General features: G+C 47.2%; 2 protein-coding genes and 3 pseudogenes across 3 annotated transcripts; 2 read left to right on the top strand and 3 right to left on the bottom strand.

Moving 5' to 3' along the window:
• Nucleotides 1-24089: 24089 nt before the first annotated feature.
• Nucleotides 24090-29817, bottom strand: LOC144122240 (uncharacterized; annotated as a pseudogene).
• A 3812-nt stretch (nt 29818-33629) lies between these two features.
• Nucleotides 33630-36542, top strand: LOC144122224 (uncharacterized; annotated as a pseudogene).
• Nucleotides 36543-37842: 1300 nt separating this feature from the next.
• LOC144122211 (uncharacterized) lies at nt 37843-38548 on the bottom strand (annotated as a pseudogene).
• Nucleotides 38549-64022: 25474 nt separating this feature from the next.
• Nucleotides 64023-141302, bottom strand: LOC144115674 (AP-3 complex subunit mu-2-like). 2 transcript variants are annotated; one of them, XM_077650134.1, is made up of 13 exons: nt 140931-141302; nt 134573-134757; nt 129956-130068; nt 117598-117719; nt 112440-112599; nt 108450-108563; nt 95069-95142; nt 93707-93751; nt 92379-92484; nt 86134-86292; nt 84522-84572; nt 77969-78037; nt 64023-69091 (listed from the first exon to the last, which is right to left on the bottom strand). In XM_077650134.1, the coding sequence occupies exons 1-13, from the start codon at nt 140963-140965 to the stop codon at nt 69026-69028; spliced, it is 1299 nt and encodes a 432-aa protein (XP_077506260.1). In that variant the 5' UTR covers nt 140966-141302; the 3' UTR covers nt 64023-69025. The 2 variants fall into 2 exon arrangements, with proteins under 2 accessions (XP_077506260.1, XP_077506261.1); XM_077650135.1 differs by lacking the exon at nt 93707-93751.
• Nucleotides 141303-214509: 73207 nt separating this feature from the next.
• LOC144122197 (uncharacterized) lies at nt 214510-216471 on the top strand. The gene is made up of 3 exons (XM_077655783.1): nt 214510-214706; nt 214808-215050; nt 216296-216471. Exons 1-3 carry the CDS (start codon nt 214547-214549, stop codon nt 216469-216471), a joined length of 579 nt encoding a protein of 192 aa, XP_077511909.1. The 5' UTR covers nt 214510-214546.
• Nucleotides 216472-262382: the final 45911 nt, after the last annotated feature.

The following is a 262382-nucleotide window of genomic DNA, read 5'->3' as shown; positions in this document are numbered from 1 at the left end:
TGGCTATGGAACTGATGCGCACTGCTAAAAGTCGATATTCTCAGTGCGAAATGGCCTGAGGCGTTCACTTGAGGTTCGTTAAATACCCGCTCATGATTAAACTCTGCTACAGAATGGGGACAGAGACAAGAAACACGTGCACACACAGAGCTCTCTCTGTGTGCACGTGTTTCTTGTTGCTGTCCCCGTTCTTTGGCCCACTTTAATCATGAACGAGAAGCACCAACTAGCCGGCAGAGAACCCTTCTTGGTTAAATACCGTCGAAGAGAAAGTTTGCTTTTTAAACACGAAATATAAAGTGTATCGTCTTATATGAGAGCTTGAAATTGGAGTTCATAATTCCTTTTATATATTCATTATTCGTTATAATTTTTATCCTTCTATAAGGTTTGACTGTAGACTTTTTTTCCTCTGCGGAATGGGGCAGGCGGACAGGACGACTAGTTGAGAGCGGGGAAACTTGGCTAAAAAACTAACCGCTCCTCAAGGACTCAACAACAACCATGCTGATCTAGCAAACAGTGCTAACCGTCACACCAAACAGTTAGAAATTGAACCAGCACCCGTTTCAGCTACACGCAGTTTGCTACTGGTGCTACTTAATCAAGCCTTTATGGCAGCTTTAGGAAAGAATACTTTTGGGATGAGCCCAAGTGGATTCGGTTTTGTGATCACACTACATGATTGACTCGGGTATATTTGCTGGTGGTAGCACTCGAGTCAACACATTACCGTAATATTTCAGTTCCTGACGTCGTAAAGGAATATACGACTGGCGGAAAAGAATGGGCGCTGCCGGGTGTTTGAAAACGCTCGGCCTGAAAGAGGAGCGGGTGGGGTGGACGCGCTTTATGACGAATTTAAGATCGGCGACGTCGACAGCAGTGACTTGCAAAGGAGGGAATAAAGAAAAGCAAAATCCGATTTTTGTTAGCTAGGCTGAACATCGAAGTGTGACCAAGCGGTTTGTGTAAACGAACCACTGCCTCGCTACATTGCCGTTACTTCTCCCTTCCTCCTGAAGTACTTCGCTTCCTTCGAGGTGACCGGTTCACCAACGCACCCGAGCGGATGAAGCCCTTCATTTCCCGGGGCCCGAGTACTGGCCTCAATGCACATTTTCACATCCTTCTCCAGCGGTTGTCATGCTGCTTTCGCAGGAAAAAGCAAGCTCAAAAAGTTTGACACTCTCTGTCGCTTGAGGTTTAACTTAAAAAGCTCTGCCATTTTCACTTTTCTCGGCCCATGAATTCTATTGTACTCGTGCGATTTTATGAGAACCGATTTCGAGTTGTGTGGTGAGGTGGAAAGGGAAAAGAACGTCGTCTTCTTTTCCGCTCACTGTTTTCTCAGAGTAATCCCAACTTGTTCACTCAGTTGGTTCGTGAACGACGGAAAGCAGGCTTTCCGCCCGATTCTATTCGGTTGATAGCATCCATTTGCTTGACATGTGACTCATCCCGGTGGCTGCGAGGGCGTGGGGCAGTGACGAAGGGTGAAAAGAGTCGAAATAAAATGGAATTCAAACGAAATCGTTATATCATCCACGCCATGCATAAGAATACTCCACATCAGCTAGCACCAGCCTCTGTCGTAATAAGGGTGGTCGTCACTGAGGTAGCGCGGCAGAAATCTATTGGCGCTTTGAATATGCCCTTTGATCAGCTGTCTAGTGTCCCACAGGAATTCGCTTAAGGCTCTGTGGTATTTTTAATAATTCCTAATTGCCTGACTTTGGGTCTTTATCCATTCACTTATTTGCCAATAAGTGTGAATTATTCCAAGAAATTAAAAGGGTTACTGGCTACTACCCCCTTCAGTGAGGCATAGAATTTATAACTCTTTTGTCAACTCTCTAAGGAGATTGCATGTGCAGAAAAGGGAAGGGATAGAGGGGCTCGTTAATGACATATATGAAGACAGCCAACAGTTCGCGAAACCAAGGAGCATGAGTGGTTTCTTTTGTCCCTCATTTGAGGTCCTGATCAATTGGAATTTAATATCCTATTTATTTTATGGCTTGAAGCTAACTCAGTAGAAAGCAGAAAGAAAAAACACACACCGCCAGTGGGATCCGAACTTACGGCCTCCGAATTTTGCGTCCGGTGCTGTAACAACTGAGCTGTCGCCGCCGCCGTAGCTGGGTTGGTTAGACGCGAAAGCACCGGACGCGAAATTCGGAGGCCGTGGGCTTGGATTCCACCGGCGGCATGTTGTTCTTTCTTCTGCTTTCTAAAAATTATCTTTAAATGATAAAATAATTAGGCTATTAATCTACTACAGATCAGTACAACAAATTAAAGAAAAAAATCCTTTATGCTCCTTGTTTTCGGTGACTGTTGGCTCTCTCCATGTAATGGGACTGGGTGCAGCTAATTGTAAATTAGTGCAAGTAAGCCGCACTTCTAAAGCCGTTGCTGTTTACTACCTTAATAGATCACAAGTGGATACAGTAACATCCTGAAGTTATTTGCATGCCCACATAACAAATAATTTGAAACGAAAACGACACACTAATCACGTTATTAATAGCACTAATTGTTTTGCATTATTTATAAGAAGAAACATTGCACTCATGTTTAAATTTCATTTTGCAAAAAAAAAACATTAATAGGGTTGAAATTTAAGTACGCATCTTGGATTTGGGACCCCAATCACATAAGTTTAATTCACAGACCACAATAGATAAAAATGTAGTGCGCGTTTCATTCTCTTCAACTACAACCGCACTACAAGCAGAAATTTGACCAAACAGGATCTAAATGTACGTTACCTACCGGCTCACAGAAGAATCTTCAGCCTGTATTCTTTTTCATGAAATTTTTCATCTTCCTAGACAAGCGCAACACTTTATCTCGTCGCCACATTATATATCGTGTCGTCGCGGCTAGCTTCACGAAGTAGCTGTCCCGGCATGCCACACGGACCTATTTTTAATGCGGTCTGTTCCCAAGACATCACATGACGGGAACAACCTTTCTGCATCGACAGTACGCACGAAACTGCGCTAGCTAGAATAAAATTAGTTTTTTTGATCACGTGTTACATTGCTATTTTCTTGAATTAGCACACTCCCCTATCGAAAAATATCATTTGGATGCATATGTGTCTAATATGAATTTATGTGTCCCGTATATGGTGATACGAGATTATATGTGTCCAATATGTGTCTCTTCTAAGGCAATGTGTCTCTTATGGGCTGATATGTGTCTCTCATATCCCTCGTATGGGCTGAGCTGTGTCCTCATATCCCTCGTGTGCGCTGATATGTGTCCTTCGTATCCCACAAATGGGCAATATGTGTCCCTCGTATCCCTCATATGGGCTGATACGAGTCTATCGTATGAGTTGTTTGAGCCGAAAAATTGCTCTCATATCACTCGAATGGGCCGATATGTGTCTTTTGTATCACTTCTTTGAGCCAATATGCAGCTCTCGTATCACTCATATCGGTGAACTGCGTCTCTCAGTCAGCTCATATGTGTGCCTTTTATATAGCTCATAAGAAATTAAATGGATTACATTTAATCTTGTCTTTCACGCGATGCAATTGAGCTCATAATTAAAGAACACAGGGATCAAAATAGGTCCCTCTAACGTAGTGGGATGTTAAATTCCAAGTATAGTACCATTCCACGTTGTATCAGCTTAGCACAACATGTATGAACAAGCATATGGCATTCCAATACTGTGCGGTTTCAAAGCTACATCTCAGCTGAAGCACACACATTCGAAAAAAAGGTTTAGAAAATCATCAGAAAATGAAGTATAATTAAGCCAAGGACACCATCTAAAACATAATAGATAATGAGGCCACAAAACATTGGTCCATGGGACAAATGGCTCAAGTAACCTCGAATAATAAGGAAGTGACCATACAGATGCAAAAATTTCCTGTACATATATGCTAAGCTATATCCAACGAGTCGAAAATAACTAACGTCTGCTGCAGTGCCGCTTCATCGCCGAGCACCAGTTTCGGATTGAGTCTGGGATGCTGCGCCCGCATATCGATAGGTGCGACGAGTTGTGTAAAAGCCCGTGTACTGGGGCATGTAAGCCGGCGTTAAAGAATCCCTTGCAGTTGAAATTAATCCATAGCCCTCCCTGACAACGTATTTCTCAGCCAAGGCGCAGCTTTTGGACTTCATGCACGAGGAAAAGTAGCCGCGATAGTTGTAACTAGTATTTAAAGAAGGCAGCCTTAGTTACTAGAAAAGTCGCCTTGGTTTGGTTCGTTGCCGTTCACCATGGCCTCCAATAGTGCAATAGGTGGCAGGGACAGCACTGCCTCGCTGACATGGGCCCCGTCGCTTTCAAATGGATTTGGCAGTCTGTCGCCATATGGTCCGCGACTGCACCAACCAGTTCTGTTGCCGGACTCATTGGCCGGCATTCAAGAGTACCACCACCTGCACCAAAATTCTTAATTGTGCTCCTCCTACAGCTCCATTTATGCAGTGAAAGACACTGAGGTGAAGTGTATTCTGTGCGAGGCACGCAATGCTTGAAAAGAAAAAGAAACAAAATCGCTAACCAGTACAGCACTTAGCAGTAATGTTTTGCTCAAAAGTAGTACGGTGATTTTGCACAATAAGAAAAAAATAGATGATTGCACTTACGTCTGTTTAAGGACGGAATTGCGAAAGCCTTCCTCTTTTTTCTCTTGTTCCCATCGTTCATTTTTATATTTTTTGTTATTTGAAAGATTGTTTTTATTTCATTTATTTTTTTGTTATTGTATGTTTTTAATTTTTAAAATATCAGTTTTTATGCTAAGTAAGCCTTCTCGTGCATTTACATCGTTTCTAGTCGAATCAGTAACACAAAACTTGCTTCAAACACAGAATTTTTTTATTTCATCCTTTCCATTTAATTAACTAACTACAATTCATCAACCAACATTTTCCAATTTCAAGATCTGCTCGCGCACTGCCTAACTCAAACCTTTGATATTTGCCTCCACAGAACAACATAATCGTGCGGACAGAATTTGTGGACGCGATTTTCTGACTCGATGTAACCATTTATTTTTTTCGCATTAATAAGAAATATTGCAAAATAGGATTAAAATGATGTCAGATGATGAAACATGCGAACATGCAGGAAAATGTATCGGACAGTTTTTGAATGTAAAACTGTTTCGCTCACCTGTCCGAAAGATTTCTCTCGTTTCTTCAGCCTTTTTTTCCACCGGGACTTCATATTGTCTCACGGTGTTCTTAACTGGGCTACATACACAGTGCGTGTGCCGGCCAAGATATTCTAGTCTTCGCAAAGCTGAGACCAGGCTTCGGCCTTTGCCTTTTTTGAGGTATTGTCTGTTCGTTTTTTATCTATCATGTCACGATACTTCACCATAATGTTTCTAAACACGTGACGTTCATCTTCGGTAAAGATGAACGGCGGACATGCGAATCTTTTCTTAGCGCGCTGGGAAGCGCCCGAAGCGGAATCCGGTGGGGTCGTGCTGAAGTCCGAAATGTCGTCGAGATCGGACATTGCTCAACGAAAAAGAAAAAGAAGGGCAGACACAAAAACACGTACACACACCCACACGAACAGTCGTACACACGCGCAAGCACAGACACAGCAACAAAGCTGCACGAAGCGAGTCAGGAGCACAGCAAACGGACGAGAAACACGCGGCGAGCAAGCGGAAAGAGGAAAGAGGTACTGTAACAAAAATGCCGCGCCGGCCAGCTGCGACGGCTGCGGTTGCCAGACTGGTAAAGAAAACTGGTTATTTCTTCTAAAAATACATTTTTTTTAGAGAAAGCCAAAAATCTGCATTTTATTTGTTTTTACCTTGCAGTTTACCGCTCAAATAGACAAATGACTTCTATATTATCAAATGGTGGTGTTTTATTTGCATGAATTTACAATACTCTCGTCACCAGCAGTTTCTTTCTCGTCCTCGAAAGCACTGGAGTGGAGGAGGGCTGCTCGGCCAGCTCCTCGATGGAGGAATTTCCGAGGAGTGTGCAAGGAGCGCGACTGCTCCTCGGGCTGAGGATGAGCGCTCTCTTCCACTCCCAGGAGTGGAGGCGCAGCGTCGAGTGGAGGGTTGTCTGTGATTACGGCGGTGAACGTATGTACAGGCCGAAGGAACGGTTTCCTCCTCGGTCGGCGGCGGCCACCGGTGCAAAACCGGAAGCTGTGTCGCCGCGAGCACTCTCGAAGGCGGGACGTGAAAGCAGCCGCCGTCACTTAGGGAGGGATTACATCGCCCGTGTGAATACCACTCAATAGACTTCAGAATGAATGCGAAGGCCGTTCCCTGCTGCTTCTGTCTCGCATTTCAGTCACCGTTCAGGGGACCGAGTTGGTCTCGACATGTTCGGCTGAAAATATATTATCAGTTGTGTCAATATTTTCCAATTTTTGTTTCCTTTCAAAATTCTACTACGACTGTACAACCACTGCACAAAATCTCTGCTCAAGACATGCTCCGATCCGGCGATGCATCCTTCGAGAGAACTTCACCGAAGATGTACAACTAAAAAATTTTATGCAACGTCCTCCGGTGCGCAATGACCCATCGGTTTGCTGTCATTAAAAATAAGAATAGAGAAAGGAGAAAAAGTAAAGCCGACACAAGAGCCCATCAAAGCTGTATCCCATCTAAAGCGAAATACCTCACCCGGGGAAGAATTTAGTTAATGATATGTAACGTCCAGCGGTGAGCAATGACATATCGGTTGCGGCCAATAAACAAAATCATTTGCAAAGTCAGCGATAGAATATAAGGATGAAAAATTATCCCATACAGAATGTTTCGCCTGATTTACTGCAATTTTTTAAAATAGGCTTTTCGAGTTAGAAGAACGTTTTTTTTCGGTATAGCATTGCCAGTGGCGTAATGCATTATATTAAAGTTAAAACTAGTTAATTGGCAGGCTGCTTAACTAATATTCAGTAAAGTTTTCAACTATAACCGTTAAGCTTCGTAATTACTGAGGGGCGTGTAGCCCACCGTAAGTAATCTTCATATCAGATTTTGAATTTCGAAAACGCGGTTACCCTGGACGCTCTGGCTAAACAAATTCCGGCTACATCGCGCATAAATACGTGCGCTTTCGAGAACTTCTCAAGCCAAAATAGCAAAACACAGTCAAAAGTTGTTGGGCTACAGCACCGATGGTGAGCACGTTTTCGGAACTATAAAAAACTGATTTGGATATTATTTACGGTCAGTTAGCGCCTCTTAAAGATCCTAACAGTAATAGGGAAAAAGTTAATTATGCTATATTTGTTAACTAACCTGCTAGTTAGCACATCCTATCTTTGTTCGGATGTGCTACATCAGTGACAATGTTTTGCCGGAAAAAGCACTCTTGGGGCTCAAGAAGCCTATTTTAGAAATGGCTGAAAGTGCTACATGAGCTCACAAAGGCGTTTATTCTGCAGATTGCGGGTCGCGAGTTACCTGTACGTGCGAAGCAACAATAAATGTACTCACCTAACATCTAGGTGGCCCCAAATAGTTAGCGATACCTATGATTAAATATCAACTGCTGAAGAGAGGAACCACGTCCGAAGGGCTGCGTGCTCCTTGAGTCAAAGTTGAGGTTGCAGTGGAGGCATGGCCAGCAGTGAGAAACAGGCAGAGGGTGGACACAGCACGGAATCCTCAAAAATCTCGCAAGGTCAAGAGAATTTCGTTCGTGGTGACGATGGGGGAAAGGGGGGATGCAGCGCGTGCATTAACCTATCCTTGACAAGGCACCGCGTCTGGGGATGGGGAGGAAGATTGAAAGGATAGTCCTTTATAGGACTTTATCATCAGATTGTGACTGGGCTCTAACATCATAATGGCGAGCATACTAAGCGACGAGACGATGAAGTTAGTTCGGGGAGTCACCAGTTGAGTTTCGGAGGACGCTCCTTTCGAGTCAACACTTACGTAGCGACACCTGAAGATTGCATGCGTGCCGTGATCCACGGGATAGACGCCGGGACCACGGAAGAATAATTGATGGAAAACCTGACACTGCGCACCCAGGGTGTAACTATAATGGGGGCCAGATTGCTGGGGAAGTCGAAGACAGCCCCCATTTTCTTCGACGGAACCTTCATTCCCAAGGTGGTAAACTAGTGGGGAGGAGAACACAAATGCCACCCATACCGACCGACGAGGCAACTTTGCTACAACTTCGGGCAGCAAGGCCACAGATCCGACGTATGTCCGACGCCAAATGCCAGGGCCTGTAGGCAGTGCGGAGCACAGAACCCGCCGGAAGAACATCAATGTCAGCCAAAGTGCCTGGTATGCAGAGGGGACTATGCCGCCGGATCCAGGGACTGCAAGGAGCGCACGAAGCAGTTCAAGGAGCTTCGCGGGCCGGCCTATAGCGGGCGGCAAACCCACCAGAAGGGCCGGGGCGGGCAGGAGCAGCAGCAGCAGCGGAAGAGATGACTCAGCTCAGAGGGCGAGCAGAGCCAATCTCGGAAACAGAGCCGGGAGCAAAGGGGGAGTTCGCGGACCCGGTCACAGACCAACGATTCCCAGTCGTCCTAAGGCACTAAGGGAGGCAAAAAACAGCCGCAGCAGGAGCAGGAGCAACCGAAGAAGCAGAAGCCCAACAATAACAATAACAACGGCAAGGTGAGTTGGGATTCAGGTCTTCGCAAATCGCTTGTTCCGCACTCGGGTAACAATCGTCGAAATAACATCAGTACACGGAGACTCACTTGAAAAAAGAAAATAAGGCCCTCAGATAGAAGGTAGAGGAGCAGAATAAAAAGATTACAGATCTAGTGAGAGCAGTTAGGGACCTACAATCGGGAGCTCCTTACAGGCTATCGCAGTCACAAGACCAGGCATCAGAAACACCCGAATACTTTGTCAAGTTTATGGCAGAGATGAGACAGAAATTCAACATAGTAGAGTTACGAATAGAGATGCAAAGCACGGAATAACACAACATGCGTAAACTAGAAAGAACACAAGGGGTCAAAGACAGATTTGACCAGCGACGTCCAACATTAGGAACGCATTCAGAGAACTAATCATGGCCAGTCCCAATAAAGGAAGAGGCAAAAACGAAAAGCTTGAAATCTGGCAGTGGAATTGCAGAGGGTATCGAAGAAAATAGGGACAATTACAACAGTGCATCAACAAGCAGCTAATTCCGCCCGACGCCATTGCTCTGCAAGAGGCCTGGTGCTTCACGACAAAATTATAGGGGTATACATGCCAAGAAAACGAGGAGAATGGTCGGACAGCCATTCTAATCAGCAAAACCCTTGCCACCAATAGCACACGACAAGATTTCTGACACATACATAGGTCATGGGGTTACCAAACTTATACCTAAAAGGAAGATGAACGGGGGAAGTACTTTTATTGTAAACGTATACAGTCCTCCAAAGTCGAAGAAGGCCAAATCGCTGAACTCTTTCAAGGTGTGAGCAGATTGGCTAAAACAACGCGCTCGTAATCGTGGGAGATTTTAATGCCAAGGATCCTAGCTGGGTTACAAGGCCACGGAAAAAAGGGTACGAGAGTCAAGGAGACGGCGGACAACATAGACTGCCAACTCCTAACAGACCCTGAGTTCCCCATGAGGGTGGGGAGCAGCGTACAGGAGGACACCAGCCCCGACTCACCTTTGTAAGAAGAGCGATACAGGCGGTCTAGGAAAATATGCTGGAATGCCTGGGTAGTGATCATTACATCATCAAGACGCAAATCGGAATAGATCACATAAAGCGTCAGATAGGTACAGCAAAAATAACAGATTGGGATGCCTTTAGAGAAGCATGCGATGGACATCCGTTGGGCGGGATGCTGTCAATCGAGGATGGTGGAACATGCTGAAGGAAAGGCAAAGCAAGTACACCAAGGAGGTTGACCGCACAAAGCAAACACTCGGGGTAGACTCAAGACTGCTTAGAGTATGGAAGGAAAGACAAAGCCTGACCGAACGGTGGAGGAGACAGGAGTTTAATAAGAAGCTAAAGGTGAAGACTGCGGAAATTACGCAAAAGACAGAAGAGTATGCGGAACAATTGGCGAGAGCAAATTGGCATCAGTTTAGTAATTTCTTGAGCGGAACCCTGAGCACTGCCCGAACGTGGAGCATACTCAAGGCACTCCTGGACCCGACTAAAACCAAGTCGGAGAACAACAAGTCTATACAGAGGCTGGTTCACCAGTTTTCGGGCCCCGAGTATGAGCTCATAGAAAACGTAATGCCCAAGTGCTTCGCGGAGGTTCGATTCAGCAGCCTACAACGGAGTGCTACAAGGGGCAAAGAAAATTCTGATCTGGACAGGCCTATAACCAAAGAGCAAATCTACGCAGCCAATAAGAAATACCATTAGGATACGGCTGCAGGCGCAGACAAGAATAAGAACGTGCTGATTCGCAACCTCAGTGATGAGCTGGTAGTCGAACTTACTGAGTATCTGAACAAGCACTGGGCGGCGGAGACAGTACCAAAGAAGTGGAAGCATTCGGAGGTAGTGATGATTTCAAAACCGGGCAAAAAAACTGCAAGTAGAAAACCTTAGACCAAACACTCTCACGTCATGCTTAGGCGAGCTATACGAGCGGGTGGTTACTATGAGGCTGCAAAATCATATGGAGGACAAACGAGCTACCCACACAGCATGTTTGGATGCCGCGCTAAATTATCGACGCAAGACGTGCTCCCCCAGCTCAAGAAGGAGATGCTCAGCAACATTCCGCGGAACGGCGAACTCGTCATCATTGCACTGGACATCAAAGGAGCGTACGACTATGTCAGCCACGAAGCCATCCTCACAGCAATAGATAGCCTGAACTGTGGGAGGAGGATTCATGGTTACGTCAAGGCCTTCCTCTCTAACCGGACAGCAACTATCGGCCTGGGAAAAGTCAGATCAGAAAAGTTCTGCACCTTAAAAAAAGGGAACTCCTGAAGGGTTGGTCACCTCCCCCATCCTCTTCAACATCGCAATGATCGGGCTAGCAAGACAACTCGAACAAATTGAAGGCACATGGCACACCTTGTACGCTGACCACATTACGGTATGGGTGAACCGGGGGTCGCTAAGCGAAACAGATGAATGCCTGCAAAAAGTGGCCACCTGCGTAGAAACTTACGTTAGGGCTAGGGACCTCGCCTGCTCGACGGAGAAGTCCGAGCTCCTAAGGGTGTGGGGAAGCAAACAAAATCGAACGGTCCCTACAAGCGATGAGCTCAGACACAACGTATACCTCGAGGGGCAACCCATTCTAGAGAAGACCACCATTCGGTCCTGTGGATATGGCTTTAGTCCACTCAGCGGTGAAATCATACTCTGACACTGCTGAAGACCGCCACCATGCAGGTGACCCGTATGATCAGCAGAGTATCCAATCCAGCAAGAGACACGGTATGAAGGAGAGCGACACACTCAAGCTAGTCAGGAGCCTCGTGGTTAGCAGAGTGGTGTATAGTCTTCCCTACCACAATTGCATCAAGCAAGAAGAACAAGCGGACGTCATACTGCGAAAGGCATACAAAACTGCGCTTCAGCTGCCGCAGAGCACATCGACAGAGAAACTTCTAGCCCTGGGACTGCACAATACCTTCATTGAACTGAGAGAAGCACAACTATGCTCTCAGGCACGTAGGTTGATGCAGACCCCCATGTGAAGGGTGCTGCTGCGAAGATACGGCGGCGGCAAACATGATCCAAGAGATCGAAAGTCCGAAGACATTCCGGACAAGTATCGGAGTACACTGCGAGTCGCACCGATACCCAAGAATATGGACCCGAACCTGCACAAGGCGCGTAAAGAAGCAAGAGCGGAGTACGTGCGGAGAACTCTGGCAAACAAGGACAACACAAGGTATATGAACGCGGCAACGTTTGTCAAAGTCGGAAGACTAAGCAGCAGGTGGTGGTGGTGAAAAGCCTTTATTGAAAGAAAGAGGTGAGGCTCTCTAAAGAGCCCCGCAATAGGTGGAGTCCTTATTTCGGAACCCATTGGTCGAAACCGCCAGCTTAGCCCTCTTGACCTAAGCCTTTTTGGCCTGAAGGTCCGAACAGCCAAGCAGGGCTGCCTCCCATTCCTCTCTGGTAGGGTTGAGGGGAGGGGAGATAGCTAGCAGTGGCGTCGGTGGTTAATTGGGACCTCAAGGAGATCTCCAGCGCATCATTACAGGACCGCACGGTAGTCGAGGCCGAAGAGGCAGCTGTAGCTCTGGCAGCACTGGAGGGCAATCGATCTGGCAGGTCCCTAACAATAATAGCAGACTCTCAAGCAGTATGCCCTAATTATACAAACGGCAGAATTGGGCGCAGAGCACGCCACATACTCTGCTCATGCGACCCCGGGAAACAAAGTTCAGCATACCATAATCTGGGTACCAGGGCACACAGGCATAACAGGAAACCAAAAAGCGGATAGGATAGCTCGAGTGCATACCAACCGGGCGTCCGACGCATCCAGCCTTGAGGAACCCGACCCAGTACCCATGGGGTGCTCAGATATCCAAAATTATTATAAAGGGGTCAGACTGAAGTATCCACCCCCACACCATGAGCATCTCAGCAGAGAGGATGCTGTTGCATGCCGACAGCTGCAGACGGGTACTTTCCCGAATCTAAACCTTCTTAGTAAAATGTTCCCTACGCAGTATGAGGCTAGGTGCCCATGGTGCGGACAGAAACCAGATTTACACCACATATCATAGGCGTGTCAAAAGACTGAGCCTCCAACTATCTATAGAATGAAAAATTCGAGTGCGGAGCAGTGGGAGAGTATGCTTTCCAGCGTAAGCTTGAAAGGTCAAAGGTGCCTAGTAGAGCGAGCTCACGAGATTGCCATACTCAGTGGAGCCTTGGGCTAGGGCACCAACCCTGTGAATGAAGACGGAGGACGTCATCGGAAGATGGAAGACGCCGTCTGAAGCCTCGAAGATCTCTTTTCTAGAGCACAATAAATGTTTTTCCGATCCGATCTGATATTATAGTAATGCGAAGGTCACTTCGTGAGCCAGGAAGGAGGGAAAAAGGGCAAGAATTAAAGACGCGTGCGTTTCCTCGTGGGGTGCCGGGGAAAGCAGGTTGCGAAGCAAGCTGCGGAGGTCGTGGAAAAAAACGGGCTGCACGCTGCGGCAGCCACGGAGAACTCATTGAAAGTTCTTCCTCCTTTTAGTCCCCTAATCCCTCTTCCCCAGTGCAGGGTAGCCAACTGGAACCCCTTTCTGGTTAACATTCCTGCCTTTCCCTCCTCCTCTTTATCTGTTTTATCTATCGGAAAAACACGTGTGAGCGGCACTCCCGGGAATGAATCCGCTGTAAGCGCTGTGCACTGGAGCGCGCAGCTCTGCCATGGGGGCTATAAAGTAACTTAATTCTGTAAGATATTTCTCTAATTTAAAACTTCACATGCACATGAAAAGAGGTTTTGATACCTGTAAACGCTGCCGGCTACTTTTCGCAGCGGGAGCAGCGACAAGCTATTAATACACAACACAGATCAAATGGACTGGCGAGAAATGCATAGAGACAATCAATAAGAATTTCTTGAAATGAGTGAAGATAATAACATTCAAGATTAAATAAACAATAAAGACAATGTATAAATGACCAATAAGCAAGAATATATTTGCAGTAATATATGCATAATAACCACAGCCATATGCGGAAAATTGAACACAATTGAAAGGACATAACATTAAGGTGATCATCACAGATCCGGAGGTAAAGCGAAAGATTGATTGAGACAGTTAGGAAAAAGAAATGGAGCTGAGTGCTTGGAGACTTGACAGAGACAGCGGGCCAAACATGAATTGTTTGTTTTGTTTTGTTTTGTTTTAAATAACTACAGCAGAAATTTCAGTGCGGCAGCAGCTCAGAAGTATTTAGGGTAGGTTTCGCTGCAGAGACGCAGATACGTACTGAGGCTGAAATTCTTTCAAAACATGTACCAGTCTAATATAGGTATTCACCGTGACCATTATTTATTTCCTTGAGGCTATTTATTGCATGAAGGGACTACAATTTCAAAGTAAAAGAAATGAAATGCCAAAGTGATTGACTTAAAACTGAGTTTTTTCCCAAAAACAATAAATGAATAGAATAAGTTGCGCCAAGAAATCGTTTCAACGAAATCTAATGAATCGTTTGCCGCGTTGCTGTGATTTTATGGTTGCGTTTGTTTGTATAAAATTATGCTGCATTCAATTTTCTGTGACAATTTTACTTTTCCTGCGATTATGTGTATGACTAGCTTGAAACTCTCTCCCCGCCCACTGTAATGCCATTCAAGGGCTTTGGGTAATAAGATAAATAAATAAATACAACAAAAATTACAATAAAAGTAAAATAACTAATACTAAATGTAGATAAAAAAGCAAAAGAAGCCAAAGAGGGCGCAAAAACTCTCGCCTACCCATTTTATAGCACCAGAGTCCCCTTAAATTTTTGTGCAAGGTCGTTGTTTAATTGCATGAGAAGACTCGTGCGGAAGCAAGTCATATCGAAAGGAATCTTGGATAGAGCGGTTTAACAATGCAACAAAGAAACCCAGCATGACGGATTGAACGAGGCAGATCAAACGCCTGCGCTCTTCGCACACGAGCTGTGGTGAAAATCACCACATTCTACAAACTCAGCCGCATGACATTACCACCACCCCAGAGTACCTTTTCGCCCTTATCTAGCGCCACATGGCGACAATTACAGGCAGGCTGCTTTATTTCACCCTACCGCCTCTCATGCTTTCACGCCACCTTTCCTCCTCATTGTAACACCTGTGGCGTTCCAGATCCACACTTTTCTACTACCTTTGGGAATGTCCTTCTACACAGATAGTAACCCCCATCCCCAATCCCACTCATTCTTTCGGGGAGGCTGCTTTACGAACCGCTTAGCCCGCCGGCCAAAAATGGCTGGTGGATCGGGCTTTATGTGAACCACAAGACCGTGAACTCCTGCTCCAGTAGGGGACTACCCTGGAATATTTTTTTTCGTTTAATAAAAGTTGTTTCTCAACCGCAGCGGTAACCAAGTGGTTGAGCATCCGCCTCGCATGCAGGAGGTGGGGTTTTAATCCCCAGTGCCGCCGGGCACCCGCCGGTGACACAATGAATACAGGGTTTCCCTTGACAGCCCGCAAAAAATGGCATCTTTTTTTCACTCGGATCTGCTCGGCGTTTCTTTTTCTGGTAAAAAAATAAAGTTCATTGAGACAGAGCACGCCATAACACCGCTGCTAATTCCTGCTTATTTCCGGTCTGCAGGCCTCGAGCTGTCCTTGTGAACACACTTTCATAGCCTGGCTATGATGCGAAAGTTATCCCTGATTTCATCTCTCTGTTCGTGTGTAACAAATAAAAAATTGCAGGTGGCATCAAGTTCTTGAAGCTGCATATATGTTTCGATTGATCACCTTAATTTTGCATTTCGCGAGTAAGAAGAAACAATGATTGTGGATTAGCTCAGCTAATCCATGATATACAAATCGAAAGCTGTAGGCGTTCATTGTTTTCATGGGCGCTGGCGTTGGCAATATTCTGAACGCCTATGATTTTGAGTAAAGGAAAGGCGCATAACTCGCTTCCTGGGTCAGTGGACGCCTGAATTGCGCTTTGAAGTACATGGCGTTGGTGAGAGAGAGGTGTGGGCTGCCTGCATTAGCGCTGAAAACGTTGGGCAGTTATCGGTCCCCAGCTGGTCGAAATTATTTCGGAGCCCTCCACTACGGCACCTCTTCCTTCCTTTCTTCTTTCACTCTCTCCTTTATCCCTTCCCTTACGGCGCGGTTCAGGAGTTGGTTGATATGTGAGACAGGCCATTTCTATTTCCTAGTAACCAATTTTGCTGACACGCGGCATAGCAGAAAAAGGCCGCGGCGTTCATTGGGTGACCGACCTCTCGTGATCATCCTTCTTTTTTCTATTCCGCGCCTTCCTTCGCCTTTCACCTTATGCCTGATTGCACATTTTTCGAAAACAAACCCTCAACTGCCACCTGCCAGGGTGGCAGGGTTGGCGCGCTGCCTATCCAGTGAGGGGAACGCAATCAAAGCAGGTTTTCATGGTGGAATCTGTCATGCTATAACGTCATCAATGGCGTGATTGCTATAACCCATATACTTTCAGTAATTACTAAGTAATGAAAGATTAGTAATTAGGCATTACTTAGTAATTAGGTATTTATTTGTAATTAGTAAAGAAGAGCAAATAAAAACTGAAAAGTAAAATAAAAATTAAAATGAAAAATGAAAAAGAAGACAAAAGTAAATGAAAAGTTAAAGTAAAAGTAAAATGAAAATGAACGAGGAACAAAAATAAGAATAAAAAGCTAGAAAGAATAAAAAGCGAAACAAAGTATGAAGAAAATGAACATAATTTAAATGTAAGAAAAATAAAAATAGAAAGACAGAACTAATAAAATAGAAACAAAAGGATAAAACCAAGAAATCAAACATTATACAAATAAAATTGCCTACGCGCTCCGTGGAAAATAACTTTTAGAAAGTTCTATGTTTTCGCATTCTTGCCGGTAAGCCGTCTTAAATGCCCTCAGAATTGTTTCCAGTAGGACACCAAGGCCAACCCGCCGAGGTGGCTTAGTGGTTAGCGCGCTCGGCTACTGATCCTGTGCATCCGGGATCAAACCCGACCGCAGCGGCAGCGTTTCGATGGAGGCGAAACACAAACGCGCCCGTGTGCTGTGCGATATCAGCGCACGGTAAAGATCCCCAGGTGGCCGAAATTATGGCGGAAACATCCACTACGGCACCTCTTTCTTCCTTTTCCTCTCGGACCCTCCTTGATCTATTCCATTTCGGCCCGGTTCAGGTGCCCGCCGAGATGCGAGACCGATACTGCACCATTTCCTTTCCCCAAAAGCCAATTTTAAATGTTCTACACCAACGCCACTACAATGAAAGCGAGATTGAGGTGTCCACTGACACAGGGAGCGAGTTGTTCGCATTCCCTTTCGTGACAATTAATGGCTGGCCTAATAATAATATTAATAATTGGTTTTGGGGGGAAAGGAAATGGCGCAGTATCTGTCTCATATATCGTTGGACACCTGAACCGCGCCGTAAGGGAAGGGTAAGGGAGGGAGTGAAAGAAGAAAGGAAGAAGAGGTGCCGTAGTGGAGGGCTCCGGAATAATTTCGACCACCTGGGGATCTTTAACGTGCACTGACATCGCACAGCACACGGGCGCCTTAGCGTTTTTCCTCCTTAAAAACGCAGCCGCCGCGGTCGAGTTCGAACCCGGGAACTCCGGATCAGTAGTCGAGCGCCCTAACCACTGAGCCACCGCGGCGGGTGGGCTGGCCTCTACAGTGGCTCACTTGTTTTGTTTGGTTCTCAGGGAAAAAATGGCGCAGTAACTGTCACATATTTCGTGGGCACCCGAAGCGCCCCGTAAGTGAAGGGACAAAGAGGGAGGGAAAGAAGACATGAAGGAAGAGGAAATTGAAAAGTAGGTTTTCAGGAAAGGCGCGTCGCAGCGGCGGAACACCTGAGGCTCACTGAAACTAGTGGCGCATGCGCAGCAGTGACTAGAGCCTCTTACTCGAAATGCGCCGCTGACTAGCCGAGTGTAGCTTTCGCTACGAAAGAAACATGCAGAGGTTTGCAGTAGCGAGGGGGGGGGGGGGGGGAGAAAGACGTAGTAACTGACACTTGCGGTGGACACCCAAATTGCGCCTTGAAGGAATGGCTCAAGAGGGGAGTGGAGGATGGCAGTGGCAAAAAAAAAATCTCTCGTTGGTGATCCTCTGTGCATTCCTCGAACAGAAGGGCTTGAACTCCCGTATGTTCTCCGTCAGGCAGTTACACGCAGTGACGAAACGCTCCGCGAGTGCTACCGTGGACGATTAACAACTGGAAGCCCCACTCCAGTTGTAGTCAAGATAGTGCTGTGCGCGTATGTTTTCATTGCTCCATCATGAACTAATCACGCGCGCAACCTGTACACATTTCTTATTTTGTACATGGATTGTGTATATTACCTCTCCCCCTATCCTGTCTTCCTGTCCCCTCACCTCTTTCATTTCAATTCTCCATTCTGCCTGCAGTCCATTATTTCCGCTGCCCCAGCTCTTCAATATTGATGGCAGATGTCGCGGCTAGAAAAATCTTTTCCTTCCGTTTTACTATTATTTTAATAAAACCATTTCCTGGACGTTTAGCTTTGCTGAGCCAGAATATTGAGTAATAATAATATTAATTGGTTTTTGGGGAAAGGAAATGGTGCAGTATCTGTCTCATATATCGTTGGACACCTGAACCGCGCCGTAAGGGAAGGGATAAAGGAGGGAGTCAAAGAAGAAAGGAAGAAGAGGTGCCGTAGTGGAGGGCTCCGGAATAATTTCGACCACCTTCAAACACAGGCGGCCAGACACTACATTGGCCAAACTCCGTAAGGTGGGGGACCAGGTGGACCGCATGGTCCGCCGGGTTTCCAACAAACGCGGAGGGTTACGAAGTAAGGATGCCTTGCGGCTGGCAAACGCCTTCGTAACTAGTCGAATTCTCTATTCGACTCCTTATCTCCACCTACGGAAACAAGAGGAGGACGCCCTTGAGGTCATCCTTCGCAAAATTGTTAAACGTGCCCTTGACCTCCCCATCACTACTTCAAACAGCCGGCTTATGGCCCTTGGGGTGGTGAATACTTTCCGGGAGCTGCGGGAGGCGCACCTTACAAACCAGTACACGCGCTCGTCGCTAACGGAGTCGGGTCGCCGCCTTCTTGCTCGACTCCATATCCAACACACCCCTCCAATGGAAGACAGGTTTCACATCCCGGATCTGTGGAGACGTGCCCTCCACGTGCGGCCTCTTCCAGCAAACATGTCACATGAAGACCATAATGGTCGGCGCCTGGCACGAGCGGAAGCGCTAGCCCGATATTATGGCAACAAAACAGGTGTATACTACCTGGACGCCTCCGGCCCTCACCACGGGGGATGGTACACGGCCGCGGTAGTTCACAACAGCAACACAGTTAACGGCCTCACTTTCAGAGCCCGCAGTGCAACACAAGCAGAGGAGGTCGCGATTGCTCTCGCGGCCTCACATTCCAATTCAAAATACATAATCACCGACTCGCGAGGGGCCTGTCGGAACGTCGAACAAGGCTGCACTCCCTTCCTAGCCTATCGAATATACCAAAATTGCATACGTGATACGGACCCCGCACACCGTCACCTCATATGGGCCCCTGCTCATCAGGGATTGGCAGGAAACGAGGCAGCAGACGCAGCCGCCCGCGCGCTCTCTCACCGGGCTGTTTTCTCCTCCCCACCTGATCAGGAACCCGATGTTAATCCGGTCTATACGTTCAAAAATATCGCAACCTACTATCAAGATAGCCACCGCCTTTACCCTAGCCCCTGTAAAGGCCTCAAGAAGGCGGATGAGCGAGTCCTTCTCCGCCTCTTCACCAATACATTGCTGTGCCCGGCAGCCCTAAAACATTTCGACCCCTCCTTTAGCGGCAACTGCCCGCACTGTAGCGCGGTGTCTTCGGACACCTATCACATGGTGTGGGCCTGCCCCTCCAACCCGGCCATTCCCCCCATCCCCAACCCAACCCGGGAGGACTGGGAGGCGACCCTGCTCGGCTGCCACGACTTACAGGCCCAACAAGCCTTAGTCGGGCGCGCCCGGGCGGCGGCTACCGCCACTGGGGTCCCAAACTAGGGACCTCCACCTAGTGTTTGTAAAGATCGGTCCCTTACGGGCTGATCCAAACACCTCCTGTCCGTTCTGAATAAATGTTTTCACCACCACCTTAGAGTTTTTCCTCCATAAAAACGCAGCCGCCGCGGTAGGGTTCGAACCCGGGAACTCCGGATCAGTAGTCGATCGCCCTAACCACTGAGCCACCGCGGCGGGTAATATTGAGCGAAAGCACGGCTTTTGAACATTGACACCACCGCCATGTACCTCAAGTCGCAATTCAGGCGACTGAGCCAGTTTTGCACCTTTGCTTTCCTCAAAATTACCGTAGTCTACATCGTTGTCGACCTAATGAATGACGGTGGCCTATTGCTTCAGGGCCATGTTCCACACCCCAATCCCACTCATTTTTCCTGGGAGGCTGCTTTACGAACCGCTCAGCCCGCCGGCCAGAAATGGCTGGTGGATCGGGCCTTATGTGAGTGACAAGCCATTGGCCTCCTGGAGTAGTGGGAGATTTTGTTTCCTTTTTCTTTCTTATCTTCTAAAAAAAGTTGTTTCCACCCATCCATCGATCCTCCTTTTCCCCTCCTCACCGTTCCCTGACCAAAACTGAGCAGGTGGTATGACACGGATTACAAACCGCCACCATGTCATTGCCTTTCCTACTCTCTCTCATACCAAGAGAGGAGAAATCTCCAACCTGTCACTTATGCCCAAGAACCAGAGCGAATTTTAAACACACATACCAAATTTGCCTAACGGTAGATGGGAGCCACTCCTGTTCCACACCAAGGTAGATGGGAACCGCCCCTGCTCTTGGACGATTCACATGGGCAGCAGGGAGCCGTCGAGACGACCAGCGAAGCGTTGTGTTGCGCTGTGTTGGGTTTTATGGCACATAGGCCATCATGGTCCAGGCTCAAGGTATAGAATAATTTTCATGCAGAATGTTTACAAATGGGAAATATTGTCGACGGTGTAGATGGCCTAAAATATTGTACTGTCTATTAATACCATAGGGGAAGAAATTTGGAAAAGGCTAACTGTAAAAACCTTAAATAAGGTTAGGTAGCCCCAGCGGCTATCCTTGACTGGGCAAGGAGCCTGAGGCTTGCAACCAATCAAAGAAAGACCTGAGCCTTCTTCTCGAGAATGAGAAACGGGCTGAAGGTGCATATGCAATAAAGCGAGGCAGTGGTTCAAAATTTACAGTTTTTCAAGCACGGCTGCTTCTTTTATAAAATTCTGTAAAACTACTGTATGTTTCTTGAAGGGCACGGTATTCTTGTATTACATATTGCTGTGGAGGTTGTATTTTACGGAAATGTGTAAGAGTGAGGTCACAGATTGCCGTAATATTGTACCATGGAGGCAGTGGACCTCGTCTTCGAGCAATGCCAGCTAATGCATTCATTACGCCGATGTTTTCGCACATATCTTCAAAACGCAGGAGAAGTGGCCTTATAGGTAATGGTTTCTTGTTTAGATGGGCACTTTGTGACTATTTGGTGACAGATAGGTTTAGGTAGTGAACGGAGTTTTAAAACGTACTAGCATGTGAGCATGGTTCTTGTGTCTGTAAGTGATGGTTCGTTAGTTTCCAGATAAAGACTGTTTATGGGTGACGTCCTGTATGCACCGGTGGAAAGACGCAAACCTAAATTATGTTCTGAATCCAGCCGTTCAAGATACGATTGCCTTACTGACCCGTAAACTATGCATCCACAATTTAATGTAGAGCGTACTAGAAACCGATGAATCTGTAAAATACAAATCCTATCGGAACCCTAGTGTTTTCTTGAAAGTACATTTAGCATATTCAGAGATTTAGAAGCTTTCTTTTTGTGGGTGTTCATGTGAGGTAGGAATGTGAGCTTTTGTCATAAGTTATTCCTAAATATTTGTGCTCATCTTTAATTTGTAGTGCTGCTTCATTTAGATAGAGGGAGGGATCGGTGTGCTGTCCTCTTCTAAGCGAGAACAGAACAGCTACTGACTTTTGCGTAAAAAACTTGAAACCATTTTTGTGTGCCCATGTTTTTAGTTTATTTACTGTCGGCTGTATTTGTCTCTCACACAATGTAACGCTAGAGGATGTGCAAACAATCTGTAGATTGTATACATAGACTGAATACACGATAGACTTTGGAATTATTTTTGCTAGGGTACTCATTTTTACTATAAAAGGTGTGGTGCTTAAAATGTACCCTTGAGCAGAGTGGCTATTCGGGCTAGTTGGTTTGCCATGACGGAACATATAGCGCTAAGAAACCAGGACGAACAAAGAAAGAGACAACAAGAGCGCTAACTTTCAACTGCCATCCAGTTTTCAAAGAATGCCAGAACATCAGTAAAAATAAACAGCAACATACACGTGAGAATATAGAAGCCAGACAGATACGAAAACTGAAAGATAAATGTGTTAGGGCAGCATCTATCTCGCTCTCAAAGAAAAAAATTGAATTCCTTGACGATGTAAATAAAACGTAAGTGCGTATTATGTGGTGACTCACGACATGATAGCCTGGTAGTATTTCTGCGATATTCAGCCTGTATAAGAACTTCACATGCAATGAATAAACTTCGGTTGAAAGTTAGCGCTCGTGTTGTATCTTTGTACGTTCTGGTGTATTAGCGCTACATGTTTTGTCATGGCACCCCTGAGGCACGCCGTTCTCTTGCATGAAATTCTTAGAAAGAGTGGCACCAAGGCGTACTTGAAATTAACGGTTGGTCAAAAAGTCACACCAGCATTTCAAAATGCATTATACCGCGGATGCCGAGGTCTCCAAGGTCGCGCAGTATGCCAAATCTCTGTATGGTGTCATAGGCTTTCTCCAAATCGAAAAAGACCGGAAGGCAGTGTTGCTTGCGCATAAATACTTCTCAGACTGTGTTCTGTAGGTGGACTAGATGGTTGGTTCTTGAGCACGTCTTCTTAAACCCACACTGATGGAGTCAAGGAGATCACGGGATTGTGATAGAAACATTAATCTAATGCTGAGGACGCTTTCAAAGGATTTGGCAGGTACGCTTGTTAAGGCTATTGGCCTGTAATTGCCAGGTGAGGTAGGTACCGTTCCCGGCTTCAACAATGGTACAATAATGGCTTTTTTCCAAGCATCCGGTATATCTCCTGATAATCATAGCTTGTTAAAAAATTTCACAAGCAAGTCTAAAGCGGGCTCGGACAGGTGGGCGAGCATTTTAAAATGGACTTCATCTGGTCCTGGTGCACTCTGTTTACCGGAAGAAAGTACGCTGGTAATTTCTTGTAGTGTAAATGGCCTATTATATGCTTCGTGAGCACTGCCCTTCATCGGCAGTCTTTCTTTTTCGGCGGTGTTTTTATATTTAAAAAATAATTCTGTATTGTGAGAGGAACTAGATACAGTGGAAAAATGTTCATCTAATATATCAGCTTGTTCTTTGATATTTATCTGTACATTAGGGGCTGCCAGAAGAGAAACTGTGAACGGAGAGTAGCGACCATCCAGTTCGTGTACTGCCTCCAAAGTCTTTTCGATGGGACTTGGCTATTTATCGAGAAAATGCAATGCTCCCAAGATGAATTTTTTGGCATTTCGACGTATGTACCGCGCATTTGCTCTTGCTTTTATAAAGTTTATAAAGTTCTGTGTGGGGTATCGGCGAAATATACCCCAAGTTTCGTTTTGTTTTCTTTCTTTGCAATCTCGCGTTCACCACACTCTATGGTTGTGTTGTACTATTCCTGAAGATTTGGGGATAGCCAAGTGTGTGGCAGCAAGAATAAACTTTGTGAACTTTTAATTTATTTCATTTACATTAAGATTTTCTAACGCAATATTTTCTAACGTAGCTCTGTTCTAGAAAGCTGCCAGTCTGCTAAATTGACCTTCCAACGCCGTGGTTTTGTCGGCGTGAATGATGGTGGGGATGACAAGCAGATTTCACCAGGAAGATGATCGTTTCCACAAGAGTAGACTCAAACATCCCATTTAAAATCACTTAAAAATGATGGAAAGCTAAAAGACAAATCTAAAACACTCATTTTTATTGAGCTGGCAGAGCAATAAGTAGGTTTATTGATGTTGAATAAACAGATATCGTTGGATAGTATAAAATCTTCAATAACCTGAGCTCTGCTAACGGTTTTATCACTGCCCCAGAATCAAGAGTGTGCATTAAAATCGCCGACTATCAAGTATGTATCCGGTAACTGTTCTAAATGTTTCTCTAATTCATGTTGTGTTACTTCGAGATATGGTTGCAGATATATGCTACAAAGTGTAGTGGTTTTGTTACCAACCACAGTGGCTGCTACGGCTTCGAATCTGGTTTTCAGTTTGATCTCGCCAGCTGCTACTCCAGGTTGCGCAATGATGCCTACGCATCCCGAGAGTCTGCTCGTCCCCTCTCGGTCACGGCGGAAGACAGTATACTACTTCAGCAGCTTTGCGTGCTGAGGGCCTATATTGGTATCCTGCTCACATAAAGCAATAGGGGAAATTGTGTTTAAAATGTCTTTTATGTAGTTGTAGTTATTTAAAAGACCTCTGAAGTTCCCGTGTATTATGAAAGAAATCGTAATGTTGTCTGCTTGTGTGCAGATAAAAATAGATTAACTTTTATTGGGCCCCGTGACTCGGAGCCTCACATTTTTTGATCGATCCAAGGACCTCTGCCGTCCGTCCAACGTGGACGGTACGGGGCTGACCTGGGTCGTGTCCATCGCCTCTGCAGAAGCGCTGGACGGCCAAGCAGGACGTAAGCTGACTTTTGAGTTAGACCTCGACCTGAGGGAAGAGTTCTTGAGGCCCATTGACCCGGGGGTCTGCGCAGCCTGCTTTGGGGTTGGTGGAGTAGTGTCAGCTACTCCACCAGGAGGCGCGGATGGCCCTGCCATAGGCCCACTACGCGCGGCCTGGACAGGTGCCGAAGACTGGTGTGATGCGCCGCGCCCACGCACCAAATCGGCGCAGTTTGGTTTCGTAGTGAAGGAGAATCTGTTTGTTTCGGCGTATCGCCTTCTTGCTTCCTCGAAGGAAATGTTTTCAGCGGTTTTCAGAGTAATTATTTCTTTTTCTTTCTTCCAGGACGGAAAAGCCCTGGAGTATGCAGCATTGTCTCCTTCAGAATTTGTGCACCGAAGGGTAGCAACACATTCATCTCACTGGTGGTCCTTCGAAGAGCATTTCGCGCAAGTTTTTCTGCCGCGACAACTCTGTGAGCCGTGGCCGAACCTCTGTATATTGAAACATCTGCCTAGGTTGGGTATATATGGCCTTACATTTATTTTGAGGTACCGGACTTCAATGCTTTCAGGTTGTGTGTTGGTGTTCAAAGTGAGGATCGAGCGTTTCGTACCAATTTCTTTGTTATCCTTCCGGATCTTTGTCTGCTGAACATTTAAGACTTCTTGTTCGGCAAGGACTTGAAGCGTTTTTTTTTCAGAGAGGTGAACAAAATCAATTTCTGATATGACGCCTCGGACTGTGTTCAAAGATCGGTGCGACATGATGAAGACAGGAATCTTCCCTATCGATACAATGTTCGCAAGTTTCGCGGGCTGGACGGTGTCACGTATTTCGAGCTGCGAGTCGCCACCTGCCATTTTTTATACCTTTTACCCAAAGCCCAAGCTATGTGTCAGGCACTTTGCTACCAGGAACGGGGAAATCAGTCTTGCTTGTTTTTCTGAAGCTTTGCTATAATTGATATGAAATTTTGGGAATGACACTTCTTTTTTTTAAATAATCCACAACGTTCCGACCTCTTGTTAGTGAGCGATCAGGTTTGGAATGGAGGGGAGCAATAAGAAATTTAGCTTTTCAGTCACGATGCCAGCCACCCAGCACGGAGCCCAACAAGCGGACGGGACAGGAAGTTGCACGCAAGTCCTGCCCACGCCAGCTGTACACGTTAACTATAACCAAATATAACGCAACTCAGGGTAGTTGGCCACACAAGGTTAACTCTAGCCGCCCATGAAGAAAGGAAAAAACCGGGAAACGAGGCGTAGACAGGAGAGTTGCCAGAAAGAAGATAGGAAAGTAACAATTGGAGAGGAGCACAGGAAAAGGCGACTGCCGATTTCCCCCGGTCGGGTCAGGTCGGAGGTGCTGTCTACAGGAAGCTGGGGCCAAAGTGGTGTGTTGCCTCCGCCGTGGGGCCTTTAAGGTCGAAACGCTCGGCATCGGCTCAACCGCCAGGATCCTCTTTTCCCCAGACACGGCGATGCCACTCACGGCTAGGCGCGTGTGCTCTGGTCTGTGGTGATGCACTGTTCACCATCATGCCCCTGCGGGGATGTCCCTGCGGATGCTCGGGAACCCGTGGTGTCGCCACTCACCAACACCTGCAAGCTGCAGACTCCCCCCTGCAGGGGAGGGGGGGGGGGGAGGGGACCAGAGAAGGGGCCGAGCTTTTAAGGCAGAGGGGAAGGGTCGAAAAGGAAGGAAGGGGCCCAAACAATACCCCCTTGAAGGGTTGTGGCGAAAAAGAAAAACGAGGGGGGAAACTGAACAGATGCGCGAAAGGAGGGGAGATAAGATAAAAAAGAAACCCGAGGGGGAACAACCAAAAAAGAAATATGGCAGCGGGCTGCACCCCACGCCTGCCACCGAAGGCCGCATCTCCTGGGGAGACAGGGACTGAACCATGACTGAACATATATACAGGCCGAACGAACGGTTTCCTCCTCGGTCGGCGGAGGTCACCGGTGCAAAACCGGGAGCTGCGTTGCCGCGAGCACTCGAAAGCAGCCGCCGTCACTTACGAAGGGATTACAGCGCCCGTGTGAAAATCACTCAGTAGACTTCAGGATGAAAGCGAAGGCCGTTCCCTGCTGCTACTGACTCGCATTTCAGTCACCCTTCAAGGGACCGAGTTGGACTCGAAATGTTCGGCTGAAAATAAATTATTGGTTGTGTCAATATTTTCGAACTTTTGTTTCCTTTCAAAAATTTACTGCGACTGTACGACCATAGCACAAAAGCTCTGCTCAAGACACGCTCCAAAATGGCGATTCCACTTTGAGAGAACTTCGCCGAAGACGTACAACTCAAAAAATTTATGCAACGTCCTGCGGTGCGAAATGCGCAATGCGATGCGCAATGGTTTGCTGCCATTAAAAATATGAATAGGAAATGGGGCAAAAGTGAAGCGGACACAAGAGTCCATGAAAGCTGTAGCCCATCTAATGCGAAATACCTCACCCGAGGCCGAATTTCTTGAATGATATGTAACGTCTACCAGTGCGCAATGACCCATCGGTTGTTGCCATTAAAATAAATCATATGCAAAGTCAGCGATATATTATAGGGATGAAAATTTAACCTATACATGTTGTTTCACCTGACTTTCTGCCATTTTTTAAACTAGCTTTTTGAGTTAGAAGAGCGCTTTTTTTCGGCATAACATTGAGAGTGGTCTAATGCAATACACTACAGTTAAAGAGAGTTAATTCCCACGCTGCTTAACTAATTTTGAATAAATTTTTCAACTATTACTGTTAAGCTTCGTAATTACTGAGAGGCGTGTAGCCCACCGTAAATAATCTTCATATCAGATTTTGAATTTCGAAAACGCGGTTACCCTGGGCGCTCTGGGCAAATTCCATTCTACATCATGCCAAAATACGTGTGCTTTCGAGAACTTCTAAAACCAAACTACCAAAAAACATTTAAAAGTTGTTTGGCCACAGCACCGATGGTAACCGCGTTTTCGAATGTATAAAAAACTGATTTGTGTATTATTTACAGTAAGTTAGCGTCTCTCAATAATTAAGGATCCTAAGAGTAATGGGAAAAGGTTAAATACGCTATATTCGTTACCCAACCTGCTAGTTAGCACATCCTAGCTGAGTTCTGATGTGCTACATCACTGACAATGCTTTTTCAGAAAAAGCACTCTTGGGGCTCAAGAAGCCTATTTTAAATATTGCTGAAGGTGCTACGTGAGCTCACAAAGGCGTGTATTCTGCAGATTTCGGGTCGCGAGTTATCTGTACGTGCGAAGCAACAATAAATGTACTCACCTATTAACTTTGTGGCCGCAAATGGTTGACGATACCTAAGAATAAATGTCAACTGCAGAATGGAGGAACCACGTCCGAATACTGCAATGTGAAGAGCGACCATGTCATGGCCCCTTTAATACATAACACAGATCAAATGGACACGGTAGAAATGCTTACAGACAGTTGATGAATAAGAATACCTTGGAATGGGTGAAGATAATAACGTTGAAGATTAAATAAGCAATTAAGACAATATATAAATGAGCAATAAAGCAAGGCTATATTTGCCGTAGTATATGCATAATAGCCACAACCATATGCGCAAGACTGAATACAATTTAAAGGACACAACATTAAGGAGTATGGTAGGGTGCAGGAGCCCTCTTGGTTATAGCTTTATATCTCAACAACTATTCTATATATTAGCGTGAAATTCTGCGCGCTCAATAGGTACAGCGTTGGCCTTAATTCATGTAAATTTTTCACTGCTGCCCTTTATATTTTTTTGCAGTTGATAACCAAATTTTAATCTATGATGGAAAATAAAATGTACATTTTCTCGGAAACAAACAACAGCGTGGCCGTGAAATTTTGCACAATAATTCCGTATCTTAGTGGGTTTAACTGGAACCTTTAAAAAAATGCTTTCCCGCATTCACGTAAAATGAAAAAAAAAATATTGCCATCACATGTCTCGTACCATAGAGGGTCTTAACTAATAATCTTTTTTTTAAATAAACCTTAGTGACTTTTTTCAGAAATTTAGATTCAGATTACATGCAAAGGACGTTAGTATAATCTGGGAAAATTTCAGCCTGATCGGCTCTATAGTCTTCCAGAAAAGGTACATCAGGTTCCGAAAAATTTGAAAAAAGTGATTTCGAGAAAAACTAATTTTTATGTTTGCACCTGCACTACAACAGTTCAAAGTGCTCCAGCCAGGAGTGTACACACACTTTCTAGCTTTTTTGGCGTCTTCCCCAAAGCGTTTCTTTCTGCGATGCTCCTTGCTTTCCCATGAGCTTCGGAACTCAGCTTTTTCAACACGCTCCTTGCCAAGCCGGTTCAGACCGACTGTACAGAACACACTTGGCGTGATGCCAAGTGTTTTCAAAACAACGATTCGTGCTTGATTGCCGTCATTGTAGTACGCCACAGCATCGCAAGTGGCAAGTTTCAGTGTGTCAGTGCCAACAAATGTTGTTTTCGAACAGCGGCACCAAATCAGCTGATTCATTGACTCTTTGGTGTTTTGTGTCCTGCCGTGGAGACAGTTGCTCAGAAGGCATGGTGATGATAAAGACTGGAACCCTGGCTTGACTGCTTATAGAACAGCAGTTGGCAGGCTGCTTTTATGGCAATATGTCTCAGTATTACCTTCACTGAGGGCATGGTTGTACCGACACCATGATGACGCTCCTTTGGAGCACAGTCCATGGTTGGGCTCTTCGTAAGTGAATAACTTTTAAATATAGATTTCCCGCACGGCCTTTCGCATGCTTTCTAAGCTATCAGTGTTCTCAGGAATGGCCTTGTGGCAGTAAAATTGTAGGGAGTCAATATCCTTCTCTGTGAGACGGCCTCTCCCAGATAGTAGAAGTCCATCAGACAGCTTCTTAACTTTCAAACTAGTCTTCAGGTTTCTAAGCCTGGTTCCCATGCGCGTTTGCACATGGCCAACACACTCGTGCTTTTCAATGTCTTTTGCTATATGGTTTTGCTTCTTTCACAGCGAAGTATGCCTTGCTGTCCCCGTTACCAATATATTTGGTGTACATCACTCCTTGTTTTTCAACAGACCACGCGAAAATCTTCACAGCACCCGCAGCTTTCATACCTCCAGACGGTCCAATGTGTGTTGCTTTGCGCTCGCCTTGGCTGCTGTCAGTGTGGAGATTTCGCGAATACAGATAGCAGAACTTTGTCTCCACTTCGAAGTCTAGCACCTTGCCTGTCACGGTCAGCTGAAGTGAGTGTGACGACACCGAGTAGGGATGAATACCCTCTCTTTATCCAGGTTCCATCGACATTAGCAGCGATTTCTTGTGGTTGGGAATTGCCATGCATGTCAGTCTTCACCTCGTCAACGGTCCGGGTGATGCTTCGTGAAGAAACTGTCGCTGTGGCATGAAGTATGCGCGCAGTGTACGACGCAAATTTCGTAGGCGGCGGAGGCATGTTCATAACAGCGCATATCACACGGCCAGCCAGCAGTCCCTTTGCACATGTCCGTAGCGCAAAAACAAACCGTTCATTTACCTCAAACAAGCCTCTTTGTGATCGTTTAGATGTCTTGAATGAGTTCATCGCACCGCTTTCATCGCAACACACATTCATGGTGCACGCCATTCCACGCCTCTCACCAATTTGTTCATTTAGCTGAAGATCACCTTTAACGCATTTCTTGCATAATGCCGACCCCCGTAGGAAGCCTCGAAGGATCTCAATGTCAACGAAAAGAAATCCTGAAGCGGTAGCCTCTTCCACGCTGAATGTGTCACAGGGCGCACTCACCCCTATTTTTTTTAATTGGTTTTTTGGGGAAAGGAAATGGCGCAGTATCTGTCTCATATATCGTTGGACACCTGAACCGCGCCGTAAGGGAAGAGATAAGAGAGGGCGCGAAAGAAGAAAGGAAGAAGTAGGGGCCGTAGTGGAGGGCTCCGGAATAATTTCGACCACCTGGGGATCTTTAACGTACACCGACATCGCACAGCACACGAACGCTAATGCGCCCGTGTGCTGTGCGATGTCAGTGCACGTTAAAGATCCTGAAAAAACTAGCACTTCGAGGCGCCGGCTCCTCGTTCGTTTCTTTCCTTGTAGATTGTTTGCCACGAAACTTCTTCTTCGTCCACTTCCCAGCCGTTCTTATCTTAATGGGGCAATATTCCCGGCAATACAACGTCAAATAACGCGCGCGGAAGGTACCCACAACAAAAAACAATCATTAGGCTTTGATTCGCTATAAAAGCATCCCTGGTGGACAAATTCGCAATCGCAACTTATAAAATAGATAAGAAGTCAATATACTTAACGCATATAACGATATTTGTTATAAAAATTATGTAAACACTGAAAAAATGACGGAAAACAACATGTAAACAAATCCTCGCATCTGTCATTTTTAAATACCAGAAGGCGCGGTTTTTGGCGCCATTTTAAATGGCTTAGAGAGCTCCTACGCGTTCGCCGCTGCACTGTTTTGCTCCCCATAGTGTGTATTATTTTTTATTGATGAAATCAAAAAATCAGTTTTTTGGTCGATTTACTCTATTATACCCCCTTAAGGTGATGATTCCAGATCCGCAGGTAAAGCGAAAGATTGATTGAGACAGTGAAGGAAAAAGAAATGGAGCTGAGCTGAGTACTTGAAGACTGGACAGAGACAGTGAGCCGAACATGAATTGTACAGTTCGGACAGAAGAGTATGGACCACGCTTCAGCAGCCAAACTAATATGACGCGTTTGGAAGTGAAAATTACCGGATTTTTACATTTATGTAAGCAAATGCGGTTCCTGCGCTTGTGCCTGAATAAAGGCAGCAGCCTTTTTATTTCTGTTTCGATAAGCCAGGTAAGAGTTAATTAGAAGCTGCGGCCTGTAATCAAGATATTAATAAAGGAGCGCCCTAGTACATTGTGTAACCGAATAGTTTGATGCTGCTATAAGCGGTGCGGCCTAGTCTGCAGCTTTTTTAAATCCTAAAAATGTGTATAGTTTTTAAGGTAATTGGGCAATGCTTCATATATTGGCCTAGGGAAAATCGCGTGATAGCAGTAGCTAGCTCAAGACGCATAATTTCTAAATGGTGTGATAAATGGCGCATGACAATCTCCGGAAAAGTGTCGATATGTGTTTTACTACGAAAAGGTCACTTGTAATTTTCTTTATTGCATTAACTCAGAGAATTTGTTATCCGTCATCGAATAGTACATATATCTCGGTGTGTAGTTAACTAGTGATCTGTGTTGGCATAGGCACATTAATTACGCAACTGCCAGAACAGGTCGAATTTTGAGTTTCTTACACACAAATGCCAAGCGTTTTCCTCTACAAACTAGAAAACTGCCATACACAATGATAGAAAGGCCTATAGTGTCCTTCCGCACAGGCAGTACCCCCCTCACCAATCCCACTCATTCTTCCGGGGAGGCTGCTTTGCGGACCGCTCAGCCCCCCGGCCAAAAATGGCAGGTGGATCTGGCTTTATGTGATGCACAAGCCTGTGCACTCCTGGACCAGTAGGGAACCACCCTAAAAGATTTTTTTTCGTCATATAAAGGTTGTTTCTCAACCGCAATGGTGGCCAAGTGGTTGAGCATCCGCCTCGCATGCGGGAGGTGCGGGGTCCGATCCCCCAGTGCCGCCGGGCACCCACCGGTGATAAAATAGGTACAAGATTTACCCTGTCCTGGTGTTCGGCTTATTTAGGGTGAAATGCTTGGGAAATGGGTCTTAGACCCCGCCTTGAGATGTCGAAAACTCCTTATGTCATGGCGCTCATTGGGCATAGATGTCTTTGCGCCATAAAAGTCCATCATGATCAAATGTTGTTTCCATCCACCGAAGACAGCCCGTAACAAAAAGCAGTCTTTTTTCCCTCATCTGGTCGGCGTTTGTTTTTCTTGTAATGAAATCAAGTTCATTGAGACAGAGCACGCATAACACCGCTGCTAATTTCTGCCCATTTCCGGGCTTGAGACCGCAGCAAATTCCTGCTCATTTCCGCCCTCCAGGCCTCAAGCTGTCCTTTTGAACAAGCTTTTAAAGCCGGGTTATGATGAAAAAGTTCTCCCTGAATTCATATCTCGGTTCCTGTGTAATGAATACAAAATTGCAGGTGGCTTGTAGTTGATTAAGCTGCGTATATCTTTTAATATATCGGCTTAATTTTTGTATTTCGCGAATAAGAAGAAAAAATGAATGTGGATTAGCTCAGATAATCTAGGATATAAAAAGCGAAAGAAATGGCGTTCATTTTGTTCATTGGCGCTGGCGTTGACAACGTTCTGAACGCCGCTCATTTTCAGGAAAGGAAGAGCGTATAACTGGTTCCCTGGGGCTGTGGACGCCTGAATCGCGCTTTGAGGCACATGGCCGTGTAGAGAGAGAGAGGTGTCAGTTGCCTGCACTTGCGCTGACAAAGTTGGGCAGTTAAAGATCCCCAGGTGGTCGAAATTATTCCGAAGGCTTCCATTACGGCACCTCTTCCTTCCTTTCTTGTTTCACTCCCTCCTTTATTCCTTCCCTTACGGCGCTGTTCAGAAGTGTGCCGATATATGAGACAGATACTGCGCCATTTCCTTTCCCTAAAAACCAATTTTGCAGACACGCGGCACAACAGCACCTCTCGCGATCATCCTAATAATAGTAACTGGTTTTCGGGTAAACCCGGGTTCGAACCCGACCGCGGCGGCTGCGTTTTTATGGAGGAAAAACGCTAAGGCGCCCGTGTGCTGTGCGATGTCAGTGCACGTTAAAGATCCGCAGGTGGTCGAAATTATACCTTTAGCCCTCCACTACGGCACCTCTTCTTCCTTTCATCTTTCACTCCCTCCTTTATCCCTTCCCTTAAGGCGCGGTTCAGGTGTCCAACGATATAAGAAACAGATACTGCGCCATTTCCTTCCCCCCCCCCAAAAGAAACAATTATTATTATTATTATTTGGGTAAAGGAAATGGCGCAGTATCTGTCTCATATATCGGCGGACACCTGAACGGCGCCGTAATAGAAGGGATAAAAGAGGGAGTGAAAGAAAAAAATGAAGAAAGAGGTGCCGTAGTGGAGAGCTCCGGAATAATTGACCATTTTCGGAAAAGCGAGTGCCCCCTGTCGTGCAAACGGGGAAGCTCCACCGGCACGTTTGGTTGGAAAGGGGTTCTTTGAGCGAGCATGTGAGAGGCAGCGTTTGGCAGTTGGCGTGCACTTGTTTTGCTGTTTTAGTGCCGTTTATTTTCCGGAAACGTGCGTTTGCCAGCCAAAGACGATGATAGAGGAGGAAAACATCCCATTTCCGTTTCAAGAAACGGGTGGAGCGAAGATTTTTCGCGGTGTAGCATGAGAAACGAGCACGTGTGGCAGTAGGTGCGCTCTGCTACCTCAACTGTTCGCCAGGCTCATCGCGGCTGGTCCTTCAAGGAGGAAGGTTACGTAAAAAACTTGAAGGTGAACCTTGAAACAGCTGACGATGAACTAGGTCTGATGAGAGCGGCGTGCGCACCGTGTATGAAGACCGGTGTTTACGTGACAACGGCATGGTTCGTCGTTGGTACGGGCCACATCGTTGTAGCGCTCTGCGGTTGTGTTGCTGTGTGAGATATTTTGTTTATAAACCTGTGTCTCTCTAGTGCGGACCGCCGAATGACTAAATGAAAATGTGCATGAATGTGCGCCTATGCGTGAGCGAGTTTAACAGTATAATGGGGTGCAGTTCTAACGCGCACAGATGTTTATGTTCACGCTTTCTGTATAAGGCAGGAGTTTTTGCTAACTTAGTACAGCACCTTTTGCCGCTGGGCACACTTTACAGATTAGTAAACGACCCGTTGTACTATCTCATATACTGCTCGTGCTGATACTGCCCGTTGCGCGCTAACGGCCCGCAGGAGAGAATGCGCGGATATACGCGAGGTTGCGCCGTTGCGCTCTCCCGTGCTCCCGCTGTTCAGATAGCAGAGCTTGACATTGTAGCATCTATGGTCAGTGTTTATACTAGTACATATCATGCGGTGTTTACCCAATACGCGCGTGCGTTGATGGCAAAACTCTTCTGGAACGACCGCGCTGTGTGCACTTGGCAGCAAGCACGTAATATAGCAGGAGCACCAGTTTCGAAGCGTGCTGGATGCGCGCATTACTGGCCTCATCAACGGCTTCGTCTTTTGCTCCTTGTATCTTGTCGCGGCCTTTATTACGTGCAAGTCTCGCTGTTGCAAAACGCGTGCTTAGTTTAGATAGAAACGCGTTGCAGTTATATGGCTAGCCTGATATTTTGTGCGCAACAGTGAATATTGCGTTTATTTGCTCTTGTAGACTCAGCGAAATCTGCCAACAGGTGGCAGGGCTGCTGTTCAGTGCTGCTGCGAGGGCAGAAGATGCACCGTCTTGCACGGATGTACTTTGCAAGTGGACAGTCCCTGCTGAGGGTATAGCACCCATTCCACTTACTCTCTTCTCCAATAATGCTACGTTGCCGTTCTTGCTGTACACTAAGAGCCTTGTGTTTCAACTAGGTTCGTAGCTATAAAATTCTTAGTGCATGCATATTATGATCACGATAAATATCAATCGCACAAGAGAAACTTGGCTAAGCTGTGCACATAAACAGGTTAACTCAATGTGGGGTCAAAGATCAGTTTTAGATGCATTTCACCTCGGAGAAACTGAGCACCAGAAAAGGGGGGGGGGGTAACTCGGTATCATTCATGCACGAATGGCAACACCGGAGATTGAACCCCAAGGTGTTCCGTATATAAGGTGGATACTGAAACCAATAGACCACTGCTACAAAGCACATTGTTTCATGAGTTCACATGTCATTGTTTCCTTCACAAAATGTACAACTGCACAGTTGCATGATTATTTATACAGTCATGGCAATTTATTCAACAGTGTTACATTGTTTACACAAAAAAAACATAGCGGACGCAATAAACTCAAGTTTCTCATATATTGAACAGCCATGTTTATAATTAATTTGGTTGCACATCTGAAGCAGCCTATTTTTCCTTCACTTGCAGCAAAAAAGGCAGCTCCAAGGAAGCCTTTGGTCGAAATTAAATTCCAAAAGTACTGTGTCAACAAGCCTCCACGTGGGAAGCAGAAGCGCGATTATGACCCCTGCCCATTACACCACTCCCTACTCCCCACGACATTGCGTCACTCAGAAAAAAACCAGCATCCGCCTGTCCAGACCTGCAGGCACTCCGGTACTTGTGTACCACCGACAAAGCCAAGACAAGGCCACCATGCAACAAAAAGGCTATGAAGACAGCGATGACCTCTGGAGCGAGCCTTCAGCGATTGAGGTGCAGTCATATATGCAGACACTCAAGCCACTAAGCCGAGAAGAGAGGCATGATATATGCGAAGAAACGGTCGGTCAAGCCGCCAACAAGAAGTGGCATGCAGCTCGGGTTGGCCGGCCAACAGCATCACTCTTTAAAAGGATCTGCCGTTGTACCAAGCCAGATGGTTTACTAAAGGGACTACTGTACCCTTGTAATAGAGCCACGTCTGAAGCGATTGCATATGGCAGAGAGCACGAGGCAGATGCTGTAGAGGCCTATGTAAAGCTGCAGCACGCTAAAGATTTGAGTGTAGCAGTGCAGGAAACTGGTCTTCATATCCATAACCAGGACCCCTTCATAGCTGCCTCACCAGGCAGGATTGTTGTTTTAGATGGAGAAGAAGCCTACTTGAGGTTAAATGCCCCTTGTCCATAAAAAGTATGGCATGCGAAGAAGCCTGCGTAGACAAAAACTACTGCTGCAGGCTAACTGAAGACGGTGTGGAGCTGAAGCGGGACCATGCCTATTTTTACCAAATTGAAGGCCAGATGGCAGTTACGGGCCATAACTGGTGCGACTTTGTCATCTGGACCGAGGGAGACACGCCAGAAGACCCACCATACCTCTATGTAGAGAGAATAAAGTTCAATGAAGAATTCTGGAATCGGAAGCTACTGCCAGGAGTCCTGCACTTCAACAAGCATGCACTGATACCAGAGATTCTGACAAGGAGAGTCAAAAGGCTTGGACGGCTGTACACGTCCGGCACGTATGTGTTGCACAGCACATTCAGACAGGGGTATTACGTGTGCATACCTCGTGGAGGTCTGCGTACAAAAATAAAAAAATTAAAGTGGCACACCAGACTACCTATCATCATTCTCATCTAGGGCACAAGAATTTCATCTTGTGTTTTTTATTTTTCAGTCTCAAGAGATGCAATACAGAACTGTTAAAATGTCTCCTCACAATCGTGGCACAAGCATATGTCCAAGCATACTTTTTGAACTCGAGCCTTCACTCCGGCCTTCATTTTCAACTGTTCTGACCTTTTACGTTTTCTGCTAACCTGTAAACTTCTAGCTGTAAAATACTGGGTAGTTCGCATTATTTCAATGTTTGTGACGCATCTAATTATTCTGAACTTCCTACTGTACTGACTCCCCACATGTTTTGGTCTAAGTGGAGACCAGCAGTTTTGTAAATAAATAACAAAACTTAATGTTTTCAGCACTTTATATGCGTGTTTTGATGAAAGAAGCTGGCAGGTTAATGCGGCAGTGTTAAGGAGCTCGTGTCGCAGAACAGCTGGTGTCAGCTTTGCAACACGATAACTTCGAAATAAAAAAAGAAATTGTGGAGATACGAGGAATCGAATTTAGGTCTTTCAGATTGTGAGGCGAGCACGCACAGAACACTACGCAGGCTCATTGGTTCGAACTGAATAAAAGGGGACGTAGTGAATGCGTTGTGGTCTGTGACTTCGTGAAAAGTCTTTGTGTACTGCGGCATACATAAGTAATTCCCTGGCAGCGCTGCAACATGCAGCCGCATTCCACAACTAAAGCCTAACCTTAGGCGTCCTGAAATTTTTTTGTTCCCAAATATAGTCGGGAACCGTGTAGCAAATGTAGACTGCTTGTTACATTACATTTTAGGACTGAAGATATGGTATGTGGGGTTTGAAGTGGCGTATAGCTGCGAGATGTATTGAAAAGCTTGAGATTAATTTCAACAGCATAGGGGTTCTCGAACATAACGTCATGCAGCACAACGGTGATTATAGTATGCGCATAAATGCAAGGTAGATAAAAAAAAAATTTAACCGTAACGGTTTCCTCGGTTATATCAATTTCAGCCAAATTGGCAGAAAGCAAGCTGCATTCCAACAACATACAAATTTCTATTGTTGCATCACCTGCAGCTACCAAAGCATTGATCCCTAACTTTGTCAGATCAGTGGTAGAGAGAGGGCAGGCAGAAAGCTTCTCGACACTCGCAAAGTCAACAACCGAGGGGAAACTTCAGGGTGCTTGCCAACGTTTCGGCAAGAGGAGACAAGTCGTCATGTCGAAACTTTGGCAAGCAGCCAAAGCTTCGACCTCCCTTGTTCCTTTGTCAGCTCTAGCCGATTATATCCTTCATATTTCAAAATGCCCTCCTTAAGCAAACAGACAACTCGTGCCCATATCAATCTGTCTCTCTTATCAATGGTAGCCTGAAATTGCTTAAGAGACAGCAAACTTAAAAAACCTGCTCAGCGATATCAATCATTGAGATTGGAAAGGGCCTGTCTAATATATGAAATTCTTTGACTCTTGAAATGGCTCTTTTAACGTGCACTCTTGCAGAAGCAATGCGCCTAGTTTCATCTACTGCCTTTGCAGGCATCTGTTTTTGGTGCGACTCGCGAAATGGAGGCCGATAAACTTTTATACCTGGTGGCAAGTATGGGAACGTGAAGCCTTTGTCCATCATTATAGCGTCGCCTGCATCCAGCTTGTCAAGAAGGCCACTGGCTTCCAGAATAGCTTTATCGGAGCTAGAACCCCCCCCCCCCCCCTCCCCATAGACGCGACACATGTGAGATGCACCCATCTGGTGTACAGCCAATAAGCACCTGATAGGTGTTGTAGTGTTTGTAGGGAGAGAAAGTTTGGCGTTGTGCATACATTGCTGAGGGCCGCTGTATTCTCAACTCCGTGGCATCAAGGACAAGACGGGTGTCGGGAAAATCGTGGAAGGAGTTAGGTAGGTGGGGTCCTATATCTTCTCGAGTTGGGAAGGTTGTCAGGTGCCTAAGTTTTCGTTGCAAAAAGTTTATCCACGTGGAGAAAGTGCGGTTAACTTGATTTTAACATATCAGGAAATTCCGAGCCAGTTCTTGGCCTTGCATACCTGTCCTGAGCCGTACTAACACCATCAAAACCTCATTGCCCAGATAACTTTGTTTTCGATTGCCCCGGGGGTCATCCTTCTACTTCTTATCAGAGCCCCAGTACATCATTTCCCTAGCACGCGGTGCAATGTATTCTAGTAAAGTGTGAAAAACTTCGACATTTGGCAGCCCAGTATAATTCATGCACTTCTTCGGAGTGTCAAGCATACTCAAGGAGAGAAAACTTGACATGGCTGCATCCAGCCGCATCTCGAGCTTCGCATTTTCATTCTGCAATCGGAGAATCAGCTTCTGTGACTCTCCCATTGTCTGCTCCAAGTCTTTCACCCTGTTAAGTGCTCAGACTTGACAACAGCAATCTGGCCAGTGTGCACCTTGATACCCGCAAGCAGCACAGAAAAAAAAGCGCACGTAAAGCACTTTAGAGCTTCCTCTGCAAGCGTACTAGAACACATACTCTCTAACAAAAGAGCTCTATAATTAATCTCTAGTTGATGAGTATCTCGCGGCAGAAGCAGGCCATCTGCAACAAGCAGCCGCAGCGTTCGCATCATGGTGTGAGCAAAAGCTCAGAAAAGCATTTCATTGTGCAAAGCGCGTGCAAACTCACAATTTTCAGCCTGCTGCAACTCTGCTGTGTCCTCCTGAGCCGTTGCGACGTCCCGAGGAGAACTTGTGGCCACGTCAGCATTTTCTGCGAGCAAGACAATGGCTAGCACTCAGAACCTGGAAAAACCTGGGAGGCTTCTCGGTCCAGCACAGACCCACAAGAACAGCAACGGCTGATCAAACATGTGCAAACTCACAATTTGCAGGCAACTGTAGCGCCACTGAGTCCTCATCTGCTCTGTTATCCTGTGCCGCATTTGTGTCCATGTCAAGATTCCCTGCAAGCAACAACAGCTGGCACTCAGAAGCTGGAGAAACCCTTCGTGCATAACATTGACTGGGCTATGTGAGTATACTGCGGCACAATATGGGCAAAAGCATTATAGTCTGCAAAGCAATGCAAGCTCACCATTAGCAGGCTGCTGAAACTCTGCCATATCATCAGGAGCAGCTATACGTCTTTTTGCTGCACGCGCTGGCGTTTCAAGTTCCCCTACAACCATTAAACAGCGGTTATGCAGTAAACATACTGCTCAATACAAGCAATGAGGGTGAGACATTCACAGCAGCCACATATTGTAGGTCAGAGAAATACAGTGAAATTATTTTCAATGAAGGCATTGCAGTGGCGTTCACAATTCTGAAAATGTACAACTTTGTAATCTAAAAGCACTTCATAAACACGGGTATCATTGGCAATATTTATCGACTAGGTAATAAATCTACACGCGGTATTTGCGCGGCTTTCGCCGTGCGGGTTCTCTAAACCACGCAACAGGTGACGGCCGCACTACGCTAGCCACTGCATATCACAACGACAAGCGGTTACAGCCTCATCCCACTGACGATTAAAGTGGCCACAAAATAAGAGACGGCAACAATGCATTACATGAGCTCCCCAGTTCTGCGTTGGTACTTCTAGACCCCGCGAGAAATCAACAGAAAAAGTAGCGCATACCTTTATGTCGTGTCAGCCATCGGCTATGACGAAGCACAGAAGCATCACCGGGACTCCTAACGTAGTTGAACACACTTAGAACGAAGTCAGGATTGTTCTCGAATTTTGACGGCCGTCCTGCATTGAACGTTGTTTCTAATCGTACAAACCTATGGATAAGCGTTTAAAAGTGCCGTACCTGTTATAAAATGCGAGCTGCAGATCCAAGAATGTTCGTTCGGCTCCCATGGCGCGCCATCTGCATTCTTTCTTCTCACAGCCGTTATCCACGCCGCTCTCTTTTCGGCGCGTAGTCTCGCGGACGGGAACGTGTAGAACTTCGTGCTTCCTTTCTCAATGAAGTAATTCGTGCAACCGTAGGCAACGCAGTGAGATGGCATTTTAATACACGCGGCAAAAGCGAGGCAAGGAGCTCACATCAGTCGCCGCACTAATGCGTAGGACTGCCCGGCCGGCTCGTGTTGTCAAACCAAAATTAAATCGCCTATAGAGGGCTCTGGCTGCGCCGTCGCCGCGCATGCGCAGAAACTTTTCCGAAAATGGTCCATTCGACCACCTGGGGATCTTTAACGTGCACAGACATCACACAGCACACGGGCGCCTAAGCGTTTTGCCTCGCGATCATCATTCTTTTAACTTTCTGTCCTCCGCATTCCTTCCCCTTTCAGCTTATGACTGACGGCACATTTCTAAAAAAAAAAAACAACCTTAACTCCCACCTGCCAGGATGGCAAGGTTGGCGCGCTGCCTATTCAGTGAGGGGAACGCAATCATAGCAGCTTTTCAAGGCGGAACCTGTCACGCTAAGACGTCATCAATGGCGTAATTGCTATAACCAATATACTTTCAGCAAATACTGAGTAATGGGTGGTTAGTAATTAGGGATTACAAATAATTAGGTATTAATTTTAATCATACAAAAACAACAATAGGAATGAAAAATTTAAAATCCGAATAAAAATTAAAAATAAGAATAAAAACTAAATGAAAAGTTAAAATAAAAAAAGAAACAGGAACAAAACTAACAATAAAAAGCCAGAAAGAATAAAAATGCTACACAAAGTAAGAAAATCCAATTTATTTAAAGCAAAAAAAAATCGAAACTCAGAATAAAACAAAAAAGAAACAAGAAGATAAATAAACAAAACCAACAAATTATAACAAAAGCAATGCGCTCCGTGGAAAATAACCCGTGTTCTAGAAAGTTCCACGCTTTCGCATTCCTGCAGGTAAGCAGACTTAAGTGCTCTCAGAATTTTTTCTGCAGGACACCAACGCCAACCCGCCCAGGTGGCTCAGTGGTTAGAGCGGTCGCCTACTGATCCGGTGCATCCGGGATCGAACCCGACCGCAGCGGCAGCGTTTTGATGGAGGCGAAACAAAAACGCTCCCGTGTGTTGTGCGATATCAGCACACGTTAAACATCCCCAGGTGGCTGAAATTATTCCGGAGACCTCCACTACAGCACCTCTTTCTTCCTTTTTCTTCTCAGTCCCTCCTTTATCCCTTCTCTTTCGGCCCAGTTTATTTGTTATTTATTTAGAGTACACCCTGGAGCGCCGAAGCAATTTAGCAGGGGAGTGGATACAGCATAAAGTGACGAGTACATGAATAGAATAACCCCAAAAAGGAGGGATGACAAAGGAGCAATGCATCAAGATCAGTAGAACAGAAGAAAAAAAACATGCATGCAAGCGCTTTAGTACAAAGCGTACAGTCAATGGCTTAGAAGTACAGTGAAATTACAAATCACTGATTAGACTTAAAAACACATGTCGGGGAGCACGCACGATGTCAACCGGCAACTTATTCCATTCAGAAATACTACAGGGAAAAAAGGAATACTTCATGTAGTTTGTTTTGCAAGTAATTTCGCGTATTTTGAAACTGTGGTCTCTTCTGTTTGAAACATAATGGGGTGGTTTGAGGTATTTAAGCTTGTCATTGCCGGTCAAGTAAGTGTATATTGCATGTAGTAGTTTCAGGCGGTGCTCTTGGCGTCTTATGCGCAGCGGTTATAGTCCGACTTGTTTCTTCATTTCTGTAACGCTTAAGTGTCCGGAGTACTGCCTTGATATGAATCTGACAGCGCGGTTTTGTATGGCTTCTATTTTATCAATCAGGTACCGCTAATGGGAATCCCATAATGCGGACGCATATTCTAATTGCGGCCTTACCAGCGACTTATATGCTGTAATTTTTAGAATCTGAGAGGCAGTCCTAACGGTTCGTGTAAGTAGGCTAAGCATTTTTCAGGCTGTTTGGACAGTCGTGGTAATATGACTAGAAAAGGACAGATCTGCCTTCAAAAGAACACCTAAATACTTAACTTCATGCACCTTTCTTAGCATCGAATCACCCAGTTTGTAGGTGGGTTCACTAGTGATTTTAGATTTAGTAAATGTTACCTGGTAACATTTGTCTGTATTCAGGCTAAGTTCCCAGTTTTGACACCAGGAGGCTACACTGTTTAGGTCATGCTGGAGTGCATCTATATCAGGTTGATTGCAAATGGCTCTGTACACAACGCAGACGTCTGTAAATAGTCTCATTTGTGAGGAAATGTTTGAAGCGATATCATTGATGTAAATTAAAAAGAGTAGCGGTCCTAGCACAGAGCCGTGCGGCACTCCCGAGGACATTTGATAATAATAATAATAATTGGTTTTTTGGGGAAAGGAAATGGCGCAGTATCTGTCGCATATATCAAAACTGTAATTCTTGACACCAATAACTACGCTTTGCGTTCTGTCGTTCAGGTAGTCTTCAATAACCTTGATGACTTTTGTACCTATGTTAAGAGTTCTCAATTTGTGCATTAACAGATCATGTGATACGGAATCAAATAATTTGCGACAATCAAGAAAGACTGCATCGGTACGCATTCTTTTTGCGGCAGTATCCGCAAGCTCATGAAATAGTTCAATTAACTGAGTGGTGCAGCTCACTCCTTTGAGGAAACCATTCTGATTTGGAAAGAAAAAATTGCTTCCTTCTAAGTGCCTAATTATATTGCTATAAAGAATGTGCTCAAAAACTTTACAACATATGGAACAAAGTGAAATTAGCCTATAGTTAGTTACGGTGGATTTAGAACCGCTTTTAAACACTGGTACTACATAGGCTTTTTTCCAATCTTTAGAGAGTATGCCACTTTCGAGGGTTTTGCAGAATATGATTTGTAAGTATTGAGATATAATGAAAGAACAGGTTCTGAATATCTTCGGAGAGATTCCGTCTGGACCAGGGGCTTTGGCTTCATTCATAGAATTGAGACACTTCCTTACACCTTCCAGTCTAGTCGTAATTGGAGACATTATGTTTGGCACAGTGGAAGTAGTACTTGGAAAAGTATTCCTTTTTTCTTTTTTAGAAATACTGATTGGAAGTAATTGTTAAAACAGTCCGCTTTGGCGCTGCTTTCGGATATCTGGATTCCATTGTGAAGGATACTCGGAATACCCGTCCTTTACTTGCGCGTCTTTCTTAGATAGCTCCAAGAAGCTTTTGTTTTTGTCTTAATAGATTCAGCTAGTCCGGAAAAGTAGATATGTTTTGATTTACTGATAGCTTCGATATATCCTGTATGTAGCTCTTGAAAACGGCTCTTAAGTTTGTTTGAAGAATTCTTTTTATATTTTTGGTAAGCACGAGTCCTTTGTTTTATCATCCTTTAAACCTCATAAGTCATCCATGGTTTGTCTACTTTTGCTTTATCTAAGATGTATTTGAAAGGTACATGTTTTTCAATCAGTGTTGACAGCTCGTTTTAAAAAAAAATTCACAGAAAGTCTGCACTCTCAGACAAATGTTGCAAAAAAGCCTGGAACTTCGCTTCCATGCCTAAGGTGATTTCGTTAAAATTTGCTCTGGGGTAGTCATACACTTTGCGAGTTTCATGGCTAGCAGGAATTATTTGTGGCAGAGTAAGCATTGCAGTTACAATCTTATGATCACTAATAATAGGTTACACACAAACATCATGAACAACACTCGGGTCATTGCAAAATAACAGGTCGAGGATGTTATTTCCGCGTGTGCCTTGCACAACGTATTGATGAAACCCGTATTTGCAAACCATGTCAAAAAATGCTGAACAGGTTCTGTCTGAGCGCATGCTCTCATCCCAGTTTAAGTTTGGAAAGTTAGTCACCTGCTAACACAATACGATTATCAGGAAGTGAAGACAGTGTGTCATCTAGTGATGGATAACTTGTGTTCGCGCGCTGTGTGGACGGTAAACTACACCCAACGCTATCGTTCATTTATCAGAAGTGAGAATCCTGCACCAAACTGATTTGTGATCGCTGTTTTCAACATCAATTGCAGTACACTGCAAGATTTACTTAAATAAGATAAATTCTCCGCCGCCTCTAGAGTTCCTGTCTTTTCTAAAGATCTGATAACTCGAAGGAGACATTTCACTGTCTCTTACTGAGTCGTTCCGGTGTCCGCAGAGATGCGCGACAGATACCGCACCGTTTGCTTTACCCAAAGGCAAATTTTCAGTGTTTTACACCAACGCCACGTACATGAAAGCGAAATTGAGGTGTCCACAGACCCAGGGAGCCAGTTGTACACTTTTCCTTTCGTGACAATGAATGGCCTCTACAGTGTTGTCAACGCCGGTGGCTCACTTAATAATAATAATAATAATTGGTTTTGAGGGAAAGGAAATGGCGCAGCAGATATCGCATATATCGTTCGACACCTGAACCGCGCCGTAAGGGAAGGGATAATGGACGGAGTGAAAGAAGAAAGGAAGAAAGAGGGGCCGTATTGGAGGACTCCGGAATAATTTCGACCACCTGGGGACCTTTAACGTGCACTGACATCGCACTCCACATGACGCCTTATGGCGTCTTCGGCTGGTCGCTTTGAGGCTCCAAATCAGAGCAACCGAGGAGCAAACCAATCTGCGGGCGGGTCGTGATCCGAGCCGGAGGCACGGCGCCCCAGCCGAACACAAGGGTGCATTTCGGAGCGGCCGGAAGCGCTCGACAGCAGCGCCAACATTTCGCGGTTTCGCCGCTCAGCAACAAACAACATGGCGTCCGTTTACGGTGGCGGGGATTCGAGTCCGTCTACGGCAGAACAGCTATTGTACGCAATGCTGGACGTTAAGTTTACAGCGACTGCAATGCATTCATTTTAAACTCAGCATCAGTTGCATTGATGTTAACGTGCAAACACGAGTGCTGGCACCAAATTTCTTATGTGTAGCAACAACTCGCTGTGGCGTTGGCGCCTAAATGGTGGGCTCTTTTCAAGAAAGAAGATGTTCTGCGCAAGCGACATACGGAAGGTTAATTTGCATCTAAACCCCAGTCGCATATGTTTGCGTTTGGATGAATCATTTTCGCTCTCTTCCTACTTTGCCGCTGTTCGCCTGCGCTTCCACTGGCGTGCTCCGCAGCACGTTATATGCAGGCGCGTTTCGTCAAGCTCTCTGCTTTTCATTTTTTGTTGATGCTCCTCAATGACGTGGCAAATTAGGGCCTTCACAACAAACTTATAGGTGATAAATACAGTTGTCAGCGTTAAACATAAATTACGAAATAATACTTATCTAGCGGTTACAGTGACAAGAGCGCTGCGTGGGAAAGCTAATGACCCCGCTTGTATTTCCTCGCCAGCATCTAATTTTCGTTTGTTTTCACTTTATTTTTCCTTAACTGCTCACCCAGTTTCTTACGCGCATGAAAATATATTTGCAAATAAAAAAATAGTGCTATTGCCTTAAAAAGTGGCCACTTTGAGTCGTTCACATCTCTGAAAAAATGAATCAGATTTGTTTTCTTCAGCTGTAATGATATCAACTTATAGGCATATTTATAGGTCGGGACCAATTAATGCTGCTCTTCCTCACACACTGATGTTGGTAAAGATAGAACACGGTGTGGGTGAGGGTCGCATTGACCGCTCTCCACATGACGCCTTAGTGTTTTGCCTCCATGAAAACGCAGCCGCCGCGGTCGGGTTCGAACCCACGAACTCCGGATCAGTGGCCGAGCGCGCTAACCACTGAGCCACCGTGGCGGGTAGGCTCACTTGTTTTGTTTGGTTTTTGAGGTAAAGAAATGGCGCAGCAACTGTCTCATATATCTCGGTGGGCACCAGAACCACCCTGTAAGTAAAGGGATAAAAGAGGGAGGGAAAGAAGACATGAAGGAAGAGGAAATTGAAAAGTAGATTTCCAGGAAAGACGCGGCGCAGCGGCGGAACACCTGTAACTCGGTGCAAATAGTGGCGCATGCGCAGGAGTGACTAGAGACGCTTACCCGAAATGCGCCGCTGACAAGCCCAGTGTAGCTTTCGCTGCGAAAGAAACATACAGCGGCGTGCAGTCAAATAGCGTTTCATTTTGCGGGTGAATGGTAGGATAAAAAAGAAAATTAATAGCGAGGGGGGGGGGGGGGGGGAAGAAAGGCGTAGTAACTGACACTCTCGGTGGACACCCAAATTGTGCCTTGAAGGAATGACTCAAGAGGGGAGTGAAGGTTGGTAGTGGCGAAAAAATAAATGTCTGGTTGGTGAGCCTCTGTGCATTCCCCGAACAGAGGGGCTTGACGTACCCTCTGTTCTCGCCAGGTAGTTAGTTACAAGCAGTGACCGAACTCTCCGCGAGTTCCACGTTGAACTTTTAACAACTGGACGCCCCACTGCAATTGTAGTCGAGATAGTGATGTGCGCGTATGTTTTCATTGCTCCATCATGAACTAATCATGCAGGCAACCTGTACACATTTCTTATTGTGTACATATTTTGTGTATATTACATCTCCCCTATCCTGTCTTCCTGTCCCCTCACCTCTTTCATTTCAATTCTCCATTCTGTCGGCTATCCTTTATTTCCGCTTCCCAGCTCAGGTGCTTCAATATCGATGGCAGATGTCGTGGGTAGCAAAAATCTTTTACTTCTGTTTTATTATTATTTTAATAAAACCACCTCCTGAAGGTTTAGCTTTGCTAAGCCAGAATATTGAGTAAAAAGCACGGTTTTTAAACATTAACACCACCGCCACGTACCTCAATGCGCAATTCAGGCGACTGAGCCAGTTTTGCACCTTTGCTTTCCTCAAAATTACCGGAGACTACTAAGTCTTCGGCCAAATGAATGCCGGCGGCCGATTGCTCCAGGGCCGTGTTCCCCACCCCCAATCCCACTCATTCTTCCTGGGAGGCTGCTTTACAGACCGCTCTGCCCGCCGGCCATAAATGGCTGGTGGATCAGGACTTATGTGAGGCAAAAGCCCGTGGACTGCTGGAGTAGTGCTAGACCACCCTGGAAGATTTTTCCCGTTTTCTTTTTTTTCGATAGCGTAGTTTATTGCCTCAAGGCATAAGGGGAGTTAGGAAGAAAAGAGAAATGAAAGAAATGATAAGAGTGGGTGGGTGTTAAATAAAGCAGGAAAGATGTGCCGATCTAATGAATGCGAGGAGAGAACGGTGATGTGGCCCCTGCGTCCAATCAATATATGAGGACGGGTTGTCTGGGTGGAGACCCGCTCCTGCCAGGTAGCGAATTCTAGTTGGCTTCAGTGCTGGGCAATCACACAAGTGGTGAATGTGAGCCTCAGTGTCTGTTGAATTGCAAACTGGACATCCTAGGCGGGCATATAAGTGGCGAAATTGAGGCCACGTTCGAGTTACGGCAGGAGTGAGGGCAACTCCGACCCGGATCCTCCGGAGCACAACCTACTCTGCACAGGTAAGACTGCGGGGGAGGGTTATCCCACACGGAGCGACGAGAGCACGTGTGCGGCGCCGGAGGTTTTTCATTCTTGTGAGAAGGAGGGTAGCATCATCCATACTGAGGAGTTGAGGCATTGACGTGGGTGGAGTTGGCAAGCGGGTTGCAGAATCTGCAGCTTTGTGAATTGAGTAGGTCACGTGGGACCCACTCAATTCGAATGGCTTGCGGGATGCGAGCCGCCAGGCGATATATATTCTGGCACATTTCTGGGCTGCGGCTGACGCGTCGGAGTAGACCAGTTGTGTGAAGGGCGTCAGTACGGATGATAATGTGGGCTGTAGGGAGCAACGTAACTGCTACTACAGAGCGAAGGGCATCTTGTATAGCAAGCAGCTCAGCACAGAAGGAAGTAGGGGGTTCCGCGAATCGAAACCTGGCCGTCAAGTTAAGTGCAGGCTGGCAGGGACAGTAAAGCTCAGACGTCGTTACACAGCCCTGGATACTGGCATCAACATATATAATTGAGCCGCGGGGTACGTGACTATCTTGTTCCACGATTCGCTCGCGAAGAGAGGATGCTGCATAAGGTGAGGTTGGGCGACGTAGATCTGTAGGTTTGTTGTCGCTCAGCTGCACAAAGTCTCATGGAGGAAGAACTGACGGTGGCAGCGACAGTATATTATGTGAGGAAGCAAAGGACCGGTATGCTCGCGGTGAATGCAAAAGGGTGGCCTTAAGGCTACGAGCATCACGGCGCTGCTGCAAAAGCTCGTCAAGGGTATTTAAGTGAGCATTTTCTTGAAGTGCCACGATCGGCGTGATGCGTGGAAGGCAAGTGATAGCTCTCATTGCCTCTCGATTGACGGCTTCCAGACGATCCCACTGACCTCTGGTTAAGTATTGGAACTCTGCTTGGTAAATGAGGCGCGGTTGCGAAACCGCTTTCACCAGATGTCGTGCGACAGGTGAGTGAGCGCCGCAGGTTTTGGGAGCAATACGCCTGATTAGGCCCAAATGCTGCAATGCCTGTTTTTTTTTTGCCTGAGAAAGCCAGGCAGTTTCCGTTCTGGACTGATGTATTGACGAACCCAGAATTTTTATTGTCGAAGATTCTTGAACTGGGGTTCCAGATAGATGGAGACGGATTGGCGTGGTAGCGAGTTTACGGCGTCCTCAGCGGTCCGCCATTGTCATGAACGTAGTTTTGCTCACTAAAAGCTGTAGGCCGACAGACATAGCGTAATTGGCGGTAATATCTAAGGCTGACTGCAGGGCCGCCGCTTGAGTTAGCAAGTCATGGTGAGTGCTCTATACCGTGATATTATCAGCGTACAGTAAGAACCTAACGTCAGGGACATCATGTAAGCGCCATGCAAGAGGAATGAAGGCAATATTGAACAGTTTTGGTGAGAGCACCGAGCCTTGGCGTACACCGCGAACAGATTCAAATGATCCTATGGAGTCACCACTGAGGCGTATGGCAAATCTTCTGCCTTCAAGGAAGGACGTTATAAAATTGAATACTCGAACAGGGAAATGCAGCATTTCAATAGAATGCAAAATGGCAACATGACTTATATTACCGTAAGCCTTTTCGATATCCATGGCGAGGACGGTACGTGCACTGTGGCTGCGAGTTGATGACCAAACTTGCGACGCCAAGACAGCCAAACTATCTTCAGTGCCGATGAATGGACGGAAGCCAATTTGGGCGGGGTGGTAGAGACCGTGGTGCTCCAGCCACCAGGACATTCGTGTGGCTATCATTTTCTCTGTCAGCTTGCAGAGTGTTGATGTTAGAGAAAAAGGCCTGAAGTTGCCAAGAACCGTCGTTGGCTTCCCTGCTTTTGGAATTGGGATCACAGTGGCCAATTTCCAGGTCTCAGACACCGAGTCGTTTAGCCATACTGTGTTAATGGTGTCGAGAAGTTGAGGGAGGACAGCATAACTCATGCTCTTGTACACCGTAAATCTTTGCCACATAAGACCCCCCTCCACCAATATCTACTCACCCGCCCCTCTCTGCCTCATTTTCTCCTTCTCCAGGAGACCCGGACGGCCCGCAATGTCCCAGGCTACCGCGCCTACCATGCCACTACGGCCACACCCCTTGCGTCTATTTATGTACGCAGTGACGTGCTCGTAGAGCAAATTGACATCCCCTCCACCCTCCTTAAATATTTAGTTTGTGTGGTTTATTACCACCCTTCTTCCCGCACCTCACTCGTCCTTTTGTCTTTTTACAGCCCCCCTGTCACTTCCTCTTTATTCTCTGCTCTGGGCAAATTCCTTCACCCTCTTCCTTCTACCTCCCATCTCCTCTTTGGTGGTGACTTTAATGCCCCTCACACACTCTGGGGCTACCCACAAACCCTCAAACCCGGCCGCCTCCTGCATTGTCAGGCCCAGGAACGCCATCTCACCCTTCTTAATACTCCTGGCTCTCCTACTCGAGCGGGCATTGCCTCACAACGCCCCACGACACCCGACCTCACTTTCTCTCGGGGTTCACTTTCCTTTCACTGGCAGGCGACAGCCGAAACTCTTCTAAGTGACCACTTTCTCATCCATATCACCACCTCTCTTTCCCACGTCCCTCGCTGTCATCCGATTATTCACACTGACTGGCATGCTTTTCGCACTAATCTCGCCTCCGACTCCTTTCAATCCTACGACGACTGGACGTCGCGCATCTCTGCAGCGCTCACGTCCAGTAGCCGTCGCGTTCGCTCTCGTTACCCAATCCAAGACCCAGATCCTCACCTTATCCGTTTATGGCGTCGCCGTAAACGTCTTCAACGCTCCTTTCGCTCCCAACCACACAATGCCCAACTTTCCTCCCGGATCACTGCTCTGCGGGCTGAGATCGTCGCCCACTGCGCCTCCCTCGAGCACTCTCGTTGGAGTGCTCATTGTGATGGCCTTGATTCTGCATTGCACTCGCGATCCGCATGGTCTCTCTTTAAATCCCTCCTTGGCACTAAGCCTGCCCTTGCTCCCACTCTAGCTAAAGCCCTCACTCAGGGGACTCCCTCCGAAGTTTTTGATCAACTCGCCTCTCTCTACCTCCCGCCCCCTCTGGCACCCTCCTACCCGGTGTACTCAGGTGGACCTAACCCCGATCTGGACCAATGCTTCACTCTCCGGGAGCTCGAATCAGCTCTGGCTGCTTATGCTACACGCTCAGCTCCCGGTGAGGATGCCATTACATACACCACACTTCGTAACCTTCCTGACTGCGCCAAAGAATTCCTCCTTCAAACCTACAATGAGGCCTGGAAGAGCGGCTGCTTGCCGAGCTCCTGGACATCCTCCCTTATTTCTATGACTCCAAAGCCGGGCAAACCTCCCTCTCTCTCTAACCTCCGCCCAATCTCCCTGACGTCGTGCGTTGGTAAGACCCTTGAGCGAATGGCTCTGACTCGCCTCTCTGATTTTCTTGAGGCACGGGAGTTCTTCCCCCATTCTCTCATTGGCTACCGACGCCGCGTCTGTGCACAGGACATGTTTCTGATTCTCCAGCAAACGTTCCAGTCCCCTACACCCACTCAAATTTACGCACTTGTGACTGTCGATGTTCGCAAGGCCTTTGACGGTGTTTGCCACGATCACATCCTTTCTCAACTCGCCTCTTTGTATTGTGGCTCCCGCATGTACTCCTATATCCGCTCATTCCTCTCTAAACGTGTGGCTCGCTTTCGAGTAGATACCCACTTGTCTAACCCACACCACCTCACCCGTGGCACTCCTCAAGGTGCTGTTCTCTCTCCTACCCTTTTCAATCTCGCTATGGCCCCTCTCGCCTCTCAGCTAGCTGAAATTCCCGACCTGCATCATATATTTTACGACAATGACATCACTCTCTGGTGTTCATCTGGCTCTCCCGGTCACGTACAGGACACCCTGCAACGTGGCCTAGATCTCATCGACTCCTTTCTCACCACCGCTGGCCTCTCTCCTGCTCCTGAGAAATCCGAGCTTCTCCTTCTCAACCATTCCTCCTACCAGCGCTCACACAACCACTTCGTCTCTCTCCACCTTTCTGGCTCTCCCATTCCTGTCGTCACACAGTGCAAAGTTCTTGGCTTCCCTTTGCATGCGGCTAAGAATGTGCAAGCCCTCCACCGCGCTGTCACCACCTGCCACTCTGTAACTCACCTCCTGCGGCGCGTGGTCACTCGACGCTCAGGTCTCCACGAGGCTCACGCGTGCCGCGTTGCCCACGCGCTGGCCCTCAACAAGGTCTTGTACTTTGCACCCTACGCTTCCTTCACTCAGACTCAACTTAACGCTCTCGAGACTGCCCTTGTGGGCCTCTACAAGGCAGCTCTCAACCTCCCTATCACTACCTCTACCACTAAGCTCTTTGCCACAGGCCTCTTCCATCCTCTTCGTTCTCTTCTCAGTCTCCATCGTGACTCGCAGCTTGCCCGGCTTTCCCTTACCCGTCAGGGTCAGTGGTTATTGACTCAAGCGGGTATCTCGCCCATTCCAATCTCCCCGTTTACCTCTCCTATTCCCACCCCGCTCCCAATCTTCGTATCCTTCCCCTCCCGACCAACATGTCCCCCGTCCTGCACGCCGGACGTCGTCATGCGGCCGCACAGCACCATTCCCCTCTCTTTGATACCCAGGGTGTAGCTTACACGGATGCCTCCTTCGTGGCTCCTCGAGGTTCCTGCGGCTACGCCCTGTACCATCCACACCTCCCTGCTCCTGAAACCCACACCAGCGGGCAGTATCTACACCCTCCAGACGCATTGTCCCTCGAGGTCCTCGCCATTGCGCATGCCCTCCAGTCATTTGCCCTCCTTCTCTCTCTCCAAGAGTACACAGTCTATTCCGACTCACAAGCCGCTATACACCACATACAGAAACGCACCCTGACCTCTTCTCTCCAACAGGAGGTCGAACGAGCGGTCTCCGCACTGCAGCCTTCCATCGTTTTCCTCCGCTGGGTCCCTGGGCATTCAGGAATTGACCGCAATGAGCTGGCCCATCAGCTCGCCCGCGACACACTTTTCCGGGCACCGTTGATCCCCTGGCCCAAGCCCTCGGAGGACGGTGGGAGACTCACCCTTCGCCGCACTATAAAAGAGGTCTACCTTGAGCTCCGCCTCGACGAACGCCTTTACCCTCCCCCTCATCCATCACTCACGGTGCCGGAGTCTCGCCTTCTTCGGCACATTCAGATGAATGCAGTTATCACCCCGTCCCTCCTCTTCCTCTATCGCTATCGATCGGACCCTTCCTGTCCCAACTGCCCCTGTATCTATGCGGACCTGGCCCATTGCCTCTTCTATTGCCCGGCTGCTCAGCAGTCGGGTTCCTTCCCCCCACCCTTTCTATCCATCATCACCTGGCTCGACTGGCTTGGCGCTGAAGGGGAAGAACAGCGGCTTCTGGTCGCCCAGGCGGTCGACATGCTCGGCCTATAAATTATGGTCGAATAAAAGTCTTACTACTACCACTACTACAATCTCAACTGACTCCCAGGAAGCGTGCAGACGCTACATGGCAGGAAGAATCAATAAGAAAGCACTAAAGATACTCTTGAAAACGAAGCGAACCAATGAAAATATCCAACATAGGATCTACTGGGTACCAGGACACGCCGGAATCAAAGGCAATCTGAAGGCAGACAAGCTAATTCGCGAGCTCTCTACCCGAGCTGGTGCGTCAAATGCCTCGGACGGCCAAGGGATGACGGTGGAGCTCACGTACGCAGCTATCCTCAACCTCATTAAAGGCAGAAGGCGCAAATACCCCCAGCCACACCCTCAGCTAACACAATACGAGGCGACATGCTGGAGAAGACTCCAAACAGGGACCTTCTACAACCTTCATGTCCTACATAAGATGTATCCAGAGCAGTATAAGGATACATGTCCGTGGTGCGGGGCAACCCCGACATTATATCATATCACATGGGCATGTAACACAATGTAGCGTTCCGAAATAATAAAGACCCAAATGCGGAGCAGTGGGAGGACCGGCTAACCAGCAGCCAGCTTAAGGTCCAAAGGGACCTAGTGAGCCACGCATGCCGGATGGCCAGGGACAGTGGTGCCTTGGACTAGGGGCGCCAACCACGCTCAGCCTGGAAGACATCGGCAGTTTCCGGGCACGCAACCAAACCTCTCAATTGGAACTCTCTCTCTCGGTGAACCCTGCAGCGAGGCCTAGCGTGTTTTGGTGGCTGCCGTTGATTCTCACAGAGCGTGAATTGTCTTAAGGCACTGCTACAAAAGATCGAAAATGAGGGAACATGGCTATGGGGCTGGAGGTCCTGGTCCATAAGGTGACGATCTAGGGCCGCGATCCTTCGATCGCCTCGTTGTACGTCGTGCTGCAAATGAAAAAGAGTGGCGAAAAAGTTTCGTTATAAGCGCCGAAATATGATGAACGTGCAATGCACGACAAAACTCGCGACGGTGAGCAGTTCGGTCTCCTCGGCGTCGCTGTCAGACGGCGGTTCAACATTTAAGGGCCACGACACTATCCAAGCATAGCCTCCTCTATTTAGAAGAGGCTATGATCCAGGTACTCACGCAGCAGCAGAATAATGAGGTCCTGGAATGCACAAGGCAAGTAGGTGAGCGGTACAACACTTCATGAAGAGAAATTTGAGACCATTATGCGTACATTTATGCTGCTGGCAATTTCTCGCGGGTCAGCACCTCTGTTGAGGTCGTTGCCACGTGGAAGCGGCCCGCGACAAGCGCTACAGCTTGACTGGCAGACGGCGGTCGCAATAAACGCCCGCGCCGAGCCCCACGAACCGAGTGCTTGGTGGCTTGGTTGGTTGGAGGATTGGGGTTACGGGTGCGGTATTTGGCTACCCTCTAGGGGAACACGGCACAGCACCGCGGAGGAGGGATTGGGAGGGTAGGGAGGAAAGGAAGGAGAGGGGTCCGAGAAGGGCAACACGGCACGCACGATGCGGGCGCACCCAGGCACTCAGTGGGCAGGACTTGAGTGTGGCAGGGACTGGAGGTGGTGATGTTAAAAGGAACTTAGCGCGACGTTACAACAACACCGCACCTTAGGGATATTGGTCTGCTGAGGAGGGACATAAATGGCAGGTCTGCCACACAGGGACTGTCATGATGCTGCGAAGCGGCTGAGGGCATGAAATGTTCAAAAAGAGACCGATAGTCGGCTCTAGGCGAGAAGGGGGGGGGGGGAGCGAAAACGCCCGACGGCGAAGAGAGCGGGAGGGCAAGGGAAACGAGGGGCCGATGGGGTGAAGCGGTAGCGGCAGAAGCGGACGAGTCTGGGGGAATACTATATCCGGGGCGTCCACCCAATGAACACGACTACGCAGACTACCGCCCATAGATAGCGCAGTGCGTGCTCGAACACCCTGTGTAGGCCGACGACTGTGGCCAACCCCTAGGAGCACGCGCCACCACAAGAGCCACCCACAATATCGGCCGACAGGCCCGTCGCTCGAAGGAAGAATGCCGTTAAGGGCGGGAGTGAAATTAAAAGGTAATGCGGCAAAAGGCGCAAAAGAATAATAGCGGGCACCAGGTGCACGCGAAAAGAAGGGAGGAACGAGTTTAGCGGCCCGTAGTGGCGCTCCATATAGGGCGCGGTGAAAACATCCGCAAGAGATAGATGCCTTGAAGGCAGGAAAATTGAGAATTACGGCATGGGCGTTTGGCGGGCAACAGCGCGCGAGCGGCAGCGCAGCGCAGCGCGGCGCGAGGACCGGAAGGGCAAGTGCAGCGAGGCGCAAGTTGAGTTAGAACGAATTGCCCAAGGGCTTGCTTCACGTTTTCAGGAGCACCGTAGAGTCCCCCTGTTCGCCCCCTACCCCTGCTCAGAATACGTTTCCGTTGATAAATCAGAATTATTAACTGCAGTTTCTTTAATGCAATCCTCAGCTCCGGGTTGTGATGGTGTTACAGTCGGTATGGTGAAGATACTAGCGCAAGACTTCACCCTGCACCTCCTAGACCTGATTAATACATCATTAGAAACTGCATGGCTGCCGCACTCCTGGAAGGTGGCGAAAATTATATCGCTTTTAAAAGATCCAAAGAAAGGCTTCCATATTGATAACATTCGGCCGATAGGTATAACATCCAATTTGGTGGAGCTCATAGAAAGAATTGTGCACAGCCGCCTATCCGCTCATATCTCAGTAATGAATGCATTGAGCTCTGCCCGGATTGGCTTTCGCCGGGGATGCTCCATTTGGTCTGCTCATGTAGATTTGGAGAGCAGAATCCGCCTTGCTATGCACAAGAAGCAAGTCTCAACATTAGTGACGCTTGACATTGCTAAAGCATACAACAGTGTTGAATATTCGATCCTTCTTTCTAAATTGGCATTATTACGCACACTGTACTACATTTTTGCATGGATCCGCGAATTTTTAACAGGACGGCAGTTCTTTTGCTCCGACGGTTCCTTCACTTCAGACACCTATGCTCAAACCAGAGGCGTGCCACAAGGGTCAGTACTTCCGCCGCTTCTATTTAATTTGTTGATGTGCGACATTCCTGTTCACCCTGAAGTTACAGTATATGTTTATGCAGATGACGTAGCCTTCTTTGCTTCTGCAGCAGACATTCATGCCCTGTATCGCTCTCTCCAGGATTACCTCAATGCGCTTGAGGTTTGGCTTGATACATTAAATTTAGTATTAAATGTGCACAAAAGCAGCGTACTAGTTTTTAAAACCAACATACCTCTGTATATATCATTACGCTATCGCTCGGACATTATACCTCAGGTAGACTCGTTGAGGTATCTAGGCGTGATTTATGATGCCCTCTGGATTGGCGGCCCCACATCAAAAATAACGTGGAGAGGAGAGCGTGCACTAGGTAGGCTACTACGGATAAGCAATAGGAAATTTGGTATGCGCCGGGATACGCTTGTACTTCTCTACAAAGCCTATGTCAGACCCATTTTGGAATTTGGCTGCATACTTTTTTCTGGCTCCCCTAAATATAAATTTCATCCATTGCTGCTGCTAGAAAGGCGCGCACTGCGCCTCTGCCTAGGTATCCCTCAATCAGTTTCTACCGCAGTTCTGCACCTGGAGGCTCGTATTCCCGACCTTACCTCCCGGTTTCATCTCAGTCCTGACAGTTGTCAGGACTTTTTTGCGAGCATTTGAGTCTCCTCCTGGTGTGACTACTCCTATTTTCGTCTCTCACCCTGCCCTTTTTCTCACTCCTCATTGCCCAAGGTTCCGCCTACCTCAGGTTGTATTTACCCAGAATCTGCTATCCAATATTGGTGTGGATCTCAGGTTTGTATGTAGAGTTGGTTGGGCAGCGTCTCCTGTGGATATTGCTTTTGATTTCATTTTCCCACCTAATGCGAAGCATCTGCCTGCTAGGATATTAACTGCAATTCTCTTGGATCACCTTGCCCAGTACCCGAATCATATTGTAATTGCTACAGATGCGTCTGGGATTGAAAGGAAGGCAGGGGTTGGTATTTTCTCAGAGTCTCTATCGTGGAGCTTTTCGGTCAGAGTCCCGGATTACACAACCATATTTCTAGTAGAGTTCATGGCTCTGGGGCTGGCCGCTTTGGCGATTACCACAACTGTTTCTCAGATAATATTCCTCTCAGATTGCCTCTCTGTTCTGCTGGCCCTGGAGTCCACACGAGACGTTTTTTTGAGACGCTCACTACTTTTTTCTTCCTGGATGGGTGAAAGAGGTGCGCTTCGTTTGCATACCAGGCCACAGCGGTATTTTACAAAATGAAGCAGCAGACTTCTTGGCAAAAGCAGCTCTAAATGCACCAGTTGTCAGTAGCGTCCCTAATCTTGTTCTCCTTGCAATGACTCGAATTTCAGCGTTTTCAGTTTATATCCACTGCATGCAACGATCCCTTACTCTTTACTGTCGACTACCAACATCTCATGTACCCATTGAAGACTCGTGCATGTAAAACCCGACAGCGTGAGGTAACGATGACACTCATGCGGTGCAGGATTCCCAGTTTAAATCTGTATTTATGTAGATGCGGGCTCAGTCCGACAAACCTCTGTGCGGCTTGTGGCGAAGTAGAGACATTGGAGCATTTCTTACTCTCTTGCCGGAGGTTTGCACATCAGAGGAAAACGCATCTAGGAATTCCGATTACAAAATTGGGTCTCACCTTGTCGGTTCCTCTCCTCCTCTCTTTCGGCGCGAGCGCCAGGGGTTTTGCGTTGCATCAAGTTTATGAATACCTCCACAATTATATTCCCTTGCTAAATGTTTCCAAAACATTTCCGCATTCAAAAAAGCTTTTGGGTATTTTCATATCTTACATTTTTCATTCTCCAATATTCTCTCCCGATATTTTGTTCCTTCTTTTCTTTTAAAATAATCTGAAATTTCACCCAAGGTTCATTAAGTAGCTTGAGGCCAGCTTTTCCTATTTATGGGGTATCCCCACCGAACCCTGGCCAATCCACCGTCGTGGGTATGTGCCATGCGACCAAGGCAATAACAAGAAGTGCAGCGAGACGCCCAATGGGGCGAAGCGGTGGCGGCAGAAGCGGACGAGTCCGGAGGTAAATGGGGACAGTTCATGAGCGCGACATCGCAGACTACCGCCCTTAGATAGCGAAACACGCGTCCACGTACTCCGTGTGCGCCAACGACTCACAATAGCTGCAGGGCGGGAAATACGCCGGCCTTGCTGCGCGGCGGTGGTGGTGGTTGTTGCTATGAAGTGGGTGGAGGGGGATACTGGTATGTTGGCCCTAAGGGCATCACTCTTGGGGACCGGGGGGGGGGGGGGGGCGCCGCAGTTTCCGTCGCCTTGCGATTCCCTAGGTGCTCTAGGGACATGTCCAGAGAGGGCGCGGTGACGCCACGTCCGGTGTTGAGAACGAGGACGAAGCAAAAAACGTCACGGAGAAGAGCATCCTATCGACCAATCGGCGTTTCCTCCTACATACTCCCAAACGCTTCGGCACAGGCGCCTCCCGCTCGTCTCGTTCGGGCGCAGTGGGGCCGGGCAGGCACGCAGGAATCACGCGGTGAGCGGCGAACAACGCAGCGCACATCCAAAGCGCGTTCACCGCGAAGCTTGCGGCTTGCTGCCCGTTCGTTCGGCGCGGAAGCTATGCTGACGTTCGTGGCATCGGGCTTGCCGACGAACTGCGACTGCAACTTCAGTCCCGCGCGTTTCGGCAAGGCGCCTGGCAGCGCTTCTACGTGGTTTGCCGCTCCGCGCGTCCGTTTCACCGCACGTAGCAGAGCGATTCGTCTAACGGGCAAGGCGTCGCGCCGAACGGGCGATGGCGTTCCGTGGACTCCCTGGCAGTGCTGCAACACGCTTTCGCGTTCCACTCTTAAAGGCGAAGCTTAAGCGTCCTCCATTTTTTTTAACGCTGCCTTTTCCTCACAGGACCACCTAATTCGATGAAAGTGTTCACCTTACGTTAGTGAAAACACTGCGTCGACGAATTTAAAGTGCGATTTAAGCCGATTATCTCCTTTAAAGGGCTCTCACGTCCAGATACATGGCAGTCCACGGTGCACTAAGCTCCTGCTATTAACATTCCTTGGGTACATGGGAGTGATATGCTTGGTTATCGGGACCGAGGTCTTCACCGCATGACGATGAACTCTGCAGACGACGGAGGGTTGGTAAACTTGAAGATTTATTTACATATTTACAACAGAAGCAGGGAGACCAAAAGTCAGAGATGAAGTGCCGTGAAACCAGCCAAATTGCGGCTTAAATACAGTGGATATTCCCTAGGCACCTAGCTAGGGAAACCGGTGGCTGATCAAGCGTCCAATGGGCAGACACACTCTTAGTCTCCGCCCTAACTCCGTGACCGCTCCGCCCTCACAAACACGTGCACAGGCGATAAGGAATCCTGGCGCCTTGAGGTCCTGGAATGCTGTTTCCGACGGGTTGACCAGGTGCATAAGGTCGTTGGCTTTGCAGGCGGTGATCCCCTCCGTGGGAAAGATGCGTCCTGACGGCCCCGTGAATTCCAGAGGGTAAGATGAATCAGCCGTGTCCGCCCCCGCTTTGTCTGGCCGCGCAGGTGCAAGCGAGCGGGGAGGTTCCGGCGCCTTTGTTCGGGTCTTTCTGCCGGTCCACGTGAGGGCGCAGTTCGGGAGAAACGCCGCATTCCATACTCGGACGAAGGGATTAGAGGCCTTTCGTCACAGCTCGCCGTCGTCAGGAGCCGTTCCTAATCCTCTTCTCAGGACGACAGCACCTTTGGTCAAACATAGTTCGATGGCGCCTGCCGGGCTCGTCTGTTCCCGCTGTCGGGGCCTCCGATCACAACAGGAGACACTCAATCTCAAGGCCGAAAGCATCTTGCACTCTGCAGGTTGCGCCATGTATGTACATGAAATGTACAATTGAAGCAATTTCAAGCCCAGGTGTGACTGATTTGAAGCCTTATATTCTTTATCGAGACTACTACGGTTTCAATTCATTGTATTGAATCGGTGTGATAATAATAATTGGTTTTTGGGGAAAGGAAATGGCGCAGTATCTGTCTCATATATCGTTGGACACCTGAACCGCGCCGTAAGGGAAGGGATAAAGGAGGGAGTGAAAGAAAGGAATAGGTACCGTAGTGGAGGGCTCCGGAATAATTTCGACCACCTGGGGATCTTTAACGTGCACTGACATCGCACAGCACACGGGCGCCTTAGCGCTTTTCCTCCATAAAAACGCAGCCGCCGCGGTCGGGTTCGAACCCGGGAACTCCGGATCAGTAGTCGAGCGCCCTAACCACTGAGCCACCGCGGCGGGGTGAATCGGTGTAATAAAATTGCTTTTTGGGGAAAGGACCGCGCCGTGAGGGGAGACAGGATGGAATGAGAGAGAATCATCACCAAAAACTTTATTAACGAACTGAGGAGTCTGTAGCACGTTGGCTCCCGGGCCGCCGCACGCCCCTGAGCGGGAACGGGGGTGGCTGCCTGGCCTTACGGGGCTGGGATCCAGGGGCTCTCACACTTGTGACGAGGACTCCTTGTCACTGGGGGTATCTATTGCTAAACCGTCGTCACCGCCTGAAATGACGTGGTTGTTTCGACGCGCGTCCTTTCAGTATTTCCTCTCACATTTCTTAACACTCCTACTGTCTGCAAGGGGCAGCGATTGTGACTCGGAGCCAGTGGGCAGGCTCGTGCACTTCCCTTCATTCTTCCTGCAGTCGCAACAATTGCAACGACACACACAGCCCCACTTCATTCTAGCGTTTATGTTCCTGCGGTCAACAACGCTGGCAGCCCTGTCGGTAGCAAGGCTCTGCACGACAGGGTACTCGGAGCGCAGCAGGGTCTCCCAGTCCACCCAGGTCATGAGGTGCTCTAGGCCCCGCATGGGAGGATACGCCGGGAAATGTGAAAGCAAATGGAGAGTAGAATTAAGCGACATGTTCAGGACCAGAGAGTTCTTGGACTGAGGAGCCCTCCCGGGAATGTTATAAATTTTATATTAAATACTCTCTTCCAACACGATTTTGGTTCACCCTAAAAAATGATTGGTTATCAGGAAATGAAAGGCGCGGTTAATGTCTCACTTCTCGGTGGACACCTCACCCGCGTCGTGAGGGAGAGGAAGTGAAAGAAGAGAGAAGTGTGGTAGTGGAGGGCTCCGGAATAATTTCGACCACCTGGGGATCTTTAACGTGCACTGACATCGCACAGCACACGGGCGCCTTTGCGTTTCGCCTCTATCGAAACGCTAAGGTGCCGGTGTGCTGTGCGATGTCAGTGCATGTTAAAGATCTCCAGGTGGTGGAAATTATTCCGGAGCCCTACACTACGGCACCTCTTTCTTCTTAGTCCCTCCTTTATCCCTTCCCTTACGGTGCTTTTCGGGTGTCGCCGATATGCGAGACAGATACTGCGGCATTTCCTTCCCCCCAAAACCAATTTTCATAAAGACAGTGCAAGAGCATATCACTACCTGTATTTAGGGCACACTCGACAGCGGCGGCCGCATCTCGATGCAGGCAGAGCGCAAAAGAAAAAAAAAACGTGGCTGGGCTGAAGGTCGTTCAAGGTCATTCTCCGGCCTACGCGACGACAGCTTTACCTAGCGTAGTGAAGCTTTTCACTTCAAAAGTTGTTTTGTGAGGAAAGGAAATGGCATAGTAACTGTCTGACATCTCGGTGGTCACCTCAAGCGCGCCGCCGCAAGGGAAGGGATAAAGAAGTGAAAGAAGGGAGAAAGATGTGCTGTAGTGGAGGGCTCCGGATTGGTTTCGACCATCTGGAGCCCTTTAACGTGCAATGACATACCGCACAGCACACTGACGTTTTTTGCGTTTCGCCCCCGCCAAAAGGCAGCCGCCTGTGAAAATCAAATTTGGTTGCGAGGAAAGGCAAAGCACAGTTCACCCTCGGTTGTCCCCTCAACCACTCCCCGAGAGAAGGGATTAAGGAGGGAAGACGAAAGGGCGCCGTAGTAGACGGCTCTGGATCGATTTCTGCCAACAGTTTCTTTAACGGGATCTGACATCCCACAGCTCGCCGGCATCTTGTTTCGACTCCATCGAAACGCGGCCTTCAAGGGCAGGATTTTTGATCCACCCCGCGTGCACTGCGATGTCGGCGCGCGATAACAGTCCATCGAAAGTTACAGTCACGGTGACTTTCGTTTCTCATAACCACTCTGCTGCGGAAAAGACTGCCTGCGCCTCGATTTCGGGAAACTGGGCATGAGGAGTCGTTAAAATTAGGACGCGAAAAACAACGCGGGGGATATGCAAACAAATTGTGAACAGCTCAACGAGTTTGAACACTTCTAGCCAGTCGTTACCCACCATTATGCAGATTGGAACTGTGCGTTAAAAAAGCTCGCAAGACCGCTTTATCGCTTTGTTTGCGATGCAAGACGCGATCAGATTTATATCGATTGATCGCATCAGGCAGAGCTGATTCTACGTTGTTTTAGAATGTTCTAGTAACTCTGAACGCTTTATCTAGAAAGTTCGCTATCAACTTTAAATTGAGCACGGCCGACAGCGGCGGATATTGTGTTCGACGACCGCCGAGCACGCTTGTTGCTACGCCGCCGCCAAGTGATTCAGTCCATTGTGGGCGCTAGTCAGCCCAAATAGAGTTTTGTTTAGACGCCATTTTCGCTGTCGTTCTGCTCCCCGGATTGCGGTCACCACTTCGTGACAATATGCACCTTCCCATCACTTGCAATGTTCGACAGGTGTTCCTGAAAATGAGACGGCAGTGTGCCTGCATGCCATTATGCGAGGTATCTCCTCATGCATTCCTCCAAGCCATGTATGGCCAACTTTCAGCTTGAGCTTCAACCAACTTTTTTATAGCAGCAATTAATACATAATTTTCGTTTATCAGGAATTGACAGCCTGTGTTTCTGGCCGCCATAGTACAAAAGAGACTGTAATAAGCTGTTGGGCTTAAAGTCACGAAGCGACACATAGGTTATGAACGATGCCGCAGTGGAGGGCTCCGGATTAACTTAGATCACCTGAGGTTCCTGGGGTTCATGGGTGCTTTGGAATGTCACCTCAATCTCTCGATCGGGATTCGATCCTGCGACCTTGGGATCAGCAGCCAAATGCCACAGCCACTGAGCCACCACGGCTCAGCTCATAGCACAGATAAGGCTTCAACATGCCTTCAGCAGTGGCAGTTCCCCAGATCAGCAAACATGCAGCGGTGCTGTTCGCATTCTGTTGCTTTCCATCGCGTGGCATGGAAGCCTACTGTAAAAGAAAAACCCTATGCTAAAGCTGATGCAGGTATGACAAAGCCACTATATAATATACTGCACTGTCCACTTCCCACCCAAGCTGCAACTGTCGAGATGGTTTCATTCTTGCTACTCTACATGACTTCCACTGACATCACTGCACCGCTTGAAACTACATGTAAATTTCTTCGTGACCTGTGTTTCACAGCATGTAGCAGAGTTGAGAATGGCAACTGAAGCGTGCAGAATGGCAAACAAGTAATCAGGCCTTTCCTTCTCTACATCAGGTAACTCAAGGCCCTGAACAAAGATATCTTTAAAATTGTGCTGTTCTTGATTTCTGTGCAGCCATTAAGCTGGCATTCCCCTAGCACTTTCCAGCATCTGTGTTTAATATTGGTCGCTCCAGGTAGTAGGGGTATTATGTTACGATTATGTTTGTAATGCAGAAAAGTAAAGCCAACTGCAGCTGATTCTCAGTAATTTAAAGTTGAAACAGACCAAAAATTTGTTCGATTTGCACAATTTTAATTAACGGGAGCCTTTTTATTACACTTGATGTCAACAGGACCAAAACATCAGTTTTAACAAACTGAAAGTTTCAACTTCAATTGAGTTCAAAACAGAGATTACACTGTGCAAGCAGACTCCAAACGAATGGGACACAAGATGATGCCAAATGCAATCAATACAAAGCTCAAGGACAAAACCCTGAAATAACAGGCATCCCTTCATTGCCACACAAGTATGGTCTGAAAAATTAGCAACCACAGAACACCTACTTGGAATAGGAGTCACAGAACAGTCAAAGTTCCCACTTTTCTGCTTACAGTCAGTCCTCCTGTTTGGAAAGACACCATTGCTCCCAAGATACTTCCTTCGTATTACATTAGCATCAATTAAAGTGTTGAGTCAGTGGCACCATGAACGCATGAGCAATAAGTGGCTGTCATTGCTCTACACATCACAGAACCCCATCCAAGCACTGCACATAAGTCACTGACAAAAGCAAAACTTCTCAAATGGGTGCAAATGAATCGCCATAAACTAAGCTTGAACATACAAAACCTTCACAATTCGATGCAATTGATTCACCTGCATAAAATCATGCAAATGAAGAAAAACATGAAGCATTACTACGTTGTGCTTCAAGAAAGAAGAATAACTACAATGCTTCATTACACAGTAATCACTCGTTATAACGAAGTCAGCGGGATGGCGAAAAAATTCGTTATAAGCAATAATTCGATATAAGCGACCACTCGAGAAAATCTAAAGCAGTCGAGCTTTAATTGCGCTGCAACTGCGTAGAAGTCAAAATACAGTGTATTCAGTGAAGCAAAACTTTATTCAGGCGCAAAAAAGGCACTGAGCTTTGGCTGTTTCAAGTTTTTACCGGGTGCGTGCAACCCCTGCCCTAATCTGAGCAAGCATTGCACGAGGCCGCGGTCGCCGCCCATATGCATTCAACCTTCGGGGTATTTCGAATTGCGTAGGCAGTGGCCGCTTTTATGGGGGGTGACGGAAGGCTACAAGAGTATCGCACTGGAAAGCGCCGCATGTAAATGCCGTGGCTCGAGTCTGAGGTTGTGTTTGTTGTGCTCAAAAAACGATTAGCCGCTCATTGTTGGTATGCAGTGCGATCATGAAAACTGAACGGTTTTGCAGTAGGGGCTTGCATGATTATTGGGTAATTTTTTCCCGAGGTGTGCAGCTGTCATGTTTGCAAAACGAGAGCTTTTCATCGCACAGTTGTCGACGACATATGTGCTAATTCTATGGTTCGAGTGTCTGTGTTCGCACAGCGTCGCGTACGCGCCATTGACAAATGCCTAGGAACAAAATTCATTGACCCTAGCACGCATTTAGACCGTTTGTCTAGTTGGATGGCGCGAATCGAGCATGACTAGCTCGAGAATATTGGCAGGGAAACACCATGAAACATTAGACAGCAGTGCAAAAGAAAGGCACAGAAACCAGCAGAAACATATAAACACTGACGGGCACTGTCCACGCCCCTCCTGTGTTTCTATGTTTCAGCTGTTTTCTGTGCCGTTCCTTTGCGCTGCTCTCTAATGTTTCAAGAATGAACCAACTAGCCCAAACTCAAATTTTAGTAGAAAACACCATTGTTACGTTAACCCGACATGTAGACAGCCTGACTCGCTGCTGGCGAGACTCGGATCTTTCGTGTTTTCGGCAAGTTATCGGTCAATTTGCACCGTCAAAAGTGCCACGAATCTAGGGGCAATGTTTTATTGCGATGCAGGCCAATTATGGCGAGCGGCGAGCAAATTTATAGACCATCTTCCCCAAAGTAGTCTTCCTGATCTGTTAACGTAGCTCCTCGTGTTGAACATGGCAAAGGGCATGCGGCCAGCAGTCGCTTGTGTCAAGGCAGCAGCTCGACAACACCGCTGTTCGCACTTGCAAGCCCGACCTGCGGGTCGCCTTCTCGTTTGAAGCGAAGACTCTCGGGAATGACGTTGTTAGCGCGCTTTCGAGAATTTCGCCTGCTTTGGCTGATGTGAAACAATTAGGCTTAGCAACGACTACGGCAGCCAGGGAGCAGCTCAGTTCGTTGCCCAGCTCATTCGCGGTCGGCGTCGTTGCCGAAAGCTTGGCTCACTCGAGACTCTCAAGTGTGAATGGGCTCATAATTGGAGGGACACTTCTTTTGTGCTTTTGTAGCAAAAGCTACACTGGCCACGATCTTGCGATTTCTCTGTGACGGTGCTCCGAGGAGGCACAGGGACAAACCTTGAGCTGTTGCCTAGCAATCGCCGCAGCTGGGCGGACGCCGCACGCTCGTCGCGCCATCTGGCATGATGTCACGCCGCACGCCTCACCGCGGAGCTGCCCTTACGCGCTTAACCGCTAACCAAAGTATTCAATAGTGGTGGCATCTTTGGGAGCCACAGAAACCCCTGCACGCTCACTGAATAAAAAAAATTGGCTGTGGTTTATCTATGATTAACCCTAGTTGAATAGCGAAAGCTTCGTTTCCTCGGCACGTCGTCTACGCAGCGTCTCATTCCGACGCTCTCGAGAACTTAAACCGGTCTCTTCCGCAGTTGAAGGTCACTCCGGGATGTGGCACGACTTCTTTTAGCTGCATCTTTGTAACCACGCTTCTCGAGTTGTGCCGCGCGTTCTTCTGGCGTCTCTTTCGCGCTCTCCATAATGACTAAAATACACTGAGTTCTTGCAAAGTGCATATATATATATATATATATATATATATATATTCTCCCTCACCACATCTTCATTACAAGGCTTCTCGAGTCGTGCCGCGCGTTCTTCTGTCGGCTCTTGAGTGCATTGCATCTTCCTCTCTTCGTTCTGTCGTTGTTGCGTCTCTTTTGCGCTCTCCATAACGACTACAATACACTGAGTTCTCGCAAAGTGCATATATATATATATATATATATATATATATATACACCCCCTGGGAAGCGACACCTCTCCCTCACCGCATCTTCATTACAAGGCTTCTCGAGTCGTGCCGCGCGTTCTTCCGGCATCTCTTGAGCGCGTTGTCTTCGTTTCATTCTGTCGCTGTTGCGTCTCTTTCGCGCTTTCCATAACGACTACAATACACTGAGGCGAAGCGCATATATATATATCTCCCGCGAAGCGACACTTCCTCTCCCTCTACCCCAGCAGAGCACATCTGGTGGAGCGAGTGGCGACGGCAGCGGGGTCGATGGCGGCGCCATCTGTTGGAGCGCAACTGCGGCGTTGCTAGGCAACAGCGGCTCAAGGTCGTTCGTCGGCCACGGCATATGGCTGAAGTGCGCAACGAGCCAAAATGGCTCGCTAGCTGGCATAGTAAAGCATTCGCTTTAAAAAAAAAAAACTTGTTTCGAGGCAGGGAATCGAACTAGGCCCTTTGGCGCTTGAGGTGGAGACGCTACCACTCAGCCACGACGGCTCAAGGTTTGATCATGAATGAAGGTGCATCTAGTGAATGCACGGGTTTCATATATTAACTCTTCCGATGCAGAAGTCGCCACGCTTTTGCTACGTAGATCCTGGCTTAACAGAGCTAAACCATCAGCAATTTTTTGGCATGTATCAGTGCCAGAAGTGGTTTTTAGAGCAGTAAAATTTTGCTCATCAAGCACACCCCATGGAATGCTACGGCACAAGTCTGCCCGCGGTCTTTTGGCCACTTTTCGGCATCCAAGAGACCGCGGTTTTCTGCCATAGCAAAGCATCAGGAAAACTTTATTTCGTGTGGATTCTATCATGGGGGACACCAGCGATGCGATTGAGCCCGATTCGGGTGTGCTGCACGACAGAATTTTTCACCTTCCGTTTGCTCTGTCGTAAACAGCTGGGGGCACTCGGCACTCGCTTGGTACTTGTTACTAGGCAGGTCATCTGTCGTAGATTTAGTACTTTTGTGGCCTGTTCTGTGCCTGCACGAGACTGACTCGTTGGCAGTATTATTTGACACTGCATGTGCAAAGGGTCGCCCGCTCAGCGGCGGCGCCTCCGCTCGCCACTTCACTCTAAGCGGTTCAAACCCTTCGTGCACTTCGAGTAATGCGGCTTAAAATGCATGTGTTTGGGCCGGGACCGGAAGAAATTTCGAATAAAGCGATATTTTGAGTAAAGTGATTTCGTTATAACGAGGGATTACTAAAAGACGCTTCTTACATGTATGCAACAACAGCCTGTATCACCTGAAAGCATTTTTGTTATTTTATTTCTTTTTAAAGAAATGTTATCAGGCACAGGCATGACTAAAAATGCAGATCTCGCTTCAAGTTTCTTCCCATGGACAGACCATCATGGCAAAGCCGAGCATTGTTTATGTCAATGTTTTCAATGCTGGAACATGTTGCGGCAAGCTTAAAAAAAGAAGGTTGCACTTGCACTCATGCCATATTTTCTGTTCCCAAATGCTGAATGCACATTTTCAACTCATGGGCTGACCCAATCAAATATGACTACGGGCCTCCGGAACACCTTCAAGTCAGCAATAGGACTTTGCTCTACCCCCTCAATATGCAGCCTTTGCCCAATACACTTCTTGTTACTTCTAGAATACTGCAAAGTCACTCAAGACTGCATTTTGAAATGTACATCTTGAACAACGATTTGCACACACTGTCCTGGTAAAACCTCACCTAGTTTCTGCAAGTCCAGCCAGCTTAATGAAGCAAACCAGGTGGTCTTGGCTCTTAACAGCATATGAATAGGCTGTACCACCGAAAATGTTTTAGTAAAGCAACCAACTTTTCCACCTGTCTGCCATGGTGTCCTCACTCCATAGCTGGCTGAAGGAAAAGCATAGAAGAGCAGACTGTTTATCACCACTGACATAACACCGTCTTGGCTCTTGAAGCTGACCTTGATCTGTACAGCGCACACAAGTAAGAAAGTTTCAAGCTGATCTCGGCACTTGGAGACATGCGGCGCTTGGACAGTCCCGCTGAATGTAGAAAGTGCCCCCGCCTTGGAAGAACACGCTTTCACTCCACATTTACCACAGACCACAGCTGGATGCAGAAGGCCCCTTATGTCCTGACTTGAAACCTGCCAGCCTTGGTGACATACTTGACGCCCTTGAAAGGCTTGTACTTCTGCAGAAAGTGACACGGAAAAAATTTTGTAGCCCTGTTAATAGCGATTACTGTTCTCAATACGTATCTCAATTTCAGTTTTGACATTTCCATGTTAGATAGCTTATGTAGCTCATCTGGTAACAGATGAGCTACATAAGCTTTATTAGAAGTATTAATACAGTAAAAGCCTTTCAATTCCTAAGTGAAACACTACAAAACTTCATATGCTCTCTTCTGTTACATTGCTCATTGTCCCTCTGCTTGCTACGTTCACTTTGATAGGGTTCTGCAGCATGCTTTACATGTAAAAGAAAGTGAATATTGGCTCTCTGCTGAAACCTTATGACAAAATGTTATGCTTTACAATTATTTACTTTGCCACAAAGAACAAAACCGAATGGTTATCTGTTTAACAGCTGCTCAAGCTACAGCAGTCCTCAGCAATGTGCAGAGAATCTTTGTCACTTCAGAACCTTCTTCACAATCACGCACATTCCTCCACTAGCCAAGTCCTCCCATGGCTAGGCTGCAATTGTTAAGAAGCAGTGTAATCCTGGCAATGCAGTTGCTGAAATGGAAATTGTTTTTTTTGGGGGGGAAGGAAATGGCGCAGTATTTATCTCACAAGGGATAAAGGAGGGACTAAGAGAAAAAAGGAAGAAAGAGGTGCCATAGTGGAGGGCTCTGAAATAATTTCGACCACCTGGGGATCTTTAATGTGCACTGACACTGTACAGCACTCTGCACTGCACATTTCTAAGCACATCGAATGTGCTCTGAAATGGTGCTTATCTCGCAATTCCGTGTTATTGGCATTTCATACAACTTGACTTTGCAGGTGCAAGTGACCAAAATCTGTCAGAAAATTGTGTCTAATCCTCTGATTTTAGTTCAAACAGTGATGACAGTTATGCCCAATCATCAACAGGTGCCAGACGATGAATTTTGTTTTCACTGCTGCCAAAGAGATTCACGATTTTCCGAGCCTTTCTGAATGTACTGGACATGTTCTGAATGATTCATTGACACAAGCAGCAAAGTGGATCGAGTTTTCTCCAAAGCGGCAACCCGGGGTCGACCTTGGCATCGCACTGTGGAGTAGCAGAAAGCAATTTGAGCCAGCAATTGACATTTTTTTTTACTGATTGAAATGTTTAGCATAAACAGTAGGCCTGCGCAAATATTCGATCACTTCGAATTATGATTGAATAGTCTAAAATATCGAAAGTGATCGAGAGTATTCAATATTACGATTCAAACCGAATGTTTGGCATTCGCAATCTTGAAGTATCCATCCCAAGCGAACAATGTTTCTGGAACTCTTACTTCGTACTCCGGGATTGCAACGCGGCAAGCACACAACCAAACCCCCACTCTGCGTCGCGTGCTTGCACTCCCATGCATATGCCAGTGCCCAGATCTGTCCCTGCCAGGTCTCTGCGGCTAAGCTCCCCATGGTGTGCACGCACCATAGCCAGCCCGGCGGCTAGAGAGATTTAGCATAGCATGATCAGTTTCCACGCGCCGTTAGTGCACTGACTGGTCCCAACAGGGCAAGCATGCAAATAGATGGCTGGCGCCTGGGGCCTTGTGGCGTCCTCGGGGAGATCTGCACATGCACAGTGGGCAGTGGCTCCCCGCAGAAGCGGATCACCATGGCGGCCGCGGACTGCGCTATGCTAAACTTCTCCAATCGGAGGACAAGAGGTTCTTTTGATTTCCGCGGAATCAGTTTAGCTGACTGCAGGTGCCGCAGCTACTCTTCTTCGCGTGAAATTCGCGAATCAAGCACGACGGCACGAGAGTAAGCTAGCACAAAGCACATTGTGATGGGTGCCTTCTTTCCGACCCCTTTCGCGCGGTGGCGCTGGGCGCATAATGCATATGCCCAGCAGGTGTTCATAAAGTCATCGCCTAAAAGCACTAGCTGTGCAGCGATGCAACTGCAATTAAGACCAGCATTTGGGAGTCTCATAGATAGGTCTCACACCACGAAAATGCATCGCCTTCGTATGTAGGCCAACTCCCCAAGTTCCAATGGCCACTTTTACAGGACGTCGACACAATTTCAGTGAGTGCCTCAGTGCAGTATTTCTTTTTTCATGTAATGGCCTTATGTGTTCGAAAAATACATGATTTTGAAAATGCATATTATGCCATTCGATCTTTGTTGTTTCCTAGAAGTATTCGAAATATTTGCTTCGAAATTATTCCAAGAAAATGACTATTCCGATAACTATTTCTGTATGTTTGAATGATTATTTCTCACACAGTAACACATAAAATGTATATTCTACAATTTTTAATATCCTATTTTTTGATTGAATACATTTAACTTATTCAAAAAATTTTGTCTGAGCCACTGCAATTTTGGCACTCAAAAATTTTTTTTCCTGCATACACAATTTGCATTCAGCTGTTTCCATATTCCATTAAAAAGAGGGCCCTATTAGCCACACTCTGATGTGCTGCAATAAAGCAAAATGTTTAAATTTATTGTTGAATACATTTTTTACGCACATCACCCTGAAATTACCAGTTTTCTCATAATAAGGAAAGAGTTAAAAGTGTATTTTCACTAAGAAGCAAGCTAGGGTGAAAAAAGGACAGTAGAACTGCAATTATATATAATTTTTGGAAGACCATGTGAAACTGCTGTATAATCTGAAAAATAATATTGTTTGGTACAGCATGAGATTAAGATCCCAAATCTGCTATAGTGCAAGGCTCCAGATTAACTTTGACCACATGCACTGACACTGTACAGCACACAGATGTTTCCGCAACACGCTTCCATCGAAATGTGGTCATCGTGGCCGGCATTCAATCCTGCGACCTTGGCCTTAACAGCAAACCACCATAGCCACTAAGGCACCGTGACATGTAATACTGTCGAACCCGGATATATCGAACTCAAAGGGGACTGCGAAATACTAATTCTATTTAGGGTCGTTTCGCGCGAAACATCCCATCCCCAAAGCGACCACAGTTGATTCTTTAGAAAAAAACTGGGCTTGTTGGCGATTGTGCAAATAGAGTTTCATCAAAGTATTTTTCTAAAAAAAAAAAAAAATCTCACTGAAGTGTTTTTTGAAGTTTTTGCAAAGAAGCAAAAGCTAGTTGGAGGTAAAAAATTTTAAATTAAGCATGAAACAGGATACAATGTGAGATAATGTTTTTGAATATTTCACTTGTGTTGCTCTTTAATTTGACTTTATTAATAAAACCCAGTAAGAACTTTCTGCATTTTCTTGGTTCATTACAAAAGCACAAAAAAATAAATAGGCAGCAGCATATTCCATAGCGAAGGCACAGTGCAGCAGTGCCTGCCGGTGAGGCTGGTTCTGAACTTCAAAAAATTTCTTGCCTCAAACATAATTTATTCTAATTAAAATTTCTAGATTACAAGCTAAGAAGTTTGTGTATATAATGATTCTCCTTATGCATTTTTATCTGGAAAGCCTTGACACGTAATTTATGCCTGAAGCTCAGGAAACGTCCCTTTTTGGGAATTCTGGAAGTAAATTTCTCAATAAGTGCCATCTTTACACACTTAATTTGTGAACTCCTATTACCTGGGTTTATATAACAAAAACTTTTACTCGCATGTTCTCCCTGCGGTGCCAGACCACCACCATTGCACACGTGCATGCACGTAAGACAGGCTTGGGAAGATCGGCCCGGCCACATCGCCGTGTGCGGCTGCGAAGGGCGCGAGTGGTGAGGAGACGAACTGCAGGCCGTTTACCAGGCTCACTCGTGCTGGAAGTCGCTTTCCCATACGAACAGTTGTGCGCGAACCGTTGCTGTTCAGTTTACTGCTAGTTTACTGCTAGCCGGGCCGCATGCAAGAGCCCCGTTCTATCACCTGTTATCTCCATTTGCCTCTGACTGCTGGGTTCGAGATTGTATTGTTCTGCATTTATTGCTTTTAGCTGCAAGCGCTGTCATGCCATGCCGCAGGGAACTACATAGCGAGGGATTCGAGTTGGGGGGGGTCGACGTATAGGTGGCAATATACAGTATATATTGCGCATTATGACCTTTCTAGACTTTTCTAGAGCGTGTTAACAAAATTTTCGCGTAATTTGCGCACCCCATTTAAGAAGCCTGAAATGAAAGAAAAAGGTGTGCAAATTACGGCAGTAAAAATGTGACTCTCTTTAACAATTAAAAATATTTAAAAAATCAATTACAACAGGCGAAAGCAGGAAAAAGTTATTGCAGCTTGAACGTTAACGAAGTTTACATAAAAAATTCCTTAGAACTCACTTTTTTTGCTGAACCAAGATAATGCAAAAAATACTTGCATGGTTTCATTAATCGAGTCAAATAAAAGAACAATGCAAGTGAAATATTCAAATATAATATCAGTCATCATATCGTTTCATGCATAATTTTGAAAATTTTTGCCTCCAACCAACTTATGTTTCTTAGCGGAAACATTTAAGAGCACTTACGTGAGGAAAAATTTTTTTCAGAAAACATACCGATGAAACTCTATATTCACAATTACCAACTAGCCCAATTTTTTTCAAAACACTCAGCAGTGGTCGCTTTTGGGTGTGGGACCTTTTGCATGGATGGACCCTATATTGATAATTCCACAGATAAAAAAATGACGATATATAAGCTAATCTGTAAACTAGAAGCAAGGATACTACAATGCACCAACGCCAGTGATGCACTTCTAGCAGCAACGTGCAGCCTGCCAGCGTGCTGGCAGTGCATCGCTCGTGAGGAGCTACTAGGCCTGCATCAAAGCCACAGCGGATGGTGCTCTGGAACAAGCTGCTGCATATCATAAGAAATACAGTCGAACCGCGATATATCGAACAGCGCGGTGATCGCAAAATAGTTCGATATAGCCAGAATTCGATATATAAAATCATGTAGAAAACGCATCAAAAACTAGCAGAAATCAATCAATGAACGAATCGTGGCACAATAGACACTCACTTGAAGCTTCAAACAAAGTATTTATTTCGCGGGCTGAAAGTACTGTAGCAGTGTAGCCTGCTTCATATTGGCAACTGCGTGCTTGACCACGGTGTCCTCAACATAGTCCAAACGGTCCACAAGAGATAGTCCCGTGCCTTCTGTTGCGCCGCAGTAGCGGCGTACAAGGGCCAAGGTAGCTACAGCCTCAGTTGCAGTTGGGAGCGGGGCAACATCAGCGTTTGCGGGATCAAGCTCGGCAGCTTCATCGTTTGGCCGCTCAGCAGTAACTTCTGCTGCGATCTCCACATCTGTTAACTCCGCCACTGTTCCGGTGCTGTCGTCACCACCAACGAATTCGTCAATGCATATGCTGTGCGGCTCAGCACCGACAAAGCGCTCCAACTGGCTCCAGGTTTCTTCGAGCTGGCATTCTTCCTCTGTGCCGTCCAACGCCAAATCTTCGGTTGCTTCCTCGGAAGCTTCTTCAATGCGGCTCACGAAACCCGCATGCTGAAAGCAGTGAACTATTGTCGACTGCTTGACGCTGTCCCACGAGGCTTTCAGCATTTGAATGGCACTCAAAAGGTCAATCTTTAGCTCTTGGCCCATCCGCAGCTTTATCAGCAAAATGTCGATGAGCCGACACTTATAAATGGACTTGAAAGCACGAATAATGCCCTGGTCTAATGGCTGCAGCTTCGACGTCGTGTTCGGCGGCAAAAAAATGAATTTCAATATTGCTCAGCTGGACATCGGTGTGGTGTGCTGTGCAATTGTCAACGATGAGGCAAACTGTCCGGCCTTGACGCGCCAGCTCAGAGTCCCATCCCATGCCTTCAACCATTTTTGGAATATATCCTGAGTCATCCACGATTTCTTGTTCCAGGCATATGTAACCGGAACGCTGGGGCAGTTGCGCATGCACATCGGGGTTTGGAACTTGCCTATGACAAGTGGCCGCAGCTTCGTGCTTCCGTCCGTATTGGAAGCCAACAGAACTGTGATACGAGCCTTGCCTTGCTTGCTGCCGTGGCACTTGTCTCCGCGGGTGTCGAGCGTTTGTCGTGGAAGCATTTGCCAGAACAGGCCCGTTTCGTCAGCATTAAATATCTGATTGGGCTCATACTTGGCGAGAACCTAAGGCCACTCTTGTTCAAGCCACTTCTTATCTCGCCTTCATTGGCGTCCTCACTTTACCCCGAGACTGTCTTACCAACAATGTTAAAGCGGGCCTTAAAACGTTGCAGCCAACCGCTGCTGGCATTGAAGTTCTCGGCGACGAGAATGAACGCAGCAAAGTTCCTGGCCTTCTCTAATAGCATTGGCCCCGATAAAGGAATATTCCGGGCCCTTACGTCGATAAACCATTTGTAAAGCACCTTCTCGATGTCTTCAAAGGCAGCTTTGCGCACCCGCCGCGCGCCTGTGTGCTGGTTTTTTTCTGCCTTGGCCTTTATGTCCCTTGTTTTCAAGCAGAGTGCTCAAAGTGCTCCTTGGTATGTTGAAAGCTTCGGCGACGCTTGACTTTATTTCGCCATTTTTAACGCGCTGTATTGCTTCCAATTTCGCAGCAAATGTCAGGGACGTCCGCTTCTTCGCGTTTGCAGCCATCACACCAACCACGCCACAACAGGCCTAAGCCACACACGATAACAATGACTGGCGTAGCACAAGCGGCGGCACTGAGACGCATGTGTCGTTGACGTCAACTAGCCAAGCCACGACAAGCTGGCCACGCCACGCGAAGCCGCCGCATGCGTACGCCGCTACATTCAAATGGCGCCCTCGGCGCGATCGATGTGGGCAGCTATCGGATGCAACAGTTGGGAACGCCCATCGCGCCGCCGCTATCTTCGAGGGTGTTGCGGGAAAGCTCGCCTCCTGTCAACACAGCGCACATGGTCTGGGGCGGCGGAGTTCGATATATCCAATTTTACATCCGGCCCCGTTCGAAATAAAAAATTAAAAATGCATGCGATTTTCCACGTGATATAGAAAGTGTTCGATGTACGCAATAATTCGATATATCCGTGTTCGATATATAGAGGTTCGACTGTAATCGCCCATTAAAATTAAAGTACAGTTGGTTTCCACAACGCCTTTGGCAGAGAAGCACACCAGGGGAGGGATACCGCTTGACTTTACATTTTGGTTGGCCTCACCGCATAACAGCGATGTGGCGTGGAAATCGAGTACAAAAGACTGAAGGCCACCTTCAAACACATCCCACGTTCACCTCATCACGTGGTTTAACAGTGCTAGCGCTGCCAGCGAGTGCCCAAGGCCGCGTAGCTGACCTGTCTCTATGCACAAAAAGTGATCGAAAAGTGTTCTTAGCAGAAGCCCCACTAGCAGCGGTGTGGTACTCCGTTTGATGTAGACTCCATCCCAGTAGTTCCTCGCAGCACTACCAAAGCTGCGATGAGTACACAGGCAACATTTTGACGCCACGGAATAAAGCGCTATTATAAAATAGGCATACAGGCATATGGGACAGCTTGCTTTAAAGTGCACATGCACCAAACACTTTTTCATACTGAACCTTACCGAACACTTGCGGTACGTACCCTATTTCTCGAGTTTATCGTGCACAACATTTGCGTGCTCTAAAACATCTTTTCCAAAATGACAGCGCCCTTCGAAGCAGGACTGCTGGCCTTGGACTGAATTCGTCATTGTTACTGCCATTTCAGCATGCTCACTGGCCATAAATAGGGTATCAGGCTTTTGCTTCGTCTCATCTCGCCTATAACAACATATTCTCAATAAATTTGCTTTATTTTTTATTTAGAGTGACGATTCTGCCAGTTATAGTCCTAAAAAGGAGCGTCGATTTGTTGACAAATGTGGTTCCCATTCTAACAACCAGATGGTGCCATCAGGTCTCCGTCTGCATATGCTGAACTAAAAAGATGAATGTGACAAATGGCGTAACATTCCGCAAAATGCTTGCGCTTAGTATACGTAAGAGTGTGTATGCCTACGGTACACAGTGTCAATTTAGGCTCTTTACCATATCTGTGTACGCCGCGAGCAGATGACACGCAGACGACCAGACACAGATGAACGCGTTTACCACACTCTCCCGATTTGTTGAGGAGGCCTCTGCCTTTGGTAGAGCTGCAAGTTAGTTATGGGATGGAGTATAGGATGTTCTGCTGAGGGCAAGTTTGATAAATACAAACAGCAGTGCTAAACTTGTGCACTGCACTTATTTTCAAGGAAATTTTCCAACTGTTTAGCATAAACAATGATTCAGTGTAGCCGGGTTAGACTACTGTATTTACTTGCACTCTCCTGTTTCATCAAAGCTTCTCTCCTCCTCCCGTATTTACTTGCAAAACAAATGCAGTAGTGCAATGAATGCACCTACTGTTCTGGCCCTCAAAATGCACCATTGCCTATTAGGGGTTTACTTTCATTTCAGAAATGCAGTGCTAGCAACACACTTAGTATGCAAATAATTCTGGATTCAACGTTACATGCAGCTAGTATTTTCCGACACCCCAGAATCGTGCAGTATAAATTAATGAGCACTGCGGCAATCTTAATCTTTTCCCCTCTGCTCATGTATTACCGTGCTTCCAACATAAGTGCACTTTTCAGCCAATTGTACACAATTTTGTGTCGTCATATTTTCCCTAGAGGAAGGTATTCTTGTATGATGTATTCTTGTGGGGATTGCTTTTCGTCAAAATGTGTTAATGTAAAATAATCTGCTCAAAATTGACAGTGCCAACTCTAATATTACAGAAAAGACTGCAACACAACTAGAAGGGATCTAGGCTGTTTGGACCAATGCAGAAAGTAATAAGCAGGAATTAAAATATGCTGAATACTCAACAGTGGGATGCATTTACTTCCCATGAGTGTCCATGCACAGAGTTGAGCCCATGGCATGATTGTGAAATACATCGGTGCACAAGAGAAGCCCTGGAAGGCAGGCCACCTCACCTCTCCATACATGTCCAACCGGTTCACCTTGAGGCCAGACACCGCCAAAGGATTGATGGTGAAACGCACCTGCAATAAAAAGTCATTAACGCTTTCCTGTACATCCCTGCACAATTACGAATGTTCATGCCTTTTCGCCTCCTTCCCCGAAGAAATGACCATATCCTCTACAGCCATTCTACACTTCACAAAGAGTAACAGTAAACTCTCGTAAACTCAAACCTCCTGAAATACTGAAAAGTTAAAAGTTTTTCATGTCTAACAATAAACTGCGATCGTAAAGCGTTGTTCCCCGCTTGTGATGAAAGGTTTCCGTGATAAAATTAGGGTGTCTCAAAATCTTGGCTGGAAAAAAAATTCGAGGGGACACTCAAGCTCCGCCTTGAGGGTATGATGTGATAGCGTAATGGGTTAATTCCCATATATGCAGAACGTCATTCTCTACATTCATAGATCCCTGGAAGTCCTCAGTAGTAGTTCGTTGGCACATCATTCTCGACAAACCCGATCCCATGAACGCCAGCGTAGTTTCTGTGCCAAACGAACGGGCAGCAAGCCGCAAGCTTCGTGGTGAAAGCGCCTTGTATGTGCCGTTGTTCGCTGCTCACCGCGCGATTCCTGCGTCCCCGCACAGCCACACTGCGCCCAAACGAGACGAGCGGGAGGCGCTGCCATCGCGCGCCATCTGTTGGGCCAGTGGCGTACATTGAGAGGAGGAGGAAGAGGAGGAGGAAGTGGTTTTAGTGGGCGCCACCTGATGGCGCTACGCGCGCCAAGCGAAGAGGAAAAGTAGCGGAAACGTACTTTGCTACTCGCTTAACTGTGACGTCTGTAATTTCCGTGCTCATAATTACTAATTTATGCCACAGTGCATGTCTCTAAAGCACCCTTCTAAGACAACACCGTATTCACTAGACGCGCCTTTGTTCATTCCAAACCATCGAGCTGACGTGGTGGACTGGGTAGCGTGCACGGATCGCACTCCGGAGGCCCTGGTTCGATTCCCCAACTCCATCAATATCCCAATCGGTTTTATTTATTAATGCTTCTGGGAAATTTCGCTCATGACCAATGCCACCGCCGCCGACACTAGTTTTTCTGATACACGGGGCTCTTCACGCTATTGCGTTAAATCTAGAGAAAACAGGGGCATCAGCCAGTGGTTTGTGCGGCCCACCAGCCATGCCGTGAAACGAGCAAGTCTATTAATGCAACATGCACTCATTGCCATTGTTCTGCGCCAAACTATACTGTTATCTACTCCAAGCAAAACAAGGACAGAGTATGTTTATCTGGGCAGTGATGAAGGGCAAGACAAAGAGGAGACATGAGAGAAGTTGCTGCTTTCTTCACTCCGGCATCATTTGACCTGCAGTAGAAATGGCAGCAGCTGCTGCTGTCATTGCATTAGCAGTGTGATCATGCGTATGTGTTTTTCCTTGCAGGAAGAATTTCTAGCACTGCCATAAGCCACTACACAGGATCTCTTTTGCTATAATTAAGCACCTGCTCAGTGCAGTAGAATTTGCACTGCAAAATAAAAATGAGACGTTCAAGCTTTTAAATCATACGAACAGAACTAAAATTTGGCACATATCTCAAGAACTCCACTTATCTTGAAATTTTTTGTTTCGGTGACTTCTGAGCTAATGAGGGTTTACTGTACCCCCTAGGCGTCGTACCGAACACAGGTGAGCCACCCGAGCTATGCCATTAAGGGGGGATGAGGGTCTCAAAAACTTTTCATTTGTCAATACAGCTTGTTAAAGCTTAGCATGCAGTTATATCATAGAATGCTGATTTAAAATACGCATTTATATTTCAAACATCTCATCTGAAGAGAAACATATCGCAAAATAACTTCCTAACTCGGTAATTTCTTAAAGGCCTTTATGGTAATTTCTCGGTCAAAAAAAGCTTTTTAAGATTATGTAGACATTTTAAAAGGTCCACCGCACATCTTTAAGCTTTCCTTTTTCCTTCAAACATGATAGACTAGCAATTAGGTCAAATGTGGGCAAATTACTGCCACATTATTTTTCTTCCAAATTAGTTATTTATTATTTATGATCAACAAACTGACTTTATAGGCATTTTCTTAGCATTAGGATGTGCGGTGGGCCTTTGCAGATATCTGCATATTCTTAAAAAAAGCTTTTCGCAACTAAGAAATTATTATGAAAACCCGTCAGAAATGATCTAATTAGGATACGTTAGTTGGCCATACAATTTCCTTCCAGGTGAGATATGTATTTGAAATCAGCATTCTGTGATATACAGTAAAAACTCGTCAATTCAAATTCCACAGGAACACCGACGCAATTTGAATTAACTGAAGTTTGAACAACGGAAAGTTTATAGAATATGTGCTACACTGCGATTGCAAAGCCAGTTATTGAGATTACCTTATTTTATTGTTCTAAAATATTCAGTCATCTTTTGCTTTTTTTTTCCCCGAAGGCAACGGCCAACACCTTCTGTTTTAAAGGCCGAACTTATCGGAAGGCCTTAATTTTTTGCATTCTAAACTGAAGAAGAGGCAGACGGCGTTCAGCGCATCCCAACTTGAGCAGCGGAAGGTCACACCAGAGGTGCAGTGCGAGACCACTTGTGAGCTCACACGTCTACCACTTTTCTACCAAAACGATAGTGCAATCTAAGAGACTCGCAAATTCACACCTGCTGCGCACCTGTTTAGGTTGCAAAGCAAAAGTCGCCGAGATGGCTGCACATGCATTGCCAGACTTATCAGCCTTCAGACCCAGACTGCGAACTGCCAAAGTAATCAGCATGCGTTTTGGAGATATCCTGTTTCAAAAACACATCGGAGCGACTTCACGCATGGTTTAAATTTCCTCTTGAAGCATTTTGGCACCATAATTACTGCAAAGAAATGACATTTATAAACCATTCCACTGTAGCACACTGCGGTGGTTGACCATTATGGCTGCAACCATCACACGGAAGGTGACGCCAAGGACAATGGAAGGAAAGGTACACAGCAATTGTCGGCGAAAGCTCAATTCGTTCGTTTCGTGCATGTCCCGCTTTCGTGCACAACTGCGTAGTTTCAAATTCGGAGTGCTGGAGACACTGCAACGTGCCTCGTTTTCAGTATTTCACCGTTGGTCGCGTCATCCATCACTAAATACCAAAAGCTACCACAGCAAGCTACTCAAGCCTTTGTGATCGTCGCTTACAAGCAACACCCGAGTTCAAATTTCGGAGGTCATGCACAGTTGCTGTCCCGATGTCACTGCTAACCCAGAAAGAGAGCCTGACCCCATCTAGTTTATCTGGCCTTTCACCTCGTACGCAGATTTTACCCTCTCCACATCTTTCCTCAAAATAGGTGATGCATCCTGGGAGCGTTGCTTGGTTCGCCGTGCGCCCAGGCCACCTAGGCGCGGCAGTGCGTAGCTCGAATCACTGGTGGCACAACCCACTCACATTCGAATCAACGGGCTACATTTTACATAGACTTCAATAAAGTGTGGGCAGACAGAGTCTCACAGTTTGAATTATCTAGAAGTTCGAATTGATGAGGTTTGAATTAACGAGCTTTTGCTGTACGTTGTGGGGAATGAGCCCCACAATTTCCCCTTGTGGTTTGCTTTCCCAAGGTGCAACGTGCAGCAGCAGCCTCGCCTCGAGGAGAGGCACATTCGCTGGTTAGCTACTTTAACTAACAAGGGAGGGCGCCAGCGTCGCAGCGCGAGAGAGGGCTTGTAGCTCGCGCGTGGGAGAGAGCATGAGGCTCTTCGGCTGGGATCGTCGGCGCGCGCGGACGTTTCGCACTCGGCTTCGCTCTTCGCCAGCGGGGCGAGGAAGCGGCGGGAAGACTGGCCCCGTATCTCATCCCGTCCGGCCTCGGAGTATCCCTTGCCCTATGTGGGCGAACATTCGCTCGTAACCTTGCTGGTGAGTTGGACGACTTCGATTCATTAGCATATCTTGTTGCTTGCTGGCGTTATTGTTGCTGTAGCAATAAATGCCTGTTTGTGTCAGCCAAGGTGTCGTTCCTTTGTTCCCTCAGAGCAAGGCCCTCCGTGGTCGGCGTGCGCTCGGTAGCGTACGCAACCACTGGGTGGGCTCCGGGCGGCTTTGAACTGTGCCAGCTGTGGTTAAATGGGGGAGAGTGCATTTACCTCCTCAATTTAAAACCCCACAACGTACATGCTAATTTTCAGCAAGATACAGTGCCAAATAAAAAAAGGTTTTTAAGCCCCTCGTTCCCACTTAAGTCAAGACCCTTTTGGCAAAGCATTTGAACAAAACTACAAGCTCAGCTTGCAAAGGCAGACTATACATTGCAGGTTAACTGACTGCCCAGAGACTGACTAGCAAAAGCTCATTGCACAAGTCTGCTAAGTACATATATGTACAAGACTCGGGCAATTCTGAAAAGTGATGGAGGTTTGAACGGTTTTGGGAATTAGCAACGTCCCAAAGCAACTCAGGCTATGAGGGACGCCATAGTTGAGGGCTCTGGATCATTTCGACCACTTGGTCGCATTTCGCCTCCATCGAAATACGACCACCGTGGCCTAAATCAAACCCGCGTCTTTCCGGTCAGCAGCTAAGCACCATAACCACCGACCCATCGTGGTGGCACAAAGTGATGGAGTCTTAAGAGTCAAACCAGCCTCCCAAGATTAGTAAATTGAGCTTGTTGCCAGAGTTTCTTACTATGCAAATTTTGGCTCTTCACAGCTGCACACCAACCACACAACCACTACTTCTGCTGCAAGCTTACAAGATGGAGTCAAAAAGTTTCCAGCCTGACATCATAACAGATGACAGGTTCTACTGCCATGATGTCCCTCAAAGTACCAACGTCCCGGCAAGTCTGCCACAGCTGGATTTTACTTTGGAGAGCCACATTTTAGAGTGTAGCTCTTAGGCATTTGTTCCCGAATTGAGCATGGACAATGGCCTCGGTGCCACTGACAGAGCAAACTAGGAGCAAAGTGAAGGATGAAAGGAGGACGGAAGTAACAAAAGCACTTGAAGAAAAGTAAGGGAGGAGGAATAAAGCAATGCCATAGCAAAGAGTGCCAGGGGAAAGCAAGGAGTAGGGTATGGAGGGAGTGGAGGAAGAGAGCAGAGAAGAAAACATGGCGAAAATGTGAGGGGGAAAGCAGGGGAGGAGGGTACAGTGGGAGTCAAGGAGGGAGGAAAGCCAAGGATGAGTGTACCGCAGAAGTGTGAGGAGGACAGCAAAAGAGGAGGGGTATGGTGGGATTAGGCGAGAGCCCATGGAGGAAAGTGAAGGAGGAAGTGGTGGAATCGTCAATGCTTCATCTGTGGTGGCTCCTGCCAAATGCTCTGGCCCAGCAGATGCGTGCCTCCGATGCTTAGGCCAAGCTTCATTGGCATTGGGCACTGCGTGTTCCATATGAAATTGCCTACGGTTCAAATATCTCAACTGCTGCGCTCAAATTATGGACTACTGAATATCATAGTTGTCACACAGTATTTTTTTTGCTGTTTCACACAATCTGTGCACTTTTATGGTGCTCTTCAATAAAATTTTTTGTTGCCTTAACCAGGCCTTCCTAGCAGGGAAGTTGAAAGGGTAACAAACTATACTCCAGGAGAACAGAGGAGAGGAACAATGCATTATTGTTTCTGATAGTGCACAAAGACAAGGACAGATAGAAGTGAAGACACAAACGGCACTTGATTGGAGGGCCAATGCTTCATTCACAGAACCAATAATGCAATACCAACTAGCCCAACTGAATATGATTCTCAGGAATAATGCTTAAGTTTTGTTCAGACTAAGTATTGCTAGAATTGAATGGACTTGAAGTGAAGTGTGGGCATTCTTCTAGTAGTTACATGTGTTTAGTATAATGCTGTTCATCAGTGATTAAAAAAACTCTAAGCACTGATGAGTAGCAGGATCAATCCCGCATGCCGAAAAGAGACATTACGGTCATCCAGCAGAGTGAGATATGGATCACAGCAGTGTCTGAGTATCTTTATAGCAGACCTTTTGGGGTGGTGACAGCTTACTGATGCTTGGATGCTGTGAGCAATGCAAAAGTGCTGCAAGTGTTTTCCATCACGCTGTGGACTTACACAAACCAAACAAGAATCGTATTGTGAAGATACAAACACAGTATACAGCTTCTTGTTAACTTAATTCCAACCAATGAAAGTTTTCGAAAAACAACAGCTGCTGATGTGTTTTCTGGAAAACTGCTTTCAGTTCACAGTGATAGTACCCTCCTTTATAGTGAGAGTACCAGGTATAAGAACTCCTTTCAGGTTGCAGCTGGCTAGTTTGCTAGACAGCAAGTATAAAATGATCAGTCTTAGAATTAACAGCAGCATTACCACCTTGCCAGTTTACTAGTGCTGTAGTGGCTACAAAAAGGAAACAAACTTTAAGAAAAAACTTAACTGAACTGAATAAGTGCCAGCTCCAAATCTAGTGCAGCTCTCTATTCAGCTACATAGTTAAGACCCTTTGGTCCTCGATTTAGGTTAGCAATTGGCAGTAACACAGCACCAGAACGGCCGCTATCCATTAGCCAGGGCTCACCGTGATAGTTGGGTTAGCGTCAGGGGGAGGAGCGCCAGCTTGCAGAGCCATCTGGACATGCAAGAAAAGATACCAGTGTGAATCGCTAGATGAACACAGCTGCAAACATGCAGTTACCACAAAGCATTCGTCCCCATTTCTGGAACATTATTTTGGGGATGGCTGTAACTTCTATTTCTACACAAGAAGTGTGCAAAAAAAATAAATAAATGGCCAGACTTTTTCTCTCTAGATGTCAAGAGTTAAGCCAGATAGGCTGTAACCAAAACTAGAGAGTTACGTCTGCACTTGCCAAAGGTAGTGTCACTTCGCTGTAACAAAAGTATCGTTCTCCAGTGCTGCCGCTCACAAAGGCTGCCATTACTTAAACCTGGCATAACCTCGAAGTGTCCTTGATGCAAGGACTAGACCCAATAAAAAAGCCACATTTCAGGAATCATAGAAAAGCAAAAACTTCATGCTTGAGTAGTGCTAAATCAATGCCTACAGTAGAATCTCAATGATTCGATCACACCTGATACAAATTTCGGTATGATATGAATACGTAAACTTCCCCAGCCAAAGTGTATTGGGTACATTGGATGGAATTTCGGATGGTGCGAACACTTCCAGACCATTAGGGATTACACGAATGCGGGTGCCATAACTACACCTGCAAGCACTAAGAGCTGCCCTCACATCGTCAATGCCGTGATTGCCAGTCACACAGTACGCATCGCGAGCACTGAGCTGCGCCGCATAGCCGCTCAAGAGCTCGGTTTAATAGTTACTTCTTCAAATGCAATATACTGGTAATAATTGTTATTTAAAGCGCATTTCTAACATAACAAAACATTTTAAACATTATATAGCCACGTCAAAAACCGTTTCTTTGATTAGAATGAATTCTTTAGCCACGTCCGTTTACAAGAAGATTCCATCCACGGCGACAGCTACACCAGCAATAGAGCGAAGCTACTGCACAGCAAGCAATGTGCCAGGTGGGCGTCCTGCAGCCAAACTATTGGCGGAGTGACACAGTTGCGGATGCCCTGTGCCTGTGGCTTTCTCTTCATAGCCAAGAATAGTTGTTGCAGAGTGTAAAACCCACCAGTGTTCAGAACAAATTAACACTCCCTTTACTTAAGGCTCACTTGGGCTTAAACTAGCAATTAGGACTTAAGACTTGCACAGCTCAGGTTCACTTTTTCTCACTCAATCTCAAATACCTGCAGCTTGATTCTGAGCAAACCCAAATGAATCAACAAATGAATCTGCTTCTGTACCCATGTTCTACACTAGATAGTATAACTGCAGATGCAATTGAAGCTGCACAAAGTGTGCTGTAACATCCACACAAGTAGCGTGGTGGATCGTACTACAACATCCATACAAGTAGCATCGGCATTTCCAACACCACAGCACTACACAAAGGAGCACATATGCATACAATTTCAGTAGAGAGGAAGCATGCTGCACTGTGTGGTTTCACTGCCTTTCTTGACAAGCATTTAGGGAAAATACCTACCCCACGCTCAACTTCACTGCACGCACAGCAGGGAAGGAAGCGCCACTGAGTGGCACCTCATTGATGACTCTGGACAGTCCTCAAACAAACAAAGGGGATTCTCACCGAACCACGGAGGTTGGGAAGTCGGCCTGGCTCAATGCGGCCCACCTCCCAGACGAGGTTTTTAGAGACTGGGTCGAAGCTGTGCTTTCCCTGGCTCGCTGTCAAGGTCACATTGAGCACCGTTTTGCACAGCGGCACCTCAAGGACCACCTCATCCACCTGGAAACCAGACAGCACAATGATGAAGAGGGCCGGTCAATGGAAAGAGCATGGGTGCCTTTGCTTCCTTGTGCAGTGCCACAGATCTGCAATTTTCGATGCTAAGGCTAACCCAAGCCAGCATAAACTTCGAAATTCCAGTTCCGCGGTTCTTTTGTGTCTAGCGGGGCACCAAGAAAACAGCGCCATATTTTAGCAGAACGAGAACATCTTTGATGCAAGTACATCTAGTAGGGTTTGAAATATAAGATTTGAGAAATACTAACACTAACCAATATATATTAACAGCCCAACATTTTGGGACCCACTCAGTCCCTTCTTCAGGTGCAATCGCGAGATGAGCAACCAGCAGCAGGGAGTGGCCTTCACTTCCCCTTTGTTGTCACAGAGCTAAGGCCATTTACAGGGAACAGGTTTTCAGGGACACTCTCCTCTGCATAAGGAAATGGGGGGTTGTTACATGACGACAAAGGGGAAGTGAAGGCCACTCCCTACTACTGCTAGCTCATCTCTTGGTAGCTCCTAAAGACTGGGTCCCGAAATGTTTGGTTGCTAATAAACATTGAGTGGTGTCAGTATTAGTACTCAACTTTCATACATTAACAGAAGCACTGGTCTTGAACACAACTGCGGTGCAAACTACCGCCTTTGGCATTTGGCCACTTGGTACTCAGATGAACAGAAGGAAATAAACACAGGTAAGCAATGTGGAAGCAAGCAGCTACTTCCATTCTGTATGGTCCCTCTCAATGTATTAAGTCCAATCTTCGTTGCCACTCTGCAATGACATATCAAACATGCCAACATGTCACTTCGGGGAGTGCTCCCTCACTAGGCCAGTGAATGAACTATCTGCACTGTTTGGGGATTTTCACTAGGGGGCCCTGAAAGACTGTTTTGTCAATCCTAAGATGTGCCTTGAATTCAGTATGGCTCCTTAAATGTGATATTGTTCTCAATGTTTTTTTTTTCCTAAATGCTATCACAGAGCACAGAAGCTAAAGCTGTCTATGCAGTTTTCCTCAGCTTTAATTCTCGTTTCTTACCTCTTAATTTTTCCTCCATTTATAATCCTTTCCACCTTTGCATTCCTCTACTTTATGTCTTTCTCTCCCCCAATTTTCTCCCAAGTTTTCACTTGACCTGTGCCTTCAGGAGTGATGCCCTGATGATCAAGAATGTGTCTGGTCAGCAACACCCATGTTGACACCACCCTTACCCCTTCGTTAAGGGGCAGTGCCCCTGGTGGCAGATAGAAGCGCAGGTGTTTGCATTGCATGGTGGCTGCTGCTCTATGCCCACATAAAGTGGACGAAAAAGCTGTTGCAAGAAGAAAAGAAGCGCTCACTTTGCAACAGTATTTTTAATAGGGCGAGTTGGTGTCCATTCCTAAATTAAATAGCTTTAGCACAAAATATGGACATTTAACGCATAAAATCAGGACTTGTTATCAACTACGAACTGAGGTTTATTGTCAGGCCAAGTGTTTTTATACAAAGAGAATGTTGGGGCAAACAAATGGAGTGAAAAATAATAGGCCCCTGTCTGCACTGCTATGCATAGCCAGCTTAATTAATTAATTCGTTTTGTTTATGGGGGTTTAACGTCCCAAAGCGACTCAGGCTATGAGGCACGCCGTAGTGGAGGGCTCCGGAAATTTCGACCACCTGGGGTTCTTTAACGTGCACTGACATCACACAGTACACGGGCCTCTAGAATTTCGCCTCCATCGAAATTCGACCGCCGCGGCCGGGATCGAACCCGCTTAATTAATCCAATGGTAAAATAAATGAATTGGTTTGGAGGGACAAAAGTTTGTCTGGCTTGCCCACAGGCAGAAAATAGGAAAATAAAAGGGGGTTGCTACACTGGCAACACCATAGCCAGGGGAGCGGGCCTGGGGAGATTCCCCCTTGTGTCCCCTAGGGTGTAGCAGGAAGGGATGGGAATAGAGAATGGGTTGAGGGTTGATGGGAAGGGGTTGTAGGAATTGCGATGAAAATGGGGAGAGGAGTTAAAATGTTACCATATGTTAAAGAAAACAAATATCAAGAATGACACTTAATTGATATCTTATCAAGAAGCACACATGCATCAGCCACAGTCATTTACATGAAAATTATGCGATAACCACGTCTAAAGCGGACAACCTTTCTTCATCCAACTTACAGCTGTCTTTGCTATATTGACACCACATCCAGTACAGTGATGATAACACAAAAAAGAAAAGAGACAGAAGGGCATAAGTGTGAGTTATTAAGATCATTAAAAAAAAAGGATGTAGGTGTACAAAAGTATAGAAAATTTTATGCATTGGAATTAATAATGTAAAAACAAAACCCAAAAATATTGCTCAAATCATCAGGGTGCTAAAGAGTTAAACCAAATATATTCTCCAAAACCTTTAAAACACCACTTTTATAAACTTGTTAAACCAACACAAAAGTAATTAAAAACCTAAAAATTGCTACTTTCACATCGACCTACAAAAAAAATCACACTCAATATCAAGAAAAACAGACGCTACATCAACATGCATAACCCCTGCTTGGCTGACGTAACAAGACTGTGATTGAATGAGCAACTTTTCACCACATCAGTCGTAAAAAATTAGCTGTGGTTTAGCTTAGGTTAAACCTGGTGAGAAGCGAAAGAAACCTCCGACTCTGCGTTGCTGGTTAGACGTACCGCCTGAGGTACTTTTTGCTGATTCTTCTCTCCCCCCCCCCCTACCCCACCCCCCTCCAGTAGCACTCTTCTGTCGTTTCTCAACGCGTGTCGCACGTCCTTCTTCTGTCTCTTCAGCACAGTGCTTCTTCCTAGCCTCATTGAAACGTTGAAGCTTCACTTTTCGGCACGCTATCACGGCAGGATGTTCTTCCTCTTGCATCGCAAAACTGGTTTCTACCCCCACCGGCTTGCCGTTGGTATATATACACAGCTTTCCATTGACGTCACAGATGGTGGCTCCGCCCCCGTTGTTAAGCAGGGTATCTATCTCCATGATTGATGTGTTTGTCAACTCAAATTCCTTTTATACGACGTCACCGTTCTATAGCAGCGCAAGTTGTCCCAGCTCTTCAACCTTGGACCTTCACCTTCCAGGAGGTTTGGAGGGTGGCCCACCATCTTGGTTTGGCATATATGTGCCACCATGGCCTATGTGACTTTGCTCCACGGTTTGACCTCTGCAGCTTTTCAAGGTCATAAACGGAACTACACTACCCTCTTGAAAACCTGGCACAGTGAAGCCTTCATCTCAAAAAGGTGCAGCAGCTTATATAATAGAACCCGTCCACAGTAAAGTGACTCGGACCAACTATATATCAGTTGCTATATCAGTTACTGGTGATGGCATGGCTCTGCGGATGCTCTCTGGTAATTAATTGGCTACTTACTAAGCACAGTGTTAGTTAATAAAAGAAACACTCAGAAATACTTTTCATCGAGCTCTTATTTTCCCTTTATGTGCTAATTATTTATTTTCAGTTATCATATTTCATGTTACCACATTTTCGATTTTGTTCACATCTCGGGGAACAACAGTCGAGCCCGCTTATAATGACCACAGTTATAACGAGTGCTCACTTATTATGAACGAGGATGGTGCTACAGTCGAAACATGCATTAGAGCAATGGGATTGCATCTCAGATGCAATGAACGACGGTGGCGGTGTAACTCGGTTAGAATGAGCAAAGAGGCGCCGTGAACTCTCGCTTCTGGTAAGCGTAGAGATGGAAGAGTGTCTTCGGGCCTCCAGGTGTCCGCGACACCCTTCCCCCCAAAAGAACATGAGGACCCAAAAGCGCAATAAAACAGCAAAGCTTCATGAAGCTGCCGTCGAAAACGAATGCCCTGTTTAAAAAAACACCTGCACTGGAGAAAGACAGAGCAAGCATTTGCATTAACATTCTACTGTGCACAAGAATGAATGGCAGTGACCAGCAGGGGCTCATTGTCAGCTGCAAATCTCGCGCACTGCTATGCATCGGGAGCTACGTTTTCACACGCGAAAGGCTTTTTTGTTTTCTTGTGACGAGCATGCAACCAGACATAAGTTACAAAGGTGCAATGAGTATTGCACAGGAGTTGCTCACCAAGTTACTTGTTGAGTTCGACCATGACATGGCAAAAAAAATACGTGCTCCAACTCATGCTTCATTCATGCACTCAGGATGTACGATCATTGGTGAATCATCCAACTCATGCTGATAGCAGCTCAAGCCAGATGGCAATGTTCTGGTTCGGATATCTTTGTTCGCTGCTGTAGAAATAATTAAGGCCATGTGGATTGGACTGGCTGCGGAGTGCATTAGGAATTGCTTCAGTAATTAAGCACGCTTTATCCGCCAAGGAACAATTGAGAAGACTGCTGAGCATCAGCGTATTTAGATGCATGTGGATTTGTAGCAATGAGCTGTTGGTACACAGATGGCCGGACATGATTTCGCCTGAGATGGCTTTGTCAGCACAGGTTATGACGTGGGCATCGCGAGGTCATAACTGAAAAAACATTTGTACGCAAAGTACAAGTGTTGCCCAACTGCTGAGAATCTGACGCCGATGAGGAGGCGGCCGACCTGCCACTAGTCGTCGTGAACATTTTAACCACAATTAGTGATATCCTGTTCTTAAAGCAGCTTAATTGTTGGCACTTTCGTCCTTGGTGAGGAACATAAAGTAGGACCAATGTTGAAGGCTTGGAAAGCACCGCGATATGGTCTCCTTTGAAGAAGCCGACACGTTATAACATCCTTTAGTAAGAAATAAACGCCAGTTTTGATGAACCTCGAATTTCTGGCTCTAAAATGAGAAGTCCACTTATTACGAGCCTCGGATACAACAAACGCAATCCACGTGACTGTTACAAGTGGGCTCACATTGTTACAAGTGGGCTCAACTGTGCCACATTTGCATAGATACAATGCGCCTATGAATATAACGAGAGTTTGATTTCAACCAAAGTTTTGCGTGAACATGGCATCAATTTCCGCTGCCTCAGCGTCATTTAAGAAGCAATAGTTCAATGTACGACACATTCGAGGTGCTCATGCAGTGCCACCGTGCCTCTGTTTCTTGCCGCCGCTTCCCTCTGCTTCGCGCTGCCGTGCTGTGAATGTTTGTCCTTTTCTTCCCTTCCCTACTCTTCACTAAATTTTTACTGCCTTTCCTTTCTCAATCACCTGTGCCTCCTTCTTTCTGCGTTTATAGCCAGCATTACTTTTTTTTTCCGCACGCGCAGCGCGCTTCGCTTCACAGCCTCAATAACTTTAAAAATTTGGCGTCTCCTCACCACTTCTGAGCTTGGTGGTGAAGATATCTTAAAGAGTAGCGGTTTATTGTCCTTGTCATGCATTAATCTCCAAATGTCGGCCTCACGCGTGCTGCGTTGTCATCATTTCATGGGAGTTACGCCACGGCCAAACGCTCTTTACTATAGCAGTTTTTTTTAATGTTTACTGTAACTAAAAAAAATGTACAGTCATCTATGGAGGGCGAAATGGGACTACAGTTTCACTTTACTATATAAAGGTTTACTATAGCGGGGTTCTGCTGTACAAAGGTCTGACTTATCTGAGTAATTCAAAGAATGGAACTTCCTTGGAGGGGTGCAGCTTATAAATAGAATAATGCAGTGTTTGGGGCAAGTGAGCTGAATGTCGCATGAATGACTCTTGGTTGGCCTGAACCACGGAGCAGTTCACCAAGAAAGGTGCACCATGCTTCTCATATGCTCTGCACACAGTTTCCAAAATGCAGCTGCCATGCATAAAACACTGGGTTCATCTTGAGGCACATGACTCCCCAGTGTGGACACATAATTTCATTGCATTACAAAGCTTCTACTATACGTACGGAATACTGGAAATCTTATTTTTTTTTTGTTCTGGTTCACAGCGCGAATCACTTCCAAAACAACACTCTGAACAAACAGGAACTATAAAAGCATGGTCACTTGAGGCACAAATGCAGTTCAATACATGCAAGATGGCCAATGAATCTCTGTATCCAGGCTTATATGATAGACATAACCTTACTTGTGTGAGAAGAGACAGCAGCACACGAAGAAAGAACTGCCACCTACCGTCTTTCCCATTGTCTGCTTTGGTCCAATGCTAATGTCGAGCCGACCCCCGCCTGCTTCTCGGAAGCTGATCTGGTGGCGCACGTACACTGGAACAGCCACCACACTGCACAACAAATGTGCCGAATGCATGATGCATGTTCGTGCGAGATACACCTGCCATGTTGCAAATGCATCACCTCATTACCCATGCTTGACGTTTTTGAAGTCTGAGATTGTCACTCCAAATGCGAAAAAAATGCACATCACTGAAAGTTCTTATCTCTCAGGAGCAGAATGAGGACAGAATAGACGTTCTTAAATAATGTGAGGACAAAAAAGGTGATAAGTATCAACCTGAACTCAAACATGAATGATGAATAAATCAGGCAAGGTTCAGCAATATGGCTGGTAGGACCTGCTGCTCCATTTTAAATAAGCATGGAAGTAATTCAGGGTAGATGTAAAACGGACCAGAGTGCGGACAACAAAGTCTTATGAAGGCAGAAGCCCACTCTGTTTCAAGCTAGTATGTCAGAAAAAGCTGCGTCAGTAACTGCGGAACAGCTTTCTGATTCATCTTGATGGCCTACTTCATCACTGCTCATTGCTCATTTAGAGTGTACCTTATAGTTTCCACAGCAGTAACCTTTGGATGCATGAATCACGAATCACAGCATGAAAGCATGAATCACAGGCACTGAACAGGCAGGAAACACAGTATGATCTGTGTTGCCCTCAAGTGCACCAATGCAGGATATTTGATGTGCACCACAAAAGGTGCATTTGGCAGCATTTTAAATGTCAGCTAACACCACTAGATCTCATATAAGTCACCTCTCAAAGCTGTCTTGTGCTGGCTCTTTATCTGGGCCCTTTGGGACACAAATAAAAAAAACCAGCACAGGGCATCTTTAAGGGGGGACGCAGCTTTCAGATCCCAATGAACAGCTGAAAAAAACAGATTTTTTAAAAATTATTGTATACGCTAGTATGGCTCATTTTTATACACTTGGACAAGTTGGTATATCTTAAAAAAACATTGCAGAAACACAGGATGAAGTATAACTGCTGAAATTAACTGGAAAGTCCCTAGAAAATTTGGACCCTTAACTGCGATGGCTTTACACTTCAGAGAAATGCTCCAACAATGGACGTTTTTCTTTATTATGGTTTTCTGCCCAGATACTGACCTTGCAGAACAGATTTCTTCACGACTCTTATCTATTTTGACCCAGTTTGTTCTCGCTACACAGTTCATACTGTTAGGTTTCCTGTCATGTACAAAAGTATTGTTTTCACATGCAGAACAGCCCAGCCGTCTACTGTCAGTTTTCGGTAATACTTACGTCGGAAACTCATGCAGCCCGTTTAATGTACAGTACATTCTATTCCTGGGGATAGTCAAAAGAAAAAATTACACGAAACTATGTGACACAGGCCAAACATGCCTCCCCATGTAAGCATCTGCAGATAATGAGCAGCAATATAAACTGTGCAACAAAACTCACCTCAGCCACGGTAGTTGCAACCATATAATAAACACAAACTGCCTGGTTTACACCCAAATTAAGGCAAACACAATAAACTGAGGGCAGCAAAGAGAGGGGAATGGTGAGTGAACTTTAAAACTTGTGCACAAATACAATTTAAATCTAATGGTTACCCGTGCAAAAAGGCTATAAATGAGAAAAAAAAGTAAAATCAAATACCAAAAAATCCCGAAATCAAGCCACGACATCATGAGCCATGCAAGTCTTGGTCCACTGTTAAAAGACCCCCCCAGCCGCACATTCAGCTTTACTAACAATAAAACCGTCAGTGCCACCATGCAAAACAGGTGCATTTAAGAGGAATGTAGGGCACCTGCACATGCACCCCACAGATGGTGGCAGCCCACCGATAAGCAAGGGGCAATGGCCAAAAGATGCGGTACATTTAGACCCCCTCACACAACTCAGGATGCTGGCCTCAGAGCATAATGACTTCAGAGGCAAACAGTTATTGCCATGCATTCAACAATTCAAGAAGACCAGTATGGCTAATGAATAATGAGCTGGAAACATTGCACTGAAACAAACTGATACAGTTCACTTCTACACTGTAAAGGTGCACACATTTGCTTAGCCCAGCTTACTTAGCATGAACTGCAGAAGCAGAAAATCAAGAGCCATGGATCATGCAGCAAATGACGCACAGATACAAAACGAAACCCCTGTGAAATTATGGATGCATAAATGACATGCTACATAAGCTCGGGAGTACTCTAGCCAACTATACACAAAATAAAACAGCAGAAATTCGAAACCGAAAATAAGCTGCAGAGTCATTTAATTCAAACCTGAAACTTGGAATAATTGCAAAGGCTTAGTAGGCAGCCTACTGCATTACCCCAGCACCTAACACTATGTATTCATTTCCTCAGATCAGTGAGCACATAGCAAAAAACAGACATTTACAAGTTCTCTGTAGTCACAAAAATAGAAAAATCAACAAAGAATATTTTTTTAGCAACAAAAAGAACAGTAGCGAGCACTTGGGATACCTGATCATTATCAGTGTTTTCTTTGGCAATCAACAAACCAGCATTCATTAAGGTAAAGTTCTGGCAAGCAATGCAACAAGCAAAGCAAGAACAATGTGATATACCCTAACAAAACTCGCATACACAAACTGGGACACTGAGCAGTGGTAATAGAAATGCATTCTACCTTTGGGATCCTATGTGGTAGGACATGAGCCGAAAGTTGCCATCCGGGGGCACAAACGACAGCACTCGCTCAGACTGCAAAGAGTAGTGCAGCATGCATTGGCATTGTGCAGTGAACAGTTCGCTTCTCTACTTATATCTCAAAGGTATGAATAGCTACGCAGGGCCACCTGCTACTACAAAATGCATTTATACTAGCAATGTACTTCACTTACTCAACACTTCTCACTATGGTAGCAAGGGCACGTGCTCCGACGATGAAATCCTTTGTATCATGGTGTTCTCCATGCTTCAGCGGCTGCTAACGTAATTTTTTTTTCTTCTCAGCTCGGAAGGCTTTTGTCTCAAGTTCCTCTTACCATTCATAGTGCCACTACCCATACACTAGGAAGACACAAATTTTGCCACCTTATTCTTGTTAATAAATCAGATTATAAACTTAATCAAGTCTGATACTGCCAAGGAATCCGGCCTTTATCCTCCTATTGGGCCTTTCCCCTCCTTTCCCCTCCCTGACACAGGCATACTAAGGAATTGAAATGCCACTTGGATGCAAGGCCTGTGAAAGCTTTTCATGAATGACAGTGAAAGCACTGATTAGAATCTACTCAAACTAACATGTGCTCATCTCAATTTTGGCAAAAGGACGACAAAAACGAATGCCTTGTCACAGGAAAAACGTGAAAAAAAATGCCACTGCCTTTTTCGTAGCAGAAGTGGAACTGGTGGTATAAGAAGTTGGCAGTGCGGCAAATTCGTAACGCATGAGGCAACAAACAAACCAGCCACCTGCAAAATATGTTGTAATGAGGCTTAGGCTTTGTGTTGGTATGCAGAAACGGCTACAAATAAATTTCCACTGAAGCCACATATGGAAAACAAAGCGGTCCGAAAACATTTGCACTTTTCAGCTAGGTGGGGTGGGTAACAACTTTATTGATTCATGAGAAAATCAGGTAGAGAGAGAGGGGGTGTGGAGGGGAAAGAGGAAGCAGGACGACAGTGCCCGCTCTAGATGGCCTTTTGTGCTTCGGTCACTCCTCAGGCCCAGCCCACTGTCCAATGCTGTATATCAAGCTGCTAGCTACACAGGGCAGCCTCCCATGACTCCTGATGTTCTGGTTCTTGCCACGGTGGTTTGGGCTTGTTCGGGCAATAAAGATGCGACTAAAGGCGGCTCTGGTGCTAGGACATAAGTGGCAGTGAGGAGAGGTTTCATCTCAAGTTATAATGAAGGGAAGGAAAAGGGTAATGACTGCACTCATTCGAAGTCTGTGCCACAAAACCTGGTCGCTTTTGGGAAGAGATTTATGCAGTGGAAGTACATTAGGTGGGAACTTCTAAAAAACAGGTTAAGGTCATGATAATTGAGATGTCGATTCCTGACACTGAGACGAAGGCAGGTCGCTTTCAGACCAGTTTACAAGCGCTCGGGGTGTGAGCAGCCGTGTGGCTTAGGTGTTCTCTATGCACAGAGGCCCATGAGGCGATTAGGTGGGGGGCATGATTCTGGAATTTTACCAGTCGCGGAGTAGATTTTGCGACTGGCATAATTACTAACTGCTTTTTTGCAATGTGAGAAAATATACATAGCGGAGGAGTGTGCGATTGCCATGGCAATAGCTACCTCTTCCGCTTCCAGGGAATCTGTCAAATTTGAAAGGGACACACTGACAATCAGGTTTTGGAATTAGTGTATGGTTGCTAATGCGAAATTTGGCCCCGTCTACGTAAGCTGCCAGAGTATGAGAAGGATAGTTCTTGTGGAGAGCCTTGACTCTAGCTTTCCATTTTTCTCGATCACGCTCCGGAAGGGAATATCTGGGAAGTTGCGGGATATATAGATTATTAGAAACAGCAGTGGGAGGAGTTCGCTTGGCCATGGTATAGCCAAGGAGGTTAATTCCAAGTCGGCGCAGGAGTATTTTTTTGGGTATGCGAGAGCCTATAGTATTGACTTATGAGGTGCACTTCTACCAGCTGTCACAGGGAGTTTGCACCCCTAGTTGAAGGAGTTTCTCCATAGGTGTTGATTTAGGGAGAAAGAGAGCAATTATGTAGGCTGTGCAGATCAGTCTATTAATATTGCAGTGGGAACATGACGACGAGACTGAGCGAGTGAACGGGTGGACGAAGACGACAACGAAGTTCTGACTGTGTTCTGAGTGCCGCTCGTAGCTGTTCCTTCGCTGGTGTACATAGCTGTAAATATATTCTTTCCCGCAACATATTTGGTGGAGGTGCGCCTTTCCCCTACGTCTACCGACGACGGAGCTCCGCAGCGGCCGACAGCTGCCTTCGCTCATCATGACCAAGGTCGCCTGCAAGCAAGCATCACCATTGGCCATGCCATCACTCGTTCTTTCTGCTCCTCGTGACCCTGGGACATTTTCTGGCACCAACAACGCTGACGTGGACAACTGGATCCAGATGTATGAACGCGTGAGTACATACAACCGCTGGGATCCAACCCTTATACTCGCCAATGTCATTTTCTACCTAAAAGACACCGCCCGAGTCTGGTACGAGACTCATGAAGATGACTAGCTGGGACGTCTGCAAGCAGAAACTGCGTGACCTGTTTGGACGCCGCTTGGCCGAACACTCGCTGCTAAGAGGGACCTTGCATCCCGAGCTCAAACTTCTACGAAATCCTATGTTTCGTACATTCAGGACGTGTTGGCCCTCTGCAACAAAGTTAACAATGACATGCCCGAATCTGACAAAGTGGGTCACGTGTTGAAGGGGATCGCCGATGATGCCTTCAACCTGCTCGTCTATAAGAATTGCACTACAGTCGACGACATTATTAAGGAATGTCGCCGCTTCGAGGAAGCTAAAAGCAGGCGTATTAGCCAGCCGTACACACGCCTCCCCAACACGGCTGCCACTTCCTCATGTGAAGACCTGCTGCACCGGCAAACTCCTGCGCCTCCAGAAAATGTGACCCGCATCATTCGACGCGAACTCGAAGCCATGTCCCCTGCCTCCCTGCACCTACGTGATGACGATAACCACTTGCCCACCATCTCTATGGTACAAGCCGTCGTCCGTCAAGAGCTTGCAAATCTTGGCCTCCAACACGTCAGCCCCGTACGTCCTTCATCCCCACCCGACATCACTGCGATTGCTCCTGACCGACTTTCCTACTTCACTCCATGTCGACGTAACCCTAACGACTGGCGGACACCCGACGACAGGCCCATTTGTTTCCTCTGCCATCGTATTGGCCACATCTCCCGTCACTGTCGCAATTATTGGTCCCGTCGTAGCGCATACAATCCTCTCAGCTCTCACCACAACGACGAACAGCCCAGCCACTTCACGCCCCTTCCAGCCCGGCAGAGTGCTACAGTCAACGGCCAGTTTTCCCGCCCCAGCCGCTCCCCATCCCCCCTGCATCGGTAGTCTCGTTCGCACCTATGCCGTCGCTCCTCTCCTGGCCCCTACGTACGCTCGCAAGCGGAAAACTAGACACTACAGTGTCTGGAGGTGATGCTGCAGTACAGCGCCAGTCCCTAAACCCTCGCTTAGCCCTCCGCGCCCACCAAAATTTGCTCGCTATTCATGTCGATGGAGTCCCTGTGAGAGCCCTGATCAAAACGGGCGCGCACATGTCCGTCATGAGTTCAACCCTCCGACGCCGCCTCAGAAAAGTACTGACCCCGGCACCCACAGCCGCTCTCCGCGTTGCCGACGGCGGAACGCCTCCTGTGGTTGGACTATACACAGCCCGTGTGACCATTTCCGGCCGCCATACATCCGTTGTGTTCTCTGTTCTGGACCAGTGCCCTCATGACGTCATTCTTGGCCTCGACTTCCTGTCTGAGCATTCAGCCCTCATCAACTGCGCCATCAGTGTTGTCCAGCTTGACCTTCCCCTTTCTGCTGAGTCACCGTCCCCAGTTGTACCTTGCCTTTGTGCTGTCGACTTTGTCTAACGCCAAAAGCTGCCACTTACATTTCTTTCTCATCTGTTCCTCCTGTCCCTGATGGTCCCTACGTAGTCACTCCGGACCTTGACGTCGCCTTCTCGCGAAGTATTGCGCTTGCGCACAGTGTCTGTACAATGTCGGCCAATTGAGCGTAAGTTCCGGCTCTGAACTTTGGCTCGTCTATCCAACCGCTCCCGCAAGGCATCTCACTCGCCATGCTCCGGGTATCATATCAGTCGTGGACACCTGCTTACCTTCTACTCATCAAAGCCTGTTGCCTGCGGCCACATCAACCGAGGAACCAACGGACGACTACGCCGACATGATCTCTTCTGACCTACCGCCGATGCAAGCTCATGATCTTAGGTGCCTTTTATCATCTTTTCGCGACATCTTCGACTTTGATGCCCGTGTTTTGGCTCGTACCTCTGTAGTGACGCATCGCATAAACACTGGTCATGCCGCTACTATCCACAGATGTCCGTACTGCGTGTCCAATGCTGAACGCACCGTCATCAATCAAGAGGTGGACAAGATGCTCGCAAAAGACATCATCGAGCCCTCGTCAAGCCCTTAGGCTTCACCAGTTGTCCTGGTAAAAAAGGACGGCAGCTGGCGCTTCTGCACTGATTACCGGCACCTAAACCGCATCACAAAAAAGGACGTATATCCTCTCCCGAGGATCGATGATGCATTAGATTGCCTCCACGGCGCCAAATATTTCTCTTCAATTGATCTTCGATTGAGGTACTGGCAAATTGCCGTTGATGAAAAGGACCGCGAAAAGACCACCTTCGTGACGCCTGATGGCTTATACCAATTTAAAGTCATGCCATTCGGACTCTGTAACGCGCCGACTACCTTTGAACGAATGATAGACTCCCTTCTTCAAGGCTTTAAGTGGTCGACCTGCTTCTGCTACCTTGACGATGTTGTGGTTTTCTCGCCTACTTTTGCCACGCACCTCGAACGCCTCTCCAGTATTCTGAGTGTTCCGTAACGCCGGACTCCAGCTGAACTCATCGAAATGCAAATTTGGTCGCCGCCAACTCACTATTCTCGGACACCTGGTTGATGCTTCTGGTGCCCGCCCAATCCAGTCAAAATTCAAGCCGCCAAGGACTTTCCTCTTCCTAGGTCGTCGAAAGATGTGCGCAGCTTTGTCGGCTTGTGCTCGTATTTTCGATGTTTTATCAAAGATTTCGCCGGCATCGCTCGCCCCCTCACCGACCTTCTTAAGAACGACACCCCCTTTAACTGGGGCCCTGCTCAAGAGCACTCATTTTCCTCCCTCGTTCAATTGCTAACCTCTCCGACCATCTTAGCCCATTTTGACCCGTCGTCTCCCACAGATGTTCGCACCGACGCCTCCGGATATGGAATCGGTGCCGTGCTAGCCCAACGTCAACAGGGACAAGATCGCGTCATCGCTTATGCCAGCCGCCTACTTTCCGCCACAGAGCAAAATTACTCCATTACTGAGTGCGAGTGTCTCGACCTTGTCTGGGCTGTAGCTAAATTCCGCCCGTACCTGCTCGGCCGCTCATTCGCTGTTGTCACTGATCACCACGCTCTCTGTTGGCTGTCTTCACTAAAAGATCCCACCGGTCGCCTTGGTCGCTGGGCTTTGCCCCTCCAAGAATATTCATACTCTGTAGTGTACAAGTCCGGTCGTCACCACCAGGACGCTGAATGTTTATCCCGGTACCCTGTGGAGCCACCTGACCTAGAAGATGCTGAGACCCTGCCCTGCCTCTCAGCTGTCACTGCTCTCACCGATATCGCCAACGAACAGCGCCACGACTCATCTTTACGCCCTATCTTTGATGGCCTCCGCTCTGCAAACCGATCTCCGTCTCTGCAACTTTATGTGCTCCAGAATGGCATTTTATATCGCCGCAATCTACGCTCTGATGGTCCTCCATTGCTGCTCGTCATACCCCAACATCTACGCTCTTCTGTCCTTGAAGAATTGCACAATCTGCTGACAGCCAGCCACCTTGGCGTGTCCCGCACGTAAGCTCAAGTGCGGCGCCGCTTCTTTTGGCCTGGCCTGTATCGTTCCGTCAAGCGTTACGTTGCCGCTTGCGACCTGTGTCAACGTCGGAAAAGGCCCTCCACTTTGCCTGCCGGTCTCCTACAACCCATCGACGTACCTCCGGAACCTTTTCACCGTGTTGGCCTCGACCTTCTTGGCCCTTTTCCCACGTCCCTCTCCGGCAACAAGTGGATCGCTGTCGCAACTGATAGTACGACTCGGTACGCCATCACGCGTGCTTTGCCTACCAGCTGCGCTACCGATGTCGCCGATTTTCTTCTCCAAAACTTCATTCCTCACCATGGCGCCCCTCGTCAACTGCTCACTGACCGTGATTGTTATTTTCTGTCCCGAGTGATTAATGACATTCTTCGTTCGTGTGCCACGCAGCACCAGCTCGCGAAAGCTTACAATCCACAAACCAACGGGCTTACGGAACGGTTCAACTGCACGCTCACCGGCATGTTGGCAATGTACGTCTCGCCAGACCACCGAGATTGGGACGCTGCCTTGCCTTATGTGACTTTTGCATACAACTCTTCACGGCATGACACAACCGGCTATTCCCCTTTCTACTTTTTGTTTGGTCGGCACCCCATCTTGCCTTTGGACACACTCCTGCCGTCTTCTTCAGTCGCCACCACTGCTTACGCTCAGGACGCCATCGCCCAGGCCTCGTTGGAGCGCCAAATAGCCCGTAGTCGGCTCCGTGCCTCACAAGCTTCCCAGAAGTTCCGCCTACGACCGCCATCACCGGGCGGTCGAATATGAACCCGGATCACTCGTCCTCCTCTGGACGCCGTCACGCAGCGTCGGTCTCTCCGAGAAGCTCCTTTCTCACTACCGGGGCCCTTACCGTGTGGTGCGCCGTGTCACCGACGTGAACTATGAAATTGCACCCCTTGCGTGCTCGCCATCGTCCTCCGGCCCCTCCACTGACGTCGTCCATGTCTGCCGCCTAAAACCTTATCACGATGTTCATACGTCGCCACTCTAACGCTGAGACGGCGTCTCATCAGCCGGGGGTCCTGAAGCGGGAAGACGACGACGAGACTGAGCGAGTGAATGGGTGGACGAAGACGGAAGACGACAACGAAGTTCTGACTGTGTTCCGAGTGCCGCTCGTAGCTGTTCCTTCGCTGGTGTACATAGCTGTAAATATATTCATTCCCGCAACAACATTAAGTTGCTCAGTCTCCGTGACTGTCAGCGATATTTATGATGTAGAGAAGGGACACGATGACTTGTTTGCCCTGACATACAAAAAGCTGTGCACGATATAATAAATCACACATTGTTAGTTAAAGAACTATAGACACCTAATTTTAGTTGTATGTTTTCTTTTCTGTAATGATGCATACAGTCGAACCCGGATGTATCGAATTCGACGGAGATCGGAAAATAGTTCGATATAGCGAAAATTCGATATACAGATATAGGCCAAAAAAGCACTCGCGATCATAAAAACGCGTCCTCCAAGCACTCATCGTCATCTAAAGCTTCCGGACATTCATCTCTAGCCACTTCAAGGCCTGCCTTGCCAAAACAGTTGACTACTGTGGCCTGCTTCACGTCGCCCCAAGCGCCGGTAATCATCTGGATCGCGCCAAGCAGGTCAATCTTGAGATCGGTTCCCATGCGGAGGTTTATGAGGAGCCGTTGAATAAGTCGCTTCCGATAGCCTACCTTGAATGCCTTTACGATACCCTGGTCGAGGGGCTGCAGTCTCGCTGTGGTGTTCGGCGGGAGAAACTTCAATTCGATGTGCTGCAGCTTGCAAGTTGTTTGATGGGCCGAACAGTTGTCTACCAGAAGGCAAACTCGGCGGCCCGACTTGCCCAACTCAGCGTCCCAAGCCTGCAGCCATTCAACAAAAAGTTGACGTGTCATCCAGGCCTTCCTATTACAGCTGTAGCGGACGGGAAGCTGTTTACAGTTCTTGAAGCAGCGCGGTGACTTGCTCTTCCCGATCACGAATGGCCATAGCTTGCACGAGCCGTCCATGTTGGCTGCAAGCAGCACCGACACAAGCACTTTGCTCATTTTACCACCGTGGCATGTGGTTCCACGAAGAGCGAGTGTCTTATTCGGCAACATTTGCCAAAAGAGACCAGTTTCGTCTGCATTAAAGATTTCTGCAGGCGAAAACTTCTCAGTGATCTTCGGCCACTCCTCAGAAAGCCACTGCTGCATCTCCTGGCTGCTGACAGCCCCACTTTCGCCTGAAATGGCCTTTCCTACAATGCCGTGGCGGTTTTTAAACCGTTGCAGCCATCCAGTGCCACCGCAAAAGTTCTCTTCGCCAAGAGCCGTAGCAAACCATTTGGCCTTTTCGATTAAGGTCGGGCCATCCACGGGAATATTTTTCGCTCGGATTTCAAGAAACCACGTGTAGAGTGCCTTCTCCACTTTGTCAAAAGCAGCAGGGCGCACATGACACGCTCCCGAGCGACTTTCCTCACCTGCTTTAAGCTTGATGTCCTGCTTGTTCTTTAACAACGTACTTAAAGTACTCCGCGGAATGCCGAATGCGTCTGCCACGGAGGACTTCTTTTCTCCATTCTCGACACGCCGGATTACTTCAAGCTTTCTTGCAAAGTCCAGATTCTTCCTCTTTTTTATGTCCGCGGATGCCATAGCTCACCAGATGACTGCAATCACACACGCTACACACGGCACGTTGAAACAGAGGTACGCACAATAACACGCACGATGTGCAGATGGAGCAGTCCGAGCTAAGCCTGTTCGAGCGACAGTCAACGGGGCTGCGAAGGAACGACAAAGGGAAAAGAAAGAAGAGAGCGGGGAAAAAGATCGGCGGAATATGCCGTCGAAGGCGCTATGTTCGTTTTTTGAGCCCTCTCTGGCTCTCTCGTCTCCCCTGGCCCACGAGCGACCGTGCCGACCCTTCACTCTCTCTCTCTCTCTCTCTCTCCCTTTTCCCAGGAAGCGTGGCTTGGAAACGTCGCCACGTCTCCATGCCGCGCACTCTCTTCGATGAGCTCCAATGCCCTTGCCCAATGCCCTTGCCCAATGCCCTTGCCCAATGCACACGCCGGCGGTAGAGGAGGAGCGTGAGAGCTCGCGCCGGTGGGGCGCAAGAACGGGGGAAAGGCTCTGCGTCTCCGTCGCTAGGCGACGGCCGCGCATGCGCAGAGGAGGAGCCTGCTGACTGACTCTGCGGAAAAGTTTACCTCTGAGGACCGGACACGAATGTCTTTGGGAAAAGCGCACCTTCCAGGGGCGCGGCGCAGCGCGCCGTTCGATATATCGAATGTCCAACGAAAATGGAATTCGATATACTACGCAATTATCCTATACTTTTACATAGTATTTTCAAGGGGGTAATCTGTGTGTTCGATATAGCCAATAATTCGAAATATGCGGGTTCAATATATCCGGGTTCGACTGTGTAAGACATGAGTACACTGACCACCACAGGGTATTCCCCTACGAGTCTTAACAATTTATAAACGAATTTCTTCTCTCCTGCTCTTTTGGTTTCGGTTTCATCTCCCAAACGATGGTTGTGACTTGTAGGTGTGTTCAGGTGGTGTGAGGCATGAAAAAAACTGCAATATACCATAAATACTCGTGTAAGGGCCGCTCCTGTGTAAGGGCAGCGCCCTTAACTTTAGAGAATCGAAATTTTGAAAAAAAAAATATTTTCTTAGCCAAGCGTGAAAATTCGTGCACCAGTAAAAGCTAAATTTCACACGTCACTACTAGATAGCGCTAGCTGCAAGCCACCGCAGAGTGCATATCGCCGAATACGATGCCGATTTTGGCTCTAGTCACTAGGCCTAATGACGGAGGCCAACGCGACGGAGCGCTTGCTTCGGCTGTTTCTCGGTTAATGTTTCGCCATCTTTGCGTTCTTGTTCTGGGCCCATCGTACTGCTGGCGCAATGTAGTTACTGCAGTGGCGTGTTCGCTTTCCCGTTCAGACTTTGTCCCAATCCGTGCATTCATCGGCAACATGCTGAGGGCAGCACAGCCAGGCTGAGCTCGTGAAAGCGGTCTCCGCCCGTTGTTTTTGCACGTGTCGCGTGGCGAAATTTAGTCATTAGGAGCTTTAGAATGTGTGCAACGCAATTGACCTCTTCCTTCAGCATAATGGCAATAAGTTCGTGATTTTTTTCGTGAAATTTGATTTTCCGGACTGGCCGATTTTTCGGTCGTTTTCGCGGTCCCTAGAGGGTCCGAATAATCGGTCGTCAACTGTATTAGTCTGATAGGAAAGTTGGTGGCTCATGATGCACAGTCCAAATTATTGAAGTAAAAAAAATTTGCCAGCAGCTGGAGCAGCTGTGGTCACTTTGGCTTCGGCCAGATAACAAGCATGTGCTAGTGATTACGGTTAACCTATAATGCATGCTGTGAGTTAATTTCGAAAAAAATGATATACGAACAAAGTCATGCACAGTTTTCGGGAGAAATAAGTGCATGTGCAATCGGGCGGTCCGGTCGAAATTTGGGAGAGGTGGCAGGCATGCACTAATGTGAACGCATGGCACAAAAAAAAGTATACATGCATTCAACACTGTATGTTGAGATGCCTCGATGAGGTCAGCAGTCACAGGAAGAACACGCATACTTCACTACATGCTAGTTTGCAGTGAAGTGGAAGCTACAAGCGTGTGGCAACAGCACTTTTGCCACAGGTGTTGCCTCACGCTCATAAGTGGGCTATACAGAAAGTTTTGCCCTCTGACTTGTAACTTTTCTATTAAGTGATGGAAATGAAAGATGCCGCATTCAAATGTAGGTATAGAATGCTCTATTTTGTGGGAGCATTTCCCTTTCAGTACAGTCCCCACCTGCGGATGTGCGCTTGCAACCATGGTGCCCTAGCCTATGCGTGCTGCTATACGAGAACGAGATCAAGTGTTCACCACCCATGGTGCACTAAGTTGGTGAGTTCTTTATCAGACGTGAAGGTAGGTGGGCAAGGCAAAACGGCTGCCATCATTCTTTTGCAGCAGAATGCAGAGACCAGTGCATCAGTGGTGGAGACACACCTAAAAGAAATGTTCTGAAAAAGAGGACATTCTAAACTTTAATTTCACAGCAGTACTTATCATTTCCATGAGTTAATAAAGGTAAGAGCTCAGGAGGCAAAACTAACTGAATGCTCCTTGCAACTTCCGCTCCACTGCAAACAGGTAGCAGGATGGAATACAGTAGCCGACGGGTAATTCGGACTTGTAGGATATTTCGGACTACAAAAGTCCGAAAGTTCGATTTTTCGGACTAATTTCAGTCGCCTGCGGGCCAAAATCGGCCATATTATCGGCTTTCCGCGGCGCAAGAAGAGCCATCTTGAATTGAGGTGGATTTACTCTGCAGTTGGATTGGCCTGACATACTTTCGGCACCTCATTTTTGCCAGTAGAGGTCCCTGCGATTTCTGAAACTTCGAGGTGGCAGTCGGATTGTCAACGCCGTCAACTTGCTTTTGTCGCTGACGTTGTTGCGGGCAGTTATCACTTGTCTCATACGTTGAAAATTGGTTGTTGGGGAAAGGAAATTGCGCAGTAGCTATCTCACATCTCCGCAGACACCTGAACCACGCATTAAGGGAAGGGATAAAGGAGGGAATGAGAGAAGAAAGAGGTGCCACAGTGGAGGGCTCCGGAATAATTTCGACCCCCTGGGGATTTTTAACGTGCACTGACATCGCACAGCACAAAGGCGCCTTTGCGTTCACCTCCATCGAAACACAGCCGCCGCTGTCGGGTTTGAACCCGGGTACTCCGGATCAGTAGCCAAGCGCCCTAACCACTGAGCCACCGCGGCGGGTCTCATATGTTCGCCATTCGCCGTTTCTCATCCCTTGGGTTTCTCTGACCGCGTCGACCGAGTGGCGCTCAGTCTTCACGAAGTTACATCTGTTCGCCATTTTGTGACTGCGTCCGGCGGTTCCACCGCTTTGAACGAAAAGTGCCTTGTCTTTGCGTGTGTTTGACGAGCACTGTGGTGCGCACTCGTGTTGTGAACAACATGGCCCCGCCGGTGCCGCCGGGTCCTTCAAAGAAGCGTGGGAAGTATTCAACTAAATGCTGTGACCTTGCTGTCTAGCGTGTACAGTGAAAGCAAAACTTTGGCGCAAATCGTCACCAGCAAGAGAAATTTTCCGCAAGGTAAAATCAGCGACATTTTTAAGCAGACTTCATCTCAATAAAGTGATTTTTTTGTATTTCGCGGATTTTTCGGACTGTTCGATTAATCGGACCATTCTTTGGGTCTCTTCGAGTCCAAAAAATAGGTCGGCGACTATAAAACACTTAAATCCAAAAGCTGTATACAGTAAAAGCTCGTTAATTCGAACTTCACGGGACCGGGAAAAAAGTTTTAATTATCGAATGGCCTCGAAAAGCTGACAAGAACCATTTGCATTACGGTATATGTACCGGTATATGTACCGTATTTACTGGCGTAACGAACCCACTGCATAATGGACCCACCCACCCCCGATGTCTGCCTAAGAATTTGAAAAAAAAGAAAAGCATCAGGCCTTAACACATCACAGTCCACAACGCACTTCTTGGCAGTGTGCCAAGATGCTGCGCAGCGATACCATCAGGGTGTGTTTGCCTTCTGACATTAGCTCCAGCAAGGGGGGGAAGCGAACTTGGCAGAGTGCCAGCGCTTGTCTGGTTGTGTTCCTTATCCCGCCATGGGCGACTGGGGCGGATGCTGTCTACTGCCACTCAATCATTGGAACGCCCGATAGCAGCAAACGCCTTTTGCAGCGAACAATGCTAAAAGCCGGTGTCATGATTGCCGCTGACCGCGTGCTTCTGTTGGCGACTGATGGGTGGAAGGATGGACAACACTCGCTAAGAAAAAAAAGTTTTTTGCACGTACTTTGCAGTGCCCGTCGGACGTCCTAGCCTTTCATGGGCATTGGCTGAGACCGCGCCGACAGTACTTATCCGTAATTCCGAGTTAACGAGTATTTAGTTGCGAGTTTCAGAGGCTGTGCGGAAAAGAGGGTAGGCAGCTGCCATTGCGACCGCCAACCCCTACCCTCCGGCGCCGCCAGCCGCCGCGACGGTGATGGCGCCATTTACGCTTTACCCACTCTTCCACCGTTTTATCTGGTTCCATCTTCTGTCCCCGCTTAGGACGTGCGCAGCCTCCAACTATGCGGAGGTGGTTTTTTTTTTTTTTGGCCATGTGCTGCGTGCCAAGTCGTGCAGACGAGGCGGCGCGTAGTTCGAATAATCGTTAGCGGAACTGACTCGCATTCGAATTAACGGGCTTTTTTATACTCAGACCTCTATGGAGCTTGGCCAAACCAAGTAGTGTAGTTCGAATTATCCGAAAATTCGAATTATCGAGGTTCGAATTAACGAGCTTTCACTGTACCAATTTTTCTTAGCAATTCCCTGCACGTGAGCTCACCTCCCAACGCCGGAAACGAACACAGGGATGAAAACTGACATCGTCGAAGAGGCGTGGGTTCACAAACGTCAGGCTGAGGTCAGGCATTCCACTCAACTTGATGCAGCAGTCCACCTGAACAAACAGTACGGTAATTTTGGGAGAGGGATTTTTGATACAAGAAGGATTCACTACATCAACAACAACAATTCAGATATAATAACATAGTACGTAGTAATCATGGAATTATTTCACATTGTTAACCCAGCCTACTTATACTTTGCAGGAACAGGGAAAAACTGCAAGTCACGAATAAACAAATAAAATGCATGCAATACAGAAGGACACACAATCAAACAAAACAGCATAGTAATTGACGGCAGCAGCTGCAAATTTGTTGCACAATAGAGATTAGTATCAAAGACATGACTACAGTGCACTGTGGTGTTGAGCCAAGTTTCACAGAAAAATTGCGAAATCAAAGAAAATGCAGTGCTAGTGTAAGTGGACTGTGTCAACTTGTCAGTTCAACCAGTATAGAAATACTAGTAATATGAACTGTGTAATTTTTTTCAGAGGTGGCTTCAGATGTCCTTGTGGCATCTTTTATATTAGGCTTTTCCGCTTTGTTTGTTTGTTATACAGATGAACCGATTTACATGAGAGACATATTGAAGAGTTTTGGTGCGAAAGCACTACTCCAGATGTACCAACCTCGAGCAAGAATCTTGTCATCCGGTCTTATACTCTGAGCTAACCAGAGCTAACCCGAGTTACTCGGGTAAGCTCAGAGGACTGCGAGTGTCGCGCAAGCTGCAGCCAATGGGAGGAAGCTCTGGTAAGTTTTATGAGCGTCGTGCCAGCTGTAGCCAATGGCGTTGCGCCACCTAGGTCAAGTAACCTTGTAGCATCATTACAACCTGCCCTGGCAAGTGGCAGTTAATTTAATGATTAATTGCGAGAGGTTGCTCACGAAGAGCAACATGGGTTGCACAATCCCTACTGGTGGCTGTGATAGAAACTGCCATCTGCCAGTGCAGTGGTGCATCGCTTAACTGCTGCACCATGGCACTGGTATTGGTATGAGAACTCACCCCAATTTATGAATGTTATGCGCAGGATGACCAATTCTGCATATATGAGCACTAACCCACTAAAGCTATCACCCCCTTAAGGTGGAGCTTAAGTGTCCCCTCCAATTTATGAATGAACGCTGAAATGAAAATTGGTTTTCAGGAAAGGAAATGATGCAGTAACTGTCTCCTATATATCCTGGACACCTGAAAGGGAATGGATAAAGGAGGGAGTGAAAGAAGAAAGGAAGAGAGGGTTGCGTGGAGGGCTCCGGCATAATTTAGACCACCTGGGGATCTTTACGTGCACTGACCTCCCACATCACATGGGCGCCTTTTGCCTTTCGCCTCCATCGAAACGCGGCCTACGCCATCGGGTTCGAACCTGGGTACTCCGGGTCAGTAGACGAGCGCCATAACCATTGAGCCACCGCAGCGGGTGAACACTGCTTTCGCACATCTACTCGGTTTAACTACAGAAATTCCTCGTTATAACAAAATCGCTTTATTCGAAATTTCTTTCGGTCCCGAGCCAAACGCATGCATTTTAAGCAACATTACTCGAAGCGCACAAAGGGCTTGACTCGCTTAGAGCGAAGTGGCGAGCGGAGGCATCGCCGCCGCCGAGCGGGCGACCCTTTACGCATGCAGCGTCAAATTAATACCGCCGACAAATCAGTCTCATGCAGGCACAGAACAGGCCACAAAAGTACCAAACCTAAGACCGATGACCTGCCTAGTAACGAGTACCAAGAGAGTGCCGCGCACCCCCAGCTCTTTATAGCAGAGTGAACGGAAGGTGTCAAATTCCGTGGTGCAGCGTATCCGAATCAGTCGCAGTCGCATCGCTGGTTTCCCCTGTGATAGAATCTACACCAAAACAAAGTTTTCCTGATGCTTTGCGATGCCAGAAAACCGCAGTCTCTTGGATGCTGAAAAGTGGCAAAAAGACCGCGGGCAGACTTCCGCAGTAGCATTCCATGGGGTGCGCTTGATGAGCAAAATTTTGCAGCTCTAAAGGGCACTTCTGGCGCTGAAACTTGCCAAGAAGAAACAAAAGAGGCGTCCCTCCGATTATGAGCCCATTCACACTTGCGAGTTGAGAGCGAGCCGAGCTTTCTGCAACGACGCTGACCGTGGACGCGCTGGGCAACAAACTGAGCTGCTCCCTGGCTGCCGTAGTCGTCGCTAAGCCTAATTGTTTCACATCGGCCAAAGCAGACAAAACTCTCGACAGCGCGTGAACAACTTCATTCCCGAGAGTTTGCAACAAACTGAGCTGCTCCCTGGCTGCCGTAGTCGTCGCTAAGCCTAATTGTTTCACATCGGCCAAAGCAGACAAAACTCTCGACAGCGCGTGAACAACTTCATTCCCGAGAGTTTTCGCTTCAAACGAGAAGGCAACCTGCAGGTCGCGCTTGCAAGTAAGAACAACAGTGTTGTCGAGCTGCTGCCTTGACGCAAGCGACTGCTGGTCGCATGCCCTTTGCCATGTTCGACGCGAGGAGCTATGTTAACAGATCAGGAAGATGACTTTGGGAAGCCAGTACAGAAATTTCCTTACCACTCGCCATAATCGGCTTGCATCGCAATAAAACACCGCCCCTAGCTTCGTGGCACTTTTGACGGTGCAAATCGACCGATAACTTGCCGAAAACACGAAAAATCCAAGCATGGCCAGCAGCGAGTCAGGCTGTCTACATGGCGGGTCAACGTAACAGTGGTGTTTTCGAATAAAATTTTAGTTTAGGCTAGTTGGTTCGTACTTGAAACATTAGAGAGCAGCGCAAAAGAACGGCACAGAAGACAGCAAAAACATAGAAACACAGGACGGGCGGGGATAGCGCCCGTCAGTGTTTCTATGTTTCTGCTTTTTTCTGTGCTGTTCTTTTGCGCTGCTCTCTAATGTTTCATTGTGTTTCTGTGGCGATTGTCTCAAGCCGATCATGCTCGATTCGCGCCATCCGGCTAGACAAACGGTCTAAATGCGTGGTAGGGTCAATGAATGTTGTTCCTAGACATTTGTCAAAGGCGCGAACACGACGTTGCGCGAACACCGACACTCGAACCGTAGAATTAGCACAGTGTCGTCGATAATGGTGCGCTGAAAAACTCTCGTTTTGCAAACTTCACAGCTACACACCTCAGGAAAAAATTACCCAGTAATCATGCAAGCCCCTACTGCAAAACCGTTCAGTTTTCATGATCGCGCTGCGTAGCAACAGTGAGCAGCTAACGGTTTTTTGAGCACAACAAACACAACCTCAGACTCGAGCCACGGCATTTAATTGCGGTGCTTTCCAGCGCGATACTCTCGTTGTCTTCCCCCCAAAAAACGGCCACTGCCTACGCGATTCGAAATACCCCGAAGGTTGAACGCATATGGGCATCGACCGCGGCCTCGTGCAATGCTTGGTCAGATTAGAGGAGGGGTTGCACGCGGCCAGTAAGAACTTGAAACAGCCAAAGATCACCGCCTCTTTTGCGCCTGAATAAAGTTTTGCCTCACTGAATACACTGTATTTTGACTTCCAAGCAGTTGTGGTGCAATAAAAGCTCGACTGCTTTAGACCTTCTTGGCTGGCTGCTTATATCGAATTACCACTTATAATGAATTTTTTTGCCTTCCCGCTGACTTCGTTTTAACGAGGGATTACTGTATGTTAAACCCCTACCACTTTTTTGTGTGTTACATAAGAGGGCTCTTATAAGCAGGGTTCCGTACTTTCATCATTTCCTATGCTCCTTGGTTTGGGTGACTGTTGGCTTCTGTCATGTATGTAAAACTACAGAGGTGCAGCTACTATAGCTATCAACTCTTCCCCCCAGGCGGAATGCAGAGCTAGGGAGGTATGAGCATACATGGCCTTCATATCAAGATGCACACACGGGTGGAACACATGCACTGCTGTTTCAAATGAAACAATGCATAACTTACATATCCCTGAATCTCGGCGGAGATGACCGACCCGCTCTTGTCGATGATGGCATCCACCTCTTCGACCACATCAAAGTAGGCCTCATTGTTGGCATACTTGACACCAGTCCGACGCCACGGGACATTGGACAGCTGACCGGTGGGCAGGGTGCTGCTCAGGCTGAACAGGGAAATATTTGTGGTGAATTTTCAGCACAGACACCTTTACATTAATTGAGCAAACACTAGAAAATCTGAGTAAAAGTGTACTAAGATGAGCAAGTATTAACGAAAAAATTCCTCCTGATAATATTTTTTGTCTCAAATACAGCTCGAACTGCACTACATTTGGCATGTGTTAAATGAGGTTTGTCTTAGAACCAATAAAGCTGATTTAGTATGCTCTAGCTACGCTACAAATTAACTATCATTCAACAACAAAGAATGCAGTACGAAGAGATTCAAATGAAACTGAGGATGTACAATACTTGCTTTTATCAAACTTGTATATTATTTTTTACTCATCTTCACTCTTTTTAACCCATCCCCACCCCCCTTTTTTGGTGATGCCAAAGTCAAAAATTTTTAATGTCCCAAACATCACAGTTACAGGTTCAACAATCACCTTCGAAAAAAAAAAGGACAACATTGCACGTTCTGTGTACTGTGCCCCTAGCATTAAAATGTGCAAATGAAGTGCTTCCTTACGCATCCGCATTGTTTTCCAAGATGGGACTGAAAGGTAAACGCATGTATGCCACTGTTACTCCTTTCTTTTCTGGCAGCCTAGTTTGTACACACATCTGAAGCAAAACGACTGATTCAGAAGAAACAACCGGCTATTTTCCCATGTTACACCCTTCTGCACAGTCACTCACAAAGTGCAGGTTAGTAAAAAAAAAAAAAAAAACGGAAAAGGTTAGAAATATATCAAAAGTTTCAGACAGCTACAGCTGCAACATGGTTTCAGTACAACCGAATATGATGCTTGGCTGGCACTAAGACCTTGAACTTTTTAAGCGGCATCTATTTCTAGAAAATGAAACAGTCACTGAGGACAAACTGAAGGTGCCTATTTCAATAGGTTAGCCCATCCTAACGACAAGGACACTACCTGCACTGAAAACAAGAGCTTATATAAGAACGAAAAAGCTATAAAATGAAATACGGGCAAATTTTTTTGCAAGTAAACTCTGAGCATTGACGATTTTTGGGCATGGACACCAGAGACCAGATACCTCGCCATTCACTTCAAAATAGCGATCGCAGAGTCCTCCCTGATGTAGACATCATAAGTTTGAATAGAGTGGGAGAAAAATCCTTAAAGGCAATTTAAAAAAAAAAATTAGAATTTAAAGAGAAAGAGCCACAGAATTTATAATCACTAGGGGTGAGCAAATATTTATAGTTTCAAATACGAATGCAATATGTTTGTTATTCAGTTCATATTTGATTCGAGAAATTGATCTCTGAGACTTTCAGACTATTCTAAAATCTCCGAATATTCAGCAGCAATGGAAAATCTCTGTGACCTTATTAAATTCCAAACATGGCAAAACCACAGTATCTAAGCAAAGTATTCAAAGATTGCGTTTAAAATGCCAAGTAAGGCATCATCATGGCTTTTTCCTCTGTCAGTTATCACACGGAGCGATCACATTTGGACGCGAATAGGCTTGGACCTCGTGTGAAATTTGACACGTGGTCTTTTTCACATAGCACACGAAATGAGAACAAGATGGCCAGCCACCCACCTCAAAGAATCCCAATGTGAAAGAGCGCGGCAATTTGTTTGATCCTGCCATAATGTGCTGCATACTTAGTGCCCATAGCCATGACACTCCTGTCGCCATCAGAACTCTTCGAGTGAGCTTCACAGTCTTGTTTTCATCAACGAATACAAGAGAAAGCCCACTTTGCGAAATTTAGCATGGGGCTTCTGAAGGAAGGCCAGTTCGAAGTGTCACTGGCAGGGCAAGCAATCGTGTAAAAATCCTGCCTATTGCATGATGCATTGCAGACCATGCACTACTTCCTGACGTGTGCGACAGCAAGTGTGACGACGACTGGAGGACCCTAAGCTTTCTAAGGTCTTTAAGCTTAACGGCCAGCCAGCGGCTATAGCAGCATTCGGCTGGGAATCCCCCAGCCATCCAAACCCTGCTGTGTGACGCTTTCGGAAGTTGACTGGCGCGTCGCTTATCATTTCTTTGTTTCTAGAAGCAGTCTCGCCTCTCCAATGCCAGTGTGCATTCCCCTCGCTTACGTCCTCGTTATTCTTACATCATGCCAAAACTGCATGCTCACCACAGAATTTTCGCAATGGAGCCTCCTTATGAGGCTTCATCACATTTTTGGCGTTTTTTTTTATTTTTCAGGGCCTGGGAGCATTTTATAACTTGACCTTCAATTAATTGCAGCCATTCTTCCAGTCCCTTCAAGTCTGAATCAATAAAGTTTTACTGCCCATAACATTATTTTTAGTTGCCAGAGATATGTTTTTCATAGACCTCATTTTGTTAGGCATTTTACATGACCGCATTACAGGTTGCACACACTCACTGTATCCAGTCAAGCAGTACACATTTCTGTGCATGTCGTGTTTATTTAGTATGTTGCTGAGTCCATCCTGCTTCGTTTACTTCAGTTGCAAAGACCATATACTATTTTGAAACAAATAAGGTCACCAACATTTGAATACTTATCTTTTTCTAGGTTTTTTTTCATACTGAACAGATATGCAATATTCAATTTGCATTCAAAAATTTCAATATTTGCACTCCCTTAATTTTTCCCAAAAACACAAATTGGATGGTGTTGTCCTACCTTTAAAGCTGTGGTTGTATTAGGAAACCCTAAACGTTCTGAACAAAGAGATCTGCAAATGCCTCAGTTTCAAATCAAATACATCAATCAATCAATCAATCAATCAACCAATCAACCAATCAACCAACTATGCCGATTTGAATTTCAGTTATTCTCAAAGACTCAAATAGTGCCTCCAAACCTCACAAGGCCATGCCATGCTGACGCCAACCTGTACCGAATGGTGTAGTCCGTTTTCTTTCCTTCCTCCCTGTGCAAACTTGTCACGTACGATTACTGCTGTCATGAGCCCCTATCATAGTCTGCCTGCCCGGCACACTGCGTGTCTTGAAAACTAAACATTTTGACAGATTTGCCTGTCCGGTTGGGTTTGAAGACTTACAAAAAACTGTACATCTACAACCAAAAATTTTAACTTTAACCCAACGTTTCGAAGCCGACTCGGCTCCTTCATCAGGGGTGACTGAGGGCAGTAGCTAGCGTCTTTTAAGTATGGAGGGGAGGAGGGGGTCAAAGGAAGGACAGCTGTGAAAGGCGTGGGGAAGGGGGAGGGGGGGGTTTAGGCTGTTAGTCACGCTTGCGCACTGCAGGGAGGTGGTGAATGGAGACTTTTTTCGTTGAGTTGAACAGCGATGTCCCTGGGCATATACTGGGGGCAGGTTTCCTTTTGTGCGGTTGATGTTGTTCGAGGTGGCTTGGATGTGCCAGGATTCCATAAAAAGCCTTTTGTGGTAATTTGTTTCGGTTCCAAGGATGCGGGTTTCTTCGAAGTTGATTCTATGGTCGGAGTCCTCGGAATGTTCGGCTACTGGATTGCACTCTCTTGCGAATTTGCGGACGTCGTTTTTATGTTGCCGAATTATTTCTTTGAAATTTTTGGTTTCGCCGATGTAGCTTGCGTCGCAGTCGGCGCATGGAATTTGGTAGGCAATGCCTTGGGCTCTTTCTCTCCGCGGCCAGTCTTTGGGAACAGGTAGGCAAAGCGCAACAGTGTTTGTGGGCTTGTGTGTAACCTGGAGACCAGCTTTTTTTAAGGATTCGGAACTGCGTGTCTTGAGTGCCGCCACTGTGGCTGGCCCACATAAAAAGTGTGCTTCCCTCCTAGTACTATCACTGCTCATCGCTGCACACAGAAGGCGCCATGAGAAAAACAATGCGTTGCATGCATGAGCATGTGCTATATTTTACGAGCCGTAATTAAGTGAATAGCAGTCATCTGCACTGCATCCTAAAGTGACCACTGAAGAACATACACAACCAGTAAACCTAAAAATGAGCCAACTCAATCACGGAATGCTTTTCAGTCTCTGAAAGGCCTACATGTTTATAGGCCTTTTGTGTGTGTGCATTTTGTGTTTTTCTTCTCGGAACTTATGAAGATAAAAACAGCACAACAAAAATGCTGCTGATGATGTGCAAACATTACCAGGAAATTGAAAGAAATGAGGTGTTTCTGGAAAACGCAAATGAAAGTGCAGCAGCAAGAAGTGCCACCCAACTAATATGTGCTTGTTGTCCCATGATAATAATCCACTCAAGTTTGTAGCTCACTGCCAATGAAGAATTTGTGGAATCATATGTACATGTCATATGAAACAATAACACTACGCCAGGCAACACTTGCTTCAGCAAACAGGTATGAACTGTCCAGTCAATTCCAAACATTCTGGGGCTTTCCTCACACAATTCGCTCTAATTTATTTTGTCCTATCACCAGCACTAAATGGTAATGTTTTGCTCAAAATGCTGAAAGAAACAGCGAGAACTAATGCAACACGGGGCATATAAGCACTGTGCAATGAGGATCACATTGACAACTAAGTGAAGAGAGCAGCCTGAAGAAATGGCAGAACTATGATGTTACACTTATATGAGCTAGTTATTCACTGCGTACTTCACCAATGTTGTAGCAGCAACACAGTTGCGTTTTTCATCAATTTTTATGAACAACGAGTGATTGTGGAGTGCTTTCATTTCAAGCATGTGCAGGGGCAACAAAAAGAAATGCAAACAAAGTGGTGCCTACATGGTCAGCTTTTCGAATTTCTTTTCATCGCGCTTGCACCCGAATGAAAACAAAAAGCCAATAGGGTGGTCTATGATACAATCCTGGATGACTCTAGTGCAGTTTTCTTACCATTCAGGTACAAGAGCGATGAAGAGAAATTCGAAAAAGCTGACCATGTAGGTGCTGCACTGTTCGCATTTCTTTTTTATCACGATTGTACCTTTTGGCACCCCTAAAGAAACTTCACACCCATACTAGTAAAGACGACATTTGAGTGGAGTTATAGTCGGAGCAATACCACGAAACTGCAGCAACAAGCACGAGACAAATTTGTGTGCAACTTACTTGGTGCGACCTGTGACAGTGTTCGCAAGTGTTCGGAGAATGTTTGGTGGTTTGATGAGCTCTTTCAGGATGTTGGACTCCGTGGCAAGTGGGAAGCCATTGTCCAGCATTTCATCCAGGAGCTGCAAATTTTGAACATTCATTTATTACTTTTGCAAGCTGTTGCAGTGCGGCTTACCTGTACGAATGAACTAGTTCATGAATTTGTACAAAAAACAGCAGATGCAATCTGTCAATAAACACAATATTTGTTTTTCAAGCTGTTGCAGTGAGGCTTACTTGTACGAATGAACTAGTTCATGAATTAATTTGTACAAAAAACAGCAGATGCAATCTGTCAATAAACACAATATTACATAACAGAAAAAATACTTTACTTGCTACCAGCACCCTTGCACAAGTCACCATACACAGTGTGGGATACACTGGTATCCCTCCTCATCCCCCATGCCAGCGGCGACCGTGACTTACACGGGCGCGCTGGCCACCAGGAATGTGGAGAGAAGGCACCCCTGCGACTCTGCTCATTTCCGCCCCAGTACTGACGTGACGTCACGCGCTGCCTTCTGAGGAGAGGGTAGCATGCCTAAGCTTGACGGCAACGATTTGCTGCTAGGGAGGCAATGATCGAGGGGACAAAAGGGGGGAACGAGCGGCGGGAAGGCACTCTCGCTGCCGGACCTGACCTAAGTGCCCCAAGGGAACCCCTCCACTGCCCACCGGCCCCCGAACACCAACGCCAGACGACAATGACCTGGTGAGCTGCTGAACATCTATTTTACGGATAGAACATTCTTCCGCAGTGCGCTTTACCTCGCGTTAGGATAATAAACTATTTCCTAGCGTGCCCTGCCGTTGCCTATTTCGTCCGGACCTGCCGTGGCTGCGACTCTGCACCACGGGTTGGGGAAACGTGTTGTGTACTTCAATAACGGCTGCGTGTAGCTGGCACGGAAGCTTGCCTTCCCGGCCGGCTGGACGTAGAGTGACCCCATATCTTGTCGCCCGAACGTGGGGCGAACTAGGCAATCGAGCAGTGACCTTTGTTCGAGCGAACGACTGCCGTCGCCCTAACAAAGGATGACAGCCGGTAGACCTGACTTTCAGTCTTTGTTCATGCTGTCAGAGCCAGCGGCACAGAACCAGGGCTCCCTACTTGACGCGCCTTTGGAAGGGTTTGAATTAGTGAATCTTGGGCGTTCCACGCGGAATAGCAGAGGAACATCCCCTGACGCGTTGGTAGGACTTAGGCCTGGCAAGGGAGGCTCCACATCGGGCACCTCGCTGCTCTGCGGCGCGGACAATGAGGCACTTAGGCCTCATCATTCCACGCCATCAGCGGCTGCGCCCAACTCCGTGGGCGTTAGTCCGCAATCACCCGAGGTGTTCTTGAAGAACGCAATGCAGGTTACAAGTGACAGGAATTGCAGACGCCGAAATGCTCGCGTGTGTTGTGCCTGTTTCTTTGACGAAGCAAGCGGCTCGCTGGTACCGACTAGCTGGCAACCGAGCGAGGACAATGGAGGAGTTTTGCGCAAGCTTCCGCGACGAATTCCTTCCCGCAAACTATGAGTGGCGTTTGAGGAGAGAGCTGGAGCTCCGCACCCAGCAGCCCAACGAGTCTCTGTTAGAGTACGTCCGAGCGATGGACGAACTTTATCGCCTCGCTGACCCTCGTGCCACGAACACGGAGAAAGTTGAGCGTGTCCCGAGACAAGCGCACCCGGCTTTCATGGCCTACCTGAGAGGAGTCAGGTTTAGAGATTTGGATGAGCTGGCTGCTGAGGCGAAGTGCATTCAGGGAGACATCCTCTCTGCGCGAGCGTACCGGCCACCCCCACCCGCACCGCTGTCACTTGAGCCGTGCTGCGCGTGGAATGGCAGCTCAGCGCGCAGTCCATCCAAAGCTGAAGCGTCAGCACAGTTTACTGACGAGCCTGTCCCAAGGAGTTGGGAGTTGTCCGACCGCGCTTTGGACCCATTCAGCTACGCGTTGAGAACAGCACACGCTGCCGCAGAGCGGAACAAACTGAGGCGAGATCTTGAGGCCAACACGCGGCCGCACGAGCGGCCCCCACCATCCGCGCCGCGAGTTCGAGATGACCGACCGGAACGTGGCGACCAGCGCCTAGCCCGTCGGCGCCCGGGCAACCGTTGCTACCGGTGCGACCAGCCGGGGCACTTCGCCCGCGAGTGTGGCCGCCCTCCCGCCCGTGACCAAACACGGTTGGGAAACGGCCAAAGCCGTCGGTGATTGACCTTCGATCCCGCGCGTTGTACATAGAAAACCCCGGTTTGTTAGCGCCTTTGGCATGTCGCGTAGGAAGTTCTGTTGACCTGTCAGCGCCGTTCATTGAGCTAACGATAGGATACAGGAGCAAGCGCTTCCTTGTTCGGTGACGAGGTGTTAAACCATCTCCGCGAGAACAAAATCCGGCTGAGAGAGTGCGATACCACTTTTTGCCTCGCGAGCGGCACAGCGCAATCAAGCGGTGCAGCTAGGTTAGTGGTTCGCTGGGAAAGACGCGTGCGGCAACAACGCCTCGTTCATCTTCCCTGTTTATCCGTTCCTGTAATTCTTGGACGAGACTTCCTAGCTAAGACAGGTATTGTGATAGACATCAGCAGCAGAGGCTACAGGGAGCGCACGTCAGTCGCCTTAAATCCTTTCGCGAAAGCGCCCGCGGCGTCACAGACAATTCAGGCTCCGAACGCGGTGCAAGCGGGGGAGACCGTGACAAATCCACCCCGCCAGCCCGAGAACCAGGAGGCGAGCGGACCATCGCCGCTGAGAGAGAGGGCAGAGAGAAGATTGCCGCGGTAGAAAACTGCTCTGCCGTGCAGGGAAGGTCAGCGCACCCCTTGTTGTCGGAAGTGAACAGCGTGATGGAGAGGGAGAAGGCATGGTTGTCATCGCTCCACTACGAGTACAACGCGACATTCACTGACCGCCCGGGCCTCACTACCCTAGTTAGGCACCGAATACACACGGGTGACGCACTGCCTTGGAAGTGCAATCCTAGATCAATTAGCTTGGCTAAGAGAAAAGCACTGGACAGCGCCTTAGACAAACTTATCGACACTGGCGTTGTTGAGAGGTCTAACAGCCCTTGGGGCTTCCCGGTAGTCTTGGTTCCAAAGAAAGACGATACATATCGACTTGTGTGGACTACCGCAAACTGAATGAGGTTACGAGAAAAGATGCGTACCCTCTACCCATTTCTTCCCTAGTGTCCAACCTAGGTGGGGCGAAGTGCTTTACAACGCTCGATGCTAGCCGCGGATACTTTCAGGTTGAAATGAATGAGCGGGACAAAGAGAAAACTCCTTTCACTTGTCACAGAGGCCTTTTCCAGTTCAAGAGAATGTCTTTTGGCTTGGTAGGAGCACCCGCTACTTATCAGTGCCTAATGGACCGTGTTCTGGGAGATGCGAAGTGGCAACATGCGCTCGCGTACTAGACAACATCATGGTGTACTCAAAAACGTTCGAGGAACACCTGCGCCATTTGAGGGATGTCCTAGAGAGGCTGAGGTCCGCGGGAATCACTTTTGAGTTTCCGTCGCCCACAAATATAGCCAGTCTCAGACGCTTCCTGGGAATGGCGAACTTTTATCGCCAGTTCATCCCAGATTTCGCAGCGCTGCAGGCGCCTTTGACAAAGCTTTTGAAGAAAGGTGAGCTCTGGAGTTGGGGTCACGAGCAAGAGGATGCACTGCGCAACCTCACCGAAGTGCTCGCTGACACGGCTGAGTTGCAGCTACCCGACCTAAACAGGGAGTTTGTGATTAAAACCGACGCAAGCGACCTGGGCTTAGGAGCAGTGTTGCTTCAGGAGCATGAAGGCGTTCTCCGTCCTGTAGCTTTTGCGAGCTGTTCGTTGACGCCGGCAGAGAGAAACTACTCGGTGACAGAGAAGGAATGTCTAGCGATAGTTCTTGCTCAGCGTAAGTTCGACTACTAGGTCGATGGGGTGGCATTTGTGATCGAGACGGATCACATGGCGCTCACCTGGCCGAGACGACTCAGCGAGCCGAGCAGCCGCCTAGCGTGTTGGTCCCTGTTGCTGCAGCGTTACGACTTCACCGTGCGCTACCGCAGAGGGAAGAACAACGCTGTGGCTGAGGCACTCTCGCAAGCTCCTGTCCAGTGCGAGGAAGGTCACGCGACCGACCACCCGACAGCCGGAAAGAGTGAGGGACAGACCCGAGCCGCAGCCCATGTAAGGAATGCGGACCAACCATTGATCCAGGGCAAGAGCGTGAACCACGTGGACTACGCGAGTTCCGTGGGGATCGTATTCAGCAGAAAGGAGCTGCTCGAAGCTCAGCAGAAGGATCCATTTTGTCGAAAGTTGTTCGACGGGCTCCAGGAGCCGGGCGGCAGGGCAGCCGCGCACACGGAGACAGCTGGTAGTGCTGTGAGCGCGTTGGATTCGTATCTGCTGGATTCCGACGGCATCCTGCTGAGGTATATCCCCTCCGAGAACGACACAAACGAGGCGTTCAAGGTGGTGATACCGCGAGTATGGAGAGCAGCACTGTTACGCTACTTTCATGACTCGTGCATCGCTAGGCATGCGAGCGGCCCCAAGACTTACTTACACTAAGTTGTGTCGCTTTGTGACCTGGCTTGGCATGAAAAGGAACGTAACACGCTACGCCCGCTCGTGCCATGTGTGCCAAAGTGTGAAGCCCCGAGGCGGACGACCACCCGGCCTCATGCACCCGATTAACAGCCAGACTCCCTGGCAAATCGCGGCGTGTGACATCATAGGACCGTATCCTATGACACCGAGTAGGAATAAGTTCTTGCTGGCGGTCACGGATCACTTCAGCAAGTGGGTTGAACATTTCCCCCTTAGAAAGCTGACGGCACGAGTGATCATGGAGAAGCTGATGGACGTATTCACCAGGTTCGGTTTCCCAGACCAGTTGATAACGGACAATGCGTCCTACTTTACTGTGAAGGTGTTCGTTGATTCGTGCACTGCACTCGGCATTAAGCACAAGAAAACGACCACCTGTCATGCTCAGTCGAACCCCACGGAACGAGTCAATCGCAACGTTAAGCCCATGCTTGTCGTGTACTCAGAGAGGCATAAAAATTGGGGCTCCTATCTGCCGGAGATCGCGTTTACTTTGCGTTTGACCGTTAACCGCTCGACTGGGTATGCGCAATCTTCTCTTAATCTGGGTAGAGAGCTGCTAAATCCGATGGACCGGATTCTATCGGACAGCAGGAAGACGCCAGTCGCTTCGTCAGCACGAGCTGAGTACGCGACGCAGCTGCGCTAAGATGACGGAGGCCTTACGCAAGGCTCGCCGCAACCTGAGCACCGCTAGGGTGCAGCAGAAAGCACTGTACGACCGCTCGCACCGGGATGTTCACTACGAAGTGGGCGATCTGGTGCTTCGACGCCAGCACGTTCTCAGCGACGCTAGCAAACAGTTTGCGGCCTCGTTGGCGCCAAAATGGATTGGGCCGTTCAGCGTGTGAGAGAAACTTTCCTTGCTACTTTACAGGCTCGAGGACTTGAGGTCGAAACCGACATGTGGACCGGCGCACATATGCCACCTGAAACGTTATGTGCAGCGAGATGAGTGGATAGGGGACACAGCCCGACCTGCGCCGCAATTTGATAACGAGCGCTGCGATCCGCCAGCAAACCCCGCGTCCCGCTATAACTTGCACCTTAGGCAGAAACAGAATCTGCCTGCGCAGCCTAGAGCGAGGGCGCGAGCCGGCAGGCAGTCTCGTTAGATGCATGAACGTACGGGCCGCTCATGCCGATCAGTGTCACGCAAGACTGACTTGCGTTAACCCGCATGACTGTCGTGAGGGTCGAACCATTACGTAGCACGCGCTCTGGTAGTTGGTTATGTCTGTGTCGACTTTTTCCCCGACGCAGATGGAGAAGCAGGCACGATCCAAGCGCCGGCGATCACCCTCGACGTCCGGCCAAAGCCCAAATCACCCCTCGCCGCATCGCCGTCACCCGGCGGCCACCCCACAAGGCCGCTGGCGTGCTGGCCCGCGGCACTTGGGCCCCCTCTTCGGGCAGTCGCTGCACCGCCGTCAGGCTACTCCCGCCACCTTGGGCCACTCGCCGGCTCGCCCGCCAGTCAGCCATCGCCCGACGTCTACCCCGCCAGCCCGAGGCCCAGAGCCACCAGCAGCGCAGGCCCCGCGCCAGCCGCCGCGGGATGTACCAAGCTGGTACGGACGCGCCGGTGGGCTACGTCTCGTGGCGGCCAAGGAAGCAGCAGGAGAGGGCAAAGAGGCTCACGCCCTCGGCCAGGCTGTTTAACGTCTTCCGGGGGCGCACCGTCGCCGGCGCGGACCAGCGGGCCGAGGGCGCCTCCCTGCCCTTGACCCCGGGAGCCCTGCTGTGCCCGTGTGGGGCCGTGATGCTACACGAGAAAACCCACAAGGCGGGGGACCTGCACGACCGGAGGACGCGCGGGGCCACAACCCAGGACGATGTACATCGAGCGGCGGCCGCTCACAGCGCCGCGGCCCGTCAGATGCTGGCGCGAGCGGGCCGCGAGGCCGAGTTCGTAGAGTGGCTTCTGCAGGTCGCCGCCCCCCACGCCGGCGGCCCGCCTGAGCCGAACCTTGGCTCGCAGTCCTCAGCCGCGGTTGGCTCCTCCGTCTTCGGCAGCAGCGCCTCCTGCCCCGAGTGACGAGGCCCAGGACCCGGACCCCAAGCTGCCGGCCCCTGCGCTGGCGGCTGCGGAACTGCCAGCGCCTGACACGGAAGCAGGGGCCACGCCAACATGGGGCTAGAAATGGACCTGGACCTGTGGTCCTCTGAAATCGAGTAAAGCTGTTTGTGCCTGTTTCTGTGTTCGGGAGGCTTCTTAAGGAGGGGAGGATGTGGGATACACTGGTATCCCCTCCTCGACCCCCACGGCAGCAGCGACCGTGACTCACACGGGCGCGCTGGCCACCAGGAATGTGGAGAGAAGGCACCCCTGCGACTCTGCTCATTTCCGCCCCAGTACTGACGTGACGTCACGCGCTGCCTACTGCGGAGAGGGTAGCATGCCTAAGCTTGACGGCAACGATTTGCTGCTAGGGAGGCAATGACCGAGGGGATAAAAGGGGGGAACGCGCGGCGGGAAGGCACTCTCGCTGCCGGACCTGACCTAAGTGCCCCAAGGGACCCCCTCCGCTGCCTGCCGGCCCCCGAACACCAATGCCAGACGACAACGACCTGGTGAGCTGCTGAACATCTATTTTACGGATAGAACATTCTTCCGCAGTGCGCTTTACCTCGCGTTAGGATAATAAACTATTTCCTAGCGTGCCCTGCCATTGCCTATTTCATCCGGACCTGCCGTGGCTGTGACTCTGCGCCACGGGTTGGAGAAACGTGTTGCGTACTTGAATAACGCCTGCGTGTAGCTGGCACGGAAGCTTGCCTTCCCGGCCGGCTGGACGTAGAGTGACCCCATAACATCCAGGGGTGCAATAGCTGAAGGAGAATTTGGAGCAATTTTTGGAACAGGAAAATCTTAGTTTTGGAGCAGAAAAATCTAAATTTGGAGCAGTATAACAAGAATAAAGGTTAATTTTGGAAAAAAATCTAGATGTGAATACCGTATTTACTCGCGTAATGCTCGCACTCACGTAATGCTCGCACCCTCCACATTGGCTAGCAAAAATTGGAAAATTTTTTTTTCCCCGCATAATCATCGCACCCCCAAAATTACTGCCGCGAGCCGTCTGCTTGTCGTAGCGATCACCATCTATTGACTGCGGCCACAACTAACTGCCATGGTTGGGCGAGCGTGCTACTAGGCGGCGGTACTGTGCTATCATCCGCTGCCACCGCCGCTACCGCTCATCCACTCACCACCGCTACGCCATTTTGCGAAGGTGTCTCCAGCTCTTCGGCGTCTCGTAGGCCTCGTTTGCCTTGTTTGCGTGTTGCACCGTGCTCTTTGTGCCGCTTTGCCATGGGACGCTACGCAAGCTACACAGCTGCTTTTAAGCTAAAAGCTATTGAGTATGCGTTGGAACATGGCAACCGCGCCGCCAGCAGACACTTCGGCGTCAACGAGTTTTGCGTCCGGTATTGGAGACGGCAGCACGACGAACTCAAGACGACTGGTAAGACGCGCCGGGCCTTCCGTGGACCGAAGACTAGGAAATTTCCTGCCGTCGAATCCTCTTTACTGGAATATATCGAGGCTCGATGAGCGGATGGGTGTGCTGTGTCGATTGATTTGATACGGAACCAGGCGCTGGTAATCGCAAGAAAGGAGGGCATCCCGGTGGAAGACTTCCGCACTAGTAACGGGTGGGCCACATGATTTATGCGGCTCAATGGACTCTCGCTCAGGAGGCGAACGACGCTTTGCCAGCGCCTGCCCGCAGCCTATGAAGAAAAAATAGTGGACTTCCATCGATTTGTTATCAGGATCCAGCAGGAGAAAAACTTCTTGCTCCCCCAGATAGGGAACGCGGACCAAACTACACTGAATTTCGATATGCCCAGCAGCAGGACAGTCGAACAGACAGGCGCTCGGACTGTGCACGTCAGGACTACAGGTGCTGAAAAACAGAGGTGCACGGTCATGCTAGGCGTGACGGCGGACGGGCGGAAGCTCCCACCGTACGTCATTTTCAAGCGGAAGACCCTCCCGAAAAAAAAGCTCCCCCCTGGTATACACGTGCGCATCCAAGAAAAGGGGTGGATGACCGCGGACCTTATGGTGGACTGGGTGAAGACTGTGTGGGGGCGGCGACCGGGAGCGCTTCTTTTTCCGTCGCTCCTCGTGCTTTATAGCTTTCAGGGCCATCTTCAAGAGTCTGTTCGGGCGAAGTTCAAGGAACTGCGCACGGACCTGGCTGTTATACCCGGCGGCCTCACATCAATGCTACAGCCTCTTGACGTATCTTTGAACAAGCCATTTAAAGATAACGTCCGGAGGCTGTACGCAGAATGGATGGCCGAAGGTGAACATGCTCTGACGCCGGGTGGCAAGATCAAAAGACCGTCCGTGGAGCTGCTGTGCAGCTGGGTATCAGAGGCATGGGGGATGATTGATGTAAACATGGTGGCCAGAAGCTTCAAGAAAACAGGAATTTCGAACGCCCTGGATGCGACCGAGGACCACCTGGTGTGGGACGACGAAGAAGCATTGGAAGATGAAGAAACCATCGATTCCAGTGTCGACACGGACTCTGATGAAGAGTAGAATTGCCTGCAGGACGTACGCAATGTGAGTAGTGACGGGGAGGTTGCGCGTGGCAAATAAGGTGCTTTAGCAGCTTGAGCTTACGTTCACCCTGTACTTTCATAACGAAGGTAAGTTACACTTGAAAGTAATGTTTTCGTTATATTTACAATTGCGGACCTGACAATCCTGATCTTGCACCCATTCATCTTTGCATTTAACACTCCGAAATATCTGCTTGAAAATTTTCCCCGCATAATTATCGCACCCCCAACTTCGCGTTGATTTTCAGAGAAAAAAGTGCGAGGTGACGGTGTGCAGCGGACTCCGTGCTTTGCGCACTCAAGCTTAGAAACACGCCCGTAACCTGTTCTCTCTCCTAAAATTTTGTGAGTGTGTCTCACAGTCAAGGGCAAAAGAAATATTTCCTCTACGGCAGCGGTGTAGCGGCAGAACCAACGGCGTGCTTGCGGAGACGAAGTCACATCACGGATTCACGGGGGAGGTGTGCTTTCGTTCAGTGCCTGTGCACTCCGGCCTAGTAAAAACACTCCCATAAACTGTCACCGCAATCTGATTGTTAGTGAGTAAACTATAATATACCAGTGAGAATGCGCGCCGCAAGTGTTTCTGCATGCATATACAGTTGGAGCGCCGTATATACAGTTGGATCGAGCACCGGTACCCGCGGCTCGACGCGCATCTCTCCCTGCAGTACGCCCGCTCGCGTAGCCCGCTCCAAATGCTGTTAGCCCTCCGCAACCAACAAGTTGGATTGTTTTAATTATTTAAATCATGCGGGTCTGCCTCTCAGCTACAAAACCAAATATTTTCTCGACGGTGGCGATGACCAAAACGACGCGCTGGTAGGGTTTCATGAGATGTACCATGGATCTACTCGTGACAAACCATGAACAAACCGGAAACGGCTTTGTGGGGCTCTGATTGGCCAGTCATGTGGGGGACTTTCGGGCGACGAGTGAAATTTTCTGTGTGTGCAGATCTGAGCGACACGACAAGCGACACATGCACTTTGCTTCGCGCGACGGCGTCGCTCGTCGCTTGCCGCTGTCGCCTCCGCGTTCGCGTGAGTTTTCGCGTACATGGAGTCCAGGCTTTAAAGTCCGATCGAAGCAGTCTTTCGGCGTCCACACGAAGCACTCGCATGTGCATCTCTGCAACTGGATTGAATTGGCAAGATCTGATACTCCGGCAAATCTGCAGGTTGTCCACACGGTTCTTATTTTTTCTAAATTCAGTGCGACTGAAAACTTTTGCAGCAGTAGTCGGATACAACTTAAGAAAGAAGCGAAGCTCCACCTACATTCAGGACAGCCAAACAGAATTCCTCCATGACAAAAAGCAAACCGTTGTAAGAGCTTTTCGTGTTATCAAAACAAAAAATTAAGCACGAGAAAAATTATAAGCTCAAGAATTTTGGTGATTTTGGCTTGTTTTATACCGTCAAACAGTCAAAAATCTGATTTTTTTCCCTGTGGTAACTAGCCAGCAAAGTAACAGAGGACACCATGGACTGTGGCCATTGTTGCCAACTGCTGTTTTCTTAAGTTGTAGCCTAATATAGTCGGGGCATTTTCGCGCAGAGTGCCACAATTTTAACAAATATCGTGCTTTTGGCGCAGCTTGGCACAGCTGTTGCACCCCTGCGTTGCCAGTGTACACTGCCTCGGTAATGGGCAGTCTCACATGTTCTCACACACAGCTTCCGACCTGCTTTAGAGATTAAAGCCAGCATGTAAAAATGCCCATCTGTATATAAGCAAGTCCATATTATGTACTAATTACCAATTCTCTGAATGTTAGCTAATGAGGAGCCTTGGTCACTTTACAAGGCATAGATAAAAAAACAAAGTAAATGTTTGGAATATGGCAGATATGGTAACGGCAGAATTTCTGCAAGAGCTATCAAGACACTGAAAAGAAAACAATATTTCAATTTAAGCAGTTATAACCAGATATACCCTTGCATACATAGGTAGCAGTGTAACTTTTTAGAACTTTTTCTGCATTTTTGCATTTACAAGCACAACATACACAATAATTTATCAGAGAGAAATAAAAGAAAAGGCCACCACAGAGCACACAAAGTAGCTTCATGTAATGGTTACAATAGGTGAAAAATATATAAGGCTGATTTGTCAACACAAATGGCCAAGCTTACATAAAGCAGGAAAATATACTACTTGATTGGCACATTGTGCCTATTGGCGACCTTTTTTATTTCGAGTGAGAACTTGAGCGTGTACAGAGATCCTTGTCTGCGGGATTCTTGTAGCCTGCATGCCCTCTACATGCTTCTGTCTTGGCTTTTACTGACAAAAGCAAAGTCCTAATGATCCTCACAACTACAAAGAAGGTGTAACCAGATGATTGCAGTGCAACCACCCGATTGTAAAAGCTTTTCCCCACACCATGCAGAAAGCAGAGTCAAAGCAAGTGTGGCGATGGCCCTTTCCACAGTCTTCGAATGGGCTAATTCCAAAGGGAGCAGTTGTTTGCAGGAGAAAGGGTAGCTTCAGCAAACATGACTTGGTAAAAATTGAACGATAATGTCTAAAAACTGCAGAGAAACATGGCTTAGAGCATCAAGCATAAAAGTGAGGTCTCTAGTACATAGTCTGAAAAGCACTAAAGTGGCTCGCCGAGAGTCCTGAAACTCAAAATTGCCAAGTTTGCTGAAAACAAATAATCATCTACACACCTGAAAATCGGAGTAACCTCTTAGTCAAGTTTCAACTCACTTGGAAATACTGCACAATACTGTATAAATTCACTGTTTGTGAACAGACCATTATAAAATGAAACAAACATGGCATCTAGGTAAAACTGCGGCAATGACAGCTACTCACAGACACGTCAATAGAATTCTGAAAGGGCCTGACCCGATCCTTTTTTATACACAGCTGCAAACATACGAACAGATCCTGATCTTTGTTTTTGGAAAAAAAAAAGAGAACTTCAGCTGTTTTCCACTGCCTGCTTCACTAAGCCTACAGATATTTTCTTGTGCATGCCTGAGCACACCACAGAAGAACGGCTAACGCAGCATGCTTAGCGAAAGATCAGTGGTGCAATGTGTCTGTCAAACATAACACCATACTCCTTCAGCAATAAACGAAGAAAACAACCAAGATTCATGTTTCACATACCTCATAGACAACCACATAGTGCTCCTTGATAAGGAACTCTGTGCAGTCACTGAAGTAGTCAACAAAGGTGTCAACCACGCGGTGCAGGAACTCTATCACGAACAGTGGTGGCACTGCAAATGTGTTGAGAAGGAGAGAATTGGCATGACTACAGCCACCATTTGTCACAGGAACAATTTAAAGAACCAGCACAGAAGTCAATGCGCTGGTTTTTATGATTTCATGATGACGATGTTCTATTTCTGTTGTTTGCACTCCTTATACGCAGCTATCCAAACACAGTAAACTTGGTCCCAACATAATACTCAGTACCGACAAGCACAGTGCTCTCTGTGCCCAAAACACTGAAAGAAGGAACATAAAACAGGCACCAAAATAAAGATACAAAGAAAGTGGATCAAGATAGAGAAGCAGGTCATACACCACACGTCTTTTTCTTACTGACTGTAACATGTACTCTCGGGGACATAAGTCTACAGGGCCTGTGAAAAGAAAACTGGGCGCATAGGTGCCTTGTCTGGTATTCGCCACCTCATTTCACAACTACTCATCACAGCATGCGACTTCGGCCTCCATAAGTGTGGTTTTGAGCTACCAGCTCATGGTTTCTGCTCGCCTGTACTGGACACGTTTGTCCCCAATAGTAAATGCACATTACTCATATCAAAGTAAAACAAAATACGCAATGTGAAAAACTGAATTGAATTGAAGAATGTTTATCTCCAGACATACAGGAAATGGGCCTCGGGCGAAAAGCTACAAGGGTAGCTTGAGAGATGCTCACGGCCCGCTGAAGGCAGAGCAGCAGAACATGTGCACATTCAATGCAGACACATATATAGAGAATGAAATTATGTACTACGAAAACTAGCAAAAAAACGAAATACTTGCGCTCATGACACAATTAAACTAGCATGATGACAGTAATTAATGATGGCAACGTGGCAGAACCTAAAAATATAGTGAGTACTCATGACAAAGCTCGCCTAGGCAAAGAACAGAGAGTGTGCAGCATTGATAAAATATAACCTAAGTCCTTAATGGGGGCGGTAATGACGTTTGGGTTGTTCATGCTGTGATTATTTAGAGTGTATGGCAAAGCGAAACGAAGGCTCTGATTTCCGAATACCGCCCTTGCAAGAGGAATATCCCATATTTGTTTGCTTCTGGTATGAAAGCATTTCTCATATGGCTTAAGTCCAGCAAGATTCTTCAGGAAGTCGGATGAGCATTGTGGTGAGTATCTAAGGCAGTGCAACAAGCAATACTCAAACGTGGTATGCACACAGTGAATCCTATATTGTAGAAATAAAGTTTCCGTGTGGGCAGTGTAACCCGCCAGCGATCAGTCTAACTGCTTTATTTTGGAGATCAAGTATGATATTTAGATTTGTTTTGGATGTTGTGCCCCAAACAACGTGACAGTAGTTTATGTACGACTGAAATATAGCGTAATAAATAAGAAGCTTGTACTTAGAGGAAAACTCATTCTGAAGTCTCAAGAGGAACCCTACAGATCTAGTAATAAGCTTACTTTCGATATGCATTAATATGGTCAGACCATTTCATGCAAGAGCCAAAAACAACGGCGAGCGATTTAAACTTGTCGGCAATTTCAATGATGTGATTTTCTAGCTGCAGGGTATCGTTTACACTAACATCCAGGCTAAGGGACCGGAAGCTTTGGTCTTGCTAAAATTAACTACTAAACCATTAGCTTTGGACCATTTATGTAGAGCAGCAAGAACCAGATTTCCTCTTTAGTTCATCGGCAGAGGAGCCACTAAGGAAAAGACTTGTGTCATCGACGTACTGAATACAGCTTATATCATGAGCTATGGATGCGATGTCTGCATAGACGTTAAAGAGGTACGGACCGGGAAGGCTACGTTGCAGGACACCACATTGATTCAAAAGGGAACGAGACTTGTGATTATTGCCTCAAGCAACCTGTTGGCACCTGTTTAAATAAGAACGAAGAAGTTGAAGAGAGAGACCACGGACACCATAACTCTCAAGTTACACCTACTTAAAACAAATCCAGCTCTTTCAAGAAACAGCTAGCTCTTGTCAAAATAGAAACAAGCAGAAAAGCACTGTGCACTGCGTTTATGTAGTACCTAGGGTCACTAACTTTATATAGTGAACTCTCACTTGAGTGAACTTCAAGGGACTGAACGAAATAGTTCACTTAACAGAAAGTTCACTAAACTGAATATTCACTAGACCAACATAAGACATGCCATACAGAGTCAAAAGTTTGAAGTGCAATTCATGGAGCATAAGACATGGCATCCATAGTGTTAAAAATGTGTGAAATGGAATTTATACATATCAACAAGTACAAGATGCATAACAGTTATAATGCTGCCTTTCTCACTTTGAAAAAAAAAATCTGTAATCTTCTTCTGCACTTGTACTTTTAAACCACAGGAAGTAACAAAACTGTCCAAAGAGTCAATGTTTTTGTACACTTCTTCTGGCGTAGCTTGCTGTTGAGACACAAAGTCTCTCTACTTTCCAATGTACCCTACAACCTCAGCAAGAGTTACAGGGCTTGAAGCTGGCTCTGCAGTTGCCTCTTCTTCGCTGCACTCTTCTTCTTCAGGACGAACACTGGAAACAATCTCCAGATCAGGACCCTTTACTAGCCAATGGCTATGGGTCCAGCAACTGTTTTGTATTTTAAAAGAAACATAAATAAAATCCTTGAATTGAAAAAAAAAGTGAAACCTTTTTGCATAGAATCTATAAGAAAACTGCCGGGGAGTTTTAAAAAGTTCATTATTCTGAAATATTCGAAAAAACCGATGTTCGTACAACAGAGTTTACTGTAATCAATGATGTCTGGATGGAGGACAAGGGGAGCAGATGGGACACTAACAAAAATGAAGAAAATGTAAAAATGCACAGAATATTTCAACAGATGCTCATGAAGTCAACATCGCTGTCTGAACCATGGTTTTAGGAATGTTTACTTCCAGTGCTTCGGTAGCACCAGCAAAAGAAAGTGCCCGTTTGCTGTGCCTTCCAGTGCATGCCCTTTCTGAAGTCAGGGGAACTCCACGAATCTAACAATGCACAAGTAAGACTAATCTAAACAAAATTCCTGAGCAGATAATAGCGTCTCAACACAGAAGCATAAAATGAACCAAGTTTTTGTTGTGGTGGCATTAATTAAACTCCCCGTACCAGTGCCAGGTCAATTAACATTATCCTCGCAGGTAACATAGATCTGAAAAAACATTTTGTCGTTTTGGCTGACACCACTACTTGCAAACCCCTTACCTCAGTCACGAAAAAAAACTCCACTATTACACTAACACTCTGAGATGAGTTCCCCCAAGAAGCTGCAGACTGGCACATAATAAATTTCAGACAGAAACGTGCAATGCCAATAAATGTCCCCAGGCCCAGCTACACACCTACACAATCAAGTGATAAGCCCTGCATAGAACAAAAAAACACAAAGAATATTTCTCTGCACAAATCTGCATTAAGTAGTACTAGCTTAATATGACTGCGCAGAATGCAGAAGTTGCCTGGAGCATAAAGCTCCAGAGCTCCCTCATCTGACGACCATCGCTCAGTTTCTAATTTATGTAAATGACAATTAATGTGGTTGATTCCGAAGTTACAGTTAAACTATTTGCAGATGACTGCGTTTTGTACTCCTCAGTTAACTCCACAGCGGCAAAAAATTAAGCTTAACAGTAACCTGTAGAAGATCTCAAACTGGTGCAGCCAATGGGGTATGTTTCTTAATGTTAATCAATGTTTGGTACTTAGAATTTGTAAAAACAAAACTGTTCTGACACATCCATATTGTATAGCTGGCATACCACTTTCAGAATCCTTGTCTCTAAAATACCTTGGGGTTCAGATAACTAATCGCCTAAACTGGGATGCCCACATCGATATTACTTGCGGGAAATCTCTGAAGACTCTATGGTGTTTGAGGCGTAAACAGCCGAAGGCCCCCAAAACATATGAAACTGGCAGCGTATAAGGCTTTGGTGCGGCCTCATCTGGAATATACCTGTTTATGGGACCCATTTGCAGCCGAGAATAGAAAGAGTAACGGATCGCAGCCTATTTCATTTGCAACAGATACAAACGAACAGATAGTGTAACAGCTATGATCAATTCTATTGGCCTAGAATCTTTTCAGACAAGGCGCACTGAAGCAAGGCTGAAATTTTTGTAGCTAATATATGATAATTTGATTAAAATAAACACTCATGATTAAATTAGTCCTGTTTCGCGAGCAAGTATGCGTTATAACCATGTAAAAACGCTACAAGTTTCGTGCATACTCTAATACAGTTAAACATTCATTTTTTGTCAAATCGATTATAGAGTGGAATGAATTGCCAAAGTTTGTGGTGAATAGCCCTAATGTAGAAATGTTTGTTGATAATTTGAGAGCCTTTTGTATGTGAAACCCTTGTTTTTTTGCTTTTGTTTCCCAATCATCTCTTTGCTTTTGCATGACACTCACCTACATCTTGTTTATTTTTTATATATCTGTGCTCCCCTCTGCTTGGAGTCGAGCAACTTCGCAGTATTAAAAAATAAATAAAAATAAAGCTTTTCCTTTCCATTACGCATTCTCACCTTCAGACATGGTAACGGCCACAAAGAACATCTTGTTACGGTAAATGTTGATGAGGTAGTGATGTGGGGCTGAGATGACAGGAGGGATGTCCTCAGGACTAGCAGCCTTCTTTTGCACATCAAAGAAGTAGTCGCACACAGAGCGGTGGATGACGCTCTTCCAGTGCTTCTCCATAAAGACATCCCTGCAGTAGGAACACATCGGGGAGCATTCTAGACCAGAAGGATGCCACTTTTTAAAAGAATGCCGATGCAAGAAGCAGTGAAATCAAGGCACCGTGTATCAGTAAACAGCACATTATCGTTGCCTGACCATATCCGATTTTAAGAATAAGCAGTGTAAACATCATACCCAGATAAAGTTTTCAGGTTACACACTGTATAGAAAACCAAAAGCCCAGCAGAACTCTTCGCACTCAACTGCTAGAGCAGAAGGCTGCAGAAAGCAGCACACGTAATTAACTTTTGTGGGTAAAATTTAGCCCAGAGTTGCAAATGTGTGGAAAGCTTCTCAGCCTTTCCCAAGAGCACAACAGCAGTCAGAAAGCCCATTTTCTTAGCTGCGGCTACGAGTAAGTTCCCCACGGGAACAACAATATTTGTGCACAGTTGTTCGACTCCTGAGAAAAGCCATTTTGATGTATGAGAAAGGAAGTGTGCATTAGTGCAGGCCTGCCAGTCGCCCCTCATCAGGCTGGCTTCGTCGCTGTATTTATTTGTTTATTTATTTATTTATTCAGAATACCTACACCACAAGAAGGCATTATTATAGGAGGGGTTAGTACATGGGGGTAACACAACAGCAAAAAGTTCGCCATAATGTACATGAACACACCAGTGAACAACGACCAACACTAAATTAAAAACACACACACACACACACACACACACACACACACACACACACACACACACACACACACACACACACACACACACACACACACACACACACACACACACACACACACACACACACACACACACACACACACACACACACACACACACACACACACACACACACACACACACACACACACACACACACACACACACACACACACACACACACACACACACACACACACACACACACACACACACACACACACACACACACACACACACACACACACACACACACACACACACACACACACACACACACACACACACACACACACACACACACACACACACACACACACACACACACACACACACACACACACACACACACACACACACACACACACACACACACACACACACACACACACACACACACACACACACACACACACACACACACACACACACACACACACACACACACACACACACACACACACACACACACACACACACACACACACACACACACACACACACACACACACACACACACAATAGTGACCATCCATTATATCCATCGCACCACTGCATTGACACTTAAACACACACACACACACTATAAAACACACACGCATACACCCCCAAGATTCCTTAGGGTACACAGCTATTCGGTCATTCCAGCTCCTATAGGTGGCGCGGCGGCAGTGCGACATGGCGGACGAGGCAGTGATGGCGCCGATGCCATAGCGTGTGTCTCTATAGAAGCAAAGCGGCTTCTTCACATTGTGGCACCTTTCGTGTGATTTTTAGAGTCTAGATAAGCTGCAGTAAATGATTCTTGGTTATTAATAAGATCCTATGCTTGAGTTTGGCTGCATTACAGGCTTGATATAAATTTTTAGCGATATGAGCATGGAATCGCCAGTTCGTAAGTGCCGCAATAACGCCGTTGAAACTTGCGAACTCAGCATAGTAAAGTGCGACAAACACTTTGAACTGTGATTTTTTGCGCGTTCGCTTTCTTGTTCTTTCAGCACTTACCTGAAAGTGGAAAGAACCTACTTTAATAACCCAGACAGTCTGACGCTATATTTGGTGCCTACACAACCGCGGCCTTACCCGCATAAATACGATATGTGTATTGATTGCGCGCTGATCTTATAAGCACAAAATTGAAAAGACAATCAGCAGTTGGTAACATTGCCCACGGTCCGCGGCATAATATAACTGCACTTACCAATTATAACAGAGGTCAAAATCACCCTTTTAATGTTGGGCTGCACCAAATAAGCCAAAAAGGTAGAAATCGTAGGTCCTACCATTTCGACTCATGGTTGGCTGCTTGTTTAAGTAAACAGAAAAGTTTTACCAGTGGTCTACATTTTCTCACGAAGAAATTCTGTTCGGTTCTCCATAATGTGGGTGGAGCTTTACTGCAGACTTAATTGTGTCCTACTATAGTCCATCTGCAGCGTACATTGGTCACATATATGCGGTAATAGAATAGGCAATGCAGCTGTTGTTTGAAGCGGTAGCCAGGGAACCGTTCGAGCTTTGTAATACAGTCTAAATTAGCACTCAAAATGTGCTTTTGACTAGCGGGCGAAAACGCTTTGATCGAGTGAGCAGACAACAGTGCCAAGAAGTGTTTGCGGTTATCATCCGCATGGCGCATTATATTCAAGAAATGAAGGTATAATTGTGAAGTTCTTGCCATTCATATCGCTATTTAGCAATCACGTTATGGCCAGAAAGCAGTGTTTAGTCTAGACCAGAATGGACTGAAGCTTGATGAAAAAATCTTAGTTTCCTGCAAGCGTCCACCTTAAAACATAACCAATATACTTCATATCAGCTCAGTGCATAAGCACTGCACTGCTTTCATGGAGCTGTAATACGCTACGCTGGTCGCATGAACAAAACACTGAATAGGAATGCATTGATGACATGGTGTCGTGGCGCCAACAGAGCACGCCGCTGAGACGGGCCATTGGGCTGAAACTCGTTACCAACCTGCAGAAGGCACTTAATCACTGCTTTTTGAGCTCTTTACGTGTTGGCAGAAACAACATGTCTGCTGTTTGGTATGTGCCCACATCGTAGAATAACAGAATATGCTTTTTTTTACGCGTATCTACGCTGCAAACCACTGTGATAGCAAGCGCCGCGCAGAGCGATCACCGGCTCGCCGCTACAGGAAGAGGCCGCGTGTTGCCGCCACCGTCCCTGGAACGACCGAATACAACTTTAAGAATACATATAAATGCTTTTTTAAGCCTATAACATAATGTAAGGTTGAACGATTCTCCCAGACTTTGTCGCCTTCCGCTATGGTGGACAAGGGCCAGTGGCAGCTGAACTGCTTTTCCCAAGCCTACATGGTTCCCATGGCTCAGGCCCACTGAAATCACAGTCTCGTTTACCGGCAGGTAAGCACAGGAGTTTTCAGTTGTAACATACTACACTAAAAATGAACAATGGCCTACACCACAGCAATGTTTCTCATGAAGCAACTGCTTCAAAAGAAAATGATAGTGCTTTAACTTTAGTACGCTCCAACACTTCCATACTGCACCAGCATAAAATGAAACAATAAATACGTAATGTTACCAGTTCCACTGTGAGAAATTGAGACCACTGAAAACTGAGACCACTGAAAGATCTGGTTTGGCTTTATGGGACTTAATGACCCAAAGAGACTTAGGCTAGGAGGGATGCCGTAGTGGGGGGCTCCAGATAATTTTGGCCACCTGGCGTTCTCTAACTTGGACTGAAATCGCACAGTAGACGGGCTTCTTGCATTTCGCCTCCGTCGAAATGCGACTGCCACAGCCAGGACCGAACCCCCTGTCTTTCGGGTGAGCAGCCGAGCACTATAACCACTGAGCCAACGCGGCAGCTGCATGACCACTGAAAGAGTAGTTCAGCTCAGTTCAAGCCAACTTATTCTAGCCCCTGCCACGAAAATCAGCCAGGCAAAAGCTAGTAGATCACCTTACAGAGTCAGTTATCGTACTCTGCAGAAGTTGCATCTCACTTTAATCCAACTGCCCTGACACACACTGCATGTCACAATCATGCCCACAAGAAAAACGTTTTACACTGGCTGAAGCAAAAATTAGGTCAGACGCTACACTTGACTGCAGCACTGTGTTGCAGCAAACTATCACTTGTGGGTAGACCAGACAAGACATGCATTCAAAACATCAAAGAAAAATATTGCAGCAAACCTATGAGTGCAGGTCGCACTGGTGTTCAAAAGATATTTGCTCGATTTTTTTCAAAAATGAAGCAATTATTTTTTTAGCACTAGTGTGTCTTGCACTCGAGTTTTAACTTTTCTGGAATAAGCGACTTGTGCATAAATAACCTCAGTACTACTCCAAACCGGGATCATCCACAATGCCTTTTTGTAACCAGATGGCATTTCAATAACCATAAGGCTGAGAAAACGGAAGTCACGTCAAATAAACAGGCACACAAAGTATCATAATGACACTGACCATACAATTAGCGTTACAAACGCAAGAAAAAAGGTTTAGAATGCCCCAAAGAGCCCATTAATATACAATTCATGCAAAGCAGAAGTTGAGGTCCTTGGAAATCACTTGAGTATACTGCATGGCACATTAGCGTTAAAATGTCAGTAGTGGCACAATATGCAAGAGCAGGAAAAGAGCACCAAGCATGACTGTGAATGGAAGAAGAAAGCAAGAGCACCTTTCTGAAATTTTCTTCCAGTCATCACCTAAGAAAAGCTACAAAATTTCACAACGAAAGTTGTTACGACCATGGACAAGCTGCACATCGCCCCGTATTCCCATCCCACGCTCCTCCTTTACATCGGACCAAATTCATCCCCCTAATGATGGCTCCAAAAACATAAGTAAAATTAACCAGATGGTAGCCATGCTGTTATGAGCACAACATAGATCGGAAGCACTGAGGCGAAGCCGCTGCCTATCATTGTGGGAGCCGATTGCTGCAATATGTATAGGTCTTAGAAGACTTTACTGCACTTTTTAGTCACTAGCAAAAGAGAGGCAGCAGCACAATGACAGCTTTCATTGAGTAGAGAATGTTACACAGCAGAGTGTAAACAATAGGCAATTTTTCTGAACCATGAGCCCGACTCGCATAGCAATGACATTGTGCAACAACCATTTCCTCCTAGAATTTGATTTGGTTTTATGGGGTTTAATCTCCCAAAGAGAGTTAGGCTATGATACTGGAACCCCATAGTAGAGGGCTCCAGATAATTTCGACCATCTAGGGTTCTTTCAGCACTGACACCACATAGTACACGGGCCTCTAGCATTTCAATTCCATCAAAATGTGACCGCTGCGGCTAGGATTGAACCAGTTTCTTTCAGGTCAGCAGCCAAGCATCATAACCACTGAGCCACCAAGGCAGCTTTACCCCCCAGTACCCAAAGTAACATGCTTATGCAGGGCTTACACCCTGAAACTGAAAAAGACATAATTGAAAGAGCTGTTGTAGAAGCAAGCTCGGGAGATATCTATGCTGCTGAAACAATCTGCAAAAATTCTCCTCTGTGCTCAAAATTAACTAAACGGCACAGGGTTCAAATTCAAGACATGCTCATACAGCACTGTTTTCTATTTTCACAACTTTTCCTTTTTTTTTTCCTAATTGCACTGTTACTGTCTCACAAATAATGAAGAACTAACAGCCTCGAACGTCTTCCAAAGCTGAAAAGTCACGGGACAGCAGGGATCCTTGTCGGCCCCACAAGCACACAACCAGGACGAACGAGAGAGATGATCTGCAACCACAAGGCTTCCTTCCATGCTCGTGACAGCTTTATGGTGCCATCTCAGTGGCTAAATGACGATACTTGGTACAAACAGGTACGACCAGGTCAGACACTTCAAACGTGAACTGCTCTTTCCCTGGTATCCCCGAAACAAACACAGATGGCACTTATGTGCACTGCGGATATTACAAATGCACACTTGAGCACAGGTTAACGTCCTGAAGTCAAGGTGTCTCCTGCTCGTTCTCCGCAAAGCTTTTCCCAGTTAGCAACAATACAGTTCAGTTTACAGCTAAGGATACAGTGTGATTCCACCGTTTAGTCCAGATGTGCTCCAGTAAACGTCCCTAGTTTCGCAGTCGCAAATAATGAGGCTTGTGCACAAGTACCACAAGAACCGGAAGGGGGCATTATAAACCAGTTGTAACGAAGGGCGTTGCGGAGGGGCAGCTAACAGTGCTGCTGGCTACACCAACGTGTAAACATGTTTCCAACGAAACACGAGTGCGAGCACTCGGCTACCAGAGAGAGGCAATCGGACATTTTTTCAAAACACACGTTTAGCGGCATCAATTAAGCTCAAAAGGTGAATACGAAAAGCAATTCTAATCGATCTCGGGGACGTCCGACGACGGAGTCACGCGATCGCTACGAAAGGCAATCAGCAGATTTGATGAGCGGCATACGAGGAAAACACAAAAATTATGTGAAGCATATCTCACCCTGAGCCGTTTATGACGAAAACGCTGTGAATCATGTCCGCGGCCCAACAAATCTCACCCAACCTAACGAAGAAATGTTTGTCGCAGCTTTCAGCTGATAGCAACAGCTATAACATGACATGCAGAGCCGACTGGCTCACTTTACACGGCGTTTTCCGTGAAAAAAGAAAACACGCAGAATCACTAGCGTTAGAGTAACGTTAATTCGCTCAAAACAATGTAAAAATTACAATTCTACTGTAGTTATTAGCTAGTAATTAGATGTTCGTAAACAACACATGTTCAAGATTGCGAGCCGCTGACTACCGCCTCACAAAATTCACGCCGCCCCGCGATTACCCTGGGTCCCTGGTGCTGGCCAGGCACTGCGCTGGCATTTGCCCACGCGGCACAGAAAGCTTCACCGGCAGGTGAAGATATAGCGCGAGTAACCGTTCCAACTTAGCTTTTCAAAATACATTAATTTAAATAACTTGAAAATAATTTCACGGATTTTTGCTCATATTTGCATAAAAGTTAGTTGTATGTAACTTTTTTAGGTTGGGTTTAAAATTTTATTTTCTTGTTTCAGATCGGCCGTTGGCGGGTTTTATAAAAGCGAGCGGAGTGGCCTGGGGCGTTATGGCATTATTTTAAAGAAACCCCATGGCGTGGTAATTGTTTGAGGAAGGCGCTATATATTTCACGAGGCCACAAAGAACGTTTATCGTACGGACACAGAGCAAGAGCAAGAGAGCGTGCTGCCGGGTAGTTGGAGCTGCATGATGTCACGTCAGCGCGAAAACCAGACAAGGGACCAAGGGACTCAAGACGCGTAAGAACCCCACCAGCTCTGGTAAATATCTTATGTGCTTTCTCTTGTGTCCCTTGTCTGGTTTCCGCGCTGTCTTCTTCACGTAGAGGCAGAGGTAATTGAGAGAGTATATGAACAAGAGCATAGGCGCCGAGAGCAGGGGGTCTTGAGCCACCTCCCCGAACCCCCGTTACTCGCCTTGCGGAGATTGAGCGATGGAGTCAGGGGGTAGCATGTCTTCTTTCGTACAGTTTTAGACGAATCAACTAAAGAGCCACAATTGCTTAAAAGTTGGAAGAACGGCATATTAAATTTCCGCGGGTACTCAGATTTATCCCCCATCAGCAAAGGAGAAGGATGGCACCACAATGAGTTTAAGATTCAGTTCGCCATCAAGGGATCTGACTGGCAACGGGAGCTTTCCGAACGTCTCCTGTTCCAAGCCTCTATGCAGAATCATGTGAATGGCTACTTGATAAGCCCGGATTTTTCTATGCTGCACAGTCTTTTATAAAACATTGAACCTTCACCGAACAGCCAAATCATCTATTGACCCCAAACATCAGATATGAACGCAGCTTTCAAATTAATCCGTCTGTAACTCTGCCTTTTGCTTTTCGCACGTGCGCCTCACACCGCTACAAAGATTAGAATAATGGGCAGAAAAAAGAACTAAAAAGAAATTTGCCCGGCCCGCACCACCAGAGGTCAAAACACTACATACGTTAGATTGAGCAGTAAAAAAGGAAGAAAAATAGAGGTGCCCAGCCTTCACCGTCAGCCGGCACTACATAAATTAGTGTGGGCGATTAAAAAAAATATTGCTCAGCCCGCACAGAAGTCAAGAAAACAGCGGCTAATACCTTTCAAAAGATGCACTTCCAGCCAATGGTGTCTACTGATTGTCATGTTGTCGCTGTTAATCTCATTTCATGGAGGCACTCGCCATGTCACCTGCGATTTCTATGCTTTTTTGTGGCAGTGCAGCAGAGGCTAGTGAAAGAAAGGGAAGGAGATGGGTCCTTGTCCCCGTGTCGCTGGAAGTGGGCTCCCGCACCACTACTCCAACTTCCTCCTTTCGCCCTCCCCAATCTGTGGTGTCATGTGAAGCGCGCGTGACGTCACACTAATAGCGCGTCGGTTATCGCTATTTAAGCGCTGAGAGTCGGCCGTTCCGTGTTCTTTTTGGCTACGCACTGGCGTGCTAATACACCGTCTACGTTGGTCCTCACTATGGCTCTGCCTCGTCGCTCGCGGCTACAACACACCCCTAGCCCGACCAACGAACAACCCATGGCACAGGGACAAAGGACCGTCTCCTTTATTTCCTGTATTGCAACCGCGACGTCAAGACAGTCGGTCGGCGCCGTGAGTCGGAAGGCCTCCTATGAGGGGCATTCGCCGCTGACTTCTTGACTTGTGTCTGCCTATAGATGCGCTATTTTGCCCCTCGTTCTTGAAGCTCAGCACAGGCTTGCTCCCGGGGACGAGCAGACGCACCGTGCAACCGGACTGACAAAATATAACAAGAAGGTTGTCGCCGCAAATGTTATCCAAGAGAAATTTATGGACCTCGCGACCTTATATAAGAATTACAATATTTTCTTTACGAATGGACTAAATAGCCCTGATCAAGGTGAGAGAAAACCTGTATTGAGAAACAAAGGGTTTGGCCAGCATGAAAAACTTGGGAAGTTGTGTATACAAAAGAAGTTGGGTAGAGAATGGAAGTTGGGTTTAGAAAAAGTAAGGAAATAAGAAAAATTTTTAATGAAAAGAATAGAAATTAATCGGAATAAAATTTGGGCTGAGTTGCATTAACAAGTAATGCTACGATATCTCAAGCAGTGAAGTTCCATGTCCCACAAAAGGGATGACAAATTAAGGTTCCTGCATGAAGAATGAAAGACGCGTAATGGTGAGATTTAAGGAGAAATTAGTTTATCCAGTAGGCCAAAGCCGCCTAAGCAGGCAAATAAAAAGCTGATTGCACGTCTCTGCACAGTAAGGCAGGCTATGGGACCTAACACACAGTCCACTGTTAGAGGAACTTGGGTGAGTTTCTCTACGCAATATTGAAAGCACGCACGCTCGTCAGCATACGCTAGGCATTAAAGCACAATATGTTGTACTGTTTCTATTGAACCACAGTTATCGCAGTGAGGTCTGTTCACTCCTCCTAAACGGTACCGCAAGCTGTTTGTGAATGCAGCATTCAGACGCAGACGCTGATAACCAGTTTGCAGATGTCGTGGAAGACTGGGTGGTATAGTCTAGATTTGAGATGTGTGTTGAATGAGTGGATAAATGGGTAATGGTGTGGCAGCGAGTTCCAAAGCCGATTCTTTTCTTAATAGGCGTATCTTTTGGCCAGTTGGGACGCATTCGATTTTGTGAAGAAAACCCCTCTCGCACTTGTGATGCTGTGGACCTTTGCGGGCTGCTTCATCTGCTTTTTCGTTGGCTGGAATGCCACAATGAGCTGGCATTCACTGAAATGTAGGTTGGACAGGGTTTTTAGCGCTGCTTTGGAGTCGATGAAAACCACCCATCGGCCAGGTGTTTGGCGCAGATTGTAGGAGACAGCTTCTTTAATTCTGTGAGGGCCGTGGAGGATATCTTCCGCTTCAAGTGATAAGAAAGCATTTGCCTTGTTGAGGGCACGTGAAGGTCACAGGAGGAGGTTTGCTGAGAAGTTGAGGCATCGATAAAAATGTGAGTGCTCTATGAAGAGCAGCTTGCAGTAGCGCAGCTTGTGGCTCTTGCACCAACATCTGGTATAAACTGTTTGATCTTTAGAGGCTATAAAGTGTCCAGGAAGGAAAGGCCGAAGGAATTTCTGTAGCCGAGGAACAGTCGAACGATCAGCGATCGATCAGACGTATAAACCCAAATGCATCTATTTTCTTAGCAGAACATTTTCGGTAAGACAACTGCAAACCAACATGTATACAGCAAACCAATTGCGTTTGCTAACTCGCTCAGCTCTCTGTTGGCTCTCAACACAGTGAACTTCATCACAGTAAAATACGTCATTTGTTCACGCTGTACCAGCCCTTGAGCTCAAATTATGCTCTCCCGTAAAATTGTCATTCAGTTCCCTGTGTTTCCGCTTCGTCATTTGCTTATTTACTGCTGTTTCTGGCTTTTTGTTTTTTATCAAGTTTGGTAGTTCATTTTTGAAATACGAAATAGTTTGTAATTCGTCTTTAAATTTTGAATTGCTATAGCTTATTCTGAAAATGTTTGCATTGCCCAGTGCTCGTTACGAACGAAGAGCTTGTAATACTGGATATTTAGCTTGTTGTGGAAATGTTTGTTTTGCCAGGTGTTTCCTTTTACTTCAACTAAGGACACTATGAATGCCTACCAGGAGTTTAGGCATTTTCCCATTTATTTTGTTCATTTATTTGCTAATTATATTAGGAGCCATGAGGTAATTATTTTTAGCATATGCGCTCGACTAGAGACAAATAAAACTGATATTTACATATACCGGGTGTTTCACCTAAGATGTTCTGCAATATTTAAAACCAGGATTTTTGAGTTAGAAGGGCGCTTTTTTAGCATAGCATTGTCAGCGGTGTAGCGCATTGGAATACAGCTAAGACGTGCTAACTAGTAGGCTGCTTAACTAATATTGAATAGGTAACTTTTTACTATTACTGTTAGTCTCCTTGTGTATTATAAGGGCGCTTTTTTCGGCATAGCATTGTCAACGCTGTAACGCACCAGAACACAGCTAAGATGTGCTGGCTAGTAGGCTGGTTAACAATACTGAATAATTTACTTTTAACTATTACTGTTAGTCTCCATATTCATTGAGAGGGGCGTAGCTGACCGTACGCAATATCCATATCAGTTTTTAGAATTTCGAAAGAGCCGTTACCCTCGGCGCTGTGGCCCAACAAATTTTGGTTATTTCGACGAGTACGTGCACTGGAGGAGTTGCTTTCTTTTTGAAACCGGATGCATTTTGGCGCGATGTAGGCAGATCTTGTTGGGCTGCAGCACCGAGGGTAACTGCGTTTTCGAAATTTTAAAAAATAATATGGATATTACTTACTGTGACTCAAAAAGCCTATTTTTAGGTGGAACACCCGCGGTCTAGGCTCTCCGCCCATATATATATATATATATATATATATATATATATATATATATATATATATATATATATATATATATATATATATATATATATATATATATATATATTGCCTAAAAGCATGAGCTGGGGAGAGGAAAGGAAGGGAGAAAGAGGAACGGATAGAAAAGAGAGGGTGTGAATTAATATAATAATAATAATAATTGGTTTTGGGGGGAAAGGAAATGGCGCAGTATCTGTCTCATACATCGTTGGACACCTGAACCGCGCCGTAAGGGAAGGGATAAAGGAGGAAGTGAAAGAAGAAAGGAAGAAGAGGTACCGTAGTGGAGGGCTCCGGAATAATTTCGACCACCTGGGGATCTTTAACGTGCACTGACATCGCACAGCACACGGGCGCCTTAGCGTTTTTCCTCCATAAAAACGCAGCCGCCGCGGTCGGGTTCGAACCCGGGAACTCCGGATCAGTAGTCGAGCGCCCTAACCACTGAGCCACCGCGGCGGGGTATTTGATTTAGGGTTGAAATTTCGGTTTGGGGGGAAAGGAAATGGATGGCGCAGTGTCTGTCTCATATCTTGGCGGACACCTGAACCGCGCCGTAAGGGAAGGGATAAAGGAGGGGTACGTGAAAGAAGAAAGGAAGATGTGCCGTCGTGGAGGTTTGCGGAATAATTTCGACCACCTGGAGATATTTAACGTTCACTGACATCGCCAAGCACACGTTCGCCTTTGCGTTTCGCCTCCACCAAATAAGTGAAAAACTTTCTTCTGCTGTCAGTGTATGAAATTAAAGTTTGACTTTAATTTAGCTTCGGACCCTCACGTCCAGGCTACACTACGGGGAACTACTATGGAGCTTGTATACGAATAGCCACTACGAAATCGAAGTACTGTATCGACAAAATTGAGTCCGCTGCATGCTGCTTCACAGATCATCGGGCAGTCTTCGTCTCGTCGAGCAAAATGAATAAAAGGTGTGTATACCCAATGTCTCTCACTGCTAAACATACAGTGACCACAACAAGCTCAGGCAGGGAAACGTACCTCTCGCTACGTATATCCTGGCATAGCCGAGCTAAGCCATCGCCAGTTTGCTTTGCCTTGGTTTCGGTCGAAATGCCATGATGACATGGAAGTCCGAAAAATCAGTTACTGAAATAACTGCCGCGACCAACGCTGCGCTGCCTTATCGAAACTTTTTGCCCTGCGATCGCTTTGATTGCGGGGCATACGTAGGAAGTGGCGTGCGCGAGGGAGTTCGCGGCACTATAGTGAATATACTCAGCGCGTTGTGTTCCCAACGCTGGCGCTTTGGAGCGCAATGGACCGGGCGTCCGAATGAATTTTTTGTTGCATTTTCTGTCTCTGAATCGGCCGCATGGCATGGGAGATAGAACAATTACTTACCTAAATAAGTAACCCGGCCACATTGCACTGTTTTATAGGAACTTTTCCTACTGCGATCGCTTTGATCTCGGTGCACACGGTGGAAGCGGAGTGAATGTGTAGTGTATAGTGACACCTCAGAAAGGTGTCAGTTAGCCTCGCTCCTATTGATCAGGGCGGCCATTTTGCTTTTATCGTCATGGGTGGCATCAGATTACGTCACGGATATGGTAGAAGTGATGACGTTGCACACCTAATTATGCAGGCGCTAATTGACAGTTTTTGTGACAGCCTCGAGGCGATCAATTTAATAATAACTGGTTTTTGGGGAAAGGAAATGGCGCAGTATCTGTCTCATATATCGTTGGACACCTGAACCGCGCCGTAAGGGAAGGGATAAAGGAGGGAGTGAAAGAAGAAAGGAAGAAGAGGTGCCGTAGTGGAGGGCTCCGGAATAATTTCGACCACCTGGGGATCTTTAACGCGCACTGACATCGCACAACACACGGGCGCCTTAGCGTTTTTCCTCCATAAAAACGCAGCCGCCGCGGTCGGGTTGGAACCCGGGAACTCCGGATCAGTAGTCGAGCGCCGTAACCACTGAGCCACCGCGGCGGGTTAGAACGTTGTCAACACCAACGGCAATGAACACGATGAACGCGGACGGTCTATATAGCTGCGTTTCTGCTTGAACATTAATTGTGAAAGCCAATGCATGCAGTGCACACCTGTCACTACCGCCGCGTAGGTTAAAGTGCGACTAAGGTGTGCACTGTACCAGCGGACCAGTAATGCGCCTTTCCTTTTTTCGAATACAATTGAATACTGGTTTTGAGGAAAGCAGGAGGAGGAAAAACATCAGGAGCATAAATACTGGCGCGCCCTCTTTACTGCCTTTTGAATAATATTATCCAGTGGGTCTTTATCCTTTTTGCTAAGCCGCAAGTGCGCGGTGGCGTATGTTATATCTTAGAGAGAATGAAGGCCTGAACTAAACTTAGGGCCTCCTTCTTTCTTAGCCCAATTCTTTTCTTGATTACCCGGCGTGGCATTCTGATCGCTTGCTCTGAATAGCTTGCGCGGAATAAGAAGCTTTTGATGGTTTTGAGGAAAGGAAACGCCGCAGTAATTCTCTCACATATATCAGTGGAGACCCGAACAGAGCGGTGAGAAAGGGTTAAGCGTGGTTGGGCTGAAGGTCGTTCTCCGGTCTACGCGACGACTGTTTTACCAATCGTAGTGTAGCTTTTGATTATTTTGAGGAAAATAAATCGCGCAGCAACTGTCTCACATATATCGGTGGACACATGAACCACGCCTGGTGGTGGCGGGACACCTGTGACTCGGCTGAAGGTCAAGCTCCGGCGTACGCGGCACGCGCTACAGCCAGCACCAGCGAGGCTTTCGCTTCAAAACTCTCATTGCTTGCGCGACAAATGCGAAGGCCGTTGGAAAAAGTGCGCTCCGTCCTCGAGACCGGCCGTGGTCCATGTGTCCGGAACAGCGCCTCCTTTATTTTTACAATGCCTGCCGAGTACGGCCGATCCGACCATCCAACAGCCTCTCCTATCCTCCTTTCCTGCTCTCCCCCGTCGGCTAGCCTTCGCGCCTGCTCTACGCCTGTGAGGGAGAGTGCCATCTTTGTGGCGCCTGACGACGGAAAGCTGACGAAGACAATTTTTTAAACTTTCTCTCGTTCTTCGTGAGGCGGCGCTCTGCATCCCTCAAGTAATCAGACTGCCTGTCAGGTATTGACGCGTCATAGAGCACGCCGTTCGTGGCGCTGCTCACCACGGAGCCGCGTCAGGCACTGGTTTTAAAAGGAGAAACAGAGAGAGCGGTAAAGCGGCGTTGGCATTGTAACGAAAGGCTGTGGCGACTTGTTCGAATCATGTTTGTCTTTGAGCTACAAAGATGAAACATTCCGGGAGAGGCTGTGAAACTGCTTGGCAGAAATATGAAATCAGAGGGTAAAGGTAGTTAGTAATATGTTTTACTCTATTGATTTGCGATTTAATCATGTTGAGTAAGGAAAATGGAAGAATGCAGTATAGAAGGAATGATATATCTTCCCGAGAAGGCATTTTTCGAAACTGCCAAGTAGCAGCAGCGTTCAAGCCGTAGCTCTACTTTTTGCAGGCTAAGCTGCCATCGTTACGACCACTAGATGAAGACTTTTCTCTGTGCGTGGCAGACTGCAGTTACGATTCTTTTAAGAAGCGGAAAGAACTCCTGTCTCAAATGCGCGGTGCAGCAGCTGATGCCGAAGCATTTCGAACGTTCTGCCTGGCCCTGAATACAACCAGGCGCTAATTAAACGATGCAGAACTAAAAAAAGACGCTTGAAGGAAAGGAGGCAGATAAAATCGAAATCAAGTCCGCTTGAGCACGTGTTCAGGCGCAGTCACCGTAAAGGCCGAACCACAAGGCAGCGTTTCTTCGGCCCAGCATCAGCGTTTGTTTTACCGTCGTTGTCGTTTCAGGCCGCAGGACAGGGCGATCAAACACACGAGGGCGTACGATCTGGTTGTCCAGACGGGTGTTAGGTGTGTTTTGTTTCGTTCACTGTCCTTCCTCTCGCGCGCGAGATGCTTTGTCCTCCTCGAGGGTACAAATGTGATTGCACTACAATGTCATGTCTTGTCTGTAAATAAGTGTCAATACAAGCAAATTTTACACAAATTCCAGAAATATAAATAGCTATAAACACAGAGTTGTAATGCATATAGCAGCAGACACATGCAAAATATTGTGTACGCTATTGCTGCAAACAGCTGTAAATATATGTAAATAAATGCACGTGAACGTCCCCTTCTTTTCTACAAACGTACGAGCTTAAAATTTCCCACACCTCACACAAAACTGAAAGCAGCAGCCGTGCTTCCCATAATTAGAGACCTTTAGTATAGCGTACCGCAGACATACGCAAAGGCATAGCGTACGCTATAAAATAGCGTGCTTCGTACTGCGCATGCGCTAAACGCCATTTCAAACCGAGGTTTAGCGTACGTGCGCGTTACGTACGCTATTTCTCGAATTTAGCGTGTGTGCTCTTGCGTACGCTAGGAAAAATAGCGTTGTCAAGATGGCGGCGCCCACGTCTCCCGCTTCGGAGAGAATTCGTCAGTGTTATTGGGTTTTTAGGCATATTCATTGCTTTAAATGGCACACGTAATATTCGCTTTGCCTCACCTCGCCAACAGCATAAAGAAAGAGGGATAAACTTGCCCAATTTTCGATTCTATGTAACGATTCCGCAGCTCTTAACCCTAACAAGACAGAACCGACTGTGGATTGCCTTGATTTGGATTCTTAATGAAATGTAGTCACAGCCTTGCCAAAAGTAGCCGTTTCGGCGGTTAGCTGGTCCGTCTAGGCTAGCCACCAAGCCCGTCGCAGTGCTCGTAGCACGTGTGTGCGTTGACATCGTTGACATGCTCGATATCACTGAATAGTGCCGGCCAAAGAATTCCTGCAGATCGCACAGTCTGTTCGGGTAGGCCAGTCGCCGCAAACAGATGCACAGGGCTTCTCGCCCAGACACTCGCACTCCCTGAGCGCTTGTTATGTATTCGGGCACTTCTAAAGCGTTCACAAGCATCCGAAAGTCTGCGTTCTCGAACCTAAAGTGACTTCGGAACGTGCTGACGGGCATGGTGTCCTGACCACCATGACGAACCATGACGTTATTAAGAACCTCGCTCGGTTCGGTTACCTAAAAAAAGTCGGGCCCTACCTCCACTGTGCAGAGCACGAACCATTTGGCCACGCAACCGGCTATCTGCGTGATGCGACTTGGATAACCTTGGCCATATGCCTTGGCTAAATAAAAAAACTTTGTCGCAACATATTTTCACAATTTAACACCAGATGGCGCCACTGCAACCTACGCTATCGTTGCGTTCAGGTTGGCATACGATAAACTAAAAGTGGTCGTGCGAGCTGCTCTGTTACCTCCCGCTAAATGCTTGCGTATAGCGTACGCAAGCGCTCATACGCTATGCTAAATGTCTCTATTAACTGGTGCCGTTTTAGTGCTGCTGCGAGAACACCTCGTCAGCGTCGCGGACTACACCATTAATCCGCGCAAAACAATTTTCGTTAATCATGGTGCCACAAAACGAACAAACGTAACAACTTGCAACGCTCTATTCGTCTGGCAAGGAGCAGCATCCTCAAATGATATGCGGAGCGAACACCTGAGCCCACCTCTGCAAACGACGAGCAAAGCTGCTGCTCCTCCGATTGTCGTTGGAAAAAGCGCTGCGGGCCGCGGATGAATCGAGAGCTACGCAAGAAGGAATACGAAACAGGGATCTGACAGAAGCGTGGTGTAGGTCTCTAGTATAGGAGTAGGAGAGATAACGCCAGCACCGCGTGACCGTTGGCAAGCATAACGCAAGCAGTCCATCCATCTTGGTAGCGCAGCAGCGCGGCAACTAAGTGAGGCGTACCGACGGCTCGCATTGCGAAGCGGGCGATCCGGCTGACATTGTAAAAATAGATGAGGCGCTGACCGGAATGACTGCCCGGCAAGGAGCGCATCAAGGCACTGTAACAAGCCTTCGTTGTGTGGCGCCATTTGTGCGCGTTTAAAAGAATCACAAGGTGCGGCGAACACTGTGTTAGACAGGTGTACCAACGGCTCCGCTTCTCCTGCGCTCCGAACGTTACACGATAAGTCTCGAAGTTTTGCTGCCTGCGGACAGATGGCGACGCAGAAAAGCGGGCACTCCCGCTGTTTGCGTCGTTGTCGTCTGCATGCAGTGAACGTGCCGTTGAACGTAAGCTTTGTTTCGGCACGGACTTCCAATTTGGTCTATATTGTCGTTGTTTTGCTGAAACATGACGGCATTTTGATTGTGGTATCTGTACGGTGCTTTCGGCAGTGCTTCGGTGCTTCGACGATAGGATGAAAGTGCTTTGCTCCACAATGCATAACAGGCTACAAGTCGTCCAAAAAAAAGTTGCGGCTGTTTTTGCCACCAAAGGAAGAAGAACGCTTGAAGGTGTGGAGAAATTCCATCTAACGTAAGGACCGTTTGCTGGAATCTTCAGACTATATATGTGAGAAGCATTTCGAGCCACACCTGGTTTCGAAAGCGTGGGAAGCCTTGTCCAAGGGCCATATACTCACACCACTGCGACCATGTCTTGCGAAAGATGTGGTGCCAATAACGTTCCCTGACTCCCCTGCACACCCGTCCAAAGTCAGGAACGTCTACGGAGGAGGGCCCGCAGAAATCATCCTCGTCGGACAGCACATCGCGCGGCTTCAGCTAATTGTTTTAATTGTAGCCGAACATTTTGCCTTCAAGCTCTTAGGGCTGCCACTTACTCGAACTAGATGAAGTAAGAAACGTGTACTTTTCGAAAGTTGAGCGCATCAAAGTTGACAACTTGACAGCACCGCCATTCCCATCTCCTCCAGTCGCGTCGACAAGGATCGGACACATCACTGAGGGCATGACAGTGACGGCTGTTATAGTGGGAAGGCAAATCTCACTCTATAAATTTCAGCTGCCAAGTGACACACGAAGCGCCAAAAATGTGGCTGCTTTGCTCAAACAAGAGGATGACGCCTTTTTCTGTTGTGGCACCAAATTCAAAGGCTCATCCTCGATTTCAGCTGGAAAGTGGATTTCTTGACATAACAGGTAAGTGGCGGCACAAGCAATGCAAGTTTATTCTGCAGTCCGGTCTAAGCACTTATTAAGGATGCCTCTATTTGTCGAACACCTTGAGATTACGCGAAAAGCCGTTAGCGAACAGAGGTCGCGCAGCTGGAACAAGTAGAGTTAGGTTCAAGCGTCCATCAAATGCTGAACAAATGGCGACACTGAAAAAGGCGCACTACGCCCTCAACAGGTCCACGAACCGCTTTAGGATATGTGAGTGAAAGCCGGAAGGGAAGATCTCAAGGAAGTCCGAAGCAAGATGCGCAGTGTTGATGTTGAATCACTCCAAGAGAAACTTAGCGAACATGGCCGGCCGAAACCACAGCTGACAGCAATCAGAGAGTGCACATCTGCCGCGAAATGCACCAACAAAAGAAACAGAAGATACACCGAGAGCTGGCTGCTGATGTGTCTTCTACTGAACACAGGCATACAGTCCCAGTGGCTACTAGTTCCTGAGAAGTAATGACATATTGCCGCTACTAAGCATTACTACCGTAAGAAAGTACCTTTCCATGGTGCGAGTGGAACGTGAATTCGACAATCGTTTTCCCGTCGCATTGAAGAACACGGTTTCACGTGAAGACGACCTTCAGCGCCATGAAATATTGATGTTCGACGAAATTCAACTACGTAAAGCGCTTGGAGTGAACTCCAAGACACTGACACAGAGCGGGATTTTAGAGCGTCTCACTTTATTTGATAATAAAGGTAGCCATATATGCCGAATGAGGTTAGGAGTGCAATATTATGTAGTTTCAGTAGCATGCGGACTGATTAACAGTAAGGCCTGCGATCTTTTGGTGTGCGTGAGGTATTTTCACACGATGCCAAGAATTTCAAGTTTTATTTATTTAGTCTCTGATACACAAAACAGAAGCTATCAATTCTACTCAGATCGCTCACTGTGGTCAGCACCACTGCTCAGATAACCCACACGCCATGTTTGACTAAATCCCCTGAATGTTTTTGGTTTCACGGGTTGATGAATTACGGAAAACAGATCAATACAGGCATCCACTTTTTATGGGCCTGGCGGCAAGCGAACTGTTGTAATTTTCAATGTTTCACACACGTTAACTAACATGAAGGCCACGGGAACGACTGGTAAACACTAAGAATTATAGAAAAAATGCATCTTATTTTTTCGGTCATCAAATCATTTTGGCTAAGCTTTATGTTAAACTAATTGTTCGCATTGCCTCTCAATGTGTACTTTCTCAATATTCCAACATTTTCTTGCTAACGTCTATTGCCTATCAAATTTCTTAGCCATTTCTAAACTTCAAAAGCGGCGGACGGACGGACGAAAGGAAGGAAGGAAGGAAGGAAGGAAGGAAGGAAGGAAGGAAGGAAGGAAGGAAGGAAGGAAGGAAGGAAGGAAGGAAGGAAGGAAGGAAGGAAGGAAGGAAGGAAGGAGCGTCCCCTTTGAAACGGGGCGATGGCAGTTGCCACCATTCTCAGGTTTTTTATTATTTTTGTTTAACTCTGTTGTAAGATATCAAAATTCGCCATTTTCTTTAAATACGTATCCCAACACTTCTAACCGATGTCACCTCTCCCCTTCTTAGCCACCAATATCCCACTGGCTTCCTGCTAATTTCCACCGCAGATTTATTTACATGACCACTTTTATCTCTAGGCCCTAGGGCCTCAGGAAGAGTGACTGTGCCTGCATCGACATCGGGGTGGATATCATCACATTTGAGTATGAGGTGTTGTATTGTTTCTACCAATTTACCACACACAGCACATGTCTCATCTTCTTCGTTAAATTTCTTTTTGTAGCTGCGCGTTCTCAGACACACGGACCTAGCTTCAAAGAGTAGGGCTGTACCTTTTGAGTTATCATAAAACGCTTCCTTTCAGATATGCCTTTTCCAGTATCGATAGAGTTCTACGCTACGCTTCTTTTCCAATAAATTTATCCAATTTTTACCTTCCGTGTAATTAACCTGTCGTTTAATGCTCTTTCTTTCTCCGTCCTGGTGTCTGGCATATTTACTGGTTAGCTTCCTAGCTCTTTTCCGCCATTGTGAGTCAACGCTCTTTCTGTATAGGTGTTTAAATACCTTAGCTGCCCAGCTGTTATCATCCAGTTTCCTCAGGAGTTCTTTATATAGTATTTTACTTTGAGCTTCCCGGGCTTCGAACGAGGCCCAGCTCACATTTGCCTGTACTGCCTCGTTTATGGTTTTTCCATGGGAACTAGTGCTAATCTTCCAAGAGCTCACTGATTTACTTCTAATCTAGACTGAACCTCCGCACTTAAGCACAGAACCCTATTCCCGAAGGTAAGCCCCAGCATCATTATGCCTTTCCAAATACCTCTCAGTACTTCATACCTGTTGTACCCCCGCAATGCCCTATGTTCCATTATCCCAGCATCTCTTCGCCCTTTTGCTAAAAGAGACTGTTCCTGCTTTTCCAAGTACTTCTGACCTTCGTTTACCCATACCCAGAGATATTTGTATTCGACCACTCGGGGTATCTCATGGCCTTGTATTGTAAGCACCTGATCAGTTGTAATCTTGAAGATCATCACACTTTACTTAGTTGCGTTAAAACTGAAACCTAGAGTGTCTCCTTCGTCTCCACAGCAATTAACCAGAGTTTGCAAATCTTCCTGGCTATCTGCCAACAGTACAATCTCGCCCGCATACATTGAACCCTGTATTCGTTGCTCAACGACCTTTCCGCCTTATCTGTACGACAGATTATACCCTAGATTGCTTCCTTGTAGCTTCTTTCCATTTTTTATCATATAAAGCATGAAACAGAAGCGGTGGTAGAGGACAACCTTGCATTAATCCTTTGTGTACATCGACCGTTGTCGTACTGTTAAATCCTTCTCGTGTTATTTCAACTTTATTTTCTCGATATATTTCTTGTAGAAAATCAATTAACCTCATGACCGATACCTTTATCCTTTAATATGTTCCTCAGGAGTTCCCTGTTCACGTTGTCCCATGCACCGATTATGTCCAGGAAGTCATTTTGCTAGCGCTTAGTGAACACACGAGACAAAGAACACAAATACACAGGACAGACGCTAGTCTTCAACTACCGTTTATTCAAACAACATTCGATATAAGACATCTCAAAATTCTGACACATACGCACGCGCAGTAGCAACACCACGTTTCAGGAACAACATTTCTTTTCTTGGTAGATTGACAGACGGGGTGCTGATGTATTTTGAACCTTCTTTATCAATGCGCATAGCTTCGAAAATTTCGCGTTCCGATTGCGTTTTTATTGTACCTATAATGCTTGTATCTTGAAAGATTGGTGTGCAAAGTACAAGGTCAGAGTCGCCAAGGTTCCGTTCGATAAGACAGCGTGTGCAGTGCGCAGCGAGATTCCGCCCCGCCGATATGGATTCCGTTGCTAAGCGGTGCTCTCTCAGCCGTTAATTTATACATCTTCCTCATTGCCCAATATAAGCCTTGCCACAAGTGAGCGGGATTTTATACACAACACCGATTTTGCATGGTACGAACTTAATTGCTTTGTTGGTTCGTAGTGCACATTGGTTTCCTTGCCTTGCCATTTAAGAGCGGGCACAAGCGCACAAGTTTCTTCGGGGAAGTCAATATCGAACGGTACCCCGGCGACCCTGACCCTGTACCTTGCACACCAATCTTTCAAGATACAAGCATTCTAGGTACAATAAAAACGCAATTGGAACGCGAAATTTTCGAAGCTATGTGCATTGATAAACAAGGTTAGAAATACATCAGCACCCCGTCTGTCAATCTATCAATAAAAGAAATGTTGTTCCTGAAACGTGGCGTTGCTCCAGCGCGTGTGTAAGTTTCAGCATTTTGAGATGTCTTATATCGAATGTTTTTCGAATAAACGGCAGAGTAGCGTCTCTCCTGTGTATTTGTGTTCTTAGTCTCGTGTGTTCACTAAGCGCTAGCGAAATGATTTCAAACGCTTTCCAACTAGCCCAAGTTTCCCCCTTATTAAATGTCCAGGAAGGCTGAATACAGAGTTGTGCTTTCCGCCTTAGCTATTTCTATGCATGGGATAAGCAGGAACCGGCTATTATCTAAGCGGCTACCCCTTCTGAACCTGTTCTGAAGTTCTCCGACTATTCTATTACTTTCTATCTATGACAGCATTTTTAATTTCACCGCCTGCAACGCCAGCCTGTATATAACTGATGTTATCGTAATCGGTCGGAAGGATTTTTATCTTTCTCTTATAGCCTTCCCCTTAAAAATCCTATTCATTTTACTCCGTTTCCAGCTGTGCGGAATTTGCTTATTTGTTATGACTGCCTCCAATGCTTTTATCAGCGTTTACTTGCCTCTTGGGCCAGGTTCATTAATCAACTTTATTGCAATTTCGTGTATCCCTGCGCATGTGCATTTTGGAATATTTGCTTCCGCCTTTTTCCAGTGAGCACTGGTCAGTTCTAAGGTGTTTCTGTTCTGTCCAGCGTTGCTCCCCCACTGGGGAGATTACCCTATAGTCGTTCATAAATGACTCAGCTCTAACTGACGCAATGCACTTCACAGCGTCGTCTCCCTCTAAACATTTTTCCTCGGCATTTTGAATCTGTTCCTGCTTTCTTTGATTCGTTGCACCCAGCCAGCTTATATGGTTCCAGAATTTTCTTGGCCCCCCTTTAGTTGCATCGCGTACTTCAGCCAGCCAACGATCAGAGGAGCGCTTTATTTTAGCCTGGATGAGGACATGCACATGCTGTTTCTTTTGTCGGTAAGATGCTTATTGTTGGTCTATTTCGTATTCAGATAACTGCGCCCTCTTTGCGTTTCTGTGTTCCCTTGAAGCCGCGCGTCATAGTTCGATGGTCTCCCTAATTTCCTTATTCCACCAACTTCGTGGCTTCCTCTTTCCTCTCCAGCGGTTTACTCCTTTTACTTCTTCTATTTTTTGTACTAATGAGCAGTTCTGATTACAATCATTATTATCACTTTTTCATGGGGCGTTTCTCTGTTGCTTCCTTTATGTCGGCCGCTATTAGCGCTATTTGTTCGTCATTTAATTTTGCTCTCTTCTTGACTTTTCTGCATTTCTCTTTCACTCAAGGCTCCAAACTGTAGACTAATACGCTTATGATCAATTCCCAGGCTGTACTTCCCCTCTTCGTCTATTTCAATTATTGCGAGCTTGCTATAGATCCCCTGCGACCTTAAGCAGTAGTCATTGGTCGTCTATCTGTTACGGGATTTGCACGTAATTTGTCCGTCACTTTTAGTTTCTCTATTTGCAATAACTAGGTTGTGTCGCTCACAAAAGTCTAGCATTAGCTTCCCGTTACAGTCTGTGTATCGATCCAGATCCTCGATGTGGTCATTCATGTCACCCAGCAGAATAATATCGGCACCGTCTCCAAACTAATTTATATTGTCGTTTAGACACTTAACTAGATCCTTGTTTTCTTGCCTGAATTTGTCGCCTGTCCCTAAATAAACCTCCTTTCGCCATGCCCTTTTACTGGCAATTGTACTTGATACCAAGACATGTTCCTTGCAAGTTTTTTGCCAATTTTTCTTTGATGTGTCAGCATACCTACCACTCCTCTCTTTTTCTCCGTTGTTTTCCGGTGCATTCCTTTCCAGACCTAACCTTCAATAAACAGTTGATCTAAATTCCCGAGATGTGTCTCGCATAGCGCGTACAGACCTACTTCTTCGTCCTTTAACTGCTGTTCTATTTCTAACCAGTTTGCTCTTTTTCTGCCGCCTTGTATATTTATATACCTGATCCTGGTGCTAAATTTCGTTTCAGTAGAGTCTTCCTTGACCTCCAAGTGGTCTTTTTGTTATGCTCAGCCGCCATTGTTACACATTATACTTCATTTCTACCTACCCCTAAGCCCTGAGCTGCCATTGAACCTGTAAAAATGCTACTGCCTGGCCTGCCAGGCGCCAGCCGATGTCTGCACCTAGCCTTCCACTAAAATGGGTGCCATCTCGTGTAAAGCCTTTGCAAAGCCTGCTCTATGCACTTCCCTGTTGATGTCTGCCATTTCAAAGCCTTTCTTCTCGCTTAACTTCATTGTATCTCGATTAATAGCCACAACGTTCTAGGCAACCTCTTCGTTCCGCCCTTGTACCTCCGGCCATGTGCACACCACGATCTGCACTTGCTGTGCTGTCGCCCTTATATCGTCAACTCCCTCCGATAATCTTTCCACTACTTGCGCGGCGTCCCCATTTATTCCCGCCGCTAACATTACCAACAAGGCGGAAATTCAGCAAGGCGGAAATTTGGGCGAGTTGGTAAGTGTTCATTTTTGCTCTCAGCGCAACACGAACGGGACACAAGACGAAGGACTAGCACAAACAGGCGCTGACTATCAACTGGTTTTTTATTGAAAAACGAAAAGCGTATAAACACAAACAGTGAACTACTTATCAATCAACAAAAGTTATCTGGAGAACACGCGCATCCTGTTCCGACATAACAATAAATCAACACGCGAAGTTATGGAAGCTTTTTATATTTACCACAACGGCGCAAAATGTATCAGCAGCCCTTCCATAACGTTATCCGAGAGGAAATTGAGCTATCTAACCTCCCACGTGCCTTCCAGATAACTTTTGTTGATTGATAAGTAGTTCACTGTTTATATTTATACGCTTTTCGTTCTTCAATAAAAAAGACCATTTGATAGTCAGCGCCTGTTTGTGCTAGTCCTTCGTCTTGTGTCCCGTTCGTGTTGCGCTGAGAGCGAAAAAAAAATTAACATTACCAAATTGTGCTCTGAAACATTTCCAGAAAGTTCACTTTCTGTCACTCGCTTTACTGCGTCCATTGTCCTGCCTGGAAATACCCCGACTGTTCTCCGTTAATCACCCTTTGCACGTTCCATTATAATTATTTTACACTTCTTCATGTTTCATGTTTGAGTCACCAGCGATAAGCACTAGGGTATTCGCTCTCTCCCTCCTAACTTCAGGACTTTGCTGCCTCTCATCAGTGACTATGACCTCATTCCTTGTGGTTAACTTGTTCCCCTTCTCTGCATCACCTCCAGCTGACACCTCTTCATAGCTGTTCCTGTCTGAGTCTGCCTGACTTACGTTCCTTCTGCTGTTCATGCCAGTGCAGGCCCCATCCACATGGCTGGCGCTGGAATGTCCGCCAGTGTGGCTTCGCTTGGCGGTGTCACCCTTTTTGAGTCCAACAACTGAATAAGCTGTTCTTGAAGTTTACGTTTCTCTGCCCACTCTGCCTGTAGCTCTTTTTCTAGAGCATTCATACGTAACGCTAGGTTGGTGTTCAATCGGTTAACCTTGTTCAGGCGTACATTTAATATGCAGCATTTGCACATAAAGTTCGCGCCTTCGGCCTTCTCTGAAGATGCGATCCGCGTTTTTTTCAAATTCACCGATGCCTCACATTCCTTGCATTTAACCTTCAGTTGCTTAACTATCTTAGCAGCACTCTATTATTGCTACCACAAAATGCTAGAATATGTATAGGCGAAAAAAACACTTCCAAGCACGTGCTCAAATAAATCTTCCTTCCACAAAAGCCGGCCACCTAGAAAAGGAATAACTACCTGTTAACTCACAAATGAGCTCTGCAAATCTAGAACTGCCGGAAAAAATAGACCCGGCCGTTAGGTCATTGACCTGCTCTTTCATCTGCACTGCACCTAAACATCATAAATCTAAGAACTAGCCTAACTAAAAGTACTGTCAAGGGATGATTTATTACACACACTCACAGAGTCCCTCGTGCTGGAGTCCCCAATTAGTCATCCGCAGTTCGCGCAGCGTACGCAACGCGCACCGAGCTCACACTCGGGCCCGCTTCGACCACGCCACTCCGATCGCCCCCACGCTCTGTTCGCGCACATTCCTGCCATCGCCGACGTCACGTCCCCTCCTCCTCCAGTGTTGCCATCCGTCCCTCTGCGCCCCTGATGGCGCCACACGCACTGGCCCTTGCATCCTCCCCTTAATTCGTGCAAGTGGGCCTCCACGGTGGATGGTATGACATCAGCTGGTCGGCGATGGCCACACCCATGTACTTTCTTCAGGCAGGGTCTGAGTTTAAACTTGTTCTTACCCACACGGGCAGTGATTAGGCAATGCCCGGAGCAGCGAGGGGCCAGTTTAGCACTGAAGCCTGTAGTTGCATTACTTAGAGCGTGCTTGTCGCGGAGCACAAGGTTGCCAACTTTGTAGGTGGTTGGTTGACGATGCTTTTTGTAATGTTTGGTCTGTTCGGTCTTCGCTGATTCTTGGTGTTCCCTGGCCATGACCAATGCATCCTGCAGGTAAAGTTTTAGCTCTGCAGCGAGTACATGGGGTGCCGATGCAGAAATTTCAGCAATAATCTGCTGCCTATCTCCCCAAGGTGTACGAAGTTCCCGGCCTTAGCACAAGAATGCGGGCGTAAACCCTGTGACCACACTCTCCGATGTCCGCATTGCGATCGCCACCTCAGGGAGTCGCTTGTCGCAATCGCAGTGGGCGGAGCAGTAGTTGACAATGGTCTGCTTGACTGTAACATTGTGACGTTCTACAGGCTGTCCAGCAGGTCTGTAGGGGACTGTGTGCTGCTCTTGTATTCCCCAACGTTGCAGCACTCCCTTCCATATCTTGCTGACGAAGGGTTTACCGTTATCGCTCGAGATGCAAAGAGGTGCACCGTGCTGGCAGAAAACTTCCACCATCCTGTCAACGATGGCTTTCGAAGTTGGTGCTCGCAGGGGAAAAAGCTCGATAAACTTAGTGAATGTGTCCAGAACTACAAGGAAATACTTGTAATGACATGGCAGGGCCTCCTCAGTTCCGGACAGTGGGCCTACCAGATCCACACTGAGGTGCTGCATGGGTGAGGACGCCTAAGTGCTGTCCATAAGTACCTTCGTCTTCAGGCGACGGGGCTTGAAGACCTGGCACTGCTGACACCCTCGTACATAGCGAGATGTGTCGGAACGCACCCCCAATCACATGAAGCGGCTCTCGACGCGTCTTAAGGTTTTGAAGAAGCCGGCATGTCCACTGAATGGATGGTCCTGCTCCATTCCCGTAGATGGAGGGGGAGCCACGGCACAGCTTTGCCTCCGCGTGTCCAAAGCAGAACCCCATAAGGCGCTATATGGTTCTCCTTGGCCAAGTCAGAGACCATTTTTGCCCTTTTGGGGTCGTCTGGTAGGATCGCTGCCTCAAGGTACTGCAGCAGCTGCTGCAGCAACGGGTCTTTCTGTTGCTCGTGCTTCAGTTTTGCACAATCGGTTAGGGGTGCGGTGTCAACAAGGCCAGCCGAGGCAACATCACCGAAGCGAATGGTGAGCTGTGGTTCCTCGAGTTCTATCGGAAACCTTTCTTCTGCCAAGCTTGAAGGCATTGGTTCTGGATGACCAGTTGTAAATCTGTTCAGAGCATTGGCTGGGATGTTAGCTCGGCCTCAGCAATGACTAATTTGCGCACCGCAGCCCCTGCAGTCACAAAACCCAGCGTCGCACCCGACCTGACGTGTGTTCAGCGTTGAGAATCCATGCCAGCGATGCGTGATCAAAGTGAACCTCAAAAGACGTAAACTCAATGTATGGCCTGAATTTTTCCACAACCCACACGACTGCCAGACATTCCCATTCTTGCACTGTGTAGTTTTCGCTCTGCTGCGGTTAGGGTTCTGCTAATAAACGAGACTGGCCGAAGCAAGCCATCCACCTCCTGAAGTAGAACCGCCGCAATGCCTGTGCTACTAGCATCCATCTCAATGACGAATGGTCTGTTCAGATCCGGTAGGGTGACAGCCACCTCGCCTGCCAGTGTAGTCTTCAGCAGCTCGAATGCTGCTCGCTGCTCAGCTCCCCACAACCAGTTTTTACCTTTCCTGAACAGCAGTGTTAGAGGTTTCGCCTTGTTGGAGAATGAGGGCATAAAGTCCCTGTAGTAGCCAACTAGACCCAAGAACATTTGGAGTTGTTTGACAGTACGGGGTGGGGGAAACTGAAACACAGCTCGCAACTTCTCTGGGTCGGGTCTGCACTCGCCAGGAGTAATTATGTGTTCGAGGAACTTGAGAGTCTGCTTGCAGAAAGAAACCTTTGCCAGGTTGACTGAGAGGCCGGCCCTGTCAATCCTACGCAACACCTCTGCAATGTGGTCCAGACGTTCTGCCAAAGTGTCGGAGCAGATAAGAATATCGTCCAAGAAAGCCATGCAAAAGGTTTGTTTGATTCCCTCTAGCAGTTTGTCAATTAAAGACTGAAACGTTGCTGGCCCTCAAGCCACTCCAATTGGCATCCTCTTAAACTGAAACATGACCTTGTGGCATGTGAACGCAGTCTTTTGAACGTCCTGCGGTGCTACAGGCACTTCGAAGAACCCTTGTGCAAGGTTCAGACTCGAGAACCATTTAGCACGCCCCAACTGTGCGAGGAGCCAGTCGGTAAGAGGCATAGAGTTCCTTGGTACATTTGTCCTGGCATCAATGGTCTGCAGTCAACTGCTAGGCGGTACCCACCATTCTTTTTCTGCACCAGTGCTGGAGCACTGGCCCATGAGCTGGTGCATGGTTCGATAATGTCTTGCTCCAGCAGTTCTTGTACACAGTGGTCCATTACTTCACGCTTTTTTGCGTTTACTGGGCGCAGTTTGCAACGGACTGTACAGTGGCCGCCTGTATCTTTTCTATGAGTAATGAGAGATGCGCAGCCGGGGTATTTTTGGAACACATGTTTATATTGATTGAGGACGGCTTCCAGTAGATCGCTTTCTGCAGAGGCCCTGCTGTCAGCTGTCGCTTGGCTGCAGTTGGCCTCAGGTGGACCATGCTCTTCCAGACAAAACAGCTGCTGCAAGGAGGTAGCTAGGTCGTCATCCCAGTCTTGCATGACAGGATGCTGCTGTGCAACTCGTGTGGATCTGTCTTGAGCATGGCCAGCAGCCGCTGTGTGCTGGAGAGAGGGTGCCTTGCTGAAACGCACCAATGGCTGGGGATCTATCCCGAGCGTCTATTCGCCGAAGCCTATATGTGCAGAAAAGCTCGCTGTTGCAAGGAAGTGTCGTCCCAGAACTATGTCATGGCAAAGTTTCTCCAATAAGGGGAAGCGCTCCTTCCGGCTGCTACCCTGCCTTCGAATGCGGCAACTAACAGAGAGTGTTGTCTCCGGGCATCCCTCTGCAAGCCGGAGAGTCTGCCTTCCTTCTCAGGCGCTGGCGCCACTTGGTTTCGACGCCGCGAAGGCTCGCGCGGTCATCCTGCTAACGCTGCCGTCAGTGTCAAGGAGGGCGTAAAATACACCGCCGCCGATTAATACCTCAAGCAGAGGTTCATTCCCGCCGGTCGTCACTAGAACTTGCAAGGAGATTGCATAGCCGTTGGTCGGCACAGCTTCTATGCTCGGCCGTTTCCCGGACAGTTTGCTTGGAGGTGACCGACCTGATCACAACGGAAGCAGCGCTGTCTGCTTCGTGACCTGCCTGTGGGACAAGCGCGCGCTCGATGACCTCTGCCACCGCACCGGTGGCAGACAACAGCGTCAGGTGGAGGCATGGACCATGCGTTTCCCGGTGCGCAGTGGTCGCTTTCGTTCGTTGAAGCCGGTGACTGGTACTGTGCACGGACATTCGGCGGCGTCCAAAAAGGGGCCTCAGCTCGCAGCGTCGAACCCGAAGGACGGACCTCGTGTCGGAACGCGAGCACCGCCGCAGGCCGAAGCGACCAGTCCTATCGTGACGAAGCATCGGTTGAGGCCGCCGCGACAGGGCAGTGACGATGTGGAGCGCCGACGTCAACAAGGGCGCGGCGCAGTGGCGGTGGCACGTAACGCAGGCGGTGCCACGCACGCTCCATAATGGGACCCGCGGCCTTTGCCATGTCGCGCTGGTTCGCCAATTTCATGTTATTCGTCAGGTCCTGAAAGGTCGGATACATTTGCCCCCTCACCCGATTAACTTTTTCCGCGTCGGTGACAGGTTCTCCAATACGGTCATAGTACTGCGCTATGACGTGTATGAACTGTTTTAGATTCTCGGCAGGGTGCTGAGTGCGTTCGGCCAGCTGTGCCTTCAATTTCTCCCTGTAGTCGACGGTCGCGAACTCGCCCTTGAATTCCTCGGCGAAGGAAACCCAATCTGAGTGGCCGCCGGTGAACCGCCACCACTGTTTCGCAGAGTCCTTCAACGCCGCAGGCATAAGTTGAAGACGAAGATCATTCGGAATACCTCCCAAATCTCAGTACTCGACAAATCGATCCAAGAATGTTTGCGAGGGTTGACTGTCTTCATATCCGATGAATTTCGGTAATGGCACTTGTGCCTTCCTCATTGTCAGAGCCCGCGACGCGCTAGGCCTAGATTCATTGGCCTGCCCCGCTGTCGTACTGCTGGTGTCGATAGATGTGGTGACCAGAATTTCGCGCAATTGCGCTGCGAGTTTCTCCCGCACGAGCAGCGTACCTCTCGTCGTAGTGGCCAGGATTTGCTGCACCAGGGTCGTCGGGACCGTGGCTGTGGTGGAGCTTCCATCAGATGCGGACGTTCCGGCATTGGTCTTCATGCTGGTTCCGTCGGATGAGCCCCCACTTGCAAGGGATGATTTATTACACACACTCACAGAGTCCCTTGTGCCGGAGTCCCCAATTAGTCATCCGCAGTTCATGCACCGTACGCAACGCGCACTCAGCTCAGACTCGGGCCCACATCGACCACGCCACTCCGATCACATCCGCGCCACCCTCGCACTTTTCGCGCACATGCCTGCCATCGCCGACGTCATGTCCCCTCCTCCTCCAGTGTTGCCAGCCGTCCCTATGTGTCCCCTGGTGGCGCCACTCGCACTGGCCCTTACAGTACATTACATCTAAACTCTCAAAATATTAAAGGAAAGAACTCATCTATTTGACGTAGTCACGGCGCTCTAGCTGGTGTTAGCGATTTGTCCGCGGACCCGTAGAGTATCTGTTACGGGTCCAAGTTGGACTTATTTTAGGAAATGTGGCGGAGAGTTTGTTTGAAGGATGCTTCACTCCCGCCACCGGTTTGCCCAGTATTGCACTACCTCCGGGATCGGCCTTGTCTTTAGCGCGTCTTTACTATTCTGTCTTTCTATCCCATCTTTCAAATCTCCTTCTATCTGCACGTGGTAGCGATTGTGGCTCGGCTTGAACCAGTGAGCAGGCCTGTGCAGTTTCCTTTCTTTCTTCCTGGCAGCAACAACAGACAGACAGCTGTCAGTCAGTCCGATCCCGGTCACTAGGGTGCCTGGTTGCCCGCGCTACGCTTTCAGAGCGGAGACACTCTTTGTATTATCCCGCGCCGCCGTATCCGCCTCGCAGCGGCATGTTGGGAGAAACGGCGGCGCGTAGTAGTACAAAGGGTGTCCCCACCCTGAAAGCGGAGGCGCGCGGGCAACCAGGCACCCGTTTCCCCCTCGCAGCGGAATGTTGGGGGAGTTCCCGGGTTCGAACCCGACCGCGGCGGCTGCTTTTTTATGGAGGTGGTGGTAGGTGGTAGTGGTTTTTTATTAAAATAATAGTAAAAAGGAAGGAAAAGCTTTTTGCTTGCCCCGGCATCTTCCATCGATACTGAAGCGCCTGAGCTGGGGCAGCGGAAATAAAGGATAGCAGGCAGAATGGAGAAATGAAATGATACACGTGAGGGGACAGGAAGAGAGGATAGGGGGAGAAGTAATATATACTGCCGTGAATATTTCCAGTGTTTGTTCGTTTTTTATATCTGCCGCCACACCACTTTATCGATTTGTTTGCGACGCAAGGCGCGACTAGATTTATCCCGATTGATCGCAGCCAGGCAGAGCTGATTCTACGTTGTTCCGGAATGTTCTAGTAACTTTGCACGCTTTATCTCGAAAGTTCGCTATCAGCTTTAAATTGAGCACGGCAGACAGCGGCGGGCATTCTGTTCGACGACCGCCGAGCACGCTTGTCGCTTCGCCGCCGCCGAGTGATTCAGTCCATTTTGGGTGCAAGTCAGCCCAATAAACAGTTCTCTTTTAGAAGACCCTTTCGTCCGTCTTCATCGCTGCTTCGACTGCCGTCACCACTACGTGACATCTGGTGGAGGTGCGGGGTTGCCTTCCATGTTCCGGACGCCCCCTTCAAGTCGTGAAGCCATACCTAAGTGATTCGCACCCGAGGACGAACCAGCAGCTCAGCGAGCCAGCCGACGTCTCCAGGGAGAGGAGCCTAAGTTCGGGAAACTGCCGGACTGCACCAGACAGCGAAAAGACTCTGCTACGAGCACCGCAACCTCGCCGAAGATGTCGACACCGATCATACTGCAGCAGCCGCGGGTGCCGCCAACTTTCAATGGATCCCTAGGCGAAGACCCTGAAGAATGGTTGGACCAATTTGATCGCGTGGCGTCATTCAACAAGTGGGATGATGCGGCAAAGATTGGACAGGTGTTTTTCTCATTGGATGGCTCCGCACGCACGTGGTACGAAAACTACGAGTCGTCCCTTACGACATGGGAGCTATTCAAGAGAGAGCTATTGAAGGTACTCACCAGTGTCGTGAAGAAAGAAAGAGCAGAACGACTCCTCGAGTCCAGGATCCAGCTTCCGAATGAGCCCGTCCGCGGTTACGTCGAGGAGATGAAGCGCCTATTTCGCCGCGCCGATCCCAAGATGACCGAGGAAAAGAAAGCTCAGTTTTTAATGCGCGGCGTAAAAGCACAACTCTTTAGCAGCCCCGTCCACCGGCCGCTAAAAACAGTCGAGGAGTTCATGCAAGAAGCCTGCACGATTGAGAAGACCCTCGACGTCCGAGCTCGGCAGTACAATCGCCCTTCCTCTGCCTGTACAATCCGTTCGGACACGCCGGCCACCACCAGCGACAGCTTGCGGGAAGTTATCCGCGAAATCGTCCGAGAGGAGCTACGCCGATTACTGCCATCCTCCCCACAGCCACAAGCAGCGACTCTGATGGATGTGGTACGGGAAGAAGTGCAACAGACACTTGGCACCCCGACGGCCATAGAACCCCAGGCTATGACCTACGCTGCTGCAGCAAGGACTGCTCAGCCCCAACGATAACCCCCACGTCCTCCCCGAGATGAGCCACTTGTTCCACAACGCCGCCTCCCAGCCCCCGCTCGCCCAGCCTATGACCGATGTACAAGCCCCAGGAAATGCGACGCCTGGAGGACTTCCGACAACCGGCCGTTGCGCTTCCATTGCGGTGAGGCCGGCCATATTCTTCGTCACTGCCCGTACCGACGTATCGGTCTTCGAGGATTTGCCGTTAACGCCCCACGACCACGCTTCGGACAACGTCCGCAGGAAATCGACGAGTACCTGTGTCGAGAAGAGTACACGCCGAACCGCTTTTCGCGCTCACCATCGCCGTCAACCTCGCGCTTTGCGTCGCCACGCCGCAGCTACGCAGCCGCGGTACGAGGAATGTCTCCCAGCCCCCGTAGAAGAAACTAAAGGCAGCAACCTCTGGAGGTGAGGTGGCTCACGAGCGAAACGCCGAAGATCCTCCACCGACCACGCCCCATGAAGACGCTGCACCCGCGACACCGCATGAAGAACCTACTCTTGCTGCACCGACGCCGCACAAAATGACAACCCCGACCACGACGCAAACTGCCTTCAAAACGAAGATGCCACCCAGAAAAGCTTCGACCACACGCCCCACCCCAGACTCGCATACGCGACGAAGCCGTGACCCGACGCTGAGAGCGCCATACATTGAAAGAGCCAGGACCTCCGATTTCGAAGTGACTATCGACGGCCGGAAAGTTACCGCTCATCGACACAAGAGCCGATCACTCGGTGATGAATTGAACATTCGCTGCGCAGCTGAGAAAAGTCACAACGGCTTAGGACGGCCCCAAAAATTCGCACCGCAGGGGGCCACCTCATTAAGCCATCAGGACGATGCACAGCGCGAGAGTCTGTCAAAGGACATACCTATCTTGCGACCTTTGTTGTGCTACCGCAATGCTCCCGCGAAGTGATCTTGGGTATGTATTTCCTTAATGAGCATCAGGCGATCATCGACCTGTGATCCAAGCTGATCACGCTTTCGACGGACGAAGCCATCGCTTCGATGAAAACTTTGGAAAATCACGTTTCCTTGGGTGTCCTGGAGGAAGAAATGAGCGCCCCACCCGGATCAAGCGTTATCGTGAGCGTAGGCGCCACGAAAGCCAATAACGCTGAAGCCATCATCGAGGGCAACATGCAGTTGCTCGTAGACCGAGGAATCAGCATCGCAAGAGGCATCGCACATCTGGGCAATGGCCAGGCCGAAGTACTGCTGACTAACTTCAGCGAAGAATACCGACACATTAACAGAGGAACGACGATTGCTTTCTTCGACGAAATATCCGACGTACGAGACTCCTTCGTCCTCTCCGACCCCTCCGCAGAAGATTCGCCTGACCAAGAGAACTTGCCCACTTTCGACATCAACCCAGCCCTGCACCGGAACAGACAAGACCAGATCCGCAATATGCTTCAAAGCTACAGTGAGTGTTTTTCGACATCGCCGAAGGTGCGACAGACGCCAATTGCCAAGCATCGCATTATAACGGACCAACACGTCCCACCTCTCCGTCAAATCCCCTACCGTGTGTCACCGCGAGAACAACAAGCCATCCGGGACCAAGTCGAAGAAATGCTTCGCGACGATGTCATCCAGCCTTCAAATAGCCCATGGGCGGCACCGGTTGTTCTAGTGAGAAAGAAAGACGGCGCACTTCGATTCTGCGTGGATTACCGCCGCTTGAACAACATAACAAAGAAGGACGTCTACCCCCTCCCCCGCATCGACGACACACTGGACCTCCTCTGCAACGCCAAATATTTCTCATCGATGGACCTCAAGAGCGGGTACTGGCAAATTGAGGTCGACGAAAAAGATCGTGAGAAGACTGCATTCATCACTCCGGATGGGCTGTTTGAGTTCAAGGTGATGCCATTTGGTCTCTGTTCCGCACCAGCGACGTTTCAGCATGTAATGGATACAGTGCTGGCAGGCCTCAAGTGGCAAATTTGTCTGGTATATTAGATGACGTCGTTGTCTTCGCCTCGAACTTTGAAGAGCACCTCAAAAAACTTCGAACAGTATTAGACGCCATCAAGTCGTCTGGCCTAACCTTGAAGGCAGAGAAGTGACACTTTGCCTACGAAGAGCTACTGTTTCTAGGCCACATCATTAGCAAGGAGGGAGTACGCCCGAACCCGCAGAAAACAGCTGCTATTGAACAGTTTCCACCGCCGGCCGATAAGAATGCAGTGCGCAGATTTCTCGGACTGTGCGCATATTACCGACGATTTGTGAAAAACGTTTCGAGCATAGCCGAGCCCCTCACCCAACTGAAGAAAACAGACGTTCCGTTTAAATGGGAAGCGCCGCAAGCAGAAGCCTTCAAGGAACTTCAGCGTCGTTTACAGTCCCCGCCGATCCTTGCGCATTTTGATGAAAACGCCGATACTGAAGCTCATACCGACGCAAGCAGCGTGGGCCTAGGTGCCGTTCTCGTTCAAAAAAGCGACGGGCTGGAGAAGGTCATCGCATACGCTAGCCGTTAACTTTCCAAGGCCGGGGCTAACTACTCGACAACTAAGAAGGAGTGCCTTGCCATCATCTGGGCCACGTCAAAATTCCCCCCGACCTGTACGGACGACCATTCAAGGTGGTCAGTGATCACAACGCGCTGTGCTGGCTCGCCAATTTGAAGGACCCTTCTGGCCGACTCGCTCGATGGAGTTTGCGTCTCCAGGAGTTTGACGTCACCGTCGTTTACAAGTCCGGACGCAAGAACTCTGACGCCGATTGCCTCTCACGAGCCCCTGTAGATACACCGCCGCCGGACGACGATGAGGACGCCTTCCTGGGACCCATTAGCCCCAGCTCGTTTTCCCAGCAGCAACGCTCGGACCCTGACCTAAAACGCCTCATCGAGTACCTGGAAGGCAAGGTTTCTTCACCCCCCGCTTTATTCAAGCGAGCACTGTCTTCCTTCTGTGTGCAGAATGAGGTCCTCGTGAAGAACTTTGCAGCGAGCAAAACAGCCTACCTGCTTGTTGTACCTGCTTGTCTCCGCGAAGAAGTTCTACAGGCTTCACACGACGAGCCGACAGCTGGACATAGCGGGTTTACTCGCACCCTCCACCGCATTCAAGACAAGTATTACTGGCCCCGACTGTCTGCCGATGACGCACACTATGTGAAAACCTGCCGAGATTGTCAGCGACGAAAGACCCCTCCCACACGACCAGCAGGATTTCTGAACCCTATTGAACCTCCCTCAAGGCCCTTTCAGCAGATCGGCATGGACTTACTTGGCCCTTTTCCAACATCAACATCTGGAAATAAGTGGATCATCATAGCGACCGACTACCTGCCCCGCTACGCCGAGGAGAAAGCCCTACCGAACGGAACAGCAGCAGAAGTCGCCAAATTTTTCGTGGAATGCATTCTTCTTCGACACGGCGCCCCCGATGTGCTCACCACGGACAGAGGAACAGCATTCACGGCGGAACTAACGCAAGCCATCCTGCGTTACAGCCAAACCATCCACCGGAGGACAACTGCATACCATCCGCAGACCAACGGACTGACCGAGCGCCTGAATAAAACCATCGCCGATATGCTCGCCATGTATGTCGATGCCGAACACAAAACCTGGGATGCCATCCTGCCTTACGTCGTCTTCGCCTACAACACCGCAGTGCAGGAGACCACCCAGATGACGCCTTTTAGGCTCGTCCATGGCAGGGAGGCCACGACAACGCTAGACGCCATGCTGCCCAACGTTACAGAAGAAGAGAACGTCGACGTTGCTGCCTACCTTCAACGCGCAGAAGAAGCTCGAAGGCTTGCCCAATTACGAATCAAAGATCAGCAGCGGTGCGACGCCAGACGCTACAACCTACGAAGACGAAACGCGAATACAAGCCAGGAGACCAAGTCTGGGTGTGGACGCCGATTCGGCGCCGTGGATTGAGTGAAAAGCTTTTGCGCCGCTATTTCGGCCCGCACAAGGTTCTTCGTCGGCTACGTGAACTGGATTAGGAAGTCATCCCTGACGCAATGACTGCATCCCAGCGACGCCGCGTACGACCAGAAGTTGTCCATGTAGTCCGTCTGAAGCCGTATTATGCGCGCTAAAGGCCGCTGCATTTCTATGCTCTATTTTCGCAATATCCGTTTTTTTTTCTTACTAGTCGCTTTATTTGTTTTAATGCATCGGGTCGGTGCTTCTTTGAGAGGGGAGTAATGCCGCGAATATTTGCAGTGTTCGTTCGTTTTTCAAATCTGCCGCCGCACCACTTTATCGCTTTGTTTGCGACGCAAGACGCGACTAGATTTATCTTGATTGATCGCAGCCAGGCAGAGCTGATTCTAAGTTGTTCCAGAATGTACAAGTAACTTTGCACGCTTTATCTCGAAAGTTCGCTATCAGCTTTAAATTGAGCACGGCCGACAGCGGCGGGCATTCTGTTCGACGATTGCCGAGCACGCTTGTCGCTTCGCCGCCGCCGAGTGATTCAGTCCATTTTGGGTGCAAGTCAGCCCAATAAACAGTTTTCTTTTAGAAGACCCTTTCTTCCGTCTTCATCGCTGCTTCGACTGCCGTCACCACTACGTGACAATACAAACTACTTACACAATAAGAAATGTGTCCAGGTTGTGCGCGTGATTAGTTCATTTTAGAGGAATTAAATCACACACGCGCACAGCACTGTGTTGGCTGCAACTTCAGTGGGGCGTCCAGTTATTAATCCTTCAAGGTAGAGCTCGCGAAGCGTTCGGTCACTGGACGTAACTACCTGACGGAGAACAGACGGGATGTCAAGCCCGCGTGTTCGAGGAATGCACAGAGGCTCACCAAAGTTCGCTCACGAGTGCGCGCACTGTTCTGCGGCCACAATAGCGTCTTGATGGAGTCCGGTAGTATGCCCTGCGCCCTATAGGCCGCAAGCATATCGCGACGAGCATCGGCGAACGCGGCACAGTGAAGGAGCAGGTGTTCTAGTGTTTCCATTGCACCGCATCCGTCACACATCACTCGTCGCGATTCCGTGACGCTCCCGTGGTTCCCCGGGCCACACGCACCCAATGCGCGGGCGGAGGATCATCACGCGTTGTGACCGTGTAAGTGCGCGACAGCCGGTGAGACTGTCGATGCGCTCACCTCCTGCGATGCGTGGGTCAGGGTGCTGCTTTCGGAGGTGGTCGTGGATGGCCGCACGCACGTCCTCCAGCGCAAGGGGCAGATCGCTGGTAGTTAGTTGGTGTGCAGCGGTCGCGAGGTCGTCAGCTTCTTCGTTGCCGGCGATGCCGCAGTGACCGGGCACCCACTGTGCACGCACGGCACATCCTCTCTGCGCGAGGCGCTCAGTGCGCGAGCGAATTTCCCGCACTACTGGGGTACCGCGACCGTTAGATTGCAGGCGGCTGAGGGCGGCGCGGGAGTCGCACAGCAGAGCACTCCTGGGCGGCGGAGGGCCGAGGGTGAGCAGCAGGTCCAGCCCGAGCAGGATCCCCATCAACTCCGCCGTGGTGGAGGAGACCAGGTAGGTTGCGTGTTGCTGGCTGTGCAGTCGCAGGGCGGGGATGGTGGACGCCGCAGCAAGGGAGCAGCTGTCGCGGGCCACTGAACCGTCGGTGTACACGAGGAGATGGTCCTGGAGCTCCTCGTGTATGACGGCTCTGGCCAGCTGCTGCACAGCGCAGAGGGGTGTGCTCCGGTCTCCCACAATGCCTACGATCTCTCGCTGTACCTCCGAGGTAGCAGGCCAGGGCGCGCAGGAGCCGTAGGGGGGTGGGCCTTGTGTCAATTGCTCATACTCAAGCAGCGCCGCGCCCATTCGTTAGCGTGGGTGCGAGCGCATACGCTGCAGCAGCGAGCCTCCGCCCGGTGCGCGGTGAAGCCGGTCGATGTGATTCAGTGCCCTGCGCGCTGCTTGGAGCTGAAGTGGCCACGCTCCTGCCTCGGCCACCGTTGCGGCGCACTGCGAGTTTTTGAGCAGGCCTAGGCACACGCGCAGGGACTTGCTGTGCTGGAGGTCGAGTTTCTTCCAGCACGGCTTGCGCACCGTGACGAGCGGCAGCGCATAGAGCACCTCCCCCAAAGCTGCGGCATTGTATAGCCGCAGCGCGGCTTTATGGGAGATGCCCTGCCCTCGAGCGGTGAGCTTGTGCACGGTGGCGGTGATCCTCTTCATCGGCAGACAGGTCTTGGTCGCCGCGGGGCGGAAGGAAAGGCGCCAGTCGATGTCTAGGCCAAGGTACCGCACCGATTTACGCCAAGGAATCGGAGTCCCGTCCAGTGACAGTGGCGCAAGGTGCGCGCGTGAGCGCGAAACGCAGGCCATGGCCACCGATTTGTCCGCGCTCAGTGAAAGACCAAGGCCGCGCAAGCTGCCATCGATTGCGGTCAGGGCTCCCTGAAGGCACCCCCGCACGCGGAACGCCTCGCCCGGTGGTCCCGGCACCACAGAGCTATGTCGTCTACATATATGGACATGTACACATGGTGTCGCCCGCTCGTGGGGAGGGAGGCCGGCACCACCGACATGGCCACATTAAAGAGAAATGGTGATAAGACAGAGCCCTGCGCCACGCCCATGTCCACCGGGCGAGGCTTGGAGAGCTTACCCCTATTCGTACGCGCATGGTGCGCCCGCACAGGAAGCCATGAACGTTTTTATGGAGGAAAAACGCTAAGGCGCCCGTGTGCTGTGCGATGTCAGTGCACGTTAAAGATTGGTTGGTTTGGTTGGTTTTTTTGGGGGGGAAAGGAAATGGCGCAGTATCTGTCTCATATATCTTTGGACACCTGAACCACGCCCTAAGGGAAGGGATAAAGGAGGGAGTGAAAGAAAGGAAGAATAGGTGCCGTAGTGGAGGGCTCCGGAATAATTTGACCACCTGGGGATCTTTAACGTGCACTGACATCGCACAGCACACAGGCGCCTTAGCGTTTTTCCTCCATAAAAACGCAGCCGCCGCGGTCGGGTTCGAACCCGGGAGCTCCGGATCAGTAGTCGAGCGCCCTAACCACTGAGCCACCGCGGCGGGGCCGTTAAAGATCCCCAGGAGGTGGAAGTTATTCCGGAGCCCTCCACTACGGCACCTCTTTTCTCCTTTCTTCTTTCACACCCTCCTTTATCCCTTCTCTTACGGCGCGGTTCAGGTGTCCAACGATAAATGAGACAGATACTGCGCCATTTCCTTTCCCCAAAAAACAATTATTATTATTATTACTATTATTAGCGGCATTTTCGGTCCCACGCGTCCGTTGCGTGCAGTGCGCTGTGCGTCTGGCACGGTTTGTGTGGTCGCGTGGCGACTGTAATTATGCTACTGATCTGTAAATAGACAGTGGATACTTATTTCACTCGTGTCAGTAGTTTTTTTTCAGTGTTGAGCGTATTTCATGCATGATGCACTCGCTCCGACTACACTATAATCGAAAATTTAAGACGGACTGCTGTGTTTCCCGGTCAACGGCTGCACTTTAAAAGAACAGCATTATTTTTGTTCCTTGATAGTGTTAATATGGACTATATTAGAGTCACCGAATTCAACAGAATTATGCTGTTTTTGTTGTTTTGAACGTAAAGACTGTTCACAAAGCCCCAAGTTTCTGTTGTATGCAAGCAGCGCGGAGCATGTATGACCTGCCAAATATATAGTTTTGCGCTGTCAACATTCACTTTTCCAACATTCTCTGAAGTGCCTTTGTCTTGTTTATGAACCGTATGTGAAAATTTTCACGTAATAATGTCACATTTCTCTTCAAAGTAATCTGTCGCCTCACTGCTCTGAACTGAAAAGCTGAGGACACGTCTCAAACCCAATGGTCTTATTTTCTGAACTTCTTCCCTGAGTGGCTTGTGCCGCAACAAAATAATTCAGCTTGCGATTCCTTTTGAATCGTGTTGACCTCACGTAGACTGAAAATGCGATGCGACGACTTCTTCCTAATTCGTAGTGAGTAAGTTGCTTTATTCGAGGAAAAACTTAACAATTTACTTTTCCTTTCAAAACATGAAGTAAAATCATCAAAAGCGACTGATCCACAAAGAGACGTCACAAAATCAACCACTGATAACTACTTATTTTCAATCCTATCGTCCCTGCCAGAATAAACTAAGAAAGAGGAACCGGAGCAAGACAAGAAAAATTTTAGAATTGGTTTTTGAGGAAAGGAAATGGCGCAGTAATTGTCTCGCATATCTCGATGGACACTTGAACTGCGTGGTAAGTGAAGGGAGGAAAGTTGGAGTAAAAGAGGAAAGAGAGAAATAGGTGCCGTATTGGAGGACTCCGGAATAATTTCGCCCACCTGGGAATCTTTAACGTGCACTGACATCGCACAGCACACGGGCGCTTTTGCGTTTCGCCTCCATCGAAACGCGGCCACCGCGGTAGGGATCGGACCCCTTACTCGCATCATCGGAACAGTCTGCGCCAGTTGCTAAGAGACGCTTGCTTGCTGTCTCACTCGATAGTCGTCAGGCGAGGATAAGATCTCTCATTAAGGAATGAGTCTGGGCTAGTTGTAAAACCACGTTTGAGGTAAAGCACGCCGCCGCGGTGGCTCAGTGGTTAGGGCGCTCGACTACTGATCCGGAGTTCCCGGGTTCGAACCCGACCGCGGCGGCTGCGTTTCTATGGAGGAAAAACGCTAAGGCGCCCGTGTGCTGTGCGATGTCAGTGCACGTGAAAGATCCCCAGGTGGTCGAAATTATTCCGGAGCCCTCCACTACGGACCTATTTGTTCCTCTCTTCTTTCACTCCCTCCTTTATCCCTTCCCTTACGGCGCGGTTCAGGTGTCCAACGATATATGAGACAGATACTGCGCCATTTCCTTTCCACCAAAAACCAATTATTATTATTATTATTAGTAAAGCACGCAGGCAGACGCGGGCTAGTGAACACGACTGACGAGCTTTCATCGCTGTTGCTGCTGTCATCGAAATAGGCAGAAAAAAAGTAATCTATAGGATGTGGTTGCCCAGAAACACGCATGACGAATTTTACTGACGTGGCTGCGTGACGGCAATGGAAAGAGCCTTTCTTCCCCAGTTGTGGTTTCTTAAAAAGAGATACGAAAAGGGAGGAAAATAAACCATTACTGGGGGGGGGGGGGGGGGGGGAATAAGGCCGCCTTTCGTTCGCGTCACGCAGCCGCGGTTTCTTTGCTTACTGACGCGCAGAAGATAGGTTTGGCGCCATCATATTCGTAGTGAGCTGGCGCAAAAAAGTAGCGAGAGGGGAGGGGTTATAATGCCTTCGTGGCATTAAGATAAAACAAATAATAAACTGAACAAAACGCTGCGACGAGAGTTTCACATAGCCACTTACCCGCAAGAGCACCTAAATATTACGGCTGCCTTATTGGGAAACGCCTTTGTGATCAGGTTGTGAAGCAGCTCGACAAATTTTTATGCACACCCCGGCAGGTTTTAACACTCGCCTTTCACATTTCTTGGCCTATATCATCAGTGCAAGCGCCTGTGGTCTGGTGGATAAAACATGCGACTTCTGACAGCGTGGTGCAGAACGTGCGATGTGTACCGGTGAGGCTGTGATCGGAAGAAGGCCGCGACGCGTAACGACGACGAGGCGCCTCTAATCGGAAGAAGGAAGGCGGCGAAGAACGCACAAAGCTTACAAAACCAAGGCTAAAACTGGCCACGCCGCTTTGCTTGACTTGGGCTCGTAGTGTGTGTGAAGCAGCAGTCAGAGACCTAGTTATGAGGGACTGCTGCGTTCCCGAGTGTTCTGCCTACACTATTAAAGTGCAGCGGATATTTGGTTTTGCTCGCTCGTGATAGCGCGCGCCGAAAAAAATTGCCAATCGCAGGTCAGTCCAGACTGCCTGAGCGATAGTTAACCCCAAATTATGAGAGGTAAGGCATGCGAAACGCTTGTTTTCCTGAATAATTTCGGCTGAGGACGGAGGTATAAAGCACTACCTGTCTTTGCATCCTCATAATTATTTAAATTAGCAGCCATAAAATGCACCTTTTCGCATTGACATCATGGCTTGAAATAAATAATCCTGATTGTTGGAAAAGTGATTGAAATTTAGAGTATCCGGGTCAAGAGATTGCAGTAAAATATGCTACGCAACTTGTAACAATGCTGCTATGAAAGAACACAGCACAGAATGAACGCTACAGAAGACAACCAACACGCATGAGTGCACCGACTGTTCATTAGGCACCTACTTCCTCGGCAGATTAGCTGCGAAAGATAGTACAGTTTACAGTAACTACCTCTGATTCACTGTTCAAACAACCTCTGGTGCCACTCTGTCTCAGTAGAACAGCATATTTCCTGAATTCCACGCGGGAGCCGCAGTTTTCTCTTCGAAACGGCGCGCCGCCGCATTGCGCTCAAGGCAGCTGAACGGGAAAGTGGGACCCAACATGACCTCGCCGAGAGCGGCGCCTTCAGCCTGAAAGCGACGCTGGCCCATCGAGGCACCCTAGGCACACTCAGGCACTCAGCCTTCCTTTCGTGGCGCCTTCTGCCCGCGTTTACGGAAAGCACAGGGATTGGCGAACAAGGTGGTCACGCTGCCGGGCGCAGTGCCAGCATCTTGAGGAGTGAACAAGCGCAAAATGTAGCGTGCGTAGAGCAGGGCGTGTTGCTGGGCAAGTTGGTTTGATTGAGACGGATGCGGCGACCTTAACCAGTCTTGAATGAATATCCTTCAAAATCTGATAATTTCTACTATTCTTTCTTCTTGTTAGAAAAGAGAATGGCCCTTGCCTATTTTATTCAACTGCTCACATATGTTCCCAACTGCGTAAGTACGCGAGGCTTAGCGACCTCCTCAACCGGCTGAACTCGAGGCGTCTGAAAACGTAGCATCGCTCATTTTGTGTAAATAGTTTGTATATATTACTTCTCTCCTTATCCTCTCTTCCTGTCCCCTCACGTGTTTCATTTCATTTCTCCATTCTGCCTGCTATCCTTTATTTCCGCTGCCCCAACTCAGGTGCTTCAGTATCGAGCGCAGATGCCGGGGCTGGCAAAAAATCTTTTCCTTCCTTTTTACAATTATTTTAATAAAAAACCACTACCACCACCACCATAATTTTCACAAAAACTCTCTTCACGTGTCTAAGAGACGCCGGTGATGAACGCACTCACTCCCTTTCCATAGCCTGAATACTCCGGACGAACGGAGCTCCTTGGCAGCGCCCGCGGCCCGGACCTCGGTGACGAGACGGGGGCAAGTGGACGCCGATGTCCCCCAATGAAGAAGTTGAATTTGCCGCCGGAAATATGCTGTGGACCCGATCGCTGCGGCTGCGTTTTTATGGAGGCAAAACGCTAAGACGCCCGTGTGCTGTGCGACGTCAGTTCACGTTTAAGATCCCCAGGTGGTCGAAATTATTCTGGAGCGCAACACTACGGCATGGCTTCCTTCCTTGCTTCTTTCACTCCCTCCTTTATGCCTTCCCTTACGGCGCGATTCAGGTGTCCAACGATATATGAGACAGATACTGCGCCATTTCATTTCCCCAAAAACCTGCTTATTATTATTATTATTATTGTTGTTGTTGTTGTTGTTGTTGTAGCGCTGCAGACGACGGACGACGACGCTCGTCCTTCCTTCGTCCGTCGTCTGCCAGCTCTGCAATGTTCAGAGTGCGTATAGGCTGCGATTCCTTCAAAAATGCGGACGTTACAAAATTGGAATAACAAATAAATACGCGTAAGCAAGTGTAATGCAGCTTAAGTATCGTAGTAACTCGCGCTCTGAACTTTAAAAGATATCTCAACCCCAGCAGGAGCCTACCTGGCTCCACATTGTTTGTCTGTCTAGGTAATATGATAACAAGTAGCCGTTGTTCAGTGGCCTTTGGTGAAACTCTCTGTGACTGTCATGTGAAAGCTGAATGAGCACCTGTCTATTTGTGAGGCGCTGTGTCCTAATGATGAGTCTGGCACATGTTAGCAAATGAAGAATAGGTAGTTTGCCATGTACTACAAACAGTTGCATCTTTATCCTTTGTGCACGTACTGTCTGGGGCGGAAGTGGTATACGCCGCTGTGCGTGCGTTGGAGCGAGCGAAAACTAGGGTACCTCGAAGCACCGGCACCCTAGCGTAAACTAGCGGAACTAGTGTTGCTGTATATGCTCCCGCAGGGAGCAGAGTTGCGCGTCTGTTGTCCCTCGCCGCTCTGAACGCCATTCGCCGAGAGGCGGCCACATGATTTTCGTGACGTCAGGTGTCCAGCTTTCAGCGGGGAAGCTAACCTCACAGCTGCAGTGCCGAGCGACCCCTCCTCAGCTCGACGACTCACGTGAGCCCACGCTGTCGGCTACATTTCACATATTTCCCGTGCACACCTGTGGCGTCATGTTTGGGCTTCTGCTGTGGCAGTGAGCCAGGCAGTCGTCAGCTATGTCTGCGTGAGGTGCGCCAAACAGCAGCAACTGCACTGGAAACGGCGAAGCGTTTTACGGACTGCCGTTTGGAAGTTCGGCGGCTGAAGTGCGCCGGTGATTAAAGTGGCTTTTGAGAATGGGCCGCGTTAAGTGCGACAAAAGATAACTTAATAACACAGATGAAAAGATGCTTTTTTAAAAATTAGGTAAGCTAATAACATCAACGAGAAATATTTCTTTCAAGGTCCTTTAAAGATTCGTCATTTCACTGCATTTAGCAACGGGGTACATTTTGTAAAACGTTTTAGGCAAGCAATTGAGTTTAAAGTTTCTTCGTTAGGTCTGGCTCGCCTGTTCAACCCATTGGTGTTGCTTTAGTCTGCTTGTCTCTAACAAGCTTCAGAATAATTTTAATGTGGTTCTAGGGAGATGCGTTTTCATATTTTCCGTGCATTACTCGCGCAGAATACGCGGTGTTGCTAGTTGTGAAAAAAGTAATTCATCGCAATGCTTTTTTTTCCTTAAGACGTGCACAGAGGAAGACAGGACGGGACAGACGCTGTTTAATTCGGAAAGGGACTGCTTGTTCATCTGAAATTATTGTTCATGGAAAAAAAACCGCAGGCCGTTCAAGTATTTTTCGTCAATTTGTCATGACTACAGACAGTTTTAGCTGTGCGTACGCAACGATTAGCGTACGCAAGGAGCTTGCGGGGACGGTAGTACGCATGCGCAGAACGCAAGCGCAAGCCCACAGTCTTGCGTGCGTATGCTAGCCAGCGGACTTTGCGTTGCGGCGCTTGTGTGGCTTGCGTACGTTAACGTTGACAAGATGGCGGCGCCCTGCTCGCCCGCTTCGGAATAAATACATGTCGCCGCTAGATTCTCTGACGCAATAGCTCACTCAAATGGTAGCGGTTAGCTTTTATTTCGCCTACTCTTGCCAACACGTAGCGGTATAAGCGATATAGCCGCTGTTTTTCAGGTAAGTTTCAGATTTTCAAGCTCCTAGGCCTAACAAAATTCACTGTGTTTTCCTCGTCGCAACGATACCTGGCGAAGCAGTTTCCTAGCTTTAGTCAGTTCTTACATTTTCTTCGGTTTGCATAGTTTTTTTTCTTGGAACAGAAAAAGGCTCCCAATGCACTCACCCTAATTATCAGTAATCACGGATGAAATTTTCTTCAACCGAGCTTTGATGTGCTTTTGACGTCTTGTCACTATATGCCGCTACTGTTTACGCATGCGCGTGAGGTACGCTACGGCACGTCCAGCTAAAACTATATTTCGGAGCGAACAGCGTAGCGCACGCAGCGCCGTAGCGCTTTGCGTACGCACTGCTAAAACTGTCTATGATTTTCTGTGAACCTTTGGCGATTTTTTTTTTCATACTGTATGCACGCCCTCGGCAAATCACAGATTAGTTTTTGGTGTTGCATTTAAAAAATTGCGATCAAGTGCAATTTGTACGCAAATAAAAAAAACAAGCCCAAGCGCTCTACACAGCGACCCCATGAACGCAGTCCCTGTGCGCACGAGCGGTGGCTTTCCCGCAGAGAATGGAACATGATGGCTGACCTTCGCGTAACTCTGCTCCCTGTGGGAGCATATACAGGAACACTAGCGAAAACTAAAGCCCCTTGATACTGAAAGTAGCGCCATTCTGTGAACTTTGCTGCCACGCTGGCAACCCTCGCACGTCCTTCTCGGCCGCCTCTCCGCTCGGCTCTTTTCTGACCGATGATTGGCCCCTCCGGCCGTCGCCCTGGAAGCGCGCGCGAAAGCGTCGCTTTGCTTGTGTTGTTTTTCGTCGGCGCCATGAGCAGGCCGTCTGCCTCTGTCGCGGGTCGAGCTTCATTCAGCTCATTCGAACTCTGCTTTTAGCGCCGCGTTATGCCGGGTTGCTGCGCATTTCAGTGCACAAGCCGGCGTGAAAATGGCTTCATGCTTTTCACGATTCCTCGAGGGAAGAACGACATCAGTCGTAGAAAAATGTGGATTCATAACATCGCACGTAAGAACTTCGCTCCGACGAATCACACCGTCCTCTGCGAGGTACTGTGCATTGCTTTGTGCATAAACTAGTCTGTATACTTGAAACTTCTTGCGAGCTCGTCAAGATGCTGATAATCTTGCTTAATTCGCTCATCATTGTGTGTCGTTTCGCATGTTATTCTTTGCATTTGATGGATATGCTGTGTGTTGCTCCAATTATAGCTGCCTTAATTTCTGAGTCTCGGTGTGGGTTTCCCGCTAAAATGTTTCGTAATTTTTCTTTCCAGCGAATACACGTGCTTCTAACGGTGGCGCAGAATAGGAAGCATGTAGATTTTCGTAGCGTGTAAGGCAGACTATCTTCTGTGTGCCCCAGAGCGCTGCTGTGGTCGGAAAAAACAATGCCGTTTGGCACTATGGCGGCGTTATGCATTATACCATCGCCTGCCTTAGGGTGATTTAGCAATTTCTTAGCGCGCGGACTCGTGACCTCAAATATTAATTTTAGCTTATAAGTTTGGTTTATTTGATCACTAAAAGTCCTGAAACCCTTCTTTCATCATCATCATCATCATCATCATCATCATCATCATCATCATCATCATCATCATCATCAGCCTTTCTACACCCACTGCAGGGCAAAGGCCTCTCCCATGTCTCTCCAATTAATCCTATCTTTTGCCAGCTGCATCCACCTTTTGCCTGCAAACTTCTTAATCTCATCCGCCCACCTAACCTTCTGCCGCCCCCTGCTACGCTTACTTTCTCTTGGAATCCACTCCGTTACCCTTAAGGACCAGCGGTTATTTTGCCTTCGCATTACATGTCCTGCCCAAGCCCATTTCTTTCTCTTGATTTCGACTAGGATGTCATTAACCCGTGTTTGTTCCCTCACCCACTCTGCCCGCTTCCGATCTCTTAACGTTATACCTATCATTTTTCTTTCCATGGCTCGCTGCGTTGTCCTTAACTTAAGCTGAACTCTTTTCGTTAGCCTCCACGTTTCTGCCCCGTAGGTGAGTACCGGTAAGATTAACCTGTTGTACACTTTCCTCTTGAGGGAAATTGGTAAACTTCCACTCATGATCTGCGAGAATTTGCCATATGCGCTCCACCCCATTCTTATCCTTCTAGTTATCTCCCTCTCATGATCCGGATCAGCTGTCACTACCTGCCCTAAGTAGACGTATTCCGTCACAGCTTCTAGGCTCTCGCTGCCAATTGTGAACTGTTGTTCCCTTGCTAGGCTGTTAGACATTACCTTGGTTTTCTGCATGTTAATTTTTAGACCCATCGATCTGCTCTGCCTGTCTAACTCATTGATCATGATTTGCAGTTCACCTCCTGAGTGACTCAGCAAGGCAATGTCATCAGCAAATCGCAGATTATTTAGGTATTCTCCATTTATTCTTATTCCCAACTGTTCCCAATTCAGGCCTCGAAATACCTCCTGTAAACATGCGGTGAACAGCATTGGCGAGATCGTGTCTCCTTGCCTGACTCCCTTCCTAATTGGAATTTTATTGCTGACTTTATGAGGACTATAGTAGCTGTGCAGTTGCTTATATATCTTCCAGTATTTTGACATAAGGCTCTTCTACCTCCTGATTACGCAATGCCTGTATGACTGCTGAGGTTTCCACTGAGTCGAATGCTTTCTCGTAATCAATGAAAGCTATATATAGAGGTTGGTTATATTCAGCACATTTCTCTATCACCTGATTGATAGTGTGAATATGATCTATTGTGGAATATCCTTTACGAAAGCCTGCCTGACCATTTGGTTGATTGAAGTCTAACGTTGCCCTGACTCTATTAGCGATTACCTTAGTAAATACTTTGTAGGCAACGGATAGTAGGCTGATCGGCCTGTAATTTTTCAAGTCCTTGGCGTCTCCCTTCTTATGAATTAAGATAATGTTTGCATTCTTCCAAGCTTCTGGTACAGTCGAGGTCATAAGGCATTGCGTATACAGGGTGGCTAGTTTTTCTAGCACGATGTCCCCTCCATCCTTCAACAGATCTGCTGTTACCTGATCCTCCCCAGCTGCTTTTCCCCTTTTCATTGCTTCTAAGGCTTTCTTTACTTCATCTTTCGTTACTGGCGGGATGACGCATTGCTGTGCACTGCTGTCTTTCTCATTAGCGCTCTGATTACATTGGCTACTGTACAGGTCTGTATAGAACTCTTCGGCTACGTTAACTATCTTATCCATATTGGTAATGACATTGCCCTGCTTGTCTCTTAGTGCATACATCTGGTTTTTACCTATGCCTAGTTTCCTCTTCACTGCTTTTAGGCTACCTCCATTCTTTAGAGCATGCTCTATTCTCTCCATATTAAACTTCCTTATGTCGGCTACCTTGCGCTTATTTATTAACTTTGATAGCTCCGTTAGTTCTATTCTATCGGTAGGGTTAGATGCCCTTATGTTTTGGCGCTTCTTAATCAGATCTTTCGTCATCTGAGATAGCTTCCCGGTATCCTTTCGAACTGTCCTACCACCTACTTCTACTGCGCACTCCGTAATTATTGATGTCAGATTATCGTGCATTGAATGAACATCAATATCATCTTCCTCAGTTAAAGCCGAATATCTGTTTTGCAGCGCTATCCTAAACTCCTGTGCTTTCCAGGGAAATCTTACGGCTAACTCGTTAATGGTCTTCTTCTTCACTAGCTTCTTCCGATCCCTCTTCAAGTCTAAGCTAATTCTAGACCTTACCATTCTGTGGTCGCTACAACGCACCTTTCCGAGGATGGCCACATCCTGAATGATGCCAGGTTTAGCCCATAGTATGAAGTCGATTTCATTTTTAATCTCACCATTGGGGCTCTTCCAGGTCCACTTCCTGTTTTCTCCTTTGCGGAAGAAGGTATTCATGATCCGTAAATTATTTCTATCCGCGAATTCGACTAATAACTCTCCCCTGCTATTTCTAGAGCCTATCCCATAGTCACCTACCGCGTGGTCGTCAGCCTACTTCGTGCCCACCTTCGCATTGAAGTCGCCCATCAGTACAGTGTACTGCGATTTTACTTTATTCATTGCCGATTCTACGTCCTCATAGAAACTTTCAACGGTCTGGTCATCATGGCTGGATGTGGGTGCGTATCTTTATCACCTGTCTTGTCTTGCGTATCTTTATCACCCTTCTTTATCACTTGTCTTTTCGAGTGGTCCTGAAAAAATTAAGCAGCCAGATATGAACTATGCCTTTAAAAATTGATTCAAGCGGAAGACTCCGCGAGGTACATTGGAATTAACTTTATAGCGTTTTGGGAATTTTTCTGTGCGAGTATACTTTGCTAGTATATTTTTTCTTAACAATATTGCATAACATTGCAGCTCCATTTCGATACTGATCAGTTTGAGCCGCTCATACTGCAGAAGTACGGGAAGAAGAAATTAAAACCTAATGCGATTCCGACCATTTTTTGTCACTGTAATGCAACTAAACAAAGGAAGCCTCCTGCGATAAGGCTGCGACTGCCGAGCAAAAGCTGTGAGTAACATTTGTTGCATTTTTCTGCAGGATGAACGAAAAATATCTAGTAAAACGTTAACTTTCTACATAGATACCCAGTAAAAAGCTAGCAATGTGCCGATGACTCGCGAACATTTTCCGGAACTGAATTTGCTGTCGGTGTATATCAAAATATTTGTTTCGCTCCAGCATGCGTACCTATGAACAACGTCACAACAGTAGTGCCTGCCGAGTCATCCTGTGAGCATGCTTTTTTGAAAAATTGCGCTCACATGCAAACCTAAACAGGTGCTTCAGGCTTTCAGGAGGCTTTGGCTTTTCCCTTTCAGTCCCACCCGAAGAAGGTGTCTCGATTCATAATGGCAGTGGCGAGCAGTGCATTCCTGACGGTGAGTACTAGCTTAGTTACACCGCATGCATTTGCAGTGCCTGACATTGTCCTTTCACGCAGATTTCTTGACAACCGGAGAACTGCGCGATGGCAGCGTCATGTCTTCAAGTCCTGCTTCGTCTACCCTTGAACATGATCGTAAGAGGCATTGATTTTTTTCTCAAACATATTAGTTGCATGATCACGAGATGCTTGCCGTTCTACACATTGCTCGCTGAAAGCGCTCGCAATGGTATAAACTTGACATCAGGGGATCGGTATTTAAACAGTGCTTGGCTTCCTCATTTCAGTCCAAGCCGAAGATATCGAGGTTCATGAGGCCACAAAGCTGCCTTTTTCAGACGGTAAATGTTAGGTTTGACTAGATATATGTTACCTTTGTCTGACGCCTTTCTGTTTTTGGCGCATCAGAAAATAGCCACGCACTCCGCGGACCCCATAGCGACACCAGAGCCTCTTGCATCTGATCTTGAGCATGCTTGTAAGATTTTGTAAGATGGTGCAAACTTTACGTGTCTATTTTATTATACAGAAATTCGTCCCTGGTGCCTGATGGACTAGTTATTTTTTTTAGCAACACACCAAGTCCTATTAAACCGCATATCAGAACTGGAGCGCCTTCATGAAGAGTCGAATAGGAAACTAGGAGCTGCCAAGAGAAGATATCTTAAAAGTGAAGAAGAAAAAGAACGGCTGAAGTCAAAGATTAAGCATATTTTCAGTGACGACCAGATGAGGTCAATGGAGTGGCTTTCAGCACAAGGGGTGCGCTGGGAGGCCAACACGCTTGTAAAGTCACTCAAGCTGCGTCTGTCCTGCGGGTCCCAAGGCTACAGTCTGCTGAGAAATCATGGTTTCCCCGTTTCCGTCCGAGCGCACTCTCCAGCGCCATTTGGAGAATTTCAAGTTTCAGCCTGGGCTTCTTCAAGACATGATAGAGCCTCTCAGAATGAAGGTATACTAAATACCTATGTATACATGCGCCTCATACATAAAAGCGCTACGGTTCTGAATCTGCCTGTAAGACATGAGAGGTAATTGAGTGATATGAATTAGTAATGGCATTAAGGTTCCTTTTACTAGTATTATGATTTACTACGAGTATATATTAAAGCGACTCTGTGTTCTTTTGCTTCTGTTAACACTATAAAAGTTGCTGCAATATTTCTGTATGGACCTCCTTCACCCCGCGACGTCACGAAGATGCGGTGGTGCTGATGTTAGCAGCGACTTTCGCATGGTAGGCAAAACAGGTTCCGCTTGCCCGTGCCTACCGCAGCTGCCGCAGTTACCGGCGGCTGCTTCAAGCCTGTGCACTGCAGAAGCAGCATATATTGACCAGCTGCGTCACTGCTGGATCCGCGTAGTAGCATAAAAATATTAAATTAGCCTCGATAGGTTTCTCGCGCATAAATGTCGCATTCGGAAACTGGCTAACAGGCATTGGGCCACGGTAGTAAAGCGCGAAGTCTGGGAGTCGATAGGCACTGCCACTCAATGCACTTAATAGCATGCAAGTTACTGCTTTCATTCACCTGAACTTCAGGATAGTAGGCTGATAATTGCTCAAGGAAAAAAAAGACATATGTAGCTGCACACGTACTTATCACCTTGAGCCGGAGTGCACGGGGCGCCGACAGTTCACTCGCCCCCAAGGAATGCGTTTTTTTTTTGTTAATAGCACACCATGGTTAAATGGCGCGTTTTGTGACATTTAATAGTTACTTGAAACTGTTTCTTGATATGACGACGTAATTATTTCATTCGAGTAGAAAGAAGTCTGGTAAGTTGTGTCAATCTTGCGCGGTCGCGTTGGTGTGCTTAGAATAGCCTTAAGTGTGCTAAACGCCATATGCTTTTTCAATGCATCATGCATGTGTCATGTTTCATGAGGTAATACATGATCAGAAGCTTGTTTGGAAAGAAGCAGCCGCAGGCGTGCTACTAACAGACACGTGGCGAGATTGAGAGGGGACGCGCCATGAAAAGTGTTTTCGTTATTCATGCATGCGATATGTAACTAAACTTGGTGCAAATATGAAATTCCTACGCTAGTTTCAGTCATTCCTTTTATTTATAGCTATACCTGGTGCAGTTCTGGGTAATTATAATTAACACCGTCGTCAAGTCCCCACAAGCTAGGTCTCAAATAATTGAGTAGATAGTGCGCAGTTTTTTTATGCCAGCATGTGCATAAAGCCCTGTTCTGTATGATGACGCGATTAGTTCTTTTTCTATATGATCAGTACTTATGCATGCATAGTTACATGAAAACGTTTCTTACAAAAAATAACTAACACAATACTGCACGTGTAGGGAAAAAAATCGAGAGATTTTTTACGCTCCTCAACGTCTCAGGAATAGTTTGCGACAAATGGAATCATTTGATTTTCATGCGAATTACGAAGGTGCACTGTGATCCAGTTGCAGAAAATGTGAGAGGTCAGAAGAGAGAGAGAGAATGAAAAGGAAACGCAGGGAGGTTAAAAGAAAACGAACCTTAAAGTATATTCCCTCGTTTATGGCATCTTGGCTTTCGCTTTGGTCAAAATGCGGCACTGAAATCAAAGAAATTACCTCACAATTTTTGAAGACCACACTTCTAAAAAGCGTAGTTTATAAATTTGTACTCAATATTTTGCTATAATTTTTCGTCACGAAACTAGACTTCAGGGCTAGGAAAGAAAATAATTCTAGAAATCAAAAATTTTCACCAAATCGACCAGCTTAACAAGAGGACAAGTCAGCCTGGCTGGTGCGTGGTCATGCGGCTAAAAACAGCGCTAAGCGAGACAGGAGGTCGGGGACACGACACTGTCCCCACTTTTCGCGCAGCGCGACACGTACGTATGTCAGCAGACGATAAGCGCATGTCTGCTCCGACGAAACAACGCCAGCACTTCCCCTCACTACTGTCCCGAAGTAAAATCATTCCGGCTAGTGCAGAGTGTCAAAACTTGTTTTATTCAATGCCTAGCGCATAAATAAACGGCAGGAACGCTTTCTACATGCTTACTACTAACCATATATACAATACACAGTGGCAAACTATTTCTTTTTATGGGCCGCACGTGGACAACGCGAGCTCGTGTACTTCGACAAATTACTAAGTTGGAAGCATCGACCATTGCTATGATTCGCAGAAACTGGAAACGCGCCTACAAGCCTTGAAAACCTGCGCACAACACCTATCCGCGACGCCACTCCCCGACCTTTTGCCTACCACGAGCTCGCTAGCGACTGCAGCGCCACCTCGTTTGTTTACAAACATGCAGGAGGTCCATACGTTATAGCTTTGAAGATAGATCATAGTTTAGATATGGCTGTGGGGGATGTCGTGTTTACCCTTTGGTGCGTATTATGTTTTTTTTTTCTCCTAGATTGACCTCATGAAGCCTGAAGAGCGCCACGCCACCTTAATGATTGACGAAATGCAAGTTACACCAGGGCTCGTTTACGGTCATTCATGCCGCTGTGTTCTCGGCGCTCCGACGTTGCCTTTATCTGACGGTTCCCTACCGGAAGATACGCTAGCTGCTCACGGCTTAGTGTTCATATTAGGAGGGTTGTCAACTAGGTGGAAACAAACGATTGCCTATCATTTAACGGGAAATTCATTCGATGCTGCAACACTGAAGGAAGAAATAATTAAAGTAATAACGGAATGCGAAGCACTGGGGTTGAAAATTCATACCGTGACCTCCGACATGGAGGGGGGGGGGGGGGAACCTGGCGCTCTGGAGGCTATTTGGCATTCATGCAGGAAAACACAGCCGGCCGCACACAAGCTGTGTTCACTCCTGTAATCCTACACGAAAGCTGTGGTTTTTTGCTGATGTGCCCCACTTACTAAAAAATTTGAGGAACCACTTGACTAAAGGTCAGTTAATTTACCTTCCGGATGATGTAGTTAAAAAAAATCGCCTGCCAACTAACGTTGTAAACCTTGAATATATTAAGATTTTTGTTCAGCGTGACGCAAAATCTGAGCTCAAACTTGCTCCTCACCTTAATCCTGCATGTGTCGATCGTACTCATTATGACAAAATGAAAGTCAGTTTGGCTTGTAGTTTATTTCACAACGACACATCAACTGTTTGCACATTTTGGTAGAGAAAGGATTTCTATCGAAAAATGCACTTTCGACGGCATGGTTTGTCGCAACTGTTTTTCGCTGGTTTCGCTTGTTGACATCACGAACCAGCAAGCTCGCGTTTAGCAGTGCAGATGGAGGAGCTTGTGAGGATGGCATATCATTTCGGAATGAGACAGTGGAGTTGTTTTCTAAAATTTCTATTGGTGCGCAGACTAAAGCGGTATGGAAGCCTGTTCAAGCAGGCATCATTGTGTCAACACTGTCTGCACTCGAAGTGCAAGACATGCTAATAAAGAAGTGCGATTTCGAGTATGTTTTATTAAGTAGGTTCAGTCAAGATGGACTTGAGAACCTGTTCTCAACTCTGCGGGCAAAAAAACCCATCCCACGCCTCTACGAGTTCAAGTGCAGCCATAGGAGCGCGACACTAGCGCAGTTCCTAAGGCCATGTAGGTACGGTAGCTACTCAGATGATGAAGGACTTTTGCTCGTAGGTTTGAATGCAGAAAAAGAACAGAGTGAAGAGGGCAGCGTCATAGCTCCCTCTGACCTTCTAGACTTAAGCTCGGAAGGAGAGGAGTCGCTAGTGTACCTAGCAGGCTACGTCATTTCCAAAATAACAAAGAAGCTTCATTGCGAAGACTGCAGTGCTTCTCTAACTTCTGATGATGCAAGCTGCAGACTAATTGAGCTCAAGAACTACTCCTCATCGCACCTGTCGCTCACCAGTCCTTCTGCAGGGGTGGTTGAAGTCATTAAAGTAGCTGAAAACTTTTTCCGTGCAAACAGTGAGGCACTGCTAGCCAACCGTGTCAGAGCATCCGAAGCTGAGAGGTCAATACTTCAGAGTATTTCTGTGCAAACTTTGTTCCTTCATTTCATAACATAGTGCCTGAAATCGTTCGTATGTTCTTGAGAGTGCGAATGCAAATCTTTGTTTGAACTGAGGCTTCTGTGAGGGCACTTAACGTTGCCAGTAGCAAGTGTGGAAGCAAAAGTGTCGGTATGCATGCTGCGGTATCCGGAATACGGTAAAATATTTAAGCATTTGCTACTGATGCACATTACAGCAATACACGCGTGTCATCAGCCAGGCTTCTACAAGCAAAAAAGGCAGCATATATAAGAACTTACGCGCATTCGCTGTCCTTAGGCCGATTCGTTGCATTTCTACATTAAGGGACCTAATATTACATTCATATGACGTTTCATTTCTTCACCGACTTGAACGCTTTTCTGAGTTGCCCGAATGTATTCTAGTTATAATGTTATATTTGTTTATAGATATTCAAATTATCTGCGTGATAATCTTGTTTATTTCATTTGCTGTACATGAGTGTTATCGCGCGGCTTTTTGTTGTATCACCTGCCCAAAACTTTGTTAGCCTGCAAATGAATTGCTTCATTTCCTTCAGTTATGTTATGTTGTAAAATTTTAATGTTGCATTCATCTGGTGCGCTATTCTCAATAATATTTGTTCCTCTTTCACGCATATCGTCTGGATACTAACACCATGCAATGTTTCATGTTACTGGGTTCGATCTTATGCTACTTCTAACCGGCGGTTTATGCAAATATTTTCAGTTTCCGAAGTGTGTGTCATCCTGGATTTTTTCTGTGTGTTTTCCGTGTAACGTTTCAGGAGCCACCCGAAATAAAAATGACATCTGGCCAGATATGTGTTGGTGTGTCACAGCGGCTGCGTATTCTTTTCTCCAGGCCTGTACTCTGGGTCTGAAATTTGCTTTGGGGTGGCACGATGTCTTCAGTAAGTAGCTGAAAAAACTGACAAAACCCTGCCGCCCTCTCAGGTTATGGCCGCGGCTGTCAGCTTCTCCAGCTCTTACGAAACAGCTTTATTGGCGAATTGCAAATGGAATGACATCTGGGCGCCACAGATTGGAAGAATAATATGAAAAGGAGGACAAAAACTTCGCGAAAATAAGCTTTGATCATCTCTTTACCTTGCTAGGGATCTCCAGAGCGATGAAGGCCTTCGTGTGACCGCCGCGAACGCGAAAGCCTTCCGCGATTCCGAGGTCTAACGGCACGTGAGGAGCGAGTCAGCAAAGATGCCTTTTAAGGCTAACTTTCATTCGCCATAGGCGAAATCTTTACAATTTACATTTAATTATGGTATCAAAATAACTTCAGATTCTTAAACTCCGTGTTTCTAAAATAGTACTAATTGTTTCCTTGAAGCTGACTCAGTCACAGAATGGCTAAATCCTTTCTTATCGTCGTTTACAGCGCTGAATATTGCATCACCACGGGCGTCTGAAGCACTAATTGAATGCATTCGATGAGCTACACTGAATAAATTTCAAGCCAATCCCTTGGCTACGCTCACTTCTGCAGTAGTCAATACAAATATATCTCTCTTGAGAGCACGAAAAAACTAGAAAAAAAAATATTCTCTTTCAAGCAGCAATGAAGTTTCTATAGCCCAGGTATTAATGCGCGGCATATGCATCACACCGAGGCCCCCACCCTTTTAGGACTGAGCCCCCTAACAAAAAAAAATCCACAATCGCGTTAAAGCAAATTTCGCAGCATTTTTGCGGCCACTGTCCTGCTTCTGAAACTTCACGCGTGCAGTGACGTCCAACTAAATTACGGCAATCTCTGCCTGGCTCGACTGCAAAAAGATAGTGTCATAAAAAGTACTTCCGCGAAAATGCAGCGCTAGTTGAAATTGCATTTAACGGAGCGCCACTGTGGCAAAAAATATTAGAGAATGTACAAATTTAAAGTAAATACTATGCTAATTACAGTTATGGCCTGTTGAGATGAACGGCGTGAAGATATCAAAAGCCGATGTGGGCTATATATAGTACGCTGCGATTGTTCATGCCGCAAGCGCACACGTTTAGCGCTTTCATTGCTCAAACGAGAAGGTAATAAATGTGGGCCATGGTAGATTCAAGCACGCTGCATCCCTGTCTAGTGGTCTCGTTTAATAATAGAACGAGAAAAAAATCCCGAACTTAGGTGCGATCACGGGTGCCAGCGAATGCATCGGGCCGGTGAGCGCGCGATGGCCTGCGAAGCGTGCCGTGCGCAGCGCGCGCACCCGGCGGGCGAGGAGAATCGAGGAGGAAAGCGCGGGTGTGGAGGAGAGTGTCGCTACTTTCAGTATCAAGGGGCTTTAGCGAAAACTGCATCGCAGTGCCATCCAGAGGGGATGTCTGGGTCGAGACAACTTATGGGAAACCCTTTCTAATCTGCAAGCTTGTCGTTTGAGTTTTCAAGATAGCAACGCTCTGCAGCTCTCCGAAAGGCCGAGCCCAGCAAAAGTAGCGATCCAGAGGACCTCGTCTCATTTCTCCCTATTTCTTAAGCAAAAAACTTCACTACGCAAGCTTTTCGAGCTTTCAACGGGCCGCAAGTTTGACCTTGAATGTAGCTATAGGTCAAACAAGGAAATGACGCCTGTCTCACATATCTCGGTGGACACCCGAATCGCGCCCTAAGGGAAGGAAAGTTTTGTTTATTTTATGGGGGTTTGACGTCCCAAAGCGACTCAGGCTATGAGGGACGCCGTAGTGAAGGGCTCCGGGAATTTCGACCACCTGGGTTTCTTTAACGTGCACTGACATCGCACAGTACACGGGCCTCTAGAATTTCGCCTCCACGGAAATTCGACCGCCGCGGCAGGGATCGAACCCGCGTCTTTCGGGCCAGCAGCCGAGAGCCATAACCACTCAGCCACCGCGGCGGCTTGTTAGGTTAAAACACCCTCTATAGTGCTCTAACAAGGCGGCACTTGCCGGGCCTTGCGGGTGGTCGCCGGTCCCACAGGGGCCATCCCTTATAAAAATGAGCCTTGAATTTCTGTTGATGCAAAGTTGAGCACGTGTTGAGCCAACAGAAATTCAATAGAAATTCAACTTGTGTTGAGTTTACATAACACTCACCCAACAGAATTTCTGTGCCCAAAAACTAAACACAAATATGGCGCATAATTCCTGTTGAATTTCTGTTTCTTTTTTTTGAGCACCCACCAGAAAAATTTTCAACAGTAAGTGCTTTGGAAACATCCATAGCGCTGTGTGCGACTTCATGAGCTGTTCTGACAGGAGAATGTAATGCTCTGTTAGAAATCGGCTACTACTCTTGATGCATGCACAAACAAAACGGAGCGAAATACGGGGACAAAAAAAAACACACGACAGACCAGCGCCATGGTGTCTCCGCGACGGCGCCTCTCCTCTCGCGAGACGCACACACCGTCGCTTGCAGTTCTTTCGAAAGAACGCACACACCTCTCACTGAACCTTGATTCATTGGCTACAAATGGACTTCTACCGCACGACGCGGACTTAGGGTTGCTTGACGGCGGAATTTAACTCTGCTCCGTCAAGGCAACTATTTGGTCCGAGACCCTTTTCTCAAGCATCACGCCCTAGAAGAGCTGAGCACCAAAGCAGGTGAAATCTTGTACCCATTAAAAACCGGTGGGTACCCGGCACTGGGGATCAAACCCAGCACCTCCCGAATAAATTGATTAAAAGAGAAATCCCCACATCATTAGCACTAATGAACTTCACAATAACCACTTGAAAGCACGCACAGTTTCTGCAAGCTTGCAGGTAATGCCGCCATTTCTTGTGGTTTGGTAAAGTCATCTTATACCCAACTACATTTGGCTTACGAGCAATTAATTGCAGTGGATCGACAAGATGACATTTATCAAGTGCTCTTAGAGATATGATAGAAAATGACATAAATACTGAAATGTATGAAATGCTTATTCATTGCCTGTAACGTTCCTATACTTTTGCTTTCTCAAGATGTCAAGGTAAGGACTACGAGAACAGAAGCTGGTCCTTTGAATAACTGTGTCTATAATTACTGTGGTGTTAACAGTAGCTATAGACAAATAAAACTCAAGAACAAAGCAGCAAATGCCCCTCATATGAGGCATAGCCCCGGCCGATTGTCATGATGTCCCGGTTTATCCAGGATTAATGTCTGTGCACCTGCCAGCCGCCTGTGATATGTCTTGCTCAAACATGCAAGGGGATTAATCGTGATGTCATAAAAATTTGTCGACACTATTGGCTGAAGGGCCTGCTTTAAAGAGTACTTTTTACTTCATTGTTTTGTTTCATCACACTGTATTAATAAATACATGCTTTACACAATATTCTTTAATAACAATACTGCTGCAGAGTAGGCGGAACACAAGAATGATTGTAATGTGCAGCAGCGTTGTGCCTTTGTATTGCTATTTAGAGGCAGGAATTCAGTTCAACAGAGTGAAGATGGGATTCCTGCAAAAAATAATACCAAAGTACAAGGTTGAAAAGCGAGCAGTTTATTGCACACAAGCTATTTTTTCAAACGAAATATTCAGATCTGAACACATTTCTAAACAACATTCATGGCCATGCTTTCTTCAACACATAACTTCTACACAACACTACGCCTTTAGTCACTATTTACACAACTGTACAGGCAATACCAATGTGCTATTTACAAGCACAGCAGAACTCTTGCAAAATAAAAGTACATACACAGTGTGTAACCCCCTTTTCTGATATTTATACCTCAAATTTGTAAGAAATGCTCTCATGACACGTTTGTGCCTAGTGCTCCTAAAATATTTACATTCTCAGGGCAACATTTAAATGGCAATTTCCACATGTATATTTCACATTCTGCTCACACTAGGTTTGCTTGATTTAAGTGCACTTGCTGCACCAATTACTGAAATTTCTTCAGCGGAGCTATAAGCGTGCAGTGTCATTTCTGGTAATTGAAATGCAACGTGGCACTGGCTGTTCAAAAAAATAAGCGTCAAGAGCAGGCCAGGTCCACAACAAACTGAAGCCAGGTGCGTGACACCCACGTAAAGGGCTGGCAATATCTTGAACCATATGAATTTTGCCATACACCAGCCTAAATGCACGTGCACATCATGGCAGCTGGAGCAAAACGCACGTGTTCTTTTACTGTTTACTGCACATGACCCAAGTGTCAACGTGCAAAGTGCTGAAGCGAAGGACCGCTCAGGCGACTTGATGAATATGGACTGACCAGACTGTAGTGATGATGGTCGCAACTTTGAAGAAGTGGACTCATCTACAAATAGAGATGATAGGCTCCAACAACAGGCATCGCCTCAGACAGACAGCACTTTGGTACTGGGCACCCAGGGAGGCTGGTAAACAAGTATGCGCATTCAAAGTCAAAGGAATATAATGGCTACCCCATAGCGAAGCAAAGTTGGAAAGATCCTGAAGAAGTGCTTGAACCACTATCTGCATCACGTGAAGAGAAAGCAGCAGCTTTGAAGAATGAATTTAACGCCCTAAATGTTTCGAAAACAGAGCAGCTTGTGCCACAACCAACGGTCTCACAGGTTTTCATTTGAAAATTACCCCCAAGGGGATACATAATTGCTAATTACATGTGACAAAATGATAGCATAGCAGGTCCCCATAGACACCCGTACTACAGATGTCCTTGCATGTGTTGGTTGACAGTTCGACGGCCGACCAATGGCTGGTGCAAGCTATGATTAGCAGTTCTGTGCTAGATGTCACACAAATTTTAACACGGTAAGCTATGATTAGCAGTTCTGTGCTAGATGTCACACAAATTTTAACACAGTCACTCCTACACTGGTGCAACATTTGGGGGCCCACAGTCTTTTCTCCAGAAACTGCCGTCTCACTGAGTGTGACAGCAACACAACACCGCCAATAAGACGCATCAATGGGATCCTTATGCTATTACATAAAATGGGCAGTGCTTATTACATACATTGCAAACTGTGACTTGACGTGACATGACTGCTAGCCAACTAATACTGTGGGCCCCTTCACCAAGGCTCTCAAACATATGAAAATTTCGGCATCAAGATAATGGACAAGATCTTATGTCTATCAAGGAGAGGTGTCAGTGGTGTGGCACCTCTACAACAGCTGCTACCTATGACAGAACAAAAGGTAAATATGGACTCATACAGACTCTAACATTTCATTTTAATTCACTACCCACAATTAGAGAGATTCTGTGTCCTTCAGACATATGCACTTTTTTAAAGGCTGAGTCAACTATGTAACTTTGTGATGTACACTCTGTCTTCCCAAACTGCAAATTCTCATCCAGGGGGACATTACTGAACACTATTTGCTTTACACTCAGGACAACAACATACACTTTAACATGATCACTTCTGCTTGAAGGATGACTGCTAGGTAAAAGGTTTTTGACAATGCGACCAAAAAGCTCGTTCGTGAATACATAAAAATTTCTTCTGCGAGGTTTGTCGAGGCCTGCAGTGCAGACTTTGAAAGGCCCAAGTACCATTTTTCGGAGCACTGTACCACCCTCCACACGTTCATCTTTGCCCAAAAGCAGAACGCACCCCACTTTAGTGAAGTTCTTTCTCAGAGCATACCCTTTCATCAGACATCTGAAGTCGGGTTCTAGATTGTGGCGCCCTTTTCGGCCTAGTGAGCGTGTTGACCATAGTGTTGAAAGTGTCTGCAGAATACAAAACTTCTGAACAATTTGCAAATGAAGGTACCGGGTTCCCTTCACAAATCTGCATAGTGTCCTGTTCATTTCCTCAAAAGGAAAAAGGGAATAACCCCACAATGGCCACAGTTTTTCACACTTTCCACGAGTTGAAGCAGGAGATGGGAGTTATATGTCATACACTCGGTGCCGTATAAGGTTTCTTATTCCATAAGAAAATCTACCATTTCTTTCTGAATTCTGAGTTTTTCTATGTGTACTGACGGATCAAGCAGATAGTGCATCATAGCAACAAACCTTAACCAGTGCTTGTAGTGTTTGTCTGGAACAAAGTCCTTGTGCACAACAGGCGAATATAATAACATCCAGTTCTTCCACTCTGATGCCTCCCATTCTTTGATCTCTGATAGTGACCTTTGGAGTCCCGATATCTCCCATATAAGAGTCAGGCTTAGTAGCAACTTGTTTGCATCCTAAAGGTGCTTGCGCTGTCTGAACTTCCGACAACGATGTGATTTGAGCCACATGAACAAGGTGCTTCGAACGAAGCCTAAGCATACCGCGTGCATATGGTCAACTGCGAACCCTCCTCCAAATGTAAAAAATGCAAGCATTGTCAAAGCACTTGCGCCTTTAATGCCGCAGTTTGCCTGCTGACTGACCCTTGCCTTATTGGCATGCTCTGTAAAAGAATCCTGTCCTCGGCTTGGGCAATGGTGTGGCTGGTGAATACACACGGCAAAAGCCATTACTTTAGCTACAACTTGACCAGGGTGCTCCCACCAAGCACAAATATTTGCCTCATTAAATTAGGTCATATTCATTACATGACACCTTGCGATGCTGTCTACTGAACAGGGTTCAGGAAATGCCTCAGACAAGTATGTATTTCCATCTCTGTCCTGCCATGTGACTCCCTCAGCAGACAATTCGTTCATTACCTTCATAAATAGAGTAAAAAATGTATTCATTACTGGGCTTCCGGACCCTACCCACAAGCCTGCCAAAAGAAGCTTCCCTCTCCGGTGCTTCTAAGGCAGTTCGTTCACCATTACCAGCAGTGGCCACATACTCAAATTTGAACTCTCAAAGAGAGGCACACCATTAGTGTTGAAGGTGAGTGTGACATCACCGGCAGACAAAGGCAATTTATGATAATGAATTCTTTAAGTAATTTCTGCCATTTCGTATTGAACCGAGGTTCCCTCTCTTTTGGCCGCTGTAGACTCTATCACCTCTCGGAGCTGGTTTTTGAGGTCCATGACAAGGAAAAAGGAAGAAGGTTTCATAAGACTCTCATGTGTGTGCACCAAATTAAATTTAGGCCATGAAATATCTTCGGCCATCGCCTCACCTATGTACTCAGTACAAGCAGTACAGTAAAAGTGTTTTTTATTGCTTTTCGGAGGCAATAAAATGCCTAAATAAGACATATTTCGAAGCTGGGTATGTAACCCCTGAGAGCAAGTGGGCACCAATAAGTCGTACTAGAATCTCTGTCGCCTCCTTGGAGCAGCCATGTCTCAAGCTGTGAGCCATCATCATAAGCAAGCTTTCTGCTTGCGTTATATTTGCTCCTGAAAGCAGCAAGTCATCCTAAATAGAAAGAACAGTACACAACATTTGAAGTGAAATGCGAGGGTGTTCTGAGCAAAGAGCAAGGTTTTATGAAAAACGCTGTGCGTGGAAGACGCTCTTGCAACTGTACATTACTGCATTACCAATCGTCTTCATGACATTACAATGCATCTCGTTGCTAGACTGTATGCGTCTTAGGGAACAAAAGATAAAATTGCACTCAGAATGACTAGAAATAAATGACATCACTTTCAAGCATTTCAACCACTAGTTTGTAGAAAAAAGTGGTACACATTTGTGGCAATGACTATGTGAAGAGACCTCAAGTGTGGTCGTCAAGTGTGCTGTGCGGCCATACCGCAGTCCTCTCGACATAAAAAACACCTGCATTAGGACTGCAAATTATGTCAGAAAGTATTGTAAGGCAGCTTACTCATGGAAGAGGGTCAAACTCTTCTGAATTTTATTTCTCCGTCTTAATAAGATATGACGAACGTCGCACCTGCACTTCTAAATTCACATATAACGAAGGATGCCTATTAGTGACAGATAAAAGCAGGCTAAGTGATGTTTTGTTGTTTGGCAGTTTTCAGCATGCGAAAATGAGGTATTATTCAGACGCAACTTTATGTGCAACAAGCAATCTAGTCACACAGGAGCCTCTTATGACTGCCACATTATTTAAATACTGCATATAAGAGCACGTAAGCTAGACTTTAACATCTAGAGGTGTGGCCTCAAGCAACCGGATAATAATTTTTTTCATTTGTGTTGTCACTCGCTGGTCCTGCAGTCTTTTATTCCCGACAATACACAGGTGCACAGTTGTCCGTTTGTCGACACATGAAGCAAGTACAACACATGTTATGCTCTCTTACAAAGGGATAAGAGCTCTGTGGGCTCTTCATCTCTTAACCAAGGAACAGCATTTAAATTGAAAAATACTATATTCTCCTGACAACATTATATGGGGCTCTTAAAAAGAAACAGCACTTCAACTGAAAATAACCTAACTATAAGGTTCCGCTATAAGCTCCTGTCAAGCAACATATAATCCATTATCTGTTTTCATACTGCGGCACACTACGGTCTACTGTTAAATGATCTGGTCTATAGTCTATGAGAGTATAACATACCAAAGTGACTCCGGCTATGAGGGATACCGTAGTGAAGGGCTCCGGAAATTTCGACCACCTGGGGGTCTTTAACGTGCACTTACATCGCGCAGTGCACGGGCCTCTAGAACTTCGCCTCTATCAAAATTCGACCGCCGCGGCCGGGATCTAACTCGCGTATTTCGGGTCAGGACCCGAGCGTCATAACCACTGAGCCACCACGATGGCTAAAGAATACACACGACTGCGTGGCCTCCACGCTACAGCCGACTGATGGCGAAAGCAGCACCAGGTGCATGCCCGGAAAAAGCAACCACGCGTACTAACGGTGCATGCTTCTTCTCCTGAAGTCTTTTCTCGCCAGCTCTCGCGCCAGCGCTTCGCGAAACTCGGAGGCCACGCGATCGCATGTTCCCTTCAGCAGTGCACCGCACATACAGAAACAAATGGCAAGGGCTGTTACCAATTCACCAGTCCGCTCGTCCGGTGAGGCCTCGTGACTCGGGTTCAGGCGGTTCAAGTTCGCTTTCATCGGATGAGACGTCGTCAACTTCGTCCGATGAGTCGATTTCGTCCTATAAGACATCGTCGGGAAAAGCGCCTTCCAAAGATTCACAAGAACGTGAGGCCACGCGATCGCATGTTCCCTTCAGCAGTGCACCGCACATACAGAAACAAATGGCAAGGGCTGTTACCAATTCACCAGTCCGCTCGTCCGGTGAGGCCTCGTGACTCGGGTTCAGGCAGTTCAAGTTCGCTTTCATCGGATGAGACGTCGTCAACTTCGTCCGATGAGTCGATTTCGTCCTATAAGACATCGTCGGGAAAAGCGCCTTCCAAAGATTCACAAGAACGTGAGGCCACGCGATCGCATGTTCCCTTCAGCAGTGCACCGCACATACAGAAACAAATGGCAAGGGCTGTTACCAATTCACCAGTCCGCTCGTCCGGTGAGGCCTCGTGACTCGGGTTCAGGCGGTTCAAGTTCGCTTTCATCGGATGAGACGTCGTCAACTTCGTCCGATGAGTCGATTTCGTCCTATAAGACATCGTCGGGAAAAGCGCCTTCCAAAGATTCACAAGAACGTGAGCGGTTGTGCGCAGTCTCCCCAGCACAGGCACCAGAGCTGGAATCTGTAACGCCGGCTGTGTTCAGTTCTTCATTACTTGCATAGGAGATGCTTTCATCACCTGATTCATCCGAGTCACTATCAGCTCGAGAATCTGATGGCGTGCCAAGTAACTCCCGCTGCTTGAACCTGCACTTTGAACGATGCGGAACCTTGGCCGACGAGTCCCATAAGTATTTACTGCACTGCCTTTTCAGAGGCATGGTGGGAGCAGGCACAGTACCAGGTTAACTGGAGATTATATGGGACAGGAAGCTATATATATCTCCCGTGTTATGGTCACTCGTGCTTTCCAAGAAGCTTTCAAAGGATCGTCGGTCACATCTACTAGCAACAAAGGAAGAGCGCTCGCATGGGCGCTTGTATGTTATCATCGTCTGCTATGTATGAAGGTGCTACTGGCGTTCGCGTATGCAATTTTCGAACACGGTTTGAAGAGCATGCGCCAGGATAAATGATTTCTCCCCTCTCACTGACTGCCAGTGCCTTTTTCTGTTTTATTATTTTGAAATCTACTAATGAAGCATGTTTGAAATAAATTAATGGTAAATGCAATCTTGCTCAACTGGTTGACTGTAGTGCCACGCCACCCGTAGGTGCCCTTGCCTAGCGGCAAAAGGCATGAGTGCAGCCAAATACCGCACCTCTAATTCCAACCATCCAAGCCAAGCCACCAAGCCATATGTGCAGTCCGCTCGGTTCAGCAGGTGCAAAGACCTCTGTCCTCGTGTTTCTGCTCAGTCGGGGACAATGAGCCACATTTTGATCAAAAGGCTGGAGGAGTCGAAGTGAGATGTTTATCCTGTTAAATCCCTCGCGGACCCTGCCATCGGCAAACGGCTATTAACGGATAAAAAATGAAAGGAGAAATTTTTAGCGTTTTCTGGGGAAGAGGGCGAGCAGCCGGCGAAAGCTGAATTTCGGTACCTAGGTGAGTACTTACTTGTATTTCTTCTGCGTGTTTAGTCAATTTTACGCCTTTTCATATAGTGGAGTTCATTTGCATTGTTTCTGTAAGGTAAATAAGCCTCGCTGAAAAAAAATGGCTAAGCTTGCCGTTTCCGCGGCATAATGCATGGACAGGTGAAAAGAGGACATCCAACCGTCAGCCGGAACGGCCACATGCAATGTGCGTATCAATGATTCTGTTACGTGTGTTGTTTGCACTGTCGTTCATTTCAAAGCGATTTCAATTCAAAGGGGGTCGTTTCAATACTGGTACCTGCGCGGTGGCGGACGCAATATCAAGAATAAGTCTGGGCATTTCACCACAGATGCCGTTATTTTGATATGCTTTTAATGCGGGCCAATTTACTGTATCAGGTTTACAAATAACTATGCTCCTTTGCCCCTTAACGAGCAAGGAAACAAAAATGTGTTCCGCGTGCATTCGCAACCTGCACGCAGAAGTTGCATATGTAAACCCTTTACTGCCTAGACCATCGCTTCTTTTCTCTGTGTGAGATTTAAATAGTGTAACATATAAATTTTGCCGCAAAAGATAACAAAAAGGCGGGAAGCCAAATACTATTTCAGGACATTGAGGCCTGGGCTGTTTGTATACGCCTGAGAAAAAGTAGAGACCACAAGAGCGGTGACACAACTGCATGCAAGGGCTATAAAGTAACGAGCCTCTCAGGGCTTTGTCAAGATCTGTTGCCAATTATTGCATTTGCACAGATAGTAGTTTGCTGCATTTGTTTAGCAGCCCAAACCTAGCTGATGCATAAGTGCCCCTGCGCTTGCTGCTACGACAATGAGTTGCTAATCATTTGTAATAGCATGATCTACAATGCTGCATTTTGCTGTTGATGGCAGGCCTTTTTGAGAGCGGGGGTGTGCATTGATCAAATTACCATCAGACTAACTATGCTACGTCTACTGCAAAACAAAGGCCTCTCCTACTTCGCTTAAACTTACCTCTTAGGGTTCCAGGAATAGTCATCAATGTCTCCTTACAATCTTTCAAACATCTCCTCGTGATGTCTGGGTATAGCTATGTAGACCTGTGCAGTCATGAAATTTATGAGCATGAGCACTGAAGTGCGTGCCGAGCAGCCTCGAACTCTACTTGTGGTGATGCACGGCGATTGCTTTAAAAAACAGTAGAAATAGAGGTGCGTTTCTCCGTTTGCCAGAAGCAGGCAAGGCAGCAGAACCCTTTTTGCACATTGTGAAAAGTAGCCACCGCGCATTGCCACAAGTAGCGTTTGTAGCTATCTGCCATAGGTTCCTGTGTTCACGACCATAAATTCACTGACTGCACTGCTGTCGGCACACTTAACACGAATGCTTGACAGCATGGCTTGGACTGACGCCAGTGCCATTAAGCGTTGGCCACTGCTGCGGAGATAATATCTCAGTATATTTACGGCAGCTAACCACAGCCGGAGTTCAGCTCGATTTGACTGGTCGACCTGTCTTTGTCCTGTGTCTGACCGGCCGGGGGAGAGCGCTCACTTGACAGGCCCGTTTTGCCACTTTTCGGTCGTGGCTGCAGTCTCATGTGCACCCGGAAAATGTTACGGTTTGCTTATCTCAGCAACGCAATATGGTGTGCGATGACTTGCGAGCCTTTCGAGTTTGACCTCAAAGTGTCAATCGAAATGTTCTTTGCAGGCCGGCTTCCTGCTTAATTCACGCTGCTCTGGAAATACAGTGTCAAGGCATAAGAGTTGCGCGTGTCCTGAGCGAGAAAAACTCCTCGATGCGATTCAAACTAAGCTTTTAATAAAGTGGAGTTTTGAGCCAGTTGGTGATTCATGAATTGCAGGTTGTCTTAGCGTGAGACACACGAGGATAAGAGAGGGACACAGGACGAGCGTTCGTCCTGTGTCCCTCTCAACACAGGCTGCTGTACAGGATAACATTCGTCAATGGCGTCTCGTCTGGAGTCACCAAATCGGCAGTGTCGTTTCCGTGATTTTCTAGGTTCTCCCTAGTTTTCTTTTTGCAGTGAGCGCGGTTCCTTAATATTTGGGTACCATTCTTTTCATTCAGCATGCAGAAGTTCAATAAAACATTTTGCTGGGCGAGTTGGTTCATATTGCTCGAGGGGATGCTTGTAGCGCGACAAAAAAACTCAAGGGACAGAGACGAACGGGACAAGCGCCAAGAACGGGAGGCGCTTGTCCCGTTCGTCTCTGTCCCTTGAGTTTTTTTGTCGCGCTACAAGCATCCCCTCGAGCATGCAGAAAGTTCAAAATATGGTGGACCTCTACCCAAGCATTACCACTTGTATCAGTATCATACTATTGAACATAGTCCTGTAATACTGTAAAAGCTCCACTACGGCACCTGTTTCTTCATTTCTTCTCTTAGTCCCTCCTTTATCCCTTCTCTTATGGCAGGGTTCAGGTGTCCTGTTCAGGTGTCCGCCGATATGTGAGACAGACACTAGGCCATTTCCTTTCCCCAAAAAATCAATTTTCAATTTTCTGTAAAGGGTGTGATTCCCCCAGCCTAGCGGGCATTGTGCGAAGTCTGCCATTTTCTAGCCTGCAAGATAGAAGGAAAATAAATAATTTCAGGGCATATAGCAATAAAATTCGTAAGCTTTTAATGCACTAAAACTGAGTAGAGGTCATATTTTTTCTTTGCTGGGCCATCGACACGTCTAGGGACAATATTAGACTCCTGTTAAGCTGGTCTGATCTGTTCGCACTCCAGATGTGCAATGCACGGCATAACTGTTCTGCAGTTTAACACGAGGTCTGTTGGGCTGCGGTGATAGCCTAGTGCTCTCGCGCAGCGGCCTGCGAATTTTATCAGTTCACCTCGCGGCGGGTTCGACTCCCGGTGGTGGATGTTATCTTGATTTCTTTCTAACTTACCTAATGTGCCATCGCTATTGCTAGGCAACGGCACAAGATCCAAAGATCACAAAATTCCTGCTTGATTTTAGTGAGCATAACAGTGCTTTTGCACTAAAAGCGTGTGGGTTGTGTGTGTACTCGCAGATGGTATCGAAAATCGCAGCGATAGCAAGTGAAATGGGTGATGTCATCAAGCGTCCTTATGATACAGCGAGCCGAGCACTGCCACTTCAGACAATCGTATACATGTCATTCCTGTATACAAACCTGCCACTGGCCCGACCTCCATGTGGCGCCATTCATGACTGACATTCGTTCCAAAATTGTGGCGCGACCTTGTGACGCTTCTCAGCGCTGACGTCAGTACAAGCCGGCCCAAGCCATGCTGCCGAGCGTTCATGTTAAAATGGCCATGACATGGTCGTTCTTGTATATTGCAGTTTTCTGCTTCAGTAACTAACACAATAGCTTATGATTCAATTTCCGAAATTTGGCTGCCCTGGAAGCGCTGTATATTCCAAAAAATTCGATCAAAATTGAGACCGGGTGACTCGTCCCACCGACACCGACCGCCATATCGAATGCTCTCGTGACGTCTCTAGGGCACGCATATAGTGGTGGACTACGCAGCAACTAGGGGGCTCTCGTGCTCACCAGAGAAGTCAGAGCTCCTGGTGTACAACCCTAAATCTCTGAGACTTAAACAAAACAATGACTTTAACATCACAGTCGACGGTAAACCGGTCCCCAAGGTAGACAAGATCAGGATTCTCGGTCTCCATATCCAAAGCAATGGATATAATGATGCGACTATAAAGAAGCTGGAAGGCTATGCGGCACAGGTCATAGGAATCTTTAGGAGAATAGCCCTCAAGGGAAGAGGGCTTAAAAAGAGGAGCCTAATTAAGCTGGTGCAGGCCTACGTTATTAGCCGTCTGAGCTACGCCACACCATACCTTAATATACGGGCCTCGGAACGAGACAATAAATAATAATTGTTTTTTTTTGGGAAAGGAAATGGCGCAGTATCTGTCTCATATATCGTTGGACACCTGAACCGCGCCGTAAGGGAAGGGATAAAGGAGGGAGTGAAAGAGGAAAGGAAGAGATAGGTGCCGTAGTGGAGGGCTCCGGAATAATTTCGACCACCTGGAGATCTTTAACGTGCACTGACATCGCACAACACACGGGCGCCTTAGCGTTTTTCCTCCATAAAAACGCAGCCGCCGCGGTCGGGTTCGAACCCGGGAACTCCGGATCAGTAGTCGAGCGCCCTAACCACTGAGCCACCGCGGCGGGGCAACGAGACAAACTAGATTCGATATTCAGGAGATGCTACAAGCGAGCACTCGGTATACCCATAAGTACTTCAACCGAAAGACTCTTAGGAATGGGAGTTCACAACACATGGACGGAAATCGCCGAGGCTGTTAAAACAGCCTAGCTGGAAAGACTTAGCCAATCCAGCACAGGTAGGGCTATCCTAAACATGGTAGGACTACAAATAGACAGGGGTATGCAAAAGAAGCAGGACATCCCAAGAATAATTAGAGAACAACTTAGGGTGGATCCTCTCCCTAGGAATATGAACCCCACATTTCACAAGGAAAGGAGGGAGAAGAAATCTGAGGCGCTAGTCAGGCGCTTCAGCGAGGCAAACGAGAAAACAGTAGCATATACGGACGCGTCGAGTGGCAAGCTGGGAGCGGCGGTAGCCTCGGTGGTGGATGGCCGGGGTGAGGCAGTCTCATCAGCAACCATACGCAGCCGCAATCTGGAGTCAGCAGAAGAAGCTTCAATAGCGCTTGCTTGCGTAGGGACAGAAGAAAAATTCATAGTTAGTGACAGCAAAACGGCCATATATAACTATGGTAGAGGTAGGATTGCACCAGAAGCGGTGCGGATACTAACAGGTGGAAAGATAGACAGGAAACAGCCTCGTATGGGCACCAGCTCACACGTCAGTTCCAGGCAATGAGGCGGCCCACGCTCTGGCTCGAGATCTCTACATCCGAGCCGGAGCAGAACCACCCGACTGCGAAGAACTAGACGAGAGACTGCAGAATTACACGGAAATAACTGAAAGCTACAGATTACAAAGGATACTAGTCCCTCCACAGACAGAGAGCTCGGAAACAAAGAGGCGACGATCTGGCGCTGATTACAGGCAGGAAATTACATTAATACGGTCTGGGCATCGCACGTCCTCAAAGACTAAGACATAGATGATAAGTGCAAAAAATGTCGATGACGTAATTTAGGAATTTGTAGACTCCCAGGGGCTAACGAAGGAATTGATAGTAGAGAAGCCTGGGAGACCCTTCTGCGGAGCACGGACCCCGTCAAGCAGAAGCAAGCCATTCATCTGGCGGTGGAGGCCGCGAAGAGCCAGCAACTCTGCCTGCCTTTAATCGCGGGGGTCCCGGCACCTACCCCCTATGCCTGCGTGCCGGGGGTAGGGTGTAGGGGGCCTCCCTTCTGATGGAAATAAAGGTTTTTGGAATAGAATGGACGGAGCAGCATCGTCTGCTCTCGTTGCTGCAGTATGTGCAGTGAGGTCTCATTCCCCCGATACTTTCGCGGGCGATCGAAGTAGCAGTCGTCCCCCATACATGAGTGACTGGTGCCGCAAAAGCGATAACAGTAACGCAGTTTTTCATCGGTATAGGTAGGGTCCGGTCACACTATAGGCCGATGCGACGGCGATCGACAATGGGTGGGCTGGTCGGTATGCAAATGCCGTCGCTGACGCACTGGTCTGTCACGCTAGACCGACGGCGATGCCAGCACGATCAACGACCGCGTATCGTAGTAATGTTAAGAGTCAGCTTAGTGGGAACCAGAAGAGTGTGGTAGGGGACTAGATGGTATGACATTCTATGAACTTAAGAACTTTAACACTTATTGGACCTCATGCTAGCCACAGCGACATACGCGATGTGCGTCCACGAGCGAAGATCTGCTTTCAATCCGTGCCAGCGCATAGAACCGATCGGCGAGGCAAGCGACACGGGCAGAAAACGCCGCACGACGGTGCCGTTCGTCGCTCGCCGCCGTCGCCTGGGCTTGTGCGGCCGAACGAAAGCTTGGCGCCCGGTGAGGGGGCGGCAGGAAAAACTGCGCTTGTGTACCTTATCCGCATCGCAAAAAGAGAAGCGAGCGGCTACATATAATATCTTCACACTTTCTTACTAATTACTGAGGATCATTAGCCATATTCTTGAATTCGGTCGACGGTGGACTGCCAGCCCCTTTCATGACGAGGCCTAGCGAGTACGCAGGATTCATGTGTGCAATTTCGGCGATTACGGAGAGCGAAATCGCAAGTTTTAGCTCTTGCAAATAGCTGTCAAGCGTAGTTTTGGCTACAGTGCCCTCAAAGCGACGACTCCCTACATCGCAGGACGCGAGTACAATAAGGGGGAAGTGCCGATATGTGACCCGGTCTGCACAGCATGTGCAGAAGGCTGCTGGCAGCAGCCATCGGCGTAGACTGTGGACAACAAACCTGGTTGCTTTCATTAGTTCAAGTAATTCCCGAACGCATTTTTAGCTAAAGCGATCTAAAATTAAATTTTGGTGTCATAAGAGAAAGCAGATAAAATTAGTGGGAAACGCCAGTGCCTTACGCGAAGCGTTTCCCAAGCAGGCGATATAGCATCATCGGCGCTTATTGCAGTGTTATCAGGTTTGTAAATGAGTACAAGCGCAATTTGTGAGCAAGATTACGTAATATTTAAGATAAGAAGAACCTGCCTTGCGTTTTATGCCACGGAAATGAGCAGTACTATTGGCGCACAGCTATGTAAACAACCTCAGCGTGGGGCTACAGTTGTCGTAATAGTCGCACTCATGGGGCACAACGCGCACGCACAGCAGAATGCTAAATGCTGTACTATTATTTTGAAGCACTAATTTAGACGGCGGCGACTATTCATCGGTGCTCGCAGAGAAAGCATTCGAGTCGCTTAGGGTTTTGCAAGTGGCGTGGTTCCTGCAAAAGGGTTCTACGAGTCGAAGGAAATGTATTTTCAACTTACAAACGCATACATGCAGCGGGGAAGTCGTCGCACTCGGCGCTTTTCTCTGCTCCTCTCGTGCCTCAAGGTTACTCTAGCGTAACCTTTTGATAATTTTAGTTTAATTATCAAACCGATGAAAAGCGGACAAGAACTTAGTAGCTAGCTACAAAGCGCCACGGCTTTCACGGCGCACATCGGCGAAGGCATGCACGGCACGTGCCGCTTTTCACATACGGTAGCACCTGACTGCTCAAAAGAGACCACACTCATAACATAAAAATTGCATGTTTCTCAGCGTAAATAATAAAGCAGGGGTCCATCGATTTCAGGTTCCTCAACAATCGGAAAACGGGCGCCACGAGCAAGTCCGCTTTCCCAAAGATTACTCAGCGCGCGTACTAAGTTGAAGGCTTCCCAAAAGAGAACTCGGAAAATGCATTTTATTTCTCTAAGCTAAAAGAAAAAACTTTTCGAGCGACCGCTGTCTACGGTGTGCATGCAAGCATCTCGACAGGTCGGAGCAGACCACGCGGGATGTATATTGCCTCGTGACGTCAGCGATCAGAGGTTGCCAGACCAGCAAGCCGTTCACAGAAGAAACGAAAAAATTCGTTTTCAAAATATTTACTGCACAGCATCAACTAAAAATTCGGGGAATTATAATTTAACCTGTTGGGAATTAAAGGCGATAAGCAGGGTATGCGTGAAAATATGTTCTCTTGGCCCCTTTAAGCATGCTGATGGCGGTACAACCTTCTTGTTAAGCTTAATTACAATGGTTGCCGATCTCTCATTAAGGCTGCAGAATTCCTTTTTGTTTCCAGCTGTATCTTTACGATCAGAAATATCACATCTAGCTCTCGCCTTGCCAGTAATCAGCAACATAGTACGGCGTCACCCGTTGTAACTTTATATGCTTCATCTGCACTCCTAACCTCACAAAACCTTAGACATCCAATACCCGGAAATTCTTCTAACACTGATAGGCTAGCCTCACTCTTAAGGTTTTTGTGTTACATGTTGCCAGGTTCAGTTTCCAATGGCAGCTTGTCCTGATCGAGCGATTGTTAGGACTCTCCACTGCATCGTAGTTTGGAATGCCGCCTTGGTTAGTTGCTCTGCGGCTGCTGGGGGTTGACAGCTAGAGGTTGATTGACTGCAATTAGCTGTGAATTAACCACAATGGCATAAAGATCTGTTGATGCCAATGGATGAAGGTCCCGCTTTGGGGCATTTTGCCGCTTTTTTCTTGAGCTGTATCTGACTGTAGTAGATGCACAGTTTATAGCCAGAAACTCAACTGTGAGAGCTTTAAAAATTTTAAAACCGCCTTCACTGCTTTCTTCTTATGGACCTCCTTCACCCCGCGACGTCACGAAGACGCGGTGGCGCTGATGTTAGCAGCGACTTTCGCATGGTAGGCAAAACAGGTTCCGCTTGCCCGTGCCTACCGCAGCTGCCGCAGTTACCGGCGGCTGCTTCAAGCCTGTGAACTGCAGAAGCAGCATATATTGACCAGCTGCGTCACTGCTGGATCCGCGTAGTAGCATAAAAAATATTAAATTAGCCTCGATAGATTTCTCGCGCATAAATGCCGCATTCGGAAACTGGCTAACACGCATTGGGCCACGGTAGTAAAGCGCGAAGTCTGGTAGTCGATAGGCACTGCCACTCAATGCACTTAATAGCATGCAAGTTACTGCGTTCATTCACCTGAACTTCAGTATAGTAGGCTGATAATTGCTCAAGGAAAAAAAGAGACATATGTAGCTGCACACGTACTTATCACCTTGAGCCGGAGTGCACGGGGCGCCGAAAGGTTCACTCGCTCCCAAGGAATGCGTTTTTTTTTGTTAATAGCACACCATGTTTAAATGGCGCGTTTTGTGACATTTAATATTTACTTGAAACTGTTTCTTGATATGACGACGTAATTATTTCATTCGAGTAAAAAGAAGTCAGGTAAGTTGTGTCAATCTGGCGCGGTCGCGTTGGTGTGCTTAGAATAGCGTATCTTAAAGGGAGACTGAGGCGGTTTTCAAATCTGCTAACCTTCTAGGCTTTTGAAGTATACTCATTGTTGATCTTGCTTGTGAAGTTATTTTTTCAGTTGTTGCAAAAGCATCGCCACAATCACAGATTGAATGCGCGCCGTTCAAATCTCCCGCGTCCCGAGAGAGCGCAGGAGAGGAGAAAAGCAGAGAGGAAAACCTCCTCCTTGTCGGCCCGTGTGACGTCATTTTGAGGAGCCGGAGACCCTCCGAGTCACCCGAACGTGCTTTCAGCGCGCGTTGTTCCTCGTGTTGCCTGCGTTGTGGTCGTAATCCCAAAGTGTTTCAGCCAAGTTTTCAGCATCCGACTAGGTGCAGCCGATCTAACATGAGGTACTGCTGTGCGTTCGGGTGTACGAGCACCTACGGCCGCGACGATGTCGTCTTCCACACTTTCCCGAAAGATCAAAAGCTCGCAGCGCAGTGGGTCGTTGCTGTGAAGAGGGAGAATTTCAAGCCGACCAAAGCAAGCGTACTCTGCTCGAAGCACTTTCGTGACAGCGACTACGTGCAGAGCTTGTCCCTAATGCGATCGCTAGGGGTTTCTGTCAAAGGGGCACGGCTGAACCATGACGCGGTTCCTTCACTATTTTTGCACAAAAGAAGCATGCCACCACCGCCAAGAAGTGCATTTGCTAAAAGAAGGAAACATGAGGTGAGTCTACTTCCGAATTTAAATTCATTACTCTGCGGCAATTCTGGTCTCATTTGCGTGTGGAGCTTTGCATGAAGCGTTGACCGCGAGTAGCCCACGCGGAAAGCGATCCCGCGATGGTACGGGCACAGCGCCGCGCGGCTGTACTCGGGTTTCCTTTTCTCGGCAAGGGGATATGCTATAGAGACCCCTGCGCTAAACGTCACTTAACTCATCAATGAAACACTGCTGATGATTCCTCGCGTGCAGACGGGACGGGAAATTATAATGGTAATGGTCTTGCCCATGCGCACTGGCGCCTCGCTATTCCCCTATGTCCCTAACCGATAGCTTCACACTTTTCAAATCTGTCCAATTCCGATGTGGTTATGCAAATGCGATAAGTCGGCAGGCATCATAGTATTCTTACAAGGTAAACATACATTTCGATGATCACCAAACAGCCGAGAACGACTTCACATACGCGGTTTTCTTGCTTTGATAGAAAAATTTTCAGTAAAGAGCAATTCAGTAATTCAGTACACTTTTTATCCTTTCAGGTCCTTGCAGAACTGCTTGGAGAAGGATCAAGCGTGGAAAAACTTGATCCAAAATTGGGCAGTCCCTCTGGTAGCCCAACAGGTAATGACGCTACATTCAGTCTGAACATTTAGTTGTGCATGCCTATACTGTGCATCAAATCATGTCTCAGTCTGTGTTGCAGATGTCACAACAGAAGCTGGAGCAGATCTCTGTGCAATGCCACATGAAAACTTCGGCGTGGAAAATTCACTAAGTATCCTCGCTCTCACTGGTAATGACCAATCTTCAGCAAGCAGAGTAATGCAAGGCATTGACGCCTTACACATTATATGATAACCTGCTCATTATTGCAGATTCAGCACATGATGCAACGCTGGAGGTCAAACTGACAGAGTCTTGTGAGGGAAGACACAAGTCTGTCCAAGCAACGATGCGGCCAGCGACAAAAAGCACAGCTGTACAGGCATGTGTGAAAAGAAGCATGGCATCACACCACTCTCAGACAAAACCACACACTGTATCTATCGGTGTGTGCCTCCACAATCAGCGTACATTTTTTATGCATGCTTTTGTACAATGACGGGGAAGGGGGCAAAGCGCTATAGAGGTTTTCAGTTGTACTAAAATTTCCGCATATTCTATGTTGCGTGCAGTGGTAACAACTACTAAATGCAGCTGCACATATCACATGATTTTTAGACATTCAGGTTGGCAGCCCCATGATAAATGTAGCCACTCAAACGACCATGCCAATCCAAAGAGAGGCCATTGAAAATGATGACAGCACAGAAGACGAAGGTGGAGATGAGGACTACGATGATGAGGACTACACTCCATGCGAAGAATTTGAAGAGAAGTATGCGATTTATTAACAGTATAATAAAAACCTGGCTGCCCTACTTTTGCTCTGGTGCCATAACCATTCACTCATGTTTTTCATGCAAGGTAGCGTGTTTGGGCTGTCCAGTGCGATTGAAAATTTGCCCATTCTCTTCCAGGCACGGATGTGTCGGAAACTCCCCAGATGAACCCGGCAACAAAATTTTTTTGGTGCAGGAGAAGTACCTTTGGAAGCTTTTCCAGCTGTGCACAGAGTGCCTCGCACCTCGTACAGTCAGATTCGAGTGTGAAGGCACACTTCTAGAAGTTTATGGGGAGTGCGCATCTGGCCATTTCATTTACTGGTGTAATCAGGACGTCGAAATACAGCAGCCGATGCACAAGCTGCAGCTTTGCGCAGCAGTTCTCTTCTCTGGATGCAACCCAACAGCTACACTGAGAATGCTGGCTTCAATTGGTGTACCAGTTGTGAGCAACAGGACATTTTTTGCAATCCAGCGTTCATATCTGTGGCCTGCAATTGACAGGGTAAGGAGTCATTGTGAAGAAGTTTCCAGCTTTCTTTGCATGGTCAAGGTCCAATGCGCACTGTTTTGTTTTCAGGTTTGGAAAGAAGAGCAGAAAAGTCTGCTGCAAGAGCTGCAAGGCCAACAGGTGAACCTTGCTGGAGATGGACGGGCTGATTCACCAGGATTTAGTGCTAAATATGGCACGTATACTCTGATGGACGTTGAACGCCACAATGTCTTGCATTCTGAAGTCGTGCAGGTGCGTTTCCACTTTGCTACAACAACGTTCTGTAAATTTCTATAGCTCACTAATGCCGCCAAATGAACTGTAACGCAACATTTAAATATCATGACTTCTTTCTACAGCACATGCATTATCATTGGCTTAGCCTTGAATCCCCGTGCTGGTAGATGAAGCATCAGCACAGCACTACCATTGTTAGAAATACAAAGATTTATTTTCTTAAAAATAGTTACAGCTGGGAGGAGAGACCTCAATGCATGCAGTCTTTTTTTTAATTGGTAGACACGCTACACATCACTCAATATCCTTTGCCATTATCATACCACAGTCCAATGATGCTGGCGGCAGCTGTCGCATGGAGTTAGAAGGCCTGAAACAAGGCCTTGCTTTTCTGGAGAGTGAGAGCATCAAGGTAGCAGTGCTGGTGACCGACCGTCATACACAGATCAAGTGCTTTCTCCGCAACAACAAAGCTGCAATCGCCCATGAGTTCGACGTGTGGCACATGGCAAAAGGTATCTAGCAGCTGTGGCTTTATGGTGGCTGATAAAGTGTTATTTTCAGCATATTAATGGAATATATTACATTAGTCCTATTTTTTTGATATGCATTTTAGGTATCACCAAGAAACTGCACACAGCTGCAAAACAAAATAACTGCAAGGAACTTGCACCCTGGATTAAGTCTGTGTGCAACCATCTGTATTGGGCGGCAGCATCTAGCGAAGGCAAAGCAGAACTCATTGTGCCCAAATGGCTGTCACTTCTTAACCACATAAGGGACATCCACACACACGACCAGGCATCGTTCCCCACGTGCTTGCACGGTGACATCGAACCCAAGCAGTGGCTCAGAGAAGGTATGTTACATTTTGTAATGAAAATATGTGAAAGGCCCTAGCGAAGCATAATTAGGCACATCTAGGTATGATATATAAAGTAACAAAATTCCAATAAGAGAGGGTTTCAGGTACGAAGACATAATCTCTAGAGTACTATTCACTGCGTGTTTACAGGAGGTATTCACAGACCTCAAATGAGAAGTGGCGATAAGAGTTAAGGAAATTTGGTGATCACGTTGCCTTGCTAAAGAACTCGGAACTCCAGAAGAGTGGAAAATGGGGCTAGTTGGTGCATGTTTGTCATTTTTCGAAAGCGCTGAAACAACACGGACAAAGAAGAGACAGATAGGGATGAGCACTTGTCCATGCCTGTTCCTTCTTTGTCCGTTTTGTTTTAGCGCTTTCGAAAAATGAACTCGGAACAAACTGCAAAGCATTATCGATGACCTCGACAGGCAAAGCAGAACAGTCGGTCTAAAAACTTTATGCATAGAACTTAAGCAACGTCCAACAGTCTCTGAAGCGAGCAGTGGTTTATGATAGGCAGCGAAGCATTAAAAGTGGGAAGGGAAGAGGTCTAATTAGTGTAGGTAATGACCGCAGATCCAGACCATGTGAGTGAAAGAAACAGGATAATAAGAATAAGGACCAGTGCATTTAACAATTATGCTGAAAATTGAATGATAATTTACCAGTATCGCTCAAGAGGAAATTATACAACAGCTGTATCTTACCAGTACTCACTTATGGTGCAGAAACAGAATCAGCAAAAAAGGTTGAACTTAGATTGAGTACAATGTTGCAAGCTGTGAAAGTGAAAAGTGTAACATTATGATATGAAGAGAGCAGAGTGGGTAAGTGAACAAACGAGTTAATTATATCTTAGTAGAAATCAAGAGGAAATGGCAGGCAATGCAATGGAGAGGCTGGACAACCTATGGTTGTTGAGGGTTCCAAGATTTTCCAAGAGGGTTCTTCTGGATTCCAAGATTTCAGCTACCTGTGCAGTGCGGCAGAATTTCAATGAAAAGCTTCATGAGCTAAGCAAATAATGGCTGTTTCAGTTTATTTCATACCATTTATTACAGTGCACCTCAAATACCAATGTTTATTAAAACTATCGAAACTTATAAGATGTGCATTACTGAACACAAGTTTATTTACAGGTGCACTGAAACACTTTTTAACTGGTTGATGCAGAGCATACAGCAAGCCGCACACTTAGAGCTTTACAAAGAGATGATAATGGCCGTTTTTTTTTAGAATCAAAGGCTTTCCAGAAGCTTCAAGACATTGCAAATTCTAAGGCCCTTCTGCAAGACATGCCGCGGCTATCTACTAGACATCAAACCTATGGATTAGAGGCTTTTCATAGCCTTCTAGTGCATTTTGCACCAAAGACCTACAATTATTCGTATTTGGGAATGAGGGCCAGGTAAGCTGTTGTCTTCTATTCTCTACTTTTACAGTTAGAAGCCATCGATATCACAAAACAATTGTGTTAAACAAAACAAATGTTAGACATGCATCTGTAGAAAAAGTGAAAGGCATGTAGGCACGTGCCGCAACTATATGAACAGGTGCCCATCTTAAATTACACTTACTGAAATTGTCAATAGCTGCATCATTTCTTATGTCGTATAAACAGAAATTAAAAACACAGTCGACCGAATCAGAAGGGGTTTTACATGCCGACACTTTGTGGAAATTTAGAGTTTCGGCTGTGTTCACCATGCAAGCACTGCATTTTCATTTTCAATCCGCCCGGCAACTGAGGCGATGCTTTGTTCTCATAGCTCTTCAAAAGTAGTACTTTGCTCCTTCAGTATTTTCATCACGCGTGCTCATGGTGCTTTCAAGCACTAATTGCTAACATGGTGTTGTGCTCAACTCCCATCAGTGACCTTCTTTTGTCACATGATCTTTACAGTTGGACTGTTTACATATGTTACAAGGTAACACGTTTTCACACTGTCCTGTGCAACTTTTTCAGGACCCAACTTGCTGTACTTCACTACAACGAGAACAGTGGACGTGGTCAGGCACGCACAAAGGATGGCACACTTCGATGGTGTGTGCGTTACCCAAAGGCAGCAGGTGGTGACCCAACAGCTTGTCCAGTAAAGGAGTCACCCACTCAAGGTAAGCTTGCACCACCTAGTTTATTTGGTCACGAAGAAAGTGAACATTGCACAAGCTACAAGATGAAATGCTCACACAGGCTACGTCAAACGCCTCCTTGACAAGGTTGTGGCCATGGCTGAGAGCATGCAGCCTCAGGAGAGGAAAACTGCTCCAGAATCTCGTCCACCACTCAGCAGCAGTTTTCCAAAGGCCCCAAAAGAGAACCTGGTCGAGAAAAGAAAGTCAAGGTTCAACAGACAATGATCAGTTTCTTACCATCTGCAGAGAAAATACCGGTAAGTAGTATGGGGTTTACTGCATGTCCCAAATCTGAATGTGGCTTGATAGTCATTGTGACAGGTAAAAAATGTACAGCGAAGGATGTGATGACATGCACCGTATACTTTAATTAGAGAAAACTAGTTACCAAAATGTTTGGTTCGTCAAAAAAAGAAAAACAGATATTACTAAACATAAGAAGGCAGAGTAGGAAAAATCATGCAGCCACTAGAAAGTATGTAGACCACTGTGCACTATACGCTGGGGAGTGCGGAGTGCGTAGATTATGAAGGAAAAAAATGCAACCTTGAAAGCCACTTTAACGCCTCTATCCTTTCCTTTATGGCATTTTTTTTTCCTTTAGCTTTTTTTACATCTTGCTGTTTTATTGCCATCGTTCATTTTGATTCTGTTGCATATTTTTTGAAAAGGGGAAGTCTGTTTTTGCATTCTTTTCATGTCAGTATGGCTATTAACCTGCTTCTCCCCTACCTGTAGGTGACAGCCTCCATGGCCAGACAACAGCTGTTTGAAGACCAAGTGTGCCATCTTCCAACCCTCCTCACTCCACTCCCCACCATAACCCCAGTCCATCCTCCTTAGAGTGAAGGGCCTATATAACCCCCGCCAATGATGACCGCACTTGACCTGACAAAGACAAGTCCTCTTGTTGGAACGTTGGTTGCTGGACTGAGGCTCTCCCTTCATTTTATTTTTTTAAGATTGAAATCTCCTATACTTGTTATCTGCCATTACGAAAGAACCAATGCACTACTACCACTTATTTAGCAACCATTGCTGTCTTCTAGAAAATATTACTAGCGACAGACTGTGGTGAACACACCATACGCTATACGACAGTATCTGCGTGATATTAAAAACGTTATGCTTCAGCATTTCTCGACAATTTGCAGGCTAGCACGAAAGAAGACTTAATCATTTTGCTTAGTGTGCTTCATGGAATAGTCATTTGGTAAGCAGAAAAAAAAACTTTTTTTTCTTGCCACCTTTCTGCTCTGCATTTTTACGGTAAACATGTTGCAATTTTTTGGGCCTTATTGATTGGAAGGGCAATGATGGTGAAGAAATGGACACAAGGCACATTTATAGCTAGGAGTTCAGTGTGTTGGCCCTCGACTACAGCACTTTCCACCAGACTATATACGTAGCTCAATTTTTCACAAAATTTAGTTGAACGATATTGCATCCATCATTGTATCCAGTGTTGGATGTCTATGTCTAACCATTTAACCATGCATGAACTGCAAACAGACCAACTACCTCAATCCAAAGCCACACAAGGGAGACAGCTAGATGCCAGGGCAGACTACAAAGGAAAGTTTCACCCCAATTACAGATCTTCAGAGGTGATTTTTTGTCCTTGACACAAGTAGGTTTTGCATTGCCAACAGGCTTCCAACATGGTTTTTATTTTTTCTGTGACAGTGTTTAATTTATTTTATAACTCGCAGTAGCAATTCTGACATGACTACAGTTTTATTGCTTTAGCTTGCCCTTCTAAGCGTTCGATAAGCCAAACAGACCTTCTCTCTTATTTCAGTTCCCTGAACAAGTGTCTACTGTGCATGCATCCATATGCTGCTAGCGTATAATTACTGCATGGAGCCCTCATATTTGCATTTATGCCCAAGATTTTAAAAAATAATTTAACTGACGTAAAATCTTATTTGAAGTGGACTTGCAAACTCACTCAGCTGTAGAAGCTACGATTTGTTTAATCCCTGCAGCTGCATCTTTCAAGTTGGTGTTAGTTCAGCCTAACTGCCTTATTTTTTCTGTCATACTGAAGAGCCTCATATGATCGAGAATTTTAGGGCAGCGTCATCAACTCCCAATAAAGGAATGAAGTTTTGCTAACTTGGACATACTTGCTTGGCACCGGCGGCAATAAATGCCACAATACAGCTATTCAGTGTAGTAAAATGCAACTTGATATTGGTTCAACATGTGCCTAACTGTTTTGTTGCTGCTGGCGTAGTGGATCATCACAAGCAGTCACTGAAATGCTGGATGCCAGGAGGCTGTCGCCTCCTACCTATAGCAGAACAACGCTCGGCCAGCTTGTACATGACTGCTCAATGGCAATGGTCATTGACTGAAGTCACAACCCGTGTAATCCCTGCTGTTTTATCTTGCAGGTTGGTATTGGAACACAATTATCTTGTGTGACCTTGCTGAATGGTAAGAGATGTTCTGCCAATCTTCACAAATTAATGCACCTTATTAACATTTTTAGAGGACCACAAATACTTTTTCCTGGCTTCAAAGCGGAATAAAATTCTGGTTTTTTGCCATGTGGCTTCTTCATGTCAATCACACTAGTGCCAGGTTCCTGCACAGTGATTGCAAGAAAACCTGCCAGAACTCAGCAGACCCAGCTAATTTAAATTTGTCCTCACTCCAAAAAGCACTTTTTCTTGCTCGCACTTTGCAATAACCTCAAGCACTGAAAACAACACACCTTTGTAGAAACCTCTCTCTGCAGGAACACATAAAAAAGGTGGTTTTCTCAGACTGTATCCAGGAGACAACTTGGCAGAAAGCGTAGACTGTTTCTCATTTGTTTTCAGATGAGCCAAACAGCAAGTACGCTGCATTTCGCTATAACCTGTGAATGAAAAGTGTTAAAATTTCCCACAGGGTTGATTCAAATTTCTCACTCATTAGTGGAGCATTTGCTGTTCATTTTTTTTTCAAGAATTGTAGTGTTAAACCACAGGCTATCATAAATTTCGCAGTAGCCGCACAGAGCAGGTCTCTCCTAGCGATTTCTGGCACTTGATAACAAATGCAGCAGAGGTACTCATCTTCCATTCTGTGCATGCATACAAACACCTGTTATGAACGAGTAATATTGCAGCCACAGCGAAAATATGGTTATGCACAACTGGGTGCCACCCTACATGCGAAAAAATCGCATACCGGCATCAGACACGTACCGGAAATTTTTTCGCGAATGGTGCCGGCCGGCGCATGCACAACTACGAGAGCACTGTGGACGGCTCCTTTCGAAAGGGAGGCCCCTACCGACGGCAGTGAGTCTTGGCACAGTTCATGTGAGCTAGCGAAGTCGCCTTTCCGTTGCATCAAGCTTCGGGTATAACTGCCGCTCTCCAGCGTAACCAAAGCAATATTGCGAATCACATCGCAGCAGACGAACGCACTCAGATCACGCACAATCAATTAATTGAGCAGCAACCTAATGCTTTCTACTCCATGCAACGCTTTGTACGTTGTGCTATTGCCAGGCGAGAAAAATGTGGTCGCGGGTCTTTTCACACACCACGCCACGGCACTATCAAGAACACATCGTAGGGCAAGCGAAAGCAAACACATTCCGGTTTAGTCGTTTCTGTGGACAATAGGCGCACCATCACGATCTTCCGAATCTTCCTCGAACTCCGAAAGGCATTGTGCGAAGTGGCTTATCGCGAGAAAGTTATCGGACAGTCGTCAAGCTTCTGCCAATAACGACATGCAACTTCGAAAAATGACGTACTACGTACCAGAGCAAGTTTCCAACGTCGGTAGACGATCCCGGCTGCTCTTCGCTCCCCGCAACAGAGATACTGCGTCGTTTGTGTGCGAAACTGGTACAGTGACACCCCGATGTTCACGTGAGTGTCAAAAGTGCCCTATAATCGCTTTTACAACACCGCGAAGAGCTGCAATCAGCACGCAACGCAGCCTACGCAGCACTGGAGCCGTATCGGCAGCTTCGCTGGTCCTCGAAATGTCGTCACGTTTTCCTGGCCAATCAGAGGCGGCGGCGCGACCCGCGATGTGCCCCGAGGCGCCGGCTGCGTATTTCTGCTAAAAAAGACAATTGGGGCTTGTTTTTACCCAATTTTAGTTCGATATTCGAGTTTGCAGCATCAAAAACTCTAAGGGGCCACCGCAAGCCCAATTTTTGCAAAAAGTGCTTCAGTCTCCCTTTAAGTGTGCTAAACGCCATATGCTTTTTCATTGCATCATGCATGTGTCATGTTTCATGAGGTAATACATGATCGCGAAGCTTGTTTGGAAAGAAGCAGCCGCAGGCGTGCTACTAACAGACACGTGGCGAGGTTGAGAGAGGACGCGGCATGAAAAGTGTTTTCGTTATTCATGCATGCGATATGTAACTAAACTTGGTGCAAATATGAAATTCCTACGCTAGTTTCAGTCATTCCTTTTATTTATAGCTATACCTGGTGCAGTTCTGGGTAATTATAATTAACACCGTCGTCAAGTCCCCCAAGCTAGGTCTCAAATAATTGAGTAGATAGTGCGCAGTTTTTTTATGCCAGCATGTGCATAAACCCTGTTCTGTATGATGACGCGATTAGTTGTTTTGCTATATGATCAGTACTTATGCATGCATAGTTACATGAAAACGTTTCTTACAAAAAATAACTAACACAATACTGCACGTGTAGGGAAAAAATCGAGAGATTTATTACGCTCCTCAACGTCTCAGGAATAGTTTGCGACAAATGGAATCATTTGATTTTCATGCGAATTACGAAGGTGAGTGATCCAGTCGCAGAAAATGTGAGAGGTCAGAAAACGAACCTTAAAGTTTATTCCCTCGTTTATGGCATCTTCGCTTTCGCTTTGGTCAAAGAAATGCGGCACTGAAATCAAAGAAATTACCTCACAATTTTTGACGACCACACATCTAAAAAGCGTAATTTATAAATTTGTACTCAATAGTTTGCTATAATTTTTCGTCACGAAACTAGACTTCAGGGCTAGGAAAGAAAATAATTCTAGAAATAAAAATTTTTCACCAAATCGACCAGCGCAACAAGAGGACAAGTCGGCCTGGCTGGTGCGTGGTCATGAGGCTAAGAACAGCGCTAAGCGAGACAGGAGATCGGGGACACGACGCTGTCCCCACTTTTCGCGCAGCGCGACACGTACGTATGTCAGCAGACGATGAGCGCATGTCTGCTCCGACGAAACAACGCCAGCACTTCCCCTCACTACTGTCCCGAAGTAAAATCATTCCGGCTAGTGCAGAGTGTCAAAACTTGTTTTATTCAATGCCTAGCGCATAAATAAACGGCAGGAACGCTTTCTACATGTTTACTACTAACCATATATACAATACACAGTGGCAAACTATTTCTCTTTATAGGCCGCACGTGGACAACGCGAGCTCGTGTACTTCGACAAATTAGTAAGTTGGAAGCATCGACCATTGCTATGATTCGCAGAAACTGGAAACGCGCCTACGAGCCTTGAAAACCCGCGCACAACACCTATCCGCGACGCCACTCCCCGACCTTTTGCCTACCACGAGCTCGCTAGCGACTGCAGCGCCACCTCGTTTGTTTACAAACATGCAGGAGGTCCATATTAATGTTAGGTGCAGTGCACTACAAATTTTGCTTATGGGGGAAAAGGGTCCAAGTGGTCGGGAGGGGACACACGCACTCAAACCGTAGGCAGTCGCTAAGTAGGTGCCCAATCCGCTCATCGAACCCGTAGTTCTCTCGTGCAGGAGACTCTGCCATTGTGATGAGGTGGAAATAGGCATTTGTAAGTGCCACTCTGAGCCCCTGGTGACAAACAGCATAGCATCGCAGCGGGAGAGGCCATACGGTATATCTAGTCTTTAGGGTCAGGAGCCGAGCACCATAACTACTGAGCCACCTTGGCCGAGTAGATGGCAGTTGTATTTTATCATGGCATAAAACCACTAGCAGGTTTTCGCTTCGTACTAAAACTCTCATTTGATAGAAAAATAAGGGCTGTGAACGCAGTTCCTCTAAAGTAAAGCAGATCAATTTGTTTTTTTTAGTTTCAGATTACATATAAATGAATTATTTAAAAATCAACAAGAAAACTGCCACTAAGCATGGACTCGCAAGTTATTTGCTGCCATTCTATTAACTGGTAAGGGTGCTGCCAGTGGTCACGGCCTCTAAGAGTGACAGTCAAATGGCTGAAATAGTCCTTACATTTTTGTTGGTATATTTGGCTTTTGTTTTGGTGGAGTCAAGTGGTGGTTGCATATTTTTGTACAAACATGGCTGAACTATAGGTTTCCTACTGCCAAAGCATGCCTTTGCCTACAAATTGCACAGTGTGTGCTCCTCTTTTCCTTTCAAACCAAATCAGGGTCAAACCTGAATCGCTAATTACTTGTGGCTGTTCATATTATGAACTAAGAGATGGTGCATTATGTTAGCGCATTGGTGTCTTGGCTGAAGATAGTGTTTTTCATTGAATGCATGTGGTACTTGATGGGAATATGTAATAGCAGTGAAGTGGCTTCTAAATGATAAAGGTAGTTTTTTGCACATGATGCTTGTTTATTTGTGACAAGTGCACACGTGAGCAGATTGTTCATGTTTGCCTGTATCCTTGGTAGTGATTGCTTTTTTCTTGTGGAGTCTGTTTTTCTACCTCAATAATAAAATGCACTCTGAAATACTCATACATTTCTGTTCTGGGTGTTGTTTCAATATGTGTAGTTCTTGGTATTAGCGCACATCATGTGGACATTAGAACAGTTGAAGTGAGTGCTATTCAGTTTTAAATGGCCATGCAGTAAACTACTGCAATCATTACTAAAACAAAACTTTTGTTTACTACTGAAGACATTTGGCATGTATACAACAGCCAGCAGTGGTTGAAACTGCGCAAGGATATGCTTGAATTTCTAAAATGTTTTACATGTCAATAATCGTAATTCCGTTTCTTCAGGAACACCCATGCTGTAGATCAGCTGCGTAGCAGCTCAAGGAGCAGCAAGATTAAATTTCCTGCCTTAAAGGTGAGAACGAAAGTTTGAAGAGGCAGCTGGAAGCGGCCGAGAAAATAGCTGGTGAGAATTTTGGGATGGCTTCACATTCGCTGTACTTGAAATTGGGGTTTTGGCATGAAACGTATTCTTGCAATAAATCATTAAGATGCGTGCATTTTTATTTGAAGGTACTTCCAGTGGTTTTCTGCTTGGAGGCATTACGTCATACATGTCTGAATACTTAGCATAACTGTGTGCAGTCTGCTGGTTCTTGATCACCACTTCGCGGATACAACTGTTCTATGCCCGAATCATACACTTGTACTGTGTTCGAGCTCAATGGGTGTAATGTTTCCTCTTCTACAGCACTGTTTATTCTTTGCCTTCAACTGTCAACACTTTCAGATCAAGATGGTCTCTTTATAAGCACGCACCGTGGAGCATTTTTAGCATTGCCATTTCTATTGCTTAGCACAAATATTTGCTTGCTTGAGTTTTCAAACTTATGTCTATGCTGACACTGTTTACTGATTTCATTTTGCTCTTGCTCCTTATCTGCTTCACAATTGCCCGTACACTTTTTTCTCACAGAGCAGCGCAGAAAAATGGTTTGTTCTGGTTAACCTTTCATGTCTTTCCTTTTCCTTCTTGCTGTAAGCACAAGTCGTAACAATCTTTTTCTTGGTATTCATTTCTCAAGTATGAGCTTTCTAATCAGGCTGGTTATCAATGCAATATTTATTTTTAATGCAAGACGTCTGCGTTTCTTTTTAAGCAGAGCGACATCTCTGATGTATCTTACAATTTGAGATTTTATTTATACGCAAATACTCTAGGCCATCTCATGAACTCAAGCAAGGCCCATCATGTAAATTTTGTGAAAATGTTTGCAACAAGTTCCTCAGTTGATAGCTTGTGGATAGGCTGCGCACTTTGCGATGTTTCTTCATTTAAAAAAATGTGTTTATCGGCCAGTTGTATAGATGACAGATCGCTCTTAACCTAACGCCCAGTTTCTGGGAAATCTTTGAGAGAGCCTTGATACAGTACACTCCACTGAGACGGCTCATCATTTTGTAAGTGAACTAGGTTGAATTCCAGCTTTATTCTCCGTAGCTATAGACCTTTGGTTCCACACATTGCCGAGCAATATTCGCTACTAATGATAAAAAACTTTCCTAGAATCCATGCGGCTGCTACAGATTAGATGCTAGGACCATTGCGATTTTTGAAGGAGGAAACGAAACCTTGTGGCAGTATTTTTGTCGATGTAAATTTAAAATATAGGCCTGCGATAGGAATGCCTCCTCATTATTTATGTATTCTGGAAAGGAAAATGTACGAACCCTGCTCTGCGAAACAGGCATTGGCTACCCAAAACTTGCCGAGAAACCAGTGTTTTTGGCTTTAGAGGGGCCCTCATATCATTTCGATGGGCTTATTCTAGTGGACCATATCTGTAGACGTGGTCTTTGTGAGAATTCGACTAATATTTGAAAGCTCTGCATAGACTCTATAATTTGGAAATAATTTTAAAAAAATCTCTGCTCGCTGTAGCTCGCAACCGATTACGCAGACAAACCTCACCCTTGTGCCAACTGATGTCATCGGGGTAGGGGACGCACGATGAGGTGTGTCTCCTTGATCGACTGCGAGCTACGGCGAGCAGAGATTTTTTAATAATTATTTCCAAATTATAGGATCCATGCAGAGTATTCAAATATGAATCGAATACTTACAAAGGCCACCACTACAGATATGTTGCACTAGAATAAGCTCATCAAAATTATTTAGGAGCCTTTTTAACCGATTCCATACATTTTTATAATGGTTGATGTTTATAGGTGTTTATTGTTTACAACTGGTAAATAGAATACTTATTTGCGGGTCGCTGCCTGGGCTTTGAGTGGTGTGTTCACAGTCTTCCTGTTTTAATAGAATGCTAACAATTTTCTTTCCTTGTACGTTGCAGTGCCGGCCAAAATGGTGAAACGGCTGGAGAGGTTGCTGGAGTCCAAGAAGGATCCAGATCAGCCTGTTGTGCCATGCGCAAAGGTATGTGAGCTAAGATATGGTCGTTGCACATACTCTTCAATATACGGGTGAAATACTCTGCGGCCTTTGAAATTTTCTCGTGTATTCAATAGAGATTTTATCACGGCTTCTTGAATTCATGAGGGAGAACATTAGGGGCATGTCCTAAAATGTATACCTGCATGTCCGCAGACCGTCGCACCTGCGGACAGTGAGAGGGAAAAACGCCAGAAAGAGGGCACTGCGGGCAATTGGCAGCACATGCATGTTTCTCGCTTAGCCAGCCGCGTGCAATCATCCTTGCTGCTTCCTCAAGGCATGGAGACGAAATGCTAAATCGGACACGCATTGGTGCCCTAGTATGCCAACTGAGCCGTCTACAATCATAAATACCTCAAATCTTTGCCGCGAAGTGCTGAGCAGTAGTACGAACAGGTTATGAAGCACGTATTGAAGAAATGACCAAATTCAGTAATGTCTGGCTGTGCAGTGAACAGTTGCACTGTGATCAGTCCTAAAAAATGGGCAAATGAAAAGGTTAATGTAGAGGCATGCATGTAAATAGATGCTCAGGAAACCCCAAAAATCCCTCCAGCGTACGTTGGTGTACCATGGAACCAATATGAGGACCCCTGACATAGATGGTCAAATAGTGAAATATGCTCAGGTGACGTGAAAGAGCCCATGTTTTCCTTGCAGGCACTTCATCCAGTCGCTAGGCTATTACAGCACTACAGTTCGCATTGAACCTATTATAGCAGGATCTCTTTCGAAAGGAATTTTTGCAGTTGCAATATAGTTACGTAATTTCCTCGCATTACCCACTGCTGACATCCCAGCTGCACAGAGAATAATGGGCAATCTAACATTTCCATTGAGACAGCTGAATTCGCTTTCTTGCCTTTATCTTTGATTGCTGTGCTGTTTGCAGGTTGACATTGGGAGTGGTGTTCTTGTTGACCGCACCATCCTTCAGATGTTGGAGCGGCAGTGCCAGAGCAGCCCTGGGAAATTTGCCAGGGCGCTCCTACGAACGTATTTACCGAGGAGCAGTTGAGGGGAAAGTCCCTCTACGAGATAAAAAAATGCACAAAACGCCCTCCTGTGAAGGAGGCCTTAGACCCTGTTCGGCTGTCTGCCGTGATAGGTGGGTGTTCCACCCCTTCTCTGCTTTCTTGCTTGCTTAAAAATAAAGGACCCAAAATATAGTAAAGCATTCAAGAAGGAAAAGTATAGGTCATGTAGTTAAGTTTGAGTATTAATTTATCAGAAAGTCCTGGCTGATTGCGAGACTTCAGAGCAGTCCTTTCCAACACTTCAATGCCTCGCTGCTCAGAAATTGGGTCCACTTCTTTCATTGGCTGTACTGTCATGGCTTCAGCCTAGAGGGCTAACTTTTCTAGCGCCAGATTAACATAACATTCCACAGCACGACAGCGTTAGCAAGTGTGCGTTCATTGCTTGCGCCCTTGGCGACAGCACTGTGCTTTCGTGCCATATTATGGCGCCCCCCTCTTCTACGTCTACATAAACACCTTTCCACAGATGAGGACTAGAAGGTCCACAAATTCCACAGACCGCTAACCGCCTTGTGCTCACATTTGTCGTGGTTGTTTTTTGTATTATTTCTACCAGAAATGCGTGCTGGCAGATATCTTAGGCCACATGTTATGCTGAAAACACCGAACCTGGAATGTGAACTCATGTGCGAAAGTGGAGAGACCACATGAGTAGGGATGATTGCGTGGCTGGCAGAAGAGTGTGGGCAAATAGGCTGACATATTTTATCAGTCACTCAATGCATACCTTAAAAACAGGCGCTGCATCATGAGAAAACGCTGAAATGTACCGTATTTACTAGCTTGTAACCTGCACCGAAATTTGAAAAACGCTTTTAATAAGTGGGGAACCGGTTTACCTGCTAATTTTTTTCTTTTTTTTGGGGGGGGGGGGGGGGCAGCTTTACATCAATGCGCGATGGCGGCCTTCCATGTGTAGTCTGCCATCCTCATTGTCGCCAACGCTTGACAGGTCGATGAGGGGCCAACGAAAGGTGTAGCGGAATCCACATTCATAGTCTGTTTATTCTTCCCCCGCCATTGGCCACGTTTTCTTCAGCCAGTGTTGTTGAGCCTAGTGTCGGGCACTCTTTCATGTACTGCACCCCAGTTTGCACTGTTTCCCTGCTTTGTTTTGGCGTCATGAGTGCGACTCGGTGGCAGTGTTTCGCAGCGAAAGAGAAGCTAAGCGGAAAATTTCTCTTGCTGCCGACGATTTGCGCCAAAGTTGTGCTTTCACTGTCTACGCTAGATAGTAAGGTCACGGCGTTTAGCTGAATACTTCCCGCGCTTCTTTGACGAACCCGGCGGGGCCATGTTATCCACAACCCGAGTGTGCATCACACCGCTCGTCAAACACACTCAAAGACAAGGCACTTTTCGTTCAAAGCAATCACAAAATGGTAAATGGATGTAACTTCGTGAAGACGGAGCGTCACTCGGTCGACACGGTCGGAGAAATCCAAGTGACGAAACGGCGAATGACTAACGTATGAGACCCGCTGTGGTGGCTCAGTGGTTAGGGAGCTCGGCTACTGATCCGGAGTCTCCGGGTTCGAACCCGACCGCAGCGGCCGCGTATCGATGGAGGCGAAATGCACAGGCGTCGCTGCGCTGTGCGATGTCAGTGCACGTTAAAGATCCCCAGGTGGTCGAAATTATTCCGGAGCCCTCCACTATGGCACCTCCTTCTCTGTCCCTCCTTTATACCTTCCCTTAATGCACGGTTCAGGTGTCCACCGAGATTTGAGGCAGATATTGCGCCATTTCCTTCACCCAACAACCAGTTTTCAATTTTCAACGTATGAGACAAGCGATAACTGCCCGCGACAATGTTGCGACAAAAGCAAGTTGGCGACGATGACAATCCGATTGTCACCTCGAAGTGTCAGAGATCGCAGGGACCTCTACTGGCAAAAATGAGGTACCAAAAGTAGGTCAAGCCAATCCAACTACAGAGTAAATCCACCTCAATCCAAGATGGTGCCTTTTGCGCCGGCAAAAACCCGATAAGATGGCCGATTTTGGCCCGCGGGCGACTGAAATTAGTTCGAACTTTTAGCCTAAGTCCGAAATATCCGTCGCGAATATGTATGCGCTTCTATGGGGTAACTGACGGTGCCTCATCGAAGTCTGAATTACTCGTCGGCTACTGCACTTCATTACTTGCTAAGGAGGCACAAGATAAACTGTGGCTTCATGAAAACTAGAGTTGTGTAAGCTGTGTCCTTATGACTCATTTCTGGTGCAAATAGTTGAAGCAAGCATGGGCACATTTAGTTGGGTGAGATATGCGAGATCTTCCTTACCACTATGAAGGTTACCACAGTTGAAAACAGGCTACTGTATGAATAATAGCACTCTTCAGCAGACTGTTTTGTTTGAAGCAGAGTAAATCATCTTTGTTTACATGCTTTCTTTATGGAGTGCCATGGAAATTAGAGCTATAAAATTGAATGTTCTATACGCAAGCTGTAAATAATGTACAAGTAGCATGGCAGTGGGTTCTTTACGAAGGTAGTTTTATCTGCTTGTGCAGTTTAATTGCTTTTGCTGCTTTTGTGTACTTAGCTTTTGTCTTAGTATAACCCAGCCTGCCCAACATTGTAGTTTGTTTTCTTGTAGTTACTGCTTCTCAGTGGTTGTGGATGTCGACTTTTGCATTACTTTTCCTGAACAATTAATATTCCTGAAAATATTCAAGACAGACAGTATTCAAGTGCACATTCTGTGTATTACCCGAAGCTTTAGTGTGCTTTCTTTTGTTTCATGTACAAGAAGAAAGTATGCATAGTATGGTTATGTTCACCGAGTTGAGGCAGCTAGTTGTGGCAAAATTTTCAGTTGATATCATGCAAGCAGTGACAGGCATATTGACTCATTCTTAGTGGCACATGGAATTGCATGAATGCCCCAATGCAGTGGTTCAGTGTTTAAGCACTCGGCAGTCATATTTCAGTGCACAGAACCCCATGTAGTCCAAATCTGCAGCCTTCCACTGCGGCGCCCCTTATAGCCATGTGTTGTTTTTGGATGGTAAACCCTATATACCATACCAGTATCATGAGGTAATCAGGGACAGTGCACACAAATAATCTTGACATTGTGTTTCTGTTAATATGTAGCACACCGTAATTGTGATTTGTTTTATATATTTGGAGGGTATACGTTTGACCATTTCCAGCAGTGAATGTAGCATACTTAAAGAACAGCCTGGCAGCACTACTTGCACGGGAACTGAAATAATAAACTCAAATGAGGTCACGAACTACTCATTCCAGCCTTCTGTTAGAAAATAAATGTCCAACTACGTTTGTGGTTGGCCAGTAACAAAGCGCAAAATATGTTCATTACTACAGCTGACAGAACTACTCGTCTCTAAGATCCACCACGGTGGCTCAGTAGTTACAGAGCTCAGCTGCTGACCCGAAAGAAGCGGGATCGATCCCGGCTGCGGCGGTCGAATTTCGATGGACGTGAAATTCTAGAGGCCCGTGTGAGGTGCGATGTCAGTGCACGTTAAAAAAACCCCAGGTGGCCGAAATTTCTGGAGCCCTTCACTACGTCATCCCTCATAGCTGGAGTCACTTTGGGACGTTAAACCCCCATAAACCAAACCAACCATACTCGTCTCTAAGCTAAGCAGATATCTGAAATATCACTTCTAGAAGGATTCCCGAGTTGAATGAGTGTGATGCAGTAAAATGGTTGCTTCATCCAAAATTGTTCAAACGAGTTGCGCACGAAAAAGTTACTAATGCACGCCCACTTTATCCAAGGTACACACTGGCGTCAGCACCTAGAAAGTGCACTAGACTGTCTGGAGGTGAATTGTGATATGACGCTGCTAAATTAACATGACGCGCATACTATAGCTTCAACCTGTACAAAACTCATGGAAATGGGGATAATGAGCCAGGCAAGCTTGTGCTTATCTGCCAGGTGGTAGAAGATTTAGAAGGAAAGAAGGACCAGTTGATTTCTATGGAGCATAGTAGGAGATGAAGCATTGCATTTGGTAGGTGCACCTGCCTGCACCGGCTCTGGCTGCAGGTCCCGGCTGCCGATAGCAGCTAGAAAGCACGAGGTGGTAGTGACCGCTGTACAGTATGCACTGTACAGCGGTCTGCGGCCTGGAAGTTTAGCGGACCAGGAATCATTCGCCCAGTTAACTCATTGTGACACTACTTTCTGCCCTGAAGGTCATCACCATTTCGTACGTCTCTTCAATTATTGGGTACCATCGCTCATGGCCCCGGGTAGTCTTACGAAGACGACGAAGCTTGCAGTGGCGTAGGGCGTAGCGCTCGCGCCCAACTGCCATTAAATCATCTCTCCCATTGCTCATCGCGCCTCATTCTTCGGCTGGCCGCCATGTGCCAAGTTAGCTGCTGGCTAACTTATGATCGTACACGTTTCTTGTTGTTTATTGGTGGAAGTTCAACAGAAAATCAACTTTTAGCTTTTCAACATCACTTAAACAAAAAATCAACAGAAGCTTCTGTTGTGTTAATTAAACACATGTTCAACAGAAACTCGTGCCAATTTTCAACATGTGCTCAACATGCTTTCAACACTGCTTCACCCAAAACTCTCCACTTTTACAGTATAATTTCAACGGTGTGTGTTGGCATGGGTTGCTTGAATTTCAACACAAATTCAACATGAATTTTTGTAAGGGGTGATACCGCAGTCAACATTTTCATTCATAGCCCCGAGTCTGTCAGATGATCAGAGTGTGGAATAAAACATGTACAAGTTATACCTAGTGAGGCTGTTGAATTCCCAAGTTCTCTGCCTTGTTTCCCGGTATGAAGTCCGATTTCAGGTTAGTAAGGTTTCAATTAACTGGCTTAGCAGGATGCGTTGTTGGGCAAGTTGGTTCATTGCAATAGGAAACATTGGTTGCGCTTTCTAGACAATCACATGTAAGAAGACAGGACAGGCGCCTGTCCTGTCTTCTTACATGTGATTGTCTAGAAAGCGCAACCAATGTTTCCAATTAACTGGCTGCGGAGGAAAAAATGCGCCTACGAAATTCCACTGTCAAATCAAAGCCTGTTGGCGGCGTTGGTGTGGAATTTTTCATTTGCACTGGGAGTATTCGCTGAAGTTGCAGTATAGGAAAGCGGTGCCGCAACGTGGTGGGCAAAGCCAACCACTGTAGCCTTGGCATGGAAATAAAGCAGAAGCATAAACACCTTGGTCGCGATCATTGCGCGCTCTACCTTGCATTGTACAATGTGCTAAAAAGGAAAAAGTTGCACTGCTCTCTAAATAACAGGAACATCTCTTGGTTTATTTCTCTCTCTAGTCAGACCTGTAGCCACGTAATCGCGCCCCTGATTTTATGAACCAAATTTCTTGCAGGCATGATAGGGAATTGACACTCACGGTCTGGATAATGCGTAGACGTTGAGGCAAAAATCGCGGGCTGTTTAGCTTGGGGTTATCCACGATTTATCGTGCTCTAGCACCATTCGCCTTGGGTTTGCTTGGTTTATCTTCTCTTTCTATGCTTTCGCTTGACCTGAACTGGCTTACTTTGGTTGATATATGATTTCGGTTTACGTGATATTGCATCATTTTAGACTTGTACTTCGGTAGAATTGGTCATTCTCTACATTCACAGATCTCTGGGAGTCCAGATTCCGCTTCTGGCGCAGAGGTGCTACAGTTAAGCTACGCGCCACACTGCCCTGCGATGTCAGGTGCTGACATCGATGGGGCTTATAAGCTCATGTTGTTCCTTAGGAAGCTCTCACGGCTATTCATTAAATGAACATTCACGGTGTGGCAGTTTGCTCACAATCGGGTAGGCGGCTTGCAATAACGTCACAACATCCCGTGACCAAGGTGGCCCACGTGCTAGAAGCATGCTTCCGACAGAACCGCTTTTCCGCGGAGTGGAAGCGCTAGGGCACTAAAATTGCAACCACGGGAATTTTTCACTCCAGACTCGAGGAGTTATTGCTATCATTTAGCCCAAATGCTGCAATTTAGAGAACTGTTCGATTTTCAAGTGGCCTGGATAATGTTATATTTTAAGCGACAGCATATGAGGCTCACTGCAGCAGAAAGCCGGCATCGCACTCTGGGAAGACACTAAAGAAATAAAAAACTACATAGCTGTGGGAGCGGGACCCGAACCTGCGGTGCCGCGAGAAAATCAGTTCCGCTGACTGCTGCTTTAGATCATTACGCCATTGCCACACTTTTTTAAATCGTCATATTCACTGCATTTGAAATATATTGCCACGTGCCTAGCGCCGCGCGACAGCCTTGTTTGGTGCCGACGACGACGAAGCGGTTGTTGTGGGCACGAGCGGCGCGCTGGTGCTGGTCTCTGTGACTCTGTGATCGGAACGGCAAGCCGACCTTATTTTCTGGTCCTCGGCAACGTGTACCTTCCCTGTGACTTCAGTCGTGACACTGGTGGAGGTGCTGGGTAATAATAATAATAATTGGTTTTTGGGGAAAGGAAATGGCGCAGTATCTGTCTCATATATCTTTGGACACCTGAACCGCGCCGTAAGGGAAGGGATAAGGGAGGGAGTGAAAGAAGAAAGGAAGAATGAGGTGCCGTAGTGGAGGGCTCCGGAATAATTTCGACCACCTGGGGATCTTTAACGTGCACTGACATCGCACAGCACACGGGCGCCTTAGCGTTTTTCCTCCATAAAAACGCAGCTGCCGCGGTCGGGTTCGAACCCGGGAACTCCGGATCAGTAGTCGGAGGTGCTGGGTAAATTGAAATTTCAGCATGCCTTTAAAATTACTGCAACTTGGTCCGACTGGTGTCATACTTTAACTGCCAAGGCATAAGCGAAGTCGGCCCAACCTCATCTTCTCTTCCCGCCATGCAACAGGACGATGTGGTGACCCGTCCTGACGGCCAGTTCCGGTGGCTACTCAAGGAGTACTCGCGCAGCAAGCGCCACCAGCGCCATGGCACGCACCGCTATGCCTCCAGCCCCATCTTCTGCACGGGGGTACCGGGCTATCGACTTCAGCTTCGGGTCCACCTTAATGGCATGGGCCAGAGCCGCAAGGGACGCTTCATGGCTGTCCAGCTGGTCCTGCTGCGGGGTCCCAATGATTCTGAACTCCCCTGGCCATTTCGACACAGGGCAAGTCAAGACCTCGTATTTACAACCTGCAGAGAATGTCTTCATGAAAATGTAGGATTTGCATTTGCATGTGCTTATATCCGTGGATTTGAAGAGGGGTTGATGTCTTCTAGTGTCAGCTGTTATAGCTAGACCCCTTTCCCAAGATGTGGTCGTCTGCATGAAGCCATGTCTCATGACCAACTGCCACACACCTTTGTGATATGTCATCACATAGCTAGTTGTGATGACATGACCTTGTCATAGTCGCAGTGAGATGACTACCATGGTCATAGTCGCCTCATCAAATGATGTAGTGGTCCTGTGGCATACGGTCATGTGGCCCATTCATCAACACCTCCCTACATATGCGCACAGCTGACTAAAACTTGTATCATATGATGCAAGTGCCCACTTAATGTTTTGGAATGCTAAAAATAGCAGTGTAAATAGTGTCACGACTGAAGTCACAGGGAAGGTACACGTTGCCGAGGACCAGAGAATAAGGTCGGCTTGCCGTTCCGATCACAGAGTCACAGAGACCAGCACCAGCGCACCGCTCGTGCCCACAACAACCGCTTCGTCGTCGTCGGCACCAAACAAGGCTGTCGCGCGGCGCTAGGCACGTGGCATTATTCAGTGTCACGACTGAAGTCACAGGGAAGGTACACGTTGCCGAGGACCAGAGAATAAGGTCGGCTTGCCGTTCCGATCACAGAGTCACAGAGACCAGCACCAGCGCGCCGCTCGTGCCCACAACAACCGCTTCGTCGTCGTCGGCACCAAACAAGGCTGTCGCGCGGCGCTAGGCACGTGGCAATATTAAAGCAAAAGCTTTACTGGCCTAGCAGGAGTGAGTGAAATCTGCTCGGAGAAACATGACGTCAAAACCACATGACGCCACGTAACATGGCGCCGCTGCCATAGTATGTGCTTTAGCAACGCATCACGTGACTTTGCCGCGTCGCCGAGTCTTCGCTGTCGCTGCACCAGGGCTCCACAGCCGCGGAGCGGCTGTTGCATAACCACGCAATCTAGCCGAGCCTCAGCTGGATAAAAAATGGCTTCGGTTTAACTTGTGCTGAACCTGGTTAGATAGCGAAAGCTGCGGTGCATCGGGCAAGTAGACGCGGCTTGGTGTCTGTAACATTGAGTGCGTTCCACACAGTGGATAGGTAGCGCGCCCACCCTGCCACCCTGGCAGGTGGCAGTTAAATTGATGATTCACCACGAGAGATTGGTCACCCAATGAACGCTGCGGTCTATTGCTGCAGTGCCGCGTATCTGCCGCAACGTTGTCAGCGGTAATGCATGCAGCCTACGTCTCTCTCACCACCGTCACGTACCTCAAAGCGCGATTGAGGCGTCCACTTATACCCGCCGCGGTTGCTGCGTGGTTAGGGCGCTCGGCTACTGATCCGAAGTACCCGGGTTCAAATCCGACCGCGGCGGCTGCGTTTCAATGGAGGGAAAACGCAAAGGCACCCGTGTGCTGTGCAATGTCAGTGCAGTTGTAGGTCCCCAAGTGGTAGAAATTATTCCGGAGTCCTTCACTACTGCACCTCCTTCTTCTTTTCTTATCTCAGTCCTTCTTTTATCTATCGCCTTACAGCGCGATTCAGGTGTCCGTTGAGATGTGACCTACTATGCCGCTTCCCTACTCCAAAAACCAATTTTCAACTTCCACTTAATGATAATAATACTTGGTTTTTGGGGAGAGGAAATGGCGGAATATATGTCTCATGTATTGTGGGACACCTGAACCACGCCGTAAGGGAGGAAATAAAGGAGGGAGTGAAAGAAGGCAGGAAGAAAGAGGTGCCGTAGTGGAGGGCTCCGGAATTATTTCGACCACCTGGGGATCTTTAACGTGCACTGACATCGCACAGCACACGGGCGTCTTAGCGTTTTTCCTCCATAAAAACGCAGCCGCCGCGGTCTGGTTCGAACCCGGGAACTCCGGATCAGTAGCCGAGCGCCCTAACCACTGCGCCACCGCGGCGGGTGAAGAACCTACTCACAAATCCACTTTCCAAGAAAAAGCACCCCATGCACCACGAGGGCCGTCGTCGAGCCAGAGAACGCGCTCTGCAGAAAAAGTACAGACAGCACTCGGGAGTGGTGCACGTGGATGCTGCGGAGTACCCGCAAAACAAGGCCTACACACTGATGGCGATGGATGGGCCCGACGGACTGCGCACTGCCGCGACTATCAAAACAAGCATCGCCGAGATCGCGGAGCAGGCGGCAATAGCTTTAGCTGTAGCTAATAGCACCGTTCATTTATTTTCAGCGACTCAAAATTCGCCGTTCGCAATTTCGTTGGGGTTTAATAGCACCGATCACCCTTAACATTCTCAAAAAAGCAGCACAACCTACCAGACAGGTCGAACTGATATGGGTACCGTCTCACACGGACAATCCGGGGAACGAGGCAGCCCACAATGACCCCCGAGGTTTCGTCAACCCGGCATGGCCTATTCATCCGGGGTTTACGAGAGATGGCAGGACTTCTTTTCATGACGTTACCTAACATCAAATCTTAGGCAGATGAGTTTATCCCCCTCCGGCTCAAACACTTCCCAAAGCACAAGAAACCACGTGGAGATGGCTTCAAACGCGCTCCCTCACAAACCTCGCGCAACTGTCACTCATGTTCCTCGCAATACGACCCCAATGTTTCCGCTGTGGTGAACACGCCACTTGCGACCCCATCTTAAAGTATTGTAAGGAAGAACCGCATTCGGTGGAGCTAGTACAAATTCCTTCTCTCGAGCGGTGGGAGGCTGTGAAGGTCAGCTCAGACCCGAAGATGGAAGTCCGGGCCGTCAAGTGGGCCAACCAGGACGCCAGCAGTCATAAACTAACGGCCACCTAACACGACCCTCCGATCACCGAGCTCTTCTTAAATAAACTAAAATGTTTTCCAATCCATGAGGGCACAGCAGGCCACCGCGCATGCTGGCATTCAAACTGCGCGCGCCTGAAAACGAAACCGGAAGTCCCCTCACCCAGCCGCTTGGTGCGCTACAGTCAATTGAGAGAGTGTCCGCTCTTTATGAATCCCTTTCTCTATGCTAATCCCTCACGCAGTTCCTGGGGCCATATTTCACCGAGCATCCGCTCTAAATAAATTGCTCTCTGTATGTTCAAATGCTCAAGGAAGCGACAGCGCGGTAAAACTGGTTTCATGAAGACAACGCAAATCACAATTTATCTGTTTAGAGAAAACGTATTTACATATGTACACATGCGAAAGCTACCGAAAACATTGACATTTTACATTCACAAGTGGACAACATGCTAGCATGTAAGGCGAGCCAATTAAAGAGGTACCATAAGCATTTTTGAGTAACCAACAGGAATTGCTCGTGGGTGATGCAAAGCGGGATAACATACCTATTGACAGAGGAGTTAAACGGCCAAAATTTCACATAGAAAAAAGAAGACCTTAGCGCCAGTTTGGCCTACGCACAAGAACATGACGATCGTTGCTAACCGAAATGAATCGGCAAGGCCACTACCGGAAAAACTCTTCTTCTCCCAAGAAGAGAGTTCCGGCAAGAACCTCATCAGCTTCCTACGTAGACGGTCGAGTGTTGGCCACACAGCGTGGTCTCGAAAGCCACCAGCGACCGTGGCGCATCGACTGCGCCATAAACTAGAAAGACCCGCAACCATTAACAGGCGAGCAAAACGGACACCGGGGAAGCAGCCGCGGGAGACTAAGCACGAAATGCCGTGCCCACGGAATCCCGCATGAACCGCGCGCCAAAAGACACGCGCTACAACGCAGGTGACTGTAGCCTGGCGATTAGATTCCTGGAGCGGGCAATTCGGACAGACACTGGTGCGTAAAACACCCCACCGCGCTAACCAATCAAAATAAAGCAGCACTGCCCAACTAAGTTCCCAGAGTCGCGTAGATGGTCTGGGAGAGGCGTCGACGCTAAGCGCGCCATATGCAAGTGGCGCATCGGTGAGCGGTGAGCCGCCGGCACAACAGGCAACAATAGCGAGCCCATAATGTCCATCACATGGTCTGCAATAATGTTGACATCAGGTGCTACTGCTCTTAGATGCCTGAAATAGGACACTGACGAAGCATAGAAAGCAGTAGGCTGCCGTGACTGCGGTCCATGATTAACAGGGGCCGCGGGATAAAAAAAAAGCGTAAAAACCCCAGAAAGTACCCCGTCAAGGCTCGCGCCGGAGACACATTCTCAACCAAGATACCCAAAATACCCTTCAAAGCGAGGACGTGACGGACAAATTTGGAAAAGCAAAACGTCCAACCTCCCGTGATTGTCCAAGAACATATCCAGCCGCAAGCTTCGTTCCGCCTGACGAAAAAAGAGAAAAAAACTGCTGTGAGTAATAATAATAATAATTGGTTTTAGGGGAACGGAAATGGCGCAGTATCTTTCCCATATATCGTTGGAGACCTGAACCGCACCGTAAAGGAAGGGATAAAGGAGGGAGTGAAAGAAGAAAGGAAAAGAGAGGTGCCGTAGTGGAGGGCTCCGGACTAATTTCGACCACCTGGGGATCTTTACGTGCACTGACATCGCACAGCACACGGTCGCCTTAGCGTTTTGCCTCCATAAAAACGCAACCGCCGCGGTCGGGCTCGAACCCGGGAACTCCGATCAGTAGCCGAGCGCCCTAACCACTCAGCCACCGCGGCGGGTTTGCTGTGACAGAAAACTGGTTTTCAGGAAAGGAAATGAAGCTGTAACTGTCGTCCATATATCGGTGGACACCCAAACCGCGCCGTTGAGCAAGGATTAAAGGATCGAGTGAAAGAAGAAAGAAAGAGGTGCCATATAGAGGTTTCTAGATTAATTTCGACCACCTGTGATTCTTTAAGGTGCAGTGACATCGCACAAGAAACTCATCCGAAAAAACTCATTTCCGCGTTTCGCCTCCATCGAAACACGGACGCCGCGGTCGCGTTCTAATCCGGGTACTCCAGCTGAGTAGACGAAGCCTTAACCACTGAGCCACCGCAGCAGCGAGTAAACTACTACTAAATATGTACAGAGCAAAAGCTGTGGTGTATCGGGCAACTAGACGCGGCTTGGTGTCTGTAATGTTGAGTGCGCTCCGCACACTAGGCAGACAGTGCGCCCGCCCTGCCACCCTGGCAGATGGTAGTTAATGGTTGATCGCAAGAGGCTGGTCACCCAATGAACGCTGCGGCCTATTGCTGCAGTGACGCGTATCTGCCACAATGTTGTCAGCACTAAGGTTTGAAGCCCACATCTCTCTCTCTCTCTCTCACCATTGCCGCGTACCTCCAAGCGAGATTGAGGTGTCCACAGTCCCGGGGAGCCAGTTATGCGTCTTCCTTTTCTCAAAATCATCGGCGTCTAGAACTTTTTCAACACCAACGGCAATGAACCGCTCAGCCCGCCAGCCAGAAATGGCTGGTGGACCGGACTCTATGTGAAGCACAAGCCCGTGGACTCCTGGACCGGTAGGGAAGCACCCTGGAAGACTTTTTTAGCCTAACAAAAGCTGTTTCCATCCATCCATTCAAAATGAACGCTGACGGTCTATAGCGTCAGTGCTGCGCTTGTATTACAACGTTGTGAATGCCTAAATGAAAATGAAAATTGTTTTTTTTTGTTTTTTTTGAAAAGGAAATAGCGCAGTATCTGTCTCACATATCGGCGGACACGTTAACTGTGCCGTAAGGGAACGGATAAAGGAGGGAATAATAGAAGAAAGGAAGAAAGGGGTGCCGTAGTATGCAGCGCACATCTGTCACTACCGGCACGCAGATTAAGGGCCTACTGAGGTGTCCATGGTTCCAGGGGCCAGTTATGCACCATTCCTTTGCTTTGGAAGAAAATTGGAGATTGTTTTCGAAAACTTGTTTCGAGGTGGCTCAGTGCTTAGGGCGCTCGACTACTGATCCGGAGTTCCCGGGTTCGAACCCGACCGCGGCGGCTGCGTTTTTATGGAGGAAAAACGCTAAGGCGCCCGTGTGCTGTGCGATGTCAGTGCACGTTAAAGATCCCCAGGTGGTCGAAATTATTCCGGAGCCCTCCACTACGGCACCTCTCTCTTCCTTTCTTCTTTCACTCCCTCCTTTACCCTTCCCTTACGGCGCGGTTCAGGTGTCCAACGATATATGAGACAGATACTGCGCCATTTCCTTTCCCCCAAAAAACCAATTATTATTATTATTAAAAGAAACGGCGCAGTAACTGTCTCACATGTATCGGTGAACACACGAACCGCGCCCGGCGGCGGCGACGGCGGTACACCTGTGGCTCGGCTGAAGGTCAAACTCCGGCGTACGCGAAACGTGGCGCAGCTAGCCCAGTGAAGCTTTCGCTTGAAACTGTAGTGTCCAACCGCCTTGCGATACGGAGGGGTGGTTTAGCAATGTAGCAAAGGTACGAGAAGGCACCCAGCTTGACGGACTGAACCAGTGCCCGGATTACGGAACTCGCTCTGACCGCTCTACAATTGAGAGCGCTCTAAAATGCCCGCTCCTATTGGTCGCCGGTGCCATTTTGAAACGTGGCGTCACGGGAGGCTGCAATAGCATCACGGACAAGAAAAAACACATGAAGTTGGACACCTAATTATGCCCGCGATTTTAGACTGTTTTTTTTTGGAGCGCAAAGAGTTTTAGAAAGAAAATGGCGGCGGCGGCGTCTGCTATCTACTGCTAGCGGAGGCGGCAACGTCGGCACCAGCAACGACGAAGGACGGCGTACGAGGACGTCTATGACTTGCTGAACGAGCTGTTCCGCTGTTATTTCGACTGGATAAGGAGAAAGTGGAGTGTTTGGGCGGCGAACTTGCCGACGAAGTGCGAGGTGTACGGATGAGCGCTTTGTCGGGGCGGCGGCAGGTGCTATGCGCTCTCCATTTTTTTTTGCCTACGGAGGCTTTCAAGTGTGTGTCGGCAACGAGTAGATCGTCTGTCTCGCACAAGCGATGGTCAGCAAGTGCGTGCAGCGTGTGGCTGAGGCCATCTGCAAAGTCGGCGCACAGTAGGGATGGGTGCGCTTCCCGGCGCACCCCGAGGAAAAAGCGGCAGCGAAGGCGACCTTCCTTCCCCGCGGCACCATCCCCGGCGTCGTCGGCTGCGTCGACGGCACGCTGATTGCCATCAAAGCGCCGCGGGGAGACCCAGCAAACAGGGCAGCATTCTGGAGCCGCAAAGGATACTACGCGGCGAACACCATGATCGTCAGTAGACTGGTTTTCTGGCCTCTTGTGTTCGAAAGCCGCGACCTCGAGAATTGAAGTTCACGACTAAGCTTTTCTGCCTCTGTTTCTCGCAGATCTGCGACACAAACATGAAGATCCTTGCGGTCGACCCTCGCTGCCCGGGGTCTTGTCACGATGCCTTTATTTGGCGTTATTCATGCCTGCGTCGGAAGGTGGAGCGCGGGCTGCTGGAGGATAGAGAGTTTCTTCTGGGTACGCAGCCTGTTGATCATCGGGCCACTTCGACAGCATATATTAAGCTAAAGTACTTCGCAGTGGCTCATACCTAAATGAGGCGGATTATATCATGGAACGCGTGCAACAGAATGATGTATCGTATTTATTTTTGTGTATTTACTGTTACTACCGGAGCAGAGGCACAAGACACATAGTTAAAAAGTGAATCGTATTTCAAGCGTAAAACACCAAGGCAAAAGAGCACATCACTAGTGTCGTGTGCACATCGCTAGTGTCGTGTAGGATATCACAGTACATTAGTAAGGTAGAAGGCTGTGCTTACAGAAGTATCCCTTGTTCATGAATCTTCTCCATGCCTAAGAATTCTGGTTCAGCATTCTGGTTTTGGCTGCTTGGTATGAATAATTTATTACAAAGACACCACACTTCACTGCAAATTTTGGTTGTGCAGAAGACAGCGGATATCCACTGGAGCCGTGGCTGCTCACACCAGTGTCAGGGCATTCTGATGCAAACACTGCCGAAGGGCAGTACAACGCACCACATGCCTCAATGCAATGTGTTGTGGAACGCTGCATTTGCGTTCTGAAAAGCCACTTCTGGTGCCTTCAAAGGCACACTAAGAGCCTGAGCGGGCGGTGGTCATCATTGCAGCGTGTGCTGCGTTGCAGAACATCTGTCTAGAGGAAGCCCTGGCAGCAGACGAAGACGCCACTACCAATGACCCTGACAACAATGGCCACCTATGCTTGCCGGGTACTTTGCGGGGACAGGATCCCGCATGACTTACCTGCGTGGTAGAACCATGCGAGACCGCATCATTGGCCTCTTTGGCACAACTAGTCCGCAGAGGCAAGCACACCCGCAGATGGTGCGGCGACAGCGGCAGCGGCCAGAGCATCGACAACAGCAGCAGCAGCAGCAGCAGCAAGCTCTACACCATCTGGCAGCTGTGGCTGCAATGACTCACCATGCTGCGCTGCGAGTTGTCGCAGTTACTCTTGCTACTGACATTGCCAATGCCTTGTGTGATTATGTGAGCCCCTGTGTGATATCATGTCCTTAGCCACAGGTAACCACATACCATCATTACTAAAATACTTTTTCTCACATATGCTTGAAAGCCTCCAGTGGCAAGATATCAAGTGCACACACCAGCTTCTGCTCCACCGACAGTGTTCACCAGTATGCCTTTCAGTGCATCAGCAACCTTGCCGCACAGCTACGGCACTTTCTCCTCAAGTCGAAATACACTCCGAAACAGCTCGCCCAACCAGTGAAATACACCTTGTACACCGCCTTTCACCGTTGCTTACGTGGACCTGCCCATTTAGCCATACAGTTGCTTGCGGTCACTACGTGTTTGATGAATGTGCTCGAGGAAAAGGTGTATTGTGGAGACTGCAAGGCACCAGTAAAGCGTTTGTTTTTGCACCACATTTATTCATTGGTCACAATAGTTGTTTTTTGCCACACCTGTTCATACCAGTTTCCCAACTGTAACACAGCAGGTAAACAAAAGCATGTACCATCAACAGTCGAGTGCTGCGCAGAGATTGCACAAAAACAGTTGCATCGTACACTGTGGCCAAACAGGCGAGTTGGCTGTGCATTTTTAAGTGCAAACAGTGTGAAAGACAGCCGGAGAGCAGAAGAAACAGGACGAGCGCTCGTCCTGTGTTTTCTTTGCTTTCCGTCTAAGTCTCAAGCGCTGTTTGCCCTTAAAAAAGCTTCATCCTAACTGCAAGCTTGAATGCTAGCAATTACAGGTTTGGCATGTGTTGTGTTGGCCGCTGTGTCATAATGCGGGCTACAAACTGCGCAAGCGCGAAGTCTTCTTCCTATCTCGCCATGTTCCCTTTCCATTCCCTCTCCCTCCTATTGCTATAAAACCACCCTCTGTTTACAATAAACGTCGGTTGTTACCTGTCTCGTTCACAGGCGTGTAAGCTCGTTCTGTTCCTGTCGTGGCCTATCGGGCGCGGCTATGCTACAGTGGCGACGAGTCAAAACGACACCCACGCCGTCAAGGCAGACCCAAACACTCCGGTCCTGAAGACAGCCCTGCCAGCAACTTCCATGGCCGCCCAGATGCTTCCGAGTTTCGACGAAAGCACAGATAAGCGGAAGCCGTACTTGGTCAAAGTGTGGGCGTGTTTCGAAGCAAATGGCATCGCTGAGTCAAGTAAGAAGAGAGCACTTCTTGTGACTGCACTGAGCGCGTAGACTATTCAAATCCTTGCTGGCTCCCGCGCGACAAACGCATTGGGTTATGATGAAGTTATCAAAGCTTTAAATCAATACTATGACCCTAAACTGAACGAAATTGCGGAGAGCTACAAATTTTTAGTCGGTGCCAACTGGAAGGAGAATCTATTCGGGCTTTCCTCGTCGAGATCCGCCGCATCGGAGACAACTGCAACTTCGACAGTTACCTTGACAGGATGATCCGAGATAGGATTGTCTGCGGTGTACGCTCAAGGGCAGTACGGAACCAACTTCTGGCAAAGAAAAATCTTACGCTAGAAGAAGCCGAAGCGATAGCAATAGCTGCTGAAGCCGCGGAAAACGATGCGCACGAAATTTCGTCAGAAGGAACACCGCTATGGAAACTGCAAGCGCGACGCCAGCCAACCACTAGAGAAAGCGCCGAAAATGCAGCGTGTCGGCAATGCGGCAGATATGGAAGCTTGAAACATGACGCTAACAGCTGCATCTGGGCCAAATCGCGCTGTTATCACTGTGGTCAACGTGTACATCTCGCAAAAATGTGTCCCAATCGCTGCGACAAGCAACTCGGGGCTGCTGCACCTGCGCCTCATGGCCAAACATTAACAGTTCAAGAAACCACATCGGAAGATTGCCATAAAAATGATCATATCTGGACTTTGCTGTCTGCCCGAACAAGGTGTCTGGAGCCGCCAATTCGCCGCACATTCAATTGGGGCGGTGTATAACTGACAATGGAAGTAGACACATGTTCACCAGTATGCGTAATAGCGTGACAGGGTTTCGATAAGCATTGCAAACACTGGCCAAATTTGAAGCCTTTATATCTAGAACTGTCGTCCTAAGCTGGAAGGCTGCCTGTGTTAGGCGAACTTAAGCTAGCTGTTGCGCACCAAGGTGTGTCAGTTGAATGCACACTCATAGCACTAGACTGCACCGGACTAAGCCTGTGCGGGCGAAACTTATTAACCCTGCTGGATAGGGGGTGAGTTCCGGTACTGCAAGTCAGTAAAAGAGAAGTACCAGAGCCAGGAGAAGCCATCAACCACATCAACGCCTTGCGCAGTAACTACGAGGATGTTTTCTCGGAGGAATTGAGCCTGATGAAGGGACCCCCAGCCAGCTTAGTGCTGAGGGACGGTGCGGTTAGCAAGTTTTACAAGGCGAGACCGCTTCTGTACGCGCTCCGCGACAAAGTGGCAGAAGTGTTGGATCGCCTAGTGCGGCTAGGCATAATTTTGCCAATAAAACATTCGGACTGGGTGACCCCCATAGTACCTGTGCTTAAAAAAGATGACAGTCCATATTTTTGGGGATTTTAAGACCACCTTGAATCAGGCTTGTGCACTTGAGCAGTATTCCCTTCCGGTGATTGAAGACACGTTCGCGTCGCTAAGCGGTGGTGGAAGTGTTCAGTACACTCGACCTGAAACATGCCTATAACCAGGTGCCACTAGACGAAGCTTCACACAAGCTGTGCGTGATTAATACGCACCAAGGGCTCTTATGTTACAACAGGCTGCCGTTCGGCATTTCCTCTGCTCCTGCTATATTTCAAAGGAAGATGGATACCATTCTAGCGGGCCTGCCTGAAGTTCAGGCATACATAGATGACGTGCTTGTGTCTGAAAAGGCGGCAGACAACGAAGCTTTGCTGGAAACAGTGTTGCTGCGATTTCGAGAGCACGGCGTAAAGCTGCGGTACGACAAATGCAATTTCAGAGAGCTATCGGTTACTTATCTGGGACACCGTATCGGTCGTCTGTCTTCACCCGACGGAGAAGAACGTGGAAGCTATCATGAAATCAGCGAGCCCTCGTAACGTGAGCGAGCTGCGTTCGTTTGTCGGAATGCTAACATTTTTTTCAAGGTTTCTGCCGAACATGTCAACCATGTTGTCCCTGTTATATCAGTTACTAGAAAAGAATACGCGATGGGAGTGGAACCACGCCGAGAAAACGGCGTTCATCAAGGCCAAGCAGTGTCTGAAGGATGCCGGAGTGCTTGCCCATTTTGATCCGTCAAATAAGCTGAAACTAGAGAGCGACGCTTCCCCACACGGCATTGGCGCAGTACTCCTTTTCATAAAGTAGGCAACGTCCACAGACCGATCGGATTCCGTTCAAGTATTCTCACGAAAGCCGAGCGGAATTACTGACAGCTGGAGCGTGAGGCGCTGGCACTAGTTTTTGGGGTCATGAGATTCCGAGATTATCTGTTGGGCCGTGAATTCACTTTGTTACAGACCACCAGCCTTTCCTCGGATTGCTAAGGACCGACCGCCCGACACCCCCTATGGCTGCAGCCTGCATTCAGCGTTGGGCACTCTATCTCGGAGGATATTGTTACAAACTTCAGTACACTCCAGGAAGGCAACTGCTGAACTCGGACGCCCTCAGCAGGCTTCCGCTGCAATCCTAGTATGAAGCCGCAAGAGCCGCAAGAGTACGTTTCCTCTTTGGAAAGCCTAGAGGAAGGCACAGTCACGACACGAGAGCTGAAGGACCTTACAGCCGTCGACTCGACACTAGATCGCGTCAAGCATTACGTGCTGCATGGTTGGCCTAGAAGCTTGAAAGGCCTTGAGCCGTGCTTGGTAGTATTTTTTGACCGTCGACTTGAGTTGTCCCTGGCACATGGGTGAATTTATTGGGGCCATCGAGCGCTTATACAAGCCGGTGCACGAAAAAGATTGCTGCAGCTGCTGCATGAAACCCACCAAGGGTCTTTGCCGATGAAATCCATTGCGCGATCATTGTTTTGGTGGCCAGGTCTAGACCGAAAGATTGAGGAAATGTCGGCTCAGTGCAAGAATTGCATCGTCAATTTGTCCATGCCGCCAGCCGCTCCACCCGCAAGCTGGTCACAAATTTTTGAGAAGTGGTCGCACAGCCTTGTGGATTTTGCCGGACCGATAGAAGGCAAGATGGTGCTTGTGCTAACCAATTCGTACACCAAGTGGATAGAAGCTCTCCCTCTGAAGCAAGCTACCACGACAGCTACAATCCATTGTTTGTGGGACATATTCAGCCGGTTCGGCGTACCCAGAACGATAGTTTTCGATAACGGAACACAATTCACTAGTCGTGAATTTGCAACATTTGTCGAGAACAACATGTCCCTTGATAGGACCGCCCCTTCTACCCGCAATCTAATGGGGCTGCCGAAAGAGCTGTCCGAACGGTGAAAGATGGTCTCCGAAGTTGAGGAGAGGCAAATTGGAGCACAAACTTATCAGTTTACTGCTCAATTACAGAAGGACGCCCCAGAAGAGCGGGAAGGCGCCATCAGAGATGCTTCTAGGATACCAGATTAGATCGCACTTGGATACGTGTTTCCCGAAGGGCAATGGAGACACACCGTTTAATAGCCAGGAGTGGCTGCCCCAATGGAAGAGTCGTGTGCAAGTTCGCAACTATGGGACAGGAGGCAAATGGATACCAGGGCATGTGACATCTACATCTGGGACCAGAATGGTTACAGTAGAAACACCTGGAGAAATTGACCGGCGGCACGTGGACCAGGTAGGTCTTCGGCCTACAGAAACAGTCACCCGACACTGCGGAAGACGCGCGCCCGGATGGCGCTACATTCAGGCCAGAGGAATCCGCATCGCAGCTTGATATGAGACTAGAAGCACCTGCTTTGCCGCCTGCAGTTGGGGATGATCATGCTGACGGCGCCTCCTCGGCACTTCGCCATCCGGAGCAGTAGTGCCAAGCGAACCCGCTCAAGTCCTACGACGCTCGACGAGGACGAGGACACCAGTTGAACGATACACCAGTTTGCCGACTTTAGTACGAAGAAGTGTTGTGTCGGACGCTGTGTCATAATGCGGGCTACACCCTGCGCAAGTGCGAAGTCTTCTTCCTATCTCGCCATGTCCCCTTTCCATTCCCCCTCCTTCCTATTGCTATATAACCACCCCCGGTTTACAATAAATGTCCGTTGTTACCTGTCTCGTTCACAGGCGTGTACGCTCGTTCCATTCCTGCCGTGGCCTATCAGCCGCGGCTATGCTACAACGTGTTTTGCATACTTGTAGGCCCATTGTAGCACAGGTTTGCACTTTGCTGAAACACATTACATAACTGATGGAATGCACAGCAAGTGCTACGCAAGACATTGCTCTTCGTAGATTTTACTGGACTAAAAAACCATGTTACGTGTACAAGACACACAAGTATCACAGACGATGATGCCAACACCGCGGCGTATGAAGTTGTAAAGAGACCCACCCACAAACGAGAGTCATTAACATTGTTGCATCATACTTTTAAAGGCGGAGCTAAAGCGTCCCCCAAATATTTTTGCCTGCATGCAACACCAGTTCAGAAGTGACATTTGACGAATGCTGGCAAGTCTCATTTTCCTCGGTCTCTTGAGGATAGAACATGTTACAACGACCACAATGGACAATGTGCGGAAAAGCAGGAAAAGTAATGCGAAAAAACTATTAAGGAACATGCGAACAAACTTAACGGGCACAAAATCAAAGTGTTCTAAATTTATCCAGAATCCCCATATCATGGCGCCCCTCATAGCTACAGTCACTTCAGAACAACTTTGCCCCACATGTTGCACTTGCAAATGAAAGAAAACAAGCACTAGAAATTTCACCTTGTGCGCCTGCCACTGCTGCTGGTAAAAATTGAGAGAAATAGAAAATAACAGCAGTATATGAGGCTCTCACACTTGGAATAGCTAAAAATACACAATTGGAAGAAAATAAAGTGTGTGAAGCATCTGGACCTGCAGAGCTTACAAGGAATAAAAAAAATAATGCTATAGCACATGGCAGAGGTGATCTTTAACAAATACAAAAACAGAAACCTGACAGAGAAGCAAGTATGCAAATGAAAAACTTAAAAGAGCACTTCAAAAGCACGAACTAAAAATAGTACGTATCTGCGACTGGCAGAGAAGCAAATTATGCATATAAAAATAAACACAGAGCGAAAATTTAAAAATGCAAACTAAAACTTTTACAATGCGTCTGCACATGGCAAAGAAGTAAATAACGTTCTTGAATGAATATAACCATATAAAGGTGTTCTTTGACAAATATAAAAACACGCTAATAATTCAAATAAAAACACCTCAATGCGGTGCAAGTGGCTCAAGCTGCTTTTGTAAGATCAGCGTTAGTAGTTGACGCCCGTACAGCAGCTGCCACCTCCAGTATGACCTCCAATACAAATTATTACTGTCAATCGTTATTGAGATCTCGCTTACGTTTTATGTAAAACGTCAGGTGTTGAGATATTTAGGACAAAGTATGGTTGTAGGAACCTCGGGCCAGGTTCACAAACTCCCCTGTCCCAACCCCGCCCCACAAGAGGCGTCCAAACAGAAATAGAGGTGCTCAAAAGAAAGCGCTGATATTTATGCTTAGGTGACAGTTTCTACTCTGCAAAGTGTAGTGTGCGCAGTGAGTGCACACCTCCATAATGCTCTGCTGAAGCGCAGCGCCCTTTCGGGTCCGGGCCTCAGTAAGGTCCGCCAAACGCCGCGATTCATACAGCGTCTGGCGCAGCAATTCATCGGCCTCATCGTCTCGATGTTGCTTCCCAAGAAAGCTAAGCGTGGAACGCGGTGTGGGCTGCAGTGAGGGCTCCGGTGTGTGCTGCTTTAAGGGCTGAGGTGAGGGCTGCGGTGAAGGCACCGGCGTTGCTGCCAGGAAAGGAAATGTGGTGATCACAGAATGCGTCATGTGGTGGAATAAGCAAAACCTTTGGTACAATGCATTAGATAACTTGACATAAATATGCAGGACAGCAATCTCAGGCAGCATTGTTGTAGCATATTTTATGTGCACATTTGCTAGACTACTAGGAGATGTCGCAGCCTCACTGCAAGAGAAATAAACATTCTGCACAGCGTAGCAAAGCCAGAGAGAGAGAGAGCTTTGTGGGTAGCGCAAAATCACTGCAGTTATTCGGCTATTGCTGCAAATGCTGCCAGAAAGGATAATGCTATTACATTTAAGCAGCTGCCAGAAAGGGCAGTACGGAGCTTGAAGAATTACAAGCCAACTCACCGTCTGTGGGGCTCAGTGTGTCTTGTCGACTACTTGCTGAGGCTCCCCGTTCACCTCCTCTGCTGAAAAAGGGTAAAAGGTGCGGCTGGTCGGTACCAGCAAACCATGAAACGAAAAGAGAACTAGCAAAAGAGGAGCCATCAACAGGGAGTTTTAGCATAGCCACACAGCCGCACGGTAAATACGGTAACGCGTTACCGTTTCTACCGTTGCCAGGCTTGTCCACATTTCCCGTACGGTAGCAGTTGCCGTAGTTACCGTGCTTACCGTACGGTGCAGCTAAAGCTCTCTAAGAATGCGCAACCACTAGCTTATGCATTCCTGCACCTCCTCCGAGACTAAATAAAATCATAGATGAAGTAAACAGTCCTTGCAAGGCGCAAGGCACAGACATGTTTTAAATGGTTCAACTACATGGGGTTATGCAGACAGCCGCTCGTCCCCGCCATAGTTCCAACTGACACCCTGCTGGGCAGACTGGCGACGGGCTGCTGGGGTAGGGATGGGGTAGGGGTCTACTGGCGGCATGCTCACGGGGACACTGGCGGCGTGGTGCTGGGGACCGTCGTCATGCTATCGTCATTTTGACCTCACACTCTACAACTTTAGAGCGAGTTCCGTAATCCCGGCCCTGGTAACGCTAACACACTACGGTACACGGTATGCAAAAATGTATAATTGCTTTGTAACAATGGGTCGCCATGGTTGCATAACTTACGTCCAGGGAGGCTCTGACGTGCCTCTCAACGCCTAAGTTTAGGTAAACTTTAAAGCGTAATTTGGATCACCCTGTATAGCGTATCCCACACAGCCAGCCTCAAATAAAATGCCAAGACAATAAAAATGGAAACAGCGAAATGGGCGACCCGCCGCGGTGGCTCAGTGGTTAGGCCGCTCGGCTACTGATCCGCAGTAGCCGGGTTTGAACCCGACCGCACCGGCAGCGTTTCCATGGAGGCGAAACGCAAGGGCACCCGTGTGCTGTGTGATGTCAGTACTCGTTAAAGATCCTTAGGTGGTCGAAATTATTCCGGAGGCCTCCACTACGGCACCCCTTTCTTCCTTATCGCACACAGCCAGCCTCAAATAAAATGCCAAGACAATAAAAATGGAAACAGCGAAATGGGCGACCTGCCGCGGTGGCTCAGTGGTAAGGCCGCTCGGCTACTGATCCGCAGTAGCCGTGTTTGAACCCGACCGCACCGGCAGCGTTTCCATGGAGGCGAAACGCAAGGGCACACGTGTGCTGTGTGATGTCAGTACTCGTTAAAGATCCTCAGGTGGTCGAAATTATTCCGGAGGCCTCCACTACGGCACCTCTTTCTTACTTTCTTCTTTCAGTTCCTCCTTTATTCCTTCCTTACGGCGTGGTTCAGTTGTCCGCCGAGATGCGACACAGATACTCCGCCATTTCCTTTCCCCAAAAAGCAATTATATATTTTCATTTTCTAATGGGAATATTTTAGATAAAGGAATTGTTAGAGATGGAGGGGCCCTTGAGTTGGCTGACTCGTTCAGCACTGCTGGTTCCGTCCCTGAATGACGTGGTCGGACTCCGTTAAATTTGTATTAGAGCGAAAACTAGCACCAAACCATGCAAACCACAAGGCAAAAACGAAGACTCCGTTAACAACGAAACTGTACAGTGGGTTTATTTTACAGGGGTAAGGATAACAATGGAGGAGGATTTTCACTGCACTCGCTGTCGAGTTTTATACCGTTCTTTGTCCATAAATTCCCTCGGTTGATGACGCCCTCGCCGGGTGGGAGTGGCCTGAAACTTTCATTCAAGCGCACAAACTCCCACCACCGGACATTGGGACATGCACCTATCACATGTCGAGCCTGGGAGAAAGGAGGATGCCGTCGGGTTCACGTCGACTGCGGAACGTGATGTTATCTGGCCAGCCGAAGGTTCCCACGCGCTGCTGACACCTGTTCTTCATTAGGTGTCAGCAGACACACCAGGCTATATCGCAAGGTCGGGTCGAGAAGAAAGGGGTCGTTCGTCCTTTGAGATGCTTGTGAAGATTGCGGACGATGACCGCTAGCCCGCCGCTGTACTTGGCACGCCGTCTTCCACCGGAAACGAGGCCCATTTGTTCCCCAACATAGTCACGACTATTGGGGAAGATAACTCTCATTCGCTGCGGCGGCGTCTTACAGGCCTCCGCTCCCTCGGTTCCCATAATCCAACCGGGTGACGCTTGCTAATTGTAACCAGCTGACACCTGGGTCCACTCCGCGTGGTCCCTGGCGGGAAGCGTGGGAGCTATCACCTCCGCGTTGCTGAGAGCCACCCCGAAGAAGCATAAGTATTGGCTGCCGGCAGGCGAAACTTGCTGTCGATGTTGCTAATCCAGAAAGTCCGTAATAGAGTATAGCGACTAGATTTTCAGATGCACGCTGCACAAACCATGGCGAGAAAGTTTTAATGAACTTGCTGTTGTTTAGAGGGTTTAACGTCCCAAAGTGACTCAGGGTATGAGGGACGGCGTAGTGAAGGGCAACGGAAATTTCTACCACCTGGGGTTCTTTAACGTGCTTTATATCACAGAGTACATGGGCCTCTCGAATTTCGCCTCCATCGATATTCAACCGCCTCGGCCGGGTTGGAACCCGCACCTTTCGGGGGAAGTTTTGATGAACCGAGCCTATATTCCTTCTGCATAACTTAATATTTGTGTTTTGTTGTGTTCACTTTCTATTTATCCTGTGCATGCTGAAGTTGCCGCTGATGTTGCGTGGTTGCGTACCAGAACGATCCCGGCGTGGTGCTCACCGCCGGAGTGAACGTCCCTTTCGCGGCATTTTAGCCGGTGGTGTCGCAAGGACCACTACAACAGGCGTATCCGGTCCAAAACGTGGTGTCGTCGAGGTACGCTTCACTGGAATAACGTAAACACGCAAACTCGAGTCCAATACAATAGAGCGGATTTTACCCGTCGATGGACCACTTTCCCATGTCCAGCTTTCTGGGACATCTACTACTTGCGCCATCTACCGGCAGTGGCGGCGACAGGGAGCGTAACTGAATGGGAAGGGGTACAAACAAATCGTAAAATGTGAACAAAAGCACTTACAAAAAATGCTTCGGGGATTTCTGTAATATACACTTAGCTGAGGAATGTGCCGAAGTTTCAGTCCTGTGCTATTAATACACGAGCTTCCCAGCGCGTTGTAATATTATACGATGCTGCCTACGGGAGGGGGGCAAAGTTTTGGCATTTTTCCAGACTTTGTATAGCACCGTAACATAGATATCGAAAATGCTTCCCGGTTTTAGGTACCCAAATATATGGTGTTTAAAATGGTGTGCAACGATCTGGCATAGCCTTGATCGAGAAGCTTCCTGAGGCCTTTTAATTGAAGCATGATATTGCCTAAAATATGAAAGATGGCGCCCGGTAGCGAGCTCCGCTGCAGAAATGGTTCGGACTGCTGAAGTTGCGTCCATTTCGACGCTTACCTTTTTATCGGGTGACTTTTGCTTGCAGGCAAGCACACATGTCAGAGCTCGAACCCAGTGTCTCGACCGGAGCTTTAAATAAAGAAGGTTGTTACGATGACCATGCATTAACGCAGCTACATAAAGTACTCGCGGCTGTTCATATATGCTTGTCGTGGAGCAACTTTGCAAATTATCAGCCCTTTGCTATTATCTAAAAAGTTTATTGGGGCGTGTGATCATGATATATTAGGGTATGAGAGCTAGCTCGCCTGAATTTTAGCTATTCTTGTTACTTTTAAAGAGCATAGCGGCATTCAAACGGCCGACATCAAAAAGTATTCGCGGATATAAATGTTTAAGTTTATTCTTTTAATACTTATTTAAGAAAATTTAATATAGCTTTACTCAGAAACATTCTGAAGCTGTGCAGCTGTTGTCGGGCAGAACACAGAATTTGGAGTCTAGAAGCAAATAGCGTCCAGATAGACGTTCAGGTTGTTACTGTCACGTTCACCTGTAATGCTTTCAAATTCGTGACTCTAGCGTTGTCCGAATATGGTGACTCGAGTTTGCACTTAGACTTCTAACCTGGGTTCAGAACCTTTTGTTTTGGTCAACTAATTTTAATAAATGTGCTCGTTTCTATAGAAAATATATTAGTATGAATGTATGAATGAAAAATTTCACGCATGATCACTACTCATACTTTTATTGCTGCAGCTATTGGCGACTTTTTTTTTGCTGTTCTGTCATTCTGACTTCTGTAATATGCATGCATGATGTATTGCCGGGATCCATCCTGTGTAACACAACTGAAAAAATGAGGCTTCGCATTTGCGGTACGAAACCTCGCTTTTAAAGATACCGCAAGATACCGCCAACTTTTTCCATTTTTGCAAACAAATTGGTGAATTTAATTGTGTCCACTTCTGTGCTACGAAAAAGCGCTTTTACATGGACGTCATCAAGGAAGCAGTTCATAACGGTATATATAAATGGTAAATATGGTGGCTGTCGCAATTTGCGACGCTGCCAGCCGCTACGCTGCCAGTCGCTGCTACGCTGCTTCGTCGGCCGATTGTCATGATATCGCAGTTAATTCTCCCGCACCTCCCAGAGTGACATCGCAAGGGGCCGCCAGGTGCAAGAGGGTTAACCACGGATTAACAGGGTTAGTCGCGATGTCATATCAATCGTCTGAAGCGACTGTCGTGAGAGCCTCCTTTGAAGAACGTTTGCATCAGTCCTTTGAGGCTGGGCTGTAATCCTTTTAAGCAATAAATTTTTCTATTTCACCAGTATAATAGATGAGTTGCGTTATCGCAAGCAGCTTGCTTTTAAGATTCATCTTCTTCAAAATGCTATGAAAATGTGTAAAAAATTGACCACCAATAGCAAGATCAAAGGATGTCAATGGGTATAAATTAGAGGGGGAAGAAAAATAAAGAACAACTAAGTGTCCTGGCCACGCCAGTACAAATACTACATTGAGACTGTTAAAGAATGAAAACTAGAAGTGCCCCCCGTTAGGACGGCCAATAAAAATCAAGAGAAACACCCCCGCAAATACATTCAAAGAGAGAGAGAGAGAGGCAGGTGGGGGGGGGGGGGGGGGCAAAGTCTTGCACAGGGTGCCGGGTGATGTAAGGCCGGCTCCGGATCCAGCCGCTATGCCCACATTTCAGCGTACGCAAAATGCAACAACGCTCCGGCTGTTTACCCCCGGGGGGTCGAATTAGTTAGAAGCGCTCCAGTGCGCTGTCCCTCATAGCCCGTAATGGAACGAATTTGTATTATTTCATTGTAGTTTTTCCCAGTTCCCAGGTTACTCTGCCTGCAGCAGCTTTCATTTCTGTGGTCACGTGAAAAACTAATTATACTGCACTGAACAATACTATCGCTTACTTTGGAAGCAGCAGCGTTTGGTAAATCAAACCAAATACATGTGTAATAGAGAAGTAGAGCGCAATAAAAATAACCAGACGCTAAAAAGGAATGTATACCAATAAAATAAGTCACGAATTGCATTCTATGTTACAAAGTTAATGAGAATATCAAATAGGCGGGGATGTCATTATAGCAGGCGGGGATGTCATTATAGCACGTAGCGGAAAGCACAATGTCAGCAAATTACCATGAATGAAGGGGAATCCTTCGTAACGATAACACTCATGGGAAGTGATCTGTTACGGTTACAGTAATATTCGAAGCACTGGAGGTTATATTTCTTTTCTCCTTTGCACCTTTGGGGAGGAAATCGAGCAAATGTAATAGCTCTATTTTCATGGCGTCGCTGTCAATAAACTTGCACTCGTCACACTATCTGATAGCTGGTGCGGAAGGGGTTATAACTTCCCCGCAAAAAGGCAAGGACAAGGGCTATAGTGCCGACATAAAATATTTTATTCTACACTTTTTATACAACATTTGGAAACAAAATGTTTACAGTCAGAATCACATAGCGTCATTACCTTGTGTTCATGTTACATGTACAACCAGAACGATGTACTCCAAACGTAACGAATATGAATATAACTAAACACACTTCACAGCTACATGGCATACAAAAGAAGCAATACTTTGCGAAAAGAATAAAGAACAAGGCAAACTTTTAATCCGTTGCCAAACAAAATGAGTCAGCAAAGAAGGACATACAAATGAACATAAATGATGGCATTGAATGTGCGTAGTACTGCTGTCGTCACTTTTATCGAGCCTGTTTGTGCGCATTGTGCACTTGATGCCAGTGTCATATGATCTATGCCCGATACGCCCAATCAGTTTTCTTAAATTCGCTGCAAATTTTTTTTCTGCTGCCCCGCAGAACTTAAAGGCGTGTGTGCATGTTCATTTTCAAAGCACCCCCCCCCCCCCCAAGTACTTTTTCTAGCTGTACTGATTGCGTTAAAAATCGGTTATCCATGGTTTCTTTACATAAAAGAATTTTCTTACGCAAAAAACAAGCCAAAAGATCATTTTAAAAGTGACAACGGCAATACTTACAAAACACACATATCACATTTATATTACACCAAAAAATTGCTCAAGGCATATATGACAGGTAAACAGTCCCATAATACAAATACACTATTTTTAGTACACACCGAACACTACTTTATGGGCAGGTTACATAAGGAATCAGGAACAGTACTCTTCATCCTCAAGCAGTGATGCACTTTCTAAACTAGAGGTACAACACAGCACTATAAATAGAGGAGGAAACACGCAAAACTAAAAGCCACATCTCACCACATAACTGTTATCTCCTCCTATGGCTGCTACAATCATTGCCTTTCTCTTTCTTTCCTTACAAGGTTGCGAAGTTTTTCTATTGATTTGACTTTCGTCGACATTCCCATAGCCCGAAGCTCCGTGCGCAATTCTCCTGCATCCATGTCGTCCACATTTAGTGGACAGTTTCCTTCGCTCACTTTTTCTTCTGCACAGCGTAGCCTCTTCGCCCGTGTCTCTTGAACAAGTCCCTCAAACCAATACTCTTGGTCCCGCTTTTTATATGCACGGCTTAGTCTGATATTCTCACTCACTTCAAGCCTTTTCGCCAGCTTGAGAGCGTCAGCGGCTGCATTCCGCTTGTTAGACTTCCCATGGTGTAGATGCTTTAGCACGTCGTTTTTTTCTCTAACCCTTGGCTTGAAAACCAGCCAAGGCACTTGAACCTTTCGTGCTTTGCGGAAGCGTGGTGCGCGAGAATATGAATGTACGGCGTAACTCTATCGCCACCATAGCCTTTGCAACCTTGGGCTCCTAATTCTAAGAACGTGTGAAAGAATTCTGAGGTTTTTCTTTCTATGCTGCGACCTTCAACATCATTTTCCAGGTGTTACAAAATTTTCCGCATAAGCTTCCAAAGGAGCAAAGTTTTTTCCTCTGTTTGGGGGCGCAATTTCCCGGCCAGTTTTTCAGGCAATGCCTTCAGCAGGCGCTCACAATCGCCCCCCGATACCGACGTGAATGTTTTTCCCTTGCTTCCTTCATTGGCTTCCCAGACGTTAAATTTAATCCCACAGCTATTTATGGCGTCAACGATGTTCTGAACGTGTATGGTCATACAACGTGGGTTGCGGACTTTTTCACGGTAATCTCTGTCTCCTGCTTCTGAAAGCAATCCATCTACAAGGCGGTTAACTATTCTTAACTTTATGTGCAATACATCAGGAATTATTAAATCAGAGTCGAAGTTAAACAATGGCACGTTTTCATCCCGTTCGCCTCTGCGCAGCAATCAGCTTTCATGTTCTCAAGAGTGCGGATCAAAGGAGGCTCATTAAAGCTCCTGTTACTTGTCAGAACTGAGCACCTTGTCTGTGGGTTTGCTCGACAAAATGGACAAGGATAGTGTGATGCAGCAGACTGCAGACCCTGAACAACAAGCAAAAATTTCAAATCTGACCCTAGACAGATGCGAATCGGAATCTCGTGGTCCCCTACAGATATGCTACCCCTTCGTGCAACAACATTAATTTCTTTTATCAAATCCCGAAAAGCCTCTCTTATTTCAAAATAACCCTCCGAGATCTCCGCCACACCGAGAAGGCGATGAAAGTTATGGCTTTGTAGCTGCCGCATTTTGCAAATGATGACGAATGATAATGTTGTCCAGGTCGTGCGTCTACTCACAACGCAGCCATCACCCTCTATTTTTACAAGGAGTGCCTCGGTGGAGATATCTGTCACACTTATGCCTACATCTTTAGCTAGCTCTTGCGCAGCTAACGCCAAGTCTTCCTCAAATGAAACCTGAGCGCCAGGTGAGGTACCTGGTGTCTTGAAGACAGTTATCCTGCTCTCTGTAAGAATTTATTAGCCTTATGGTGGGCAGATTAGGGACGCTCGCGGAGAGGGGCTCCCAGAAAACGTTGCTGACAAAATGTATGTCCAAGAGGGCTGCAACTTCTCGCAAGCTTTGTTTGTTTGGAGAAGAAAGGGCATTATAGTTAACTTGACCATTGCTGCAGAAACCTCTTTTTACACCGCAATTAAAAATAATTTCTCCATTTTCCTTGAATGTTACTTTATGCAGCAGGCCTTTTAAGTCAGTTACGAGAAGCTGGCATACATCTAAGCCGTAGCTCTCGAGTACAGCGTCAAGTGCTTACGTGATGGAATATCCAGCGGCATTAAGCTTCCTTCGGCCTGTTTTTTGCACCCCTCGCCGACCATTATTCCTTTGTTCAGTAGCATTGTAGTTTTTTCGGATTTCAGCTTTTCATTCTCCTGCTCTAGGTTAAGAAGCTTAGCCTCATAGGCAGAGACGGTGTCTCTGAGCTCATTTATGGCCTTTTCTGAAACTGTTCCTACTCTTTCTAGTTCTTTTTGCAGAGCAGAAAATTATGATGTTCTCTATGGATTCTCCGGTATTCGTTTCAGGTGGGCTAGATTGAGACTCGAAGTGAATCTTTATGAACCTTTAATTTTTTAAGAAGGACGCTTTCGCACGGCCTGTCAAATTCCTGTAGCGCCTATCCGCAATATTGTACAGTGACGTAAACCGGTCTTCAAAATATTTACCCATAATGGGAAGCCTTACATTCGGGGGCAAAAATGATTGCACAGTTTCAAAGTATGTCTTTCGAAGAAGGTCCTTCTCGTGTCTTGTCTTTATAGCTGTCTCATTGGTCAGCGTGAATGTGACACTGCAACTGTCAAAGGTAGCAGACAAGATTATATGGTTATCTGGCGTGGCCATTTCGTGGAGCTATAAACAACAAACTAAATAAAAACTAGAAAATTTGACGAACAAGAAGTCATAGCAGTGGAATAGAGACAGTAACAATCAGTGAGCTAAACAGGTGACACGTTGTACAAAACAAGCCAAAATAACGCGAAAACAAAACAAATAGAACAAAAGTAGAACTCCATGGGAATAAACACTTATCACTGTATTACGATGCGCCAGCAATGATATTTGTCACGATAAAAACCTGCAAGGTCTCACGAGGAAATCTGCAAGGAAACCTCTTGCAGGACTTCTGAAGTGTTACTCCACCATTAACTCTGCTTGGAAACTCAATTGCCACCGCGTTCCCAAGTTTCGTTTCCCGTATAGACCACGCAGACGGAAGTTGGAGCCTGGAGAAGTCTTGTTCCTCACAGAGTAGCCATTTTTTTTCCCTAATGGTTGGCCTTTCCCTTGAAAAGCCCATCGATAAATGTCCTGGTCAAGTTTCACCTTCAGGAGACCGCTTGATCGACGGCAGTTGGACAGCTTTTTTTTTAATTTCGTACACGATCTCTTCAGAGGCAGACTGGAGGCGTCGATTCGATGGTTTCCTTGGGGATGTGAACTCGCGCAGACAGGCCTCGTTGAGATTCCTCTTAGGCTCCAGGGTACAATGCCATTTGGAGTACCCTTTCCAATGGATCAGGTATCCTTTGCGCTAAATGAAAGACAAATGGAGACATTTTGTCAATACTTTAGGAAACCATTTCATTTATCTCAAGATAGCGGGAGGGGGGGGGGGGGTGAAACCAAAAATAGGAAAACTGAAACTGAGTCTCTGGATTTTATTTGTTGTGGTACTTATTAGGTTTATAAGATCCGCAAGCGCACGTGTACCTTATTACAAGGAAAATTGGCATGTTATCTCTATGAACCGGACAGGCCGCCATTGGAATCTGAACCTGGCAACGTTTCACGCTAGAACTTTAGCTAGTGAGGCTAGCCTAGCAGCGCTGTTTGAGGAACTAGCGGGAATTAAATGGGATGTGATAGGACTTAGCGAAGTTAGGAGGACAGGTGAGGCGTATACAGTACTAAAGGATGGAGACATACTGTGCTATCGCGGGTTAGAGGATAGACGAGAACTAGGTGTGGGATTCCTCATTAATAAGGATATAGCTGGCAACGTAGAGGAGTTCTACAGTATTAACGAGAGGGTAGCAGCTATAGTAATTAGGCTGAATAGGAGGTACAAGCTGAAAGTGGTGCAGGCCTACGCACGCACATCCAGCCATGATGACCAGACCGTTGAAAGTTTCTATGAGGACGTAGAATCGGCAATGAATAAAGTAAAATCGCAGTACACTGTACTGATGGGCGACTTCAATGCGAAGGTGGGCAAGAAGCAGGCTGACGACCACGCGGTAGGTGACTATGGGATAGGCTCTAGAAATAGCAGAGGAGAGTTATTAGTCGAATTCGCGGATAGAAATAATTTACGGATCATGAATACCTTCTTCCGCAAACGACAAAACAGGAAGTGGACCTGGAAGAGCCCCAATGGTGAGATTAAAAATGAAATCGACTTCATACTATGCGCTAAACCTGGCATCATTCAGGATTTGGCCGTCCTCGAAAAGGTGCGTTGTAGCGACCACAGAATGGTAAGGTCTAGAATTAGCTTAGACTTGAAGAGGGAACGGAAGAAGCTAGTGAAGAAGAAAAACATTAACGAGTTAGCCGTAAGAGGGAAAGCACAGGAGTTTAGGATAGCGCTGCAAAACAGATATTCGGTTTTAACTGAGGAAGATGATCTTGATGTTCATTCAATGCACGATAATCTGACATCAATAATTACGGAGTGCGCAGTAGAAGTAGGCGGTAGGACAGTTCGAAAGGATACCGGGAAGCTATCTCAGGTAACGAAAGATCTGATTAAGAAGCGCCAAAACATGAGGGCATCTAACCCTACCGATAGAATAGAACTAACGGAGCTATCAAAGTTAATAAATAAGCGCCAGGTAGCCGACATAAGGAAGTTTAATATGGAGAGAATCGAGCATGCTATAAAGAATGGAGGTAGCCTAAAAGCAGTGAAGAGGAAACTAGGCATAGGTAAAAACCAGATGTTTGCATTAAGATACAAGCAGGACAATGTCATTAGCAATATGGATAAGATAGTTAACGTAGCCGAAGAGTTCTACACAGACCTGTACAGTAGCCAATGTAATCAGAGCGTTAATGAGAAAGACAGCAGTGCACAGCAATGCGTCAGCCCTCCAGTTACGAAAGATGAAGTAAAGAAAGCCTTAGAAGCAATGAAAAGGGGAAAAGCAGCTGGGGAGGATCAGGTAACAGCAGATCTGTTGAAGGATGGAGGGGACATCGTGCTAGAAAAACTAGCCACCCTGTATACGCAATGCCTTATGACCTCGACTGTACCAGAAGCTTGGACGAATGCAAACATTATCTTAATTCATAAGAAGGGAGACGCCAAGGACTTGAAAAATTACAGGCCGATCAGCTTACTATCCGTTGCCTACAAAGTATTTACTAAGGTTATCGCTAATAGAGTCACGGCAACGTTAGACTTTAATCAACCAAATGATAAGGCAGGCTTTTGTAAAGGATATTCCACAATAGATCTTATTCACACTATCAATCAGGTGATAGAGAAATGCGCTGAATATAACCAACCTCTATATATAGCTTTCAATGATTACGAGAAAGCATTTGACTCAGTGGAAACCTCAGCAGTCATACAGGCATTGCGTAATCAGTGGGTAGAAGAGCCTTATGTCAAAATACTAGAAAATATATATATAGCAACTGCACAGCTACTATAGTCCTCCATAAAGTCAGCAATAAAATTCCAATAAGAAAGAGCGTCAGGCAAGGAGACACGATCTCGCCAATGCTGTTCACCGCATGTTTACAGGAGGTATTTCGAGGCCTGAATTGGGAACAGTTGGGAATAAGAATAAATGGAGAATACCTAAATAATCTGCGATTTGCTGATGATATTGCCTTGCTGAGTCACTCAGGAGGTGAACTGCAAATCATGATCAATGAGTTAGACAGGCAGAGCAGATCGATGGGTCTAAAAATTAACATGCAGAAAACCAAGGTAATGTTCAACAGCCTAGCAAGGGAACAAC

The sequence above is a fragment of the Amblyomma americanum genome, chromosome 1 (assembly GCF_052857255.1).
Source record: "Amblyomma americanum isolate KBUSLIRL-KWMA chromosome 1, ASM5285725v1, whole genome shotgun sequence".
Lineage (NCBI taxonomy): Eukaryota > Metazoa > Arthropoda > Arachnida > Ixodida > Ixodidae > Amblyomma > Amblyomma americanum.
The sequence above is the reverse complement of the archived record's forward strand: the minus strand, read 5'-3'. Positions and strand labels throughout refer to the sequence as shown.

What these genes read in the sequence shown, in the direction of transcription:
- LOC144115674 (XM_077650134.1), bottom strand. Translation starts at nt 140,965, where the DNA reads ATGATTCACAGCGTTTTCGTCATAAACGGCTCAGG. An exon ending in GGCCGTTACCATGTCTGAAG is followed by an intron (nt 130,069 to 134,572) that starts GTGAGAATGCGT and finishes ACACATTTGCAG; the next exon opens with TGCCACCACTGTTCGTGATA. An exon ending in TTCCCAACCTCCGTGGTTCG is followed by an intron (nt 84,573 to 86,133) that starts GTGAGAATCCCC and finishes TTGCATGTCCAG; the next exon opens with ATGGCTCTGCAAGCTGGCGC.
- LOC144122197 (XM_077655783.1), top strand. Translation starts at nt 214,547, where the DNA reads ATGGAGTTAGAAGGCCTGAAACAAGGCCTTGCTTTTCTGGAGAGTGAG. An exon ending in CGTGTGGCACATGGCAAAAG is followed by an intron (nt 214,707 to 214,807) that starts GTATCTAGCAGC and finishes TATGCATTTTAG; the next exon opens with GTATCACCAAGAAACTGCAC. An exon ending in CAAGCAGTGGCTCAGAGAAG is followed by an intron (nt 215,051 to 216,295) that starts GTATGTTACATT and finishes GTTTTTTTTTAG; the next exon opens with AATCAAAGGCTTTCCAGAAG.